Genomic DNA, 265,007 nt, shown 5'->3' with positions numbered 1-265,007 from the left:
ATAATTGGGCCTTTTTGCTTTTTCCCAAACTACATTACCCACATTAACAGCTAGCTTGAAATGCCATTATAAAACCATACGGGTCTTAGTGGAAGAGAAAGGAAGGAAATGAACCTCTCAGAGCTCCAGCTCTTCCAGTAAGGCGTTCCATGGATGGGGAAGTCGGCGGTGTTTGCTTTTCCACCTCTCACTGGCTGCAGTCCCCCAGAGTTTTCTAGTCGGCAGGCCAACTGCTTATTCAGCCCTGCCCTGCACGCCAGGAACATTAGAATGTGGTGGGGGTGAGGGTCCCCTGTGTTCTTACTCACTCTTTGCTAATGAGACCTCCATCCTGTGAGTCTGTGTGTACATTTGTGTACCATCCTGGGCCTTAGCTTATTGCACTGGAAAGTCAAGAGGGCTGCACAGCCCTGTAGAAATTCCCAGGTTAGCAAAGCAGACCTCGTTTTAGTGGCTAGCATTCTCGGGCTCGTTATGTAGCATTCTTGGGCTTACTTAGCCAAGGGCATGTTTGGTCATTCCAATGCTCCCAAGTTGTGGTTTTGACATTTTCATTAGTATCAAGGAGATTTTGAATGTAGGTAACGACTTTTATTTGAGGGTTTTCCCCCTCATCTTTTACTACTTACAGACAAGGGCAGCGAGGAGAAAGGAGAAAGTATCAAAGCCAAGAGAAGTTCTTCAGAAAACAGTTCCCTACGAATCTAGACTGGGTGACAGAACATTTGCTTTCCAGGTCCTGACACTACACGGGACACAGTTAGGGCCTGTATGTGTGCTTTGGTAGAACTCAATTCAGCCTATTTTTACTGAAGATCTGCCAAGGGTAAGCCATCATGACACACCCTGGGTGGGGCAGCAAAATGGAAATGCAATCATTAAAAAGTCATAATCTTTGCCCTCTAGGTGCTCAAAGAAGTTACTGATGGTTAAATTTATGTGTCAGTTTGGCTGGACCATGGTGCCCGGATGTGTGGCCAAACATTATTCCTGATGTTTCCGTGAAGGTGTTTTTTGGATGAGATTAACATTTAAATTGGTGGACTTTGAGTAAAGCAGATTGCCCTCCTTAATGTGGGTGGGCCTCACCCAATCAGTTGAATGCCTGACTAGAACCAAAGACTGATCTACTGGCCTACCCTGCAGATTTTGGACTTTCTAACACCCATAATCATGTGAGCCAATTCTTTAAAAAAGAAAGAAATGTATTTATCTCCTATTGGTTCTGTTTCTCTGGAGAACTCTCATACAGAGATTTGCACAAAAACACCAAGTAGATTGCATCATTGGGTGTATAGTGTAAGGAGAGTTATACGGTACTTGTTGAGAAGGGCCCTGAAGTGTAGGTATAAGGTCCACAATGATGTGAATGGGAAGAGGACCCGCAGCAGAGAGCTCAGCCTAAGCAAAGTGCAGACTCTCTTCAGGGAATGGCAGAGTCTAGTTGCCTGGAGGACCCAGCGTGAAGGGGGTGCAGTGGGAGATGAAGGTGCAAATGTAACTGAGGCAAATTGTGGAGAAGGTTAAGGAATTTAGATTTTATTCTGTATGTAGTAAGTGTGTAAAAAAGAAAGAGGGCACATATTTCTACTTGGGAAGAGCATTCTGGTAGTATTTGGTGAGATTTGTTTCAAAAGGAAGGAAGAGACAATTTAAGAGGAATTGGAAATTGTGTGTAACAGACATAGCCTATTTATCTAAGGAAGCAGGGGAGTAGAAGGCAAGAAGGCTAGAATGTGTAAGACCAGCTCCCTAAGAAAGAGGGGAGACCCAAAATACTCAGAAGTAGAGAGAAAGGAGCAGCAGAAAAGGAGGCAAACATGCTGGCGAGTGAAGGCTTTTAGGAGGCTTTAAGGAAGTTTTGTGTTTCAGGGTCAGGGACAGTTTCATCTTCTGGACTTGGTGCAGAGTCCCTGATAAGGTTGTGTAGTTTCTCTTTGAAGATGAGTTCATCCTGGGCTGTTTTCTCAGGGATAGAATGGATTTGGCCAGATCTAACTCCAGTAATGCTGACGCTGTGTTATCAAAACCATGCATTTATTTGTGCACACATGCGTGTGCGTGTGTATGTGTACGTGTGCCTTCTGTGTCTCCAGGAGAGCCAACAGGCACTGTGGGTTGGAAATTTTGACCTTCTGGTTCTTCCATAGCAGCTTCTCCCACCAAGCATAGGTAGAAGGTGCCAGAATGTACTGGCACACTTCCTGGCACCTGGTAGGTGTTTGGCAGTATCTGGTGAACAAATAAACATGTGCGAATGGGTCTCAGAGCCAATCAGAGGATTCAGAAGTTAATCTGAGTGTTGTGTTTTCAAATGTTGAAAAATAAGTACACACACTTTTGTATGCACAGATACACACACACACACACACACTCACACTCATTCACTGTCTGCCATTTTGTATGCCTAGGATGACACAACCACAAGCCATTGAGACAAGGGACATGGCTCTGGTTCTTGAGAGAGAGAGAGATTGGGGACATGTCTCAAGAGCGTAGAAAGGAATGAGGTTTACTGTTGTCCACACCAGAGGTTCTCCAACTTGGCTACACATTGGAATCATCCCAGGAGCCTTTAAAATGCTGATGCCTAGGTTCTGATTTCTTTGGAATGGGGTATGGGCTGAGACTCAGGATTTTAAAAGCTCCCTAGCAGACTCTAATGTGTAGCCCTAATTGAGAAACATTGCTTTAGAACTCTGCCGTCCAGTTTGGTAGCTGGACATGTGACTATTGAACACTTGACATGTGACTGGTTGGAACTGAGATGTGCTCTAAGTGCAAAATACACACCAAATTTTGAAGATTTTGAAGACAATATGAAAACAAGACTGTAAAATCATGTCTCGTTAATAATTTTTACGTTGGTGGAGGGAGGCAGAATAATGCTCCCTGGCAAAATGCCCATGTCCTAATCCCCAGAACCTGTGAATATGTCATGTTGCATGGCAAAGGGATTAAGGTTGCACATGAACTGACTGTTAAATAAGGAGATTATCCTGGATTATCTGGGTGGACCTGATGCAATCTCAGACGTCCTTAGTTGTGGAAGAGAAGGCAGAAGAGTCCGCCTCAGAGTGATTTGATGTGAGAAACTCAACCAGCCATCGCTGGCTTTGAAGATGGAGGAAGGGGGTCACAAGCCCAGGAATGCGGGCAACCTCTAGAAGGTTGGGAAAGGGAAGGAAATGTATTTCCCCCGGAGCCTCCTGAAGAAACGCAGTCTGGCTAACACCTTGCTTTTAGTCCACTGAGACCCATTTTGGACTTCTGATTTCCAGACAGCAAATCTGTCTTGTTTTAATCCACTAAGAAGTTTGTGGTAATTTTTTACAGCTGCATTAGGAAAGTTGTGACTTACATATTGAAATACTAGTAATGTTTTGGATTCGGTTGAATAAGAAATATCAATAAAATTATTTTTACCTGTTTCTTTTTCCTAGTATTTAACGTGGCTACTAGAAAATTTACAATCACACGTGTGGCTTGCGTTACATTTCTATTGGATGGTGCTGCTACCATCTCAACCTTTGGATGGTAAGGTAGTGTGACTTGTTCTACCTACCTTCAGTATGACACTAGTCACCATGGGAAGAACGGTGACTTCTAGGAGGATTTCTGGGCTGACTGAAGAGTTTATATCCTTGGCCCCTTCTGGCTTGTTGGTGAAAGGGGAGAAATTGTGTCTCATGCCTGGACTGTCCAATGAATAAATGGTCAGAGGCAATTCTGAGTGACAACTTTCCAAGTTTATAGAGACTATGAAACCGGCCCAATCAAATAAATTATTAGAGTTTTTGAGAGAAGTAAACATGGGTTAGTATACCTGTTCAGTGTCGGAATACAATTCTCAACAACTGTGCAACTACTGCAGGACGGTAGTGTGGACCTGATCTGTCAACCCACCAAGACCATCACAGGCCAAACCCTTGGGCGACAAGTTTGCTTTTTGTAACAACCGTGTTTTTGGTTACAAACAATAAATTTCATGTTTCGATGATTAAGATGGTTGCTTTTGCTTTTAGCAAACACATGAAAAGTCAACCTACAGTGTCTGGAAGGGGAGAGAATAGGAGTAAAATCAGAGTAAAATCAAGGCTTAATTCCTTAACACACTTTCTTGGCAAGAGAAAGGCAAGGGGGAGGGATAGAGACTTAAGAGGTCATGACAAGGTAGAACGGCAGCCCTTGCTGCATTAGGGCATACAGGTCACTCCTCACCCTCCAGCACTCCAGCGAATACTTTGAAAGAAAAAATGAGGAGAAGTTGACACATTGAGGCAAAGAGCCTCAACATTTTCTTTTGTCATGAAATAATGGTTTCTTCCAAACATGCAAACCTAGAGTGTTGCAGAGATTGTAATAAATGTTGAACTTGCAAAATTAATATTAATGATCCTGGATTTGAAGTACTGGGGATATTTGAAGAGACTGATCACAACACTTGGAGCCATTTTGTGAGTCAAAGGACTTTTGTTCTACCAGGGAAAAATGCCTAAAACAATCCCCAACAGTATGTAAGGTTCATAGCACAAATGACCACCCCTCTGGGTGTGAGGAGCTTGCATGGTGGACACCAACTCTGTAAGGTTCAGCCCTTGGTGGTTGCTCAAAATGACTACCAGCACCCTGCCATTGGATGGAATCCAGGAAACAAGCAACTTCCAATTTCAGCATCTTCCCCCTCAAACCCTGATTGTGCCACGTGAAACCGTGAAGCAGGACGAAAGTGTTTTCTGCATCTTCTCCACGGCACCGGTCCAGTATCTAACACACTTAATGCTACTTTATTTTTCTGGCCAATCCCTATAATCCAGTTACGATAGATTTTTGAGCTGCCCTTGGCGTGGGTGCCCTGCCTCAAGCACGTGCAGTGACAGACGTGTCCTCCACGGGTAATAAGAGCAAGGTTATTGGGACTATTTTTTTAGAACCTCTTCTAACGAGCAGTCACCACACTAGTTGCAGGAAACATTGTGATGATCTTACAGCCCTAAAGACATTTCTCCACTCTGGGTAAAGTAACCTATGATAAATGAACGGTTTCTCTCCTAGAGACTTCTGCCCATGTTTCTCCTTGTTCATTTTGTGTAAAATCACAGTGATGGACCTACAAGTGTATCTGCTGTGCTTTAATTTCCCAAACTTCAAGACGCCATCCAAACACAAAGGGCCTTTCACAGGCATAATGTTGAGCTTGACTACCCTCCAGCAGTTTTATATCTTCCTTTCCTTGTAGCTAATGGATCAATGCTGCTCACAAAGCCCAGTTTTTCTAGGGTCAGCTTCCTAATGGGATCAAGTCATAGGATTTCCTTTCATCCTTCTACACCCTTCTGGGAACATCTCCCCCATTTTATAACTCACCTTCCTGACTCCCTTTGGTCCTTTTTAGGAAACTTTTCTTTCCTTCTGAATTCTTGGATCCACAGGAGGCCAGCAGGAGTCCCACCAAGTCACCAAATCATTCTTTCACCTCAATGTCAGTCGTGTCGAAAAACAAAAGTGCTGCTGCTTAGGTGAATGTGTGATGTTTGGCTAAAAAGAGAGAAAAATAAAGGTAAGAGAATAATTCTTAATATTTTCTTTCTCTGCTTATCATTCTCATTTTTGTATGACATTGCCAAGAAACAAGATAGACTTGCTTTGATTTTCTTTAGTTGTTTTCCTCTTCTGACAATTTCTTAACTTACATGTATACACTTAAGGGCCAGAGGCTGAAACAATGAAATCTCCAGTCAAACCAGGCAGTCTTATTGCATTTGATGAGATGTCATTGGTCTTCCTGTGTCTCCCTGGACCACTTTCAATCATTGTCAACAGAGCAGCAGGAGAGAGTCTTAAAAATGAAGCCAGGTCATGTGACTTCTCTACTTAAAACTCTCCAACGGCTTTACTCTAGACTGAATGTTTGTGGTCCCCCAATTCATACGATGAAATCCTAACCCCCAACGTGATGGTATCTGGGAGGTGATTAGGTCACGAGGCTGAAGCCCTCAAGAATGGTATTAGTGCCTTATCAGTAAAGGCCCTGGAGAGCTCCCTTGCCCCTTGCACCATGTGAGGACCCAATGAGAAGTCTGAGACCTGGAATAGGCCCCTCACCCAACCATGCTGACACCCTGATCATGGACTTCCAGCCTCCAGAAATGTGAGGAATAAACTTCTGTTGTTCATAAGCTACCTGTCCTACGGTGTTCTGTTACAGCAGCCCAAATGCACTAAGACAGGTTTTCTACTTCAGAATAAAGCAAAGTCTCTGGAATGGCTCTAAGGCCCTATGTGATCAGGTCCTGAGTCACATTTTGACCTCAGCTTCCAGACTCTCTCACTAACTCTGCTCCAGCCCCCTGATTCCCTTGTTGTTCTTTGTGCAGATAATCTCCCCCATCAAAGCTTTGCTCTTGATGTTCCCTCTGGTTGGAAGGAATTTACCCAAGGGATGTTCTTGGTTTCATGTATTTGTTCAATGTCATCTCTTCACTGGGGCCTTTCTTAGTTATTCCACTGAAAATTGTAACGTCCACCTCACCATTGGGATCTGACCCTCCCTCTCCCCGTTCTCTGCTTTGTCATTCTCCTTAGCACTTACCTCCAACATAATGTCTATCTTATTTAATTAAATTGTTTATTATCTGTCTCACTCATCCAGAATGCACACTTTGTGAGGGCAAAGAATTTGTCTGTTTTGATTGCTGCTGTGTGCCCAGCACCTATAACAGCACCTGGCATGTATGAGGTGCTCATTCAATGTGTTGAATGAGGGGATGTATCACATCACCCAACGGGGGGATAGAAATAAATGAATTTCTAACCGTGAGATAGAAATAAATGAATTGCTTCCTCAGCTGTGCTCTGCTGTGACAAATGATTTGTGGCTATGACTACAGCATTTGTGGAAGTTGACCTTGGTAGTTAGTGGATAAAACTGATTTGTCATTAATAGATTGAAAGTCACCAATGAGAGTAAAAAGGACCACAGAGTAAGAAAGAAAATCAAAGCATCTTACTAACCATCACTAATCAGATGTAATATCAAAGCAGCTCATCAAACCACAGGAAATAAGAGAACAAGAATGTCAGCTAAAATACACTGCCATTTAGATGTCTTTTTGTGTGCATTTTTCCCAGCTTTATTGAGATATACTTGACATATAACACTGTGTAAGTTTAAGGTGTACAACAGTGATGATCTGATACATGTGTATATTGCAAATGTTTACCAAAATAAGGTTAGTTACCATCTTCTTCACCTCACGTAATTACCCTTTTGTTGTGTGGTGGTGGTGGTGAGAACATTTACGATCTACTCTCTTAGCCGACTTGAAGTGTACAATACAGTATTATTAACTACAGTTCCCATGCTGTACCTTAGATGTCCAGAACTTTACTGTTCTTGATGATATTAAAAACTGGGTTATTTTCTTCATTTCTTTTCAGATGGCTCATTGATAGTGTATAGAAACACAATTATATTTTGTATGTTGATTTTGTGTCCTTCAACTTTACTAAATTCATTTATTATTCTAATAGGTTTTCTTTTGGTGTGTGTGGGGGGGGGTTCTTTAAGACTTTCTATATGCAAAACATGTCATCTGCAAACGGAAAATATTTAGTTCTTACTTTCCAATTTGGATGCCTTTTGTTTCTTTTTCTTGCCTAATTGCTCTGACTAGGTCTTCCCTTATTACACTGAATAGGAGTGGTGATAGTAGGCACCCTTGTCTTGTTCCTGATCTCAGAGGGAAGCTTTCAGTCTTTCATCATTGAGTGTGATGTTAGCTGTGGGCTTGCTGTAAATCACCTTTATTTGTTGAGGTATGTTCCTTCTACATCCACTTTGTTGAGCGTTTTTAACATGAAAGGATGTTGAATTTTGTCAAATGCTTTTTCTGCATCTGTGATGATCATTTGATTTTTATCTTTCATTCTATCAATGTGATGTATTACATTTATTGATTTGCATACATTGAACTATCCTTGCATCCTAGGGATAAAACCTACTTAATTATGGTGTATAATCCTTTTAATGTGCTGTTGAATTCAGTTTGCTAGTAGTCTGTTGAGAATTTTTGCATCTATATTCACCGGCGATATTGGCCTGTAGGTTTTTTTCTTGTGGTATCCTTATTTGATGTTGGTAACAGATTAATGCTAGCCTTGTTAAATGAGTTTAGGAGTTCTTCCTCCTCTTCAATTTTTTGGAAGAGTTTGGGGAGGATTGGTGTTTATTTTCCTTAAATGTTTTGTAGAATTAACCATTGAAGCCATCTAGTCCTGGAATTTTCTTTGTTGGGAGGTTTTTGATTACTGGTTCAGTCTCCTTACTGGTTATTGGTCTGTTCAGATTTTCTATTACTTCTTGATTCACTCTTGTAGATTGTGTGTTTCTAGGAATTTATCCATTTCTTCTAGGTTATCCAATTCATTGGCATATAATTGTGTAGAGTGGTTTTTTATGATCCTTTGTATTTCTGTGATATCGGTTGTAATGTCTCCTCTTTCATTTATAATTTTATTTGAGTCCTCTCTCTCTCTCTTTTTTTTCTTGGTAAGCCTAGCTAAAGGTTTCTCAATTTTATTTACCTTTTTAAAAAATCAACTCTTAGTTTTGTTTATCTTTTCTGTTGTTTTTCTATCTTTTTTTAAAAAATTAATTAATTATTTATTTATTTTTGGCTGTGTTGGGTCTTCGTTTCTGTGCGAGGGCTTTCTCTAGTTGCGGAAAGTGGGGGCCACTCTTCATCGTGGTGCACGGGCCTCTCACTATGGCGGCCTCTCTTGTTGCAGAGCACAGGCTCCAGACGCGCAGGCTCAGTAGTTGTGGCTCACGGGCCTAGTTGCTCCACAGCATGTGGGATCTTCCCAGACCAGGGCTCGAACCCGTGTCCCCTGCATTGGCAGGCAGATTCTTAACCACTGTGCCACCAGGGAAGCCCTGTTTTTCTATCTTTATTTTATTTATTTCTGCTCTGATCTTTGTTATCTCCTTCTTCCTGCTAACTTTGGGCTTAGTTTGTTCTTTTTCTAGTTCCTTGGGGTGTAAAGTTAAGTTGTTTATTTGAAATCTTTCTTTTTCTTTTTCTTTTAAATTGAAGTATAGTTGGTTTACAATATTATATTAGTTCTTTTTTCTTAATGTAGGCATTTATTACTATTAGAACTGCTTCCAGTCCATCTCATAAGTTTTGGTATGTTGTATTTCCATTTTCATTTGTTTCAAGATATTTTTTCATTTCTGTCAAATTAAATTTCTTATTTGATCCACTGGTTGTTCAGGAGTGTGTTGTTTAATTGGCACATATTTATGAATTTTCCAGTTTTCCTCCTGTTATTGATTTCTAATTTCATACTATTGTGGTCAGAAAAAATACTTGGCATGATTTTAATCTTTCAAAATTTGCTAGGACTTGTTTTGTGAGCTAACCTATAATCTATCCTGGAGAATGACCTGTGTGCACTTGAGAAGAATATGTACTCTGCTGCTCTTGGATGAAATGTTCTATATAGATCTGTTAGGTCCATTTGGTCTAAAGTAGAGTTCAAATCCAATGCTTCTTTATTGATTTTCTGGATGATCTATCCATTGTTGAAAGTGGGGTCCCCCTACTGTTATCTGTTAGTATCTGCTTAATATATTTAGGTGCTCTGATGTTGGGCGCATGTATATTTATATCTGTTATATCCTCTTGATGAATTGATCATTTTATCATTATGTAGTAACCTTCTTTGTCTTTTGTTAGCATTTTTGACTTAAAGTCTATTTTGTCTGATATAAGTATAGCCATCACTGCTCTCTTTTGACTTCCATTTGCGTGAAATATTTTTTCCGTCCACTCATTTGAGCCTATGTTTGTCCTTAATGTTAAAGTGAGTGTCTTGTAGGCAGAATATAGTTGAGTCTTGATTGTTGTTGTTGTTTTAATGCATTCAGCTACTCTACGCTTTTTGATTGGATAATTTAATCCAACTTAAAGTAATTATTGATAGGTAAGGACTTTCTAATGCCTTCTTATCAGTAATTTTCCACATTTTTGCTGCTAGTATAGAGAAGACTATATCTCATCACCTTGTTAAGTTTACTTATTAGACCTAGTAGTTTTTATGCAGATTCCTTGGGATTTTGTAGATAGAAGTCATGTCATCTGTGAATAAAGACATTTTTACTTCTTCAATCTGATACCCTGTTCCACAAAGTTTTGACACCTCAGTAGCTTTGAATTTAATCTCTGTACCCTTAGCTCAGCAAGACTGTTCTGTTTTATTTGGTCTCAACATTCTTGCACTAAAATCTGAAAAGGACTTCCGAGGCATTTGGGAAGAATACAGAGAAAAATTAAGAACTAAAAAGTTTTTTAGCTTGGTGTAGAAAAAGAGTTTAAATGGTCTTTTTTGTGTGGATTGTAAACCTCTCCAATAAGTGAAGATGAAATTAAATTCAACTGACATTTAATTGAGAACTTACTACATGGAATGCATTATACAATGATGTGGTCAACACAGAAGTTAGACAAATCATATGAATTAACGAATCTTACCTAGATGGCCTTACAAAATGGTTAATTACACCCGGCTTAGGTGACTGAATAAAAAAGATAATTTATTTTGAAAATCAGGAGGTATAATTTTGCACTAGTAAACCTTAGCGTGTAGTGGCTATCTCCTTGAGATGAATACTTACCAAAGAGAAGATAACAAATTAGCTTTTTAAGACTAAAATGATTCTGCATTCCAATAACTAACTAGTAATGAAATCATCACTATTGGTTTATAGATTGGACTACCTAGACCACCAAGAGATAATAAAAAAAGTATATCTTCACAATTTAACTTTGAAATAGCTTTTCACTCATCTTTTTCATGTCTTTTCTTTCTCTTCATATATGAGACAGAATTAAATGTAATAGAATCAAAGGGAAATTATCATAAAAGTCAATGAAATTAGGTCCTGCCAAGAGTGACTGCATCTTTAGAGAGAAAAACTAATGTCTTTATCTTCATCTTTATCTTAATCGCAAATCTAGAATCATTTTGGTGAGCTCTGAAGTTGACGTTGGTTTTGTGCTCAGCACTGCCCACAGTTTAATTTGGATCCATTTAAGGATCAGCCACAGCGAGGCCATGCATCTACTTTCATCATGCTTTCCTAGAATTTCAAACTCTAATATTTTTCATGTGCACATGTAAATGAGCCAGAGGAGAGAGGGGATGCAGAGGGGAAGCAAAGATGCTGAGAACCCCCTCCCACCGAGGGCCAGGGGAAGGGGAGGGGAGAGAGCCACTGTGACCCTGCGATGGAATCTGTGCGAAGAGGGGCCCTGAGTTGTGGTGGATCAGTTCCTGGGCCGCGCAGCCCCTCCCCCGCTTTCTTAGGACTTATCGCCAATGCATTTACTATCAGCAGATCAGAACTGGTCTTTTGAGACATAAGACATTTCCTTTTTTCATAGCATCATTTCTTTTAATTCATATTTCTCTGAGGGCATAGTTCTCATACATTTAAAGCCCTCAGGATTTGGAAATAATCAACATCTATATTTCCTTCTAAATGGGACAGCTGTACACCTGGAATGACAGGCTTTTTCTTTCCCAGAAAATTACTTCAGGGGAGGCAAAGAGATGGACACAAGAATGGAGTTTGAACATGGCTCTTTTTGTTCCAGGGCTGGTGTGTTTCCTGTGCTCTGTTAAGCTGAAGGACCCAGAAAGTGGTAATTGCGTCATTAGCCCTAGTGCCTTGTTCTTTACAGAGCAGGCCATCCCAATTTTCTGTGACCTTTAGTCAGGTTATAGACCCTGGGGACCGAACCACTTCAGACGAAGAGCCCAGCTCAGCTCCGCACCACAGGAGACTCTTTACTGCCCCCTGGTGGATGAAGTAAGAGATACATGACTCCCAAGGATGAAGGCCAAAGACCCAACACATTGGTTAATTCTTCCCACGGTGGAGGTGGGGCCGGTGGGAGGTGGAACAATAGTGGGTGGATGTGGAGCTGGGAGGTTAGAGGTAACTGGGTCCCTCCCTTATTCAAACGCCCTGTCTCCCTATTTTGTGGTGTCCTCTGTTGGGTCCAGGTCCTTCATGGTTGTTCACTTTGGCCTTCCACTTTGGCCTAGCCTTTCTGTCCAGGGGCCCCTAGCCCTTCCCATGAGAAAGGAGTCCCTCTCCCAGCTAACTCTGATGGGGGATGAGCGTCCACCTCATCACACGTTTTCCAGCTCTCTCGCTCCTGACAGCGTTTCCTCCCGGACCCGTCTTCTCACTCCTAGGCATCTCACAGCTTATCCACCTTCTGGATGGTGGTTGGCTAGCAATGAGTCAATGGGTTTTCCAATGAATTTGTGTCTCCATATATACGCAGTGTTTCTTGAACATTTGACCTCTTCCGACCCGCTAATATAATTAACAGTCATTTTTGGAGGCTGGTTTATTATCAGTTGCCCAGTCCTTAACACATTTTTGCTTCCAGACCTTTACCAGCTTTTATAATACCCTATGGTTGTTCATTGAAAGGCAATTGTCATTAAAAATTGGGCCTCGGGTGCTGTGGAAAAAGCCTGGGAATCTAGCTAATAAATTGGAAGGCTCTCTCTTTTTGTTACTTTTACCATCTTTCATCACTAGCAGTCCAAGAGCATATTGTCTTTATCTGATAAAAAGAGTCAGCCAGAAGGGTGTATTGATGAGGCTCAAGTTATGGGTTAAGAGCGAGGTAATGATATTTTTATCTATGGACACACTACAAATGCAATCCATGATAACCATCTGGGTCACAGAAAGGACCGGACGACACAGTGAGTGATTCAGAGCGTAGATGGGGAAATGTTAGGTTTTCTGTCAAACACAGATCTTATAATAATAAATATTTAGACTTGGAAGTGACTTTAGAAATCATCTTATCCATTCTCTTGCCTAGTTTAGAACCTCACGAAACTATTCCCAGCAGATGGGCTGGCAACCCAGCCTCCACTTGGGGACCAGGTTGGGGATTCACTACCTTGAGTGGTTGTTTGGTCCATGATGGGAAATTGTATTTGTGGGAAGGTCAGCACGTGGTACCTAGTTTTGAGATAGAAAATGAAAGCTCAGCTTTTCTCCCTTCTGTAACCTTAATCTCCAAATTCCCTAAACCCAGCCTCATTCTGAACCGCAGCAACAGAAGGGGCTCTAGGGTGACTGATGTCTTCTGCAGAGTTGTTTAAAACCACTTTGGCAGTAAGATGAGGAGGGAAAAGGCTATTTCTGACTCTTTGATTATTGTCTTGAGGGTTCTTGTGCATGGGAAAATGGGAGGTAGATATCTGGGAAACTTGGTTAGGATAATTCAGGTTAGAGTGCTTCAGGATGTTCCATTCCCAGGGAGGAGCAGGCAGACAATGGGCTATGTTCAAACGAGCTGTGTTCAACGGCCGAGTTCTAACCCCTGTTCCCTTTGATATTATTTTGGCTTTAAAGCTTAGGTCAACTCTAGAAGGCGGAATGGTAAGAAGGAAATGAACTACCGGAGACAGATCACTTTAGGATTTTAGTAGCATGAAAAATACTTGAATGGGAGTAACCGAGATGACAGGGCAGCCTGAACTGTGAGTGCCAGGGAGAGTAACCCTCCCTCCCTACTCCACTGGGTGGCCGTTGCGATCATTCATTCATTCAGCAATGCCTATTGACAGATTATTCAGCACGAGGTACACAGTGATGTATGCACCAGAGCCACAGAGCTCTTTTTACAAGAGGAAAAGTGGAGAGCTGCCTAAATGGGATCTATTTTAATCATTTGAAACTGTTAGTCATTTTTGGCAAAGGAAATCTTCGTGATGGGTCAGCCAGATACTACAACTTCTTTCAACATTTGGTAGGAATTGTCAGGGAAGCCATGCCAAGGCACAACAGAGATGGAAAGAGATAATCTACTTTAAACTTAAAGGTTATTCATTTCCCACATGTTAACATATGGTCTGCCATACAATCTCTACTGTATTTGTTGGTTTTTGTGTACGATGACATGAACCCCAATTGAGGTGGTACAAATATTAACCGTGAAGGGTGTTGGTTTTCCAGGTTCTTTTCTAAGCTGTGTCTGTAATGTGATATTGAAGTGAAAGCAGCAATTCCCCTGTCTCTGGCATCCAGATTTTGCCTTCTTAGCTAGAGAAGGAGATGAGCAAGCAGGTCAAAGATGCTCATTTGGGGGAATTCCCTGGTGGTCCAGTGGTTAAGACTCTGTGCTTCTACTGCAGGGAGCGTGGGTTCAATCCCTGGTTGGGGAACTAAGATCCCCCATGCCACATGGTGTGGCCAAAAAAATTTAAAAATTAAATTTAAAGAAAAAGATGCTCATTTGGGTCTGATCAGATGGTTGTCTGTCAAGAAGTAAATCCTGAAGCTTGATGTCTTCTGTTAAGCAGGAAAAAGCCTGAAGAAATTGAATTAGAACTCAATAAGTATTCATGGACAGCTTCTTAGGCCAAAGAAGGACAACACAAAACTAAAAAATCTTAAAAACAAAAACAAAAACAAAAACAAAAAAACTAAAAAATCTTGTGTAGCCAGACCCTGTGACTTCACTTGGCAGTTGTAAGAATAGTATTTTTTAACTTAAATTTTATTGAGGCATAACTAAGGTAACCCCAATGATCCCTGCCTCCTAATATTCATCTCTGTGTGATTCCTTCCCCTTGACCTTGGGCTGGACCCAGTGACTCACTTTTCATGGATGTGACAAAAATGATGAGGTGTCACTCCTGAGGTTAGGTTACAAAAAGATTTTGGTTTCCATCTTGTTCTCTTGCTTTTTAGCTTAAATTTCCCAGATAACGGCTTCATTTTCTGCTGAACATTGCTGGTGAGGAGATCACTGAAGCCTATTGTTTTTCATCATAGACAGTGTTTTTCTTGTATTATACCTATTTTTCAATTTTATGTCATAATAACACTTTGTTGATCTATATGCGTTTTTAGCATTGTATACTCAATAATGCTAATTGGGATATTATTGAAGATACCTAGCTTTTCTTTTAATGACCTGCATGAAAAGCAGATTTCTTTATTAGAGTCATATTTTTTGAATTCATGGTTATAGCCAAGAAAAAGAACAATACTCATGAGCTCGGCCTTGTGTCCATAATAAAAGCAGCATACAGAAAATCAAGTTTGGCAGCAGCAGGCAAATACCGTGGGCACTTGAGCCTGGGCAGGCCTGGTTTGGGTATGGAAACACTTGGTGGGAGTGTGAGCCTGTCACTTAAAAATCCCTGGAAGATACAGACGTCCAAATCTGAAATATGGGTAATGTTAGCCATAAGAAACTAGCCCCAGAAACAGAAGGAGAAGCAAATGATAAAATATCATTAAGAGGAGGAGAATAAAGATGTCATTATGGTAGGAAAACATTCAAAATCCATATTAAATGCCATGGTTTATAATATAAGGACATGTTCTTATAAGTTGAGGAAACTTTTCTGGGGAAAGGTATAGACTGGCAAAGCGGATGCCCTCGGCTTTCTGAGGAAGTGGTGGTGTCTGGGCTGGTGAGAGTGGCAAGGACCTCCAGTGCATCCTGCCACAGACCCGGAGGACTTACCTGCATATGGCTCTTCTGTGGGTTTTGGATGGTGCTTTTTTTTTTTTTTTTCTGAGTATAGGGAGTACATCATTTATTGACCCTGTGTTCCCCCACTACTCTTGACTTGTAGGACAACAGGCACAGAACTGCAAGGGATGATCCCCAGCTCCGTGGATGGTGCTCGGATGCAAGGCTCTGTACAGGAACATGGGCCCAGCTTTGGCACAAAGGCTCTTGTAGAGGAGAGTCTGGGCAGGAGGATGGCAACTCATTATGACCACTGGTGAGTACTCAGGACACGTTTCTAGAGGGCAAGACTGGTCTAGGGCCACTGCCATCAACTGTGGCAGGAGAGTGACATTTCCTGTGTTCATGGCTAATATCCAACAAATCTTTATTAGGCTGTTAGGCTGCTTACCTGTAGCAGTGGCCATAAAATTTGGGTTTAGGTATAGCTAACATAAAAATAACTTAACTTTATTTCATTTTGTTTCACATAGTTAGAGGTAAATCAGAGTCGACCCGTGTGCAAATCAAGGCATTTTAAGATGTTCAGGGAGAAACAATGGCATGTAGGTTCGTGACCAGACTCGTTAACTGTCCCCTGGTACTTCATTGGAAAGCTGGGTTGGTGGGGTGTTAGGGGAACTGACATCTCTTCGAGGTTCTCGATGGAATGGTCTTATTTCCTAAGTTTTTGTGAAAGAGCAATGCCATCCTTCATTGTTGTGTCTTCTCTCTCATCTTCAAGTTATCCCTAGTGGTATCTAACCAAATATTGATGGAGACGCAGGTGAGGAAAGGCCTAGAAAATCATAGCTTCAAAGTCAAGGTCACCTGCAATGCAGTGAGATATAACCAGAGCACTTAGCCCAGCGGTCTCAGACAGGAGAGCAACTTACTGATTAATGTTCTTCCTGCCTGAAGGAAATGCTCAGTGTTTTGAACTTTATCTTTCCTATCCAAAAAATATACAGAGATATAGAGATATAAAGTTTGTTGTTAACTTTAATCTCCACACATTTGAAGAGATCTAACATGTGCCCTCCCAAGTCTAATAGTTTAAATATTGCCAGTTCCTTTCATTCTTCCTTTTAAGCTATGATGGCTTTGTTATCATGTCTGGCGCCTTGGTAGAGGTAGCTGGGAAGCTGAGCTCAGCTAGGATGGTTGACCAGAGCATCTACATGTGGCTTCTCCAGTATGGCAGACTCAAAGAAGCTGAGCTTTCACATGGAAGCTCAGGACTTCCATGGAGAGGATTTCAAGAGACAAGAAGTGAAAGCCACCCATCTCCCTGGGCCTGAGAACTGGTAGACTTGTTTCTACCACATTCCATCGGTCAAAGTGACAGGAGAGTCAACCTAGTTCAAGGGGAGGGCAGGAAAGGTGGATCACGTCTCCCAGTGGGAGGAGTGACAATGATTTTATGGTTATTTATATTCTACCATCATAAGATAACAAATTCTGATTTTAATTTTTTTCGTGCTATACTTCCCCACTGCCTAAACTTGCTCAAACCAGAAAGAAGAGAAAAGAGCAATCCTTTGTGTTACAGGCACTTGCTTTTACGAATAGGAAGTAGTCATTAGGACCCCTTATGTTTGAATTAGTTTCAGGGTGGTGAAACATTGCTTAGATAATTACTGAAGTCCTAGAACCATGATTAGTGTGAAAGTTAACAGGAGTTCATGAATTGTATTAGCAGCAAGCTTATCAAGCATCTTTTAAAAATGTCCATTGTCTTTGAAGCTAGAAGATGTTCCCAAACTCCTGGCAATTAATTGAGGTGAACAAAATTTCCTAGTAACTTTTCTTGCTGCAACTGAGGTGCTTTTTTCCCCCTTCTCATTTATTTATGTGTTTGTTTTTATAGAGTGATTTCTGACAGACACATTCCGAAGATGTTGATGTGGTTTTCGTGTTTTCATTCCTCTGTAGAGGCTTATGAGGGTAAAACTGAGTCGAAGTGAGCTGAGGTGCTGAGAGCAGAGGAAAGCTTGTCCCGAGGGGAAGGAGTGCCTCTAGAAGCAGTGAGCTCTCACGGGTACAGCTTTGCCTTTAAGACAGAGGTGAGCATGGCCCTAGGAGCAAGATCCTGGGCCTTTAGCAGTCCCTGTCCCTGGTAGTTACTTGGATGCTCAAATTGTAACTTCTAGGAACTTGCCTGTCCCACACTTGTATCCATTTGTGAGATGGACGGCTCCCCTGACACACTTCCTCTCCCACCGTATCCACTTGAGCCCTAGTACACCTCATTTCCCATCCCTGAACCCAAACATAGCCACACCCCGTCGTCTACCCTCCTCCCTGACCTGAACGGGTATTCTACCCCATACTCGCTTGTCCCTCCTGGGCCCACCATAGTTTTTAGCTCTGAATCCAGTTTTTGATCAGCAACTTCTTCTAGCCTTTCTCCACAACACAGCCTAGAAGGAACAAAGTCTAGTTCCTGGAAGTGCTCCAACTCTGACTCATACCTGCACTTCTGTGGCTAGAATCTCTGTAGCTACTTTCTAATGAATGATCCCATGAGTCATTATGATGTGAATACGAAGAGCGCTGCCTCTCCTTGCTGGATACTCACCATCCCCCCCAGACCAAGGTAACTGCAGTTTCCAAGAAGGGTCGTCCTCTTTCCCTCCTCTAGGCTGTTACCTGAGCTCTTCTCCGTCAAATGTTCTCCAACTTACCTCCTTTCCTTTTGTTTTTTCAAGATGCAACTTAAATCTTTTCTCCGTTATTCTTGGAGGTACTAGGGGATGTTTCTCAGGCATCTTTTTCTCTTTATTCCCATGGTCCTCTAGGTATATACCTCTATTAACATACCTATCCCCATCTAATTATAGATTGATAAATACATACTTTATACATATTTTATCTATTTATCTCTCTGACTTCCCATCTGGCTTTGTGAACTCTCTCTGGGTAGGGACCATGGGCGTTTTATCTTTGAATCTCTAGTATGATGCTTAATGTTCAATAAATACTTGTTGGATTCATGCTTGCATACAATAATTAATGAATGATGGATGGTTAAATGGATGGTTGGAATAAAGGATGGACAGGTGGTTGGAAGGTTGGCTGGATGGATGGTGGGAGGACGGCTGGGAGTAGGAAAGATGAATAAATGGATGATTGGGTGGACTATTTTAAAATAACATTGGAAGGATGTTCATCAATGATCAATTTACACCTGGAACTTTGTGACTTTTGATTGCCAATGAGTCTAGCACAAGCTCCATTTCACCCCATATTCGTATTACAAATTTGTACATTTTTTATTTGTTATTATACTGCAACTCTTCAAAGAGTATTGAGTTGGTTTTAATTCAGTATTCTTAAAACTCCGGGAGATAAAATGAGATTTAAAGAGCGTACAGTAAAGCAGAGGTTGATTTCACTGCCAACTCCCACCCCAGCTTGATTTGCCTCTATGCATGGCTTCCTAGGCCTTTTTAGCTTCTTCATCAACAGGTTGGAAATAATAATATTTACTTTTTTAAAGGGTTGACACAGTAAAATTATTTGAAACACAACCATATTCATACACTCTCTCTCTCATTTCTCTCTCTCATGCTCAACCATCTCTCTCTTTATCTATGTATCTAAGTATCTATGTATCTATGTATCTATCTATCTATAGTTTTGCATGTGTTGTTGTTAAGGCTTGCTTGATATACTCCCAGAAGAACCTTGTGAAAATAAAAGTATTGTTACCCCTCTTTAGTTATCGAAGTTATAAACACAAATAAGGATTCATTCGAAGCATAGAGGACTTTAACAGGCAAAAACTAGAATTTAGAGTCTCTGCTGCTATCTGAGATACACTGCTTGTTACCAGTGCTAAAATATGATTTTTAGAGCCACAGCATTATTACACAGTGTAGAGTCCCACTTGTCAAAGGGGATGGGCTGGCTCTAAGGTAGGTATGGCGAACAGGTTTTATTTTGAGTGCCAACTCCTTATCAGTTGGTAATAGCTGCTTGGAGTAGTGTGTGGAGAAGGATCCTGAGGCCCTATCTAAGATGCAATTGTTCAGTGATGTCTGCCATGAATATAGGACCTCCGATACATATCTGTCATATATTTCCCATCTCTGTTCTAAGACCACAAAAGGTGTCCGTTACGATAGGTATTCCTGCTGGCTTGTCCACTGAGTCACCATAATGATTCATGGGATTATTCATGAAAAAATATCTACAGAGATTTTGCAGTTTCTGGAAACTGATTTTTGAACCAAACTTGCTCCTTTGGTGAATGAGTTTAATGAAATGTAGAGAGAGCAGTGAGGGAAGCTAACTGTAACATCATTACCCATTTGAGTCCTTTTCTCTAAAGGAGAGATGCTTGTTTCACTCTCCAGGGTGGGTTATCTACTGCTAAGGAAGGGTGGTTTCTTGAGCAGCTGTGGTTAGTAACATGTTGTATTGAAAAGTAAAAGTGTTCACTTCTGTGCAGATGCAAATACAATCAGATTAACTTTATTTTAAGCTTTGATTACATTCTAGTTAATAAGAATATACTATATTAAGCCAGTTTAACAGTCCAGCAAACTGCATTTCATTTTAGAATTGAGTATTGGAAGGCTTGGCAAATGCTGGAAGATTACTTAGTACAGTTAGGCATGATGTACCTATAGAGCGGACCAGCTGACCCTCATGGATTCCTGGTGTGAAGGTTCAGGAACAGTCTCAAAGGCTTAGAAATGTGCTTGTAGAGACCAGAGAATTTCATTGGGACGTTTCCCCCAGCTTCCTTCTCACTGTTCATCTTTTCTTTCTTTCTTTTCTTTCTTTTTTTTCTTTTTTTGCTAAGAATCACAGTCTACTGACCCAAATCACATTCTAGGCATATCAATGGGTAATTTTGACAATAAATCAGCCTTGCAAATAAATACCAGATAGCCTTGTCTGTTGGAACCTTGGAGCCTAATACAGATGATGTCAGCGTCCTCTGCCTTTGGGTGTGTGACTGGCTGTTTGCAAGGTGGAGTCCGTATTACCTCGTAGCACCCGTGTGCCGAGCTGAGGTCTCAACACGGGTGATGTGAAGGACAAGAGAATTAGTGGCTGTCCATCCTTCCACGTGTCTGGTCACTAAATCTGCCAGCTTCTCCAACCTGTTGGGTTTATTCCGTCTCTAAAACTGTATCTGGACCTGTGTCACTGTGCAAAGGAGATGCTTCCAGAGAGACAGGTGAAGTATAATTACTAATTAAAGAGACTAATCCCTCATCCTTACCGTCCCAAGTCGGCCTTGTTACTTTCTAGTACTACAGCCCCCAAAGGGTTAAAGTTAGGGCTAATGGTCCCTGCTGATCAGCCCACAGCATGACAACTCCTATAAAATGCACTATAAAACTACATTATTTAATAGATCTGAGTATTGCACCTGCTTTCTCATCTCCTCTTAGGTGATTAAGTTTTCCACAGATGCAATTTGTTAATATGGGGCCACATCTTCTCACAAGGTAAATCTGTGGAATTTGGCAGGCAGTAGCTTTGCTGCAGGTGCAAGATGAAAGACCTTTCCCCGGCTTTGCCAAGAAGAAAAATGATGCGGTACTCAATTCCTGGGAAGAATATTCTGACACAGAGGATAAAACTGATTCCAAGAAAGGGGAATAGAATTCTAGGGCCCAAATCATGTGCTTGCCTCCTGTTTGGGGGGTACATTACCCTGAAAAGGCTGAGCGGGGGATGAGAAGCCCTGTTTTACCTGAGGCCAGGTATTGAGCAAATCCCCTTTCTAAGGGAAGTCCTCCGATACTTGGAGCTGCAGCCATTTGAGATGAGAAATGATAACTTTTACTCTTATGAGCTATGAGAGCTTCATTAGGGCTTAATTAAAGCTAATACTCAGAATCCTTTGGAAGGTGGAGCGATTAAAAACTCACTTCCACATTGAATAGCCACACTGAAAAGTGTGTCTTCAAAACACATGGCACCACCACTCTGGGGCTCTATCCAGTCCTGTCCGGGTCTTCACAGCTAAGTTAAAGCAAGAGCTGACTATTTTTGCATGAGAATTTCCTTAGCCAAGACTACAAGAGGCCAAGCGCTCGGGCCCATCTCAGGCCCCTGTGCATCTACATAGGCGGTCGTCTCTGAATCTGCAAGTCCAGCTCGCCGTACACGTGTCTCAAGCGGTCACTGGTCAGGCTGGCCATCAGCTTCCGAGGGCCAGAAACCCAAGGCCGACACACCTCCTCCCATTGCACGGTGGAGTTGGGCCGGATTTCCCTGAAAAGGTGGAAGAGACAGGAAAGGCTTTATGCTCCAGAGAGGCAGATCCAGTTTCCCACCTTGACCAGGAAGCAGTGAGGCCACTGCCTGAGTCACAGGCTCTCTTTGTTTTGGGTGACGGTGGCTGGAGGACGGAAGGGCCAGGGTGGCTGATTTCCAGTGACCCCCCCGAATGAGGCCCCTAGATGAGGCTCAGCCGGAGACAGCCCCATGGGTCCTGGTTCCTTCCACACGGATGCGTCAGCTGGCCTTCTGGTGGACGTGGTCCGTTCAATGTGTGGTGGAGCCGAGCTGAGCACGCTGCCAGCCATGAGTCAGCTGAACTTCAGCTTATCCCCAGGCTTCCGCGGTAGCCTTGAGGACGTGACTGATCTCCCTCGGTTCATTTGCGGGCTAAAGTACCCTCCTGGGATCAGACTTCTCTCTGAACCCCCAGCTGCCTTTACTGAGGTCCTGATGCTCTAATTGGTTCTGGCCAACCCCCTTGGGATAGACCTGTTCCCAGGCCCAGGATCTGGAACATCACCCAGCCTGCTCTGTAATTCATAATCCTGTTTCAACCAATTGATTTTGGTCCCTTGCCCACATACCTTGCTGCTACGCATTTGTTGCTGATGCCCTAACCCATCCTGATGGTGGGGCCTTCACTGGTCCTGCTTTTCCTGGTCCCCTGCGGCCATGCTCTGAGGTCTTCCCAAGCGTCATGGCCAAGCCCAGCCCAAAGGATGACGAAGTCAAGCAGGGTGGGGAATTTAGGCTTCTCTGGAGTATTTCACATATCCCCCTCCCCCCGCACTCCCGATGTGATATAAGCTCAGGAGGAGGAGATTACATGCAGGTTTTATATGTATGATAGTCCCTTGAGGTGGATACTATTCGACAAATTTTCTAGTTAAGAAAAATGAAGGGATTAAACACGGGAGGTGACGTTTCCATGGTCACAAAGGTGTTAACGGGCAAAGGCAAGATTTGGACCCAAGTTTATCTGTTTCTAAAGCACATGCTCTTTCTACTTCTCTATACTATATTTCATCCTGTATCCTCCAATGAAACGCCTTTTCCGACCACTGTGCTTGCTTTTTCATATGTCTGATTTCTCAAGAAAGACAGATGCCCTTTTGTTCAGTATTGAGAGCTTCCTGCAGGTCTCGTTATTGAAGGACTCCTGGTCTCCGCTCTCTGACTCAGGCCAGGCGTGCGCTGGGTAGCTTTGCATATAACCCTTGGCCTGCGCTTTTCTGGGAGAGCATCAGGGATTTGAATGGAGACCACCATGCATGTCTTAAAAAGAGAGAAAAGGGACCAGACTCTTTTTATGGGGTTATTGGGGCACAGCATGTCAGAGTTGGAGAGGACTTAGAAATCACTTCATCCGACTGTCCCATTTTACAGACGAGGACTCTGAGGTCCTAAGGAGCCTGTGGCATCTTCCACAGTCACTGATCCTGATGGCCCAGACCCTGGAAGAACAGAGACACACACTGGGGACACAAAGAGGGTGCTCAGAAATGAAGAACGTGCTGTGCAGAGGAGTTTGGTGGGTAGACCCTTAGACCCCTGAGCGAGGGCCCAGGGGCTGGGAGGGCATTTCCTACGAGCTCCACGGGGTGGCCTGGGGACCTAAGGAGCTGACGGCAACACTGGCTTTGAACTGGAGTGGTGGTGGAGGGTGGCACAGAAGGGGACTGTCGGTGGGTCTAGAGTGGTTCAAAGGCCTCAGCTACAAGGGCCCCCATTTGCCCTTGGAGGTCAGGGCCGTACAGCATCACTTTAGACAGAGCCAAAGCGAAGGAGAAATATGGGGTCATCCCCCTGTGCTTGACCTGGTCTACATAAAGTTAGAATCCCATGATATCCTCAAAGATCACTAAAACAATACATATTTTACCTGGCTGCAGGTGTACGTCCTCTGGGATGAAAAGGGGAAAGGCTCCAAATCTTAGAAATCTAGCCGCTAAGTAAGAAATCCCTTTACTCTTGTATCTGTGGCCAGTGAATTGGGAAATGCCTCTAAGGCTAGGGGGCTCCTCTCTCTAGGGCTGCTCCAGGCACTGGTTCTGAGAGTCTCAGTGTCTCAATTAATTTGTCATTAATTCTTAATTTTTGTTCTTTAGAAATGAGGCTATATAAATTATCTTATTGAGTTATAGAAAAGCCAAATTATGTGACAAGTGCACACCCGGAGCCTACATATGGGACTATTTTTCCAACTCGGTAAATTACTTTTATGATTCAAGGTTTGAAAGACACTGAGCTCACTGTGGGTTTCCTCACCTGTAAAAGGACACTATGAAATACTGAAAAGGGTGTGGAGAGGGTGGGTGAGTTAGTATTTGTCCTGCGCTTAGAACCATGGCAAGATGTGGTTAAATACCACGTATTAGACATATGTTGCTGCTGCTGCTTTGCTATTATTATTATTATTCTCACCATCACCTTTGTGGTCATCATTTTCTGCCTGAACTCCCTGCAACATAATTTAGGAAAGTTCTTCTGGCTTGTATGCAGAGAAACAATTCTCTACCCTTAATTTAAATCATCTTTTCAATATGAATATAGGTTTTTAGATATTTAGTTCTCAGTAGCTGTGCTGTTTTTACCCTGATCCATTCATTCTTTCTTCCCTGGTTTCCCCAAGTGATCCATCCAGAACATTTTGCAAAAGAGTTGTCCCGCTTAAGGATATGGCCTGGGGCCTAAGAGTGCAGGCAACTCCCTCAAACAGAAACTGCAAACCCTGAGCTCTACTTCATTATTTGGTCTAACTCATAAACTCGTCCCCGTAATGATATTCAGCCATGTATCTAGGCCCACTCACGAGCATCATTGAAGATACTCATACATGAAGAGGCACACGCATGCCTAAGTATGCATTTGCCTACAGAAAAATGCATGCACAAAGAACGAAAAAGATCCTTTCTCCATCTTGCTAAGTGGAGTATAAAAAATAAATAAATAAAATTCAAAAAAAAAAAAAAGGGGGAGTAATACTGGAATAATCCTATATTCCCAGGGATAGATGTTGTGATAAATGATTCTCAGTAATGGGCCGAGCAATCAAGATACACTGGCCATTTATCATCTTGAGCACGGGCAGGCGTAGGGGATTATTATCACAATAAACCGCAACTGTCTATGGTTTGTCCTCCATGTGTCGAGCCCTCTGTCCTACTTGAGAGACTCAAAATTTAAAACAAAATCACAAAGTCGGGGAGCTTTTCTCTTAAAATAACTTACAGAACCTCATCATTTTTCAAAGAGAAAACTGAATCTGGAAGATGAATTATTTGATGTTGCAGAAGTATCAAGTGCAGAAGCTGGATAGCTACAAGTCTGTGGGAGCAGTACCTCCGAGCATCTGAGGAAGGTGTGGGGAGGTCGAGGGGAGAGCAGGAAGGAAAATCATTTTGGAGTGGAGTTGACTGTGTCCTGACTGAGGAATGGACATGGCACCACCTATTCCTCGTTCAATTCCCTGCTCGCTAGCTCCCGCCTTCCAGACCCTCGGCTTGGAGCTCCAGACCCCCTGACGCCTAGGGCCCTTGGGTGGGCAGGTGGGGTGGAGACTCCCTTGACTATTCAAGGCGTGTATCTTGAGAAAGGAATACAGTCTTGTGAAGGGTTCTGGTTCTACAGAATTGCACTTCTTAAGGGTCCAAGTTGTTACATTGATCTGCCGCTCTTTGATCAGGTCTTGGCGGTATAGGGTACACTGCAGTGTTTCAACCATCCGACAAGATGGATGTGGGTGCTGGCTGGCTCAGGTCTGGGCTGTGAAGGTGTGAGGAGGAATCAGGAGGAAACAGAGAAACCAGTGGTCTCTCCGAAGTCCCAAGCCCACCCTAGGTCATAAGTATTTTCTATGTCAAGTTATTTACAATTTTTGACAGTCTCTGAGAAATAAAGCTTCCCTTGCTTTGCAGAGATCCACCCTCTGGATCTGGATCCCCATAAGAGATTGAGGAACTGGCTCTCTGTCTGTTACTGATCTGCCATAGACCTATGCGTTGAAGGTGATTACTGATAGAGCCAACGGCAGAGTGTGGGCGGGACATTTGCTTTGTGTCCACTGTGTAGGGACTGGCCTCTTCCATCCTTTCCCCAGTTCACCCCACTTTGTCCTACCCCAATGTCAGATATTAACAGTAAGAAATGCACCTGGACACTCAACCCCCTTTGAGCCCTGTGTCTCCTAAATGGTGGGTCATTGCACTGTGCTAGGATTCATCTTTCTTCTAATACACAGATTATCTCCTTCCTTGCATTGGTTTGGGATCAAGGTGGAATTCTTGCACAGCCAAGGTGTCAAGGTGGCAGGAGGTTCTGGTACCCTCAGATGAGGCTTGTTGGAGAAGGAAAAATTGGCTACAGCAGGGGGCTGTTTTAAAGAAGAAATGTGTTTCACTTTGCCTGAGCGATTCTTGCATCTGATTCGAGTGGGAAGGTGTGAGGATGGGTGAGTGAGACTGTCGTTTCTGATGAAAGCAGGGCTAGCTCTACCGACCTCTCGCTCTAGCTGGGGTTGATTTCTAATTTAATTTTTTTTTTTCTTGCAGCTTCCCTATTAGCACAGGAAGGTTGTTATGTTTTGTGCTTGCATTTTTAAAAAAAGCACTCAAATTATCTTCTCTGTTGTTTATTGCATCCTCCAGCATCAGGTACCTCTTAAATGATGGGATGCAGAAGCTGTGAGCACTGTAATTTCAAAGAAATGCAACGAGCCCCTAGTGCACACATTGTCTTTAAAGGTGCTTCAGAAAGGGTGAAAGAGGCCTTGCATTTGTCTCACAGACTCCGAGCGGGGTAGCTTCCATAAAGGGCGTTGGGGAAATTCCTAACATATCTGGGTCATAAGGCAGTTTCCAAATCCCTGCACCTCCTTTTTTATACCTTAGAAGGTCACCCCACAGGAAACATGCTAGATTGATTGATGTTGACAGGGACTTCTTTGTGGTAGAAATGAAAGTAATAAACCTCAAAGATTGGGATCCATTCTGGGTGTCACACTTTAAGAGGAGTGCTGACAAGTTGGAGGACGTGGCCGAGGGCGGGAGCCGAAACCACATGAGGGATGAGGGGAATGAAGTCAGTGTAGGAAGAGAGAAGACGCAAGGAAGGTTGGACAGCTGTTTGCAAACATTTGCAGGCCATTAGATGGCAGACAAATATGCCTTACGCTGTGTACAGGTCCAGATGACGGGGTTAGGATCATCGGTGGGATAGAAAGGTGGAATTGTTTTCTAACAATTCTGAACACGGAATGGGCTGTCTTGTTGGATGACACTCTTTGTCAGTAGAAGTCACAGAAGCTGAGAACCGTAGGGCACAATCTAATGGCGCAAGGTGTGGAAGAAGCAGAGTTTCATTCGTGTTACTACAGAGCGCAGGGTGGTCGTTGGTCCCTTGAATAGGGAACCAAGTCTAGAACTCTCTAGGCTCACCTTTGTTCTACTGAAAGCAACAGTTCTAGAGAGCGGGTTGGTAAGATTTGGAGGTGGGGTTGGAAAGAAAGGACTCATGAAAAGGGACATCTTTCTGCGTGATACCTCCGTAAATACGAGAAGAATGAATACACGAGGAAGGAGTAGGGCAAAACTCTTGAACTTCGGGATCTGGAATCAGCCAGCCACGTCTGGACGTTGGCTTACTTCTATAAAATGCACAACTTGGGACAAACCAGTCAACCTCTCAAAGCCTCAAATTCCTCCACCACCAAAGGGAGCTAATTATAGTGTCCACCCCATTAAGGTGGTTTTAAAGATTGAATGATGGAAGTGCTGGTCAAACCAACGCTGTGTTTTTGGAGGTAGCAGCTTCTCAGACATGTTCGCTGGGGATTGGATGTGAGTTTGGAAAACATGGAGAGAGACAGAACTTCCTACAACCCCACCTCACCTCCCCACTTTCCCAGCACTCACTGGAACATCTTCCTTATTGGTTTCGTCACTCCAGGACCATCCAGGTAAATCCAAATATTTTTCAGAGTTTCTTTTAAAGGATTGGTGAACTCAACCATCACAACCATGTCAGAACCTACTACCTGAGCGCCATGGACCTAAGAAGTGAATTGGGAGAGAGAGAAGCTCGTTAGCAGCACATAAAGCCTCTTTATGCGCCCCTGTATCTTTAACCCTCTTTACTTTTTCTTCTGTTTTACAGCATGGCCATCTTTTGGCAAGGGAGCCAGTGCAATGAGGCTATTGCTTTGACTGGGGGCTACCTATCGAGAAAAAGATGGACAATTACTAATTAGAATCGCACTCGTTTCCCCATTATAAAAACCACCCTAATTAGAATTCAGGTGAACAGCCGTGGCCCCCAGCTGTTGCTGTCAGCGGGAGGTGGAAGTGCATCTGGTGTAGCAACAGCTTTCCGTGGTGAGGGCAGCCAGGCGAACTCTGCTCCTGGAAGGGGTTCAAGTTTCCTGCCAGGACAGGAGGGATCCCTGAGTTCAAGAGGAAGAAAACACTCCACGGGGCCTGCGCCTTCTTACTTGGAGGCACTCTGGAAAGAAATATGTCTGAGGAGGGAGGCCTCACCGTTGAACTTGAAGGAGAGGAATCTGGACACTAAAATAGGCAAAAGGGACTTTTCCTCTGCAGCCACAGCCTCTGCATCCAGGAGGCTGTAAGGCTTTTTGTGGTGAGTTTATCCATCACAAGTCTCAGAAGTATTGGGTATTTGGCAAAGTGGCCAGAGTTCAAGGGCAGCTCCAACGCTTACTAGCAGTGGGGCCTTGGGTGACTTTTTCAACCTTTCTGAGACTCAGTTTCCTTGTCTCTGAAACAGGACTGACGTTCCTATGGGGTAATCTATGTAGAATGCTATTATTATTGTTGTTGTTATTATTAGTAGTTCTTATGCTGTGTTCACGATGTACCACACACTTGGGACTATCTGCTTTCCTAACACCAACACGACGTGCTGGAAAATGACCAGGGAGCTATAGTATTTGTTTGTTCGTTTAGGGGCTTTGTATGCCAAATGGATGGGTCTGTATAAGCTCTAAATAACTTGGGAACAAGATAATAACAATAGTTCTTCCGTCATAGGAAAGGAGTAGGATGAGATAATGCATATAAAGCAGCTAACACAATGCATGGCACATTGACAAAGGCTCAATACATTATAGCTCATACTTTTTTGGATTAGCAATACTTGGGGTAGTTTGCTTTATTCACCTTATTTTAGCCCACTCTCAACTCCAGTATCTAGCTGGTGTCCAGTAGATATTTGTTATATTAGGTTGACTGCTTAAAAATGAAATTTATTGGTTGTTTGAGTTTGCTATACATCAACCCAGGCACTATACTGCCTTATTTTTTAAGCGGTCTATAACACAGGAAAAATCATGTGGAAATGAGCCTTTCTCATGAATAGAGGGAAAGAGGAAGGACATTGCCCAGAGAAGAAGAGTCTCGCTCATTGGCTCTAGCGTTAAGAATTAGAACCTTATGGCTTTATTTATTTATTTTTTTAACATCTTTATTGGAGTATAATTGCTTTACAATGGTGTGTTAGTTTCTGCTGCATAACAAAGTGAATCAGCTATACATGTACATACAACCTCATCTCTCCTCCCTCTTGCATCTCCTTCCCACCCTCCCTATCCCACTCCTCTGGGTGGTCACAAAGCACCGAGCTGATCTCCCTGTGCTATGCGGCTGCTTCCCACTAGCTATCTATTTTACATTTGGTAGTGTATATATGTCCATGCCACTCTCTCACTTCGTCCCCAGCTTACCCTTCCCCCTCCTCGTGTCCTCAAGTCCATTCTCTACGTCTGTGTTTTATTCCTGTCCTGCCCCTAGGTTCTTCAGGACCTTTTTTTTTTTTTTCTTTTTTTTAGATTCTGTATATATGCATTAGCATACGGTATTTGTTTTTCTCTTCCTGACTTACTTCACTCTGTATAACAGTATCTAGGTCCATCCACCTCACTGCAAATAACTCAATTTCTTTTCTTTTTATGGCTGAGTAATATTCCATTGTATATATGTGCCACATCTTCTTTATCCATTCATCTGTTGATGGACACTTAGGTTGCTTCCATGTCCTGGCCATTGTAAATAGTGGCTTTACTCCTTAAGACATGTTGATGACTAAATTTATGTCTATGGGATTTAAAAAATCTATAAAAAAAATGAAAATTGCAGCCAATTCTCCATGGTCATTACATTCAAATCTCCACCCCCTAAGGTGGGATGGGTGGAGAGCTGGAAAGAGGAGTCGGGGTGGAGCAGACACTGATTATGGTGGTGACAACAGCAGGTGTCACCTACAAAGCATGGATTGTATGCCAAGCAATGTGTCTCAGTGGTGCTCAACCTGGCATGCGCAGCAGAATGTAAGGTTGGTTGAATTTGTGGATGCTGAACCTGTGGATATGGATTTTGGGATCCGCAGGGGTCCTGGAACCAATCCCCATGGATACCGAGGGATGACTGTATAAAAGTGCATTATTAGAATACTTTACATAGAATCTTTGGTTTAATTCTCAAGTGCATCCAACATAGTTTTCCTAAGTTGAAAAAAATTTTAGAACACTTTTTGGTTTCTAAAAATACAGGATAAAGATAACATTTACAAAAACTGTCTAAATTGGAGAAAGTGGGACTGCTTTAGACACACTATTGGTGAAAGTGTTTGCTATGATCACTTTGATTTTGGGGGAAAAATATTTTGGAGTCATCTGCTTTCTTCATGGCATGCTACTGAGATTACGGGGACAACCCCTTAAAAATCTGGTAATAACTACTGACCCTTCCTCCCATGGACAAACACAGTGACAAATACAAGATACACACACTTTGCAGGTAGTTTTAGGGGGTTCACTACAGACCCAAGATGTCTATCTATGGCCCTCAAGGGGCTGATGGGCTCCAAGTTAAGGATCCTTTACATACTGGCAGGCTACCTCTACAGGAAGATTCTTCTGCTGTGGAAAGCAAAGTGGACCCTTCCAGGTGACTGATGGCAGAGATAAGGGGAATTTAGTATTTGAAAGGCTGGCCCAGGGTTTGGGCCTTCAGAGATAGGCTTTAGATCTGAATATGATTAGAAGATGAAGGCTTCTCAGATAATTTCACGTGTCACGCCTAATCAGTTTGCTTCCAGATATGACCTCTGTTATTAGCTGCTGGCACCGGTAAATAAATACTTCTCAGCCTTCCCTGATACTGGAGCCTGAAGGAGGGGGCCCTTCTCAGGTCGTAGACTGTTTCTTTTGCAATTAACAAAGACCCGTGTCCCTTTTCTGACACCGGTCTCCTGCACCCGGATTTAAACGTCCTTTACCTGACTGCTGAGATAATAATGAAACTTAGAAACTCAAACCAAACCAAATATAAAGCCTGCCCAACACTCAGCATCACTGCCTTCTGCTTAGGCGATTTAAGTGGCGGTATTTCCTCCCGCTTTCAAGGAAAATGGAGCATTATACATAGTATTTTCATATTACGTGTTGATTTAAGTGGTGTGCAATTCACAGTGTGTGTTCACTATAGAGAAGACCAGCCATTACCTGGACCCGAGGAAAGGATGAAGTATATGTCATACTCAGTGACACCAAATACTTTTGCACCCTGATTTTTTCAATATTCCATTTAAAATATTTCTGTTTTTTTATACCGACATAAAATACGGTGCTTTTTCAAGTTAAACACCTTTCACCGATATTGACATACTGAGTTCTTGTCTTTTATGCTGTTTCATAATGACCAGTATTCTGTTTCTTTGATAAACAAGAAAGTTACTAACACACACACACACACACACACACACACACACTTTTGGGAGGAAATTACTTTTTAGGAAATCACAAGCTCTCTTCCATGGAGTATATGCTTTATAATATACATAATAACTGTATTCAAAATCAAAACTGAGATGAAGGAAAAAGTTTGGGAAAGAATGAACTTAGTTGTCAATGTAATTCACATGATTTATTAGTTCACCTCACAGCCCTTACTTCAAGTGCTGTCAATCATGGATTCCATGAATTAGTGGAAAATGATTTTTCCCTCCTCCCCACCCTACGGTCACTGCTGGTAATAAGCAGTTGCTTGTTTGTAAACCACCTCACCAGCACCACTGTTGCTTCTCACTAGCCCACTTAGGTTAGCCTTGACTAAATAATGCAAATTGTTTTTTATGACAGGTTTTCCGAGAGTCAGGCAATGTTCTAAGTCTGCACCATCCAATGTGGTAGCCGCCAGCCACAAGGGGCGATTTAAATTTAAATGAATTAAAATTAAATTAAATAAAAGTTCAGTTCCTTAGTTGTACTGGCCACAGTTCAAGTACTCAGCATCTACATGTGTCTAGTGGCCATCATATTGGAAGGTGCAGATCTAGGGTATTCCCGTCATTATAGAAAGTTCTACTGGGCGATGCTGTTAAGTGATTTACTTATATTAACTCATTTAATCCTCACGACCCTATGAGGTAGACGCTATGAGAATTCATTTTACAGATGAGGAAAGTGAGGCACAAAGAAGTTAAGTGACCTGTTCAAGTTCACACAGCAAGTAGGGGAAGTGAGACTTGGACGCAGACAGTCTGGTGCCAGAGTCAATGCTTAACCACGCGCTGGGCTGACTCTGATAAGTAATAACAATAAGAGCAACTCACATTACTTTTAGTGTTTACTTAGGCATCCTGCTCATCATTTTACTTACATTATGTTGTTTGATCCTCTATGGACTTAGCAGTGGACATTAACATTATCCCCATTCTGTCGATGTGAAGCTAAAACTTCGAAGACAAACAAAATCCCCAAGTTACAGAGCCTGTAAGTTGGCAGGACCCAGATATGAATCTAGGTCTTTCTGACTCCAAAGCCTTCATCTTTAAGCACTACATACACTGTCGTCTCTGACAGCAGAGAGGCAAAAATAGTAAGCTTTTCTGCTGAAAATAGTTTCTTTATTTCCTGAAATCCACTGAAGAATCATTTGCAGTATTACCTTTTGCCATCACTCAACTACCAGTTGAGCACAGTGATTACAGCTTGATTCTGAACTAAATTTGAAAACACATATATTACTACTCAACTCCTTCTTTTTGACTTTATGGGGAAAGAAGCAGATTTCTATGCCAGAGTAAAATGTGACAAGGTAGACTTGAGGCCTTGATATACTGTATTACTTGATGATTATAGGATGTTCTATTTGGGGTAAAGGTAGAGACATCATGTAAAAAAAAGAGCCAGTAGCTCAAGCACACTGTGATCATATGACAAGGTAGATGAGATTTGTTATTCTTGTTGTTTTACTTTGCATCTGTGTGAACAGGAATGCATAGAGAACGTGTTTTAGGTACCCCAGTTACCAGTGGTTCTAGATTTCATTCTCAAATGCAGGTCGTTCCATAGCTGTGCTGAGAGGGAGGGGGAATGCTCCCCTTCCAGTGGAGGCCTTGCTCACAGAGAGTCTGGGATGTGCTCTCCTGGCCAATGGAGTAACCCACTGCCTGATCCTCCGGGACCAACAGAGGATGGAGAGAGAGTCGGCTATCCGAGCATGTGAAGCCATGGCTGGTGGTACCCTGCCCGGGACCCTCCCCAGGTTCGTGGACTTCACCTGCTCAGAGCGCCTCATGGTGGGACCTCACAGACAGACTTTGATTTTCTCCACAGATGGCTTACGGCAGTGCTGAGGACCCCACTGTGGCGGCCAGGACGAAGACAGTGACCGTGGTTGGGGGACGCTGAGGGGAAAGCATGCTGGACTCAGGGTCTGAAGACCAGGGACCACTGCTGTGTGTCCTCGGGCCAATCACTTGAACTCTCTGGGCCTCAGTTTCTTATGAGGTTCTTGGGAATATTCAATGTGATATCGTATGTGAAGTGATCTGGCAGAGCATCTGCACCATCGCAATTACTGACTCTAAATGCCATGGAGGTTTGAAGGGAGACAGTGCTGCCAGGGTGACCAGGAGAACTTCCTCAGCCTCAAGTTCCCTCGTGGGGAGTGATGTGGATTCGGGTTCTCAGGTGCCGGAGCCAAGAGGCACAAAGGAGAGAAGCTGGCAGCCTCCACTGACACTTTCTAAAGAGACGTGGAGAAGCCCACCCCCCATGCCCTGCTCCAGCCTCCCACTGAAGGGCTGTGGACACAGCAGGGGTGCGTCCTGGTGACTGGAACACGTGTCAGAGTCACGGAGGACCCACGGGAGGCCAGGAGGGAGAAACATGCTCGGTGGGAAACATGGCAGGAGAAACGGTTTAGGGGTTGGGGTTCAGGATAATTAGAACACAGAGTTTTGTTTTCATTTTCTGCCTTGATGGAAAGCTTCAGATATTTAGGCTCTCACAGAATGAAGTGAAACTGCAGTTAAGTCTCACAACGTACCTGGTGACTGTCAAGCATTTGGGGACGCTCGCTATGCCTCAGGTGGTTCCCCAGTTTTAACCTGTCCTCCGGTTAAAAAGTAAAACAACACATGAACTGGGATGTTGGAGGAGCAGGGCCCAGCATCCGCCCCAGCAACCCTGCCGGCCTTGCTCTTCTCTGGTTAAAACTGGGCCTTCCACGGGCACAGGCAGAAGAGGGATGAAGATGATTTTACCCTTGACCTCAGGTGAGGGGTCGGCTCCAGTTAGAACACAGCGGTACAGTGGTGGGTAAGAAAAACCAAGGCAGTGTCTTGATTCAGAAGCGACCTGGGCGTGGAGCCAGCGCCAGTGCATCTGTGCTAGTTGGGAAAGGGAGCCCCTTTTCCAGTGGACGTAGCGTCCTGCCAGGCTGCGTGGCTTGGCGAGTGGCGAGTGGGCTCGGTTTGGTCCCTTCATTGTCCACTGTGTGGGCACAGCTCCCACAGGTGTCGGATTTGGTCTGGAGTGGAGCCACCCAGAGGAAGCCATCACCCGGGGGGTCAGCAGGGACCTTCCCCCTGTGACCTGCCTTCTCCTCACTGCTGCAGGCCCAGAGTGCCGGGAGGACATTCTGCTGGTTGATGTCTAGGAATTACCCCCTTTCCTAGGCCCTGGCTACACTGTCCGGTACAAGAGGAGTGCCCCAAGCTGTGAGGCCGTGGTGGTCGACATGTGAGAATAGAGCAGCTGTGTCCTTGGAGCTGACCGGGGGAGGTCCCTGCTGAAAGGCAAATTAGCAGCCTTTCCCCATTTCAAAGAAAAAGTCAATAAAAATATTTTCAATACTGAGTTATCCTCTGATAATTTTTAAAGCATTTGCTACAATTTACTTACAGAGTGGGCACCAAATAACTCTTTGTTGAATGATTAAATAAGTGAGTGAGTGACTAAACATCGGGATGAAGAAATACCGAAAAATTCTTTTAGCCAACAGCATAGATAAGTAACGAGCACACGCGTGTTGAAATCGTGTTAACGCCACTCCAGGATGATTCCTGGACTTGTGTGGACGGTGCACAACCTGGGGGTGGCGGAAGCAGGGAGGCGCGTTAAAATGCGCGTGAAAAAAATCTTGGAAACAGTCAACTGTTCTTATTTTAAACGTTTAAAAGGTTTTTGGTTTTTTTTTAAATCTAGGGGCACCTGTTGGTTTATGGTTTGTTCATGGCTGTAACTTTTTAAAATCACGTACATAGAAAGTGGTTTTATTTTTTTCCTAGCAAAATTGCTCCTCATTCATAGGAGAGAATGAGTTCTATTGGTGTCTCATGATGTTCTGAAAAGGCCACAGGACTGTCCTACATGATAATACTAAAGATGCGGTGGGACCCGAGCTGTCTTAAATGGCACTGGGAATGGTTTTCCCAGATACTGAAAGGAGGTCATGGGGGAACGTGTGACCACCTCTCCTCTCTCCCCCGAGTCTCCTCCAGGCTCTTCGGGACCGGCCCCCCTCTCAGGAGGCTCCCACAGGGAACAATGCACGTGCTCAACACCCAGGGGTCGGTTTCAACGCCACCAGGTAAGCATTGGCCGGAGGGCCGTTCCTGCCCTGAGCAAGTCCCAGGGGCTTGACTAGAGAATCCCCGGCACAGAGGGGACTCGGGGGGGGAGGGAGGTGACACTAACCAGTAACCCCCCGGTCCTGGCAGGGGCTAAGCATTCTCAGGAACGGCCCAGATCTAGTCCTGAACAACTTTGTGTTTTATATATGATTGCAGTTAATAATGGGACTAGTATTATGAGGGTGTTATTTTGCAAAAAGGGACAGGGAAGTTCAGAGAGAGAGGATGTGTGTGTGTGAGAGAGAGAGAGAGGAGAAAGAAGGAGGAGGAGGAGAGGAAGAAGGAAAGGGAGAAAGAGGACAGGAGACTTGGTGGCGGCTACCCCGGGTGATGGAAGCTGACAGACGCTGGTCTTCATCACGTACTTACCTACCGTGATCGAGGTACCATGTTAAGCTCTTTATGAGGATTATTTCTATTAGCCCTCCCAGCAACCCAACAAGGTCAGCAATATTACTGGACCCATTCTACATCTGAGATGTTGAAGAATTAGCCCACAGCAGCCCAGGTAGAATTAGGAACCCGGGATGTCCGGGTCCAGCCATCCAAGCCCCTGTGCTGGGGGCTTCTCTACAGAAGGGGCTGTAAGGGTTCCCCCCACCCCGGTGTTCCTGCTCCAGTTGACTTGGGTGAGGACGTGAAAACTGTGAAAGCTTCACTGCTCCCCGAGACCGGGAGGAACCCACCGGCACGCTGCCCCCATGTCACGCACCGCGACTCCTGCAAACCAGCCTCTAGCCGGCAGACCAGCTGAATTCCCTCTGTTGCCCCCATCCCCTCCCCAAAATAGCCGTTCCTTAAACATCAAAATGCCGAAGAATCTTTTCCTGACTTAAAGCCTCTTAACAACAATCAACACGTGGGAAGGCAGAGAAAAATTCTATGTATAACTTTAATAAAATATACTTTTCCCATCAAAATATTTTGATAGCCTGGGAAAAGAGATGTGTGCTCATTGAAGTTTAATGACTGTCTCTCCCTGCCGTTTTCCCCATGAGGATCACACTGTGTGACTCATGCATGGTGGGTGCCGGGAACAGTCAACTGGGAGCACAACTTAACCCACTTTCGATATCTGTGCTCACGGGGACGAATGCAGGGCAAGACTGGGTCCTTAGGATGTAAGGACGTGTCCACTGGCCTAACTGCTTTGGTTGACGGTGATGTGGACCCAGACAGGTGGGCCCCATCGTGGTCCAGGTTGGTGTCTATTTGCTCTAGAAAGGGAGCTGGGTAAGAAAAGCTGCGAACTAGCCCTCAGGCAGCTCCAGCCCCAAGGCTGAGCTGGGTCTCCCAGGAGACAGTGCTTTGGGCAAAGGCTTTGAAGAGAAGGGAGAAACGTAAGAGGTTCCGACTCCTGGGAGGTCGGAGTTGACCATGATGTTACATTCATGCTCTAGAATCTCCACTGAAGCCCCCCTGTTCACAAATGAGTTAGGAAGCTCTCATCCAAACCTTTTAGCCTCACCTCAAAGTGTCCCCAGGCTGCCTTGCTCGGTCTCTCTTCACTAGTCACCTGCTTCCAGCCTGCACTCCCGCCGCGGCGGCTTCCAGCTGCTCCCCACGCCCACCCTCGCTTATGTTTTTTTTTTCCTAGCGTCTGGAGTGGTCCCTCCATCCATCTCTACCGGCTGAATGTTATCCGCTCACCAAGGATCACCTATGGTTCTACAGCCTTAATCCTTGACACCCCACTCCACTCCAACTCCTGTGATCTCTCCTCCCTGGAAACACCAGGCCGTTCGGTAAACGCAGGCACCATCTTCTATTCTGGTGAAAGTTCCAGTGTGAGAGCAACATAGCCGAGCCGTTACCTGTACAAGCTTCCAAATCAGTAAGACCTGGGTTAGAAGCTTCCTTCCCTCCCTTATCAGGCAGGTGACCACAGGCAAGTGGCTCGTGAGCAGTAACAAGGGCAATGCCAACAAGCAACACATACCCGGCGTTGACCGTGAGCGAGGCATTAGGTACCCACTAGTTCGTTTTACACTCACGACAGCTCTATGAAGTAAGACTTGCCATCGTCTCTGTTAAACAGCTGAGAGACCAGGAGCTAAGAGACAGTAAGTGATGCGTCCAGGGTTACACAGCTAGTGTGTTGAGGAAACAGGCTTGGAGTTCAGATAGTTTGGTCCCAGAGCCTGTGTTTTGACCACCATGCTACAGGGCACTGCCCTCTCTGGGCCTCTCAGATTTCTCATCTGTAAAATGGGTACAATAATGCCCACCTCGTAGGGTGGAAATGAGGATTAAATAAGATAGTACAGGAGAAGCATAACAGCAGAGACCTCAGTACTCAGAGCTACTGTCATTGCCAGCACTGTGTGCCGGTCTCACCCCCACTCCTGCCTCGGGGTCGGGGGGGGGGGAATCCTGCCTTCCTGACCCTTGCCTCTCACACCCCCTCATCCTGTGCCTTCATCATGGTGACCCTGGGAGTTTCTGTAAGCTGTGGGCCTGTCCCAGGCTCAAAGAGATAGACCAAGGGTTCTAGCGTTTTCTTAGAACCTGGGGACATGTGTCCCACGTGGTCTGGACCTCTGAGCCACGGTGCGTTTGTACTTTCACTGCATTTAGCTTCTTCTCCAACTCCTGTTTATGCAGTTTATTTGACTCCCGCCCTGAGGTCTCCTGGGTAACATTTGTTTCAATGTATATTTATTTTCTCCTCCCCTCCCCTCCCCTCCTCCCTTCCCCGCTCCTCCTTTTGTCTGTCTCCTCTCTCCCCCAGGCAGTCACTTTCAGGATACCTGCCGTCTGGGTACCCGCGGTCCATACCCCACGCCTCGAGTAGACTGACTAGGATCCTGGTCGCCAGTGCATTAGCCAGTTTCTGGAATTGGGGCCTCTCACAGCTCAGGGACACCTGGGTGGCTTTCAGGGTATGAGGGGCTTTACCCAGGAACACCTCTTCCCCGCCTCGGATTTAGTCTGTCCTTGGGGCTGATGCAGTTCATGAGGTTAGTGGTTAAGCGACCGCTTCTGTGAGAATGCGCCTGCCTGCTTTCCTGAGCGCTCCTGGACCTGAACGGAGGCCAGAATTTCCATCTCTCTCCTGCTGGAGTCCCGGTCAAACGGCCCTACCCTCTAAATGCATTACGTCTAAGAACTGCCTTTTTGACACCCTTATGGAAATTGAAAAACAACACAAAACCAAACAAAAAACCCACACAACTCTTTGTAAAGTACACCCTCCCCGTTCAGGTCACTTGAGCCGCAGGAGAAGGGATTTGGGTTCTGCCCGTGGGGAGTTAAACTGCTCTCTGCGTAAACTCGGAAGATGACTAGTCAATAAACCTTCAGTTAATGAGGTCTAAAAGATGAAAGTTATCAGTTTCCTGTATTCATCCAGTTTATTGCCAGCGGTGCAATTAAATTCTATTTTACGCTGGGGTTGGAGCACTTCCCAGCTGGGGACAGCTCTCTGCTGAGCCCTTCACCGGGACAAGCTGTCAGTTCATAATTAGGTGAGCGTGTGGGCCTTGCCTCTGGCGGGAAGGGTTCCGAGGCGGAGCTCCTGAGGGGAGCGGGAAAGGAGGCCTCCCCCAGCCTCCGGGAGAGGCCTGCGCGGCACCGCGTGTGTCCCAGGAGAGCCCGCCACGAGGGCAGCTGCCACGTGGCGGGTGGGCAGGCCGCCCCGGTCAGGGCACCAGCACCTTATGCTCAGGGGAATGGCAGCTCCCCTGCAGGAACCCCAGTACCACTTCTCTGTTCTGCATTCTTCCCTGTTCTGCCTGCAGACCTGCACCCCTCACTTCTATGCTGTCTCTTAAGGCCTCTTGTGTAGGTGGTGCTGTGATGGGCCTGTAGCAGGTGACTGGGGTGAAAGCACCAAGGAGGCGTGAAGATTCAAGCCTTCCTAGAAAAGGAGGGCCTGGGGTTCTCTTCCTCCGGGGCCCTACATGTTGGCCTGGTGGGACTCATCGTACAGGAGCCCTCAAGGGCCGTGCACACGGCACTGGACCCAGTGAAGGCTGCCATTTTGAATGCTACACAACATTATTAGCTTTACAAGTGATTCTCAGCAAACGATTCAGAAGAGACACAAGGCCTACTGCTCCCTGCCCGCTCATTGCCAACACCCCACCTCTAGAGGCTTTAAAATATGAGTGCCTCTAAAACTTTGATTTATCCACCACTTTATAGAGGAATGCACCTTCAGGTCTGTGCTAACCACTCAATCACTTGGAAAGGTCTCCAAGCCCTGGATAAGGCTGACATGAGATGTCACACCCCAAGAACCCTGATGGAGGCCTGGGTTTCTGCTCCCAGGGCAGGAGGGGTCTTGGGGAGGTAGCTACGGACGCTGCCAGTGGTCCTGAGAAGTGGGAGTGGACAGGCTGCCATATTTGCCTTCCCCTTTCACCCATGCTCACCTCTCCACTGCCAAGTGCCTTTGAGCCATTTGGACAGAGAGTTCTTGCAGCAAATGGGGAGACAACGTTAAAACTACTAGCCAGACGGGCAAAAAAGGCCCTCCGGTGATAGAGGTCAGAGCAATGGTTGTCTCGGTGACGGAGGAGAGAATGATGGACTGCAAAAGGCGTGAGGGAGATGTCTGGGGTGTTGGATGTTACAAATCCTCTGTGTCTGCCTCTGGCTGGTGGTTGCCAGGCGTATACACACACGACAAGTCATGATCATCACGCTGACATTTTGGTTTGTGCATTCTACCGTATGGACAACAGTACAGCCCAAAACGCAGGTGGGAGGGGAATCCAGGCGGCTTCTGTTCGATGCCATGCCTGACCTACTTTATTCTGGGGACACTGAGTTCCAAGTATCTGTATCCTTTACACATCTCTGTCTTCCTCCACAAGCGTGTTTATACCCCCAGGTTATATTTATATCTGCAGCCACATCTATATATTTAAATCTGGAGAGGAGAGAAACGTGTTATATGTGCATGTCTGTATATAGGGTGGTTTACTTCTTTCAAAGAACAGGAGGATCCTAGTTCCTTTTGTTTTTTTTTTTTTTTTTTGGAGCAGGACACACTTTCACACACACACACACACACACACACACATATTCCTAAACACTAACAACCTTGCCTTTCTCCCTCATCTGAGATGCTAAAACTGACCTTGATGGTGACCTTGGGGATTGTCAGCACAATGGACTTCTGCTTAGCCAGAACATCGTTGGTCTCATTGACACGGGCTGTGACAAAGAAGTGCAGGAACGCCTGCTCCAGCAGCTGGTCCATGTATTCGCCCGCTTGAATCAGCACCTCCTCTTTCTTGACTAGCGGGAGGAAAAGCAAACATGGCGATGTCAGGACCCGGGATAGGAGCTGCTTCACCCTTCCCTGAGGGCCCCATCTTTTCCACGACAACACAGTCTCCACCGAGAACACACACAGGTGAGGGCGAGTGGAACACAGAGCCCATCAGGGACAAGAAGCTCTCCGGCTTCTGGGGTAAAGGATGTGCTGGAAATTCCACATCCAGTAAAGTCTTCCTAGAGAAAACGTGGCAAGTTTTCCCCAACAGTGTTTTTGCTCTTGTAAAATGCAACGTGACAAAGAGGTTTTAAATCAAGGACCAAGGGGTTTTAGCTGGGGCTGCTTGGATTGAGGCAGAAACAGTCCCAAGGCGACAGATGTGGGGCAGTGACGTCCACGGCCACCGTGCCGTGTGCCCTCCTGTGATGAGAAACATCTCACGCAGGCCAGGGGCCACGCTCGAGCAAAGCTGTCAACGACCTAAACCTTTTCCTTGATTCCTTTGCTCCACACTTTCTCTCCAGCTTGTACTGTACCAATCTGCCTTGATTTTTCTATTTAAGAGAAAGAAGCGGTTGAAACCAGTTTCCACTGTAGGCATGCAACTCTCTCCCACCCCTTCTGCTATCTGCAACTTAAAAGACCTCTGTGATCTCAAGGCACCGACAACGTGAGCATTTAGGTGCTGGGGACGAGCCAGTGAGGATGACAGGTGGAGGGTGGGGAGTGGTGCAGGCCCCGCTCTGCTCACCATCCGGGCTGAGGACGGGAATCCTGTCTTGCGTCTCTGACCGCAGCCGTGAGGTTCTGTTTGGCTGCACTGCCCAATTTCTCTCACTCTCATTTCCCAGAGCCCAGGATTCTTAAGGGCAAAGGGCAGTTCTCCTGCAGGCCGAGCCCGGGCCTGGGCAGGGCCAGGCGCCAGTGTTGTGTGGTCACGCCTCCATCCCCCCTGCATGGAATCGAATGTCTCCACCATGGCTTCCCTGCTCAGTGTCTGCCTTTGGCCAAAGATTCCTCCTTCTGGTGGAAGTTATTGAAGGAAACAATTCCCAAGGTTGATAGTTTCAAGTGCAGAGGGTGGTTCGTTTTAGCCCTCCCTCACGAGCGGCCATCCAGGACCCAGGGCGGAAGACCCTGTGGGGTGAACTCCAGGGCACAGGGAGGCCTCCTGCCTTTTGGGCTCCCAGACGACAGCTCATCAGGCCGTGCCTACCATCTGCCTCAAGGTCTCTGCATGGATGAGTAGGTGCTGTGACCGCCCAGTCTTGGCTTTACCTCACAATCACTTAGGGACATTTAAAAACCTGCCCTGTTGGATCCCACCCCAGGTCAATTCAATCAGAATCTTGGCGGCTGGGACCCAGGCTTTGTTTTAAACTTCTGCAGATGACTCTTACATGCAGCGGGGCTGAGAAGCACGGCTCAACCACTAGGGGGACCCACCCTTCCCGCCCCCAGATCAGCCCTGTAAGAGCCTGCCACCTGTTCTCTAACCCCACCCACACTTAGGGAATCAGGATCTGCATCTGAATGCAATGCTCAGATGGTACATATTCAAGTTTGAGGGGCTCCCAGAGATAGGAGATTGTAGCAGGAGATGGGGCGGTGTTAGGGTAGAATTGGGTGGGCTTAGGATGGTCTCCGTTTTGAACCTGAAAATCTTGCACCCCAGAATGCACTCAATTCCTGGCAAAATGGAAAGGATGGTCATCCTAGACCAGTGGTTGTCAACGGGGTGCAATTTTGCCCCCGAGGGATCTTTAGTAATGTCTGGAGATGCTTTTGGTTGTCACAACTGGAGGTTGTTACCGGCATCTATCGGGTAGAGGCCAAGGATGCAGCTAAACATCCCACAACACACGGGACAGACCCCGTAACAACTGTCCAGTCTGAAAGCTCGCGGTACCCAGGCTGAGAGACGGCCACGGGCCATGCAGAGTTATTAGAATGTACTGGTCCGCCCTAGACAAGCAGTCAGCAACTCGGCCTACTTCTAGGGCAGTCCCATTCCACTTAGAGCTGGCCTTTGGAATCGAAGACCTTGCCTTGACCTTGACCCTCGAATTCTGCCTTTTTGGGTGACCCACTCATGTTGCCTTCTTTGGGACTGAGCCTGGACCTTGCTTCCTCCATGGCTCCCCGAGCAGTGAATTGTCCAGAAGACTAAGGCTCTGTCCCTCAATTGGAGACAACCTCAGATGAGCACATGGGGGCTGTTTTCACTTCGCCAGATGGGGCCAGATGGAGCGGCAAAGTGACAGGCCTTGAAGAACACGCATTTTGCCGCTAGCTGCCTCCGGTAATAATAATAATAAAAAATGGACATCCTCTGGCTATTTCTAGAGGGCCGTGTTTGACCACTGGGCTGTTTAGGTTGGCGAGATGCGCCTGACATCTTTACAGAGGCTTTCGTTGCCTTGATCCCATCAGCCTCGGGACTCTTCACTCTCGGAGGTAGAACATTCTCTAAATCTTGGCACTAAAGAAACTGGGCTGTGTTTCTGAGCCCAAGAGAACAGGGCTCCTGAAATAGTACATTATGTAAGTGCTGTGTTTTGCCACTGCACAAGAAATTGTTCTAGATAAAGTTTATTAAACGTGGCAAGAAGAAGAAGAAGAAGAGATTTTCATTCTCTGAGTGGTGGAGCTGGGACCCTGCCAATACCATTTACGGTGTCTGGGGAAAGCCAGGGGGGACACAGACAGGAGCTGCTTCATCTCTTTTCCAAAGAGCAAAGAAAACTAAATATAGCCAAGTGGAAACGATAGCACCTTTGAAGGTATGGGAGGTTTAAGTTATTCAGATCTTCCCAGCTGATTCTAGCCTACACATTCCCTTTAATCATCAATCTGGAAAATACGCTTCTCGTTCTACTTGGAAAACTTTCTTTGCAACAGACTCTCCTAGGATTGTACCCTGACCTGCTTGATCGATGTCTAGAATCCTGTGGCTTTTTGCCATATATTGCAATTTATTTTAGGTTGCTATATGCAATTTATTGCACGCAGTTAGTGCCACGTACATGCAGGGTAAAGCAAGAAACAGTCCTCAACTCCCTTCAGGTTATTCAGGACAAGGCTTGGGGTGGGCTGAGTGCGTGGGAGCTGTGTTGATACTGAGTCAGGCTTCGATGTCCCTAGATCGATGACTGAGATGGCTAATATATCATGCCGTTCTAGCCCGCTAACTCACGTAAGCTCATGCTTCTATTGGATCATGGAGAGAAGGGGAAGGAGATTGAGAGATGGGACTCTGGTGCGGTGGGAAAAGGATGGCACATAGTTCCTTGTGCAGGGGAGTGAGGGGCAGCTGGACCCCAGGCAACGGGGCACAAGTAAGGGGCGGGCCTACTTAGGGCCCAAGAATGCACAGAGCTGGCTCACTGTACCTGCCTGAATGAGATGTGGCTTCTGGTACCTGCTTTGCCTCTAATTGCTATGTGTGGCCTTGAACACGTCAACTCACCTTTCTGGTCTCCGTTTCCCAAAGTGGAAACACGTTGGAAGTTAGCATTTATGGGGAGCCTACTTGCGGGAAGCCTTCCGCATATATTATCACATTTAGTTTCCTCCATATCCCCCTTCTCTCACGCCACCCATCCAACCTGTCAACCAATCCCGAGGGCCCTACCTTCAGAAAACACCCGGATCTGGTAGCTGTCACCACCTCCCTCACCTCCACCACCATCTCTCACGGGACTACTGCAACAGCGTCCTAACTAGTCTCTAAGCTTCAATTCCACTTCGCCTAGAGTCTGTTCTCGGCACAGCAGCGGAGTGATCTTTCAGAACCCAAGTTAGAGCAGGGCACACTTCTGCTCAACACCGTCTTACGGCTCTGCAGCTCACTAGGAATCATAGCCAAAATCTTTACAAGGGCCTCCAGGTCTTTACCTGGTCTATACCCACCAGCCTCCCCTGGATGCCTTTGCTCCTGACTCTGGTCTCCTTGCTGCTCACTGAACACATCACATGAGCTCTGGCCTCAGGGCCTTTGCACTTACATTTTTTTTTTCTGGCTGGAAAGCTCACTCCTTCCCTTCTGTCAGATTTCTGTTAAATGTCACCCTATCAGAGGGGCTTTCCCTAACCACACTCCCCCACCCCTGGCACTCCCTGTCTTCCTTACCCTGCTTCGTATTTTCCTATTCTACGCAGAACCATATGTATTCACTTGTTTGATTGTTTATTGTGGAGCCCCCATCTTCCCCCCAGGAGACCATCAAGAAGCAACTCATTGCTGTGTCACCAGCACAAAATAATACCTGGACTTGTAGGCATTAAATAAAGGTGTGTGTGTGTAGGGGGGGCGGTGAATCAACAACCCAGAGAGGTGGGTAGTATTGTTCCCACGTGCAGATGAGCTCAGATTACTTAAGTAATTTGCCTAGGGACACACAACTAGTAGGTGACACAGTCACAGCTAAAATCCAAATTTGTCTCATTCCAAGGTTCAGGCCCTCTAAATCCACCGAGTCTGTCTGTTCTAAACAGCTGTGATGACTGTTTTTTCTCTTGAGTCCTTTATACTGACTACGCATTTCTGTAAGAATTATCTTTCTTCAAAGTGCTAGATCTTCCAGTTTCCAAAACAAATACCATGGTGATTTCTTAATTGTTGCCTAGTCTACTGAATCGAGGGGGATTTGCTTCCTTCAAGATTGAGTAGGTTTCTTGAAATTAGGAGTTTTTTAGGAATAGTTTCTCATTTTTCTGGGAACATCTTTCTGAAGCCTCCCAAAGGTACTTCCTGTGGCTTGGGACAGACACAGAATCCAGGAAGCCTGAAAACAAATGAGACGTGTGGTTTGGCCACCCCAGGCGGGATCATAGTCTTGCCTGCCTCTGAGTTTTAAAAATTATTATTCATATACCTTTTATTCCATTTCTTTTTCTGAGTCACCTGTCAGGTCAACGGATCTGGTGCCCTGCCACGTTGACCCTTTCAGCATGCTCTGTTTTCTAACTCCGTGTGCTCTGCCTGGAGACCGGGTTCTTCTGGTTGGCTCATTTGGCCAGTTGAGTGACCAGCTGTTGTGCACGCCAAACGCTGGTACCCCAGGGAATGAGACGGGTCGAAATTGCAATCCCCAGTGCCAGCTGCGGCTTGTCAATCCCAGTCCTACTTAAACTAGTCTGGATTTTTCATAGTGAAGAAGACGCTTTGGAAGGCCATGTATGCAAGGGAGGTGAGGGATCGAGGCACGGGAGAGGCCCCCGGGGAGATGGCCGGGAGAGCAGAGCCTCCAGAGGTTCCTGGACAACACGTCCCGAGGCTCGAGTCTCCTCTCCCAAGGATGGGCTCTCCTGACCCTGTACATCAGACAGCTCACCCTGCGGAGCTTAGATCTCCCTGCCCCCTAAATGGTAAAGCCAAACACACCGTTCCTGCTGGGCGGCCCCCCAAAGCTGTTCCTAAGTTGGGAGAGGGGTACCGCCAGTGGGCCTGCTTTCTGAGACACAAGCTTCACCAACTTTCCTGTGCACACCGGTCCCCCTGGGATCTTGTTAAAATGCCTGGGGCTGGGGCGGGGCCTGAGAGTCTGCATTTCTGACCAGCGCCCAGTGGGTCCTGACGCTTCAGATCCTTGGGCCACCCTGTAAGTAGCAAGGGGTTCAGTGACGTTTAACGTTCACGACTCGTGGGGCTCTAAGCTTTGAAAATTTCAGTGCTCACGTCTGCGCACGAGTCACGAAGACGGAAGTGGGGGCCTTTCTAGAAAAAGTGGGTCCTGCCCTGTGGTTCCTGCTCCTGGGCTCTGAGCCAGGGCTTTAACTTTGACAGGAAGTTATTAGGGAGCGTCAGCACAGAGCCAGACAAGGAAGCAGGTGACACATCTTGGAGAGAACAGCCACCCCTCGTTAACTTACAGGACAAGGGCTCCAGTGTCACATCAAACGTCTCTTTCTTGAATTCTGCCTTGGCGACCCCGGTGTAGAAGGTGATGTTGCCCGAGAGATAGGCTGTGATGGTGTAGTGGGTGGGGCCATTGTTACGGAAGGTGACGGTGACCTTGAAGTCTCTTCCCAGCACGGCATTCTCCACTTCAAAATTCATGTGGACATCAGACCTCGATTTGACGACGCCCTCTGTGCTTAGGGGCTTTTTAGCCCCGTACATCAGGGCAGTTTCTAGGGCCAGCCTCTCTTCTTCTTGACCTAGGAAAGGTGCAGAGATAAGGACAATGCACGCTACCCGAGAGAAAGTCACCTTAATGAACAGTGTGCCGTGGGCACTGCTTGCTGGGCTGGCCGGGCTGCCTCTGTAAGCCTCAGGCTTCCCTCTGGGGCAGGCGCCACCATCATCCCATGTTATACATTCTGCAAAATCAAGTTCCCAGAGAGTTAGGACCTGCCCGGCTGCCGGGTTCGGCCTATCTGAGCAGGGGTTACTACAGCGCATGCTCCAAGGGTTGTTTTTCCAGGGTCACTGTTTCAAGGCTCAGCAGATAGAACCGGCAAAACCTAACTCTTCTCAAACTGTGGCATTAGTTGGCTTCCCTCCCAATGTCCTAGCCACGTAGCTGGAGAAGTTGCATCTTGCCTTTCACCTTCTACAATGTGAGTTTTCTCCCATTCGTGGGTCTGCCCGGCAAGACCCGTCTTCCACATGTCTCTTTCCACTCGGATCTGTCCCACTTGGCTTGTGATGCAAATGGCTAGCAAAAGAAGAATCACTTCGAAATAAAAATGCTGGCTTTTATAGTTACATTAATCTTTAAGATGTTGCCTCTCACTTAACTGATAACAAACTGCAATGAAAATGAAGAGGTCAATTAATAGTGCTAACAAGTATCGCTGAGAGCTAACTATGTAACGGGTGTCACAGGAAGTGCATATTGTACGCTGTCTCATCTAATCCTCAGGAGGGCTCTGCAAGGCAGGGGCTATTACTACCATCGGTTTCCTTGTGTGTAAATAAGGACGCACACGTGGTAGGGTTGGTAAGTGGTTTACAGGTAGGACATGCATAAGAATTGGCAGCTACTAGGACTTTGCAAAGACAGAGAAAATGCCAGCAGGTGTTGCGAACAAATGAATGTGTATTTCTGTGTGTGTATTAACAATTTCTCTGATTGTCAAGACTGCAAGAATGTGCCAGAAGTAACTGGTCCAGGACAAGCATTGGCTAGAGCACATGTTTCACAGTCGACAAGAGGGAGATAATACTAAAGGGAAGGAGTGGCTGTGATAGGGAAAGCATAGTGAAATATTTTAGCGGAAAGCATCTGGCAAATAGCTCCCCAAGGAAGAGAGCATTAATGATCATGGCTTTGGACGGGCACCAAACATGCATTTAGGCAAAATGTGGGAGGTGAACACCAGCAGCGGGAACATGGTCATGGTCAGAGAGGTGCCTCGTGGGGAGAGGCTGAGCTGGCCGAGTGGAGGAGGGGCGGTGGAAGCTTCTGGACGCTAGGAGGGACTTCACAGCGGGTCGTAGATGGAGGAACCTCTAGCTTCCTTCTGGGGACCAGCCTGTCCCTGTGAGCAGGAGCTGCCAGCGAGGCAGGAGGGGGTTTCCAGGAAGCGCAGGCCCAGGTAAGAGGCAGGAGCTGCAGGGTTTCCCCAGCTCGACAGAATCCCCGCTCTCTGCACTTGTGGTCTGAGCTCTGATGTCTCACGTAACGCAGGGCCATGAATTTGGTGCCGAGAGAATGATCTAAAGCCAGATCACATTTTCTGAGGCTCCTCTGTGGCTCCAGCACCAAGGTCAAAACCACCCTTCCATTAACTGGGTGTCATGAGAGTCTCCTTTATGTCTGATGAAGCCTCTTCTCATTGCTCAGGTCTTAGCTCAAATGTCACCTTCTCAGAGTGTCCCCCCCCCCCCCACTTCCGTTACTCTGGTCCTCTCGTCTCTCACTAACACATCACCTGGTTTTCTTTCCTTTTCCCAGTACTCGTCGCTGTGTGACATCACTTCCCCCAGGAGAAAGTAAGCTCTGTGTCCCCAGGACCTGGGACCCAGCCTGGCACAGAGGCTCTGGAGGACTGGGGTTTGGAGAAGCACTTTGCCTTCATCTAGGGACAAAACTTTCATCTTTATAATAGATACGAAATAGTCCGGTTTAGGACATCTGATGTTCAGTTAAGCTCACCTGTGCAAGTGCCACCTGAGCTACCATTCCTTTGATCATCTCATGCTAGTTGTGCCCCTCTGATGTCCAGGCACCGTGCCAGGCTCAGATGAGAAGCGCAGCCCTTCCTACCCGGGTCTAAGGGGACGAGTGCAGAGGGATCACCACACGCGTATCCGTCACGGACGCTGGGTCAAGCGTTTGTGTGTGGTGCGGGGAACACAGGGCAGAGATTTGACACCACCTGGGGGCAGCGGAGGCTTCTCAGAGGGTTTTTCCTTCCAGAGAGAGAGCAAAGGCATGGAGCAAGTGGGAGCCTGGCTGGGGGGAGGGGCTGTCACAGCTCACCCGGCTGCTGATTTTGATGCCTGTGGGTATGGCTAGGAGGAGCCGTGAGGGGGCAAAAAGGCAACTAGCAGAGGCTTGGCGAGCTCTGGCTGGAGTACCCTGCAGGCAACGGAAGCGAGTGAGGGCTTTTAAGCAGTGCGGCAACAGGTTGAGATTTATGTCATTAAATATGTCACTTTGGAGGCAATGACTTAAACAGAGGGAAAGAGGGTGAGGAGGGAAGGTGGAATTGGGAAGCTATAGCAGTTATCCAGGAGAAAAATAATCAGAGTCCATGCTAATAGTAGGAGCATGGTAGTAATAATAGAATTACTGGCAATAGTGGAAACTAACTTTTGTTGGCCATTTACTACGTATCAGGGACTATGTTAAGGGGCTTCCACGCCCAGCACCATTTGATTCTCGGGGAGGGGCCGTGGAGATGGAGTTCACCCTTTGAACTATTTGGGAGGGGACTTTTAGAGGATTTGCTGCTTGACTTATTCTCAACGTGCTAAGTTTGGGTGGATCATGGTCCTCTTCCCTGGGGCAGGGAGCACGGGAGAAATAGATCTGGGGTGGGGAGGGAGTGAAAGAAGGTGGCATTTGGGAAGGTTCAGTTTCAGGTTCCTATGGGACATTTTGGTGAATGTGGGGCTTAAAAGTGAAGTCTAGGCTGGAGACAGACTTGGGAGAATCAGTATGTGTGTGCATGTTAACACCAGCTACTGGGCAGGAACAAAGCCTAGAAGGAAGAAACATTCTGAGGGGGGCAAAGAAAGGGGAGCTCTGAGTTGCAGAAGAAGATGGAAAAACGAGTCAGGTAGGTTGGGATGGAACCAGGAGAAAGCTGCATCGTAGGAACAAAGAGAAGAGAGAACGTCAAAGCAACCTAAGTGTCCAATCAACAGACGAATGGATAAGGAAGATGTGGTATGTATACACAATGGAATATTACGCAGCCATAAAAAAGAATTGCAAATGTTGCCATTTGCAGCACCATGGGTGGATTTGGAGGACATTATGCTAAGGCAAATATGTCAGACAGAGAAAGACAAATGCTGTCTGATACCACTCATATGTGGAATCTAAAAAACTAGCAAATAGAACAAAAAAGAAGCAGACTCACAGATATAGAGAGCAAACTACCGCCTCCCATTGGGAAGGTGTGGGACGGGCAATAGGAGGGTAGAGGATTAAGTGGTACGAACTATTAGGTATAAAGTAAGCTACAAGGATATATTGCACAACATGGGGAATATAGCCAATATTTTATAGTAACTATCAATGGAGCACAACCTTGAAAAATTATGAATCACTATATTGTACACCTGTAACTTATATAATATTGTACAGCAAGTATGCTTGAATAAAAAATACATTTAAAAAAATTTTAAAAAATTTTTAATTAAAAAAAGAAGAGAGAATTTCAAGAATTGTGAGCGAGCAATAACATCAAAAAATGCAGGAGGTTTCAGGCAAGCTGAAACCTGCAAAATGTTTATTCTACATGGCGATCAGATGTCTTGGCAACCTGGAGGAGAAGGGCTTCAAGGATGAGCACGTGGCAGAACTCAGGGCACAGTGGGTGAGAAATAAAAGGAAAAGGATGTTGGGTGTGGGCAGCTGTGCAGGCAAAGGGAAGAAAGGAGGGACCATGTTTGCAGGGGACTTTATTGTTGAAAAAGAGTTTTGTAAATTTTCTTAACACAGGTGACATGGTCACGGGAAGGAGCTAATAGAGAAGGAGAGATGAAAATACAAGTGACAGAAGGTATAACTGATGGAGCGAAGAGGAAACGGGACCCAGACACCATCACAGAAGAAGACGTCGCCGCGGGAGAAGTTCTAAGAATTCTGGTTTTCCAAATTTTATAGTTTCTTCGTCTTATATTTTAGAGAAGGGTATAAAATTAACATTAAGCTTTAGTTCATCGAAGTGAAAAATGATCTTTCCACAGTCTAGTCAATTAAAATAGTAAATGCCTAAATCTGGTAATATTTTTTTCTCTGTTTTCACTCCCACCACAGGTCAGTGGCCACACTCAGCATTTGTAGAGAAATTATACAAAAGATTCAATCATGAGGATCAGGGTGGCAAATGCACGGGCCCAGATGCTGGCAGTCTCTCCTAGATGCCCTTGGGGGAGATAGATAACCACTCACTCTTTCCCACCACATACGGGAGCAGGCTCTGCTTCCTTCTTAAACGGCACTCACTCCATCATTCCCAATGTTAGAATATGAAACCCACATGCCATCCTTGATTGAGAAGCTAACGATCCACCTGGAATCAGACTCCAGCCCAGGAGCAGGATGGGATGTCTCTTAAACTATCTATGCGGATTTTAGGGGCTCTTCTGCTTGGACCAGCCCCCCACACTTTCCACTCCTCTGAGCCTTGCCTTCTTGCCAGACCTTGGAGGCCTGGACCTCAGCTGTCTTCCCCATTCAGAGCTGGCACATTTTATTTGTTTTAATCTGGGGTTCTCCCTTGGCCAAGCTCCTGACTCCTCTTTCATGGACTGACGTCTGACCCCGATTTGGTCTTCACCACCACCTCCGTGGCTGAGCGCTCAGGGCATCCTGCTGAGCAGTTTAGACAAGATAGCTGGTCACTTGGACGGCTTCCTAGAGGACGGCTCAGCTCTTGTTCTAGACACGGTCTGCTCAGGACTCTTCCACACTGGGAGAGTTTATCCACAGTCCCTGTCCTGCTGCCTTTTCCTGGAGAACTCGTTCCCTGGGGAAAGAGTCATCCCCGTGTTTCCCTGTTCGTCCTTCAGACTCAGGGAGCCCGCAGCTAAGGTCCTCCAGGATCCCTGAGCATCTGTCCAACCACCCCTGTCCCAGGCACCCACCACACAGCTTCCTGCCCGTCTCTCTAGCTACTATAGATGGGAAGGCAGGGCTGTGTGTGTCTCCATCCCGACAGTGTCTGGAATCTGGCGGGTGGGTAACAGCAAGTAGTTGAAAGGATGAATGATTAAATGCGTGGGTGTTACAGCCGGTTCCTTTCATTCCTATATGGACTCTTTTTTCCTTTCCAAATCTTTTTGCCTGTCACTCTATCACCAGAGGGCATGGCTCGTTTGTTTTGTTTTATTGTGCTCATGTTTTGTTTTGTTTTTTTTAATAAATTTAGTTATTTATTTATTTTATTTTTGTCTGCGTTGGGTCTTCTTTGCGGTGCGCAGGCTTCTCATTGCGGTGGCTTCTCCCGTTGCGAAGCACAAGATCTGCGCGTGCGGGCTTCGGTAGTTGTGGAACATGGGGTCAGTAGCTGTAGCACACGGGCCCAGTTGCTCCACGGCATGTGGGATCCTTCCGGACCAGGGCTCGAACCCGTGTCCCCTGCACTGGCAGGCGGATTCTTAACCACTGCACCACCAGGGAAGCCCACGCTTATGTTTTTAAAAACTCTCTTTTTAGAAAAAAGCCCCAAAGAAAAAAAAAATCTTTTGTATCTAGGTTGTGCAGTGATAACCTACAGAAGAGAAGAACTATCTGTTTCAGGAGTACAGCAAAAATTCACGGACTCAGATGGCACAAATCCTGAATTTCTCGATTCAGCACACTTTCTCTTTATACTGCAAATTGCTTTTGTAAATAAGAGCAGGAAGACAGAGGATCTAAAATATTTAAAACAAATTCTGCACTCAGCATTTCAGGAATACTGATGAATATTTAGGTATATGCAAATGACTCTTCATTTTTATCCATTTACTAAAATGGCATTTGCCATTCCTAAGAAGCTCTGTCGGTGAATCACTTGTAACATATATTCCACGTCCCCACGAAGACACCCAAGGCCCTGCACCTCCTGCCCACTACTGACCTTGGGGAGATTTGACTCCAGCCTCTGGGCACTTAATGAGCTTAATGCTTTAGTAATGTCTGCAGGACCCCAAACACACCGGCTGATTCACACCCCATGGCCTTGTCATATTCTCATCTCCTGGAAACCCTGGTCCAGCTTCCTTTAGCTGTGGTCTGTGACTTCTCTTATCGGGCTTTGTTTTTCTGAATCTCCTGGTTGGACTGACTGCCCCTCTTCTTTGTTTTCAAAGCCCTCAGCAGAATGAACCTATCACTTGCCCAGAAACTGGGTTCTTCTCACCGTGGAGATCCCAGCACCAAACGCAACTCCAGGCATAGAACAGGCACTCAGTACGATGGAGACGGGACTGAACTCAACCGCTCCATTTCAAACATTCCACACGCGAAGAGTTAACATAAACCACCTTAACATTATTTTATGATTGAAACGGGCCTTCATTCTAATTGGCCTGAATAAGTGAGACTGCAGTGTCCTATTAATGTTGTATTCCCTACCTCAGGGGATTTCCACGATATGTCAAGGGAACAATGCACGTGAAAACAGTTTTTAAGGTACTAAACAAATGTGAACAGGTATTTAAATTTCATTATTGAACTAAAAGTACATTAGTTATGTAATGTTTTCTAATAGGATTATTGGAAATTAAGATTCTTTCATACTTTTATGAACAAGAACACATTCTATATTCTGCTAAAATAGATGTGACTTTAAAGCAATTATTTCAAAAGCCATGTGAAGCAGAATTCCGCTCAAAGCAAACAAACAAATAAAACTACAATGACACGAGAAACCGTGGGTGTGATGTGTACTCACTCCAGTTCTCTCCTAACTTCCAAATGCTGCAAATGGCCATGCCTTCTCCGGAACACATGTCTTCGTGGTGACAGTGACCGTAACGACGAAAGTGCTGAGCAGACTTGGGCAGAGCAATCTGCGTTCGATTGCAGTAACTTACCTTCTTGGAATTTGTAGGTATCAGTAATATCTTTTATGCCATCTCCTCCAACTTGCTTGGTCACGATTAATTTCCCAATGTGGGTGGTATCAAGGGTTTCAACCACCTGAGTGCCATCTTTCTTAGCTGTAATGTAAACAAGATCACTGTTGACCTAAAAACAGGAGAGGAAACCATTAGCCAGCATCCAATGTTCCTGTCACCAAAATCTCTAACTCTCAATAGTGCAGCCATGTAGGATCCCTGGAGACAGCATTATTCATCGCGCTGAGTCATTTAAGTGCCAACCATTTCTTTCTTTCCTTTCTCTTGCTGGCAAATTCTACCTCCTAAGGCAAAGCAGAAAGTACCCTGTCTGTTACTCTCCTTCTCAGACTTCTTTAAGCTGACGGTGATGGCGTGACCTACTTCCAGGAAGAAGAGAAAGTCTGCTGGGTGGCTCCTGGGAGATTTTTCTCCAGGTAGATGCATAGGTCCAAATCCATCAAGATGTATACGTTAAATGTATGCATTTTAAATATCAATTTTACCCCATTAAAGCTTAAAATAATCAAAGCAAGTAAATGGAGAGAAGAAAGGCTGTGATAGGCAGAGGGACTGCAGCTTCAAAGGTTCTGGGGAAGGTATTTGAGAGACGCACGGGATTAGCTGCAGGGAACACGGGCTCTGATCTTGGGCGTGTACTTTTAGAAAGTTACCTTGTCCTCTCTGAACCTCCGTTCCTGCTTCTATAAAATGAAAATAATTACACTTGTTCTACCAGTTTCATAGGAACACCTTAGGACTGAGCAAGATAGAATCTATGTGAGCATGATTCTCACAGAGGTTTGTAAACATCAAAATTGAGTAAAAATGTAATGGTCATTACTAGGTAAGGGGAAAACTTGATGATAGATCCCTAGCTTTTAAAGATGAGGTTTAAGAGAGCAACTTTTCTCTACTTTCTCACAAAATGTTCTGAATTTCCGTGAAGTCTGATCTCCATTAAGGGGAAAGGAAGTAGTCAATATTTACTGACCCATAATGTTTCAGGGACATTTTTAAATGATTTAATTTAAACCCCACAACGGCAATCCTGTGAGGTAGGTACTATTATCCCTGCTTTATAGGCGAGGCACCAAGAGTCAGAGAGTCAGCAGAGTGTTTGTGGTCACATGGCTGGGAGGTGGTGGAGACGAAGTACAAACGTGGGCAGGGGCATGCCCATTGCACATGCCCTGACCTTCACCCTGGGTGGTCATGGCACACGCCCTGACCTCCACCCTGGGTGGTCATGGCACACGCCCTGACCTCCACCCTGGGTGGTCATGGCACACGCCCTGACCTCCACCCTGGGTGGTCATGGCACACGCCCTGGCCTTCACCCTGGGTGGTCATGGCACACGCCCTGGCCTTCACCCTGGGTGGTCATGGCACACGCCCTGACCTTCACCCTGGGTGGTCATGGCACACGCCCTGACCTTCACCCTGGGTGGTCATGGCACACGCCCTGGCCTTCACCCGGGGTGACCCGTACACGTTCCCTGGAGTTTCACAGCTCACTGCCTCTCCCGCATCAGCCCACAGGACCACGGCACCACGTGGTGAGGAGCTGCTTCCAGGCCCGGGGCCCGGGTGGTTCCATGCTGCCTCGGGTTTCTGAGGGGTGACGACGCTGGCCCTGCCCCTCAGCAGAGTATCCAGGGCTTGGTGGCGACGGGCACGTGGTGTGAAAGGCCGAAATGCGAAACCAGGAATCAGGACGAGAGAGGACGGAGCAGACACCTGAAGAATATTTCGCATTTTGGAAAAGAAGTTCAAGGAAACTTTAAATGAGCTTCCTGGGAATTGCAGCCTTCCCTCTGGAGGAGACCATGCAGGCACGGACAGCTCCCTCCTCACTTGCAAATTGTAGCCACAATGAAGACAAATATCCTCTTAACAAACAACTCTTAGAGCAGCTTTCAGTTTTCCAGGGAGACAAGGCTAAATATGAAAGTGGATAAATCCTTGTCTCCCCTTGAGCATAGCTTAGGAAATTTATGTAGGCTAAAATCTCAGGCCAGCCCACTACACTGTCCCTTGTGAGGAAAGGAAAGGAGAAACACACACATGAAATGGCTTTTGCATATGTATGTTGGGCGTGAGTGTTTAGGGAAAGGATCCTTTTCCAGTGACATCCGCAAGCTTTCTTTTCGGTTGCAGCCGCTAGCGTGGTGGTTCTCCATCCTGACTGCACATTAGAATCACCGAGGGGCTCAGAAGGTGTGTATGCAAGACCAGCTGGATCTCTATGGTAGAACAGTCATAAGTGGAAGAAATACCGGACCTAGGCTACGTGACTTTGGGCAAGTTACTGAATATCTCTCAGCCTGGGTTCAATTATACCTCCCTTGCAAGGCTGGCAAGTAGATCAGCAACACCTGTGAAAGTCCTATGTTTAATTTCTTTTGAGTGGAATGGAGTCTTCGGGACCATCTAGTCTTACCCATACATTTGAAAGGGCTCTGGTCACGCAGAACCTGGGCAACCCAACGTGAAATATGGCTATTCTCAGCCCCACCACCCCTTGCTTCTTGGTCAGACACAGGCACTTCCAAAGTGGGGTGGACAGTAGGGGGAGAGCTTTCCTACCAGGAGGAACAGTATGTGTAAGGACTCTGATACGAGAGCATGTTTGGCTGTTTCAGGGCCCCTGGGGCTCAGCAAAGGTGGGCTGGGTCCTCAGGCTAGAGGGGCCTCTCTGCAAACTTCTGCTTGTTGCCCAAGGAATGTAAACGCGTGTCCACTGCTGGCAGAAGCTACACTTCTCACCTCTCAGGATGGAAGCTCTGGTTTTCAGGACCCAGGGCAGCGTTTGCTCTCTTCATTTGTCCCCAAGTGGAAGTAACTGCCCTGCAGGCTGTGCTGAGAAGGTGGTGCTCCTTCCAGGGCTTCTGAAGGAAGGCAGTGGATGCCCACCTGGTTCTGGAGCCTTCCTGGCACAACTGCCAGACGTCCACCCCGTGCCTGCCGTTCCTTCAGCCCGCAGGGGCTGGCTACGCGGCCACACTCCTGTGTGTGTGCCCCCTGCGGCTGCATACGCGGGCCTCATCTCCCACCAGGACTGCCGGCACTTGAGGGTGCCATGTGCCCCCTGTCTCTCTGGGATACTGCCCTCAGCAGTGTACTATGCACACGCTTTTGCTTGCTCTATTCATTCATGCATTTACTGGCGGCTGCCATGTGCCAGACCCTGCTTTCAGCGACGAGAACCCAACAGAGCCTACCTGCGTGGAACTTACGTTCTAGCAAGGAGAGAAATAATAACACTAAGTCAGAGTAGAAGGACAGAAACCACAGGGCAGGTGGTGATGTTTCAGGTGGGAGGTGGTGTGAGTGAAGGTCTCTTTGAGGAGGTGAGCTGAACAGAGATCTGGATGCAGGGAGGGAACAGGACATGCGAAGTGGGTTGCAGGATAGGGGGGGAGCTGTCATAGCCAAAGGAACAGTGTGTGTAAAGACTCTGACAAAAGAGCAAGAAGCTCAGTATGGCTGGAAGGAAATGAGCAAGGGATGGGGCTTGGAGGGGAAGCCAGGGTCCAGATCACACAGAATCTCGTAATGATTTATGCTTCAGTGTATTGTAAAAGTGATGGGAATCCATTAGAAGGTTTGGGGCAGGGGAGTGACATGTTTCTATTTACATTATGAAGGATACCTCTGGCTGGTTTGTGGAGAATAAACAGGAAAGGGGCAAGCGAGGAGGAAGCAGATGATTTAGGGGCAGACGTCCCAGATCTCAGTGCTGTTCAGAGCTCAGAGGGTAATGATGGAGATCATTGGCGTGGTTGGATCTGTGATCTTATTGGAAGGTATTATATTTCCGGCAAGATGCCTGAGGAAGGTTAAGAAGAGAAGCCAAGATGATTCCAAAGTTTCATAGGTTATTTGAACGAATGGGTGAATTATTTTAGATCAGACTAGAGGATGCCAAAAAATGGGCTGCATCTAATAAGTGGTAGCAAAATAAACAACCTTGAATTGAGAACGAAGGATGTGCCGGGAAGCAGGTGCACAGTCAGTTTACAGGGAACTGCTGGCCCAGAGCAAGGGAAGGAGTGGCTTCTGGAGCAATGGGGTGGTGACTGCGGCCCCACGGAGCCTGTCACTGCTGCCGTGAAAATTAGCTCGGGGCCAGGGAGGGAAAACGTGCGCGTGTGTGTATGTGTGTGTGTGTGTGTGTTTGAGTGGGATGGCGTGCAGGGGTCAACAGACACAACTAGAAGAAGCTAAGACAGAAAAGAAGCAGCAGCTCCTGAATGCTTAGTGAACGTGGGAATTGCGTGGGAACTGGGAAAGTAGCCCCGACACTGAGAACCGCTCTGCTCTCTTTAGGAGCCCCAGGCCCCCAGGAGTCAGGGAGGACAGGCCGAACAGCCTCCAGAACCAAGAAACTCACCGCAGGGCTGAGGGCATGAGAAGGGAGAGGGGGTAGAGAAGTAAGCTTTCATGCCTGGAAGAAATCTAGAAATGGGAAGGGCAGATTTCCAAAACGGAGGAGAAGAGGGGAAGGCAGAGGCAGGATGCTTTTCATGCATACCTCTCTTATTTGGAGTTCTGCTTTCACTAAAAAAGCCCTGAGAAAACCAAAAGAAGCCAATGAACATGATGCTTGATCTGGCCCGGAAATGAGTAAGGAGTGATCAAGGAAGTCAGTCTGCCGAGAGGCAAGAAAAGGCACTTTCCGGCTGACGTGGCTGGGGTTAGGGAGAGGCAAGCTTAGGCAGCAAGGAGGCGGGAAAGGGAGGAAGCATGCTGTCTAGGACCTGAGTCACACAGACTCTCATTAAAGTTAAATCCGACGCGCCCCATGGAGTCCTACTTTAGGACCCTTGAGAAAAGGGTCCTCACGCACTTTTCGGCAGTTGGAGAATCTCTTATAAATGGCTCAGCCCTGAAGCTCAGCCGGTGCCAAAGCAGCAATCCTACACGCTGTCAGACAAGTCTGCAGTGGGTGAGAGAGGAGTAGTTAGAACCTGAGAGTCCCGATGACATTCACAACACCCCGATCTATATTTACTAACAGCAGAAAGCGTTCGCATTAAGAGCTCTCGGGCAATTCGCTCTTGGAGGGAGGTTGCTGCTCTGCCCTTTGCAGCAACAAAGCGTAATAAAAATACGGAAACAAGGCCTGGTGAGTTTTAGAGCGATTTCCCATTCAGAAGTGCTCGTAGCATCAGAAATGATCGGACGGCAGCTGGGGAGGATTGGAGAAATCTTTAAATCTCAAAACGAAGTCGAGAGGGTGAACTTCCAAATACAGTCTGCCTGTTCTCCCAAGGCTTCTAGAAACTGTAAATGGTAGGAACAGTGGAAGAGACACTGTTCCTTTTGTGTAATTCACATTTCCGCTTTTGCTGATTTCCGAAACATTTCCCAGGCCTGCCCCCTCCTTCCCCGCCTGTCGCCGCCTGTTTGTCTGGTTTGGGCGTGGAGTTGTGTCCCAGCCATCCCGTGTCCCCCGCCCGAGGCTGTCCCTTCAAGGCCGTGCTGCACAGGATCCCGTCCTGTCCCCGTGGGAAGCCTCTCGTTTACAGGACGAGGTGCCCGTTTCTCAGGACACAAGGTCCCATGTCTAGTTCCTTCAGCTGTCATCATTCGACGCCTCCCAACACATCACTTTTCACGAGCCTGTATAGTTTTTAATTGTCTGCACATACCATTCGGAGGCTCAAGTTTTCTCCTCTGTGTAAAATTCCTTCCTTCCTCTGGCTTCTTTCTTACCCCCGTTGCCGGAATAATTACTAATCATCCCTCCAGACTCGCTTCAGGCTCTACCCTCTCCAGGGGGCATCCCTGACCCTCCTTCCATGGGCTCCCGTAATACTCCGCTCATCGTACTGTGGCTACCATGTCGCTGTCCTTGTGTCTGTTCCCGGGTCACTCTCCCTAGACAGGGTCTTGTGGCCTTTGTTGTCCTGCCTCAGTTCCCAGCTCATATTTCTCAATGAACTTAAACGCAAGTCATTTATCACCTACATGGCAAGTCATTTATCACCTACATGGCTCGTCTGGCATTTAGTTACATAGCGTCCCTTGCGTTATTGTTATTTAAATGTTGCTGTGCTTACCTACCACCATCCTCATCAAGAACCAAGTTACTTATGGAGGTAGGCTTCTGAATTCTCACAGTGCCTGGCACATAGTGATAACAGACATTTACTCATTCTAGAATAGTAGCAGAAAGTGGTGTTTACTGGCATGAGCCCAGGTGCCTGCCTGGCTTTACATCTTAGCACTACTCTTTGTTGGGTAGATGATTGTGGAAAGCTTATTTAACCACTCTTTGCCTCATTTTTCTTTTCTGTAAAATGGGAAGAATTATAACATCCATTTTAAAGGGTTGCTAAGAGCATCAGATGGTAGGCAAAGTGATTACACAGCAGTAGGCATTATTTCATTGCGTTCATTCGTGAAATTATACTCTAGGTCAGTCCTGCCTCTCCGCCTCTCATAAATCTCTGCTACCTTCAGCAGCCTCCTGGCCTTCTCCTTCACCTGATGTCTCTTACATTTAATTTGACTTTCTGAGCTCTCTTTGGAGCACCCTTGAACCGCCCTCTCTGCTTCCAACCTCCATCCAGTTCTTGCAGAATCTCAGACCCTTTCCCAAACCGTCCCTATCCACCCTTTTGTGTGCGGTGTTCCAGACCCTCTTCTCCCCTCCGTATTCTAGCAGCTGTACTCTCTGTCTCCACTGATGGAGGATGGCCTGGAATGGCAGGAAATGGATTGGAGTTCCCAGACTAAGACCGTAGTTGGGGTGTAGTTTGGATGTTGTTTCACGTGAGCTGCTGGGCTAGTCTCAGGGTGAAGAAGTACACTCTGCCATTTCAATTCATGGACCGTCTCCACCAATTTTTTGTTGAGTGATTCATTTAGTCACTTAATTTCTTGGGAGCAGTTGATACCTACTTCATGGGTACAGAGAACTAAGCTAAGGTTAGTAAAGCAATTGCTTTCCGGCAGAAAAATCGCAAAACGTCAAGGAGAGAAAAATGTTTAAGTAAGAACTGCATTTAGCATGCAGCGCCTGGGGATTGGAATGGTGTCTAGTTAACTTTGTAAACATGAAGCATACACTATGTACCTGGGAAATTTAGAAGTAACAGCCCAGTACCTTATTTTTTGATGTGTTAAGAGGTTGGGAAGGAAAGCAGCTCTTTTCCCCAGCTTTCCACTTACCTCTGCAAACACGAAGGGTGCGTCAAACTGGAAGCAAACATTGCCGTGCTTAATGGCTTGAACAGAGGCTGGGCCACACCGATACATCCCTGTATCACACAGAGGAGGGAGAGCATGAGCTTGCCATCCTCAGGTCTGTCCAGATACACAGCTGATCTGTGTCATAGCCCTGAGGTGGCTCTGTAGAGACAAATGTTCCTCCACTTCGTCACTGAGGGCGCCCCAGTGCTTTCCATGGCCGGAGCGGGTGAATGACCCACGTGTGTGATCAAGAGGGAATTGTTGGAAATGACTCTGCAAACCAAAACTTGAAGCCACGAAAAGAATATAGGGCGACACTATTTCTGCGTCTACTCTTCCAACTACAAACAGACTCAAGTGTGTTGGTGCCCAGCCGCTGGCTTACATAGGGCTTATCCTTTCATAACTCGTATCTGGAATGCTGGAAACAGTGATCTGTCCTCAGTATTTGTGTTGTTGTTGGTTTGTTTTCACTTTTGTTTTTTTGTGTTTGGACATTATGGACACACGTCAAGTTTAACTGGAGAATCTGGATATTAGCCACACACGTGGACCACGTGCATTCAGGAAGTCAGTAGGCCCACGCTGACTTTTACAAAGTCCTTTGAATTTTAACCAGCTATCTCTTGTTAATAAGAGATTAGCTGCCATTAGTCACCCAGCTATCTCGTCATGATATATAATCCGGAACACCAGAAAGTGTTGAAATTTCTCTCTTAATATCCAGTATTGTACTGGCGTTCCCTTATGAGTATGTAATGAATGTTTTTGCGTATACATGTATGCACACATCAATATCTTATATCCACACCTGGGGAGATAAAAGTCATGTCCTAGACCACTGATGTTTATCATCATGCTAAAGAGAAATGGGGCCTTATGATGTGTGTGATTTTATAAAAATTCAGTGGGAGAGGGGGGGTCATAGCTGCCACTACTTAGCACACATGTTAGAAGATAAGTACCTACATACTCAAGTTTTGAAAGAAATCACTCAACCTAAAAAGAAATCAGCGTCTGGAAAAACGACAATTTAAAGGATGATCTGCAATTATTTTTTGAGTTCTTTATTTTCACCACTGCCTGCTATCTTATCACTGTTTATCAGGCAGAGCTGAAGTATATTTTATAGCCTAGCAAAAGTGCTTACCCAGATACTTTTTCTCTTGTCTTCAAAACTGCTTATCAAAGCAAGAGTCGATGAGTTATATACGTTAAGTTTTATGCTTTTTTCCCCCTAAAAGTTACAAAATAATCAGAGTAAAGACGACCAGTGAAATGAAGTTAAACCTCACTGGCAGGTAGTCAACCCTGTACATGTGCCCAGGAAGCACACTTCTGACGCTGCTTCCCACTGGGAGGGAGTGTTCCCCACACATCAAATGCAATCATAAAAGCAAAATAAAGATGGGCAGTACATCCATTTCCCTGAGGGAGGATGCTGTTTTTACCGTCACTGTTTTCCTGTGGGGTGCTGTCCACGACTTGCCAACCTCCAAACCCAATGGGAAGATCAGGCCTCGTCATCCAGGCTTCGTTCCAGCAGTGGTAGTTCCTTAAAAAACACCACCCCAGCGAGATTAAACTTCCCATCACATTCAATGCTCCAGGAAATCAAAAAGTGACCAAAAATCCTGTGACTATGCTATCTATAAATTATTGGAATGGCTTAAGCTAGCTGGAAGCCTCCCAGAGATATACTGGGGTTCTAGACTTAAGTTTTCTGTGCAGGTCCTTTTCCGCTGGCACCCCTGGGGCGGCACTCATGTGGCTGGGCATTGCTCTCTCCCCCACTAATATCAGCTTCAAGGCCACCCAGAGATATTCTAATCAATGCCTTAAACAATTTTGATCTTAACCCTTGTCTACTGCCTAATGAAACAGAATTTACTATGGGCTCAAGGGATACGGCAGGGAAGAAAAGTTAATTAAAACCGAAATGCATATTATCTTTGAATTCCTTTTATATTTATATGCATATTAGATTTATAAAAAGCGTATCCCTTTGTAACAATTAAGCAACAGAATGCTTTTGTTTATGGGCTTAGACTATTGCCATAGAAACTGTAATGTTAACTCCTGACTTCAGTTGTCTGTAATTGGTGGCAAATTTCCATCTGGTGTCCAACCAGAAGGAAAGGTTGTCAGGGTGAGTGTCTCTTTACACTTTATCAACGGCGGGTGACCCATGAGCTGGAGGCCAGGCAAAACTTTTCAGACTTAGCAAGTGACCCTTGAAGCAAGAGCATGGGATAAAAAGATCATCATGAGCTGTATTATTATGTCCTTGGAAAGACCTGAAATTATATGGCATTACAGAAACAAATGGGAGTACATTAACCTGTCGGCACTATAGAAAATATTCATATAGTAATAACAATTTAACGGTGGCATGAGGTAGTTACAGCAGTCTTTGTTTATAGCACTGGTGAATTTCAGATCCAGCTACCATCCACCCGTTCCTCAGTGTCCTTCAATGTCAGTAATTCGTGCATGTGCCCGTCTCTCTCTGAGTTCAGCTCATCTCTGATTGGCTCAGTTCAGAGGTATTCACTTATCTGTGGGCCCGTCATACACCAGGCACCATGCTGGACTCCCAGTCATGATCAAGTCATAGGTTCTTGCCCATAAAGAGCCCCACAATTGAGGAGGAACGATGAACACAGAAACCAATTGTTAAAACATTTCATAGGTTTGCTGTGAGGCTTAAACAAGTTAATACATGTACAGCACTTAGAACAGGGTCTGGCATATGATTAAGTGCTCAAACATGGTAACTCTCCGACTTTTAAAAATAATTGATTGACGTGATGCATGCTACAGGGGAAATTCATTTGGGGTACAATCGGGTCTCAGTGGGGAAGCCCTTGGGGCAGGAGGGAAGGCATCACAGCAGAAGTGATATTTGAGCTGAGTCCCCCAAAATAAATGGGAGTTTAGCAGATTAACCAAAGGACTAAGAACAAAGCTGTGGAGGCAAGAAATAGCCAACATGGTGTGTTTGGTGACCTGTATGCTGTTGTGGCTGGTGAGTAGCATGTTTGCATACTTGCGTGCATGGGAGAAGAGGATTGGCAGGTGAAAATGGGCAGTACATCACAAGACTGTCAGATCACATAGCACTTACTGTATGCCAGGCACTGTTCTAAAGTCTTTATGTACGTGAATACATATGATGTTCCCAGTACTCTATGAGAAAGGTATTGCTATTATTATCTCCCATTTACAAGGGAGGAAACAGAAGCACAGAGAGGTTAAGAATCTTGCCTGAGGTTGCACAGCGAGTTAGTGACAGAGCTCCAGGATCCATGCTTTTCAACACTGAGCTATGTTGTTGGTGAGGATGAGATTGTGAGATCCTTTTATCCCAAGTTAAATATTTGGGCTTTATCCTTGGGCCCGTTAAATTCGCAGATCTGTATTTGTGGAAGCTGGGTGAGGACCAGAGACTGAGCTGAGTTTCCCCTCATCACCGCGGAGAAGGAGAGGAGCTGCCAGAAGGGAACTGTGAGTGTTGAGGAAGCTTTTGAGTTTCCAGGGAGTGTGATGGTTCCATTCACCAAGGCTGAATGAAGGAAGAAGAGAAGGTTTGCGTTGGGAGCTGGTGTTGGGTGGGTGACATGTTCATTTGGGACATGATGAACTCGAGTGCCCGTGAGAAACTCAAAGGATGAAACCCAAGAGGCATTTTTATATACACACGTGACACTCAGAATTTGACGTAGGAAGCCACTGGCGTCTTTATTGCTGATGGAGGAGAGTGGTGAGTGCAAATGCCAGATGCAGAGGGAACAGGAGGGGAGAAATGCGGAGTGGATTTCTCCCCCAAGGGTGACCTAGGTTGTGAACGCAAGAAGAGACGATAGGGCAGTGGCTAGAAAATAATGCAATGCGGGAAGATTGTTTTGATTATCTTTACGTTAGGAGAGATTGTCCTGTCTATGGAGGAAGAACCAGTGGAGAGGGAGTGAGATACAGATAGAATAAAGGGAGAGATGGAATAAAAAGAGGCTCAAATACCAAGGATGCAGGAGGATGAGATGGAGAGCAGTGCCATGGACAAGAGTGAGGCATTGTCTGCAGGGGACGGGGGTGCAGATGTAGGTCAGGGTCAAGGTGTGAGGTGTCGGGGCAGGGGCATGAGGCTGGCTCCCACCTGAGAGCCTCTATCTTTGCTCTGAAGCCGGAAGGAAGGTCACGGTGATCAGGTAATAATCAATGCTAGCCCGCCTTAAGAACGGTACACGTTGCACCATCAGGCAGAGAGATCCAGAAAGAATAGCAGTGAGACATTTGCAATCCCAAATGGCCACAGTCACGCTTCCTACACAGCCTGCGATGTTTAGCAACCCTGGCTTTCACCAACACCGCCCTAGGGTAATAGGCCCCAGAACCTCCTTATTTAAATTCAAGTATCCTGGGCCAGGTTAGCCTTGAACAAGATAAATAAGCTTTGCATTTCAGATCTCAGGTAAAGACATTGCTTTGAGGATTTTTGTTTCTTTTCGAATGACCAGGAGTTGGGGAAAGGTTTCTTCTCTCTGACTACGCTATCTATTGAATAATTAGCTACTCAAAGTCTCTTCCACTTTCACCTAAGGCTGAGACCTTATTTGTGCGTTTGGGGTGGAAGAGTTTAATAAGAGGGTCAGGAACTTGTAACAGTGGGTGAAGTGAACAGAACTTATGCTCTGGAGGGGTTGGGCCTTAGTCGACGGGTGGAAAGCCAGTAGCTGGGTGGAAGGCAACCCAGATTGCCACGAGCGGAGGGAGAGGTTGCACCCTCTGAAGAAATGGGGCTTTTTCCATCATGCCATTCTCTCTGCTCAGGAATGGCCAGGGAAAATGTGTCCTGGGCCACCCATGCCACGAGGGTCCCCTTTGGGCTGGATGTTCAGTATTTCTGGGTATACACGCCTGCCTTTTACATCTCAAGTTCCCCTAGGAAAGGGGCTAACATTTACAGACGTTGCTGAATTCCGTTTACCTACTATCCAGGCTGGGAAAATATATATGCTTCTTGGCAAGTTTTTTTTTTTTTTTTTTACTTTAAAGCTTTTTAACCTAGATCTGTATCTAGGTAAATGTATCTTGCAGTTTCATCACGCACTTGTAGAGTGTGTGGGTTCATTTTGGGAGCTCTGCCTGCCTGTTCACCATCACGTTCCCAGAGCTAGAACTGGCCCATAGGAGGTGCTCACAAAGTATTGGTTGCTTGAAAGGCAAGGATATCTCCTAGCAAGGCAGGCATAGTTAAATCTTGGTGTGTTTGTTTTTAAGATTCACGGTTTTGTATTTTCTCAGAGCCTTCATTTGAAGCCCGACTTCCCACCATACCATCAAAATATGCAGTGTCCTTTCAAAGTTAAAAAGATTATCAACCTTCAACGTGATCTAGTATCCTTGTTGCCTCTTTCTAGAGAAGCAGGGTAGAAATTAAAATAAAGCCCCCATCTCGTCGAAAGTTATTTAATCAAATTGAAAATAACTTCTTTGGGGAGAGGCTGGAGGTGACAAGTGAACATCACATCTTTACTTTATGTTACTTCCTGCATGTTTCCTGCAGTGGCAGCTAGTGATTTCTAGAACTCCTTTCAAGGATGTAGTAATTTGACAGTATCGGAGCAAAAGACGCAGAGAATCTTCACCAGAAGCAGAACCTCACTAGCAAAGCAGCACCATGCAGTGCTGGAGGACCCTGGAAGGGACATCGCAGCATTGATTTAAGTTTACCCTTTGATTTGGTAAACTCCTTTCCTTAGAATTACGCACATGCAAAGACAAGAATGTGCGAATGTTCATCCTTGCATAATTTTTAAGAAGGAAAATCAGAAACTGTCCAATATGTGATTAACTATTTTAAATCACAAAATAGAATACTATTCAGCCACAAAAATCAGATCTGTATTTATTAGGTAGGAAGAATAACCATGGCATATCAATTTTTAAGAATCACGCTACAGAACCCCAGGTACAGTGGTCACTGTGTATGTATATATGTGTGGAAGGCAGAACGTTAAATGATCGTCACACTTGTATAAATCCCTCCCTTTGAATGTGGATGAAGTCTATGAATAGGATGGGATGTTACTCCTGTGATTACATTCTTACATGGCAAAGAGGAGTTTGCAGACGTAATTAAGGTAAGTATGCTGTTGATTTTGAGTTCATTAAAAAAGGAGATTATCATGGGGGCCTGACCTAATCACGTGAGCCTTTCAATCTGGGAGGTCTGGGACATAGCGAGCTAGAGATTTGAAGCAGCAAAGACATTCTCCTGCTGGCCTCGAAGCAGATGGAAGCTTCCGTGAGTTCTACAGCTGCAAGGAACTGAATTTTTCCAAGAAGCTGAATGAGCTCGGAAGAGAGCCCTGAGCATCAGAGGGGACCAGAGTCCAGGCTAACACTTTGATTGCCATCATTTGAGACCCTAAGCGGAGGACCCGGTTAACCTGGGCCCAAACCCTTCGCCTACAGAGACTGTTGGATAATAAGTTTACGTTGTTTTAAGCTGCCAAGGTTTTGGAAATTTGTTATGCAGCAATAAAAAATGAATACAACATGCAAAGGGACCCATTAAAGAATGCTTAGCAAAATGTTGTCAATGTTCTGAGTAGCTAGAAAGTGGATGACTCTTATTTTTATACTTTTTTCTGCAATGTTTGAAATTTTTATAATAAATATATATTAGTCCCTCTCACCCCCCCCCCCCCCCCAAAAAACAACCATGAAGAGGACTCTTTTTTATTAAAGAAGGAAGAGCACAGTTCTAACAACTGGCTAAGGTCACATCCAGAGTGACAAGTGCCCATGGGAGGGTGCAGAGCGGACAGAAAACACAGCTGAGCCCAGGATGGGCTTCGGGGCTCTGTGTGCTGTATGTTCAAAGAAAATAGAGTGGATAATTTAAGCAAGGAGTCCTTTGCTGCCTTTACCTCGGCTAACTGCTTAAACATTCCACAGGGTCATCTCATCTGCAATCTGTGCAGAAAGGTTTTCTTCCCTAAAAGGGAAGAAAGAGACGTGGGACTGTAATTTTGTTTCTACAGCTTTATTAGGGCTCAAGGGAGAGCACAAATAAGATTGAGAGAAAGCCGGGGCGGAGATGTCTTGGACCAACTTCAAGTGTAAACCAAGACTTTGAATTCTTTTATTTTATAAATGGCAGGGGGTAGAAGAAAGGCCCTGGTCTATCTTGCAAACTATTTGTGTTTGTCGCAGATGGGCACAGCCCTACCTCTCTGGCCCTGTTGTTATACTCTTGACACAGGCAATGATACTGGTGACAAAAATGACAGCACGCCCTGGACTTGTTAAACTCTGGTCACTCCAGTAATGAAGGGGGGTGGGGGGGGGGTGGGAAAGAAGTAGAGACAGGTTGGTGGGCTCTGAGGCTTGCCTAGTAAGACATTCCAAAGTGGAAATCAAAGTTTGGACCAAGAAAAACCTTGCCAGTTGGGAAAGGTAATGAAGCAAGACAACGGAAAGGAATTATTCAGAGGAAGGGAAGTATTCTGGAGGAATCTTTTATGGAGCTGGGAGCTGGGAGAACCACGCTAGTTCAGAATGCAGCTGTTCATTGTTGGAGTGCTGAAACCAGCAAGGGGCATTTGGAGTTCCTCTGGGGTCTTCTCCACCGAAGGCCAAAAGTCCAATCAGGCAAAGACCAAGCCAGTGCCCCCTGTAGGAACCAATCACCCATCAAGACAAAAGAGAAAGTAGTGAAGGTGTTTGTTTGTGCTTATTATATGCAGGGGAGGGATCCTATGATGCTCATTAAGAAGTCACAGTTTAGGGCTTCCCTAGTGGCGCAGTGGTTAAGAATCCGCCTGCCAATGCAGGGGACACGGGTTCGAGTCCAGGAAGATCCCACATGCCCCAGAGCAACTAAGCTCGTGCACCACAACTACTGAGCCTGCGCACTAGAGCCTGTGTGCCACAACTACTGAGCCCGTGAGCCACAACTACTGAAGCCCGTGTGCCTACAGCCCATGCTCCGCAACAAGAGAAGCCACCGCAATGAGAAGCCCGCGCACCGCAACGAACAGTGGTCCCCGCTCGCCGCAACTAGAGAAAGCCCGTGCTCAGCAACAAAGACCCAATGCAGCCAAAAATAAATAAATAAAATAAATAAATTTATTAAAAAAAAAAAAGTCACAGTTTAAGCACAGTCTGATGTAGCACGAAAGACCCAGTTAAGGGGCTGAAGATGGCATGTGTGAGAGACCGAAATGGAACCTTCAAAATGTTCAGGAAGTAGATGACACCCGTCCATAGGAGCCACATTTGACACCACTACTTGGCAGAAGGCCTTCTGTAATTCTGCTGAGTTCCCCTTGCTGGATTTACTTTGAAAATAGCACCCTGAACCCCTTTACCTCTCTCTCTTGCATAGCAAATTATCAATTGATATTCCTGCTGAAAATTAAGAAAAGATTGGATTTTGAGAATGACTCTAAGGTATAAAAAGCTTTCTATAATAAATTCTGGCCAAGCTTATCCATAATTATTGAAAGGAGTTTTAAAAAAATACAGCCAACAATCTTAGTAGGTACCAAAATTACTGCTTTGCATTATAAAGCTGTTTATGAGTATACTATTCTAAAAGCTCTTATTTATATGACATTTTTCTAGAGGTCTTATTCATCATCAAAAGAAATTAAATTGCATTCAGTATGGCTTAGGTGGTACATATTTTATTAGCTTTTAATTATTTGAAAACTGGTAACTTTTGATCAGTATATATGATGGCTCTCTTAAGCAGAATTTATGATTAACCAAAACATGACATTTTTCTTGTTATGAAAAATGCCTTAGTACTTTCTATGTGGTTTATTAGATGGCTCCCACTTTCTTTTTCATTCTAATTTCCTGAGAGGTATTTGTAATGACCTCTGATTTTATTTACCTCCCAAACTCCCTCTTTGTTCACTCTTAAGTGGAACTCGAGTAGAATAGGACCTGCAGGCACTCTTTGGAGATATTGTAGCCGCAGGACTAGGGTAGATATATGAAAGGAATGGGAGGAGAGTCTAGTACAGTGATTTTCAACCTTCAAAAATTAATGTCCCTTCCTAGTTTTAAAACAAATATTTTGTAACACCCCTATATTATCCTGAAATGAAGTCCACAGATTTCTATACACAATTTCTAAAAGATAATATAATGCCCTATAATGTATAGAAGAAATGAAGAAATAAAAATACATAAAATAATATGTATTTCAGATATATGTCAGGAAGATGATATTAGATCCCAAACTATTCCTACAAAATGTAAAACCCTCAAGGGGTGTGGTAGGCCCCCAATTTGGAACCACTTGTAGGGTGGTTAAAAGTGTGTTCTGGAGAAACACTCCCAGAATGGCAGGGTAAGGGCCTCCAAAAATCTGCTCCTTCATAAAAATGATAAGGATACTAACAAACATGATCAAAACCAACTTTTCCAGAACTCTGGAAATGAACCAAAGATTTGCAACAATATAAGGAGGATTTACTCAACAAGAACAAAAGAATCTCAGAACTGTGAGCTTTGTGACACTTTAATTTGCCTTATTTCCACCCCTCTCTCCCTAGCTCCGTGGTAGTCTTGAAAATGAACAGCCTTACAACTATGGTAGCCATAAAAACTTGCAGCCTAGCAAACAACAAAGAGGAGAAAATGGGCTTGGAACTCCCTAAAATTCAATAAAAGAATTGTCACTATTAACCTGTCTGGCAGCCCTCTGAAAAGTTCCGTTCCCAGGGCTTATTTTTATTTGATCTGATTCAGAGCTTACTATGTGCAAATAGCCCTATCTATAGGATGTTTTTCAAAACCAATTAGAAGCAACTGTTTAACATTATAGGTACCTGAAGAAGTGATACCAACTGGGGATAATAAAAGGCTGTCCCAAAAAATTTAACAGGAGGGACTGAAATTTCCTTAGGGGACTTTGAACACTTCTGACATACTCCTGAGAGTCTAGATGGCCACACAGATGTGCAGGTCTGTAAGCATGCCCAGGAAAGCCCCAACAAGGTCCTAAACTCTCACCTCTGGCTGAACTTCAGACTCTGTGCAAGCAGGAAGTGAAGGCTACAGCAGAATTGTGTACTTCCTGCTGGAACACTGAAGACAATTAGCTGTCCACTGAGTTTACCCAGCAGAGACTTCAGTGGCCATGCATGATGAATACAGACCTTACAGAATTAGTCCAGGAAAGTCACTAAACAAACAAACAAGAGCAACAACAACAACAAAACATCAACAACAAACTCTAGCGATAAGGATATCCTGTTTGCAGAGTTAACACATTATATTATTTAAAATGTCCAGGTTTTAACAAAAATTACAAGACACAAAGAAACAGAGAAGCATGGCCCATACACAGTGAAAAAAAGAACCAGTCAAGAGAAACTGTCACTAAGGAAGCCAAGACATTGGGCTTACTAGACAAAGATTTTAATTCAGCCATTATAAACATATTCAAAGAACTAAAGGGAACCATGGCAGCAATGTCTAACTAAATAGAGAATATCAATGAAGAGATAGAAATTATGGAAAGGAATCAAACAGAAATTCTGGAGCTGAAAAGTATAATAGCTGGAATAAAAATTTCAGAAAATTCACTAGAGCGTCTCAAAAGCAGATTTGATCAGGTAGAAAGAATAAAGAACCAGTGAACTTGAAGATAAGTCAACTGAAATGATCTAATCTGAATAACAGAAGAAAAATATGAAGAAAAATTAACAGAGCCCCAAGCCATGTGGGACATACTCATAATGAACCTCCCTGAAGGAAGGGAAAGAGAAAAAGAATCAGAGAGAATATTTGAAAAAATAATAGCTGAAAACTTTCCAAATTTGATGACAGATATTAATATACACATCTTAGAAGTTAAAAGACCCAAAGAGGATAAACTCAAAGGGATATACACCTAAAATCCTCATAGTCAAACTGTTCAAAGCTGAAGATAAAGGGACAATCTTGAAGACAACACACAAAAAAAGTGATTTGTTATGTACAAGGGATTATCAATAGAATTAAAAATGACTTCCTATCAGAAGCCATGGAAGCTAGAAGGCTGGTGACCATGGTTAAGTTACTGTGCCTCAGTTTCTTCACTTAGAAGTGAGGACAATAATAGTAGTACCTTAACAGGTTGTTAAAAGGGTTAAATGAATTAATACATGTCACCCACTTAGCTTAGGGCCTGGCACAAAGAAAGTGTTCCATAAGCATGAGCTATTTTGATTCTTGGAGGTGGCAAATAACTTTTTCAAGCCTTCCTTCAAGACTCTGGTGCGGATTCACGGCATATATTCTTAGTTCTCTAATGACAGCTCTCGTGATCTAGCTCCAGGTGATTTTCTCAAAAACTATTTGGCTGACAGTAATGTGGTTAACTAGATAATTTAGTTGAAAAGAAATATCTTTGGGAGCTGTTCAGAATTGGTAACTTGCATACATCACAGGATAATTTTACAAACTCGTAAGCATCTTAAACAGTTTGGCCTATATTCAGAATATTTCTTCTATATTTTTTTTACTTGGAATTCATTTTTGGATAATTCTTCTTTTCATATACCATGATTAAAAGTTAGGGTAATATAACAATACGAAAGTTCAACTAGTTGGAACATACTGAGCATCTGAAAACAATGTACAAAGTGGATCAGCCTGAATTTCAAAAATGCACCTATGATGTGCAAACCAGCATGCCAAGTGTGCAGACTGCAATTAGAATTAGGATTGGTGGGACTGTGTTAAACCCAGGGCTGGCTCCCAGGTGTGAAAGCTGCTTAACTTCTGCTATAAAAGTTGCTTTGAAAGAGCTTTGTTTATAGATTCAATGCTACCCCCCATTGCAGCAGAGTTTTCTGCATTTGGAGTGAAAAACACAACAAAACAATAACAAACGTACTCTTTCCAAAAAGTACTGAAGGAAGTTGGGATTTTTTTTTTTTTTTTTTTTTAAAGAATCAGGTGCATTGAGGCCAGCCAAAGAGTTACAGCAATTTTCTGTGGCGTGTTTGATTTCTGTGTCTTTTCTTCCTGGAGAGCTGATGTGAAGACAGTTTGTGAAGCAGCACCTACATGTGGGTGAGTAGATCACAGCCTGATCCTGTGAAGGCAAGCAGATCTTCACTCAGAGCACATGACAGAACCCGCTAACTGTGGACAGAAAGGCCTGGCTGGAAGAACAGTGACATTTATCTAAAAAATAATAATTTTGGAGCCGAAGGTGACCCTATACCTCATTAAATCCAAAGCCATATGAGAAAATTAAGGCTCAGAGAAATCAAGCAACTTGCCCAAAGTCACTCAGCTAATCAGTGGCAGAGCTAATCATATTGCCGTGAGCCATGGAGAGAGAGGGAGGGAAAGAAATTCTAAGACTAGTTTGACTTGATTTGGTGTTTTTCCATGAGATCCTAGGGGAAAACAAAATAAAACTGTAATTTCTTTCCACTTGGATCACTGACTATTTCTTAGATTGTCCCAACTTTGAGCTGAAACTGATAAATACAAATTTGCTAGTTCACAATTATTTTAAAACCTTACATTGAGAAACCCAGTTTAATCAAACCTACTTAATTTGAAATGAAAAGGCAATAAAGGAAAGAAAGACTCTTGTTAATTGTTTTAGCATTCATCATCTTTCCAATTATCTTTAATATCATATGAGATACTTAAAACTCTGAGTCAGGCAATTTTCTGCATCTGCCGATTGACCAATCAGCTGGCCTCTGAGAAGCAGAAGGGTCAGCTTATGGGCCTTGGTGTGCACACAGGTGCACAGCCCCTTCTCTTCACATCCTGAGGGCACGAGCAGCACATGCTTCTACCCACCCCACTTGGAACTCCATCGTCCAGAGATGCAGACCTTCCTCTGGGAATGTGAGCAGGATGGAAAGGGGCACGTGAAGGAGAGGCCCAGAAGAGGGGCGAGAAGGAGTCAGGGTCTAGGAAGCTGTTGGCGCCAAGAGGGACTCTGGAACACCGTTGACTGTCGGACCCTCGAAAACTAAGAGTGAGGGGTGGGTTTGTCTTAAAGGAGGCAGAACCTGGGATTGGACAGCGCCCAGAGGGTAGGGAAGCGGGAGAGGTGGCGATAGATGGTAATAGTGACCCATCCCCATCCCCAAACAGTATTGACTCCATCTGCCTCTTGTGAATGTACAGCCTTGGGGACATTAGCCCTTTCAGGAAGATGACAAAGAGGCAGGTGTTCTTGGGGTCATACAAGAAGGAGTGGCAAGGGGCTGGGTCTTGAGAGAGTGAGTTTCAATATTCAACAACTGTAGTCATAATAATATGGGATAACTCTGTATGAAATTCCGTTCCTTCCCGCCTGGTCCTTGAAACAGACTGACCTCTGGTTGTCTCATCTCAGCCCCTTAGACTTATACCCCTGAGCTTTATCTGTGGGCCAAGGTCATTTCCTGGGCATTCCATCTGTGAACAGCACAGCCAGAAGATTGCAGGGGGATAACGGCTTTGAGCCTACGGCCGCTGACCATGTGAACAGCCTTCCCCCTGCTCCCCCGGGTTTAGGACGGAAGCCCCTTCCCCTCGTCTCCGTGACTCCTGGCTCACCTTCTAGCCCACCTTATATTTGTATAGAGTGTACTGTATGTGGTTGTTTCACTCGTGAACACTGGATGGACCTCCTCAAGGGCAGAGACCTAGTTAATTTCCTTCTGAATCCTTAGCACCTGGTATTTGGAAGTATTAGTGTCTAATAGTGTTTGTTGAATGAATTAAATGAGATTTATCTGTAAAATGAGCATTTAAAATTTTTTCCAACCAATTCCATTTATCAAGTCCTTGCTCTTTGCCTTGCACCCTGTTGGCCAAACAAAAGTAAAATACATCAGACAATGCTTCTCCCATGGGGGTTGCATACTGGTGGAGGGAATTCAAGAGGTGGGCACAGATCTTTCACCCAGAATCATCAAATCTGGCTACATCCTCTCCAGCAGTAGGACACAGGATAACACTTTCATTTAGAAGGAGAGAAGCCTTTTACTGAAATACCTTTCATGACCCTAATAAGCGCCACCATCCCTTTCTTTTAAAATTGTTTCCGTTTCCACTGTGACCGGCGTATGATGAGGTGACCAAGCTGAGTTCTTTCAGGGGGTGGAGAAAGGGTCACTTTACTCCTGCCCATTGTGAGCCCCGTATCCCTATTCACCGTTTGGATTGCAGCCGGACATTGCACATGCATCTTCATTAAACCGTCCACGGTGATTCATGGATGCCACCCCCCAGAGGTTACGCATAATTCCAAACCCATCAGCACGCTGGGGACAGGAGGCTTAAACTGCTCCTTCCAGGATATGTTACCTTGCGTTGGCCCTCCTGGAATTTCAGTTGGGAACCCGAGGTGCAATTCGGCTGCCCAGCTGTGCCCTTCTAGGGTTCCTCGGTGCCCCCCTCTCCTGAATCGCTAAGAAGCCCACTCTTCCCTCTGTCGGCATCAACAGCATGCCCACTCTGGCCAAAATTGCTGCCCCTGGCAAGGTGAGGCCGTCTGGGAGAGGAAACACACATGCAGGGACCTAAGGTGGCAGGCCAGGAAGCAGGCCTGTTAGCAGTCGGTGCTGGATGGTCTGCGGTGGTAAAGGGAAAGGGTGAGAGCGCGGGGTGAAATCCAGACTTCACCCCTCTCGGCTCTGGATCCCACTGAGAACAACACACCTTCGCATGCACCCTGGAGCTCTCCCTCTGAACCCTCGTGCTGCCTTATTTCTGCTTTGGGGACACGGGACCCAGCTGAGCCGTGGAAAAGAGGATGCCGTGGGTCCCCCAGACCCAACTGGACAAATTAATTTACCACATCCTGTACCATCAGGACCTCAGTGTCGAAGAGATGGTGGAGACACAGGAGAGAGAACCAGGAAATCATTCTTGTGGCTTCCTTTAGAAAGAGGTGGGCAGGGGCCACGTACAACCAAGAGTTTGTCTGAGTGGAGCCTGCGGACGGAAGTGAGGCTGGGGGGCTTGGGTGAGGCCGGTGGCTCCTCAGGCCCCTGCTCGGAAATCTGCCAGGCCACGTGTTACCAGCCATGCTGCACCGGCCTCTTGGTGGTCAGCCGATGCCGACCGAACCCTCCCCGCCCCGCCTCAGCCTCTGTCAGCCTTCTGTCCCCAGCCCCACCCCTGCTCGCCAACCCTGCAGCTCAGGTAGCCCCCATTTCTTACCAGTGGTCATTACTAATCTCATCAGCAGGTGCCAACTGAGCACTCCCTCTGGACCTAGCACTGTGGGAAGTACCTTAAATTGCCTCATTAAATTGCCATTTAATTGGTAACTGCTAAGTTTACCCTCATTCTACTGATGAGGAAGCTCAGAGAGGTAAAGCCATTTTCTCAAGGTCACACAGCCAGTGACTGCCCAAGCCAGAGCCTGATGTGGGGGGGCGGCTGTGGTGACCATAAACTGGTGGACGTGTCCAGGGACAGGCTGGACGTGTCCAGCCTCCTCAATCAGGGAGGGGCTTAGAAATAACTTTTGGTTTTCTGGAACCTCTATAACTTCCAGGGTTCACTGGTGTTTGCACTGAGGAGGCAAAGTCTCTGCTTTTGTTTTTAAAATGCCCCAAAGTGACAGAAATAGCACAGTCATCTTAGGACACCGGGCACCCCTCTTCTTCTGACTGCTTCAAGGTGCTTAGGTTGATGGCAACATATTGCCTCCAAGAAATTCCAGCTGTGCGACTAGCAATGAACACAATAACAGCAGCTAACAGTCATTAGGCACCTGTTATGCTTGGAAATTCTGTCATCTCCAATTTAGAGGACGAAAGAGAGGCACAGAGAGGTTGTGCCTTGCCCAAGGTCACACAGCTGCTTGGTGCATGACCCAGACCCGACGGAGCCCTTTAATGCCTTTGCTCCACGGTCTGGCGTGTCCCAAGTTAGGGTAACATCCGTCATTCAGTTAGTCAGACCGTCAGCCAACCTCTGTGAGCCAAGCAAAGGGAAGACGAGAAGCCTGGGGCAGTGGTCTGGCTGTGGAGGAGGGGGAGGAGGGCCCCAGACCAGGGAACGTGGTCCCAGGGTGATGGGATATTTGGGGAAGACAATGAAGGAACAAGGGTGATAGAAACAGGGAAAGGAATTCGGAGCAGAGAGCTGAAAGAGGAAAGGGTTACCAAGAACAAGGTCTATCAGCTTCACACTTCTGTATCAATTTAGTGAGGGGCAGCCTCATGAGGTTATTTGCTGGGGTGCCCGTGGGGATTTACGGTGGGAGGCCTTCGGATCAAGGAATCGGGAGGAATAATTTTGAGCGGCAGTTGGCTTCAAGGGCATTGAGTGAGTGAGTGTGTGTGTGCGGGGCGGCGGGGTGTGTAAGGAAGAGGTGAGCAGTGCAGGATGCCAAATAACTCTTATTTTGCCATTTTTGACTGTCACAGCAGGCTTAGGGGGTGGCTATTTGGGTCTGTTTTTGTCATTCCATATACATACAGGGCTGCTGTGCTGTAATTCCAAGGGCTTAAGTGGTGCTTCAACGTGCCGTTCAGTTTACAGGGGTCTTGGCTATAGCCGCTGCTAGCTTGCCATTGCTCAGCTCATTCCCTGCAGATGAACTGCAGTGTTTTTTATTCACAGTAGTGCTTTGCGACTAGTTCAGCGATTTCCTGCTCTCCACATTCTCAAATGAACGTTTACCGGCGCTGGTGAGTTAATACTGCTCCTACAAGTGCGCTCCATTCCTGTAACACGGGGGAGTTAAGACACTTCTAACTTTTAATTTCTCTTAAAATGAGCTTATAACTTCCTACCATCCCCGTCTGGATGCTTTTACAACCGACAGTGTTTTAGCTTTACTGCTTCTAAAGAACCACTCTAGGAGACACATTTTTGGCTCCACTGAGCTAAATTCCACTGAGTTCAACGCCTGGCAATTTCCCTCCCATACAGACCTTTGTAAATATCCGTTACATTTGGACTCTTGGGATTTTCTTCCCCCTCTTTTTAGAATATTGTTTTGCACTGAGTGGGTCCCAATGGAAAAAAGAAATTTCTTTGGAATCCTAAACTCCCTGCAGCCAGCTTGTGATATAGCTGTTCAGGGCAGTGAAAAAACTGTGTGGTTGGTATCTGGTAATAATTTCAGTTTTATTTCCACTTCTATCTCTGAATGAAAGATGAGGTCACAGATCGGAAGAACCACGTCTTTACATTCAAAGAGCAATCCTATATGGCAAAGGCCAAAAAAAAACAAAGGTTGTGGTTTAGGGTCAAATGCTCTTGGGTTTTATTCTGAGCTTACCGGATGTATGACCTTGAGAAAATTATTTTAACCTCTCTGTGCCTCAGTCTCCTCATCTGTAAATGGAATATTAATAAGCACCCACCTGATAAAACTTACAAAGCTTAGATAAGATCATGCTCACACAGAGACTGGTACACAGTAAGTGCTTAGTAAACGTTGTCTATCTTACTCTTAGAGTAGAGAATGCTTGGTTTCTGTGTCTCTGCCGTTCACCATAATAGTCATATACTAAGGTAGAGAGGAACTAGTATAGGCTCTGGCCACTAAAACCATGGCCTTTTCCAGTGGTTGCTTTCGTAATGGGATGATCGATCTCTATTATCAGAAGCCCAAACTGCCTGTTCAGTAACATTTCTCATTCATTAGCTAAAAACAATCTCTGACAATCAGACATTTCTGCCTATGGTATCGAAGGCTCCTTAAAATAGAAAGAAACATTAGACCGACTCTGTCTCCTGGTAAATGTATGTCACTTCAATTTGATATCAGCAAATGCCCTTGTAAATCAAACTCACCACACTGAATCCTTGGTGAGTTTGGAGTTCACATTCCCATCTTCTTCCAGGAAGATGTCCAACTGCAAATTGGCATTGTTATCATGGGCTGAGAAATAGTTGGTAACGACTCTCGCTGGTATCCCCAGGCATCGCAAAACTGCAGGAAAGAAAGACGGACCACAACTAAACACATCACCAAGATCTAATAAATACAGAGTGAACAGTCCCTTCTCAGAAGGGACCTTCTTCTTTACCAACATGGACGTGTTGTTCTCAAACGTCCCACACTGAGGAAGGGGGCCTATTGTCAAGGATCAGGGCTGCAGAGAGAAGCCTTGCTGCTTGATCATGCAAACTGCAGTTGGCACCAAATGAAGCCAGTGGGAATGGGATCCCAGGAACAGGCTTCCGATTGTTTAGTTGCTAATCATAATATCATCAAAGTAGGATTATTTTAGTCCAACTAATGGACTAAATTTCTGAAAATAAAATTTTAAAACCCCAGCTAATAGGAAGTTAGGAATTTACCAAGCAGACCCTCAGTGCGGTTTGCTTTCCTGGCTGGAACATGCTCTTGTGACACTTGGCGGAGGGTGACAGCACAGGTTCATTTTAATCGTTAGATAATAAATTACCTGGATGCCTCCCTTGCCGTATATGCACCTATTGATTAAACTTAATCCAAATGCCCTCCCTGGCTGCCAGGACGCCAGACCTCAGGGCTCATTGAAAATAATTCAGCTGACACTTTTAAGATTAATGACTTGCCTTCCCTTTTTTTTTTTTCCTCTCAGAATTGTTTAGCATTTTTAACCAAAGACTATCCACCTCCTTCAATAGAACAACCTTGGAAGTCCAAACTTGAGTCTGGTAGAGACTCAAGGGTCCTCATTAAATGACTGAATCTTTTTTAAATTGATTTTTATTGGAACGTAGTTGGTTTACAATGTGGTGTTAGTTTCTGCTGTGCAGCAAAGTGAATCAGTTATGTATATACATGTATCCACTCTTATCTAGATTCTTTTCCCACACAGGTCATTACAGAGTATTGAGCAGAGTTCCCTGTGCTCTACAGCAGGTCCGTATTAGATATCTATTGTATATATAGCGGTGCGTATATGTCAATGACTTAATCTTAACACCCCAAACGTCACCGATGGCAGCTACCACCCGCCTCTCACTTCCATCTTCCTCTATGGATTTATAGCCCCTACACTTGCTACAGTTTTACCAAAGAAATGATTGGCACTCTAGTTCTATTTCTAGCTTAACACTAATTCACGTGATCACAGAATCTGCCGAACTCATAATTTTAAGACAGGTGAAGTTTGACATGGGGGCACCAGTGCCTCCTTCCCTCCAAATTTCCTTTTCAGGTTTATCCTCACAGTGACATCCCACGTTGGGCCTCTGCCTTTTCTTATCACCAAAGTCTGCGTTCAGGAAGAGATCCGAGGACACTTTTATACAGAAAGCATACATGAATGGAAGGTGTTTACTATTTTACCTGGTTCTAAACCTAAAGGAATTACACCGGGAGAGTGAAACTGCAGGCATCAGGAGGACGTGGGGAGTCCTTTCTCTTTTCCTGGGATCATTTCCTAAGAGAGGCTGCCTCCACCAAACACCCTGTACTTAGTCTTGGCTTGGGAGCCATGAGGGAGGGGGCCTACCTCCAACTGGTAGCCCTTCGTGAAGTTCAGGCTTCCATGTGGAACCTGAGAGACCAGCCCTTCTAGGACACTGACACATTGGCTACAATGCCGTTCATTGCTCCCAGGAAATACATATTCCTTTAGCCCTTGGGTATACGCAAATGGCTAAGGAAATAATCTTATCCAGTTTGACGCCATGGAGAAACAAAACACACAACCCAAACTCATGATTTCTTTCCACTTGGATCTCTGACTAATTCTCAGACGGTCACAACTTTGAGCTGAAACTGACAGGCTTCATAATCATTTATAAAAAAATAGTCTCATCCTGGCTTCCAGCCTCCAGATCCTCCTTGATTTTTCTGATTCAAAAACATGCTAACTGGGTAAAACAGTCTTATTAACGAGCCAGCAGAAAGGACACTTTGACTTGAGCTTAATTTTTTTTTTTTTTTTACGGAGCTGTAGAAATGGCATGTGAATGAAAATCATTACCAATGATGAAGACATACTGAAATAAATGTTTTTTTTAAAATACCCACTGAATTAACAGTAACATTGTCTGGGCCGGGACAGACAAATGCCATATTGAAAAATGATGCATGAGGCTGAAGAGAACAATTCTGTTCCCATATGTTTTCCTCTATGGATTGGAATGTTGGGTGGATTAAAAGCAAAAGGGGAAGTTGGGGAGTACCGAACATTCATTAAGTTCTGGTATCTAATTGCTCAGGGGCATTGAGACTCACACACGAGAAAGAAAATGAGCCCACCTGCCACAGTCTCTTCCATAGCTGGAGTAAAAACTAAGTGGGTATGTTTAGAAAATTCTCAGTGATTAACAGTAAGCAAATAAGCATATTTACAAGACTGCTCAATAACAAGCGGTACATATCTTATTATTTATTATTTTAAGTTTTGCTAATTGAGACTTTTAAAATGTGGGGATTACTAAGAAATAAAAGGGCATAGCCTATCCCTCACATCCTTACGTGGCCCCGGAGACACTCCATTTCTCTGGGTATTGAACGATGGATTGTGTAGGAAATAGTCCATCATTCTTTCTCTAAAGCTTCGGCAGTCAAAGAGAAACTATGAGCATATCTGACCAAGTACAATTCAATTATGCATTGGCTGCACCCCAGAACAGCCACCCACAAGTTCTATAGGTCCAACAGAGCTCGCTAGGTCGCTTTGCCAGGTTATAGATAAAATGTCTTGAGGTGAAATTTCCTTTGCATTAAAAATATATTACTCAACTGGATACTTACATGTGTTAAAGACACCAGCAAAAACCCAGCACTGACCGTAGCGGACCGGATTCTCAGAACTCCTGTATTCCAACAGGATGTCAACACTTCCAGTCCAAGCTGATGGGGGGATGCCATAAGCATAGACATTGTCCCAGCATCCAGCGATGACGCCTTCATCATCCTTGGCATTAATCTAAATGAGACCATGAGAGGTGAGAAGGGGTCAAGGTCATTTAGAAGAGTCCTCTCCAGACTCTGACGCTGGGCAAGCTAAGGCTTCCAGTGCCTTCTGTATTCCTGCGTGATGAAAACGGTTCCACTTCTGTTCAGTTCACTGTTATTTGTCAGGGAAAGAGATGTGATGATGAGAGTGCGAGGGGAAACCAAATAACCAAGACTCCCTCTTATATAGCGTATGATTGTCGTAAGGTGGTGTAGAAAAGCAGGCAGGAAGAGTTGTCATGTTTCCTACGTGCTTGGGAGAAGATACACACAGGGCCCTTGGTCTGGTTGGAATGGTGCTGGAGAATGTGTGAGGAAGACCTACAAAAGAAGACAGCTCAAGTAGGGATCTTGTCTTGATAGAAGGAGAGTTAAAAGCTGACAAATGACAGAAGATGTTTGAGTGGGGGCCCAGAGTCTCATGGTCTAACGAGTTTTGACTTTGAGGATGGGTGGCAGACTCTAATAAATTGAAAAAGTAAGCAGATGCTGTCATAGGAACCATTAAGAATTAATAAGAAATTAGATTCCCATGGGTGCCTTGAAGAGTTTGTTTTTTAAGAAGTTGCATTACAGAAGTATTTTCTTTATGATTGCTCAAGGTGATTAAAGTTGCATAATTTTGTTCAAAGATATCTCCAGTTATAATACATAAAGGGCCTGGGGTATTATAGTTTAAATATAGGGGAGACTTAAGCAAAGAATGGCAATCTTGAATATTTGGGAAAACCTGGCTACACGTTCAGACCACAGTCATTTGGTAGCAGCAGACCTCAAGTGCAGGAATCTTTCGTGTTTAGACAATAAAACAGGGGGCAGGAATGAACAGTTTCAAGGCATCCTGTCAGTTTCTTGGGGGTCACTGCTGCATCTTACTTCCTTTGCTGTAGCTTTCATGATGTTTAATTACAGTCAGAAGAATTTCTAGGTGGGGAGCATTGGGAGTTTTTCCAAAAACTGATGGCACTTTAACAATGTCTATATGTTGACATGACAATGGTTTATAGCCTTTGCTCTTCAACATGTGGTCTGTGGACCAACAGCAGTGGAATGCCCGGGAACTGGTTGGAAATGCAGACTCTCAGGCTCCTCCCCAGACCTACTAAATCAGAACCTGGCTTTTAACAAAATCCCCAGGTGACTTCTGTGCACATTAGTTTGAGAAGCATAGGTTCAGACTACACTGAAAAGACATTAGTAAGCAATGTAGAACATATGATTGAAGCAGGTGTGTTTGGATTATGACAACCATAGAAGAGATATTAAAATATGGTGATTTGTTTATGTGTTCATGGCCTTGCTAATTAACAGCCCACCCCCAGCACTTGCCCAGACCCCTCTCTTAGGCCTGCTGAGTTTAGTGTTTATAAAAGTCTATCCTCCCCAGGGGGTCGTGAGTACATTGAGAACAGAGATAAAAATCGATGCCTTTCTGACTTCTAGCAGGTATTGGCCAAGAGCAGGCGCTCAATAGCTGCTGAATAATCCGTTGTATATTCAACAAGCATATAGGCATTGCACATCTGAGTACGAGTAAGATCTTCTCTGTGAAAAGAGATGGTCGAAAACCCATCAAGCAGAAGTAAATGTTATCAATATTAATACAGAAAGATGTACAGGGTGAGTCGGGCCCCAACAGAAGGAGCAATCAGTTTTATTAGATTGGAGGGTGTGGTGACGGTTGTGGGCTGGATAGAGAAAATGACATGAAAGCTAGGTCTGGAGGGGCTGAGGTCCAGAAAAGGTTATCTACATGGTAGAGAGAGTTTGAATAATTGCTTGGTGTCATGAAGAAATATGGCAAGTTCAAGGATCTACTGCAAGTATCATGTAAGTAGGCAATATTGGACAAAGTAGAAACTACTGGAAGAAAACACTTAAGATGTGCAAGCAACTTCTATTTTTCCCCTTTGACTCTGTCCAGTTAGGTTAAAGGGAAGGTAACTAAACAGTTAATTTGTTTAATGTAGAAAAAAATTAATCCGTTAGAGATTACTGAAGGACCCCATTCAACTCACTGCAAACTCCTTCCTTTGAGGTTAACTTTGACTTTATCCTGTAACTCCATGAAATGACTGGAGTGCAGCAGGGTTTAGCCAACAATTCTGGTTCTATTCATGATCAATAATTCTCCTTGCAGTTGAACTGATTATTTACATCTGCATCTATTATAGTGAAGCCTGAAGAGTACCTTGGTAGGCTATGATGTGGTTTGGTATTTGTGAGTAGGTAGATTCAGCTTTAACTCACATTACCAGTTTCTTATCCTTATCATTGAGAAATGGGATAGAGCAATGAATCTCAGAGGTAAAAGTTCCTAAATTATGGTTCTGATGACTGATTTTCAAACAGACAGCCATTAATTAAAAGTGTTATTTATAGCATACAGCCGAACCCAATCAGCCAAAGGGAAGAGTAAGGGAAAGAAGAGCTCTCTCCTCTACAGACCTTTTAATTCTTAATGCTGAGCTGTCTCCCTGTTGCTGGATAAATCACAGCTCTCATTTATTAGCATTTAGCCAGATTAGCTACTGTTTTCTAATTAGAATATTGATTTCTGGGGAGCCTAGATAAGGAAAGAGATAAGTCTTTAGTGACAGATGTAAATGGTTAAATAATAGCCCCCACCCTAGACAATAAGATATGCTTGGGGGACACTTCAAGGGCATTCCGGTCCCTTGTCAGGACACAGTTGACTGTGAGCACCCTATCATGAACTCTGAGTTGAACCAGTGACAGAATGAAATGTCTTGGTCTTGCATCACTGGTGGTCAACAAGAAAATATGAGCCCAGGACTTCGGACAGGGAGCATTATTCAACTTCATTAAGGTTTCACTAAACTGTCCTCTCATAATACCTACAATATTGGAAAAAATGAAAAAACCAGCCCCTTTGAAAGTCACTATCGGCAACCTCAGTGGCATAACATAATTCAGTAAACTTCAAAACCTGATCCAAGAAAAGGGGAGGATTTTGGAGTGTGGCAGAGGGGCAGCTTGGCTCAGCTTCTAACCCTGACCACCAGGGCTTCAGAAGCCCTACTGTCAAGTCACCAAAATCCTGAGGTTGCTCATTTGTATTTCAAAATGTGGAAAGAAACAAACTGAATTAAAATGCTGATCTTTTCCTTGTTCTGACGAGAATCATGGAAATGACTGCTGTGGAGAAGTGGGTGAAAAAGGGTCTGCGTCCCTTAAAAGGTAGAGATTCTGGGACTACAGTGGAGAAATGATACAAAGCCTGAGAGGTATCTCCATGTGGGAAGGAGATCTACCTCCAATTAGGTAGAGTAGACTCTAGAATGAGAAATTTAACAGAATCCTAAAAGAAAGAGCAGAGCCCAAGGATTTTAACAGAGTTTGCCATCTCGTCAGCTAAACTCCCTCCTCTGCTCCAGTCTGTCTCGGGGTACAAAAGAGTAGAATGAAATACATTGGCCTCAAACTGTAGTTCAGAGGTTAAATCAAACTAATCTTGGATTGGAGAGTCAAGATTTTATCTACAGTATGTTACAGCAAATAGAACACTTGGAGAAGAGTTATGCAAGTATGAGCATGAATAAAAAGAAAAGCAAAGAGGAAAGAGAGAGAATGGAAAAACTATACATGGAAGAAAACAAAATTAAGGAACATACAGGAGTTTCTCACAACCTCCTAGGAGATCACAGACCTAAAGGAACACATTGGGCACCAACTCACATCATCATGCAACTAAAGATAAATTATAAACTGTAAGAAACAGAATAGATAATGTTCAAAATAAAATTAATGACATAGAAGAAAAGCTTGAGGTGAAGAAAATGCTAATGAAAAAGATAAAGAGATGAAGTTATTAGAGAGAAGCTAATAGTTATGGAAGACAAGGATGATACAACATAAGGATAATTAGTATCCTTAAAATAGAGAACCCAACAAATAAAACAGAAGATATATTCATGACATAATATAAGAAAATTTTACCTAATTGAGGAAACACTGAATCTATACATTGGAAGAGCAATCTGAGCTCCAGGGTAATTTGATGCAGAACGCTCACTACCTAGGAACTTTAATTAATTAATCTAGTTGAACTTATGGTTAAAGAAATAATTGTTCAGTCCTACAGACAGAAAATGCAAATTAACAATAAGGGGAAAACAGGGCTGTCTTTAGACTTCTCCAGAACAACCAGTTGATGTCATCCACATTTGCATGGTCCTGAGAGGAGGGTGGACCCAAGAATATTATGCACAGCTAAGCTGTTCTGTGAGTATAAGGACAACCAGCACACATTTTCAAACATGAAGGATCTCAGAGAACACAGGACCCATCACAACCAAACCACTTGAAAAGTGATATCAAGATAATTAAGGGATGAATCTAGCACAGATCCCAGTAACAGAGACTCTGTGGTAAAGATCCAGGGGTGAGAAAAATCCACATACGTTCAAAAATCTTTGGGAATCACAGTAACAGAATGAATATGAATTTTAAAACTTGATAATGTAAAAACAATGATAATCCTAAGAAAAAAATTAGACCTGAGGGAGGAAAGAGGAAAGGAAGAATGGAAGTACTGATGTTTTAATGTGTTCATCTCTCTTAGTTAACCAACACTACCTAAAACATAATTTAAAACATATAATTACTTTATTCTTTTAATGGTTTTCATAATTTTCTAATAACCTTAGAGGGATCTGTTAGGCAATAATATTTCTTGTAGTAAAGAAATATTTATTTGAAGTTTAACAGTTTCTTCTGTCGTAATTCAGTTTTTTCTTGTGTGAAAGTAAAATTTAATAAAATTAAATAAAACAAATTAAATGTAACACTTTATTAAGTAGAATGATACCATTCAGCATAAATACAAACAAACAGACGAATGGATCACAGTAGAGAACACAGAAGTAGACCCTAGAATTATAGTTAACTGATTTTTGACAAAGTTGCAAAGGCAATTCCATGGGCGAAGGATAATCTTTTTAACAAACGGTATTGGAACAATTGGATATTCATATGCAAAAATGAACTTTGATTTATACCTTGAACCATATTAAAAATTATCTCAAAATGGATCATAGACCTAAGTATAAAAACTAAAAAAGTATAAAAATTTCCAGAAGAAAACATAGGGGGAAAATTTTGTGCCTTTCGATTAGGCAAAAGATTCCTTAGATGTGATACCAAAGAAGGATCCATAAAGAAAATATTTACCAATTGAACTTCATCAAATTAGGAACTTTTGCTCTTTGAAAGACATAGTTAAGAGAATGAAAAGATTAGTCCAGAGTGGGAGAAAACATTTGTAAATAATATATGTGATAAAGAACTTGTATCCAAAATATGTAAAGAATGCTTGAAACTCAATAATAAGAAAATGAACAAAATTTAAGGGCATGGGCAAAATAATTGAAGAGATACTACATCCAAGAAGATATATGGATGGCAAATAAGCACGACGAAAGATGCTCAACATCACTAGTTATAGGGAAATGCAAATTAAAACCACAATGAGATAGCACTGCACACCTATTAGAAAGTCTAAAATTAAAGACTGATCATATCAAGTGTCGGGGAAGACGCAAGCACCTGGGACTCTTATACACTTCTGGTGGGAACGTAAAATGGTAAACCCATCGTGGTAGTTTCTTAAAAATTAAACATATACCTACCATGTGACCCAGCCGTCCTACTCGTAGGTATTTATCTAAGAGAAATAAAAGCTTATGTCTATACAAAGACTTTCACATGAATATTCCTAGCTTTTTGTAAGAGGAAAAAATTGGAGGCAGCCCAAATGTCCATCAGCAAGTGAATGGATAAACAAATTGTGGGTCATCTATACAATGGAACACTACTCAGAAATTAAAGGAGGGAACTGCTCATACAAACAGTAACATGGATGAATCTCAAAATGAGATAAAGAAGCGTGAAAGAAGCCAGACAAAAAATGCACATACTGCATGATTCCACTTATATAAAATTATAGAAAGCATAAATCAATATGTAATGACAGAAAGCAGAACAGTAATTGCCTGGGAATGGTAGACAAAGCAGGAAGTTGCAAAAGGGAGAAATTACAAAGGAAACTTCTGAGCAGTGATGGATGTATTTATTATTTCCATTTTGGTGATGGTTTCACGGGTGCATCAAAATGATCAAACTGTGCATTTTAAACATGTGCATTTTATTGTATGTCAACAATAGCTCAATAAGGCTATAAAAAGTAAGTATAATACCTTGTAATTATACTAGCATATATAGTAAAATACCATTTATGATCTTAAAACTATATTTGTTTATTTAAATATCTATCTAGTTGGAATGATGTACATCAAATATTAATAATGGTTATTTCTTGATGGTGAAATTAGGGGTGATTTTTTTGAGGGAAGGTTTTTTTTTAACTTTTATCTTAAAATTTTTCTGAATTGTCTGAATTCTTTTTTAGAAAGCATTATCATTTTTTTAACCAAAAAATTAAAAAGACCTTTCATTTAAAAAGCTGGAAGCAAAAAAATAAAAATAAAAAAAAAAAAATTAAAAAAAAAAAAAAAATAAAAAATAAAAAGCTGGAAGCAGATATGCCAAGATGCTGTGCTCAATTCTTGCAGAGAGAATAAATATAATTATTATTTTCTTCTTTATACTTCTAAAAATGTTTAGAATTTTCTCAAATATTTACCCTAAGGGAGAGAATAGTTAAAATTCTTTTTATGCCCAGTTGGGTGGGCTGCCTCTCTGAATTCAAGGCTTAGGTCCATTACAGTCTGTATAATTACTATTTTTTGGTGCTTCTTTTTAAATATGTAAAGGTATTTTTCTTATCCTGTGTGCACATTTTATACGGCTATGATAAGGTGACTTTTCTCTGTTATAAACCTATTATATGCCGTTAAATTTCAATGTTAAAAGTTGTGTTCTCATAAAGGCTAGGATTTCTAATTCTTATAGAATACAGTTTTATACCTAATCTTGCCCATAGTAGTTTTTCAAAGACCATTGGAAGTGAATTTGGGGCAACATAAACTAGTTTCAAAGGTGGAGAGCTAAATTTGAGAAGGAGAAGGACTATTCCTTGAAGAAGAGTCTTTCCAGGTTTTGTGAACAAGCCCCCAGGTACAGTCTGGTGGAGATGAATCTTAATTGTAGGTGGAAGTTGTACAGCAGGTGTCAAATTGTGTCCGTGACACTCTAGGGTTCCAATCACTTTGGAAAACTGGCAGATTCTTATCAAGTTAAACATATACATGCCCTGTGATTTAGACATGCCATCTTTAACTACCTACCTCAGAAATACGAAAGTGTATGTACAAAGTGACTTGTACCAGAGTGTTCCTAACAGCTTTATTCATAAGAGGCCCAAACTGGAAACATCTCAGATGTCCATCAGCAGGTGAACAGATAGACAAACTGGGATATAGAATACGATAAAATACTGCTTGCCAGTGCAAAGGAACACATTGAAGACACGTGCAAGAATTGACTGAGTAGAAGAAGCCAGCCCCAAATAGTACATACTGTATGAATCCAGTTATGTGAGATTTAAGAAAAGGCAAATCGGACTTCCCTGGTGGCGCAGTGGTTAAGAATCCACCTGCCAACACAGGGGACACGGGTTTGAGCCCTGGTCCGGGAAGATCCCACACGCCGCGGAGCAACTAAGCCCGTGTGCCACAACTACTGAAGCCTGCGTGCCTAGAGCCCGTGCTCCGCAACAAGAGAAGCCACCGCAATGAGACGCCCGCGCACCGCGATGAAGAGTAGCCCCTGCTCGCCGCAACTAGAGAAAGTCCACGCGCAGCAACGAAGACCCAATGCAGCCAAAAAAAAAAAAAAAAACACAGTCAAATCTATTGTAAGGAATCAGAATAGTGGTTGTTTGCTTCTGGGGATGTGGAATGATTACAAGAGAGCACGAGGGAAATTTCTGGGCTGATGGTAATGTTTATATTTTGGTTACACTGGGGTAGTGATTACCCCAATCAAAACTCATTGAATGTTACATTTAATACCCATACATTTCACTGTATGTAAATTTTACTTCACAAAAAACACATAAAAAACCACATGAGCTAACCCTAACCTATATTGCGAAGCGTATAACCACTGTCTGCAAATGTGCTCTGCTTTATAGACTTGACACAAGCTCTGACAGGAGTTGGTAATTAGCTTCATTTTTTATGAAAATCTTTACAACTAGAGATTATTAACCTTGTCTCCCTTGGTAACTGAGGATTCTTATTTGGTCCAAACATATTTTACTAATTGACAATCGTGAAAGAAATAACAAAAGGTGGACCGAGAGAGAGAGAGAGAGAGAGAGAGAGAGAGAGAGAGAGATACTGAGATTTTAAGCTTTCCGAGCATTGCCTGCTGTTTTTCATTGCTATTCCGCTGCTGTGTGGTGCAGGGCTGGTGTATAGAATGGACCTCCAAAAATATCTGAATGAAGGAATGGATGGATGAATAGATGAATGGGAAAGGGAAAGAGCAGAACAAGGAGAGGAAAGGAAAAGGATGTCAAGGGAGAGGAGAGGGGAAGGAGAGAGGGCAAGAAGGGATGCAAAGTGCATAGCCCTGAGAGGGCATATCCTAAAGGGCGGTGCTGGCTTTGCTGCATTTCTATTTATCCATCCTGGGGATGTCTGCCCCAGGAGACCAGAGCAGCCCTGACTGCACAGCCTGGAAGGAGTGCTGAGAAGCAGCCCCGTGTTTCAGAAATAGCCAATGTGATTACAAAATAGATGTAGCCCTGAAACCTCATTCCGGGAAGCAATTCGGGGAAAGCAGACATTTAGATTGACTGTGATTATCACATTCGAGAGACGGCTTGTAATAAATGTCTGTTTTTCTCCCAAAATATGGGGAGCACAGGCATAAGAAATGTAACCTTAATAATTGAGAAACCAAGCTGTTTGCCCACAAATGGAAACTTCATTACATTGCTAGTTTTTAACCACAAGAGACGAAAATGATGTCTGAACGGTTCATTTGTCTCCTCAACCCCTCCACCCCAACTTAAAAGAGAAGGATTGAATGAGACAGAGCTTGTAAAAGGCATTACTTTTGTACCCAAGGAGGTCATGTGATACGGAGAGAGGACAGGGAGAGGACAAATACAGGGGCCATGTAACATCGTGTGTGGAATAGTGGGGTCAGGCAACCTGAGATCCATTTCCAGTTTGACCGGTGGGTGACCTTGGATAAGTCATTTAACTTCCTGATACTTCTGTCTCTTCATCTGCACATTGGTTATTTATGAAATGGATACAGTTTCTCAAAATTGCCTATGAAAACAATTTCCGTTAGGTACATTCTATTTTCCTACTGGCTTCCAATCTATTTGTCGATTGTTAAAAATTCTTCGATAAACAGAAATGAAAATCCCTGGTGAATGAGGTGACCTTACGGCATTATGTTTAGTTTGAAAGGAACTAGAGATCGTCCTGACTCTGTACCTCCCATTCATCACTGGATTCCCTTAGCCATTCCTAAACCTTAGGAAGGCCTCCCGTGCTTGTGGGTACCTTGACTCCAACTTTAAGATTTAAAAAAACTTACTAGAATTAGTAGTTTACCCTGTTGAACTACAATCACGTTTTTCGTTAATCCTAACTGGTAGATTCTCCAAAGTTGCCACCCGTGGGAGCTCTTGATTGAGATTGGAAAGGTTATCAAGAGCAACAGAGACCTCTAGCTTTTTCTCCTCTATCAGAGTGAGGAATGTCATTCTTGACATTCCTGGGCAAGAATCATGGAGACAGAAAATAACAATTTAAGATAAGAAAGCAGGTAGGATCAGAGCTCCAGAAACTCTGGATGGGGGCTGAAATCCATGAAGGAACCTACATCAGGCAATGGTCGCCAGCCTGGAAATTTTAACTCTTAGGCATCTGCAAAATTATGCAGGCGTGCGAGTCATTGCCACTTTTCCAAAACACCAATGGAAGTCATATCTTTACCTTCACACAGGTGGCATCGAGTCACACTGAGTGCTTGCACTGAATGTACCACTCCCATGAGAAATTCTGTTTGGCCGTTAGATAAATCTCTGACGCAAGAATGGGGAAGCAAGTTATTATTACATAAATATGCTTTTTTGATAGAGGAAATTTTTCCAAAAATAAGATCCGTAAGGGGAAACGTGAAGAAGCTCCTCGGTGGGGAAATGGTTGGGGACAATGGCTCTTAAGCACCTGAGTCCTCAGATTTCTCCAGGACAATTCACTCCAAGAAAGGGGGTTCTTAGCTGCTTATAAAACAGAGGAGCAGTTACGTAGTGCTTTAACATTTGTATTTTTTTTTTTAAATAAAAGTTTTAGGGAGCTATGCTTTGGCTGGTCTGTATGATCACGGACTAGACTTCACGTATTTATTTCTGATTCTAAAGTTCATTTGGGGTAACTGGGTGGAATTTCTAACCCAAGTGAATTTGTAAATGTAGTCTGAATAGTTGAAATAGTTTGTTGCATGAAGAGGTTTGCTGAATGTGAAGCTTTCTACGAGATGACCAAGTAAACAACTGGGGAAAAATAAAAACACCGTTCTGTAGTAGCTTCCTGTGAAGCTGTTTAGCAAAATATCAAAGGAGTGATGTCATGACTGTCTTTTTCATGCTTGGAAGAAAAAAAAATAACAGTCTAAATACTGGGACAAGAAGAAGGGGAAGAAAGAGGGACAAAGCGACAAGTAGCTTTATTTTCAGTTTATCTGTGAGATCACGTATGCTTGGGGGTCAGAAGCTCTGAAGTCCACTTTGCCTGCAAGGTCTACAGTCATTCGTCTTGTGTTGGGCCCTAGGGAACTCCAGGACCTATACTTCCGCTAGTGGTCAGTTTGATTTACTAGCTGGAGTGCAAGATTTTTTTTTTTTGTAACACTAAAGAGTACACCGAACATGATTGGTTAAAAAAAAAGTTCAACCTTGAGTTAGTTCCCAAAAGGCACAGTTAGAATAGGGTATTAATGGGGATTAATGATGGCATCCTGTTTCGATGTTAGCAAAAGACCAGGGTTAAAAATAAATGTGTACACCTCAAGGGAAGCAGGAAGGCCCAGACTGGCAACAATGTAAAGACTGGTATTTAAAAATATGTAACTAGCATATTGACATTTTTTCTTCTCTCCTTCCTTCCAAAATTTCCCCAAAATGTCACTTTTTAAAAAAATTGTAGTTGAAACAAATAAGTCCCCAGAGGGGCAAGTTTCCCCTGACTACATGTTCCTGCAGTGCTTTTGGTGATGGCTATTTGGATGTAATTTCCACCAAGGAAAAAGGGTTTCCATGAATAATAGCGTGGCTTATTATTGCTCTGGACCCTTGTCAGTTATTCTTCTACCTTTTCATCCAATATCCCAACATTTGTTAGGTCACTGCTTTGTCCTGGAAAACCTCTGAGGAAAGCTTGAGAGGTTTGCTTTCTCCTACAACCCTATGCTTATTTCATCAGAGACTTTGCCATACTGTGTTGAAATGTTCTACTTACAAGTCTGTCTTCTCTGTTAGACTATAAGCTCTGTGAAGGCAGAAACTATGTTTGTTTGTTTTTTTTACAACTGTACCTAGACTGGAGATTCTCAATAAATACTTGTTGAATGAATGAGCTAATACTGAGTGTTTTACTACCATGAGCATCATTACAGCAATTACTACCATCACTGTCACCAATACCACCATCAAAGCACATCACCACCATCATCAGCCCTATTATCACCACCATCAAACCACATCACCACCACCACAGCCACCAATACCACCATCAAACCATATTTGGCACCTAGTCTTCTTTGGGAACTCTTTCCCCAGGGACCCAATGCCTCTGGCTATTTAGAATTCTCTGATTTATGCCTTTCTTCACTTATTCCCCTATTTCAAAATTCACCTGTTCTGGAACCCATTCCCTTGGGTCCTTCTTTTCTAGGAGATAGCTACCAGTGACCAGTGACCTTGGATAAGTCATTTAACTTCCTGATACTTCTGTCTCTTCATCTGTACACTGGTTATTTATGAAATGGATATAGTTTCTCAAAATTGGCTATGAAAACAACTTCCGTTAGGTAAATTCTGTTTTCCTACTGGCTTCCAATCTATTTGTCAATTGTTAAAAATTCTTCAATAAACAGAAATGAAAATCCCTGGTGAATGACGGATTAACTTGATGTAGGAATTGTGTCATTGGTGCTAGTGTGTTGGTGGTGGCCGTCTAAGGTCTAATATGACCTGAGAGCAAGGACAGTATCTAGTTCCAGCTCAGCCACTTATTTGTGTGTGACCTTGAGTGACATCATTTCCAAGGGCCTCCACCCCTTTACCTAGAAGACCCCTGGAGAGTCTTCCACATCTCATGTACTGGTTCTGTGTGCATTTTGACACAGATCTCCTATTAATAAGTCTCAACTCAAAGGAGCGAACCTGCACTGAGGTGGGATGCTAGGGCTTCCACAGTGAATAAGCGAGCAGTATCCACAGGCCCAGCGGCCACGGCAGGGCCAGTATGGGAGAACTTCTCTGCCCAGAGTTGCTGCCAGATCCCATCAGTCATGAGGCAGAAGCAGGCAGGGACCAGTTACCACCCAGCAGTAAAGGCAGGCTATTGTCACCATCTCTCTTTTCCCCAGGACCCTGCTGTTCTTGTCACATGGCATAGCACACCTGTCTTGAGCTTGGATAAGTCATTTAACTTCCTGTCTTGCGAGTGTGACTGGGGCTAGAGTCCATGTCTGGTTACTTCACTGTAATTCAGGGTCCGTGATGGAATGCTTTATTAGTGCCCTGTGAGCAAAATAAGTTTTCAGATGGCACGAAGCATCCTTCTAAAGTTTTCCTGGCACATTTCCTGGCAATTGTCCTGGTGGGGACTGTCACATCAGATACGAGGTGGAAAGCAAACAGTAATCAAGTAGTTTAAAGGAGGAAGTATAACTATTGATACTATGTATAAAATAGGTAACTCATGAGAACCTACTGTACAGCACGGGGAACTCCCCTCAGTGCTCTGTGGTGACCTAAATGGGAAGGAAATCCAAAAAAGAGGGGACATATGTATACGTATAACTGATTCACTTTGCTGTACAGCAGAAACTAACACAACATTGTTGTTTTTATTGAAGTATCAGGAAGTTAAATGACTTATTCAAGGTCACAAGGTCACTGGTGACAAAGCAATTATATGCCAATAAAAATCAAATAAATAAATAAATAAATAAATAAAATTTTTAAAATGAAAAAGAAAGGAGGAAGTATAACTCTGGACAAGGTTTTTCTTTTTTCTAATCTCTTAAAAAAATTTTTTCTCTCTTAAATCAATCTGCAGTGTAGCTTCGGTAAAATGTGCCACTCACTATTTAGAAAAACCTAAATAAAAGTTCGCTTATGTAAGGTTATAGCATCTCAGGACCAATCCCCAGACAATGAGTTTTAGAGGAGTTTTAGACTTTCCTGTAAAACCCTTTACAGGAGTTTTGGACTTTCTTTCCCCTGGGAAAACCCAATAGCCCAAGGCTGTCCAGATTGTCATAAACTTTCCTGATTTTCACATCACAGTGAAGTAACAGCAGCTCAAAAGAACTAAATATTGAATTTATAAAGGGAAAAAATAGAAGAAAGAAGAACATTGTTTTGAAGGAGAAAACGGAATTCTTGCTGCCACGGGGAATATAACAAGTGTGATCTGAGTACAGAGACAAAATTTCATTTTAAAGATAAAGGAGGCCCGGAGAGGCTGAGTGATTGGTCCTGGGTCACATAGGAAATTCGCGCAAGAGTCAGAACCGAGAGGTCTGATGTGACCTGGACCAGGGCCTTCCCGCAGGATGCTGCCTCCACTTTCTCTTCAGCAGAAGAAGGAAAGCCAGCAGGTTTTGAATAAGGTAAGAAAACAGATCCTCCACGCAGGCCGGAAGAGAGGGTTATGTTCATGGCACTGGCAGGGAAGCTGAACCTCGAAGGGGTTTAGTGCTGTGGCCCTCCCTGGGGGTGATTTTGACCCAGAGGGACATTTGGAAATATCTAAAGACATTCTTGGTTGTCACAACTCCTGGCATTTCTTGGGTAGAAGCCGTGGTTGCTGCTAAATATCCTCTAGTGTGTAGGATACCCCCAGGGCAAAGAACGGCCCAAGGTCATAAACACTAGACGACAAAGATTTTTATCTGGGGACTGGAAAGCCAGATTTAGATCACCATCATCATCACCCTCATCAGAAAGTGAGATAAGCCAGATAATAACCTGAGTTATTATCTGTGCTCATATAGCACCGAGCACCCATCTGCTTTCTGCAAATTCCTGGCCTGTCTTCAGTGCCAGACTTTGCCGTGACCACAGGAAGCAAATTAGTCTTTGGGGCCCCAGTCACCTGCTCTTGCCTCCTATTCCCTCTCTACCCTCTGCAGGTGCCCAGCCAGGACCAGGCTGCTCGTCCCACTCCTTCCTGGCAGTAACTGAGCCCAGGAAAGTTCTGCCTTCCATCACTGTCACCTTGGCATGAACTGCAGTCAATGTGCTACCCCTCCCAGAGAATTTGCATGTCACGGTGTATCCTGTTCCAGTATTTGTATCCTATAAAAGGAATTTCCTGCCTCAGTGACCAGGCTGGGGAGATGATTGAGAACTTTTAAAACGACCACACAGCTCTCTCTGTTCTTCCAGTGGAGTGGACCAGCCCCCTAGAAAACATCCACAGGCCTATCTGCTCGGACCCAGGGTTCTGGCTAGACTCAAGCAACTTCAGAACATTTTCTTTCTGGGCTCCCTAAATACATCTTCTCATATTTTAAAGCAAATCTTTATTGAGAAATTTGAGGGGTTTCTGTTTTTTTTTTTTTTTTTCTTTCAGTCTTTGCTTAACTTCCCTCAGCAATTTCATGATAGATTTCCAGGATTTGTGAACAGGAGAGGAACTCCCTGAGTGACCAGAAAACAATTGATTTTTGGGGAAAGTTGCATATTTTTTATTGATTTTTGGAGGCTCAGTATTTTACTTTCTAAAATCATTATAACTGAATAGATTTTGGAAAGATTCACAGAGCTCTTCTAAGGATTAAAAGAGATAATAGATATAAAAAGATTTTGAAAACTCTCAAACGTATATTTTGTGTATGTAAACGATGGTGGTGGTGGAAATAGAGATATTGCCCAGGGTGGACCTCTCCCCTAACACCCAAGGCCTCTCCCTCCAAAAATAAAACCAAACCAACTCCCCCAAATTGATTCTGTCCGGTTCTAAATCTTGTGAGTCATAGATTTTCAAAATCAGAACTTCATAGGCTTTTTATGATTAATAAAATTTCAAGGCAATTTGCATTAGGATTCTCTGCTTAATTCAAGACTTAACAGCTTCCATTTGGCCAGATGTCACCATAGTGTTGGGTTAGCTGCTTCCTATTTGCGTCCCTCTTGCTTTGGCTTGTGTTAGGTAGTGATTTCTAGACTTGTAAATATACCCACACCATGTGAGTAAGCTCGGGCTGACGAGCATGTCATTTCAGAGTGCCTAACAAGGAATTAATTTATATCTAAACACTGCGAGCAACTGCTTCCCTCCTCACTGCAAACCTATCATGATGACTTCAAAGGAGAAAAGGGAGAATTTTGTCCATGAAACAGGAAAAAGAGTGACTGACTGCAGGTCTAATGCATGTTGTAATAAATAGCTATTATAAAGAAATTCCCAAATTCTTTAGAATCCATTGTCTTTTCACTTGCATAGTTTATGTTGCATACATAAAATAACAACAGAAAACAAAACTGCCTTTAGATGTTCGTTCTTACCTTCTCTTTTTAAGCTCCACTTTTCTTAAATTTACACACAGCCTAGTTACTAATAAAACAATCTTTGTTCTTAAGAGCTAACCATAAATTACATTTCATATCATTCTCAGTCTACTATCTTTATATAAACAATATTTGATTTTGATTTTATTTAACTTAAACCAAACCCAAAGACAGCATTCTTTCAGAGAGATTGTTTTTTTAAATAAAACTTAAGGAAATTGGTAACAAAAAGGAGTATTTGTTGCTCAGTCTTTGATTGTATGAAATAGCACCTAGCTTAATGTTCTTTTCAGGAATATTCTGCTCGTAAATCAGATTTGATTCTCTTTCATACACCAAGGGCAGGATCTGTGGGTGCGGCACGTTGATACGGTCCAAGGCTGCACAGGACCCGGTCCGCACGTCAGTACGGTCCAGGACTTGGGCAACACAATTAATTCACCGCCCACACCTGACCCCCAACCTTCCCACTCATGACAATTGTATCTCCTCTCTCAGGAAGCTGTCCCATTGCGGGGTCTGTGCATTCCCAGAGATGTTTCAGGATCTCCTGCAGAGGCCAGCAAGGAAGGTAGAAAATGTCTAGTTTTGGAATCAGCAGACCTGGGTTCTAGCTGAGGCTTTGTCACTGACAAACTGTCATCACACTGTTTCCTAACTTGTAAAATGGCATGGGTAATGCCACCCCCTCCCCACTTATCTCATGTGAGTACTGTGAAGAATCAATGTCCATTTCATAAACTATAAAGCCCTGTGGTGAGGTATCATTGAACTGAAAGCTGGGATTAGTCGTTTATTTCTTTACTCTTACTATGGGTGTGAGTAAATGTAGAAAATTTCCATCTTGCAGGGGTTTTTTTTGATGCCCTTTGATGTTTGTTTGTTGATTGATTGATTATAGTTGCTGACATTTTGTCATGGTCACTCTCAGCCCCTAGGCAAAGATTCTAAAGAATAAGTGATCTATACTGTCCACGTCATCTATCGGCATTTGTCTGAAGCCAAAGCAACATACAGTACTGATATAAGAATTTTGTTTTACGGCACATGACAAGTTCAGGGAATTACAGACTCTTCCAAATAAAAGTCCATTATGTGTAAGTCACCATTTCAACAGCACTTAATGAGCTGACATCTATACTGAGGCAAATGACGTGTGTAATCGATTTTAGTAATCAGTGGTTGTTCTTACCATGGCAGATCCAACACGGCTGACTTTGATGGGATTCCCTCTGCCAGAAAGGTCCATCTTTGCTCTGTCCATCACATACAGGCAAGCATCGAGGATGCCATCCTCAAACTATTTGGAGAAAAAAAATTTGATACTATTTAATGTCCACTCTGAAAACAAGACATTCTCTGTTGAAAAATAAAATGAAACCACAACCTCATGTTTAGAAATGTGTATTTCCTAGATGGTAATCACTCATAATCTTTAGCATGAAATATCAAGGTGGAAGGAAGGAGACACCCTCTTTTATTTTTTAGTAAAATGATTAAGAACTTAAATGCTAGCTAGAAATATAAACAGAACTACTAGCGAGCTGATGTACTCAAGGATCAAGAACTGACTTGAAGTTCTTCAGAAAATTGTAGGGTTAATTTAGAGGATCTCTCCAGCATATTGGCTCCAGCGCCAAGGCAAGGGAATGAGCCATTTACCAAAGTCAGGCCAAAGTCTGGAGCCCTCAAAAGCAACATGAGTCCTTGTACATATCGACAGTAAATGGCTCTCAGGTACATTTCAGGAAGGCACTTCAGGTCTGCACTGGAAATTGTAGGAGACCTCACCGTAGTGAATGTCTGTCTAAGGTTTCCTCTCTTCTGAGATAAGGTGGACTCCAGGGTCAAAGAGAGGGCAGGAAGGCTTAGAGAAAGGAGATTGTATTATCAAGGGACCCGTCGGGTAGTCAGTTCAATTTCCTTAGAAAGAACTCCTAGCCACATACAATGCCAAAATTTTCCAAACAAGGAACAAAGACAAAAGAGTTAAAAAAAAAAAAAAAAGGGCAAAATTGGAAGATTATACTTATACTGTACCTCATTGTACAGAATATTTCCCTGAATACAGAAACCTTGTATATTATCCTCCCAAGGGCTTAGGACAGAAACCACAATCTTAATGGCTAATTTCCATGCAATTCTTTATTAAACTCCAGTTGGAACACCAACTCTGCGTGTATCCTAAACTGATGTGATAGATGCAGAAATGGGTAATTGCACTAGCTCTCCAGGTGAATAAGAACTCATTACTCTGGTTCTTATGAGGCAGCACCTTCCAGCTCTGTCTGTGGGGCATGACAGCCACGAGCTGGAAAGGTAAAGACATAGAGAACTACACTACAAACTCCTGGCTTGGCTGGTTGTTTGGACTGAAGTACACAAATTAATGGGCTCCGAATGACAGTAGAGACAGGCAGTGGCTGTGCTCAAGGGCATCTATCCAAAGGCAGGTGGGCTGGGGAGTACACGACCATGCTTGGGACCCTTTCCCAGCCCTCCTTGCTACCCACCTAGATGACTTTTTTCCTTGTTAGCTCTCTCTCTATTGTCACATTGGGGGCATAAATAGAATCACACCTAAAGGTTAGGAATTAGGGACCCAAGGCAAGAGCACCAGACAATAAGCAATGGTCACGGGTTGTATGTCACTCAGGAAGGGGAGGACTGGGAACCAGGGAGCCAGGCAGGGACCCCAAAACTGGGAAAGGGCACATAGATCATTAGCCTGGCAGGACGTCAGAAAGGCAGGCAGGCAAACCCGAACCCTGGGCGTGTGATTCTCAGGAGTTAGTGAGAAGGAGCGAGACGTAAAGCTGGGTGGACAAGACAAGAGCCAGTGATGACAGCCCAGTGGTCGGGCTCGAGCAGGGCTGAGCACTGTGGGGAGAGCCCATGTGGAAGTTTAAACAAGGATCTCAGGCCAAGAAAGTATCATGTGACCTGGTGAGGTCAGGTTCTGTGACATCTGCCCCTGGATACCCAGAACGATGGTGCACAATTCCAACCATTTCAGCCAAAACGCTGAGAAATGACACATTCACCTGCCCTCACGTTGCTAATGGGAAGTCGTTTCTGAATCACAGGACCTGAGTCTGTTTATGGAAATATGGTAAAAATATTCATTTGCTCCATTGTTAAAGATACCGAGCTGAAATAGTTTGAACCATTGAATGTCTCAAATGAAACACCATTTGCTACCTTATATCCAGACAGTAATTTGAGGCTGCAGCTGATTAAATGTCTTGAGGTGAAAGCCCAGTGGGCCCTCCTTCGACTAAATGGTAGCATTCTTTTCTAATTAGCATATCTAATCCTAACACTTAAAAAAAGTGATTTCTTTGAGTTGGGCACTTGCCTTTCTGTATCCTTTGCATTATTATCAAAACACTTTTCCTTATAAGAAAAGAAAAACATGGATGGGTTCATTCCAGCTTGGAGAGCAGAGTCTAAGCTCATGAGATTTCACTGTACTGAGTTTGCAAAGCATTTCTCACTGGAATGCCATATCATCCATACAATCTCCCGTCTCTGTAACATTGTAATAACTGAAAATATGTGATTTCAGTTGATAAATTATGCAGGTGCCTTTCTAAGTCTCTACTCCCAGGCTATCTTGGAGTCTCAGATTCTGAAAAGCAGGAAATTGTGCTTCTCTCATATCGACACATAGCACCCTGCAGTGATACATGGGGCTAAAAATATTAAGTAAAAATGTCCTTGACGATGACAAATTTTAAGTGGCTCACCTGACCATAGCTCCAGCTTCTACTCTTGATGTCATTGAAGTCTCCATAAAAAATAACCCCGATGTCATTCAGGACATATTCTTCTCTTTCTTTTTCATTATCCAGGTATACTGCATCCTCTGCATTGAAATTTAAACATAATGACTATTACCAAACCAGAAGGTTTTCATATACTTGCAAGTTTGTTTCGGTCCTAAATTGCTAAACAGGAAAAAACTAAATGGGAAAAAAAGTCTTTTGTTTCACTAAAGGTAGCTCATTTCACAACATGTAATTTTAGCAATGGTGAACATAATTAGTGGCCAAGATCAGTCTGTAAATGATGACATTTGTCAGCAAAATGCTGACAAACTCTGGCTCTTTAAGTTCCAAGTAGCACAATTAAATTGACAAGTCTCAGTAAACATTTTAGGATTCTGTTGCATCAGTGGTTTCAGAATCAGAATTCTATAATGCAGATAAAAGTCTGTAACACAGATCAAAAAATAATTTCCAAATTATTAATGTTAATAGAATTCCAAATGATTTTAAAACAAGTCTGGGGCATATTAGGAGGCTGGAGTACCATCTGTCATGCCTGGTTAGTGACCCATCAGGGACAGGAGGAGAGAGGCTGGGCTTTGTCTCCTTTCAAGGAAAAATCCTTGTGCATGTGTTGGTAAGTGTGTGTCCAATCAGCCTCCCTGGTCATCTTCCTCCATTGCAAGGACTTTTCTTCCCTGTGGCTATAATCTCAGGAAAACCTCGCTCCCCATCTGCCTACTCAGTAATCAGCTGGTACTTATTCCCAGGCCAGGTGTGAAAGCAGCAAAAGCATCTTTAACGCAGGCAGGACCATACAGGCTATAAGTTATACTCAGGTCAATTTGCAGGCTTGGAAATGGTCGATTTTGGTTCTGATCGGGGACATCGTTCATCACATTTCTCTGGCCCTACTTGCCATCCTATTACCTTCTCAGGGTTCTTTCCTCCTCATTCCCTGATAAGGTTTTTACCATCTCTCTGGAGTAGTGGTTGTCAACCCTGGCTGCACATTAGAATCATCCGGGTAGATTTACAAACTCTTGATTCCAGCTGAACTCTAGATCGATTGCATCAGAATCTCTGGGAGTAAGGGTGAGATCCAGGCATCAGGGTTTTAAAATTAATTAACTAATTAATTAATTTTAAGCTCCCCAGTGATTCTGATATGCAGCCGGAGTTGAGAACAAATGCTCTAGCCCCTTGCTGCTCAAAGAATGATGGAAAGACAAGCCACATCAGCACCACCTGGGACCTTGTGAGAAATGCAGAATCTCAGGGCCCAGTTCTGACCTACCAAAGCAGAATTTGCATGTTAACAAGGTTCCCCGGGATTTGTGTGTACATTAAAGTTTGCCAAGTGCTGCTCCGTCCAACCAGCTTGGATCCCCATTCTGGGCTGTATTATAGCTTTGATAGAACCCTTTGGAGATTCTGTGGTCTTGTCTGCTCTCCAGTACTTTCTTGTAACTTCCTTTCCATTCTTTGCCTCTTGCCTACCATTTGCGTGGTTTCATGCAACAGTAAATACACACACGCATACACACATTTACATATTTACTAGTGTCCAATAAACTACACACATTTAAATTGTATAATTTCACAACCAAAATAATAAACATGTCCATCACCCCAAAAACTTCCTTGTACCGCTTTGTAATTCCTCCCTCCCAATCCTCTCCCTGATGTCCCAGCCCGGCCAGGGAACCATTAATCTGCTTTCTATCACTGTAAGTTCATTTGCATTTTCTACAATTTTATATAAAAAGAACTGTACAGTATGCACACTTTTGGGGGTCTCGCTTCTTTCACTCAGGCTAATTCTTTTGGGACTTACTCATGTTGCTGTGTGCATCAATAGCTTATTCACCCCAAAGCCACTTTACCTTTCTAGAAGGATCAGAGTTACAGGACAAATGTGCCACAGCCTTCCCCCCGCCCTCGCCAGCGTGAACTTTGATGCTTCAGACTTCTGGCCTTTCTGGGTTCCATGGTTTTACCAGCAATCTCTATACAGTCATGTGACTCCTCAACTGAAATGACAGCTTCATTTCCAAGTGGAACAAAGCAGAGGTAACACATAAAGAAGTGACAACAGAAATATCGAGGTCAATAGTTCTGAGTAAAATCGGAAAAGAATACATTTATTTTAAAATAAAATAATCTCAGAATATGTGTAAAAGGACATTGACCGTTTACATGCACACCTTTTACAGCCTGCCACCAGATGATGCTATCAAAATGGCCTGAAAAGGAAAGGCTACGTTTAAAAAATTCCTCTATAGTAGTGGTTTAACTGTTGTAACTATTGTAATAATAAACATCTTAGCCAAGTGGGTTTCAAATGCCTGCTATTGAGGTAAAACTCCTCTTAAGGCCACTGAGGTCTAGAAGTCCCATTTAGGAATGTTTAAAGATGTTTTCCTTATAATATAAGATGTTTATGGACTTGTCCTGTAAGATATTAGATTGTATTATAAGCTACCATAATTTAAACAACTGGTGTAAAATTAGATTAATGGGTCAAAATAGGTAGCCTAGAAATAGATGTTACAGTATGCATCTGTCTGTCTATGAAATAAATTTATGATAAAAGAAATGTTATAAATCAAAGAGGCTGACTGGAGTGTCCATTAATTCAGCTGAGAAAATTGGCTGCTTGGGAAAAGTAAATTTTTTGTACCCCAGAGTAAACTGAACATTAATTTAGAACCTGAATTTAAAAATACAAAGCATAAAAAATCCAGAGTAAAATAACTATGAATATTTATTTGGTCTCCAAGTGAGAAAGTTTTATCAAGACAAAGATAAAAGAAAAAAATCAAAAAGGAAATGATCACTGCATTTTATTTGATATAAATGTAAAACTTGAATTTCGGATATAATAAAATATAAAGTCTACAACAAACTAGAGAGATATTTGCAACAATAGAAAATGTTAGTAGATTTTCCTTACATGTAGAGAATTCCAATAAATTGATAAGAAAATCATGAGGTGTATAAAAGAAAGCCAGTAAAGGGAAAACCAGTTCACAGATGAGGAAACGTGAACAGAAAACAATTTAAAAAACCTTTAATTAAGTAGTAATCCAAGAACTGCAAAGGTTTAAAAAGAAATTATGTGTATATATCCATTTGTCTATGTATTTTATTTTATAATACTCAGTACCAGCTACTGTGTGATGAATTGCCAATCTACTGATGGGATTGTAATTGCTACAATATTTTAAAAAGCAACTTGGCAATTGTATCATTAGCCTTGAAGACATTCATGATCTTTGATCCAGAGCAATGAATCTATCTATCTTCCATTTGGTATTGTAACTCCTGCTACTACAGACCAACAGCTGAACTAACTGTAAGAATGAAAGCGTTTAAGGGCTAGACTACAAAATGAAGTTTTCCTTCAAAATCTTCATTAAATGGCTCTGAGAAGATTGACTCATCTTTGAAGAGCATCACATTGGGTGAGATTCACATGATTGCTGACCCTCCCCAGTTCCCACCTGTTTCTATAAGTTATCAGTGTGCTTAACTTCCTGTCTTAATCTATTATATGTAAGATCTTTTCTTTTTCTGAGTCAAGAGAAAGAAAAACTTATCGAATAAATAAATTTAATAAATAAAACATATTAAATAATTCTTTAAACAGTGTAATTTGCTCATTTATAGCGTGCCAGGATAAATTAAAAGAACTTTCATCTTAAAATGCTGCGTGGAGCCTATTGTGTAAATGGAGGTATTTTGTAAAATAACCTTGAAACTGTAAATTGACATGTTTGGTCAAGTTTAATTTGTTTTGTTTTCTTTTTCTTTTTTCATTTGAAAACTACTTTAGCAATAATTCCATGGTTACCACATTCTGCCATTAAGAGATGTTTGTTAGTACCCTAACACTGCAGAAATCTTAATGAGTATGAACTCATTCTATCCACCCTTGTCAGTTAAAGTATTTGTTTCTTGACAAATAAATCCTTTGATACTTTCAGCCTCAGAAATCAGTCTCAAAGCTATTTCTGAGTATAGTTTGTGTGAAATAAAAATGTTTAGCTTTGGTAATAATTTTTCCAAGCTGACCTCCCTTGGGCAAGATACCTTTTTTAGTGCTTTTATTTTGTTAGCCTACACTTTTTCTGAAATATTTTTGTAACATGTAACTTTTTTCGTACTTTTGCCATTTGAAAATGTTGTGGTGTAGCTGGTCTGTAATTAACTTGCAAATTTAAAACTACCGTTGACTTTGTAAGTCAAAAAATAGGTGATTTTGTCCTGGTATATTGTCATTCCATCTGCAGAAATCCTATTGATCTTATAGCTACCATTGGTTTCTTCACAGTTCACAAATGAAGAATAAGAACTTCAGTGAATGCGACTATTAATCCTGTTGGGAGGTGAATCTCATTTCACCTGAATTAATTTCTGTTTTTGCACTAAAACGATGATGTAGGGTGAGGACACATCACTCTGAAATTGGAAGACGTCCCCACTTAAGGCTCCAAAGTGGCCTACTCAGCTGAGCTCCAGGTTACTACTCATTATTTTGTTCACCCATTGGGGAATTCGATTATTTTATGTGTTGGGAGATGGCCATTCTAACTACTGTTGACTACCTCTGTTTGGGGAAGATATAACAAGAAAATAAGAAAGAATGTATGTGAAGGGAGAGGATGGTTATTTCTTCCCATATATACTTCCCAAAAGTTGTGCTTTTGCTCATATGACCGACAAATAGATTTTTGCATTCACTATGATTTTTCACCAACAAATATTATTATTAACAGACTTTCCTATTTCCACTAGTCCTTGCAATACTTTGAAGTGTTTCAATCAGAACATACTGTAATAATCAAAAACTTAATTCCATTATAAAAAAATATCAGATAAAAGGATTTTAGAAAAAAAAATAAGTTGAAAGCATCAGTAACAACTCATGATGCATTTTCTCTTTAGAAATCACATTTTTGGGCTTCCCTGGTGGTGCAGTGGTTAAGAATCCACCTGCCAGTGCAGGGGACACGGGTTCGAGCCCTGGTGTGGGAAGATCCCACATGCCACGGAGCAGCTAAGCCCGTGGGCCACAACTACTGAGCCTGTGCTCTAGAGCCCGTGAGCTACAACTACTGAGCCCGCATGCCACAACTACTGAAGCCCGCATGCCTACAGCCAGTGCTCCACAACAAGAGAAGCCGCCACAATGAGAAGCCCGCGCACCGCAATGAAGAGTAGTAGCCCCCGCTCGCCGCAACTAAAGAAAGCCTGCACGCAGCAACAAAGACCCAACGCAGCCAAAAGTAGAAAAAAAAAAAAAATCACATTTTTTGGTTCTGTCCACTGAAAAGAACTAGAAAAAAACAACCAGTGTAATAGCAACAACAAGTACCCTTGAGCCCAGATTATGATCTCTAAGTACCATTCCTCTCTGCCCACCCCCCATTAAAAGGTACCTGGGCTGCTTAAGAAAAATGATTGCAGATCTGGGTCAGGAAATGTACAAGACTAGCCTGAAGTACTTCTTCCCACCAGAAAACAAGAAGGCTTTTAAAGATTCTAGGACTCATGACAAAGGAATCAGAAATCAACTTGAAGAAATGCCCACTGGCCAAGAATAGGACAATTCAAATAGCAAAAATAATAGTCACTGCAAAGTATTAGAACATGTGAAATATTTCAATATTTGTAGTTTCATAGTGATTTAAAAAATTCATTGGTAACCTTTATAGGGTGCTAAGAATCAACTCATTATTTTAAAAACTTAGAAATAGGAAAGAACCATGTATCTAGACTTTCTTACATGACTATTACCTCAAGGCACCAAAATAATAGATGCTAATAAATGCAGAAACAATGGTAGATGAGACCATCACCATTTTGCAGTCCCTAATGAAATAATGGATCTAGGCTAAAATCATTTGTTAAAAGGCTAATGGGGAACTTCATAATGGATGGATGAGACTGATAAAACCTGATCCTACTGATAAATCTGAACATCACAAAAAGAGGGACAAGCAGACATTATGAGTCTCCTGATGGGATGAATGCCCCAGGAAGCACACAGCATATGACTTAAGAAGTATATAGTTCTTAAGTGCTCTCTCTGCCCCTCTCCAAAGAAAAAAGAAAATAATTCACTTATAGATGAATCTGATTGAGTCTCTAGATAGAACTAACCGCTTAACAGAAAATACAGGGGTTAGAGAAACACTACATCCATGCCAGCATTTGTTCTCTCTTGTCTTTTTTTTTTTTAAACATCTTTATTGGAGTATAATTGCTTTACAATAGTGTGTTAGTTTCTGCTTTATAACAAAGTGAATCAGCTATACATATACATATATCCCCATCTCTCCTCCCTCTTGCGTCTCCCTCCCACCCTCCCTATCCCACCCCTCTAGGTGGTCACAAAGCACCGAGCTGATCTCCCTGTGCTATGCGGCTGCTTCCCACTAGCTATCTATTTTACATTTGGTAGTGTATATATGTCCATGCCACTCTCTCACTTCGTCCCCAGCTTACCCTTCCCCCTTGTCTTTTTGATGATGGCCATTCTAACAATAGTGAGGTAATATCTCATTGTGGTTTTAATTTGCATTTCCCTAATGACTAAGGAGGTTGAGCATCTTTTAATGTATGTGTTGGCTTCTCATATATCTTCTTTGGAGAAATGTCTATTCAGGTTCTTTGCCCATTTAAAAAAAAATTTTTTTTTTTTTTTTTGCTATTGAGTTGGAAATACCATATTTTGCCTAGCATATTGGCATATAGTAAAACACATGGTAACACCTAGTGCCAATGAAGGTTTAAAGAAATGGATACGCTCGTGTGCTGTGGCTGTATTATAAACTACTGCATCCTTTAAAAAAATTTGGCAGTATCTATGCAAATCTAAGATGTGGATTCACTTTGACCAAGCAAAGATATTTCTCGGTATCTATTCTACAGAAATGCATTTGTACGGAAGGTATGTGAAACATTCAATGTAGCACGGTATACTACAGTGAAAATGAGAAGAAATCTAAATATTTGTAAATAAAAGACCAAATCAATTATGGTACAACCATACCAAGCAGTCACTAAAAAGAATATGCCTGTACTGATATAGAAAACTCTCCAAGGTATACTGTGCAAGAAAGTATAGAGTAACGTGCATAACACAATCCCATCTGTGGTTAAAAAAATCCAAACTCTATAGATGTACATATGGACATTAATATGTAAAATTATAACAAAATATCTGGAATGAAATGCACAGTTGAAGTTTGTTTTCTCTGGAGATTCTCTAGGATTGGAGGGTAGGTGAAAGGGAAAGTCCACTCTTTACCATTTATATACATACATGTGTGTATATTTGAAAGGGCAATGTATTCAACTAATTGTCAATTAAAAATTAAAACCATTCAAAAATACATTAAGTGAATGGAAGTACACCAAAATGGTAATTGTGATTTGTAGATCTCTGAGTTCTTTTTATGCTTTCATTATTTTTTTATTTCTATAATAAGCCTTTCATCATGAGAAAAAAGTTATTTTTTAAAGTGTGGTTGCATTTACATGAAACCACCTATTTAAGAAGAGGTTAACAAGTTTACCTTTGTTGCATTAATTTTTCTTCAAGAACAACATGGTGTGCTCTTTTTTTTTATTATCAATGTCTTTATTAAATATCTTTATACAATGATAACTTCCCCCCTTCTTTAAGTCTCTCTGTACTCTTCTTCCCAGCACAGGTTGGATTAAGCCTTGTTTTGTAGTGTCCTGTGGATACTGCAGTGACATTCACTCCACTATATGGAAATTGTTCTGTGATTTAATTATTTCTTGAACAAGTATGTGTTTAGTATTTACTCCATGCCAGAAACTTTCTAAGTGTGGTACAAAAGCAAACTCTTTAAAACTCATAACATCTCTAAGAGGAAGGCATAATATTTTCCCCATTTTGGAGATGAGGAAACTGAGGAAGAGAGACGTATCCATCCCAAGGTCATAGTGCAGGTAAGAGATGAAGCCAGGATTTGAATACTAAGCTGTCCCCCAGGTAGGCTATGACTCTGAGTCCAAGGGATCAGGGCACTGTCTCCCCAGCGCCCAGCACATTGTGCCTGGGAACGTGGCACAGTAAACGCCAACCGCAAGAATGAGAGATGGGGATGGATGTCTGAGCTTTCAGAGTGAGAGAGAAGTCCAAGAAAATGAAGGATTTATTTTTGGGCTTTGGGTTATTATTGATGGGAAGTCATAAATTTAGGTGGCAAACCATGAATAGGAAGGAGTTCTGCAGCTCGAGACCAGACCATCCTTTTCCTTCCAGCGGCTGAATTAAATCTTACCTCAAAATCGGCGGGCATAAACATGAATCCACAACAGGGTAAGGAAATCAAATGGGGAGGCTTGATTTTAATTTTAAATTTATTTATGATTTTAAAAGAAGATTGAAGGTGGAAAGAAGAGCTTTCTTTCCTCTGTTTTTATTCAGATCTGTCACTTTAAAATATAGTTGTCCAAAGCTAGGGTAAAAAAAAAAAAAAAATTACATCCCCATGGAAACTCCAAAAAACTCTCTTTGTTTGATAGGCTGACAAAAACAGGAAAACTTAATCATTTGCCTCTTGAGATTTTTGTTGTTGGTTTTTTTTGGTGTTGTTTTTGTTTGTTTTTAAAATTCTTTTGCTAGTTTGAGAGGTGTGGTGAGGTTTTTCTAGATCTGGCGGGGCACGGAGGGTACTATTATACTATGAAAAGGAAAAACGAGCTGACAAACAAGTCACTGTTCTAGTGGCCCAACAATCTGAACTGTTATTGATAGAAAGCAGAGGTGTGTGTGTGTGTGTATGTGTGTGTGCTCGTATGTAAGGGTGGGGACTACACTTCTCAATTGCGTGAGAGCTGATAGGAGAAACTAGGTCTAGAGAGCTCATAGAGTTGGAATGGCAACACCATGGGCCTGTTGACAGCCTCTTGATCCTAGGAGACCTCTGGCAAACAACCATCACCACAATAAAACTCACAAGGAAACATGGCGCCATTGGTGATTATGGAATAATACCTCCATCTGCTTTACCCAGCACCTCTGCCACCAGAACAGACCTTCAGCGTGCCTTGTAAATAACCACTCTTTCCGGGTGACTTACAGGAGGCAAGTAGGAAAGAAGAACGGCCTCATTTATTTTACGATTCCTCTGGTGGGGGGAGTGGGGCAGTTCAAAAAAGAAAATTGTGGGCTGAGAAATGCTGGGACTCACTTACACGGCCGATTTCTGGCACCCCTGGAAATTACAATTTGCCTCCCCCCTCAGAGAAAGTAAGAATTTATAACAAACCTGTAAAAATGAATGCTGAGCATATTGATTTTAGTATCTCTTAGGGAGAAGGAGGGCTATTCATCACCACGTGGGTAGAAAATTTCCTTTTGCTTATTTACATGCTATTTTAAAGTTAAAGCAAGTCCCATTTCTAAGGTCATCAAGTTCAAGCCCTGCAAAAGGATCAAAGACAATTGTAGAGCTAGGAATGCTATCATATATTCGATCTCTGAAGAGACTGCCGAACAGCTTAAGTCAGAGTTTGGTTCTGTTTCGGATCCTTTGGAAGAAATAACGGCTTGACCTCTTCAAGAAGGCAAAATGTCTCACCTTTCTAGTGAAGGGAGAAATTTTGAATGAGGAATTAGAAATAACTTTTACTTGCCTCCCCTTTATGTAAAAGCTGAGCGTCACTAAAGAAAGAGGCAAGACGTGCTGGGTGAGTGTAATCAGTCTTCGAGGGGGTGCCTTCATCTGTGGAGCAAGTGTGACTCCAGATCAGTGTCATCGTGATATGTTTTTTCATCTCAAAGTAACTCAGAAGGGGTGGCGACCCCAGCAGGCTGTGTGAGCTATAGGCATATGATTCCCACCCGTGGGAATTGGGAAACACTGGAGTATATTAGGGAATGGCATTTCCAGAGTCTGTGCTTTTTTTCCTGGAAGGGTCCAGAGCCACTGTCTTCCTAAAATGGTTTAATTCAGCCTCTCTAGAGGCCTGCCTTTGTACCTGTGAACTCTGGAATGGAACGAGCCCATGAAACCCAGGCAAGCGATTCCTCAACAGTTGTGTCTATGTATGTTCCCTGCAAACACGCTGCATTACATTACAGCTCAGGCCAGCTTGGGAAGTTTATTTGATTTGTGCTATTTTTCCAGTTTTGCTGGTTAAGGAATTTTTAGTGTACTTGAATATCTTCAGAAGACAGACTATTATTCATGAAGCAATTCTACAAAGAAAAGCATCTGATATTCTTTACTTAGCACATTTCCTCAAAGGGAGCCTGTGCCCTTGCTGGGATGCTTAATTTCTCTCTCTCTCTCTCTCTTTTTTTTTTTTTTTTTGCAAAGGAAACTTGTTTGATCTTTTAGCTATCAACCTGGTTTTATTTTTTTTTTTATTTATTTATTTTTAACGGCAGGCTTTCCCAGTGTTGATTAGAACATCATAGAAGCATCTACCCCTTGTTTCTCTCATTACACAATACAGGATACCCATGGTTCTGGCTCTGAAAATAAAAGAGCTTACCCTGACCAAATCAGGGTAACCAGGTTTTAGCCCCAGCTTGTTTCCTGATTTTTCTGTGTGACCTTGAAAATTTTATGTAATACCACAGGGTCTGTTTTTTACTCTTGAAATATGAGGCTAATAATCCTCTCCGTGCCTCTTGGAGTGGTGGGTATCAATTCAATCCAGCAAACATTCATGAGTGTTAGCTCTGGGCCTGGCACCGTGTTAGGCTGAATGAGAAAAGGATCCTGCTTTCTGAAACACAGAATGCAGGAAGATACCTGCTTCGAGCATCATTTGAAGATATAAAAAAAAAACCTACCCACCTAAGGAACTATAAAAGACATGAATCGGCAGATGAATTCTGGAAAAGACCTTCCAACCCTGCTCCTTCCAGAAACAGCTTTGGACCTTGAATCTGGGGTCATCTATATGCCACTGAAAATAACGTTCACTGTGAGCTCTCTGGGCTTCCTTCTGATTGCAATGTCACACTGAATAATGTTCACTTGGTACAGGAAGGATGAATGAGACTCTAATGATTTAGACACTTGCAAGAAGGATATATGCTATTTCATTAAATAGAAGGTTAGAATAAATAAGGGCTTAAAAATTTCACATAAGCTGTATTAAAACTTCTTAAAAATTCAGTTAACCAACTATCTGACTGCTGTTGTATGCAAGCACTATTCTAGGGGCTGGAGAGGGTACAAAGATAATCCGCTGACCCGTCTCTCCCTACTCCCCAACGAGGCCACTGCTCTGCTCCTATGACATGTTCTTGTTGTGTCATGACTTCTTTTGCAATTCTTTTGCAACTGTTGTAATTCATGTTTATTAGTAGATCATTTGTGAAACCTTTGCCGGATGCTCTTTGAGGACAAAGATTGTCTTTTTCAGTACCATATTCGAGTGCCTACTTCAGCATTGATCCTTAATATGTGTGAATGAATAAATAACATCGCTGTACTACCCATGGGTAATTATGCTGTCATGAGCGTTGGGGGAGATATACTATTAATATTTGTGGATTGATGGATGAATAGCTCTAGCCTGAGGGTGTAAATTCTGGTCTGGGCTCAAGGGTCTCCAAGAGAAAGGGGTGTTGGTCATTGTTACCCCAGGAATACCAGGCCTGGTGCATTACTCCATTCTGTACTGAAGGGTCTAAAAGACCATGTATAATTACAAAGCAAATAGTATAAGGACAAATGTTATAATAAAATACAAGTTGGTCATATGTTTTTACTATTAAAAGCATCCAGATATTGGAAATTTATTGATTTCTTTACACTAAATTTAATAGATTTCTTTGTTTAAAGGAAAATGCAAAAATCACATTGAATGAAAAGTTAGAAATACCAGATGCGAATTTAGTGTCAGGTGCTAAAAGAGAGAGAAATCTACACACATGTACCCATAACACATGTCCCCCATGCATCATATATGACTTTGACTTTTTCCAAGACGGTAAGTTGTGAGATTACATTCACAACTTATCTGTGATGATAAGTGCAGTGAACCTAAAAAGCATTTACTTGGAATTATTATATCAATGCAGCAAACATTTATTAAACATGAAGTATGTACCAGGCACTGTGCTAGGTGCTGGGATGAAGGCTGGATTTAAGGGAAAATCAGTGATGGAGAATGAGGTGGGAAACAAGTGATTAAGAAAAGCCGAACCCCTTGAAAATGACTGGTACCCTACCAAACAGAACAATCAAATACTGACCTGAGTACTGAGCACAGGACGGGACACTGAAATCTTTCAGAACACACTCTCTGGCACTAATGCTAGACTACCAATCTGGAACAGTTTGAACTTAAATAGGGAAATACATTCAACCATTCAGAGTTCCCAAGTGGTCAGAAAAATAAGATGACTTCACAATAAACGCCCAGCTCACTCTTGCTGCCTTTGTGGGTACAGTTTTCTCTCCAACACCCAGACAAGGGCTCCTTCCTGGAACGGATCTGAAGCCTGGTTAGCACAATTAAATTAAAAAGCTAACCAATAATTCTCCGGACATCCATCCCTGCCCTCAGCAACGTGGTACAGCTATTGATCCCCACAAATGATTTAGTGATTAAGGAGGATAAATTGCCTATGAATGCAAAGCAAGCTGAAGGGCCCCCAGCAAAAGAGCTGATCATTCTTTATCAATCAGTGCTGTACTTGCCTGTGTAATTTCAGCCCAGTGTCCTAAGTCACCTTAGACATCACTTCCATGTCAAGAGTGTGGTGTTTTCAGCATCTTGCTCACCTGGCTTTATTTTGACAACTTCTGATTTCCTCTTTTGTTATCTTTTCTCCTTGGGCAATGGCCTCTCTTTTTATCTACTTTCTAATTGCCAGATCATATCTTTATGAGTCTATTGTTATGAATTCACACATGCAAGCATGAAACTGGGTGATTGTCAGGCTACAGTGTATTTGGTTGTGTGTGGGGTTCATCATACAGATCCCCTGGTTGGATTATGCTTTGGTTTCTAGGCCGGGAAAACCACAGCATGAGAGAAATGAAGAGATGACCTCTTTCTCCCATTCCATTCACATCCCCTGGGAGATCTCAGTGAGCATTAACATAAAAATGTAAAAAGGTATTAACTTAAAAGCTGGTGCCAGAATTTTTCTGGAGGGAATAGCTTTGGAAAAGTGTGTAGAAGCACAAATGTGTAGTCTGACTGTTGGAGAAGCCCAAAGAATAAAAAGGCTTGCTGAAGTGTTCTGCATGAGAGAATAAGAGAATTTGCTCCTGAGAGAGGATGAGAGAGCAGAGTTTGGGGGACAAGGAAAAACAAAAGGGGAGAGAGAAGAGGCAGTAAAAGCTGGAGAGAGACTGGGATGAGGGTTAGGGAGGAGCCAGTGGAATTTTAAGAAGAGTGAACACAGTCTCCTGTGTTTTGTAATTATTACCTTGTGATTATTATGTAAACCAGGGGTCCTGTGAGTGTGGTCCCTGACCAGCAGCATGGCCAGCCCCTGGAAACAGGTTAGAAATGCAAGTTCTCAGGCCCCACCCAGACCTCATCAATATGAGAATGTTGCACAGAAACCTGTGTTTTAACGAGCCCTCCAGGTGATCCTGATGTGGTCTGAGTTGGAGAACCACAGCACGGTTGGGGTCTGTGTACCCGCGAGTTCCTCATCAGCGGATTCAACCAACCGCAGATTGTGTATGTTTACCGTCGCCGTTGGTTGAATCCGCGGCACACAAGGAATATGAAGGACAAATACAGGACTTGAGCGTCCGTGGATTTTGGGTATCTGTGGCTGTCCCGGAACCAATCCCCAGGGATTCCGAGAGACGACTGTAAATCTTTCCTCCTCTCACCGCCCCACACCAAGTAGCAATTGATGTCTAGACATTCATCAATGTTTTGTGTAACTGTTTATGATGTTTCTGAGGCAGCACAGGTGTCAGCACTGGGAGATATAGGATTCTTACACGTAGAGATGACCACGACAATCTCCCCAAGAAAGTTGCAGAAATGTTTGGACTTTCACAGGCCAAGGAATTAAGGGGTGGTGGCAGTTTTCCCTGGGTTCTGGGGACCAGGGCAGACCCATCTGCCATGTTCGTGTAGTAAGCCTGCTTCCCACCTCCCAACTCTCATGTCTCTTCCAACAGGCCTCCAATACTCCCTCCTTGCTTCTTGTTCTCAACAGATGATTTTGCTTTGCACTTTACTGAGAAAAACAGAATCACAGGAGGGATCAACCTCACCCTCCTTCCACTGAGTCTAGAAAACCTGCACCTTCACCCGTATCCTACTTTGCTCCTGTCACAGTGGGGGACGGATAGCCCCACCTATCAAGGGCTCTTCACCTGTTCCCTAGATCCCACCCACTCAAGGATTTCTCTAAGTCAGTGACTCTCAACCGTGTCTTCAAGAACCATCTACAGAGCTTTTTCTAAGCCCTGAATCCCAAGCTGCAGTCCAGACCAATCAGAATGCTTGGGTGGGGAGACTGCGGCGTCAGTGGCCAAGCCCCCAGGTGATTCCAGGGTGCAGCCAAGGCTGTGAACCACCACCCTCCCTCTGGGCTGTAAACTCTTTCTCCTGCTTGGTCTCCATCACCAGAAAATTATGTCCACTCTGTCCTGTCTTTAAAAATTCTCCTTTGACCTTCGTATCACCATCTCTGTTTCACAGAAAGTCTTCTTGAAGGAGATGGTAATACCCGTGCCTTCACTTTCTCACCTCCCATTACATTGTAGCCCGTGCCCTTCTCTCTGGTTTCTGTACCCTTCACACTAGTAAAACGATCTTTCTAATTTTCCCAGTGACTTCTGTATTTTCACAGTGTATGGCCACTTTCTTTTCTTATCCTACTCAACTAATAAGCAGCATTCCAAAGAGCTAAAGCCTGTCTCCATGAATCAATTGATTATCTGACTCTGTGACACCATGTTCTTCTGATTCCCTTTTACCCCACTGGCTACTCTTTGTCAATCTCCCTGTCCTTTGTTTAGACTCTAATTGTTGATTATACTAAATCCATCCTTGTTCTTCCTTTAAACTTGCCGCTCACTCCTGCTGGCGATCATATTTATATCTCTAGCTCAGCCGTCTCCTTTGAGCTCTAGACTCACCTATTCAAGTGCCTACTAGAACTCTCGGTTTTATTCCCACCTTCCGCTGATCAGCAATGCCTAGGAGCAATGCCCCTCTGCTCCTTTTCTGTAACGCGGCGTCTAGTGCCAGCACCATGTCATCTCTAGATCTATGTCACTCTTTCGGAGCAGAGGCATCTGGAAGCTGCTCGCCATGGCTACAATGGAAGACCAAGGCAACGAGCAGGTAGTTGAAGGTTATTAGACCATCCACCTCCTGAATGGTCCTCCTGTAAAGTCTATATGCCAGGCAACATGACTAACCCTTTTCACCTCTAGAAGAGAGGCCACATAAGTGCGAATGCATGTAGACGTGTGTCCCATTATACACAGATGATGTAATCCAGAAAAGCTGTTAATAAACCAAAGTTTGGGCAGATCATATCATTCTTTAAATACCTTAGGGTGTTGGATAGTTATATGAAGTTGTATGATTTTCTTTTTGTAATGCAAATAAAATCAATAACAAATTCTTGGTTTACCTATTTTATAAGTATGCCTTTTTAAAATACAGTTTTCTTGGATGGAGTTAGAGTCTGTCATACAGAGTGAAGTAAGTCAGAAAGAGAAAAACAAATACAGTATGCTAACACATATATATGGAATCTAAGGGAAAAAAAAAAAAAGGTCATGAAAAACCTAGTGGCAAGACGGGAATAAAGACACAGACCTACTAGAGAATGGACTTGAGGATATGGGGAGGGGGAAGTGTAAGATGTGGCAAAGTGAGAGAGTGGCATGGACATATATACACTACCAAACGTAAAATAGATAGCTAGTAGGAAGCAGCCGCATAGCACAGGGAGATCAGCTCTGTGCTTTGTGACCGCCTAGAGGGGTGGGATAGGGAGGGTGGGAGGGAGGGAGATGCAAGAGGGAAGAGATATGAGAACATATGTATATGTATAACTGATTCACTTTGTTTTAAAGCAGAAACTAACACACCATTGTAAAGCAATTATACTCCAATAAAGATGTTAAAAAAAACCCCACAATTTTCTTACATTAGGCCACCAACTATGTATTCCACCATCTCAGCCTCCTTTGCTGATTCCTACTCTGTTAGACCCCTAAATGCTGGGGTTCTTTAGGGCTTGATGGGACATCTTCTTTCCTCCTTTATCTATATTTTCTCCAAAGGTGCAGATAAGTCCCAAATTCACATCTCTGATTCTCATCTTACATATCAGGATATCTCCAGTCATTTCTGGTTGCGTATCTACAGTTATCTCCAAGTAAACATTTTCAAAATCTTAGTTTGTCTCTACCCCCTCACTCCCCTCAGTCTTCTCCATCATCCACTCATTTGCAGTTGTATCTGGTTGGCAAGGTTACTATAAACAGATCCCTGTACCTTTGAACTGCACGTGGCCCAGGTAGCATCTCCTGTCACCATCAACCTTGAACGTTTGTCTCATAGATAAGGATTATTGGGTATAGGATGATGGAGGTGGTGAGTGGAGAGTATAGGATTAGCTCAGTGCCATCTATTGGAATAGACAGTTCAAAGAAAAGGTCAGTAGGATCCAGGTTTATGTTATAAGGAGTAGAAAACATTGTTGTTCACTTATTATCTATATGTAAGTTCGGATCAAGCCTGATTCAAGTGCAACTCTCACGTTCAAAATCAGCACTAATACAGACCCATTTTGGAAGATATTGGAGAGCAATGCATATGGAATAAGATGATGTGAGAAGTCTTTGGTCCCATCAGCTTTTATATGTTTCATTACCTTATTTCTTAAGATCTAAAAGTGGACTCTCTTCCCTCAATTTTGCTACAACATTTGCATCTGCCTCTGGAACTTAAAATCAGCCTCATGCCAAGTATGGAAGCAGGGGGCAGATAAGGAAGAGCAGAGATGGGGACAGGGAAAAATACTGTGTGTGACTGAGTTTTTAAATTGGATTGGTAGAGAAATCCTTGGACTTGACTGAGTTTATTTGAATATAACTAGATTAAGCTTCTGCAGCAGCCAGAAGGGAAGGCTCAAAATAGCAGTAGAGATTAAGTTGTATTATATTAAAATCAAGTTACATGTTTGCATATCCAGAGTTACGGTTTATGAAGTTTGCACACACTATGCATATAAACAAATTTGGGGAATCCGTTAGACATTCAGGCCTTCTCTTCTTGAATTAAGGAGACAGAGAAATTAGTTCCACTATAGACAGGGTCAACTTTATTCTATTTTTCTGAAGCCAGATTATGGATCCTAATAGTTTTTTTTTAAAAAATTGAAGTATAGTTGCTGTACAATATAAGTTACAGCTGTACATATATAATACAGTGATTCACAATTTTTAAAGGTTATACTCCATTTATAGTTATTATAAGATATTGGCTATGTTCCTCACGTTGTACACTACATCCTTGCAGCTTATTTTATACCTAATTGCTTGTACCTCTTAATTCCCTACTGCTGTACTACCCCTCCCTTTTCCTTCTCCCCACCGGTAACCATTAGTTTGTTCTCTGGGAGTCTGCTTCTTTTTGTTTATTCACTAGTTTGCATTTTTTAGATTCCACATATAAGTGGTATCATACGGTGTTTGTCTTTCTCTGTCTGATTTCGCTTAGCATAACGCCTTCCAAGTCCATCCACGTTGCTGCAAGTGGCAAAATCTTGTTCTTTGTTATGGCTGAGACTCTCTCTCTCTCTCTCTCTCTCTCTCTCTCTATATATATATATATATATACACACCACATCTTCTGGATCCTAATAGTTTTGAAAGTCAAGTTAAGGAAACCCTTTTTGTTTACAGAGCAATAACATACACAGAGGTGATACCGTCAACATATAGCTCCACAGTTAACTAATTGTGCAGCTTTAGGCAATCTTCAATTGTTTTCTGGAATAAATCTATAGCAGCATTAACTTCAGGTTACATCCTCATATACAATGAGGACAAATTTTGTATCTTTTTCTATCTTTAAAACGTGGAAAGTGTATGTAGGAAAGGGACATGTCTTCTAGAATAATTTTGCTATCATCCAAAAAGAGACGCATTAGAAATATAGGAACTATTTTTGTAATGAGAAAATAAATCCCTGGCCCTTACCTTCACACCAAGGATTGAAGAGAATGTACGTGTCTGTTTCTGGGTTTCGGCTGGTGCGGATTACACCATAGGGGGTCCAGACAGCAACATACATGCGGAACTTCCCCACAATGCAGTCTGAAGAAGACTGGACGGACAGACGGACAGACCTGTCCTCTCTCATGATAACTTTGGCTCCCCACTTGCCACTCTGCAGCTCGGAGACCACAGGGACTGGGATGTAGGTTCCCTTGTTCTCCTGAGGGTAGCGACCTGTGAGAAGAAAGAAGAAGTATAGTGTTAAGGAGATTTCACAAACCATTTTTGTTCTCGCTCTGTCACGTTTATAGCTAAAGGTGGGAAATAATTCATTAGACTTGAAATCCTAAAACTTGGGTTGGAATTTCACTTTTGCTACCAACTTGCTGCCTGATGGTGGTCAATTTTCGTAACTTCTTTGAAGGTCAGATTTGTCCTGTCTAGATTTTTAAAAAAGAATAACAGTGCTTACAGAGGTTTTTGTCGGTTGATCAATGAATTCAAATAAGATGTGGAAATACTAACCTTGGATGCAGAAACAAAAACAGAGCTTATAGGGCAATGCGAAGTCATCAGTACCTGAAATTCTGCCCTCTAAAAACGTAGAATTGCTTTTTTAGGGGTGTAAGGCAAATGTTTTTGTTTATTCTGACTACAATTTTATTATTTGTTATACTACCTATAATAGAGCTACATTTATAAGTTGTCCATATGTCATTATTTTCGTATTTAACTGAAACGTATTTATTGCCAACGTCATCAGTAATTTAGGCTTATGTCATGGGCAAGAATTCAGGCTCCAGAGGCAAATTATCTAGGTTTGAATCTTGGCTATGCTACTTCCTTACCTTTGTAACCTCTGGCAAATTACTTGACCTTTACAGATCTCTATTTTCCTCTCTTTTTCTCTATCAGTACATGAGAATAATAATACTACACAGTTGCTATAAAGCAGAAACTAACACACCATTGTAACGCAATTATACTCCAATAAAGATGATAAAAAAATACTACACAGTGATGAAATAAAATAACACACGTGAGATGCTTTGCACATAATTTCTCATGCATAACAAATTTTTAGCTATTATTTCAACAGGAAATTAAACAGCAGGGTATTTTACCATATGTCCAGGCTCATCATACTTTATGTATAAGCTATCTCAGCGTAAATCTTATTTCTCTTTATTGCTGTCATTTTGGGCCAAATTCTTATTTCATGATGTTGACCTCAAAACTAAATTTTACTACCGGGTTCCTGGAAAATCAAAGTCTTCACTGAGAAAGTCAAACCTCACAGCATTCTTTAACTCTTTGGCTTACGGTTCAATTTATAGTTTGGTTTACAGAATAGTCAAATAGATAGATATTTTAAACTGGAGCAAATCTTTCATTTACGAACGTTTCCCAAATGTATTAGACATTCAGTTCTTCTTGGCTTGAAGAAAATTACAAATCAGACTAATACGTCTAAATTATTTTGATTGTAAGCAGAAGAAACTTTAAAACTTATTCACTTCAATTGTTTAACATAAACCACGTAGAGGATTCTACATTAAAACAAATAAAAACAATGATTCTTTTTGGCCTCTCCAGCTACTGAGGTCTTTAAAGGATTCTTTGGTAGGCATATTGTTGAAGATAGAGCATTCTAAGGAGGTAGTTACATAAGCTGCCACTGTGGAATTCTGTGAGATACTTAATCTTAATGAAAATAAATGTATACAGCGCAAGCCAGGGAGAAAGATTAGAACCCCAGTGCTTTGCTATTGTTAGGGGTGTCAGTTTCTCAACACTCAGAATGAATATGATCATAAATCCAATAAAGCCTTGAAAATGTTTTTCTGCCAAGGTATGACAGTGTGTCTAGGTGGTGTTCTTGGGAATACATGGGGCTCAGCTTCCCGGAAGCCTGGACATAAATCCACCTGCAAGAACTGTTTGTTCCAAAGGCACCGCCATCCCCATACTTCCTGTATATGCTCCTCTTTGTACACGTTCAAACTAGGGGATGAGTTTACCCTTTTCTCTGGAGGCATTGTTGCTCTCTGGAGCCTCCATCAGTGCTGAAGTGTAGACATCCAAAGCAATCTTGCCAGCTAAAGGGGACCATAATTCATTTATTACAGTGACTCCTGGCAGCTGTTGCCACTAAATACTGACTTGGATTTGGAATCCACAGTATTAAATACGACACAAGTTTGGTAAAAATAAACTCTTGGAGATAAAATCTGTGTGATAATGACAGGCTTATTAGATTTAAAGAAAAAGGATGAAAGGAATTTTAAAATGAACTACATAAGCAGGCTCCTTTAAGAATACCAAAGAATTAGGGGAGTGTATCCAAAGCTATGTGCTACAAGCCTCAGCTTCACGTTTGTACCAACATCCACTATTGTCAGGAGTATCGAAATAACCAAGACAGTTGCTAGTTTCCATTATTACACTTCATGCTATGATTTCAAAGACATATTAAATTTTAGGTATCAAATTCAAGTTATACAAAAAAAAGTAAAGAAAAAGGAGAACCATGTTTTTTTCACGCTGGCTTTGAACCCAGTCACAACTTAATCTAAAGGCTCGTTTGTTTGAAACTTTTTCCTTCCTGCAACAATATTGCCTACTGTGTGCTGGGCATTATTCTAAGTGTTAAAGACACACAGCAAACAAAACAGACTCCTGTGCTCATAGAGCTTATAGTCTATGGAGAAAGCCAAGCCCGTGCTATTTATGATACGCATGTTATTGTTTTACTCCTTATAACAAACTGTGAGAGGGAAATCATTATCAGCATCCTAATTTGACAAATCAGGAAACTAAGGCACAAGATCATTAAGCAATTTGTCCAGGGTGACACAACTAGTAACCAGTGGGTTGAGATTTGAACCAGTCAGTCTGGCTTAAAAGCCTGGGAGTTTAACTTCTAAGCTCTACGGCAGTTGTATGTGCAGACAATGCTTCGGCGTTGGTGAGAATTGTGATGAGATTCTGACTCTGCAATTAACTCTTGGTGCTACCTAGGGCACATTTCTTAATTGTCTGAAGTTCCATTCCCTTGTCTCTTTGCAGTCCTGGAAATGGGAAGAAAATAGCTTTTGTAATAGAATGAAAGCTTTATGCCCGGCACGCAGTAGAGGTTGACTCACGAGACATTTATTGTTTGTGTTTTAAACGCAACAGCTACTGGAAAGGAAGGCTAGAAGGAAGAAGGGGTGATTCCCCCCACCCCACTGCCTCCTCTGGTTCTAAACCTGAAGAAAGTGGTTGTCCCAGGGAAAGCAGGTTACTTTTCTTGAGGGAAGTATTGTGGCCAAGGAGAAAGCAATACAGCTGGCTCTGACACCTACTGTGTGATCCTGGCAAAGTATTCATCCTCTCTCAGCTAAAACTTCACATATTCTGTAAAATGGGGATAATATGGTCATAGTTTGTGATGGGGAGGACAGCTTAATAAATGGTAGTCATTGTTATTGCTATTTCGCCCTTTTCTCAGGCTTTCTGATTCCCCTAATTCGTCCTTTCTCTGTTCCAGGAGCGGGAAGACAGGATGGGTTCACTAATAGCCAACCTAGAGAACCCAAATCTACTTACAAAGGCCAGTTTATTCAAGAGTCAAATACACTGAGCTGACTAATTTTTCCATCTAGAAAACTTGCACAGTCTCTGCTCCCCCCATCTACTCCCCCCGCCCCACAAAGTGATGGCATTCAGTATTAACCAAAAAACCTTAATAACTCCAGAATTATCATAGAAGAATTATCTAAAACCCACCCTTCACTTAAAAAATCTGGTTTTCTGAATCACTATGTTCACTGTCATCTCCATTCATGACTTACGTAGGAGGTGGCAAACTTGATGGTCCATGGGCCAAATGTAGCTTGTTGCATGTTTGTGTAAATAAAGTTTTATTGGAACACACTCATTCATTTGTGTATTACTGTGCTACAATAGCAGAGTTGAGTAGCTGTGACAGAGGCGATATGGTGTGCAATGCCTAAAAGATTCACTATCTGGCCCTTACAGTAAAATTTGCCAACCTCTGTCTTAAAGAGTTTTATATTTTATTTCTTTAAGGGGTGATTTATTATAGACGCTCAGTGTCTAAGACTTGGGCCTAAGAAGAAAATACTATCACCTAGTTTTTTCTTCAAAGAGAAATATGTTACTAAACTAAAAACAAACATCTTCACTGCTATGGGGTCAACATTTAGTTTCCTTAAAATCTCCTAGTTAAATTCCTCACAGTCTCAGAGGGTATTGAAGACATAGGAAATGGGTTGTGACTTTTTACTGATTTCACTAGACACAGCTAAAATGTTCAAGTTTATTACTGTAAAAGTTGCTTAGCGTTGCCAAGGCAGTTCACAGAGAGATGGAAATAAAGCACAACAGGAATGGAGGTTTATTTCCCCGGGTCCCTGTGAGGGAATGTTTACAGATGGGACACTGGGGTTCTGTGAGATTATCACATGCAAGACATCCGTGTAAGTGGGCAGAGGCAGACACAGGGCATGGGCTGAAATCTCTGCGCTGGAAAGCCCGTTCTCCTTTCCCTGCATCATGCTGCCTCTGTGGGGATGGTGGGAGGATGCTGGAGGGATTACGAAGAGGAGGAAGCCAAGAGAAGACTAAAGCTGCAAGATTTGACGGGATAGGAGGCAGAAGGGCAGTTAGGACCGCAGTGGTGGATACGACATGTGTGAGGCGGAAGTATGAATCCAAGGGCTTAATCACTGGTGGTGAGCAAGAAGACCTGACAGACAGGGGCTTCCAGAGAGGGTATCTGGGCTGCAAGGGACATGAGTTGGGAAGGTTTTTAAGGTGATGTCAGTGACAAAAGGGAGAAGGGAGAAGGATAAGGACACCACTCATTCGGTCAGGCTGTGTGGCACAAGACCAGCCTGTGGAGGCAAATCAGGAACATTCCAAAGGGACAAAAAAGAACCCAGATTCGCAGGCATTTTCATATGCACCGTATGGAAAAGCTGATTATTAATGTGAGACCTGATGTGTCAATAGTACTTCAGGGTCTTGTCAGCTGCTCCGTTACACCATGTTTAATTCTGAATGTAATGATTTCAATGACAGCTCTGGGGAAGAATTTTCCAGGATCGAACCGTGAGTGAGGAAGTTGTGACAGAGTACTATTTCATCTCGCTAAATAGCCCTCTCCCCTCGGGAGGTAGCACGTTTAAGAGACCACAATCAGCCTACACTCCGGAGCACCCATCCATCAACATCCAGGATGGCCCAACAGCTACCCTTGGCCAAATCTGGATGTGAACTTCGGCCCTCCAAAGGTGACCACCATGCACACGTTTGCTGAAAGTGAATAATGCTTGCATAGACGTTTGTTTTGCTTTTTTCCAAAATTGTGTAACTTTCGTATTAAAAAAATCTGAGCAAGAAAAACAGAAGCAGGAAATATAATATCCCAGAAAGGATTCCCATTTTGTTTTTAATAATGCAGTCTTTGAAATTGGACTACTTACTAACCATGAAAAAATATAATTACCAATTGCATTCTTTCACACTTAACTAAAATGGGTGTCATTTTCCCAAGTGATCCAGAAATTAACGTATGCTCTTAGTTTAAATGTTTGTTTTCATCTGTAAATCATTTTTGAGGCCACACTAATACTACTTGTAAGGGAAAATTCGCTTGGACCATGCGCCTATATTCAAATGCACCCATGCCTTCTTTAATCTGACTCTCTCTTTATATATAATATATATGTGTGAATACAGAGAGATGCACCTACCTTAACATCCCACTGCTTGAAACTGGGAGGAAGAGGATGAAAATATTTAATTCCTTTACAATTTTATTCTTTACCGACCTTGGCTCAATGGGCCTGAGCTTTTGGCATGGCTTCTTCATATTCGTGTCATTTACATGGTGGGCAAGAGAAATCAACCTCCAGCTCAGACTCAGCCCTATGTGACCTTGGGGGAAATTTGCTCTCAATCATTCATTTTACAGACCTGAGAACCCACTGCATACAAAGCCCTGCATAGGTAGCACCCCGCAGAGGAATGTGCTGCATTAAAAAAATTAATGTTTTAGTAAGTGGATGGCTTGGAATATTTTTACATTAAAAACATAATGTCCTATGTGGTGATTAGGGTCCCAGGTAGTCCAGGAAGGCCACTAATTAGCCTACAGTGTGGTCAGCATAGTTGAATAGGGTTGCTAATAGAATCACTCTGACTTCACCTTGATTATACCTAGAACCTGGGAGGACATAGGATGGAGGAAGAGGATGTACCTGTAATTGAAGAAGGCACGCCTGTCAGTCACTTTTCCCTGGTGCTCTGAAATGGGGAAGCGAGAACCTCAGGACACCCCTACTTCTCATCTCTTGGGCACGTCATCTGTAAGTCAAGTGGCCATAGTCTGTGTTCCACCTACACTATACTTAATGATAATACTTTTGGTCATGAGAGTCTTAATTAATCACCAGGAAACCCCAGACAAAACTTTTCCTCCTTATTAACTTAGATATCTATTTTTCTTATTAACAGAACTGAAGATATTGTTTTATTGCTTTGTAGCCCCGTAGAATACCACAATGCCTTGTAGGTGCCAATAAATGTCAATGGACCGAACTGAGACTTTTGCAGATGCCAAGTCCCATTAAGAACATCACACAGACTTTAGAAACCCTGGAATGAGAGCCTGTGGTGGCCAGTTGTCAATTCCAAGCACCCTTCACAGGAAACAAAAATTTCTGGTTCTAAACGTTTTCCTTCAAGGGGCACTTTTCATTCATATATAAATACATTTCAAGCTGAGCTCTGACTCCACCTAACTGCAGACTTTCTTTAACAGTGAATTCTTATAAGAGGATTGTCTCTAAGGAACTCATGAATATATCATGTTTCCAGCTGGGAAGGTAAATTTCATGATGTTAATTCATTTTTCCATTTGATTCATTTGTTTTTCCCAAGACACACCTTTCCTGTTCAAAATAATCAATCTGTTTCCAAATGGGCCCTGGAAGTATTTCCGTGACAGCATGATGCATGTGGCAGGACTGAAAGTGTGAATACAGCAGCCTTGTAAAGGGAAGCAAACCTTGTTTTAACCGTCTTAGAATAGAATGGGAGTGCACAGGGACCGGGATGGAATAAGTCTCTGAATAACTTTTCGGAACACCAGGTTACCGACTACAAAAACGAAACAACACCACCAAAACAGAAACTATCAAAAAAGGCACAGAAATCTTGGATGGTAACAACTAAGAGGAAAGCAACATGAAAGTTCAAAAGCGAATCATTTCATTACAGAACTCAGGAGCCTACGCTTTCTATCTAATACCTTGCCAGTGGGATGTATATATAAAGTTTACTTATCTATATTTATTTATTTGGATGTTTCCTAAAGGAAGAAAACTTCCTGGCAATGTTTATTCCAGCAAACCGGAGAAGGAAGGGAAAGCTTCTTGAGGACAGGGACTGACTTCTGTTTAACTTCGTACATCCGGTGACTTGCAACATCTTGGAACATAGTAGGCTCAATAAATATTTGGTAATTTGATGATAGCTATATTCTTTAAGGTGTCTTGTCTGCCTTATTTCACTTTCAATCCTTCCTAAGTCTCTTAAAATATTTTTTGGAGTAAGGTGTAATTCTGTGAAATATATATGAAACCAGCACTGTGCAAGGCTCTTTGAATGATTCAGGAAAGCTAATAAGGCCGTGCCTTATGAGGACCATCTGCATTATGAAGTGCATGCCTCAGATGACCGACCAAGGTAATAATGTGGACATGAGGAGACAAGGGCCTGGCCCAGGGTGTTGCCAACAGCACAGAGAGGAGGAAAAGGACATGGGATAAAATTCAGAGGGCACATCAACAACACGGAGATAAGATAATTTCTTCCTTGGCAAAATAAGACCTTAGGGCTCCTTCAACAAAACTGACCACATTTTGAACATGCCTCCAGCATGCCGAAACACAAATCATCACAGCTGGTTGGTGCAGTGGAAACCCAGAGAAGGAAGCAGCTAAAGGTGCTACAAAGTGAGAGAGGATCCCTCTGAGAAGGTGGTTTTGGGATATAATCTTAAAAGTGGACAAGGCAGCAAGGAGCCTTCCTAGCGGAGGGAAGAAGGAAAGCGTGGATCGTGAGGGAACCACGAGATGCCTGTGGCGGGAGAAGCAGCTGATCTGGGCAGGGTGGGGACCAAAGGGGCCTCTGACACTGTGCAAAGGCATCTAGGCTGTGTCTCAGGAAGGACTGGAGAGGGGGCAGGAGAAGCTCTACTTGGCCTGATGCGATTTGTGCTTCAGGAAGATCACTCCGGCTGCAGGAAGGAGAGTGGTTTGGTAGGGGACAGGGGTGGAAGGAAACAGAGGGTTGCTGAAGTACTCGGATGCGGCATGACGTCGTCCCTCGAGTGATACCGGCTGGCTCTGGAGGCAAGATAAATGCAGGGATGCAGAAGAAATACAGATTTGGTCAGGGATGAGATGCTCGCTCTCAGTGAGGTGGGTGGAGCCAAAGGTGACCCCAGGTTTTTTTCATCCTTCACCAAAGAGTTTTTGAGTGCCTACTAGGTGCTAGACACTGTAGATATTGGGCCACAGCCACAAGAAAAACAGTCATCCCCCTCGAACCCCGAGACTCATGACCAAGCTGCAAGCCTAGTCGAGCCTGCTGCTTTGTAAGGCATCTGCTCCAAAAGCAGGGCCTGGTGTGATTAACTGACACACAGATTTACTCAAGGAAGCTAGTTTTCTGGGAATTCCCTTAACCCCATGTGTGTGTTGACTCTGGAGAGAAGACAGAATATTTTTAGTCTTTAAGGAAAAATAATCAACATAAAATCTCTACGATTTAGATGAAGTTGGTTATAGAACGTAACATTGCACTGAAGATTTGTTCATATGGCCGATCCAATTCCTAAGGAACAGGAGAAATGGAAGTTGGAGAAGGTGGATTTGAGGTCCAGGCTGTCCACTGGGGAATAACAACTACTGTTTGTGCTTATTTGCTGAGCCTGTCGAAAGCCTGACTGCTCTCAGACCCAAGACCCACACCTCCCAAGACCCTCTTCTTGGTTCCCAGGAAGCCCCCTTCCCAGGCTCCACTGCCCTCTGGGTTGCCCTCTGAGTAGGTTTGGCCAGTGAGGGGCTCCGGAGGCAGATGGGGAGATGCTGCATTGTGTGGCCCCGTCCCTCTCTGCTTCTTGGGGGTCTGAGTCTCCTCCATGGCTCCCAGCTCTCAGGAGTGGCTGCTTGGTTCTGGTAAGACCTCCCCCTCCTCCACGTGCCCCAGGCCCACAGTTTTCTGCTGATACTAACTCCTGAGTTACCTCACTGTGCCACCCGTTTGGCTTCTTAGCTGTTCTCTCAGCAGTATAACCAATTCCTTTGATTAAACTTCTGTTGCTTATAAAACCTAGAGAAGTGTCTACTTTATGCTCTGGGCCCTGACCCTGCAATGTGTCAGATCTTGTCCTAATACTTTATATTGGCTTTAGGAGTTACGTCCATTTAATATCTGGGGAAACTGGGGCTCGGAGAGCTTAAGTAACTAGCTCTGGGTTACACAGCTATCAAGTTGCAGAACAATGATTTGAACTTCCAGGTCTGTTTGTTCCGTCCAGCACTCATGTCTGGGGAAGGTAATCAACCTCTCTTAGCCTATTTTCCATCTGTAAACCAGAAATTATAAAAGGTGAGCATTGAAATAATAATGCGTGAAGGGCATGTCATGAACTGAACAAATGATTATTATTTTTATGGCGTCTAACGGTTACAACAGCAAATAAACTCATTAGACCTATTTTATTTTTATTTCTGAGCATGAAATAAAATGGGCTGCTGATGTGGCACGATGCAGGGATTTACTCAACAGGCATCTACTGAGCACCATTTAAGTGCCAGGCACTGTTCTAGGTACTGAAAATATAGCAATGTCCACACAGGTTCATGGAGCATACCGTCTAGTGGGGGTAAACAGACAACAGACAAATACATACATACAACATCAAATGAAGATAAATGCTATGAAAACATAAACAAAGCAGCTAAAGGGGACAGAGAGTGATAGGGTGGGGTGCTGATGGGGAGAGAGTGGCCAGAGCAGGACACTCTGGTAAGGTGACATTGAGCAGAGTTGGAAGAGCAAGGAGGAAATGAGCTGTGCAGACACTGAGAGGGGAGCATTGAAGTGCGTGCAAAGGTCCTGAGGAAGGTGTTCTTGGCAGGCTCCAGGAGTCTGATGTGCCTGCAGCAGAGAGAACACTGGAGAGAGCTGTGGGAGATGGGGTGAGAGAGCCAGAGGATCAAGCAGGGCCTTGTAGGCTGTTGTCAGGATTTTGGAATTTATTCTTCTTGAGAAAAGAAATCAGTAGAAAACAGGTATGGTCTACCTTAAGTCATTCTAAAAAATCACTCTGGTTGCCACGTAGACTGTGGGAGAGTAATCGAGATTGCTATGAAGATCTCCTGACTTCCCATGATATGCCAACATTGATCATGAAAATCCTTCCAATAGAGGACAAACTAGAGATATGGCTAGAATATTTCTATCCCTGGGAAAGAAATACATATGCTTAAATTTGTTACTCTGTGATGTGAAACTTGATTACCATACCTTTCCTAAAAGCTGGTTTTCACAGATGGGAGAGAACTGGACATTGAGGTAGGGAGGCGGTGTGAAACATGTGGCCACTTGAAGTACAAAGTTTACCTACACCACAGTTTTTTCTAGGGAAATCTGTAGCCCTTCCCTGACATGAGTTTGAATGAGGTTCTGTTGTTCTAACAATCCATCAAGGTTTATATCCTCTAGGATCTAGCGATATTGGGGAGAGAGGATGCTGGTTTCACAATATCTAGTTTATTGTACTTTGATGGATTTCATGATTATGAACCAAATTGCACACTGGCCTTTTGTCCCTCCTCACTCCAACTGTTATGAAACAATTTCAAATGACGAAGGATGTTTACACATTTCTCGGGATTCTGCCATCCACAAGCTGGGCCCTGGAAGCCCAAGGAAAGTTTGGAGTGGGTGGGAAACACACTTTGGACTGAAAGTAGGGATCACTGACCAGATGCACGGCAGCTAGCAGCTTTGGTGACTATCTGTTTCTCAATCAGCTTCAGGAAGCACGCCATAAGGAATTCTCTCTTACAGGAACTGAATCTCCTCAACAAATGGCAATTCTGTGGAGTTAAATTCCATTTGTTTGTCTTGTATCCATCATGTAAGCAGCCTGAGGCTAGCGGGTCTTATGAGATTTAAGAAGTGTCATTAGCTAACAAAGATAAGATCAAAAGTTTAGCTGAAGGTCTTCCAAGCAAAACAGACCTCTGATGAAATTTTCACTAAGACAGTCAATTCTTGTTAATAATTTAATGGCAACAATAATGGGGAAAAGAACAAATCATTGGTAATTATAATAAAATATTTGTCTGTCTTTGGAATGCAAATATGTGAATGCAATACATAGCAGCACCTGTTAAATGAGTTCACATCACCAGAGATTAAACCAGTTCCTGGTAAAGCAAAAATCAACGTGGAGATAATCTAGGAATAAGAGGCAGTCCATTTGGTATCAGTCTGCAGGTGGATATTGACAATCCATGCTCAGTAAGCATTTATTTAAACAGATATTTACTGGTTCTTACTATGAGCAAAGTAATATCACTTAACCTGGTGGTGAGTGTGTAAGAGGCATGTAATATACTTCCTGTATTCAGTGAGTTTATAATGAAGCATCCAAGTTTAGACTGTAATTCAAGTCAGAAGACTAATTCCACACCCGAGTAACAGACCAAGAGCAGTGAGTTGCTAGGGGAGCCAAGAACAAGTTTATTAAAGACATAACAACAAAGATAGAACTTGAAGGATGAGAAGAAAGAATGACAAGCACATTGCATTTTGTTAGTTCATGTGTATGTTTATGTGTGGATGTTCATTTGCCTACAATAGATATTCATGGTTGCTTTATGAGCTGATCACTGCTTACATTTAAAAGCATCAGAAAACGTAGTGTGCTCAAGCCAAGTTTTCACAATTGACATAAATCAACTACATAAGTGACCATGTAGAAGACCTGGTTTAAACACAAAGATGTAAAGGAATCACACCCTAGGTTGTACCAGCAGAGCCCTACCCAGGGACTCCTTGTGGGAAAAGGAGATTGTTCTTCACATTTCCCCAAGGCCTTGAGATATATTCCAGTTTTCCTTCATTTCCTCCAGTAAACTTTTTAAATCAGTAAAAGCCACTGATTTGCCTAACATCTTTTTAAATAGAGGTAATTGTCAAGTACCTCTTTATTTGTGGACTGAAGTTGTATAATTTGGCCTTCCATGAATGACCCCCATGTCCAGTCTTTTGGAAAACGGCATGGTGAAGGAATTTTGTCTAAAAAATCTCTCACTGCTCTAAAACCCCGTAGTTTAACTCCAAACTCAGAGCATGTACTCTGAAGTTTCACACTGTCTGCTGTGTGACCAAAGGATCCTCCCTTTGCGACCTCTGCTGGGCCTGTCTTCCCTGGCAGCTCCTGGAGGCCAAACATCTCTACACAGCACCACATAAAAAAGCCATTTGGCCACTCGTTCTAAAGGACCTGGTCTAAGCTAACAGTTAATGGCAAGAACCTAATAAATCCATTCTTCCTAAAATTTTAATATCTGATAAGACATTATACTTCCTCTCACCTCCATATTTACTCTTTATGGAAATAATTCCCTAACATCTTAAATGAATAAATTGCCATAGTTGAATTCCATTCATTACATCAGCTTGGAGAGGGGGATGGGTTCCTGTCTTTACTTTCCATTCAGTAGACCTGTATCCTTCCAAGACCTTACCAGATGCCAGGTCCAGTATCAGACCAGGAATACTAGGATTGGCCAGTAATCACGATCTGAATTCCACAGATTCCTCCTTGAGGAAACAAACTAGGTATGAGGAGCTGGGTTAAAGCATCATTACAGCTTTATGAGTCATTATCTTTATGCCTAGTGTCAAAATTACAAATTTTTGTTGTTTTAAGCCACAAAGATTGTAATTATTTTTTACAGCAGCAATAAAAAACTAACACAAACACAAAGAATTGTCGGCATGTTGTGAAGATTCATTAAATGTCATTTTATGAGTGATATTATTATCTGCCCTACACCCATACTCACTCAAGTCTCCTTGGGTATGAACTCTCAAGGATGAGCAATGTTATGGAGGTCAGGGGTCAGGGGTCACCACAGGCATAACATGGATACAGAACAGTGATAAGTGAGATAAACCCAGATGAGACTGGGAAATACTGAAAGGAGGTAAAAATAGTAGTGAGTACACACAGGGCTCAGATCCTGATTTCTAAATACTACTTTCTCCTAAAAGGAAGCAGAGTTCCTTGGGGAAATGGTTGATTTCAAGTCTGATGCAAGGAAAATAGAATATGAGCTTGAAACATCTTTTTGTGCCAGAAAATAAGAAAGTAAGGATACTGAGGCCAGTTGGAAAAGTTTCCAACTGGCAAAATTTAGGACAATTTGAACATCAAATTAATTAAAGATAGTGACAGATTTAAGTAACCTATTTAATTAAAAGAAGAAATCATGAATTCATATTGATAGCAATCATTCAATCAGTAAAAATTTTGATGATAAATAGAATAATTGCATAGTCTGAAGGTACTTGTGTGTAAAGCACTTAGTAATTACAATGGGAACAAAGAGTAACTTGCAGTGGAGAATCCCGACAGACACCACTGTGTTGGATTCTGTGATGTGCTGCCCAGAGACTCCTTCAGGAAGGACAGATTTATCCATAGGTGCTGGGATTGATGGCAGAAAATGGTCCTTGGTGGGTCAGCCCTCTTTGGGAGTTACCAAAGCTGAAGAGAACTGCCTCATCCAAGGTCACATCTCATTTAGGAGCAGTTCACATCCAATGGATGATCAACATGGGTGTACAAAGTTCAAGTTCAGGTGCCCCCATAACAAGAGAGCTCTGAAGAGCCGTCCCATCTCCATAGTTCCTCGTGGGGTCAGCTGTGGCCTTTGCTGGTACTACTTGAAGCTCAACTTCTCTTTCTGCCCAATTCTGCTTCCACAGAGGTTAATCCCAAGAGCATTCCATAATCGACTTCTTGTATGCTAACTTCAAAGTCTACTTCCTAGAGAACCCCAACTTCTATAGACTGAATATGTGTATTACCCCCAAAATTCATATGTCATAGATGCAAAGGCTTCACTTAAACATACTACTAGAACATTATGCTAAATAAGACTTCAGAGTAGCTTATAGAAACACTAGTATTACAGCACTTTAAACAGTTCGCTGAAAGCTCCACATAATTGACAGTGAGGTCGTTGAGAGGTGACTAGGCCATGGGGTGGAGCCCTCATGAATGAGAATAGTGTCTCTACAGAGGAGACCCCAGAGAGATCCGTTACCCTTTCTGCCATGTGAGTACACAGTGAGAAGACAGCCATCTGTGAACCAGTAAGTAGGTCCTCACCACACACTAAATCTGTCAGCACCTTGATTTTGGACTTCCCAGCCTCCAGAACTGTGAGAAATAAATGTTCATTTATAAGCACCCAGTATATGGTATTTGTTAGCAGCCAGAACAGACTAAGACACTGACCTATAACTCTGCCTTAATCAAGTAATCAAAATTAATTAAGGGGATCTAAAAAAAATTATGTGCAACCGGGTAGGATTCACCGAGAAGAACTCAGCACCACTTCTGTGATATTACTGCCAAAGATACATAACCTGATTGTAATCACGAGGAAGCATCAGACAAAAAAACCCAAATTGGGAGGTATTGTACAAAATCACTGCCTTATAATCTGCAAACGTGTCAAGCAACGAAAGTCAAAGAAAGATGACAAAAATGTTCCAAATTGAAGAAAACTGAAGACGAGACATGACAACAAAATGCAACGTGTGATTTTGGACTGGATCCCCTTGCTATAAAAGGTATTATTGGGACAACTGGTGACACTCAAATGGGGTCTGAAGGTTAGATGATCATAACGTATCAATTATAATTTCCTGATTTTGGTGGTTATACAGGAGAAAGTCTTTGCTCACAGGAAATACACACTGAAGTATTTAAAGTATTCAGTGACGATGGGACATCAGGTTGACAGCTCTCTAGTGGTTCTGGAAGAAAAACCGAAGTTCTTTGTACCACTCGTAAATTTTCTGTAAAGTGGAGTTTGTTTCAAATTTTTTTAAAAAAGTTTTAAACAACAAACAACAGAACAACATGGGTAGCCATTGTTTGTACAATTATCTTGTATATCCATGTTCTCCTTTTCAAAAATTTTTTATTTTTTGGCTTTTAAAAAAATTTTTATTTTACATTGGAGCATAGTTTTCTCCTTTTCCTTTTCTTTTCTTTTTTTTAAACCATCAGTGATGTAGGTCTTTAAGTTTCTTAAGATGAGCAGTACTTTTTGAGCTTCTTCTCTTTGGAACACCTATATCGACTCTTCAAAAATACATGGTGAAGGGAGCCTCCGGGTTGCCCTACACTAGGCAACATCCTATCTCTCTAGGTTCATCCTTCAGGAAGCATCAGCTCTAAGAGAATATAGGACTGATGAGGAGCAAAATGTCAAGGAGGAGCTCAACTCCTTGCACAGTAATGGAAACGGGACCCAAGGCTGAAGAAATCAATATGGGGGCCGCTACTTAGTAAATCATTGAAGCAGGGATGGCTGAGCTCCCACAAGGTCAGGTTCACTGTGCCATACAGATCTAGGGGAAATGAGACAGAGGGCAAAAGGAGAGTTCTTTCTAACTTCTGAAGATGATTACCTTGTACTTGTGCCCTAAATTATCTGTGATTTTTTTCTTGAAATTTTATCATGATGGTTATAAACACAAGTACTGTCTTTGTGAATCATCTTTATTTTTAAAATTTGGCTAACAATCCACTCAAGTGTCTTTGACATGTTTAAAGCAATTTGTTTCACAAATATGAAAGTTAGAAAAGATTGAGACGATGGAAAGGAAGTAATGGAGACAGTGTGTCATTTTCTATCACTTGGAAATATGTTGCACAAATAAAAAAAGTTGTTTGATGGAAAATGTCACCCTAGCTGTCTCCACTGCTTCACTTCTATCATTTTAGCCAGAGAAACACTGTTTTTGTCTAGTTAATTGCTTCAGAATACCAAGGGCTCTTGTCTGCCCCGTGCACTAATTTTCCAGTGAAAATAGCATATACGTCAACCTAACTTTGAGATGTTGGACCTCTAACGTGGCTTGTCCCTTTGGGAGCCAGTTATGGGGCTGAGAGGGAAAGCTATTTTGTCTTTCTATTTTCCCAGTCAAGGAAACAGGACTTGAAATAGCATTAGTTCTTGCAAGACCAAATGGAAAGCATGACACCTTCACTGGAAGAGTTGATAACATTGTGCTGACGACTGCTTTCCAAAAAAATCCAGCACGTGTGTTTCTCCCCAGGTCACACCATAGTGAGAACTGCTGCACACACTTCATTTAGCTGCTGGACTGCCGGACATCTCAGGCCCCAAAGATCCTCATCCTACGATGTCTGTTTTAGTCTGCGGGGGCTGCTTTAGTAAAATACCACTGACCGGGTGGCTTAAATAACAGACGTTCATTTCTCACAGTTGTGGAGGCTGGGAAGTCCAAGATCAAGTTTTCTTGCTGTGTTCTCATGTGGTGGGGGGAGAGAGAGAGCTCTGGTCTCTCTTCCTCCTCTTAAAAGTATACAAATCCCATCATGGGGCCATACCCGCATGATCTCGTCTAAACCTAATTATTCCCCAAAGGTGCCACGTCCAAATACCGACACTTGTGAATTTGGGGACCAAAACATTCAATCCATAGCAATGCCTCATCCCTCTTCTCCATCCCCTCTCCCTTACTAAAGGCCTTTCAGTTGTCCTGCCCAGGCTATACCTTAACCCAGCCCCTCATACCTGGTCTCTTCCCTCAAGGAGGAATCAGTGGAATTCAGATCCTGATTACTGGCTGGTCCTAATATTCCTGACCTGATGCTGGACCTGGGATCTTAAAAAGTCTTGGAAGGATAGAGGGTCCACTGAATGGGAACTGAAGACAGGAACCCATCCCCCTCTCCAAGCTGATGCAATGAATGGAAGTCAACTGTGGCAATTTATTCATTTGAGATGTTCGGGAATTATTTTCATAGTGAGTAAATATAGAGGTGAGAGGAAGCACAATGTCTTATCAGATATTAAAATTTAAGCAAGAGTGGATTTATTAGACTCTTGCCATTAGCTGTTAGCTAAGACCAGTTCCCTGGATGAGTTGTCAAAGGCTTTTTTTATGGGGTGCAGTGTGGAGATGTTTGGTGCCATAAGCCCAGAGGAAGTCCCGGCATAAGGGTTTCTGAGCCACTCAGTGGGTAATGCAAAATTCTTGATACGTTTGGCAGACCACTGCCTCAGTTCCCCCATGTGCATAAGGTAGATTATAATTGTAACTACCTTCTATGTCTAAACTGCTCACACTGAGAATGATCACACACCTGGTTTCCATGCTGGTCAAGCCACCCTGATGGGACTCTGGCCTATTTATTCCCCTATTTGTTCCAAGTTTCTTTCAGTGCCCACCCTGTCACGTCCTAGTCCTCTCCCAGGTGATCTGATTGAACATCCATCTAATTCAAGGCTGCCACCCCTATCCAGAACCCTGAAGGGTTACAGAGTACTGTAGCAATACCCCGCACAGCCCCCAAACCAGAGATCAGGAGAGAGGCTTAGCTCTTGTCAGCTGGAGGGCAAAGGTGGTCACCTTCTTGCTCGGTCCCCTCGGGTAGCTTGCATCTCTTCGCTCCTGCAGCGAGGAGGTGCAAAGGTGCCTATCCGGTGCCCCTGATGGCTCGCTGGGGCCGCTTCCAGCTCTGTGCCGGCTCCATTTCCTGTGGCGGGTTCTTCTTCCCTTGCCTTGCCTCATCTTGAATGGCTGTTTCTGCTTGACCTCACCTATGCTGGATGAGCTCACTGCCCCCAGTCTGCACTTCCAAAGCTAGATCAACACTACACCCCACTCTGTCCAATGATCTTGGCTACTTCTCTTCCCTTGAAATGGATTTTCTGTGCCCTGTTTGGACACTTATCCCAACTGTTAGCATGATGAGATTGCTCCCTTTTCCCCTGTATATTCCTCTAGCTTTCTAGTAGCTTCCTCCCGCCTCTGCTCTGATTTGACAATCATATCCAAGGTTTCCCAGCTTATGCTTGTTTTCCTAGCATCCCATCTATTTAGTCACCTTCCCTCCCAAAAGTGTCCTGGTTTGGAGGACAAATTATAGGGTTACCCATGGAGCTCCATCAGACGCTGGTCTGGCCTTGGGCACAAGTATATTTGATCCCTCTGTTGGGCATGGGTAGTTCCCAGATCTGTAAAACGAGCGGGCAAAGTGATGGCTAAGATTCCTTCCAGCACCCTAACATTTATGTTCTGTGATTCTATGAAATATACCAAGCTTTGGATTGCTTCACCTTTAACAATGAGCAGATGCACACAGTAAAACGGTTAGAGAGGCGTGCTTTTCAGAGCAGCCAGTCTTAACTGGATGCTGGGCAGTTACTCCCGGGCTCTGCTCCTCTTTGGCTCTCAGTTTTTGCCCTGAATATAAGCGCAACCCTCAGCGTCTTCATTCGACTCACTTTCAACTCATGGTACCCTCCTCTCCTGCATCTCTCTATGTCTGACTCCCCAGGGTTTTCGTCTTTTCTCTCAAAACTTGTTCTTGGGCTATGCATCTCACCTCTTTAGGATACTGCTCTCTGCAGAGTGTCGGCGAGTTATTTTTCAAAGCCAAGCTGAGCAAATTTACAAACAGGGGTCAGTTGGGTAGTGTTATCTACCCTCATGGAGGATTTTCATTTTGTTAGGGGAGCTTCAGTTGTTATGTGCTAATTCAGAGAAGTGACTACAATGGAGGAATTCAACACGCTGTTGAAAGGAATACCTTTCACGTCTCATCACAGAGACACTTGCCTCTCTACCTGGCTATAGACTTGGCAGGTGGCAATCCGATATTCATCAACATATGGCTGGTGAACATGACGTGTGAATGAATGAATGAGTGAATGAGATTGAAAATGTGTTTTTATTATAACCCATCTTATCATCAGTCTACACATTACTCCCCTGAAGCCTTTGCTTTTTAAGTATATTTGGTTTCACAAAGTGTGAGAATCTGCTCATCTCCAGGTTAGCAGGAAAGCAGGGATAATAGATCTCTTCTCTCCACTTTCCCCACAGGCATTTCTGGTGAATAGATAAAGGGGGTGGATATCATTCAAGTCTCTCTTGATCTGTCAGGAGCACAGAGACCTACACCATTTATCGAGCCCCCTTTAAACTGTTCTTGAAAACTAATGGTGACTTAATTGTATTTGATCATGTTAATGAGATTCTGATCTTTGACAAAAGATAGTTTTTCAGGGCTCGTGTTTTAATCTGACATGATGAAATGGATTGTTTAGGAAGCGTGATGATTTTGCTGCGTGGAGAATCCAGATGCCACCCCGACACATGCAGAGAACCTGAGCTCTGAATTCTAGTTAGTGAAGACTCGTTCTATAAAAGGTGGGCGCATCCTTTATGGGATGGCCAGAGTAGGTCTCCCACACCACTGCAATGTCCATAAAACTCCAGGAGCCTCAAGAATGAGTGGTGCCCAAACCCCAAACGTAGCTGTGAGATTTGATTCAGTTAAGGATCCCTTTGTCATTAGAAATATGTATACATCAGCAGAACAATAAGCTCTTGGACTTCCACGCAGGCCTTCCTCCCAGCCTGGAGGGTGCACATTTCCTATCCCTCTTGTGAAATTCCCAGTTCCTCAGGATCCATCTCAAGGACTACTTGCCTTGTCCCGAGACCTTAGCTTTCAACTCTAACCTAGGTCCCTCCTGACTGCCCAGCATCGTGACTACCTGCCTCTAGTACACATTTCTGGTAGATAATTGTATCAGTTCAGCACTTGATTATATACTGTATAGTTATATTCATTTACTGTTTGTGGACTTCTTCTCACTCCAACTATAGTAAGCTCTTTAAAGACAGGAATAGTGTCATAAATCCCCCCCATCTCACACAGTGCCAGACACAGCAGAGGTTTCTGCAACAGAAATTCACTGGACCAGAGATGAGATGTCATAAAGGCACAGTAACGGAAGTGGAAGGGAAGTAGACAGGAACCTGAAGAAGCCACAGCAAGACTCCCCGAAGCACATCCAACAGCACAGCAAAGGAACCTCTAAATGGCTAAGCTAGGCTTCAGCCAGAGATGTGACAAGGCATTTACAGCAACCAGCCCAGCTCCCTGAAGCCTGAAGAAACACCTACAGGCAGATACAAAAATTGCTGTACCTACCTCCTGAGGGTAATTTGCATTACTCTCCTAACTAAATGAGAAATACCAAAATGTTCATCCATGGGACAGTGTGTATGTATGTATGAGAGAGAGAACAAGAGCAGGAGAGAAACAGACAGAAATGGAAGTAAGAGAAATTATAAGAAAGGGTAGAAAAGATCAGAAGGGCTGAGATAATGAGAAGAAAGAAAAGGTGAAAAGGATAGTAAAAGAGAGGTACAGCGATTTATAGCCTGTCTTATGGTCGTCTAATACCTGTCTGGTTCTGGCTGCTGTTATAGTAATGCTTTATGAAAGTTATACTTCCTTAAGGAACACTATAAACAGTTAGCTTTCCTACACAGTTGCAATATTCCAAATAAGTCTGGTAACTGGGTGATCTTATTAGCAAGCAACTATCACTAAGGGGTTCCAAGAGTTTTCCAGTTGTTCCCTCATCAGTTCTTACGACATGCTCATGGAGTAACGAGAGGGCACAGATTATGAATGATTAGTCCACTTTCATCCTTTCTTCAGTGGGTTTTAATTTCAATCAGTTGCTCTCTCTTTTCACAGACTGGAGACTTAAGACCAAGGGATAACAGTGGGCACATTCATTTTCATTAAATGTTTTTTTCACCCACCTTTGTCACCCCCAACTTCACAAACTGCAAGAATTTCTTAGAATTTATGTGGAAAAGCCAGAGGATGCCCACACTGTATAATCCCTGAGTTCAGATCATGAGTTCTGGTAGAGTACAGTTTCAATTATGCGACGCTAATTAGCCAAGGTTATGAATTCTAGTAAGTGAAAGAGGTTAATGTGAGACACAAGTATGGAGATAGAACAGAGAGAGGAGCTAGGGTGAAGGCAAATTAGGGGAATAAAAAAGAGAGGGAGAAAGGAGGGAGGAAGTCAGGAATCTGTGAGATTTCTCATTCCAACATCCATTGTCCTTTATATGTGCTCCCCGGAGCACAGTACATGTGATGAGACACACTGACAACTCTGGCACCCTCAGGATGCTGAGCTTTGCTGAGAAACTCAAGCTCTGTAGGATGGGATTGGGTCACAAGGCAGGGAAAGGGGGCTCCCTGTAGGTCTCTGGCACTAGAATGTGCCTGGCAATCCCTCCTACTTTGAGACTAAACAGCCTCTGTCACTTCAGCTAGAACTGCGGGCAAATAATTCTGGGCAGAACTTGGTCTGTGGTTTGTCAGGGTTCCTATTTGACTAAATTAAGCTGTCAGCATGGATGTTGCAGACACTGGAGAGTTTTGTTTAGAGGTTCAGTGATTGTTATCTTTTCTTTGCTGCCAGGAGAGAAAAGTCAGAGAGCAGTGGTCTCCTCTTGGCCTTTTTGACAGACTTTTCTTATTTAGTAATAGTCCCTCATTGGAGAACCTCCCGCAAGGCCGCTAGTGCTAAGGTCCTTAAGGGCTAACCCTAAAGGGGAGAGATGGCAGTCTTCTTCCATTGCCCTCCCTTCAGACCCAGGATGGGGTGGGGAGTTACAGAGGGCATATTTAGTAATGCAGAACTTGATCCCACAGAAAGCTGCTCGAAGAGTCTGGCTAGGCTGGTACCTCAGTGAATGTCTTCATTTACGGGGGGAAGAGTCAGGAAGATCAGAGCAGAACAAATGAATTAATGCACCAAACAATGTAACTAGGATTAATTCTATGCTTTTACTTGACAATGTATTTGTTCTCTTTTAAAGGGCCAAGGTGGACAGGCCACTGGGCTAAGATTCTGATGGTCTGTTGGGAGGCAAGGACAGGAGACCTCCCTTCCACTGCACCATCCTGGGTGAGTCATTCACTCCCTGTGAATTTTGGTTTCCAGATTTTCAATGAGGTTTATTCCTAACCCCCTGCTTCCCAGTTTTGTTGTGAGAATGAAAATGTGCTTTCATGTATGTTATCTCCTATAATCCATGAATAGCTGTCTGAAGTATTATAATCCCTTTTTTTTCAGGTGAGAAAACAGTCACTGAGGGGGTTAAGTGAGACCACCACTGTTCTTAGTGGTGGAACTAAGGTGCTGACTGGGGTCTTCCTGACTCCAAGTCCTCCCCCCTCCACTGCACTACCTCCCAGCCCTTTTATCAAATGAGCTGTCATCCCTGAAGTGACTCCAAAGAGCCAGCCACTACAGCATACTGTGCTTCCTCAGACCAAAGTGCATTACTTTACTATAGGTGAGCCTTATTTGACTATACAAAGAAAAAACCACCAATTTTACTAGAGGAAAAATCATTCATAATGATGCTTACACTTTTACCTTGTCATCTATTAGTAAGATTTCCCCCTCAAGTCTCTTACTTATGTCCCCAACAATAATCTCAGACCTCCAGTTTATCTTCCTTACCCTGCCATAGTAATCTAAAAATTAAAAACTTAGATCTTTTAAAACTCTTCCATGGAGGCTCCTGGCTACTTATAGAATAACATCTAAACTTCTTGTCTAGGTGTACAAGATTGTCAGTATGCTTCCAAGTTTTCCTTCTCCACTGACATTTCCCATTTTTTCCCATTCCACTGGGTCAACCTCTACTCATCCTTTGATACCCAGCTCAAATAGCACTTGCCAGGGGTCTCTACCAACTAGCCGCATGGTCAATCTCTCTCTCCAAGGTGCTTTCCAGGCATTTTGTCCAAGAGGCTGGCATTGAACTCAACCTCTAGTGTTCAGACTATCCTCTCCAGACTCTTCGAGGGCAAAGGATAAACATATCTTACTACTTTAATACCAATGCAGTGCTTTGCACATGCAAGGTTATCAATAAAAGCTCAATAAACACATTCAAAAGGAAAGTAGACTGGCTTCATGGTAAAAGAAGCCAAATAAAAATCTGGAAAATAAATATATAAATATAAAAAAGGAAAGTAATCATTTTTGAAAAGTTACTGAATACGAATGCCAAATTGATAGAGTTATTTTAATGTTATGTTGGCACAAAAAGTGTCAAAAAGAAAAAAACAGAAATTATGCTAAGTTACCATAGCACATTGACTACAAATGCATGCAAGTTCCATCATCCACTCTTCTCAATGTTCTACAGAATAAAGGTAATTTGCAACTGTAGTTTGGCATTTCCTAGACTGAGTTCTGCCTTTTACTAAAGGGTATTATAAAAATAAAATATGGTGGAGTAGTGTTTGCAGTCAAACAATTTTGGGACTGTTAGGCTAAAGAAGATTCCTTTTTTGACTTTGTACCCCCTCAGAGCCTTTAATATACTAATGTGTGTTGGAGCTCTCCTAGAAGATGCAGGAAACACAGCACGACCCAAATACATCTGACCACAGAACTTTTTTTTCAAGGAACATCACACATGACAGGTGTTCATAGAGAGCACACTCTGGGTAACACTGTCCTAGATTCTTAGATGCCATTATCAGTCACTTCATAGAAGCACTTAAGAATGAACACGCTGACCATCGATGCACAAACACACAGCAGCAAAAATCTGAAATGACATCTTATATCAGTGTTGCTTCAGAATAATGAAACAGGTAGCCCATTTTCATCAAAATGCTGCATAAAATAGTGGAAAGAGCATAGGCTAGGAAATATTTCTCTACATCTTTCGAGCTGTATGATTTGGGGCAAGACATTTGTCAGCAGAGAAACTGTGCTGTGTCTGTGACAGCCACGGATGGTGATTTTACCTGGACTTTCTGAAACATAAATCCACAAGGGCACTTAGTCTTTAAGTATTTGGGTGATGATCTCAGATATGAGAGATGGTCCTTTTCCTCCCTAAGCTCCTGTAGCACCTGCTCACCTCCTAGGTCTTTGATAAAGTTGAGGTATTCAGGCATGATAATCAGTTTCCTATCTCTCCACCTACTATACTAACACTCCCCCTACGTCTTTTCCAACATCCTCAGAAGATAAAGAAGTCTTCTGCTGTGTCTTCCTCTCATCCAAGCCACTTGACGCTATGCTTCTATTTTTTCCAGCATTCTCCTGAATCTTCAGGATTCTTCCTCCACTGGCTTCTTCCCTTCTACCTACATACAAGTTCAAGTACCTCCAATCCTAAAACAGACACCCAAGACAAAAATACCCCTCTTCTTACTCACATTCTTCTCCAGATATCATCTAAATTTTCTTCTCTTCCAAAAAGATTAAACAATTTCCTCTTTGAACATCCAATTCTCTTGGATTTAGTGGCACTGCACTTCCCTGATGGCCCTTCTACTTATCTGATCACGTGGTCTTTGTCTCCCCCAGGGGTATCAGCTCCTGGACTGGCTCCCTAAAAGTTGTTTTTCCCCAAGATTTAAAGCCTCCACCCACTTCTCACTTGATTTATGTTTTCTGAATGATCTTGCCCATCTATGTATGTATGATATCCAAATTTCCATATATCCAACCCAAACCTCTTCCCTAAGCTTCAGATTGATATATGGGACCATCTATTGGACATATTTACCTGGAAGTCCCTCAATTACTTCAAACTCAGCAGGATCAAATGGAATCTCATTTATATCACTACTGTTTCATTGGCAGAGGTCCTATGCATTGTGATTAGGAGAGAATGCCTGGGTTCGAATTACAGCCCTAGCACTTTCCAGGCGTGACCTTGGGTAAGTTCCTTAATCACTGAAAAGATGGAGATGACTACAGTCCAACGCCCAGAGGGGTGCGTGAAGAGTTAAATGGACAGCATGTGGCACCTCTGCTCAGTACCCTGTGCCAGTAAGTGAGTTGTCAGTGGGAGCCGCTAGCATCATTATCACTTCCCACACTCAGTTTTTCTCTCCTGAATTCCTGCCATTCCTCTTCTCATCTGGGAGTGCTAGCACATGTCATGAGCAGCACACAAGCCAGCAACCTGGGAGCTGTAGCTACTATCCTACCAGTCACTCCATGAAGACTACCAATCACAAGTCCAGTAGACTTTTCTCTCCTAAACATTTCTCAGATCCCACCTCTCCTCTCCATCTCTACAACCACTGCCTGAATCCAGGCTCTCACCCTCTCTCCTTTGAGCACCTTCTCTCCAGTCTCAAACCGTCTAAATAAGAATCGTTCATGTCACTCCCATCCTGAATACACAGCAGTCTGACACCCCAGCTGGCTTTAGATAAACACTACTCAAGAAATAGGTGAAATAGAAATATTGAAGTCTTGAGGCCATTTCAGTGTTTTAATGGGGTTAATAATGCAGAATATATGCAGTTGATGTGGTCCTATGAATGCTTGGGCATGTGATGACTGTACCCATGAATGACCTCCATCATTGTGCTCAGAAAAGGCTGCACTTTTGGACTCCCAGGTTTGCACAGCTGGAAGGGACTTCTAGCACACACCACTGGGTGTCTACCAGCATCCATGCTTAGCTCCCCTTGTCCCTCTCTGAAGAGACTGGAAAAATGAACTACTTTCACAGCTCCTCTTACAGGTAAGGGTAACAAATGAGACATAAATAGCTTGCTGGGGCTTCTGGGAAAACTTTGCTCTTCTGATGAGAGGGGCAGGCTTTGCTGATACCATCCTTCCCCTCTTCTTTCTGAGTACCCAAAAATATGAACCTGGCACTGTGGGAGCCATTGAGGGACTGAGGAAAAAGGTCAAGAAAATGTCTGAGGTGCTGGCCTCAACGTCCCTGTGCTCCCGTAATGGGACTCCAGGGAGAAAGGAACTTGCCCAAGAACCCTGCAGCCACGCTGGAGGGCTCACTGGGTAGGGGAAGTCTGTTGTTTTGAGGGGGGAGAGCTGGTAAGGAAGATAGCTGCAAATTCTTTCCTTGGAATGACTCTGCCTCAAAGAAGTATCACACAAGTAGGGAGCCCATGCTAAAGTAACAGCAAATTAACACCACAAGCTGTTCCTAGGTTTTCACAGCCTCAGCTACGGGTTAAGGAAACCTGTAATTAACGCTCTGCCCCATGCCTTCCATGATTTGTCATGGCTGCAGGCTCAGGGGTGGAAAGAGAGAAAAGGCCCCACAGATGACCAGGCACATTTTCCAGTCACACCCATCTCCTCAAATTCATTAACACCTCCCACATAACTCACAGAGATAGCGGTGCACGGCCAGCAACTAATGAACGCAGTTATCAAAGCGCTGAGACCGTCTGCAGCACAAGCTAGTGAGGCCCTGGCAGAGGAAAGCCAGTAGCTCCTTGTTCACCTTCTCTGCTCAGAGAACCCAGTGTAGGATGGTTAAATCTGGGACCACCCAAGAGGCTATTTACTTAAATATTTAAAAAGAAAGAAGCCTGATTTGAAGGCAGAATCACTTATAAATAAGTCCCACGACCCTAGGTTCTGAGAATAGCCACAAAAGAAAACTCCAGGGTATTAAGACATCCCAGCTCATCTTATATAAAGTCACGGGGAAAGACAAAAGAACAATAACAAAGAAATGCAGACTGGAAGCAAATAAGTGTGGTTATTTTCTCCATATTTTTAATATGACGATAGGTCTCTCTATTCAATAGTTACATTCTTTAAAAGTAGTGCGTAAAGTGGTCTTTGTTGATAAATCTAATCGTGTTATAAACACCCTAAAATAAATATTTGAAGAGACTTTTATGTGTCCTTTATTTTTTTTACAAAGTATTCTCTTTTCTGTTTTTTAAATCACTTTTTCACATTCTAGGTTTCTTGAAACTGAGGTACACCCACATATCCAAACATTTGCACTGAATTTCATTTCCAGTTCACATTCGACAGTTACCTCTTCTCATTAGAGCAATTACGTTTTTTAAAGATTGAAGTAGAGTCGATCTACAATATTGTGTTAGTTTCAGGTGTACAGCATAGTGATTCAGTATTTTTGCAGATTATACCCCATTAAATGTTATTACATGATCATGGGTATAATTCCCTCTGCTATACAGTAGGACCTTGTTTGCTTATCTATTTTATATATACTAATTTGTATTTGTTAATCCCATACCCCTGGTTTGTCTCTTCCCCCTTCTTTCTCCCCTTTGGTAACCACAAGTCTTTTCCTACGTCCGTGAGTCTGTTTCTGTTTTGTATATACATTCATTTGTATTATTTTTTAGATTCTACATATAAATGATATCATATAGTATTTGTCTTTCTCTGTCTGATTTATTTCACTAGCATAATATTCTCTAGGTCCACCCATGTAGCTGCAAATGGTAGTATTTCATTCTTTTATGGCTAATATTCCATTGTATGTATATACCACATCTTCTTAATCCCGTCATCTGCTGATGGGCGTTTGGGTTGCTTCCATGTCTTAGCTATTGTAAACAGTCCTGCTATGAGCACTGGGGTGTGTTTATCTTTTCAAATTAGTGCTTTGGGGTTTTTTAAAGATATATACTCAGGAGTGGAATTGCTGGATCACATGGTAGTTCTATTTTTAGTTGTTGTTTTTTTTTTTTTTTTAAGGAAACTCCGTACTATTTTCCATAGTGGCTATACCAATTTACACTCTCACCAACAGTGTAGGAGGGTTCCCTTTTCTCCACATCCTCTTCAACATTTGTTATTTGTAGATTTTTGATGTTAGCCATTCTGACAGGTGTGAGATAACACCTCATTGTGGTTTTGATTTGCATATCTCTAATAACTAGGGATGCTGAGCATCTTTTCATGTACCTGTTGGCCATCTGTATATCTTCTTTGGAAAAATGGCTATTCAAGTCTTCTGCCATTTTTGATTGGATTGTGGGGTTTTTTTTGACATTGAGTTGTGTGAGATATGCTGTTTTTTAAAATACATAGGTTTTTATCTCAAAGGCAAATTTGCTATGCTTCCCCTCCCCCACCTTTTTGCTGAAGAAACAAAAGTAGTACTATGTCTTTTTATAAAAAGAGAAGGCATTAAATGCTTACTGTAGTGGATTCTGTGGTCTGCCACCCAGACCTTTTGTGTTTAGGACAGAGGCATCCTTGCCCCGATGCTGGGAATGCTGGTGGCTCACAGCTCTCATTGAGCTGCTCTCATGGGTTTACCCTCAGCCATGGAGACCCAACTACACTAATTTTTCCCTCCCTGGGGGTAGCTTGTAGCCAATGACCATCAATGCTAGAGTATAAATGACCCATGCCCTTGCCTCAAGACTGGACAACTCTAAAGATACACTCCAGCTCCAGAGCTCACCATGGGATCCACTGAAGCCTTTGTTCATTGGAGTTCAACCCCGCTCTCTGCCCAACACTGATCCCTTCACTCCCACACTGATGTTGACCCCGAGAGTGCTCCCCAGTAAACTCGTTCCACACAAATCTCCTTCTCAGAGTTTGTTTCCTGGAATCCCAATCTAAGACATGCATCTTATTCTTCCTAAGACTTTCATTATTATAGTTATTTTATGAATGGGTGTGGGAGAAGATCTGAGACCTCAGACAAGTCCAGTTCAGGGACAAAGCTTCCCTGTCCTCTTCTCACTGCCCGAAATATTTGGCTATAAAGGTGAAGGTAAAAATTCCCCTTAAGTTGGAAAAAAACTCTGGGTATTTACTCACATGCATGGAGTGATCCTTTTACTAAAAATGTGTCAAGGACATTTTAATCATATCTAGTCCAAACAAGCATATACATGCACACACATATATACAAAAGAAAGATAAATGAACTTAGGGAAAGAAATAACAATAAATTTTCATCATATTTTAAAATAGTGTTTAAAAAATTATCTGTGGATTCTTCTCTCACCTGAAGTACCCATTATTAAAAAATATTAACAATAAGAGTCTGCTCCCTAAATTAAATTAGAGTTATTTCACTTTGCCTAACACACAGGAACAGTAGGTTAGTTTTCCCTTTTCTTTTCGCACAACTGGGATAACAAACAATTCTGTGTAGAACCCAAGCACTGCACTGATGTTGTTTATTCTGACTCAGGGATCTCTTTTCTCCTCTCCCCCTTCTATTCTGTCTTCAACCAATTTTCCCACATTTATATACAAATTTGCATTGTAAATTCAAGTAAGCACAAACCATGTTCCTCAAGAGATCAGTGGCCATAGATTTTTTTCCCAAGGAAGTATTTTTAGTTTTAATTTTATTACATTTAATTTCTTTATATTTATTCCCACAGGTCAATGATTTTACATAGATGCCTCCATATAATCATATCATGGTCACTTTTTTTTCTCCCTTTCTTGCTTGGTTCCCTTTCCTTTTGCTTCTCTTGCCTTTCTTTTGGCAGTATTTCCAATATGGAACCCATATCAACACCAGTGTGTGTGCTTCATATTCTTTTCTGAACTCACAGTATTGATCTATGCACATGTACATTTACACACACATGTATAGAAGATCTTATGTACACCCTTCTACATTTTGCTTTCTCACTCACTACCTCTCTTAAAGTCATCTGGCATGGGTCAAATTGACAATCCATTATGTGAATATATCACAGTATTTTCAACCATTCCACTATTGAGAGTTGTTTACTTTTAGGGTTCTATTTGTCACCATACACAATGCTGCAGTAAATAATACCCACTTTTTAAAAGTGGATTTTAAGATTTTAGATATCATTGGTATAGATTTTTAAGACTGGAAGTGCTAGGTCAGAGCTCATATGTATTTCTAATATTAACAGATATACCAAATTGCTTTCTAAAAACGTTATTAAATTACACATACATACATACATACATACATCATACATACATACATACATACATACATACATGTATACATACATACATCAGCCATGTATGCTTTTCCCTATGTACACATTAACATTTTATGCCAATTGTATTCACTTTTATTTATACCAGATTTTTGCCTGATTAGGCAAATAATATGTTGATGTTTGGCATTGTATCAGACCCATCTTAGAGTATAGAGTGGTCCAGGGGTTGGATGTAATCCCAGCTCCAGCCAACTGTTAAAGTATGATTCCAGGAAATAACACAACTATACCTTACCCTTCCTCCATTATGACCCATGGTATCATGACTGTCATGAATAGGGCTTGCACATGGCACTCACCAATGACATATTCCACCCTGAAGAGGTCCCTTCTAGGGTTATAGGGACGATTGAAGTCGATCTGGATGTAGAAAGACTGTCCTCTACGTACAATCAGCTTGTTGTTGTTGTATTTGCCGGTGTGGTGATCCACTTTGTTGCTGTCCCATCTCTCCTTGAACAGGTGAACAGCCGTAACATTAAGGTAGTCTATACACAAAGAAAACAATCAAGAGAAGCCACTGAGTAACTTTGGTTTAAACACAAACTTGAAAAACAAGGCTATTTTTCCTGAAGACGCAAGGTAGTAAGGTTTATTAGATAAAACGCTATACAGGGGGCTGGTAGATTTGGGAGTCAGTCTTTGTGACATCCTTGTTTTCAAAGAAGATTTTTTTAAAAGCATTTTCCCCTTCTGATCTCATCTCAGACCACACGGCACTCACTTTGGGATAATAAAGCTGTGTTGATAATGCCTATCAATAGGTCTAGATACAGAGGAACTAGCACCTGAGATCAAGGCTTCACATCCGAGTCTCATGTTGGTTTTCGTTGTGTCAGGTGCTTCCCACAAAGACTACAGCCTCCATACGTTGGGATAAGCAGGGAATACCACTTCAATTTTCTTATCTTTAAAAAGGGAGGAATCAAATCTGACAAAGCCTGCAAGGGATGTTCTAAGGACAAAGTTGATCATCAATCCAAAATTCTCCTCTTACTTCAGGAAGGGTCAACCCACAGCCCCCTTCTGTAATTCTAAAAGTAGATCTTGTCCTTCAAAGGCAGGAAACAGAGGGAACAGGCATGGAGGAAGGATACCAGCATTCCTATGAGGTTGGTAGGATTGTTTCCACTTTGCACATGCTGAAACAAGACTCAATTTCCCTGGCTACTAAACAACCAACCTGGAAGCAAACCCTGGTGTGAAGCCGAAATCTACAGGCTTTTCCTCTGATTTTTGGAATCGGGAGTGTAAATGTCAGTTATATATTTATCTGAGACATGATAGCACTGGATAAAAGTTAGATCTCCTCTTGCTTTTTTCCCATTCCCTCTGCAAATGATCACTGAATGTGACGGTAGCTCTAACTACCCGTCTACACTGCAGTTTAGAAGATCTAGTCTAAACACAGATTTCTGTGTACGCATTTGGAGTTCTAAAGGGGCACTGGAGAGAGAATGCTGGGCGAGGTGGGGAGTGTGCGCTGGCCTCTTGCCTTCCCTCCCTTTTCCTGGCCTTGACTGTTGCATGGTTTGTCCTCATGGCTGTGAACTCAGTGTACACAGAGAGCTGGGGCTTCACCCTGAAAGACTCAGTGATTTCCTCTGCTTTTACACAGGAATCCTGTGCAGGACCCCTGGTGCTCTCTGGCCTCATTTTTTCTCATAGGCAAAATGGAGAAATTGGGTTCATTAAGGTACTCTACAGGTCTAAAGTCTAGGAGTCCCTGCAACACCCTTGATGAATTCAAAGTCCAGGTAACCCTGAGCTTGAATCTCAGGTCTCATAATTACTTAGGTAAGGGATGTTGCCTCTCAGAAGCTGAGTTTTCTCACCTTTAAAATGAAGATACTGATATCTTGAGAATTTCTACAAAGATTCAATGACCTAACAGCGCAATGGGTCTGACTCTATGCCCGGTGCATAGTGGGACCAGAGGCTTCCTTTGAGCTTGCTGACTATGAACTGTGATGGCGCCACCTTATATTTTGCATGGTGCTCAATGGGCTATTCTGGCTGCAACATTATAGCAAACAGAAAGTGCAAGATGCAATTTTATTTTTGCTTCATCTCAGAACCCTGTAGTACATGGTCCCCTGAAGGGCAGTTTCCTTCCATTATGCTGTGGTCTGAAGATGTTTATTTCTATAGCTCTCTCTTCCAAGCTGCCTTCCTCCTAAGTTCTCTGGTCTTATTAAGGTCACAATCCCCAGTGCTAAACCAGCTTCTGAAAGAGCTGGAGAATCATAAACGTCCCAAGAGAAGAGCCTTAGTAATCAACTCATCTGGCCCTCTTTCTTAGCACTGTGACTTTTAATAATGTTTTGTTTTATTTTTAAAAAATGTCTAAAAACCTAATTCCTCAGAAAAGGGTTTAATCAGCTCTCCACTCATCAGCACCAGTGGAAGGAATATACTGATACTGCACTCTCACAGAATCTCAGAGGGCAAAGGTACTTTCTGGACCATCTGGTAGACCTGCTATGTACTGCACGAAACATCTCCTAATACTTAGGCTTTTAGCCTCCATCTGAACAAGGAACCCACTATCTTGTAAAGCAAACAGGCCATTTTTAAACCACCCAATTATTTGAAAAATCCTTATAAGATGAACTGACATCTTCTTCCCTGTAATTTTTCTAACCGTAGATCCTGGTTCCAACTTCTGCGTAAATATAGAAGATGTTCTATTCATTTCATCTGTCACTTTTTTGGTATACAAAGACTATTGTTAGGGTTCCTCTGAGTAAAACATTCTCCATATCTTCTACTGTTCTTTAAGAAATTATTTCCAGACCTTCTACCCATTACTGTGTTCTGAAATATACGTATTCCATTTTATGAATTTCTCTCTTATAGCATTTTTCTTAGAATTAAGTACATTACTCTGGTTATGGTTTTTCCGATGAAAACCAATGAGACCACTGCATCTTTCAAAATAAATAGTATATTTCTATGATTTAAGTCCAAGATACCATTAGTGTTTTGAATACACTTATTGTTGATTTACATTAAGCATCTGATGAAGCAAAACGCTTAAAAATACATTCTGATGTCACTTCTACCAGTAGTGGATTAAAACTCAGTCCAGACCCCTATAAGTCATTTTCTCATGTTGTTATTCAGCCATTTCTATCAATGCAACTGTTTTTTTCTTTTTAGCTCAGTTTTAAGGCCTTACATGTATTCACATTAAATTTCATCCCATTGTATTTGGTTAATTGCTCTGAATTCTTAAGATAACTTTAGACCCTAAGTATATATTCACTATATTAACATCCTCCCTAACTTCCTGTTCTCCAGGAATTTCATAAGTGTGCTATTTTATGTTGCCATTCAAGACCTGGATATAGATGTTGATTAGGACACCACCAAATAAATGCAACTTACATAAATGCACAGTGGTAGATACTAAAGAGTGAACAGGTAATTACGATACAGTGTCATGAACACCCTGACAAAGGAAGTACAGGAGTCTGAGTAGGGGAGGGTTTCTGGGTAGGAGCCCCTAAGCCAGATTAGGGGGGCGGATTAAGGAAGCTTTCTGGAGGAAGTGAGGTATAAGCAGGGGTCAGAAAGCTGAGCAAGTTTTCCAGGTAAAAAGAGAGGTGGGGAAGAGAGGTGGATGAGTGAAGTCTGAGGGGAGAGACAGTATGGTTTACTTTAAAAGCTGAAAGGTGATTGGCTGGCTAGAGCGTAGCAGTGGGACCACAGTGGAAGGGAAGGCAGGAGCTGCTCCTGCAAGCCTTGCAGACCGTGTTAAGGAGCGTGGCGTCTAATTGCACTGGGGATGCAGTGAAGAATCTGAAAGAGCAAACGGACATGGTTAGATCTGTGCCTATGCAAAGGTAAACTGCTTCTTCCGGTGACAGAGGGGAAAACGGACTGGGCAGTGGCAGTGCTGGAATTCCAGGTGAGGGATGGGGAGGGTCCAGTCTGCCTGTAGGGAGTGAATGCCCTGGTCCTGACGCACTGCCAGGGTCTGCCTCAGCTCTTCCCACCCCACCCCTGTGACGACGTGCCCCTAAAAACCAGTATATTCGCTTTAAGGTCTTGGCTGCCCCAGCAGGTCTGCCCACACGGAAAGATAAAGCTGGAGAGAGTCAAGTCTTTCTTTGGTATCTGGTTCTCATTGGTTCCAGTTCTCACTGCAAATGAAAACCCTGGCTTTCCGGTTCCACGCTCCAGTCTAGCAAATCTGGTTAATGTCTAGTGAGTCTGGGTAAGTCAGTCCATCCTGGGAATTCCCTGGTGGCCCAGTGGTTAGGACTCTGCGCTCTCCCTGCGAGGGCCCGGGTTCAATCCTTGGTCTTGGTCGGGGAACTAAGATCTCACAAGCCTCACGGTGCATCCAAAAAAAAAAAAGAAAAAAGAAAAAAATCAGTCTGTCCCTGTGCTAGTGCCATGCAAAGTGTATAGATGGGTATTGGAAGAATAAGAGTTCCATAGTTAAACAAGTTTGGGAAGTGCTGGTTTAACCAAAGTTAATCAGGATTCTTGCAGAATTTATGGCAGACTGTCACATGCTGATGTGCACCGCAAACCTCCTACAGGTGCAATGCTTTCCAAAGTTAAACGGCCATGGGAACTATTTCTTTGTGGAGGATTTTTCAGAATACGTTTTGTGAGATGCTTCACTGTTTACTAATTGTGCAACCTCAGAAAAGTCGTTTAATCTCTCTGAGTCTAGTTTTCTTAATTTTAGAAAGGCAATGAAATACCTCATAGGGTTGGTGTAAGCATTAAATGGAAAAAAAAATATACGTAAAGTGCTTTAGCATAGTATCTGGCACCTAGTAAATTCTCAAAATTATTATTATTATATTGCTATTGCTAGGAGAAGTAGAATAGCATAGTGGGTAAGAGTATGGATTCTGGAGCCAGACTACCTGGACCCAGATTCCAATTGTGACACTTACTATCTTTGTGACTTTAGACAAGTTACATAAACTTGTGCCTCAGTCTCCTCATCTGCAAAATGGTGGGATTAAATAAGAAAACGCTACTTTGCCTGTCTTCTCAGCAGACAGGCTTGCTTTTCTCTTCCTGAATATCTACAGGTGGATGGAGTCATTTTCTCCTCTCAATTGCCAGAATATATTTTTCTTTTAAAAAACAGTCTATTATCATTAGTCACTTAGCATTATCTTAATATAAGTGATTTTATCTAGTAGACTGTAAGCCCCTTGAGGACCAGACCATGTCTTAATCACCTTGTTACTGAGCCTGGGGCAATGTGCAAAACTGCCGTAGCAAATATGCCACTTTTCACTTTAAACACATTTAATAATATCTGAAAATTTGGAGCTAGGAGTTGGTTAGTCATTTTAAAATAGGTTATTCCAGTTATCACAGTATTAACCATACAAGTCCTTTAAATAACTTATCAGACAATTTCATTCTCAAAATATGCCAGTTTCAGGACTGTGTTTATATACTGTTGAAGATAATGTACGGGGTCTTATAACACAAAGCCTCCAGACCAGCAGTTTTGTTTCAGATTGGAATAAAATGAAAATTTCACAGTTCACTTAGACCGCTTATAACAAAGGGTAAGCAAAAGTGCTAATGAATTCCTTTGAGTATATAAAACCTAAGCACCCCCCACCCCCAGCCCCACCCCGATCATAGTTTTTATGTTGGGTTTATATTGGGTAACATCTTAGGGAAAAACCCGAACGAACTTTTTGGCCAACCCAACTAGATTTTTTTTCATAGTGAAAACAAATATATATATACTAAATATATATTAATATATATTAAGAGTTTGTTTTAAAATAATGTAGTCTACATTACTGTGCATTTGACAACGTTTAATTCAAAACATGGAATTTTTTTAAATGTTATCTTTTCCAAGTGCTCTTTACCTTTTCTATTGCAATGTCACGCTAAGTCAATGCCTTCAGAAAGAAAGAAAAAAATCACAGGAAATCACAGTGGTACCCTACGTAGGGAGAAACTAAGTCAATGATAAGTAAAAATTTCCTAAATAAGTTCTTAAAAATTCATATTAAAATAATTTAATCTAAGAGAAACATTTCATTTAAAAAATAAAACTTGAGGGTGGGAGGAATTGGGAGATTGGGGTTGACACATATACACTATCGATACTATGTATAAAACAGATAACTAATGAGAACCTAGTAAATAGCACAGGAAACTCTACTTAATGCACTGTGGTGACCTAATGGGAAGGAAACCCAAAAAAGAGGGGGTTATATATATGTATAGCTGATTAATTTTGCTGTACAGCAGAAACTAACACAACATTGTAAAGCAACTATATTCCAATAAAAATTAATTTAAAAAAGGAATAAAACTTGATTAAGCTATGGAAGATTAAAAGCTACACTGAGAGATGGCAAGTTTAAAAAAATAACGTCCTAGACTGTAGTCAAATGTGTAAGACATACAGAAAGGTAATAGGATAGGCAGGGGCGTTATTGTCTGGAAGGAGAAGAAAATGGCAGCCACGTTGCCCTCTCTCCAATGTAATCTCCCAATAGGTCTATGGAGTTACTGAGGGTTACCCCAAGTCTTGGGGAATGAGGTGAGGTCCCCAACACCACTGAATAAATACCTTTTCTTCCATTGTTCATGGAGAGTCACCCACAGATCAAGTCAAGTATTTGGTTCTTATAATACCTGATCATCGCAAGGACTCTATACAGACGGTGTCATGAGATATGATCATAGGCATAAAAATATCATAGTTCTTTTCCTTGTCCATTGCTCCTTCCCATGTAGCAGGCACTCAGTAAACATTTACTAAGCTAAAATATTGATTTTTGCTTCGTTTCTTGGCTTAACAACACGTAGTTTAGGTTGAAAGAGCTTTCTCATCACCCAGGCTCCATTCGCCACAAACAGGAAAGGAATTTGCTCCTCCCTGTCCAAGCCCAGTTCCTGGCAGAACAGAACAGAACAACTCATTGCTAAGCTACTTTTTTTTTTTTTTTTTTTTTGGTTTTGAGAGAGATATTGTAGCTGGAAACTTGGCAGCTTGCTCTTTCAAAGTGACAGCTTTCAAAAGTCTACCTAACGCGATTTAGCCTAATTCCAAAACATCAGAAGATGGACTGCTAGAGAAAAATAATCTCTCCTCATGAGCCAGCTGCCTCCCTGTCTTCCTACCCTTCCCCTAATATGAAAAAAGTGGATTATTTTCACCTTAGGTGGTAAAGATATTCTTCAGAGAATGATTATACCTGTCACAGATGGAACCTTTAAATCAGTTAAATGTTTAGGTTCATATCCTAGGAATTCCCTAGTGAACTGAGATCTCCATGCAATCTTTGGTAATATTATTACCAAACTATAGGTGTAAATACTGTCCATGAGGTGGTAGGTCGGTTTATTGTGAAAACAACAGGGTAAAGTTTCCTTTCTCATATTCCTTTTGGACACCCAGAATTTTAAACTATCATTAATTTGAATCATTAAGAACATTTTCTTAAACAGCTTATTGTTTTTAACTGTTGCTATTAAAATGTCCTGTACTCTGTATAAGAAATGCTCAGCAGAAGCTAGAATGAGAGAAATGAGTCTAACACCTTTTCCAGGGACTAAAATCCCTCTATTTCTCTATTTCTATTTCTCTATTGGTCTATTTCTCCTCTAGCCTGAAGTATCTCAACAGCCTCCAGATGTGTCTCCTTCTCTCCATTTTCTCCTCACTATTATCATTATTTTTATAAACATAATTCTAATTATGTCATTTGCTATTTAGAATCCTTTGCAAGTCCCCTGTCCCTGCAGGAGGAAAGGTAAGGTCTTCAAGGCCTGTTATGATGTGATCCCTGCTGACTTTTCTCAGGCTCATCTCCCCTCTCTTTTCCTCACTACTTGACATACACTGTGCCCTCTGCTAGAAATGCCCTTCCAGGCACTTGTCTGCCTGCAGCACTCCTACCCATCGTCTAAGACCTAACTCAGGTGTCCTGTATTTACGAAACCTTCCTCGCCTTCTTTCCCACTCCTCTGACACCACTGGTCATTCCTTTTATTTGTTTGTTTCTTCTACTAGGTGGACAGTTGCTTGAGGCCAGGTATTGACTTGTTCATTTTTGTGTCCCCAGAGAGAGATTGGTATCGTTCCCGACGCAATCATTAAACATTTCCCCACAAATCAAGTGGAAAGTGTGAACTGTTTCTATACAACATCGTCTCTTAATCATACATTGAAGGCCTTTTTTATTCTTTCAATAACTTCGAATCCAGAGAGGTTTACTCTGCACAAAGGCGACATGGATGACTAACTAGTCAGTTAGTTGATTTAGTTCTGACGTGGAGTCATGGGAGGGAGGAGACGATCAGAAAGGCACAGACCCCATTACCCTGAAAAATACTAGATCCCGCTTGCATTTGATTTTTTTATAGATCTAGCTTGCTTTCCAGTTTGAATTCAAATTGCATTAGACCTGCCAAATGAGTATTATAATTACTTCCGCAAATGGATCACCTACTGTTAATAAAACAGAGTCAAACCAGCCCAAGAATATAAGGTTATCTTCCGGAACATCTCCTGCTAAAATAACCATTGAGACCAGGAAGGCTCTAGAGAGATTTTCAGAAACACCAAATGAGCATGCAAAACATTAGAAATGGATGCAAATCCAAACAATCTGAGGGGATTTTCAGATACATTTCTCGGCTACAGTTGAGTTCAAAGGGGGCATTAAGGATCCCTAAAAACACAGGAGGACATCAAACACCTCCATGGACTGACTGGTCCCATCTCCGGGGTTCCACCGTCACCTCAAATATCTCAGTGTTTCTTAAATATCATGCTGCCACATGGGAGGAACCTTATGTACGTTCGTACATTTTGAAATACAGGCAAAAGGAATTCTTAACCAAATGTTCACTGAAGTTGTGAATTAAAGGCATTACACACACTCAATATATATTATATACATCGATTGCCACAAGACTATTCAGAGGGAAAAATCTGGCATTTTCCCCCTCTTGCCTCGCTGCCCTTCTCAGTCAATTTCACAAGAGTAGCATGCTAAAGGGACACTTTGGAAAGCTTCCATGAAACACATGTGGAGAGTTTGTCTCAGGGCTTTGTTATCCTGGAAGCAGTCATCCTCAGATGAGATCAGGGAGGTACAAGCCCTCCACTAGTGGCCACTGAGGAAACTGCAAGAAGATGGCACTTAAACCCACGTGATTAGGTCTTAGCAGGGACTTGGGGACAACTTGACAGACTTCGTCCCAGGACACCCACTTTTAGTACAATTAAACAGAGATTTGAAATGTGAAGGATAACTGGGAAATGGACCTCCTTGATCAAGACAGTGTTCTTTTTCTTCTGTTCTACTCATCTGGGACTTCCTGCTATACTTCCTGGGTTCAGAGGTCCTATCTTCAGAGCATGTAGCACTTAGCTCATCTGTATGAGAACTACTAAATGAATGCATGTTTATGAAACCTGGAACCTGTTCATAATAATAAGGCTACAATGACTCTAGGGCTGATGAGTCATTAATTGCTCAAGGGATTGATTTTTCACTGGACACACACTCCTATGCCAGGGCCTGTATTAAGTACCCCAGAATGTCACTTGGATTGTGGACACATATGACTGCCAAGCAAATAATGACTGATCTTTCAAACTAATTCAGTTCAAACTAACTCCCCACCTCTGCCTCCAAAAATAAGTAACCAAAAAACCAGTATTCCCAGATTTTTAAAAATTGACCTACCTGCTCAAGTTCTTTGGCAGTTTTCTTACTGGCAACATTTTGGTCCATTTTAATTCTATGGGGGCTGCAGGCTGCACATATTCCCCTTAGAATCAGGGTTCCCTTGGGTGGGCTCCTGACCTTGCAGAGGTATGATAATCTGCACATTCTGAATCAATGAGCATGTATTGATTGGTATTCTCACAGCCACTGGTTATTTGATCCTCACGGCAACTGTGAAGTAGGTATTGCTCCCATTTTGCTGATGGGGAAACTGAGGCTCAGAACACTTACATGACTTGCCGGGGGTCCCAGGGTGAGCAAGTGGCAGGTGTGGGACAGGACCCCGGGTCTTTTGAGTCCTGGACCAGGGGACCCTTTGCTACACCTCACTGCCTCAGTGGTGCCTCCCATTTCTCCTGTGCCCCTTTCTCTTTCTGCTCCCCCCGCCCACTTCTTCCAGCACTTGCCCCCCTCTCCTGGGTCCCAGAGTCTTCTCTGCCAGAGGGGAATTTGGCTAGAAAACGGAATACACCAAGATAACTTGCTTGGTAATTTGACATCTGTACACTTTCCAATTTTATTTGCATTTAAAAAGAAAGAAGGAAGGAAGGAAGGAAGGGAGGGAGGGAGGAAGGAAGGAAGGGAGGGAGGGAGGAAGGAAGGAAGGACGGACGGAAGGAAGGGAGGGAGGAAGGAAGGAAGGAAGGGAAGGAGGAAGGAAGGGAGGGAGGAAAGAAGGAAGGGAGGGAGGGAGGAAGGGAGGAAGGGAGGGAGGGAGGAAGGAAGGGAGGGAGGGAGGAAGGAAGGGAGGAAGGGAGGAAGGGAGGGAGGGAGGGAGGAACGGAGGGAGGGAGGGAGGAAGGGAGGGAGGAAGGAAGGGAGGGAGGAAGGGAGGGAGGAAGGGAGGGAGGAAGGGAGGGAGGAAGGGAGGAAGGAAGGCTCCTAGCCTGAGCAGTGAAGGAGTGAATACCCAGTGCTTATACTTCGGTTTCCGTTTCCCAACCTATAACGTGGGGATTTAGGTGAGTTGATTAGCAAGTCCTTTAAAACTCATTTCTGTGGTTCTAATGGTGGCGTTTTAGAGAGTGCAGCAGCTGGTAGGGAGAGAGCTCAGAACTCCAAGTCCACACCTTGTCTTGGCCCCTCGACCCAACCGAAGATGCCCTTCAGTTCTGTAAGCCTCCTGCTCCCAGTTTGGACGGTACCCCACGGGTGGTACTGGTTACCTCTCTGTCTTCACAACTGGATATCACACCGTCCAGACATGATACTAACACAATCAAACTTGCCCACCAGACCCACGCTGTTCTCTGACTTTCTGGGTTTGTTCGTAATCAACATTGTCCTTTCCCTTTGCTTTCAACCTCTGGTCTCTTTCGGAAAAGGCAGATTAACCGCACACCACAGGGTGGTCGTGGGCACCTACCCCTACAAGTGGGTGTTCACCCCCCAGTGAAACCATACACAGAGCCCCCTCAGGAGCAAAAGTGGGTTTGGGTACATGTGTGCAACTGACAAAATGTGCTCCCCGCTGGATGCCATTCAGGCACGTGAGTCTGAATGTCCCTGCCGTGGCCCAAGGGAACGGTGTCTGTGTCACCAAGCCACTGCTGGTACCTGGGCGCTGTCACAGCTGACAGGGCTGAGTGGAGGTCAGCGGCTGGCGGCTGCTCCCAGAGCAGGTCCCTCCGGATGGGCGGAGGCAAGAGCGGAGGAAGCAGCTCGTCTCACCTGCCCCCCAGCCTGCTCTGGAGAGAAGCAGAGGGCTTCCATCTCCATTACCGTCAGGGTCCAGCATCTCTCACCAGCTCTGAGATTCACAGCGATGGATGCGGGGAGGGGGCAGGAAGGAGGTGTGAGCTAGACAATCACAAAAGCCACAGTGTTTTGGGAGTGGAAACTTCCAGCTAGAGAACATTCTTAAAAACAAAACAGTAGGGCTGGAAGAGGACTCAGCTAATGCCCTTGTTTTGCAGAGGTGACTTCCTTGAGATTACAAAGCCGTTAAGTGACAGAACTGGGACAAGAATCCTGGTTTTTGGTGCTTTTACCGCCCAAAAGAGGGTTTGGGAGGCCTTTCTTTAAAACCAGAGACTGGCAGGGGACCAGTTTTTGTGGGAGACAGAGACAGTTTTGTGGAGACAGAGGGTGCTGAGCCAGCACCCGCGGGGACGGCCAGCCGGGGCGGCCCAGGAGGTGACTGTACCTTGCAGGTTGAAGCTCCGGGGCACCAGGCCCTGCAGCTCCACGGTGGGGGGATCATTCTCTGATGCGTTGGAGGTGTTGGGGGGAATGGCTCTCCTGCCTCCAAAGGTGGCCCCTGAGGACTCCGACATTCTCAGCCTCACAGGCTCCTTGTGGGGAGAAAAGGAGGCACGGAAAGGAAAGTGAAACCAGTTGCATTTGTGATAAGGACTCAAAAACAGGGAGACATATCTGTCTGTGATGGCTCTTGAGCAACACATTTTGAGTTTCGCATAAATGAACCCTGAGATGTGGCAGGAAGGATGAGTCTAATGATGGAGTACAGTTCCCCAAGGACCTCGGGGAGATTTCATGTTTGTCAAAACATATGGAAAGCAGAAGAAAGAGGGCTTATTTGAAGAAATGAAAAATGTAAAAGATTTTGGAAAGCAGGGTCTTTTTCTCATTCCCCCTAAAGGCAATCTCTTGAAAGAAATGTTTGCTATCCTATGCATGTACCTCTGCCCATTTTATATAGACTTATGAGGCCTACGTCACTGTAAGAATAAACTCATACACCCATGTCCAGATGAGTGGCATCCTTTCAAGCATTCACGTCTGCAAGTTAATTCAGCCAATATTTATCGAGGGGCCCCCCCTATGCGGTCTGGGCACTTGGGGTACATCGGAGAACAAAACAGAAGGATGCCTGCCTTGAAAGCTTCCAGTCTAGGGGGGGCTACTGTTGAGCCCAACAAGATTCTTAAGTGAACTCACTCGGTAGGGTGTGAGAAGGTGGCCACTGCTTTGGAGTCAGGGCCACAGGGAGCAGGACAAGGGAGGGGAGACTTTGGGTGGATGAGGCAGAGGCCGCTGCAATATTAAATAGGGCTATAAATAGCCCGCTCGCTAAACTTACTCGGTCAGCTAACACCGCCCTTGCTCCAAGCCTGCTCCCCTTTCCTTTGGGGTTTGTGTGGACAAACAACCAGTTTAATCACCACACCTCCTGTCGGGGTACAGTTGGTACTTGTTGACCAACAGACCAAATGAAGGGAGACCTTGTTTCTGGCCCCAGTGAAGCTTTCCTCTTGATCACCTGGATTACCCCGTCACGACTCTGCTTACTCGGCTGTTTTCTGCACCCTCAGAAGATGAGGAGCAGCCCTTACAGAGGCGAGGGGAGTAGACTGTCCCAGAAACGTGTGGAGCAAAAAGGCAGCACAGCTGGAGCCGCTCCCTAAGGCACTGGGGCTTGGAAGCAGACAGTAGCGTTTGGGAGTGTAAAGTCTGAGTGGGTATCCATAAATACCTGCGGTCAGATTTACAGGCTCTAGTGGGTTAAGGGGTGGGGGGAGGAGAGAGAGGAGGGTTAAGGATAGAGAGAAGGCAGGAAAAAGCCTTCCTCTGGTGGGGAATGGCCGGGGTGGGCTGCAGGGTGGCTAGCGGAGGGGAATCTTTGGGACAGAGTAGTGCAGGGCGGTGCAGTAGCCCATTGGGAGAGAGGACCATTAAAGCAGAGACTGGGGCGCCCCAGGTGCTCCGCGGGTGCAGGCCAGGCTGGGCGAGCGCAGGTGGGCAGAAGCGTCGCCTCCTTGTCAGGTCTGGGCTGGGGGAGGTGCTCACGTTCGGCTCCCTGCGGCTGGGGGGATGGGGTGCCAGCGATGGAGAGCCGAGCTGGACCACTCCCAGTGCCAGCCAAGCAGGTGTTCTTACCTGGCCCTGCCTGCCCCTCTCTGCAACCTTCTGCATCCTCTCTCCATAGTCCGCTCCCCTGAAGAAAGGGGTGGGGCTGTCCTTTGGGGGAGCACCCCAGTTGCCCCTTTGGTGGCCCTTTTCAGCCAGCAGCGCCTTTAGGGAAGCTTCGCGGAATGCCTGAGAGAAGGCCCGCTCGGAGGTGCGGCTGGGTAGATGCGGAGTGAGGGGCGAAGAACGGAACTGGACCGGTGGGGCTGCTTTCGATCCCCGCGCCCCTGCACTCCGGGCACCAGCTGACAGATCGGCCCGGAAACCCAGGGGCAGGAGGTGGACGCAGGGCTGCGGGATGCCCGGGCAGAAGGGGCTGCTGCTTACCTGCGGTCCCCTCCCAAGGTGTCCCAGCGCAGGCTGGCTCTGGGCGGCTCTGGAGTACTCCCTCCAAAGGACACAGGCTAAACGACAAGAAAGTTCGCCCTTAAATAACTTCCTAAGAGTCCCCCCTTCCTCCCCCCATCCCGCAGCGTTTTCTCCTCCCCCTTCTTGACAGCTGGAGAAGCAGCCGTCTCCAGGACTTGCTATTTACCCCAGCCATCCTGCTGTTATTCTGGCATGTCCCCCCACCCCGGCCCCCCTTTCTCCCAGTTTCCCAACCCTGCTTCTCGCCATCCCTACCTCCAGCTCAGCCGCCCCCTCCCAACCTGGTGGCTGGGAAGCCCCCGGCAGACTCCACCCCCTTCCCCTCACCCACTTTGGTCAGAAGGCTGGGAAGGAGGGGTCTTCCTTCACAAGGGGACGTTTCTGCCCTCCAGGATTCCGAGGATGGCTGGTGCGGCTTGGCAGGAGGGAGGGTCTGCCCTCCTACAGACAAGTCACAGGCAGCTGTGACCGTGCACAGCAAGGAACGTGTCCTTGTTGGGTAAATAAAGCTGAGGGGCATGGGCTACATTCCAGAACCATCCACAGAGCCTCCGCCACCACCTAACCACAAGATTTCCTGCAGGGCGGGTGGTGGGGGGGGGGGATGCCCAGCTGGAGGGAAGATGAGTAAATACCTTTAAGAGTGTTACAAAAATTAGAAAATAACATTTCTTTTTTTCTGAAAACCATTTTGGTTTCTTTTCAAATAATGGAAGAAAAAGAAAAGAAAAATTTCCTTCTAAAAATTTCCATATTTTCTTTTCCTCTGATTCTTTATATCTCTATAGACTCCTCTTTCCAGTCATGGCTATTTCTAACCTTCTTTACTGTCTTCGTATTTCTGACCCCATCACTTGATCTAATTTACTAGGGAAGAAAAAGATGCCATTGTTTAAGAATTCTCTCAGTTTTTTGCTAGCAAATCTATGAACTCGCCTGCAAACTTACCCATCTTTTCCCTGTTTCTTCTCATTACTACAGTAGAAAGGTTCCCACCTTGTCCACGGCCAAGTGTGCTGTGAACCCCTTTTGCCTGCGTTCCCTGTCACCTTCTTCAGGACCTTGCTGTACGGCTTCTCCACTCTCCCTCCTGTACCTCAGGCTCCCTGCCTCTAGCAGTTCCCTCCCATCAGCATGTATTCAAGTCTCTTTAGTATTTTAAGAAACCATTCCTCAACCCACATCCCCCAGCTATCGTTCCTTCTCTCCCCTCTTCACTGCAAGCTTCTGCCCCCATCATTCTACTGAAACTGTAGTTCAGGGTCATCCATGGCCTGCGCTAGATCCAAAGGACAGGATCCAGTTCCCATTTACTTAACCTTTGGAGGCGCTGAACTCTGTTGCCCACTCTTGCCTTGAAGGTCTTTTCCCCCGGCCTCTGAAAGATACACTCTCTGGAGTTTCTCCATATGCTACACAGGCTCCCTTGATAATTTCAGCAACCACCATGATTCCAGTTTCCGTTCTGACTTCTCCCACATCTAGGTCTTTAGTCATAATCTTTCCAGAGCTCCAGACTCCCCTCTCTAACTGCCCACCAGCCATCTTCTCTTGGCATGTCCCAGTGATAACTTGCAACTCATCATGTCTAAGATGAGATATAGAATTTTCCCTAAAACCCTGGACCAGGAGTGTCCTGGATTCCTAGATACCCTTGCCCACGTGGGGTCCGCGGAAGAGTGGTCAGCCCTACACCCTCCAGATTAGGTTACACAGTTGCCAGGTGCCCCTGGGATTCCTGGCTGTGTTGTGCCTTTGGGACAGGCTTGCTACCCTCAAAACCACTACCACAGTGACGCTTTTGGCCTGAGACTCACTGATTATTGTGTGAACATGCATACATGCTGGTTAACTTTCTAGCTCTACCAAACCACAAGCCCAGGAGCATTAAGCACACAATGGCTTTCCCTTGCCCAACAAATAGTGTCAGTAAGAGAGTGTCCGAGGGCACCAAGCCCTAGCACGGGTGGTTGAAGCCCACCCACGTTACAGACCCTTAGCCCACAGTCCTGTGTCTTAGAAATCAGCACAAAGTTTTCTGACCATACGGTGAGCCTTTGCTGGGCGAGAAAATGTGACCTCTGCAGGAGCAGCTGGGGGCATAGACTCAGGTCTTGTCTCTGAACATCATTTGCTTGGCATGGAGGTGGCACAGTGTATGTATTTAAGGAATGTAGCAGCTGGTGTTCAGCTAGGAAAACAAAAATGACTTGAGGTCTTTTTAAAAGAGGGAATTTATCGCAGGAGATTGGTTACACAGGTGATGGAAAAGACAAGGTGCCAAGTAGGGGCAGATGAGGCAGCAAGAGCAGGGAGGACGTGGTGCCATCACGGCACGCTGGCTGGGGTTACGTGGCGGAGACTGGAGCCACCAGAGCTCCACTCTTTACCAGAAACACTCTGGGTTCCCGCAGGAGGAAGGACCACTCTAGCTCATTTCTTTCTTCCCTGTCCTCACTCCCAAAATTGACTGTTTGCTGCAGTCAATTACAATCAGATAACAAAGGGGTCAGGGAAACACAACCTGCAAAGATGGCGCCACCACGCCTGTGTTGGGGGGAAGGGCCCCAAGACCACCCGAGGTTCAATGAATCACAAGGTGGACCCACCAGCCTGTCATCCCCACCGCTATGATTTAAGACAGTAAGAAGGTACAAAGCGAAATCAGCAAAGGGAAAAAGCACGTGGGGCAAAGGCCAAAGGAAGCCAGGTACAAAGTTACAACAGTCCTCACCCGCTGGAGTCGCACAGCCCACGCTTGACTCCCCAGCTACAGGCTGTGACAAGGGAGACACCAGGGAGACCATTAGAGACCCGGAGCCCAGGAGTTTTACTGGAGCTGCTCACAGAGGCCCCCTCTGCCTGGCACAGACCAGTCTCCAGGCTCCCAGGAGGAAGCAGGCGCTCAACATAAACCACCCTGACCGTACAACGTAGGCACCTCGAGCCATGCCTCTAGGTCAAGGAGTGGTGGGCCGACTCCTGAAATTGGAGGCCCCCGATGCAGCCAGGCCAGCCTCGTGAGCAGGCCTCTCTAAGGAGAGTGGGCAGGGCTCCGGTGGGGACTCCTTTCTTCAGAGCCTCCCCACGCCCACCCAGGCAGATTAGAGCAGAGACAAGGTGACCTCAGAGCAAACAGTTCCAGGACTGACCCATCAAGGCAGTGGACCTTTCATCACAGTATGGCCAGTCCCTCTCGCTCCCTTCCCAGCATTGCTGTAGGGCCACAACCATGGCCTGGAGAGAGGAAACTCCAGTGGGAAAGTCACTGGGAAAATGGAGCTCTGCCCCCCACGTTCCCTGGCCTCACAGGCTCAGGATGGGACCTCTGGGGAGATGTGCATCCTCTCGGGTGCACAAGCCCGGGCACCTCTTCCCATTTCTCTGCAACCAAAGGGGTCACGATCCCAACGTCCTGTCGATTGAACCTTGAAGAAAGCTGCAATTTATACCTCGTTGTCTCCTCCAGGGGCAGGGCAAGAAGGCCTGAACACATCACCTAGGGATCCTGGCTCCTGTCAGAAACATGCAGCAGCCTTTGGGAGTTGTAGGTAAACAGGAGGTGCAGGGGTGGAGAGATTCCAAGTTCCCTTAATTTGACTCTTTGATTCTGAGTTTTCACTTATACGATACGGTCACTCTTCTCTCCAGATAAACTACCATCTTTCTCCTACTTGGCAATTCCCGGGAAGCAGACTATTTGCTCAGGAGATGACTTTTCCAGCAGACTCTATTTGATTTACATGCAAAACTTCACATCCCAGACAAACAAACAAAAATCTCAGTCACATCTGGACCCTACTGGCTTTTTCCAGCTGAAACAGGATCTGGATTTTGTTGGTTATAGATGTAGTGGCAGAGGGAGGTGAGTGGATATAAGTAACAATGAGTCTTCAAAGATGCCAAACCTCCCAACCTCTCCCTCTCTCGGGGGAGACTTTTTCCTCCAGTGCCCTTGAGCCTTAGGAGTTGGGGGAAAACTTTCCACTCCAGAAGGAGGTGGGGCTGGGGGTAGGATGAGATGCAGGCTGAGGGAAAAGTTTACAGTCACGATGCAGCTGCAGCTGTGAACAGTTGGTGAGGGAGTGGCCCTCTGTCTCCATTCACACCTTACTCGGAGCCTCAGGGGACCCTTCACAACGTCTGACCACGACATTTGAAGCCCCGAGAAGGAATTTATAAAGCACCATCCCAGCCGCTGCCACAATAGAGCTTGGCTTCTGAGAACGGACCCTTCCTCTGACAGAGCTCCCTTCCGTCTTCTTTTAGGAGAGATGGAATCTACGCCAGTGCGCCAGTGACGGCTCCAGAGGGCAGAAGCTTCTCCTGCTTCAGCTTTCCTGGGCGTGGTTCCCTCTGGCCAGCGCTTTGCCGTCACCCTTCATCTACCATCCCGGGGAACGGTGGATTGCAGGGCTGTCTCCTCATGGCCGGACCCTCCAGGAGGACACACGGAGGAAAGCTGTTTTCTCCTTAGGCGTGAGAGTGAACTAATGCACTTGTGTGCTTACCACTCGCGTGAATATCTCTGTCTTTATTATTATCGTTATTTGTAATTGTGGCAAAATACACATAACGTAAAATTTACCATCTTAATTATTTTTCAGTGTACAATTCAGTGGTGGCAAGTATATCACACTGTTGTGCAACCAATCTACAGAATTTCTTCATCTTGCAAAACTGAAACTCTATACCCAGCAAGCAAATGATCTGAGTGTGTGTGTGTTTGTGTGTGTAAGGGTACTTGTGAAAGTGTACCTGTATGTGAGTGTGTGCCTGTCTGTGTGAGTGTGTGATGTGATTGTGTGTCCAGGGGCAATGGGAGGACTGCAGAACCACCCAGAAAATGCTTCAGTCCTGCATTGGCTTCCTGGCGCCTCCAGAGTTCTGACTGGACTTGTTTAAAGACACTCCAAGACTTTTTAAATTTAAAAGACTATATAAAATATGAGAAAAGTCAACTACAACTGGAGCTCTTACAGATGAAGTCTTCCAAGTTTGAAGGGAGGAGACCTTCTTGTAAAATGTTGATGACTTAAAGATATCAAGAGTGGAGAGGGCTTAGGAAGCTATAAACAGCTTCGCCAGCACAGACACAGGGCAAAGCCTGCTTGGTTTGTTCAATTCCATTCCTTACTCTGGTGGTGCGCAGACTCCATGACCACAGAAGCAAATAAGAGACCCCACAACCACCTCTCCCACTTATCTTGCTTTTTGGGATAAAAAGCATTCAGTGATAATAAAGCATTGTGAAAAAGCAGCAAATAAAATGGTAACGTAGCAATGCATATGAACATAATGATCAACAGAAGTGAAACTTAACAGTAATTTCACAAATTTATAACAAAGGTGTTAATTGAAAGGACAGCAGCAGTTGAAAACCACATCTAGCACCAGATAACGGGGATGCACTGCAAACGAGGCTTGCTTCGTTAAAATTGCCAGAGTGCCAGCTACCTGTGTGTGTGCATGTGTGCACGTTCGTGTGCACACATGTGTGTGCAGGTGTGGGCTCCAGTCCAATAGGAGCTCTGCAGGTCCCAAGGGTAATATGACAACTGAGGTTAGAATCTAGGCTTCCTCACCTGCTACCTGTGTGACCTTGGGCAAATTACTTGATGTCTCTGCACCTCAGTTCCCTCACCTGTAGAGCGGCGATCATGAGCGTGTCTACCTCACAGGTTCTGAAGATCAAAGAAGAGGGTACATCCAAAACACCGTGTGCGACCCCTAGCACAGCGCTAACATTGAATATTGCCAGTAACGGCAGGTGTGAACTGAACAACCTCTACGCATGAATATCTTAACTTTTTCTAAAAGTTGATATTATCTTTACTTCCTCATTATCAGGGAAGTGAATATTTAACTTGTCAGTAATTTAGGATGTTTTGGTGTATGGGGGAATCATCATCAGCACTTTTAGTTTTCAGTCCAGTAGATCTTCAGGAGTTACATCTGCAATTCACTCTTGTCAATGGGGGATTCGGTTTATACTTGGCCGGTTGCAGTTGTGTATGTGAAAATATGTATGGGTGTCTTTCTAACCGAAGCAAATGAAAACCCTAGCAACACAAGGAAGCTGTCAGGGGAGTGGGTCAGAGAAGGATTTTAGATGAAGTATGACAAGCGAATGGACCAGCTTTTTTGTCTTTGGAAGCCCGCATCCAGGCAGGTCAAAGGGCAGACCTGCCTGGGCATCTCACCAAACTCCTCTGATGAGGCCCGAGGATGCCAGCTTCAACGCGGTGCCCCAGTTTATGGCACTCACTTGTCCAAGGGCCCTGCTGCTCCCTGTTGTAGGTGTCGACGATGTCACACAACATCTTCTTGCTGACGAGGCGAAGCGCTAGAACCAGGCCTGCAGGGCTATTCTAAAGGGGAGCAGAGCAGAGACAAACTAAACTTGGAAACAGGAGGAAGAGCTTCCAGCGAGGTCGGGCCGGAAGCGGAGAGGACTCGATGTTCTGCAGGGTCATCGCAGCAGCAGAGCTTCTGGATAAGCTCCACGAATTTCTAAAGCGAGCCAAAGACCGTTGCATAATCGCATGTGTGGGCACGAAGATACAACTGAGGAAAGGAGCAAGTTCTTGTTTCTTTGATGCTCACTCGGCAATTCCTGCAGTGAGGTTTGCAGACAACTGTGCCAGAGCCCTCCTGTGACTGTGTTTCTTTTTGGTGCATTTTTCCTATCACAGAGGTAACTAGGAGTCGTTCAAGTAGCATCTGAAATACTAGCGGTACCACATGGGTGTGATCCACCAGAAATACTTGGTGTCCATGAGTGTTGGTGACTCCACTCAGTACCTGAGTCACTCCTACCAACCTCTTCTCTCCGCACTTTCATTGATTTCAACCATATACACTTGGAAACTTCAGGCAAGGTCTCATTTTGAGAGGGAGATAGCGCTACAGGAAAAGAAAAATTAAGTATGTCATAGATGAACACAATCAAGTTAATTAAATCATCTTGAGGCTAACATGGCACGACTTCTTTTAGTCTCTAGTCCCATGAGAGTACTAATTTCCCATAGTACTGCGTTCTCTCTCTCTCTTTCTCTCTCTCTCTCTATACATAATAAATTATATAAATAATTTATTAGCACTACATTGATTTTAATTTTCATATGGATACAATTATTTTATTATGCAGGAATTCTGTGATATATATGTATGTATATTTACAAATATATAAAATGTATACATTTATGTACACATAAAGCGTATATATGTATTTATGTATGTGTATAATGGGTGTCATAGAGCTGAACAACCTAGAAAGATACAGAAATCAGAAGCATTTTATTTTGATTTTTAATACTTGGCTTCAAAATACTGTCATTGAAAAAGGCAACTGTATCTTCTATTACTCCTTAAATTGGGATTGATTATAGAAAACCCAGTTGTGATCTATCGTGCCCTATTAATACCTCGTGGTTGCCTAGTAACTTATACCATCTGAAGCTCTTTCATGATGGCTATTTAATTCTCTAAACAGCCTTCTGCAACATCTCTGTTCACAAGTAAGGAAACTGAGGCTTGAAGACACAAAGGGACTTGTTCATACAGCCGGTCAGTTACACATCTGGGACTTGAACTCAAGTTCACACAGTGGCCGCATCAATATACATTCCCACCAAGAGTGCAAGAGGGTTCCTTCTTCTCCACACCCTCTCCAGCATTTATTGTTTGTAGACTTGAACTGAAGTTTTTTTCAGAAATCAAATTCAATGTCTCTGCTAAAATACACTCTCACCAAGCCATCGTCTCTCCCTTACTCAAAATTTCCCTTCAGGGCTTCCCTGGTGGCGCAGTGGTTGAGAGTCTGCCTGCCAGTGCAGGGGGCACGGGTTCGAGCCCTGGTCTGGGAAGATCCCACATGCCGCGGAGCAACTGGGCCCGTGAGCCACAACTACTGAGCCTGCGCGTCTGGAGTTTGTGCTCCTCAACAAGAGAGGCCGCGACAGTGAGAGGCCCGCGCACCGCGATGAAGAGCGGCCCCCGCTTGCCGCAACTAGAGAAAGCCCTCGCACAGAAACGAAGACCCAACACAGCCATAAATAAATAAATAAATAAATTTAAAGAAAAAAAAATCTTTTCCCTTCAACCCTACATGTTCTAAGGTCCCTCTAGAGTGGGGCTCCTGGAAGATGCCAGTTGCCTCCATCCATCCTCTGAGTGGCAACAGGCAAATAGGCACCTGCTCAGGGCTTTTTAAGGGTACTACTGAGTAGGAGACGGTGAGTGAGGTGGCAAAACTGTACCTGGTGGAGACCATCCCTGTGGGCGGGGTGCCTCTACCCACCCTTGCCGGTGTTTTTTTTATTGGACCTCCATATGGGGGAGGGATTCTGCCGGGTGCTGCAGGGGATTCCTTGGGGAGCAAGAGAGAGATTGGCTTTTCCCGCAAGGGCTCACAGTCAGCCCCTAAGCTCGCCAGTGAAGGGAAACAGCAACATTTATCCCGAGTCCTGGACCCTTCAGCCCTGACACTCCCACCTCCGAGAGCTCTTTCCCATGGCTCGGCCTCATGGAATTTGGCTATTTCTGCTCATCTTCTGCACCCCCTGCTTACCCAGAGCAAGTTAGAGCAACCTGTTATTCTGAGCGCGCCGGCCAACCTACCATCCTCACTCCAACCTCACTTCCCATCTCTTCATCTCCAACCTGAAAATGCCTTTCAGCACAGGCAGGAAGTATGACAGAAGAATGTTCCAGTCTAACAAATGAGAGTGGAAAATGCTCTTTGCTGCTGGGCCTTGGCGATCAAAGCGCACCGCACGTGTTCGCCAGCTGTAGCTTAGATGGTTTCTATTTTACCGGGCATTAATTTTTTATGAAATCTCTCCGGGGCCCCGGGGACCCATAATTGGCTTTTAGTTCTTTATTCTGCACTGGCGTGGCTAATTGCTGAGACGGTTCCATGATAAGACTCACATTTTAGGCAGCTCTAATGTATTTACCAGCCTTCTCGTCTGCAGGCCGCCTCACATCTTTGTGCAGAATTTTAATGTTTTTCCTTCGGAGGGGGGTTGACGGAATTATTGGGCTATTAATATATTTGCTTTTTTTAGATCAGTTCTTCACATCGGTGGCATAACATACAGAGCACTGCCAATAACAAACCTCAGACTCTGTTCTCTGATTTCAGTGTGATTCTTAAGAAGAGCCTGAAAGCTGTGCAGCAGAGGCATGACCTGTTTCAAATGAAGTCTGCTCTTGGAATGAAGCAAGCTTATGTGGGCAGGTGTGACCTGAAGTCTGTTGGACGCAAGGGACCTCTTCCATCCCCTCAGCACAGCTCTGATTTTGCATCAGGTTGTGTCTGGATCCTTTCATGCAACTAGTGGCTCTCACAGCCTGTCCCTGGACCCTCTTTGCTGCCCCCGTTACCAAAGCACCTATGGACCATTGAGAAAACACCGTGATGTAAAAAAGAAAGGGTTTGAAGAGTCGCTGATTGCCAAAGGTCTACACACAAGGCCAGTGCTACAATCTCTTTCTCTAATTTCTGATGTCCTTTTCCTTACCAACTTCATAGGCTTTCTGAAAAATAAGAAAAAAATAAAACCCCAAAAAACCAAAAAAAAACCCTTGGTCATCTGGCCTTCCTTCCTTAAAGTGAAGCTAATAGAGGCATAACAAGGATCTGCCTGTGCAGCTAATTTTCTTCTAACGGTGACGGTAGCTGCATACTCTGTGAAGCCCTCATTCAAGGTTGCCCTGAAAGAGAATTTCACAGCCTTGACTTCTCCAATTGGTTTCAACTGCTTACAGAGTCCAGATTTTGCGTCAGCGGCTGTGTTTGGGAAGAAAGACTTCATTTTTGGCAGTTTTGCCTTGATGGCACTAATGCCAGTTTCGTGACTGCATCCCGGGGAGAGTGGACCTTGGATTTGTCTGGGAGATATCCCCCCTCTCTGGTGGTGACAGCTCGAAGGTTATGAGACTTCATTCCCTTGAGTGTCTGGCTTTTGATCCAGCCTCTGGTGAGGACCCGCCCTCTCCACGGTCATTAGCCTCCTTTCTTCTGCAAGAACCTCCCATCTGGTGGGCAGCCTGGGCACTACTGTTAGGTCCGAATTTGCTAGTATTTAACTCACTCATCACAGACCATAAAAGCCTCTGCTTCTTGAAGTCTCTCAAGTGTGTGAAGGCAGGATGTGTGGGGAGGGGCTGCCTCTGAATGTGTGTTTTACCGCATGTTCTCGGGGCAAGGGGGTATTGTTCAGCTGCATTTGTTCCGTCCTTGAAGACAAAAAGCAGTGCTTCTATTTGAAGTTTTGGCTCATTCAGAAGGAAGCAATCAATTCGGTTCTGCAAGTATTCATTGAACACTTCCGATGACCGAAGAACAGCGCCAGAAGGTGTAGCGCAGTGCCTCTCAAACTGCAGTGTGCATGAGTTGCCCAGAGAGCCTCTGATTAGACAGGTGTGGGACAGGCTCCAATCAGTTTGCATTTCTCAAAAGTTCCAAGTGGCTGCTGCCGCTGTCTGTGGACCCTACTTTGAGCAACGCTGCTGTAAAAGACCCTTTAATGAATGTGTAGGAAGGACATTCAAACACATCCGAATCAGAGAGTAAGACAACCAATAATACAGAACCAAATAATCCAAGTCCCCAAATGCACTCCAGAGATGGGGAATGCCAAGGGCTTTCAGAAGGTGATAAGCATAAAGTGAACCAAGGTCGCCTGTCATCCGGGGTAGCGTCTTGGAAGTGGCAGGGTTTTGAGAAAGGGCATGTTATGGATGGGTGGAGAAGAGCAGGGAAGGCTTTCCAGGAGAGGAGACTAAAGGTGACAATTAATGATAATAAAGGTGATGATGTATGGGGAGTTTGCTTTGAGAGCGGATGAGGTTAGTTTTGCAGGGTTCATAGTTTCCGTGGAAATAAATGAAGACCAACCAAAGAAGAACAGGAAAAGGCCATTTATTCTGAGCTTGTCATAGCAAAGGAGTCAGCCACCGTCACTTGTGTTTTGGCAGAGACTCAAAGGCAGACAGCGGGGTGAGACAGCTGTAGAGTGGAATAAAGGGAGGCTTCAGGTGCGCCCTGATGGGGGCTGCTGGCATGAGGGGCCGTAGACAGTCAACCAGAAGTGCAGCATCCTAGGTGATTTGTTAGGAATGCATGTTTGTTTTTCTCTGTTTAGTCCTAAGCTGGAAGAGGGGACAAAAGTTAGAGAAGCTGCCTTAAAGTCTTGACCATTTGGGGCTGATCGTCACAGAAGTCCTTGCCTGGCTTTCTGGATTGCTACTCAAGATAGCAATCAGGCTCCCTGCAAGTCTGACTTACAGCCACTGGCTTCCTGGGCTGGTTACTGTAGATAAGGGGTTGGTTTCCTGGTTGCTTGCTGCTGGCTGTGGGTCAGGGCTCTATTTTTATATATGGTCCGGCCATTGTCTGTATATTCCGTCTCTCATTTCTGTTTTAGAGACTATGGGGTTTTGCGGATCGTCCTGATGTCATCCAACCCTTCATTTTGTTTTCTGTTCCTATTTGGCGAATGTGGACCTATGTCCTCAATCCGCTTAGCTGGTGAGTTTCAAGTGCCCCTTTCCTTTTGTTCTGAGCGCTCAGGAGCCCCTTCTATGTTCTGTTTACTCCGTAATCCCTCAGTTTGATTGCCCCTGAGTAAAGCCCAATTCTTGGGCTGCATTGCTACTCATAGGGCGAAAGCTATGGCTTGTCTCACTGCAGAGATGCCAGGGCTGCTTGGATGGCACCAAGGACTAAGGGTCACGGTTCTCCCCTTGACCTCATGGGAGAGGACAGTTGAGTTCTCTCTGCAGAAGCTCCCAAGTCTCCAGATAGAGAGGAGTTGTGCGGATTCCTGTTGGATGGATGCAACCACAGGCCCCGATACCTCTGCTGGGGGCAAAGGGGAAGCCTGCAGGTGGGGTCCTCTGTTGCCCAAGCCAACATCCTACAGTCCTGCAGGTCTCAAACAAGAGCGAGGTCACCTGTTTTCCCAGCAACCACAGCGGTGCTCCCCAGGCAGCACACTGCGGGAATGCCCCTCTGCTCTCACCATCTGTCAGCAGATGCTTTGGCCTCACAGTTGGGCTGCCAATTTATATCTTGCAGCAGAAATGTCCTTCCTTCAGGTTTCCTGACTAGCTCTTTGATGATGGTACACAACATTGAAGCCACCTCCCTCCTTCTGCAGGCAGCTCCACTGTTTTTATTTGTCCCATTTCCTTTTGCTCTCTGAAGCACCTCTTGACGTGGCTCTGGGCTGTCCAGTGGGCTGCGAGCTCCTAATTAAATTCTCTAAGTGAAGCTTATGTGTTGGTGCATCCTTCTTTTTTTTTTCCCTCTCAATTGCTTATTTGCAGCACTTAACCTCATTTTCATGGAAAAATTCAACAGGTAAACCCGTCGGATATTAGATTAATCCAGTAAAGAAAAATGGCCCTAGGCACTCAATATAAAATACCTTAGCATTTAGAAAATCCATAGCAAAGATTTATTATTTACTATAAACATAGATATTATCAAAATAAATAATACATCTGGAAACTAGGACTTTTCAGCTTTGACTGCAGATGTTTTGGGCATGTTTGGACATATGTATTTTTTCCTGGGAAAAAATATTTTTGTGTTTGTTGCACAAGAGATGAAAAGTGAAGGTATAGAAATAATGATTCTGTTATATATATTGAAATAGAGATTCCTATCTATCTCTCAATGTCCATTTTCCCTTTCTTCTGCAGTGATTGAACCTCCAATTTTTATCTGAAGAATCCTATTTCCCAACTTATCTAGTAGCTGGTTATGGCCAGGTGACTGAACCCTGGACCATGAGAAATAAATGGAGATGTGTGTGAAATTTTTTGTGTGAGTCCTTAAAGGTGGAATGTGCCCTTTCTTGCCTCTGGTTTCCTTCCTGCTGGATGGAATGTGAACATGATGGCTGGAGTTAAAGCAGCCCCATGAATCACAATGTGGAAGCCTTAAAGATGGTGAAAGAAGCAGCAAATTAGAAAGAGCCTGAGCTCCTGTGGCGCCTATTCCAGACCTGGACCACCTAATTAGACACTTAAAGTGAGAGCAAAATAAACAGGTGTCCAGTTTAAAGCACGGTTATTTTTGTCTTTTTAATTCCTTGCAACCAAACTTAATCCTAGCTAATACATACACCAAAATAATCAAAGAGCCAGGAACGAATCTGCATCACTCTTCGAAGGATGGGAGGAGCATTTATGCTATGTAGGACTGCTCTCACCTGTGTCACTCTAAACCAACACAGAAACATATTCACCGGAGTTGCAAATAGCAAGCCATCATCCTCACAGGCTTTAGTGTGTTAGAGCTGCTCACACCCACAGGACAATACAGATATCTGCCTTTGTGTTATCACCAAGAATAAAGTAATGTCATATTAAACATGTAAGCAGTGATGCTCTCACAGCACCAGGAAAGCCTCACGTTAGAAATGATGGAAGGATGGGTTCTCTTTAAAACAGACAAGCAAGCAAGCAACGACAACAGCAACAAAACCAGAAGAGGGTTAACAAAATACTCGGGTGGTAAAAGCCAGGCTTCACAATCTCAGTCTCAAATCCCTTCAGGGACAAGCAGGCAAGGTAAACGTGGTGTGATTTAAGACTACTGGAGGGGCAGGAACTCATACTCAAGCCTGGGAATCGTGCTCTGCCTGACGACACTCAAGTTTCTCTAAAATATGCTTCTGGCCGCATAAAACACATCTGTGAGCTGGTCCTACGCCTGAGCCACCAGCGTGTGCCCTGGTAAATTTCGATCAGCATTTGTATCGGGTTATGGTAGATTCCATTCTTGGGGCAAGAATGAATCTCAGGCTTTGAGGAGTTTGTAATCGAGGGGAAGAAAGCAAGGCGGATCAGCACAATTTCCGTCTGTATGAAGATTTTTAGAGCCTGAAGTGCCTCACTAGGATCAGGAGTTATAATTTGGGAAGCTTATCTTTGAGCTTGGCCTTAGATATGGAGGCTGAGGGAGTGGCCAGAGCAAAAACCAAACCCCAAGTACTAGACAAACAAAAGAAACACATGCACAGTCAGGTTGGAACCAAGAGATAACTAATTTATATAACTAAGGTTCCAAATCCAAACAATAAGCCATCAGGGTTTTTTTTTTCCCTTTCCAGATTTACTGAGATATAACTGACATATAACATGGCATAAGTTTAAAGTGTACAAGATGAGAAGCCATCAGTCTTTGCAGCATAGGACAATAAGTAAACTGAATAAGAAACAGAATTTTTTTTTTTCTAATGATACAAGATAAAATTGATGTCTTGTGTGTTATATACCAAAATCAGGGTTAAGTTCAGGAAGGATAACAGATAGACAATATGAACCGATAGGCTGATCATCATTCCCCCCGTCTACCTACTCAAATATACAAGGCTCAGAATAATTACATAAAATCAGGATTTATAACAAAGCCTCATGTTGATGACCTACTTGGTTCAAGTCCCCTTCAATTTAAATTGGTGATGTGGTCTTGGAAATTATTAGGAATACATCTGTTCCCTTCAACCTCTAATTTAACTATTGACCAGTATACAACATTATTGCATAGACTGTTGTTAAGACAGGCTATAGGGATCCAGCTCCCTTTGTGACAAAATTGACAACAATTCAGAAAATTAAAACACATTTTCCTATAACATTATTCTTTTTTCCAGTCACAGCATTGTACCTGAATTAACATTACCTAGCTAGAAAAAAAAAAAAAAGTTTCATTTGGGATAGTCACGGGATAAGAGTATTAGAAGACACTATGAGAAACCATATACTAAAAAGAGGAATGAATCACAAATTCTAGGCTCTATCCTTACACGTACTCTTCACTTGTGATCTATCTTCACTCAGGTGAAGGGATAGAGCCTGTATGAAAAATTGCCAAAGAAGCTCAATATATAGGAATCAGCATATTGACACCTAAAAGGAGGAAAGCATGGCTCCACGGAATCAGTCTGATTTTTCACATCTACATTGTGAGACAGATGGAGAAACAAGCTGACTTCCAAAAGGTCACTGATCTTGATATTCCTAGGACAGAAATGCTTCCAGCCGGGAGTAAATCCACAAGTCACTGAAGTGTGGAGGACTAACCCACTTTATTGCCTTCATCAAATATTTAGAGATGGTACAGTACTCACTGGAAAAAACTGAGAGGCTAAGAAAGGAATATTTAGGGTCTATGGTTTAAATATGCACAAGCCAGACCCTTTATTAAAACATCAGAATTATTTTTCTATGAAAACAAGAACCTCTTAGTGGGATTTGAGAAACAGTTGATGAGACTATGTATCCCAAAGGTATTACCAGTTTCACATACATCTTTATGTAGTAACACTAAAATCCCAGTTAAACGTATTACAGAATGGAAGAGGCTGAGGGGTCACAGGCCAGATAAAAATGCTTGGTCTGCTGGACCAGTGACTGATTTTTTTTTTTTTACATTAAGGATTTGACATTTAAGATTTACGTCAAGGTTTGGTTGCTGGGCTGAAACAGAATACCAGTGAGAATCTCCTCACGAATCTCTTCCTCCCAAAAAACTGTTTCAGAGACATGCGAAAAAATTCACTAAACAGTATGTGGCTATTTTTAGAGAAATTAATTATAAGGCTTCAATATGTGAAGTTGATCACTAGAATAACGTTATCCTGGGATCCACTCCAAATACAATGAAATAATACATTAAGCATAAGATCCAACTAAGAAACTTCTTTCTAATAATTTAAGAATTCTGCACAACTAAACAATGAAACCCAAAGAATGCAGCCACAATAAAACTCGGTTTAATAAGATACAGAAGGTTATGATACAAAACAATAGTCATTGAAAATTAATACAGTTTTTCTCCCCAAGCACTATAGTTCTTTTTCAGAACATTGGATGCCATTTTAAAATTTTATTGATAAGGGACAAAATAACTACACAAGACTAGAGTATTGAAAGGTAATCTATATTTTCAAAAGAAACTAAAGGATATTGTAGACAATTATATCACATAAACTGCACTTACTTTTCTCCTCAGTTTGAGCTAAGTTACCCGCCAGCTGTTGGAATCCCCAAGCAAAGGAAAAACAATCAGAATCATGTGCTTTGTTTTTGTTTTTATTAGTTAAGATGAAAAAAATAGGCTAATGTTGAAAGCACAATAGGTCTGAAATAATAATGCTTAAGTTAAAGTCACAGCTGTGCCACCTTTGGTGGTGCAACCTTGGGCAATTCACTTAATTTATTTTTTGTCTTGAGTTTCTTTTCTATAGACTGGGGAATTTGAATAGATTATCTCTAAAAGCTTTTCAAGACCCGAGGTTTAGAAAGTTCTATGCAGCTATTCTCTCCTTTAGGAGTTCCTGGGAGGTTTTGCTGTCATTATCCCATAACACCCATTGGGAACACTATGTACTGTTTTCTCCTTCAGTGTCCCTCCTATACGATCCCCAGGCTTGAGAGCAACGTCTTCTTTGCTGATGATTAGTTCAGATATGGGCATGTGACTCAAGTCAGGGGCACTGAAATCAAGGGTTCTGGGAAAGTTCATTCTTGTTTTTCTGAGAAAACTTCTGCTCTCTTTCTCTGGACCTGGTTGGATGCAGAATACGAAATCTGAAAAGTTATCACTATCTCTCCACCACTCTAGAGGTGAAGCCAATGATTTGAGAAAGTCTGAGTCAAAGGACTGCCAGGAAAAATGGGTCCAGACCCACAGGATTAAGTCAGCATTGAAACTGACCGCACTCCGGACTTCTAGTTACGTGAGCCAACACATTTCCTGTTGCTTCAGCCAGTGGAGTTGGTGCTTCCTGGTTCCTGCAGACGAAGACATTGAAATCTCCATTTTGTTGTGTGTGAAGTATTCATTCATGCGAATCTTCCCTCTTCACTCACTCAGCGCAGAGGAAGTAGTAAGACTGATCTATCCACAATGTGTCTGCTTGGTCTAGAATCTCAGAAGTGTGAAGACCCTAAGCTATGAGGTTGTTACGTAGAGAAGCTACATTTCATTCATCATTGTTTCCCTAGTACTTGGCACAGGGTCTGCTAGAGGGTAGCTGCTTTATAAATGTGTAGTAAATAAATAAGAAAAAATAATATGGCGGCTCACATTTATTGAGTGATTACTACTTGCCAAGGCATACTATAGGTGTTATTCTTTTCAAAAGTTCACAACCCACTGAGATCAGATACCAACATGATTATTCCCACTGATCAGATAAAGTGAGAAATTAGGTAACTTTTCCAGGAGCACTCACAAGTTTTCAATCGAGCCTTGCCCAATTTCAGAGCCCAAGTTCTCTATATTAAAGTTCCAAATAAATAAATAAGTAAATAAATAAATATTTAAGGTGAAACTACTTTAGAGGTTTTCTAGTTCAGTGATACTCAAACTGTAGTCCAGGGACTGGCTACAAGTCTGCAAACTGTTTGCACTGTTCATTTCAGCTGATATTTTTTTTTCATAGCAAGACTTTCCCAATGAAGGAAGCATACGTTCTACCACATTAAAGGCGAGACTTCCTCAAGAAACAAGTTGCCAGCTTTTCACCAGCAATGCAATGTTTGGAACGATGTGCTGGTTCAGTTCACTACCTGAAAGAAACATCTCTCACTATACGATAATGCCATACATAGAGAGTTCATATAAGGGTGCAAAACGTTTTTCTTGCTATTCCTTTCAAGTTACTATTCAGCCCATAAAGACTTCCTCTTCTCTCTGATGTCACTTCCTCTTCACTCCTCTCCCCATCTCCCCACATGCCCCTCAGTGTTTCCCCTCCTCGGTTCACTCACTCCCAGGGTCCCAGCTCCATCCTAGGTGAGCCCACCAGGGCCCCAAGCTCTGAGCGTTGGTCCTGGCTCTGGCTAGGACACGTGAAGGCAGGTCCTTGCTGTGCTTTGAGGGAAAAGGCCTGAGGTCCTTCAGATTCCTCAGAGTGCAGCATCTGTAGAACAAGGAAACAGACAAAACACATCGAAACCATCCCTATTTTCTAATATTGGCCACTTCTAATGGAATAACCTCGGTGTCATCTTGTTAATAAAGCACTGTTCTTCCCCCTAAGGAAAAAGAAGGAAAGAAAGGAATGTGAGGGAATAAAACCCCTACCCCCAGCACACATACACCTGATGGTGCTCATTTTTCCTCAACATGTTGAAGAATATGAAAATGACATTCCCCCTGGCGTGGCATTTGGGGCCCAGCGGTCTTGGACGAGCACATATCTGTCAGACGCTAATGCAAAATCGAAGAGAACATAAAATGGCCCTTTAAAAAAATTAAGTGAAGACATCACCTTCTTCATTCTTTTTTTAAAAAAATTTTCATTGGAGTATAGTTGATTGACAATGTTGTGCTGCTTTCTGCTGTACAGCAAAGTGAATCAGTTATACAAATACCAACTCTTTTTTAGATTCTTTTCCCATATAGGTCATTACAGAGTACTGAGTAGAGTTCCCTGTGCTACGCAGCAGGTCCTTATTAGTTACCTATTTTATATATAGTAGCGTGGGAGATAAATTGGGAGGTGGGGATGGACATATACACACCTTCCTCATTCTTTAGGGTTTCTTACTCCGAGGTCAACTGCCATCTGGTAGATCCATAAATGGAATAAAAAATGTTATGTATTTGTGCAATTTTCTGGAGAGTCTGTGACTCTAAATGGGCTGGTGACACATCCTGACCTGCATGCCCAGTGCAGAGAGAGCAACCAACTATGTGGTTTGCATATTGTTCTCCTTCCACTCATGGGTTTATGAAGGCATATATATTTAATGGCATTTTATGAAAATAAGACAAGTTAATAAACAAACTGGTATAGCATAACCACGAAATTCTATGCCATGGCTTCAGACTTTTCCAGCCATCTCACAAATACAGGGAGGACTGAGCATGAGATTCAGGAACTGTATAGCGAACCTTTCACCCCGAATGGGAGAAAAAAGTAAACGTATGTCTTAATTTATGTGGGTCGATAAAGGAAGATGGCAGATTTGAGTTTCATTTGGAGATGACTAAATGAAGAGAGCACATGACTTAAAACAAAATAAAGCTTGGGAGATACTAAATGTCAATTTGGAATTTAGTGAACTTAGCTCCTTCTGTTATGAGCCACTTTGGGGTTCTGCACAAGAAAAGTGTTTTTGTTTTTTTTACAAACTGAAAGAAATCTCTTTTAATTTTTCAGTGATGATGGAAGAAACCATGTCATCTCTGTTCTTCCTTCAACCTTCACTTTGCTTCTCCTTTGGAAACTAGGTCACTTGTGAAAGTATAGTAGTACAGACCCTCATCTGTACTTTGTGAACAAATCAGGAAATTAGCTTGTTCTATATTCAACCATACTTTCCAAGAGAGAAAGAGGACAACATATAACAAATCTTAACTGAATTAAAAAACACATGTTATTTTTGTAGAGGTAAGTTTAGATATTTATCAGTTAAGGATTCTTATATTCATTTGGAAAGTCTTGTATCTTAACAGGGACTTTTGCAAATAAGCACACGGGGTTAAACATCAATTGACTTATAAGTTAAGCACTAAACAGTTAAAACCATCTTCCTTCTTCACTGTGAGTCTTAGTTACCAAGAGCTTTACTAGGTCACTGAATGTCTCTCCATGGTCACCCCTGACATTTTCTGACATGCTTCCCAGAACTCAGGACCAAGGAACATCTGGTGCCACATTTATGATTTATCATTATATAAACCCAAGACGCTGAGAGTGCCCACATGAAAGAAGCACATTGCAAACACATTTAGTTTCAATAATGATCACTATTTCATTTCTGCTGTTAACTTTTCAAAGAACTTACACAAATGAATAACACGAAATCACATTTAACTAGCACTTTTTCATTCACAGAACCCCTTTTACATGCATTATTTCATTTTTCTTTGACAAGAATTCTGTAAGACAGATAGGACAGGTATTCATACCCACATTTTTTCAGATGAGAAAATCTAGACTTAGAAAGGTAAAGGGTTCTGACTGCGTAACACAGAGAGTAAGGGGTGACACTAGAAGTTTTTTAGTTCTCTTTTCACCATACCTCAATGTAACTTCTATTTAATGTCTCCTGTTGATCTTAGAACCATCTTTTCAGATAATTACGTGAGACATTATGATGAATAACATAATTAGATCAATATTGTAATTAGAATGTAGTCTCAGGTTGGGTAGTAATTTCTTCAAGAAGCCACTTCTGCATTCTAAAAAAATAGAAATGGTGTCTGATTTGAGTTCTCTGGATACAGTATTTTTCCAGACCCCCAGGTCAAAGAAATAAAGGAAGTTTTTAAGAGTGGGGAATGTGGAGAGGAAGAACACTGAATGGTAGAGTCCAAGACCAGGTGGGAGTGGACCCACACCTAAATGGCTATGTGGCCTTTGTCAAATCACTAGGAATAGGTGCTAACTTTGTGGACTATTGGGCCAAATACTGTGGTAGTTGCCATAATTTCTCCTATAGTGCTCTTGAAAACCTGTTTTCCAAATAAGAGATTAACTAACTTGCCCAAGGCTATGTAACTTGGAAGTAGAATTGGGGTATTTGGCTCCAAAACCCTCACTGGCCTCAACATCCTCAATGACTTTTTGACTGCAATGACCTTTGGAAGTCCCTTTCTTCTCTCGAGTTCTGAATCTATTTTGGTATTATAGAACCAGACTGTCTCCAGTGACTTCATTCCCTCATAGTGTGGTTTTTTGAGGATCATTTGAAATTTAAGCTAGTAAATTGTGATGTAGCCTAAAGAGCATTATGATTCAATAGTACTAGTTTCTCGTGGTTGTTGTCACTGCTTTGGGTTTTAGGTTTTTCTAATTGTTTACTAACGTCTGGTTTAAATTTTATTTGTTGCTCCAAATCACATATTTTGGAAGCCTACTCATACCTTGCTTTTTTTTTTTCTGCTACACAAATAGAACATCATCTGGCAGTAAGAATAACTATCTCTTTCAAAGAGCCTAGCTTGACACACACAGTTCTCCTTGTTCTTTTCTTTTAAAATTGTCATAACTATTCTTGCCCATTTACTCTCCCAGATGATTTTTAAATCAGCTCACCACTTTCCATGAAATATCCTAGTATTATGTTAATTGAAATTGCATTGTTTATACATTGATTTTAAAACAGTAGCTGTGTTTAAACACTGAGTCTTCCCTTAAATAAATAGGATCAATTTTTTTGGTTTACTCAGATTTTCTTTTTATGTACTTCATTAAAATTTATACTTTTTTTATCTGAAGATTTATTATTAGGTTTATTTAGGGTTTTATAATTTTTATTCTCACCATAAATTATTCTTTCTCTTTATATGGTCAGTTGATTATTGTTTATAAACAAAATACTGGTTTTTGGATATTGCTCTTATATGTGATCACTTAGCTAATTCTTTCAGTAGTTCAAATCATTTTTCAGTTGATTTTCTTATATTTTGAAAACATACTGCCTTACCATCTGCAAAAAACCCTCAAAGTTCTCTTTTTTCCAAAATTTAAAACCCATATTACTTCTTGTTTTATTGCATTTTCCAGAACCTCCAGAATAATGTTGAATAGTAGCCATAAATGTTGACAATTTATGTTGAAATTGAATAGTAGCCATAAATGTCGAAAATTTATTAATTTTATTCTAGTCTTTTCTTATTAGGCTAGAGTTCAAGAAGCAGAAACATAGCATCAATAGATATGAAAATTTTAGAGACTATTGTTTCATATTACTAAACTGTCATTTAAAGACGTTTGTAGCAAATCTTACTTTGACCAGCAGTGTATGAGAGTATCTGTCTAGTTAATCTTTAGGCTGCATTTTGTGTCCAGTAATTATAAGAAATGAATATAATAAGTTTTAAATGGTTCTGATGTTGAAAAGACTGTAAAGAGATGAACTACACAATGAGCAACTTAGCATATCTTTTCAAATTTACTGATCAAAATCTATATTGATTTTGCAAGATTATTCCAGGGAAATACATTTTGGATGGTGGTAGGTAAATACATTCTCAAAATGGTTCAAAATTTACCTCATTCTAACACAGAGTGTATTTAAACAATCACAGTTCTTGTCTGGTTATTGCTGTACTTGGAATACACAATTCTATGTTTCTGACAATGTATTCTTTGCATTTGCATCAGTAAGGTTTGTGAAATTTATGAATTTCGTATTTACTGAACTTTTAAATTCTCATCTTCAAATGACTGGCTTGGCTAAAAATTGCTGCAGACTACTAAACATTCTGTGCAGTGCAATGCTGGGGAGGTCTGCTAAACAGACTTTCCAGATACATTTCATCATTTCACCTCCTGCTCTACCACAGGATTATAAATGGAGTAATAATATTTCTCACTTGCTTCTATGTCTACCCTGACTTAGATGAAGACTGTAAAAACAAAAATATCTTCTGGGCACTGCTTTCTGCATGGGCTCTGCCAATCGTAATCACAACCGTTACCCATTTTTTAGGAATCGAGAGCTGGATTAATATGGGTTCTTTCATCCTCACAAGGTTTGCATCTTAAAAGGATCAGAGGTGACAGGGGCAGAATTTAAAAAGCATAATTTATTACTGGACATAGCATTAATCCTTAAGTGTCTCTACACCCACTTGTACTCCAGGCAAACTCCCATCTAGTACCTCCTTGATGGTTGAAAGATGGTTTAAAAAGCTAAGGAAGTGAGTACATTCCATACTAGCAATTTTGATCTTCTGAATTATTGGAGCATCCGCTCATAGTTGTTTCTCTTCTATTTCTGCATATGTATGTGATACCGAACAGGACCATGTGAGGCTCCTAGGCACAAAAGCCTTTCTGTGTCCCCCACTCCTTGATTACAGGAAATGGGCTTCATTCAGCCTCCAGGACCTTCCCTGAGTTCCAAGGAGCAGGTTCAAACAGATACTAATTAGGGTAGGGAGGAGATGCAGAGACAAGGGAGGAGCAGTCAAAAGAAACAGTAGTGCAGCCTTGGGGCAGGGTCCTGGTTCCCCCTCAAGGGACACACATAACAATATCTTTGAGCTGTTTTGCAGATACTGAAACCCCCACCAGGTGGGAGAGGTTAACTGCGTGCTGCCCACAAGCACGTAGAACCCAGACCGGTTGGAACCAGAAGATTGATGATGCTGACTCCCACTTATCTCCCCACCAACCAATCAAAAGAATGTCTACAAGCTGATCACGCCCCCTTTGCACCATTACTATAAAACTCCTCACTACCTGCTCCAGGTTGGGACACACAGTTCTGAGGGCATTAGCCTGCTGTGGCCCCCTTTGCCTGGCAAAGCAATAAAGCTATTCTTTTCTACTTCACCCAAAACTCTGTCTCTGAGAATTAATTTGGTGTCAGGGTACAGAGACCAGATTCAGCTTCAAATGCTGCATTCTCTAAATATACAGTTAGCCGAGAGTAGTTTTTTGTTTTAATTTTTTTTTTATTTTGAGAGTAGTTTTTGTAAAAGTAAAGAGCTGCTTAGTGGGGGGTCTCTTGGCCCTTTGCTTGTTTCATTACTGCCAGCACAACATTAAAAGGGACTATTTTATAAAGCAGTCAAGGACTTAAATGATTTAAGGATTTAAATAATTGCTCAACCAGCTCATTGAAATGATCTAACAGAGTCTCACAGAGCAAACTATCCTTGCATGATCCTTTCTTTATTACCTGTTGGTCCTCTAACAAGGAACAGCTGCACAGACAAGCCCCCAGTAGCAGCAGCTCTAAAATGATAAAAGTGGAAAAATAGTAACTTTACAGTGGAGAATCTGGTGGGCACCCCCTTCATCAAAGGATCAAAGTAAGTGCAGTAATGGAACAAATCAACATCCTATGCCCCCTAATATGATGCACTGAGAACACATCACTTTTGAGGTCTTACTGCCCAAAATGCACAACTTGCATCTCATTGTGAGGCAATATCAAACAAACTCAAATTGAAGGACATTCTACAAAATATCTGGCCCTTTCTTCAAAACTGTCAAGGTCATGTTTCCCATACCTACCGGCCCCACATATGATTCCAAATGGCATTCCCAAATCCCCAAGACCATATTCTATGGCAGATCCAGCTTTTACCTTCCACTGCCTGTTCTTCTCACATCTCAGTTCACGCCTGACTGGTCCCACTGTAACAGGGAAGAAAATAATCTGACTCTATGTTGGATCTGTTTCTTTAACTTTGACCTTTGCTTTCCATTGCTTTTGTTCTGTCTATAGCTATAGGCATACATAATGGTCTGCCTCTGGGAACCCTGCCCCTCTGCCTGAATGTTAAACTAAAGTGCCTTTGTTCAGCTCACAGGGAAACACCCTGACCCTGCCCACATGTGAATGGCTGCAGAAAAGAAGAAATTAACACATCCCCTCCCCAAGGCTGGCCAAAACCAGGAGATATTTTGCAAGACTTATGACCTTTTACTTTACTTCCTCACCTCCTCCCCAGCTCTGTTCTATAAAAGAAACTAGCATCCAGACCCGATAAGATGGTACTCTAGGACACTAGTCCACCATCTTCTCAGATGCCCAGCTCTCCGAATAATGTCACTATTCCTTGCCTCAACACTTGTCTCCCAATTTATTGGCCGGTTGTGTGGCAAGCAGAGTGAGCTTGGACTTGGTAACACCACTCACACTTTTGTGAAAGGACTTAAGTTGACCACGATATGCACAGCAGTGCTTGAGGACAGTTGTCCTAATCATATGTGGCTTGAGAGGGAAGAGGCGATCACCTGGTCTCCCGGACCCTCAAATAGGGTTACATTCTGAGATTCTCCTGGAATAATAAATACGGTTAGCAAGGACCATGGTCTCTAATATAGTACTCCAGACAGGCTGCAAACTGGACGATACTTCAGAATACTTTTCACTTGGAAGAAAATGCTAAAATGGAGAAGTGGCCCGTTCATTTCCAGAAGTTAAAAAACTGCTAGGATTCATCTTGGAAACAGCAAACCAAGTAGCCAAAGTGGAAGTGTGCAGTAAAGATGATGAAATAAAATTACTCCCTATAAAAAACCATTACTGTCCTTTTTGCAAAGCCCTTTCCTCAAGAGCATATATATAGAAGTGGGTGGGGCATGGGAGGGGCAACAGGCCGTTAGTCCAGGCAATTTCCAGTGAAATTAAAAGAGAACTGAAACCTGTGAGGGTCCCCCTCCCTAGTAAGCTTTCTGCCTTTCCTTGAATCTTTTTTCTAGACTCAGAAGGTCTTGGTAAATCTGGCAGCTGTCACAAAATACCATCTGTCCTAAGAAAATGGGGGCAGAGGTGGCTGTAACCCAGGGGATTTTTCCAAGTGCTGTCAGCATGCATTTCCATTGGTAAAGGAGCACGCTCACGTCCCTGACAGGAAAGTGAAAACCTTATACAGCAAATCTCTGCAGTTGCACTTACATGGGGACAGGTGAAGTTTTGGGTGTACGACTGGGGTGGTGGTTACCTGCCTGTGAGAGAAGGGAGGGTCTACAAAGTCCACACATGCAAAAGAGAGAAGGAGGGAGAGGGTTATATAAAGTGGGCAAAGAGTTGGCCACGTGAGAATCCGCCTGTATCTGGTTACCTGTGAGGACTGGTCAGTATTGGTTAACTGGTCTACCAGCTGAGAGCAGCTCCCGACCTGGACCATGTTGACATTTAAATGCTGTAAGCACTTAGTCAAGTTCAGTGACAGATTCAAAACTGTCCTCATAAGCCCCCTTTAAAGAAGTCAGTCAAGAATTTGAGAGGAAATCCTTTTAGCCTCATTCTGCCATCATCAATAAGAAGTTTTTCTCCAAGTTGCAAAGGAAGCCATCTACCTAACACTTAGGATAAACTCGGGCTGCTGATTCTTCCGGGTGTGTAGGCAGGACTTGGTTTTGGAGCATCGATTTTGCAAGAGTCAGAGCACTGTGATTGCTTATATTCCTCCTGCAAAACTGTGTCTATGAGGCATGTTTGCTTGAGGTCACCCCGAGTGCTTCTTTAACCAAGGCCCTGGCCGTTGTTCAGAGCCAGTGTTAGGACCACAGCAGACTTGCTGATGAATAATTCAAAGCCTGCTACCCATGCAGTTGAGGTGCCCCAAAGTGCAGCAAGAGCCCCCCTGCCCCCGATTCCACCAGATGTTTCAGAGGAACTGGGGAGATGCCTCTGAAGACTAAAACCTCAGCTAGGCAAGGCCAATTGCCCACAGATGAGAAAAGCACAGAAGTAAGTGTAAAGGAAACACAAACACACACACACACCATGCATCCACCACACACACACACCACACATCCCAGACCACACGCACATACATCCCACACAACACTTCACGTATATCCACACACACCACACACATACACACACCACACACATACACACACACTCCAGACACCCACACCGCACACACACTTTTCAGTTCCGCAGGTTACCCCAGGCGGCAGCAGCAGCTCATGAGTACTTCTTTCTCACACGTAAGAGACGGCATGAATTACATTTCTGGAAAGGTGTCTGAGCCACGGCTGATGAAAGCTCTTGCAGGCCCATAGGTGTCAGAGTCACAGGGCTTTTCAGCACCGAAGGGGCTGCTGTGACCTCTGGGTTTGGGAGCAGATCCCTTTTCAGAAGCTGAAGAACCTGTTCATCTGTCTGGAAAGAGCTTCAGCCCGACGTTCACTTTGAGCTGTACGCTGAGACTTACCAGGCATGTGCCGGGCTGTGGAGGGGATGGCAGTGCCCTGCTTGTGGGAAATGCATATGTTCTACCAGAGTCTGAAACATTTAGGCTACATGTCTAGGCACGTGCTTTGCCCTTCTGGTTATCTTCTCTTAGCTCTGGCTATGTCTACCAGGTGGTTGGTGGTGCTTCTTTGTAAGATGATCAACGAGCCAAAATGCCATGGGAATGCAGGAATCTCCCTTGTTACACTGGGCTTCATCTAGAAATAAAGTTTATATATATATATAAAAGTGTATATATATATATATATAAATGTATATATAAAAGTGTATATATATAAATATATATAAAAGTGTATATATATAAATATATATTAAAAAGTGTATATATATAAATATATATATAAGTGTATATATAAATATATATATAGACACACACATATGTACTGTATATATGTATATATATAAACTTATATACATATAAGTTTATATGTATATAAACACACTATACATACATATACACATACTATATATTATATATACATAAACCTATGTATACACACTATATACACATACTATATATTATATATACATACATCTATGTATACATACTATATATACACACTATATACACATACTATATATTATATATACATACATCTATGTATACATACTGTATATACACACTATATATTATATATACATACATCTATGTATACATACTATATATACACACTATATATTATATATACATACATCTATGTATACATACTATATATACACACTATATATTATATATACATACATCTATGTATACATACTATATATACACACTATATACACATACTATATATTATATATACACACATCTATGTATACATACTATATATACACACTATATACACATACTATATATTATATACACATAATCTATATATACATACTATATATACACACTGTATATTATATACACATACATCTATGTATACATACTATATATACACACTACATATTATATATACATACATCTATGTATATATTTTTTATTAAATTAACAAACACTTAAATACCAGTTCCTATGTACACATACATACCAGCTACTATTTGTAAGACACTCTTTTAAGTCCTTCACAAAAGATAATTTATTTAATCTTCAAAATAACCCCAATGCTACAATTGCTTCTCTTCTCTGACTTTACAGATGGGCAAACTGAAGCTTGGGCAGGTGAAGCAACACACTCAAGGTCGCAGAAGCAGCGTGTGATGAAACCTGGATCCAAACAGAGCCTCAGACTCCATAATCTTGGCATTTGTGATATATTCCCACAACCTGCTTGCTCTTCTGCTGAGTAGGGACCTGGGAGGGAGAATTCAACCACATTTAGTTTGGTAGTATTAGGATAGTTACATGGGTATTCTTCCTACAAACTCTCTAAGATGGTTTGGGGGTATATGCAGCTATACATTCTGACCATTCAAATTCAGCGTGGCAAAACCTTAGGCTTTGTATAAAGAGAGTTATAGAAGATGAATTTGTTAACACTGCAAACAAATGTTAATTGTGATGCAATTCATAGTAAAGAGTGTGAAAAGTCAGAGGGAATCTACTTTCACCAGATTTCATTTAAGCTATACATTTATTACCTCAGGTAAAAATAGAAATGTTCTAAATCAATTTTTTTTAATGCTATCAGATGGTGCAAAAGACAAAAAAATATAAGTGTAAATGTCTTCTCATTACCTATGGTAAAATTCTAGACCTTCATCTTGTTAACTGGCTATTACCGATTGTCACTGACATTTTCTGCTATTTTTATCTGCTTTTATTTTATTCTCATTCTTAGGGAATTTTACTCAGGTGTTAAGTTATACATTGAAACTAACATTGTTTGAATGTAGTCACTGTGTGAATGTAGGATGTAAGCAAAGATATTCAAGGGTTAAGGTCTTTTTTTCACAGCAATAGCTGTTGCTGTGGACTGTGGAGTGTCTGAAGGACATTCTGAGATAAGAATAAGATTTGAAACTGGAGATGGGAGTTCAGACCCAGTGCCCCCATCACCTTCCTTCCCCGAGGAGGGAGCCTCAGGAAGCAAAAATGCCAATGTGGGAAGCAGGTGGCCCACAGAGCTGAGGAGGCTTTTAAAGATTGTAATTCCCCTCGTCCACATAGGGCCTGTGACAGACCCCAGGAGACACAGTGTCCTCTGATGCTCCCCATTTCCCTGAGAGCTGTAACAAGAATAGACACATCCAAAGTAGCCTAGGGGCAGGCAGGCCCCAGACCCCCGCAGAAGAGAGTTGCCCAGTTTAGGAAAGAAAAACATAGAAAGGCCAGTTAAATTCAAATTTCAGATAAACAGCAAACAATTGTTTAGTGTAAGTATATCATGGAACATGATATGCTTAGCATGGAGCACATTTATACTTTATCTATATTCTGTTTGGTAACCCTGCTGGGAGGCAGTGAAGGAACAGATGCATGGAAGCCACTCGGCCCTGCTGACAGACAAGTACAATAGTCTCTGCATCTGCTTTGCCCAGATGAGAACTGAAACCGAGTCCCCCTACAACTGAGTTCCCCCGCTGAGTTTATGATTAATCTCTCTATCCAAAACTTTATTCCCTTTCGTATCCTGCCCCTGTCCCCCTCAGGATCGAGGAGCATCAAAGAAAAGGGAGGAATTGAAACCAAGCAGGACCCTGCGGGACCTTTCTGGGTACAAAAGCCCCACAATGTCCCCCATGTCTTGTTTGTAGGAAAATGTACTTTCCAAGGCCTTCCCTGAGTTCCAAAGAGCAGGCTCAAGCAACTAATGATTAGAAAAAGAGAGTCACAGGACTCCTAGTTCCTCCTGAAGGAATATACATAACAATGACACATATCTTTGAGTTGTTCCTTATAAACTAAGAGTTTCTAAATCTTTATTAATCATGTATGGTTCACAGATGTTCTTTTAAAAAAAAAAAACAGCTTTCTAGAGAAGTACAGTCCTCCTGAGTGGCTTCATCTTTGCATCATGAGTCTTGTTTTAAAAGAAAATCAAAGTGGTACAGTTTGTTTACACTATGATACTTTCTAAATAAACTCTTTAAAAAAAAAACAAAACAGTCTGGTCTTTCCTTAAATGTTACAGCAAAACAGGTATAAAATAGACAATAAATTATAGTTTATATTTACAAAAGAGCTGTAAGTGCAGTTATAGATCATAAATGTATTATTTAATCAGGTTAGTATAAAATTGGTTTCCTAGTACATGATCGTGTAAAAGACATTTAAAAAATATTCTCAGATTTAACCTGAGTCTTACTTTCTACGGGAGAAAATCGTGATGCTGACCACAAGCACCTAGACTCCAGATTGGTTGGAACCAGTAGGCTGATGATGTTGACTCCTGATTACCTCACCACCAGCCAATCAGAAGAAGGTCCACAAGCTGATCAGGCATCCTATGACTCTCTCCCCTAACACTGTCTTTAAAAGACTTTGCCTAAAAGCCATTGGGGAGTTTGTGTCTTCTGAGCATGAGTTGCCCATTCTCCTTGCTTTGTGCCCTGCGATAAATGCTGCACTTTCCTTCATCACAACCCAGTGTCAGTAGATTGGCTTTGCTGCATGTTGGGAGAGCTGACCCAAGTTCTGTTTGGTAATAGTATTATAAATTAATGTTTTTATGCTATCGGGGTATGAGTATATTTTGGGGAGTCTCTGCTCAGCTGTGAATGAGAAGAGAGTGTGAGTAGAAAACGGTGAGACTGGAACTCAGAATCCAAGCCACTCCTGACACTGTGTGTGCCCTTGGACGGGTCAGGTAACATGTAAGGAAGGAAGAAGGGACTAAGATTTTTGTCATGTGCAAACCGTGGTTCAGCTTCATCCTTAAATTGGGATAATATCCACCTACTGATTATGGGATTTGTGAGGCTTAAATATCACCAACCATAAAAGCCCTTTTTGCACACAAAAACTACACAAAAATATCACACAAATACAAGATATCATGATCACATTCACCAACTAACTATACAATTTGGGGAGGGGAAAGGGAGGAGGGGGAGCAGGGGGATCTTTCTCCTCCTCTTCCTCTGCTCTCTATCTCCTTGATATCCAGCATCTGAAGTGTCCTTCATATATTAAGGAAAGTAGTATCACTATGACCATCTCAACTATTATTAATTAATTCAATTCAAGCTATGGGTAAGTGAATGACTCAGCAAAGTTTGATGGTTTGCTAACAAACTTTTTAACTTAGAGCAGCTGGGCTACTTCACAACTAACCAAATATATGTCAAAGAAAGTTAAGCCTTTACATATAGGACAGGTTTCTTTACAAAATAAAGTTGTAGGGTCAACATTCACTGAAGCAAAAGGCTGAAATACATAAATGGCCATCCAGTATGAAGCATGGTTACCATTGTGAATGTTCTTGTCTTCAGAAGACCTGGATTTGAGGACAAGTTCTGCTACATACTGTGTGGTCTGGAGTCTATATTTTAACCTCTCTGAGCCTCAGTTTTGTTATTTATACAATAAACGAATAAGCTTCTACCTGTTGTGAGGATTAAATGAGGTTTACAGACATATATAGCACTTTGGGGACTGTAATATACAATGTAAATAAAGTTGCATTTGTGATATCTTAACTGAAATAAAAACACCCAAAGTGCCAAAATCATGGCTTTTTTTTTTTTTGTCATCTAGTTCCTACAGAGATTTTTTTGACTGTATACCTCTCTGAAATAAAATTACCCCTGCTTTCTTTCAGCTAAAATTCAAAGTATTGGGGAGAATTTTATGCAATTTAGTTTAGCAGTTTGGAAGGATGTTGAATATTTAAAATGTGTCTTTTTTTTCTGAGGCTGTGAGAGCCTCAAGATGATTTTGGTGTGTGCAGATTCACCCTCTGACAATTCAAAATCAGCTTCGTGAAGCTCTCCATCTTTCACATGCAGACAAACTTGTTAACAGTGCCGACAAATGAGAATTACAGTGCAATTCAGACCAAGAGGTGTCATAAGTCAGAGAAAATCTGCTTTGGCAAGAATCACCTAGTGGATGCAATCAAGACAGCTCTGAGCTGCAAATGTCACTCCCTACCCTGTGTAGGTCTCCGCTGAGCAGGTAGGGGTCCTCCTTACCTTGAACCACTGAGCAATTGGGAGCCTGACTAATATTTATTATTCATGAGAAATGGAGCCAGTGCATCTCAGACATTTGCAGAGCATTGCAGTCATTAACGAAGTGGGGGAAGTGATCTGTTCCCTGGTGCCCCCCACCGTGTTTATTTGAATGTGTGATCATTAGACAACGCCAGACTCTCTGGGGCTCCGTGCCCAGAGTGCATTATACCCTGGAGAACGTGAAAACACTTTAATTAACAACAGGAGTGGGCAGGCCTGCTGGGCGCCTTCTGTTACCATCTTCAGGGCCTGCAAAGTCAGCACTCAGTCATGACCCCCACCATTTTTATTACCAACATCCAAGAAAATACTAGGAAACAATTTCATTTAAAACTGATTTGGAAAGACCACTAAATATAAGGTATTTCTCCCCATTTCTTCCTCTGGCACAACTCTATTAGTAATCAACATCACACCAACACATACACAGATCCACTAGTATGCTTACACGCACACACACACACATGCACGAGACATGAACTTGATATTCCTCTATATTCCACATGCTGTGCAAACAGTACAGTACGCTGGGGTGTATAGACGGATAACACGCCAAACTGGCTTGGAATATGCATTCATTTGAATGTGCAAATTTATATTAGTCAATTACTCAGTCAGATAAATGATTTGGTTCATTAATTTAAATAAAATGCTGGCAAATTCCTAACATACCATCCAGCTGAGAGATGATGTGCTTTCGTTACTTGTTTGCTGGTTTTTAAATGAATCAGTGATTTCTGCCTGAACTGGGTATATTTAAGACGATGTCATACTCAACCAAACTTTGCTGCCATTTCCTCTGTTAAAAGACAAGCTTGTTGAATTGTTGAATCTTCCACTTCTGTATCCAGAACTGATTTGCTGCCTTGTGTGAACGTGAATGTGACCAGAGCTGGCTGCATGCATGTGTGCAGGCTGACCCTGGGTGTTGCCCCCATGACCTGGTCTCTAGGCCAGCTTCTTGGAAAATAGTTATTCTATAACAGGAACTCTGGTATGACCAGAATTCACTTAATGAAGACTAAATGATCATATCACTCCATCAATTAGTAAGGAATTATTGAGCATCTGCTGGTGTCCCACGAGCATCCACATGGGCTCCAAAAACAGTGAGCAACCCAGACGGAGAGAGAAGACCAGTATCTGAGACACATTTGGAGAAAATCAAATGTTGATGTGTGGGACTGGGATTTTAACCTTCTTAAAAGCATACTGTTCTTCCGGGCATATTGGGGAAGTTTTATTTTTGCTTTTAAGGGTAGCTAGTAGAAGTGGAATGGATGGCAATCTAAGGAGCCTTTTTAAAAAAAAGAAACAATATTTTAGAACTACTTTAGATTTATAGAAAAAGTGTGAAAGTACAGAGAATTCCCATATACCTCATATCTAGTTTCGTCTATTATTAACCTCTTACATTAGTATAGTACACGTGTTACAATTAATGAATCCATATTGATACATTAATGTTAATTAAAATCTATACTTTATGTGAATTTCCTTAGCTTTTGCCTCTGGCCCTTTGTCTGTTCCAGGATTCACATTACATTTAGTCCTTATGTCTCCTTAGGCTTCTCTGGGCTGTGACAATTTCTCAGACTTTGCTTCTTTTTGATGACCTTGACAGTTTGAGGAATACCGATCAGGTACTTGGTACAATTAAATTGGGATTTGTGTGATGATTTTCTCGTGATGAGACAGGGGTTATGGGTTTTGGGGAGGAAGACTACAGAGGTCAAGTGTCACTTTCACTATATGATGTCAACAGTGCATACCATCGACACGACTTCTCACATAGACACTGTTTTCCTCCCCAGTAGACTATTGCCTAAAAATACCTGAGACCCTGCTGGCAAAAGTAAATCTACAAGGGATCTATCACTTCCACAGTCTCCCCTATCCACCTCCTGGACCATGGCTGGTCTCTTATTTCACTTCAGTGGTTTATGGATACTAATATTCATCTTGAAGCATGCTCTTTCCCTAGTAAACTTCATTTTCATTATAAACGTTAAATATTTAAGATGCACAGAGGTTGTTAACTCTCTTATAGAGAATATAGTTTCAACCTCTTTCTAGAGAATCAAGTAAATCTTCGTATACTTGATACCTAGCAGGATCCTGTGGGGCTCCTGGGCACAAAAGCCTTTCTGTGTTCCCCATTTCTTGATTACAGGAAATGGGCTTCATTCAGCCTCCAGGACCTTCCCTGAGTTCCAAGGAGCACTTTCAAACTGATGCTTGCTAATTAGGGAAGGGAGGGGATGTGGAAACAAGGGAGGAGCAGTCAAAAGAAACAATAGTGCAGCCTTGGGGCAGGGTCCTGGTTCCCCCCACCAAGGGATACACATAACAATATCTTTGAGCTGTTTTGCAGATACTGAAATCCCCACCAGGTGGGAGAAGTTAACTGTGTGCTGCCCACAAGCATGTAGACCCCAGACTGGTTGGAACCAGAAGGTTGACGATACTGACTCCCACTTACCTCCTCACCAACCAATCAGAAGAATGTCCACGAGCTGATCACGCCCCCTTTGAACCATTACTATAAAACTCCTCACTACCTGCTCCAGGTTGGGACACACAGTTTTGAGGGCATTAGCCCGCTGTGACCCCCTTTGCCTTACAAAGCAATCAAGCTATTCTTTTCTACTTCACCCAAAGCTCTGTCTCTGAGAATTAATTTGGTGTCGTGGTCCAGAGGCCGGATTCGGCTTCATACTTGTGTGTGAGGAGTCTTGGCATTTGAGTGTTTTAAGAAAAAGCTGAACATTTACATTTGACTTGTTCATGATCTTACACTTCAAATGTTTCTCTCACAGCTTAGTAGTTACAGGTACATTTTTTTTTTAAACAAAACTCCTGGGACTAGGTGGGAACACAAATATTTACTGAGCATCTCCTCTGCATATTGTATTTAATTTAATAATCACAGTAGCCCTATAAGTCAGGTATAATTATGTGCATTTTACAGATGAGGGAGTGGTTCTGGGACACCAGGTGACAAGACTGATTAATGATGAGCCAGAATGTGTGAATGACCCACGTTATTTCTGTGATATGACCCACTCCTGCTGGAGTTGAGAAGGGAGTGTAATTGGCGGAACTGCTCCCCTTAGAGGTGCAAGACTTTTGGTCTAAGAGAATTTCCAGGCTTCAAGAATCTTCTAGAAGAATGCAAGTGTTTATTCTCGCAGACATTGTCACAGCCTTTGCATGCTTGATTAAAAAAAAAATTATTTACACTTCTTCACTTAATCTATATTTAGACAATGGTTCTTGCTCCTTTTTTGATAATAATGTTAAAATAAATGTCTTTATTATAATTTCTCACAAAAATTTACAGGACTTTCCCAGAAAGCCAAGTGAGGGTGACTTTGATAATAAAGTGGAATAGAAAAATACTTCACGGTAACCAATAATTGATCAATATGAAAATAGTTACAACGATGTGACAAAGTAGAGTTTATAATACATAAAGAGCTCAATAACTTAATGAGAAAAAGAGCAATCCAATGGAATCATGAGCAAAGCTCACGAGTAGGCAGTTTTCAAATGAAGAAGTAAAAATGGCTAGTAAATATATGAAAAGATATTCAGCCTCTTTACTAATCAAATAAATGCAAATTTAAACAACTATGGTTTTGACACATCCAACTGGCAAAGATTTAATATGCAAATACCCAGAGTTGGCAAGAATGTGGAAAGGAATGACTTTTTAGCAATACCTATTATAGCTTTAAAGTATGTTTCCTTTGAGCCAAAAATTCCACTTACAGGGATTTATCCTATAGAAATATTTGTCCAAGTATGCAAAGATATATTTCCCAGGATATTAAATGTCATTGTTTACAAATTACAAAAAAGAGGAAACAACTGAAATGTCAATTAATAGGGGCTTGTTGAAATAAATTACAGCACACGCATACAATGGAGAGCTATGCAATCATTAAAAACTATAAAGTGGAGTTCTGTATGTCCACATTATGTTTTGCGTGAAAAAAAAATCAGGTTGCTGAAGAGTTTGTATTTTTTTTATCCGATTTACGTCAACATACATGGCTTTACCTAGATATTTTCACACCTCTTTTGACTGTAGCAGTGATGGGGCTTCGTAAGAAAGAGAATCCTAAACTCAGGATGCTGTCAACTGAAAAAAAAAACAAAAAAACCCACAAACTAAAAGTTGAGAGTTATATTTTATTTGGCAGAAATGTTTAAGACTTCAAGCCCAGGAGGCAGCATCTCAAGTAACCCTGAGAATACTACTCTGAGGAGGTGAAGGGGGAGCCAGGATATATAGGAGTTTTGTAACAAAGGGCAGGTAGTCTGAACGTCAAAAGATTATTGTTAATTAAAGACAACTAGGAGCCTCAAGTTAAGGCATTTAGTGCTTTTCCATGTATGGGAAGATGCAAGAATGTGGGCTCACTGAAATCATTCCTTTGATATGCACCTCAGCTATCTCAGGCCAGGATCCTGTTTTCACATTCTGAGTTTCCTCAGGGCTCACCTTAGGGAGTGGCTGCAGTCTGATGGCTGCTAGATGGCAGGCATTCTTTGTTTCCTTCCTGAGTTCCCTCAGGGCTCACCAGCTCACCTTTGGAGATGGCTGCAATCACTGATGGCTGTGACATCCTTCGTTTACTGATAGGGCAGGCAACATTCCATTTCTCAACGCTCTTAGTTCTTTGGATAGGATTGTGTATTCATCTGCAAACAGACCAGAGATTTAAGAAAATATTTGCAAGCTGAGTGAGGATGTTACAAGCAGAAAGTTCAGAAATTCATTGAAAACACATTGGATTGAAGTCATTTTGTATTAACTGTCTGTGGTGACTCCAGGAAATATCAAAAGCAGAGAAGTTATATAAAATGATTCTCTAAACACATAGATTGCATTCATTGAATGGTTACTAATTTGTTTAATATTTTCTCTGATTTCTTTATCACATACTGAATATTATAGAATAGAAAAATACACAAATATTATATAAAATGTTCCTATACTATTCAACTTTAAATAATTGCTCTTCAACTCTAATTAACCCATTTGAAAAAAATGTTAGTCTGAAATGTCTCCTGAGGCTTTGTCCCTGCTTAGTCAAGGCTCATTTAAAGAGAGGCTTCTCACAGCCATCCTCAAATAATTTGATCCTCTAGAAATATTTTAGTTACAACACACCAATGAAGGTAATGAGCTGAATGCAATAACTACACTCAGCCTAAGGGGTAAAACGTTATCTGGCAAAGCACTAGTTGACAAAAAGGTGGGTGTTCACCTGCCATGCGTGGAGCAGACCTGTTGTGGGTCGCAGGCTTTCAGCAGAAAAGGAAGCCTCTGGTGGCCAGGGTGGAGGCTATCCTCTCCATGTCTACGAAGCTTGGACATCCTTGCCTCTGACTCGTAGAGCAATAATACCCCCTGTATTTTCTTGCATAAATCTAGGGCTTTACATATATCGCATATCTTATTGATGCTCAGCCTGATTTTGGTTCAGAAAATAGTGACTGTGTAACAGGGAAGAGCCAAATCGGACTACATGTTGGATCTGTTTCTTTTACTTTAATCTTTGCTTTCCGCTGCATTTGTTCACTAAAAGGATACTGTGTATACATAATGGCCTGCCTCGGGGGAACAGTGCTCCTCTTCCCGAAGGTTAAACCAAAGTGCCTTTGTTCAGGGAAACATCCGGACCCCGTCCCACCTGGGGATGGCTACAAGAAAGAAGAAATTAACACGTCCCCTCCCCGATGCTGGCCATTCCAGGGGATATTTGCAAAACGTATGGCCTTTTTACTTTATTTCCACACCTCCGCCCCCTCTCTGTGCTATGAAAGAAACTGGCATCCAAACCCCGATAAGACGGTTATTTTGAGACTTTCGTCTGCCATCTTCTCGGTTTGCTTTCGTCTCCGATTTATTGGCCTGTGGTGAGGCGAGCAGAGCAAGCTTGGACCGGTAACAACTCCAGTCACTTCTAACATGAAATGGTAAAAACTGGCTCACAGTTACACAGATCTGGAAAGCTGGCACCAGGATACTTGATCATCGTCACGAGTATTGTAATTTTGAGTAGAAAATATGGGCACAAAAAATACTTTAATGGGGAGGCACAGAAATGCCAGCTCAAACAACAGCCAGTAGGGAGAAAAGCACAAAAAATGAAGCACCTGTAGGAAATAAATCAGGAAAGTAAGGCAGCCAGGTTGCCCCCAAGGAGTGCCTTGAAAGCAACCAGCTCTGGAAATAGCAGCAGAATTTAGCTCAGTCATAGGTACAGGCTGGCCTGTGGGCTGCTGTTCATTCAGTGTGGTCTTTCTGGTAACTTCTACTCACAGAGATGGAGCTCGGCCACTTTTAGTACATCTTTCAATCTGGTGTTCACTTTCAAATTGTTGCATAAGTACATGGAATAAGCCATACCAAGTTTTTGTTTGTTTGTTTGTTTGTTTTTTGGCATACCAGGTTTTAAATGGTAATGTGCAAACCTCCAAGTCACCAAGACTTGGATAGGCCTTCAAAAGTCCAGTTGAATGAATCATAATCTCTTTGATCTAACATCCGAATGGCAACCTCTTCAATGGTCTTATTCCCTATACGTGCATTTCTCTTTCTCACATCACAAGATCTAGCCTTAGACACACAGGCCAAAACCAGGGGAACATTTCTGAGCCTAAACTGACAATTTGTATTTTTTTTGTTCCAAGCACTGTGCATGATTCAGCATTTTGTTTTTATTTAGCAAAAGAAAATTTTTTAAACAAATTAGATATCTTTTATCACTATCGTCCCAATGTATCATGTACTGCTTGGGACATTGTTGACAATAAATAGTTAAGAAATAAGGGAAAGAGGGAAAGGAGTTTATTTGAGAGATTTGGGACTTAGTTATTTGCTCATATCTTCCATTCTCAGATTTCCTGCAGCATGAGTCAACTACTTGCCCAGGGAACACCAGATATTTCACAGTGTTTAAAGAAAGGTAGTGGGGCAGTCCTATTTCAACTGCCAGCAAAACCCAGGGATGGCCACAGCAGAAAAAGGAATAGAACACAATTTCAAGGCTAAGCGTAACCAGTGTAATGAGCTAGAACCCCTAGCCTCTGAGTTGTGAAGACAAACCCAGGTCTGGAATTTTACAACTCATGGATCCACAAGGAGAGAGATTTTTTTTTTTACGAATTTATTTATTTATTTATTTATTTTTGGCTGTGTTGGGTCTTTGTTGCTGCGCGTGGGCTTCTCATTGCGGTGGCTTCTCTTGTTGCGGAGCACGGGTTCTAGGTGCTCAGGCTTCAGTAGTTATGGCACGCGGGCTTCAGTAGTTGTGGCTCGTGGGCTCTAGAGCGCACGCTCAGTAGTTGTGGCGCACGGGCTTAGTTGCTCCGCAGCATGTGGGATCTTCCCGGACTAGGGTTCGAACCCGTGTCTCCTGCATTGGCAGGCAGATTCTTAATCACTGCTCCACCAGGGAAGCCCAACAAGGTGAGAGATTTTAAATAGAAAGGACTTTTTATAATTATCTTCCTAGGGTCCCTGTATGGCCCTGAACAAAAGTATCTGGGAATAAAAATAGGATGTAAACAACCATTTGTAATATTGTAAACAATATTCCTGGGTCTCCACCCCTCCATTGTCAAACAGACTTCTGGCTACACTCAAACTCTTCATGAAAAGCTATTGATTAATTCAACAAGTGTCACTGAGACAATAATATGTAACAGTTGTGGTGTGGAGATACAGCTGTGAGAAGGATAGTCATGAACCCTGCCCTAAGGAGCTGACAACCTAGTGCAAGATTCTGGCTTCTCCTAGGGCTTGTCTCACCTGCCTGAGTGCTAGTTCTGTTGGCTCCCAGGGGCATCCACTGTTCTCCTCTCCTTGTCCCATTTGCTTGGAGATGAGTGCTACTATTAGCCATACCCAACCAGCTCTGCTGTCAGTGCCCAGAAGATGCACTGCTGCTCTGCTGGTGCCCATCGAACTGCTCCAAGGCTGGTAGTACACCTGTCAATGTTGTGAAGGGCCATGCCCAGGGGTCCATCGGCTGAGGATGCTGACGCTACCAGTGCTATTTCCCAGTGTGGCAGAAGTTCCCTCCACCAAAGTTGCCAACATCTTACAGCTCCGTCAGGTGACTGTGACCATTGTTAAGAGGAAAAACAAAGTAAGGTAAACAGACAGAGAGTAATGGTAGGGATAGTCCTTTATATAGAGTCGCCAGCAAGGACCACGATGACAAGGTGGTCTTTGAGACAGAATAAAGTGAAGGAGGTGGCCATATGAACATCTGGGGGAAAAACATCCCAAACAGAGGGACCAACAAGTGCAAAGAAGCTAGGGTTGGACTGCACCTGACATCTTCAGGCAACCCCAAGGAAGCCGGTGTAGTTGGAGAAGAGTGAATGAGGAGGAAATGAGGTCAAGGATTAGGCAGTTCTCCTAGGCAGATCACATAGAGTCTTGCAGGCCTTGGGAGAGACTTTATATTTTCTTCTGAGTTAGATTAGGAGCCATTGTGGGAGGTTGAGCAGATGAGTGACATGATTTGACTTAAGTCTTAGAATTATCACACTCTGGCTGGAGTGCAGCGAATAGACTGAGAAGAACCAAGAGGGGAAGTATGGAGACCACTTGGGGACTATTGAAATAATACAGGTGAAAGATGATGGCAACTTGGATCAGGGTAGTAGCAGTGGGGTTGGAGGACATGGTTGGACTCAGAATTTGCTGCCGTATTGGATGTTAGGTGGAAGGGCAAAGAATTAAGGATGACTCCAAGTTTTTAGCCTGAGTAACTTGAAAAATAGAATTAGATGTCTTTGGGATTGGAAAGTCTGACAGAGAAGCAGGCTGGTGGGATAAGATCAAAACTCTGATTATGGACGTGTTGATTTCAAGATGCCTATGAAGCATCCAGTAGAGATTTTGATTAGGCAGCTGAATCTACAAGATTAGAATATAGGAAGAGAATTGAACTGATGATTTAAAATTGGGCATCTTCATCATACAAATCAATGGGACTGAGTGAGATCAAATAGGTACTAAGCATTCATAAATAAGAGAAAGTCTGAGAACCTTTTCTGAAGGATTCTGGAGGCCCCAAAACATCCAGAACTGTGGAAAGAATGAGGGTGCAGCAGAAGAACCTGAGCAGGAGCAGCCAGTGAGAGTGGTACCCCGAAGCCTCACTGAAGAAAGCATATCAAAGGGTAGGGAGTGACCGACTGTTTCAAACACTATTGACACATTGAGTAAAATGAGTCTGAGAACTGACTGAGAATTGAAGACTAAGATTGTCAACATGGAGGTCATTGGTAGGATGAACATTTATTTCCCAAACTGGGACACCTTTGAGGATGAAAGAAGGTGTGTATTAGTAATCTATAGCTGTGTAACAAATTATCCCCAAAACTTAATGGCTTAAGATAATAACAAACATTTATTATCTTGTACAGTTTATGTGGGTCTAGAATTCGGAAGTGGCTTTGCTGGACAGTTCTATCTCAGGACCTCTCATGAGATGGGATTCAGATATTGGCCAGGGCTACAGCCTTCTGAAGGCTTGGCTAGGGCTGTAAGATCTGCTTCCAAGGTGGCTCACTCACATGGCAAGTTAGTGCTCGTTGTTGGCCAAGGCCTCTGTACTTCATCACGTGGGCCTCCCCACAGGCAGCTCGAGTGTCCTGACAACAGGGAATCTGCCTTCCTCCAGAGCAGGTGATCCAAGAGAGCAAGGCTGAAATGGTCACACAGGTCAGCCCTACTCAGTCTGGGAGGGGACCACAGAAGAGTGTGAACAACTGGGATAATTGGGAGCCATCCTAGGGAATGGCTACAAGAGGACATTATTAATATTTATGCCCAGACAACAAATATAAACAAGGACCATCTCAGGCAAATAGAGGTGTACATTCATCCTAGTCTGGTGACTGAGCAGAACAGTTTCAAGAGAGTAGACTGATAGAGATGAGAACTATACCAGTGAAATGCCGAAACTTTTGCTCAAATACTGGATGAAAAATGAGCTCTTTTCCCCTCTCTTTCCACTAGACTTGAAGCTGATAGAATTGCGAATATGAGTGGTAAATACTTTGCCATTAACTTGGGGTCAAGCAATAAAACCAACAGAGAACCCTCCATCAAGAGGTGGAAATTCCTGATGGTAACATTGTTTGAGCACTTGGATCCAGTCAAGCCTAAAGCCTACATTAACTGGAACCATGATCACATTCTCATTTCACCCCCTTTAAAATACTTAAGTTAGATTTCTCAAATTTACAATCCCCAAATAATCCAGATCAATGCCTCTGTTATTTAAGTAGATCCTTGTGGACCATAATCCACTAATCTCCTAAGACAGATCCAGACATGTCTTTGTGCAGGGTAAAGGTAAAGACATGTCTTTGTGCGGGGTAAAGGTAGATTAAGCTCAATCTGGTCTCCCTGCCACGCAGGAAGGCTGTTCAGGTCAACTCCTTTAAGAACATTTACTTATACTAGCATTTTAACTGGTGACTAGGCTCATGTAGTGGATTTTATATGTAAGAGTATATATTGACAATGAGTTGGTATTGGTATTTGAGCAACCCATAAAGGTCGACCTTCAGGACAGGCAATGCCACAGGTACTTTTTTAGAAACAGCTTTACTCTATGAAACATGGTGGGGGTGGGGGTAATTCTTGAAATCAATCCAACGACAATAGCCTTGCCTGGAAAAGTGCTGTCAGCAGAATAGCTGGACCATCCATCCAGAACCAAACTGAAGTCCATCTATACAAAGGAAAAGAAAATGTTTTCAAATTCCACACTGGTTGCTTTCTCTTCTCTTTTTTTCTAACCTCCCTTCAAGATCTTGTTTCCTTCAGTCATCAGGCAAGAATAGAACTGGATTTTCACATAGCCTCTCAGGAGACCTCCTATTACTCAAAATAAATAAACTTATTTTGCATTTGAAAAAACAAAACTCTGTAGGTAGAAGGATTCAGAAGAGAGGCTGGAGGTGAATAGAAAAAGATGGCAGTGGCTGAAACCAGCCTTTGGGCTCTTTCTTGCAGAAGGGGCACCCCAAACTGAGATTCCCTATACTGCTACCTCTTTGGAATGCACATCCGGAGGCAGAAACAGAACTGAGCTGTGCATGCAGAAAATTGAATGTGTCCATTGATCCAGCAAGTCTGAATAAGTTCTCATTCTTGTTAACATAGCAATTAGTCCTCACGGTCACTGGAACTTTGAAACAAGGCTGTTTTGGTGCCACTTATCTTACTCCCCCATGTTACCCAAACTTGAAACACTTCCAGACTGAGACTGAACAAACTCCCTTAATTTTCAATGACCACCTGCTTCAATTCAGGAAACAGGCTGAGGAGTGGGAGCAGCGTGGAGGTGACATTTAATTGCAAGATCTCCCCACTGCTGCCCCTCAGCATCAGTGTGCTCCTTCCAGAGAGCACAAACATTTCCTGAGCATCTACTATACATGAGGTGATTTCTGATACACGATCTCATTGAAACCTCGCAAGTAGGATTTGCAGAAGCTTATCTTGAAGAGGCACAGCTTATACGGAACACGTACGTATGGTAGAAACCCTGGCGATGGACAACATGTGCTAATGGGTTGCACCTGGAGCCAAGAAGCAGCAGAGCCAATTCATGATCCCAAGTTCGCCACTGCCCTTGAGATGTGGCCTCAGCAATACCATCTATACTTCAGTTTCCCTTAAAGTGCAATGTACGACGCTAAGCTAAGCAGGGGAGTGGCGTTACCGCGCTAGATGTAGCACTCTGAGCTTCTTTAAAGAGAGGTGTTTTGAAATGCTCAGCCTGATAACTGTTGAGTAAATAGGCATTTCACACTCAGACTTACCCAGTGGGCGTGCAGAGGAGGACGTAAATTGATACCACTGCCCTCTCCTTGGAGTTCCATGTTTCCAGATGGTACGTTCAATTAGAGTGTATCTCAGCATCTCAAATGAAATCTATTGAGAAATAATAGTTCATTTTAATAGTGTATACTCTACATGGGGCGGTGGGGGGGGGGGGTAAGCATCTTGGCATGCTATTCCTAACATGCTATGTTACTTTTCCGTAGAGCACGGCATGGGACCTGCCATAACTTCCCCCAGCCAGACTTGTACAGAGAAAAAGCTAGTGTCGTTTCCTTTATTGAGTTTCTCCCCCTTGAGCAGGGTTTCTCCACCTCGGCCCTGTTGACACTTGGAGTGGGGGCTGTCGTGCTCACGGAAGGCTTTTATTAGCATCTCTGGCCTCTACCCACTAGATTCCGTAGCAACCCTTTAACCGCCAAAAACATCTCCAGACCTTGCCAACTGTTCCCTGGGAGTAAAGTCACCCCTAGTTGAGAATCATTGCCCTAGAAGATAGATAGTAACTGAACTACAGAATGTTTGCGTTATAAGGTCTAGAGGGCTGAGTGATCATTTATGCAATCATCCATTTCATAGATGAAGAGACTGATGCTAGAGAAATTTGGTGACTTGCTTCAGGTAACACAGAGGTAAGCGGCACAGCTAGCATTAAGAATCAGGTATTGTGACTACTCCCTGGTTACCTTATCTAGTTCTTGGGAGTGGTAAAAGAATTATATTCTTATCTACGTGGTCATATTAGGAAAGAGAAAATGAATTTCCTTTAAAAGGAGCCCATTAAACCTAGAAGGACACTTTCCAGATCTACAGGCATTAGTTTAGGCCATTAAATTATTATAACTCTAATCCAAGTTCCTCTGAGGTCATGCTGATTTAGGCAAAACAACCTTTGGTCAATTTCACTCCCCTCTCCCATCCTTCTGTTCCCTTCTGTGCCTGGACAGATAGCATTATTCCCAGGACGTATAGTCATAGAGCATCCTACAAATGTGGATACACTCCAACTTTCTAACACCGCCCCATTAGGCAACCCAAACACACGGTTGTAGGGTGATGAATGAAGTCAGTCAGTCTCCACCACTACGGTTTCCTTCCTCAGCTCACTGGAACTTTCTTTCTCCGGCCTTAGAATAGCCCATACCCTCCCAGTCACCAAACTCTCACCCACCTTTAGCCAAAAAACCCTAAAGTGGCCCTAATGTGAGAAGATCTATGACTTCCAAATCTGAAGTGATCTTAAACACTTTAATTGAAAATCAATTTCTTGTTTAACTACATCCACCAAGTTTTTGGCCTTGCCCAAGCATCAACAGGTAATGTTCTGAAAGAGAGAGAGAGTGAGAAAGATGTTTGCGGGACTTCCCTGATGGTCCAGTGGTTAAGACTCCACGCTTCCACTGCAGGGGGTACGGGTTAGATCCCTGGTCGGGGAAGTTCTTCATGCCGCATGGTACAGCCAAAAAAAAAAAAAAAAAAAAAGATGTTTGAAGTAATATGCAAATGTAATGCAATGGATTTTCACTTATGACACATAGAACCAGCTCTCATTACTCTGCGATAACTAAAGATTTCAAATACTGTCCCTTGGGCTTGAAATTCCCTTCCCACTTTTATTCATCAAGCTCTACCCCCTTCTCCTCTAAAATGCAGTGTAGGTGTCTCCAGAAATCTTCTCCAACCCTCTACCCCCCAGCTGGAGTTAGATGGCCTCAATCTAGGGCCCTGTGGCATCAAGGGGACACATCTATTGCCCTTACCATAGTTTTTCTGAGTTGCACATAGACAAATATGCTCCAGGAGCAAATAAGAATAATGAACATGTACAGGGTATCCTGCTTTTACAGCAACATAAAAAAAATCTGCTGATATATATGATTATTGCAATACTGCATAGAATTTCAGAATGGTCAGTTCTCATAAATATATGCCTTTAATTGTATTGTCAAATAAATAGCTAATGTTTTTCTTCTGATTTAGCTAACTCTGTAGTCAGCGTTAGTGTTGATGACTTTCAGATACGGTCTGCAAATGCTCACCAAATCTGGCGTGGCACACAGATGCTCACACACAATTTGAATAATATATATCCAGTTTCCCTTGCCCCCTTCCACACCGCCCGCTGAGGTTTTCCGGGCCTCCCCCTATGCACACATCCCACTGCTTCGTGCACGGCCACCCACCCACACTTCTATGCTGAGAGGTCTGGGCAGCTGCAGCAGAAGGGCTGGACTCCTGGGAAACAGGATTCCCAGTATAGTGAGGACCAAAGGCAGGTGAACAAGTGAATAAGACACGGTAATGAGTGTGCAGAACCCACAGGGCGTGCTGGTTAATCCTATCTTGGGAAACGGGCTCCAAGAAACCTCCCTAAAGAAAATGGCATCTAATTAAAATTTAAACATGTGTGATCCAGGCAGAGAGGTGATGGGAAAGGGCTGCAAGTAGACGTCTGAGTAACGGAGGATGTTAGAAAGCTCAGGAAGGGAGACTATCCCTTTCTGACTTAACACTTTCTGAATATCAGCAACAGGTTAAAATGAGTTTGCCCTCAGACAAAGCTTCATGACGACATAGTTTCAGGGCAAGGAGAGAGTCCCCTGAAGTCCCCAAATATCTCCCCCCATCTGTTCTGTAGTACCTACAATTAACTGGGAGAATGAATGTTTCATTCCATAATTAGAAATAAAACACCTCGGGAGAAGTAATGTCTTAATGTTTATAAATTTGGGGCCAAAGAATACAAACAGTGATGTCAGATCTTTTCTAATTTCCTAAGGATGATGATTCTTAAAAATCAAAGAGCATAAGAATTACCTGGGCAGCCCATTTAAAAAGCAGGTTCAGATATTTATATACTCACATATATGGCAGCATTATTCACCGTAGCCAAAAGGTGGAAGCAACCCAGGTGTCCACTGACAGATGAACTGCTAAACCAAATGTGTTATATACACACAATGGAGACTTACTCAGCCTTAAAAAGGAAATTCTGACACATGTTACAACATGAATGAACCTTGAGGATGTTATGCTACAGAAATAAGCCAGTCACACACACACACACACACACACACAAATATCATATGATTCCATTTATATGAGGTCCCTAGAGCAGTCAAATTCATAGAGACAGAGTGTAGAAGGGTGGTTGCCAGGGGCTACAGGAGGGAGGATGGGGAGTTAGTGTTTAATGGGGACAGAGTTTCATTTGGGGAAGATGAAAAAGTTCCAGAAATGGATGGTCGTGATGGCTGCACAATATGAAGGTACTTAATGCTACCAAACCGTACACTTAAAAATGATTAAAGTGTTCGATTTTATGTTAGGTATATCTTGCCCCAATTAAAAATAATAATAAAAAGGAAACAAAAAAGCAGATTCCTGCTGTCAGAAAGTCTGATTTCATAGGCATATCTGCTACAGTTTCATCAGGAGACAGAATTCAACCCGGATGGCTCAGATGAAGGAACTAAGACCAGGGACTGCTTACTTAGCTGTGGACAGAGGTGTTGAGGCACCCGGAGGCAAGTGACAGCAGAAGGATATGACTGCTCCAAGGGCTGAAAAGGCAGAAGATGGAGACTGTGTTACCCAAGCCTGGTATGAGCTGGAGCCAGGATGAGGCCCCCCTTGAAGAGGAGGACTGTCCACTAGGAACAGCCCAGGAGGATGCTGGTACCGCAGAGATGCCAGGACGGAGCGGGAAGGGAGCTGAAGGAACAGGCCCATCCCCTCCCCTCCTGTCTCTCATCTCCCGCTGGGACCTCCCATTCACTGAACCCAACTAGGAGCCAGATAGCAGACTAGGAGCCAGGGACACAGTTAGCAAGGGTCAGCCTGGCAGGGCACAGAGCAAGCAGAGAAGGGGGGGGGGATAGGTCTGGGAGAGGCAAACAGAGCAACCAGCACTATAATTCTGGGTGGGGCTCTGGAATCTACTTTTTTAAAAAACACCTTCAAAACTCTTTTTGCAGCCCTTCCAACTCTCCCCCTGCACCACACCGTCCCAAACACATCTTAAGGACATTGTCTTAGGGGAAGGGGCCAGAATGCAAAAAAACACTGAGCAGCTAGAATTGTTGAGAAAGGTGGAAGTGGGGTAGATTGAGTTGACAGAAGGGGTGCGAGACACACATCACAACTGTGATCCACAGACTGGTACGACTGTCCCCCTTCAGTTCCCAAACCGAATCTGTATATGGGGACACCTTCACGTACTACACCCCCTCAGCAGGCTCTGTATCTGCCATGCATACAGCTGTGGTTTCTATGAATAAGTAGGCACCTGAACTAGATTTATCTGTCTGAGAAAGCAAACCAGTTCTCCTTTGCAGCCCCAAATATATAAAGCATATCAAAACTATAAGCATCATTTTTCTGAAGACTGCATCCACTTTCAAATAAACTCTCAGATGAAGTAACAAACCAATATATTTCTAAGAAAGCCAGATGTAACAAAAAGAAACCTTGTAACACGTGTATAAATACAAATAATTTGCTAAATGTGGGCAAGTAAGAAGTAGCTGTTTCAAGAAATCCTAAATTCTGTAGAAGTTAAGTTTGAGGCTCCTAATATGCAATACACATCAATCGCAGGCTTCTTTCTCATTTATTTACTTATTTAGTTAACATTTACTGAATCCCTATGATGTGCCAGGAGCTGATCTAGATTTCAGGGCTATGTGCTAGATAAAACAGGTAAGACCCGGACCCCTGTGCAATTTAAGTAACTGAAGATGTGGCAAACTGGTTTTTACTCTCTGGATTTCAGAGACTTAAGTGAAGGTGCTGATGTTCTCCTAAGACCAGTGAAATTCTAGGCTGAGTCCCATAAATTCTGTCCCCCAAAGCTTGGCAGACCAGTTTTTTTCTTTTTCTCCTTGCTCTTTTTTTGGGGGGGAGAGGGGTTTCCCAACCATACCTAAACTGTTATATTAGTTGTGTTTTAAAAATGAGTACTTCAACGTGCAGTCCCATCCAAATGGTTCTGGAATACAACTTTAAAGAAAACCCCAGAACTCAAGGGTCTTTGAAATGGAAGTCAAAAACCACCTGGGATTGTTCAGTTAATAGCCTCTTTTGTGTTCCTACAGACAAATAGAATCAGTATTCCCCTGAGACACTACTGTCACATGGCTACTTGATCATACTTTATTTGTCACTGACATACCAGCTCTAACCAGGTCGATCAACTCATCCCTGTTTTAGCACTGAGAGGTCTCAGGTCCCTGGAAATTCCTCAGTCCTTGGGAAACAGAAACAGTTGGTCACCTTTCCTCTAACACAATAATACCTACCAGTTTTTTTTTCTTTTTAAGTATTGCTGATTTACAATATTGTGTTAGTTTCAGGTGTATAGCATAGTGATTTTTTTTTGCAGATTATATTCCACTGTAGGTTATTATAAGATATTGGGTATAATTCCCTGTGCTCTACAGTAAATCCTTGTTGCTCATCTACTTTATGTATAGTAGTTTGTATCTGTTAATCCCATACTCCAATTTGTCCCCCACTTCCCTTTGGTAACCATAAGTTTGTTTTCTATGTCTGTGAGTCTGTTTCTATTTTGTATATATATTCATTTGTATTATGTTTTAGATTCCACATATAAGTGATATCCTGTAGCAGTTGTCTCTCTCTGTCTAACTTATTTCACTAAGCATAATATTCTCTAGGTCTGTCCATGTTGCTGCAAATGACAATATTTCATTCCTTTTTATGGCTGCGTAATATTCCAGTGTGTGTGTGCGCGTGTGTGTGTGTGTGTGAGCACGCGTGCATCACATCTTATTAAGCCAATCCTCTGTTGATGGGCACTTGGGTTGTTTCCATGTCTTGACTATTGTAAATCGTGCTGTTCTTAACACACTTTTCTGTGTGAATGAATGAAGAAATGACTTAATTAAGAAATATGCAATACCACCCTCACACTCTCCCAATTTAGTTCTCTCTAAGACATTTTCTCACGTAAAATCAGAAAAATGAGACTTTCACACACAAGGCTATTTCCATTTATAATCATTAAAAATCAGATATTTTGGGTTTGAATCTTAAAATATTGAAAATCCGCATGTAAACTCAGTCAGTATGCAATATGTGTTTTAGGATTCTTAGAGAAAAATGTCACAGTATTTATTTTTGTTATACTCGGTTACTTTCATTCAGTCAAATATAAGTGGTGTGAACAAATGGATTTTGGAAAACGGATTTTGAAAAGTCTGACTTTTAAGAAACAATCTGATGGCTTTGGGGCAGTCATAAGTCTGAGATTATGGCTTTCTTCAAGGCAGAAGCAGGGAGGCATGTGTAAATGTTGTTGGTCTCACGTCCCCCTTCCCCAAATGGCCAAAAAGAGCCACATTATATATGTAACGTCCTCTTCACATGAGCCATAGGACCCAGACAAGTTCACTTGTGTTTCATCATTGAAGTCAACCCCTGCCTCGTGACCTCATGCTTAGTAAGCCATCACAGGAACCGTGACATTCCATGGCACTCAGATATTTATTTCCCAGCCCAGTGCATCAGGAGAGGGCTGGCTGCTGACTTAGTCTCTCCCACTCCAAAGCTTTATTAGCCATTATCCTTCGTGTCTTCAAGGTGAGATCTCGGCATGCGGTAAAAACTGCTCATTTCCCACTGTTTCTCACATAACAGGCAAATTTATTTCCCATATTAAACAGGAATTGCAGGTGTAAATGCCATCCACACAGCTATTTCACTGCAGGGACCACCCCTTGAAAAGGAGTATCTTATCTGTGGGATATGTTTTCTGTGCATTAAACCAAGTGCAAAAAGGAACAGCCACAAATTTATTTTCCTCTTTCTTCCTTCATTCATTTTTTATTCCATTTGTTAACTTTTTTTTATATTTAAGTTGGCTGTTATGATGTGCAATGTCGATTTCTTTTTTTTCAGGTTTATTGAGTTATGATGCACAAATAAAATTGTAATATATTTAAAGTGTACAATTTGATGATTTGATATATGTATACATTATGTAAGGATTCTCACCATTGAGTTAATTAACACATAAATCACCTCACATATTTAACTTTCTGTGTGTGTCTGAAAACACTTAAGTTCCACTCTCTTAGCACATTTCAATTATACAATACAGTATTAACAGCTATAGTCTCCATGTTATACATTGGATCCTCAGAACTTATTCATCCTGTAATGGAAAGTTGGTATCCTTTCAGCAACCTCTCCTTATTGCCCCACCCTGTACCTCCTGGCACCACCATCCTGCTCTGTTACTTTATATTAATATTAGACTTTGTATTAGATTCCCCATATAAGTGATATCATACAGTATTTGTCTTTCTCTGTCTGGCTTATTTCATTTAGCACAATACTTTCCGGGTTCACCCATATTGCTGCCAATAACAGAATTCCCTTCCTTTTTTTTTTTTTTTTATTTTATTTAAAGGCTTTTATTTTTTTTAAATTTATTTTTGGCTGTGTTGGGTCTCTGTTGCTGCACACGGGCTTTCTCTAGTTGCGGCAAGCGGCGGCTACTCTTCGTTGCGGTGCGCGAGCTTGTCATTGCAGTGGCTTCTCTTGTGGAACATGGACTCTAGGCGCGCAGGCTCAGTAGTTGTGGCGCACGGGCTTAGTTGCTCCACGGCATGTGGGATCTTCCTGGACCAGGGCTCGAACCCGTGTCCCGTGCATTGGCAGGTGGATTCTCAACCACTGCGCCACCAGGGAAGCCCCAGAATTCCCTTCTTTTTAAAGGCTGAATATTATTCCATTGTATGTGTATACCACATTTTCTTTATCCATTCATTTGTTGAGACACTTAGGTTGTTTCCAAACCTTTTGTGAATAATGCTGCTATGAATATGGGAGTACAGATATCTCTTTGAAATAGTGATTTTGTTTTCTCTAGATACACACCAAGAAGTGGGATTGATGGATCGTATATTAGTTCTATTTTTAATTTCTTGAGGAATTTCCATCCAGTTTTCTGAAATGGTTTTACCAGTTTACATTCTTACTGATGGTGTACAAGGGTTCCCTTTTATTCACATCCTCTCCAGAATTTGTTATTTCTTGTCTTTTTGATAATAGACATTCTAACAGGTGTGAAGTGATATTTCATTGTGGTTTTGATTTGCATTTCTCTGATGATTAGTGATGTTTAGCACCTTTTCATATACTTGTTGGATGTTTGTATGACTTCTTTAGAAATATGTCTATTCAGGTTCTTTGCCCATTTTAAAATTGGATTATTGGTGTTTGTGGATTTTTTGTTTTGTTTTGTTTTTGCTATTGAGTTGTGTGAGTTCCTTATATATTTTGGATACTGGCCTCTTATCAGTTATGTGGTTTGCAAACATTATTTTCCATTCTGTAGGTTGCCTCTTTATTTTGTGGATGGTTCTCTTTGCTGTGCAGAGCTTTTTGGTTTGATGTATTCTCACCTGTTTATTTTTGGTTTTGTTGCCTTTGCTTTTGGCATCAATTCCAAAAATCATCGCACAGAGAAAAGACCATGTGAGGACACAGCAAGAGGGAACCATCTGCAAGTCAAGGAGAGAGGCCTCAGGAGACACCAACCCTGCCCACACCTTGATCTCAGACTTATAACCTCCAGAACAGTATGTTTCTGTTGTTTTGTTATTACAGCCCATTTTAGGGCTTTCTTCTTGAACGCCACCCAACAAGTTCCACTAACATCTCACTGGCCAGTACCGCATGACCGTCTGTTGAGAGAGAGGCTGAGAAAGGAATTTTTTTACCGAGGTGGCTGGCTGCTCATCCTACAACACCGTTGAGAAGGAGAGGTGAAAAGGAGAATGGATTTGGGGTAAGCAGTGCAAGTACAGGGCGGAGAGAAATGCATTCCTCTGGGATGCTCTATGAAATTTTTTTAGAGGAGGTGGAATACAAGCTGCATCGAGAGACAGGCATGGGGAGAAGGGAAATTTATGTAGAGGGGTCATCAGTGCAAAGACAGAAAGTCAGAGACCACAAATCACGCGAGAACAAGTGAGGCCAAGGCTTAGGGTATGTGGCAGGTGAGGAAAGGTACTAGAAGCTCAGTAAGAACATGCAGGTTAGGGGCTAATTAAGGAGTGTATTGGTTTGCTAGGGCAGCCATAATAAATATTCAGTTGCTTAAACAACAGAAATATATTTTCTCACAGTTCTGGAGGCTAGAAGTTTGAGATCAAGGTGTCAGCAGGGCTGGTTTCTTCTGAGGCCTCTCTCCTTGACTTGTAGACGGCCGTCTTCTCCCTGTGTCCTCACATAGTCTTTCCTCTGTGTGTGTTGGTGTCCTAATCTCCCCTTCTTATAATAACATCAGTCCTATTGGATGAGGTCACCCTAAGGACCTCACTTTAACTTAATCTGATCACCCCTTTAAAGGCTCTGTTTCTAAAGGCAATTCCATTTGAGGCACTGGGGGTTGGGACTTCAACATATAAATTTGGTTGGGGGGGGACACACAATTCAGCACATAGAAGGCAGTCTCCGCAAATCTAGGCTTAGGGAGCTTGTGCTTCATTCTGTATGTGATGGGGAGACAGCAAAGGTTTTTGAGCAGGAAAAACACATTATCAGAGTTATTATTTTTCAGCGAGCTAGCCCTCTGTTGGCATTGTGTAGGATGAATCGGCAGCGGGGAAACCCAAAGGTGAATGTTGCTTTAGTGAAGGCAAGAAGTGATGATGATCTGAATTCAGACAGTAGCAATAGCTATGCAAACAGGAGAAAATGGAGGAGGGGATAAATTCAGGAGACACTCTGGGGGTAGAGTAACCAGGATTTGGTGACTAATGTGATGTAGGGGTGAGGATGAGGGCGGAGTTGAGGGCAATCCTGAGGTTTTTGAGGCCGGATGATGGAGGGGGAAGGGGGAGCATTTGCTGAGATGGGAATAGAGAAGGGAGAGCAGATGGGGTGATGGGGAGGCGAGTCAGTTCAACTACAGGACATTCAGTGATGCTGAAATGCGTGTGTGACATCAGAATGAAGTTGATAAAAGAGCAGCTGAAACATCAGTCCAGACCTTGGGCATCAGCAAAGGTCCTATTTAAACAGCAGGGCTGACCAAGGGCAAACTTTTGGACAGGAAAGTTTGTCCCCGAGGGCTTCCACCTCCTGCCAGGTAATCTCCCCTAACCCCCAGGTCCTGGACCCACGTACTCCCAAACTGCCTCTCCTCTTCCTCCCAAACTCAGACGCCCATACACTCAGTTGGCTCTGTGGGTTCTGAGTCACGTTGAAGGAAGAGAATGCTAGTCATCTCCCAAGGGAATGCTAGTCTGTCCTAAGATTTCATGCCTGGTAGCGTTTCAGGCAGCATCAAGGTGAAGAGAGGAATTGCAGTCCCTGCCTGGGAAGGATTTTGACTAAAGATGCAGGCTCAGTGCTCCCAAAAATCACACAATCCCTCTCATGTGTCTCAAAGGGCTCTGAGCACAGAAATCATGCTTTGACCACCTACTTTTGGCTGCTTCTGACAAAATGCCTTAAGCCCTAAAATTTGTATTTGAAAATCAAGAGTCGCACATCTTGGATCTGCATCTGTGAAATGGGTTTGTAAAATGCTTGGAAACTTCACTTTCCTGAAGTTGTAGACGCCAAACGGGCCTTAGTCTTGAAGAAGATCATTGATGCTACCATCCCTCCAGCATCGTTTAACGTCTGAATTATCTTTCTGTTTGCCACCGAAGAATTCTCTAGAATTCTCGTTAGGATCAGCTGTGGGCCAATGTCTGTCAAATTTTCGGTTGCCCTAAACCACCATGAAGAAACATGTCTTTCCATTTCAAGCCTGCCAAGTCCTGTACTCTGGTGAAGAAATGGATACCTACCACCCCAATGCTAATCCTCTCTCTCCCAGGCCCTTCTCTGGGCCTCTATGTCCTGTGAGTAGCAAGTGTCACACAGACCAGCCCCAGGGCTGCCCACCCAACTCCTGGATCTGCCATTGCAGCAGTGACAGCACCCTTCAGCCTCCTCAATTCTCTCTTTATTGGTGCCCTGCCTTGTGCAGTGGTTTTGACACACGGAGGACACAGTCAACTATACTGTCCTGTTGGGTCCCCCAAGAAATGAGCTTGCTTGGGATCAGCCTTGTCTGGGACGTGGCTCGGAGCTTGGCCAGAGAGAAGCACTTCTATTCCTTAGACTGAGACGGGGCTGAGCAAAGAGGAGACACGTGAGACCAGAGCTAGAGGAGAGGGCCTAACAGGTAACTGTAAGTGGCCTCCCAGCCCCAGCTGCTTTCAGCCCCAGGAGGACAAGACAGTGTGTACGTACTTCGCAGGTGCACAGGGTAACCCAGACTCAACTGCCAAGGATTATTAAGGAGGAGACTTCGTAGCATGAAGGTTCCCTCTGTTTTCCTCTTGCAAACTACATTTCTGACAGTCTTCACCCCAAAGCCAGTGGGAGTGACAGCTTCTTTTCTCATTCTACAGTCTGACCTGCTGGGGAAGATCTGAATTTGCAAGTTCACTTCTTTTCAAGCTGCGGATCCTTTGCGGTGAAATGATGCCAACACCCGCTGAATTCCAGGCGGTTGTCTCCACTTGGCTCCCAGGACCCGCTCCCTAACAAGCCAGCTCAGGGTCTTAATTCCCCCCTTTTCAGATTTCAGATGATGTTTGAATAGCTTGCAATTGTTGCTTTCCCCCTTTCCACTCAGGTCTGAGTTGAGCATTCATGTGCAGACAGCCCTACCTCTTCCAGCCTGAATGAGAAAATCCTAAGGTTATCAAGGCTCAGATCTGGTGCTGAATTAATTCACCACGTTTGTATTTGTTGTTGTTGTTGTTAAATGGACAACATAATTCTGGAAAAGGATAATTGCATTCTCAGCCTCTGCACAGCCCAATACAATAGCAATTAGCCTCATGTGATAATTTAAATTCAAATTAATTAAAATTGGTAAAATTAAAATTCAGTTCCTCAGTCACACAAGCCACATTTCAGCCACATGTGGTTAGTGGTTACCACGTTGAACAAGCACACACAGAACATTTCCAACTTCATAGAAAATTCTACCAAATTAGTTATTAAGTAATCGCTGTTTCAACTATTCCATTTCTGCCCTTTGATTGTGAAACGTAACTACTTCCTTTTCCAGTGGCCCTCCTGCCACACACATAGGATTGGTCTAATAATGAAAGATCACTGGTTACAGGGTATGTTTCATTTGTATTAGTGTCTTAGTTGCGGTTATCATGTTGATTCGCAGAATAATGTACCTGTTGGGATTTTGACTGATTTCTTTATTATTTCACCAATATAATTTGCTTGTGTGGTTAATAGAACTTATTTCTAAGCTTTATTCTATTTCCATCTGCTTCCCTCTTCTTGACATCCATCCATTTATTCTTCATTCATTCACCAGATACTTACAGAGGGTGTATTCTCCATGCTTAGAAAGTGTGATGTGTGAATTTCAGACAAAAGAACATTATGATGAAGATCTGGGGCTCCAGCGTCCTCTGTCTGGCTCTGTCACTTTCTATCTCTATCCCTCATTTCCTCATTAGTAAAATAATAACAATAATATGGACCTCATGGGGTTATGAAAATTAAATGAAATAAACCATGTGCAGATCTTAGCACAGAGGTTACCATACCCTAAGTAGTCATCAATGTTATTTTAATAATCAAGCTATTTACTTTCATTATCGTTATTAAGGGGTGGTATTTAGAGCCCCCAAATAGGAAAGAATCCTGTATGCCTTTATTCTCAGTGTTGTCTTTTCTCTTCTGGCCAATCGTTCTGCAAAGGAAATGGAGAGGCAGGACTACGGTTGTGCTTAGTGTGAATATGCAGTTTCTTGCTTGGACAACCATTTTGACAGTTCTGCCAAGTGGTGAAATTTCCCGTTCTTTGTTTCACTGCTTCTCTTCCATGAGTAAGCTGAAGAGTGGCAAAAGCCAGCAAATAAGAAATTAGATTCTGAAAATGCTTGCTATTCTTTTACAAAAGAACAGAGCCTGTTTTAGAACACCCATCCGGGATAAAAGTAATTGAGTTTACCTAGCTCCCTCTGTCTCATGCCCTTCTTTTGAAAATGGCTTTCCTTTAACAAGAATAAAATTGGTGATGAAAAATAACACCACCTTTATTATCTAGAAGCGCTTTGGATTTCGTAGAAACTCTTTCAAAGAATTCCAAGCACTTGAAACACTAGCTTCTTTCTAAAGCCTATCGTCATGTGTGGACAGATTTAAGGAACTCTAGTGCGTTCAGGTGAGCTGCACCACTTCTCCACCTGTTCTGGGCTTTACCCCCTGCAGTGTGGCTTCTGTTCCAGCCATCTTGATGAACTTACTCTTTGGACCTTCCCAGGAATATTACAGTTTGACTTCTCTGCTTCCTTTGCCATTGCTAACCAACTTTAAAAATTTATCTTCGATATTCACAGCATTGTTTCTACTCCTGGCCTTTAGAACTCTCTAGATTAGGTTACACAGGGATGCTCTTGTATTAAAATTTAATAGTATCTCAGATATAGTATGTTGATAGTATGCTATTCACGTTTTTGGATGCTGTAGGGCTAAGAAATTTACCTAAAGTGATGGATTACACAATAAAGACGATGAGAAATCAACTGTTGGGAACAACGAACCAGTTGCAAAATCTTCATCTTCCATGCCTCCAAAACAACGTGCAGATTGAGGATGGGGAAGAAGAGAAGCGGGTAAGAGCAATGTAAGACGGTTGTAAGTTTAATAAGGAAAATTATGTAAGTGAATTTGGGGGTATGCTAAGAGAAGTTTGGGATACAGAACAAAAGAGTCTAACTCTTCTCATTGATTGAGATAATGGTTGATTTAGCAGCTGTAAAGCACCCAGTGGAGTGCGTGCCTGGCACATACACTCAATGCCAGGCGATCGTTTCCCTTTCCTCCCTGGCCAGACCAGAGCCAGAGCTTTGTGAACCCTTCCTGGGTGTGCACTTTACGATGGACATTGACATGAGGAGCTCTCAGAGGGAAGTAGCCAGATAGTGAGGATATGGGAATCCACGGCCTGTAACGCATGGGGCGAGCTGTCTGTCCTCATGTCTCCAAGGCTTTCAAAGGACTTTCTGATTTAGTGCCTCCCCAGAATGAGAAGGACTGCTGGAGGGGCCAGTCTGGAGCTGTGCTGCCGCTGAGCTGGCAGATTAAGGTCGAAATGAGTTGCCTTTGGACTGTCTTCTACCCCTGCCATGTCCTGACCTTTGATGTTTTCAACGAGTATAGACCATAAGTTCCATGAGAGCAGAGGCTGTAACTGTCTTTTATACCCCTGAACCCCACATCTAACAGCACCTGGCATATAGTAAGCACTCAAATAATGGTGTGTTGAGTTGAATCGAAGGTTATGTCTCCCCATAAATGTGTGTGTTCCTGTGGTTAAGCCCTGGTCCATTTAAGCTTCTCTCTCACTGTTCTCTCCTCCTGATACCTCATTCGCTCACGTGGTTTCAGCCTTCAGTTCTCTACGGGGAAGGTTCCTCCAGGTCTGACGCTTCATGCCAGGTCCATATTCCCAATTCCACGCTGACTATTTCTAACTGGAAATTTCAGTGTCTCTTCAATTGCAAAATTGCTAAGCCCAAGCCCCTTATCTTACCCTCCAGATCAGCCTTCCATCCAATGTCCCTGTTTCAGTGCTGCCACAACCATTTCTTCAGTTGCCCATCTTCTCGATGACAATGCATAAGCTGGCACTTGGCGTTCTGTACGTGAGATGTACAGTGTAGATTGTGATCAGCCAAAATGGAGGCAATCCCAGCTGGTCAGGGAGGCTTATAAAGACTCAAAGCATGGCCTAGTGTATGTGCCACACAGGTGAGGGAGAAGCTAATTTGGGTCAAATGCAGATTTCTATGTTCATGTAATGAATAAATTCATGACTATCGCCTTCTCATCAATAACAAAGAAATGAGGTGAAGGAATGCCAGCTAGCTCCATTCAATGTGGGTTTTTACTCCCTGCCCCCAACCATTAAGACTTTCTTAAATCCCAGCTTAGCCATTGTTGTTGAAGAGCTTAGTCTGGCGCCTAAATGGAGTAGATGCTTAATAAATACACGTTGAATAAATGGAAATAAACGTATTTTCAGGGAGAGTGAAATAACATTAGTTGTCATCTAGTCCCACTTTTCTTCTGGTATAGGGCCGTGGCTATTAAGTGCTTGAAATACGGCTAGTCTGAACTGAGATGTGCTCTAAGTATAAAAGACTCATTGGATTTTACAGTCATAGAATGCAAAACATTTCATTCATGGTTTTTATATTGAATACAGGTTACATGTTGAAATGATACTATTTTGGGTGTATTGAATTAATCATATACATTATTAAAAATATCACCTGTTTCTTTTATTTTTAATGTGGCTTCCAGAAATTTTAAAATTATGTACATAGCTCACACTATATTTCTCTTGGATAGTGCTGCTATGGACCTTCAGTATTAGTCAGGGTTCTCCAGAGAAACAGAACCAGTTGGGGTACATATAGATATAGACATAGATATAGACATAGACATAGACATAGACATAGATATAGGTATAGGTATAGATATAGGTATAGGTACAGACATAGAGGAATATTTAATATAAGGAATTAGCTTATGTAATTATGGAGGCTGGGAAGTCCCAGTATCTGTAACCAGTGAACTGGAAACCTAGAAAAGCCAATGGTTAGTTGCAATCTGAGTCCAAATGCCTGAGGACCAAGAGCGCAGATGGCGTGAGCTCCAGTTCCAGGGCAGGAGGAGACCGATGTCTCAGCTTGAAGGCAGTCAGGCAGGAGGAACTCTCTCTTACTCAGGGGAGGTTGATCTTTTTGTTATATTCGGGCCTTCAACAGATTGGATGAGGCCCACCCATATTGGGGAGGGCAATCTGCTCTACTCAGTCTACTGAATCAAATGTTAATCTCATCCAGAGACACCCTCACAGACACACCCAGGATAATGTTTGACCAAATACCTGGGCACCATGGCCCAGTCAAGTTGACACATAAAATGAACCATCACGCCTTCTGTGGGTGACATTTAGCCCCTGTCCACATTTCGGTGATGAAGAGGCATTCTTTGTCCCATGGGGTACACATTTCATTGTAAGGTAGCAGCCTATTGAAAAAGGATATTAAGCCTAAATGAGTTTGTCTATCATTTTCAACCATCACTCTTGCGCAAGGCCTCCACCCCAGTAACTTCATCGGTCCAGTGAGGCATTTGGACGAGATGTTCCTGAGCCCCTCTCCTTACCTAAAAGTCTAGGAATCCTCAATCCCTTCCCTGTTCCCCCTTCTACACGACAGACCTCCAAATCCCTGCAGGCAGCCCTTGGATCTCCCCCTTAGTTTCTTTACCAGCTTTTTTCAGCTCCTTGGCACTTCTGAGAGTTTTGTAAAACATTCCCTTCCCAGCAAAGCCATAGAATATCTAGTTGGAGCCAGTCTGAGGGGGAGGCAGCTCACGAGTCTCCAGGGGAGGCAGATGCTGTACCCTGCTTTGGGACACGTCTATACCACCTCCTGCACAAGGGAGTCCCCGGGAGGGGCTCCTGGGAGGGCAGCTCCCACTTCACTGCAGAGAGAATGCGCTGTCAAAGAAAAGAGATGCACCCGTGGCTTCAAAGAGGGGAAATAAGCATCTTGTGACAACATTTTCCTTGGAGGGGGTCCCTGGCAGCCTTACCTGAGCGGCCCCTTTGGCAGAATGACTTCAAAGGATAATGATTTCAAAGAATATTCCCCACCTAAAATGTCAAATACACAGCCTAGAATTACACTGCGAGGGCTTCATTCTTTGGCTCCTAAAGCTTTTTTTTTTCTTCAATTTTTTGAAGGATCTTTAAAAAAAATATCCCTTAAAGAGATCAGACTGTACGCCAATATCAGTCAGTGAACTCCTTCATTATTAGTGTGTCTCTTTCTTAGGAGTTAGCTGGTGCTCAGCTTGGCAGTACGGCATTTGTGTTGGGCTGCACATCGAGGACAGTTATCTACTCCTGGTGTGTTCTGTTTCCATCAAAGATCGCATTTCCTTATTTTCCGATCACTTGAGGAAAATTGCAACTCCCAACGACCAGTTGTTTGTAAACCTGTTCAATTGGTATAGATGATCTAATCCAGACGATCTAATCAGATGCTCTGTGAAGTCAGGGATGATGTGTCTACTTCTCTGCGTCTTCAACGCCAAGAATCTGCTGATACACGTTTGCTAAATTAAGCAGAATCAATATATGAACCCAGGCTTCCTTGTTCCTATGTTAGCCAGGGGTAAAAATCAGCATGGCCTGTGTGCCTTTTAGTAATTAATTTAATATTTACTTGCCCACAACATGCCAACCGTTGGCATTGGAGAGCTTGAGGAGTGAAGACAAGGAACAGGCAATCATAAACCCGTTTGATGCGTGTCATGTTGGGGTGGTGTGTGCAAAAGGCAGCCAGCGCCTAGGCACCATCAAAGCTACTCTGGTCCTTTATAGCTGAGGTTCCTTCTGATTGGCCAGAAGAGACTCCAGCCTAGCTGGTGGGGAGCGGGCAGTTGACCTGTGAGCCAACAGGAACAATGAACCCACACTTTTAGCATTGGATTTAAAGCTACACAACCCTGCCCTACCGCTTTTTGGTTGACCCTCCGACCTCTTAGATGCTGGCTCCATCCCTGCCTTCCTTCTCCGGCCACTGCTGGCCTCCTCACCAGGCCCTCCTGGCTTGTCCTCCACCATCTGTCCCAGCTCCTCCCGCCCAGGAGGCACGCATACCCAGTTTAGCATCTTTTTCCCTCTGGGTGTGTTTCAGAAGCCTGGAGCTTCTTGGCGAGCTCACACTCCAGTTGGAGGGAGGCCGCGTGGTACAGGGAAAGGGCCCTAGAGTCGGGGGATGAGAGTTGAATCATGGGCCCACCTATCAGAGCTGGGGGAACTTGGGCAACTCATACATCATCTTCACCTAGAAAATGAGGACAGTAATGTCTGTCTCAAAAGGGACAAAATGAGATGATTGTGTGAAAACATTTTGTAAGCAGGAATAATCTTACCCAGAGGTAAGGGTCCCACCGTGGCCCTTAGGAGGACCTGAGGGGACAGAAGCTCCACACATGTGCAGTGGTCCTGTTTCAATTCTGTTCATCAAATGACTGAGAGATTTCAAAACTGGGAAACCCCTCTTGCCTATTGAACACCTCAAACGGGACGTCCCACAGATACCCCTTGAATCTTTCTGGCTTACTCCTGTTTGTTCCTTAAGACTCCACTGAAGCACTAACCTATTGGAAGCACAGTCTGGTATTTCCCTCCCCCTTTTCCAAGATTTGAGGCTGAATTCCGTGCTCCTCAGGGCATGCCGATGGCACCCAAAGCACAGCCCCTGTTAAAGCCCCCACGTGACACTGACTTTCGAGTCTGTTCCCCTCTACGAATCCCTTGATGGTGGAGGCCACATCTTTCAGTTCTAGATCTTCAGTACACAGTAGGTCCTCAGTAAATATTTCTTGAACAAATGAATAAAGGGAATTGTGGATTCACCTCTAACATGCACATTTTCTGCTTTCTCTGAACAACCTGTCAACACAATGTGACCGTAATAATTCTGTTCCCCCAATGGAATTGCACATTTTGATGCTAGATGTTGGCCTGATGATGGTATGATACAATAAGATGCAGAGAAGGAATCCCAGGCATCACTGGTTTCCCTCACATACTCCTTAATTGCAATATTCCTTCATTACAGTACTGCTTTATTACAATATTCCTTTATTACACGCTTGGAGTCTGTGTTCAGAGATGCAGTCAAATGGACTGCATGAACAAAAGTCACAAATAAATAGGTGCCATGTTACCTTAAAGAACCCATTTTGGAATGGTTGGAGTGTCACGACCTCACCGGATGTAACATAATGTAATGATTAAATGCCTCGACTTTGGCGTCCAATAGACCTGGGCTAAAATCTCAGCCCTGTTTCTCATTAACTATGTGATTGTAAGTGATTTTCTTAAGCTTCCTGGGCCTCATTTTCCTCATCTTTATAAGCTTTGTGCTCCTCACATATTTGTTCTGAGGGTTAAAAGAGGTAATGCACATACAGCGATTAGCACAGTCCTGGGCACCTAGGCAATGTCCCATGCCTGCCAGTTCTTGCGTTGTTGTTGTTATTATATTTATCACTAGGAAGTCACCCCTTCTTCCTCTTGTCGGCATTCCCGCCCATCTCTCCCAGTTCTAAAGATCTTTTTTTTTTTTTTCCACATCCTTATTGGAGTATAAATGCTTTACAATGTTGTGTTAATTTCTGCTGTACAACAAAGTGAATCAGCTATATGCATATGTATATCCCCATATCGCTTCCCTCTTGCGTCTCCCTCCCACCCTCCCTATCCCACTCTCCCTATCCCACCCCTCTAGGTGGACACAAAGCACCGAGCTGATCTCCCTGTGCTATGCGGCTGCTTCCCACTAGCTATCTAGTTTACATTCGGTAGTGTATATATGTCAGTGCTACTCTCTCACTTCATCCCAGCTTCGCCTTCCCCACCCCCCATGCCCTCAAGTCTGTTCTCTATGTCTGCATCTTTACTCCTGCCCTGCTACTAGGTTCATCAGTACCATTTTAAAAAATTCTCTATATATGCGTTAGCATACGGTATTTGTTTTTCTCTTTCTGACTTACTTCACTCTGTCTAAAGATCTTAAAGACAGCGTGCTCCACAGGAATTTCAGTTCCTCTGACAGAGTTGTGGATTTGTGTCTGTTTGTGGATGGAGATAGTTGCAAAAAATATCAAAATTCTTTACCCCTCATCAAACCAAGCGTTTCTACAAATATTCAATCACATCTCAATGTCTTATAAACAAAACGATTCCAAATGTTTATTCTTTTCTTCTCCCTGGTGTCCAGCCACCTGACTGGTGCCCCTTGACCTCCATAGCAACATGTACCCTGCAGGAGAACCATATTCCACCATCTAGGTAGTTGCTATGCATATCTCTTGCTTTTCTGATCAGGTTGGTTTCCATGGAAAAAGGAGAATTTACTCCCTTTTCCTGACTTCCTACTACTGCAGGATGTGTGGGTCAGGGAAAGGAATGCCTATTTCACTTTGTCTTGAGATTCGGCAGCTGCATTACCAAAGCTGAGTTGTTCACCTGTCTGTGTCCAAAATAAACCTATTCATAGATGTGGCCACATCTTGGTCTCTCCACTCAGCCGTAGAGCCAACTCTATACCCTGGAGGTGCTCAGGAACGTACGGTGAGTTAATGAAAGAGTGAATGAATAAACAACTAAGAAAGCCAGCTGAGTGAGTTGTATTAACCATGAGTTGCACCAGCGCTAGACATCAGGGAAGAAACCCTCAGGCTTTTCTGGAAAAACACTCTCTTGTTCTCTATTATAACATGAAGAAGGAGGATGAGGAAGAGGAAAAAGAAGGACTTAGACACTTGAAAATTTTACGCAATTCCATTTATGTGTATATTGTTTTACAAATTGCAAGGTATCTTCTTGTTCATTTAATACTCAATATATTTTTATTAAACAACTACATGATGTGGCTACAAGTTGAATAGAAACAGTTCCTGCCCTCACTTCATAATAATCCTGAAAAGTATAAAGGGTGTATAACTGGATTATCCACCATGTAATGACGAGCAAACTGAAACTTGCTCAGAGTGGACAATTACTTGTCCAAGAGCACACAGCTGGTCAGTACGGGGTCTGGGACTTGAATCCAAGGTTGTGCTCTCTGCCTATACCAAACTACCACCTTTATGCTTTGATGAGGTCAAGCAGTGTTGAAGCTAGTTTTGAGCCATAATAAATGTCCCAAAATATGTATATTGGGCAAAAAGACTTTATGCATATTCAGGAACTCAAAGTATGTGAACTTTGTTTTCCTAATACAGTTTATGCCCAGAATCTGAAAAGGGAAGATTAGATCACATTTATAATGCACATCTAGACAGTCAAGAATTAACAGCACTAATCTCCAGGATGCAATTATCGCTATACCAAGTTTTTTAGCTATCACATAATTAAGCAAACCAATTTCAATACCAATGTTTAGATTTGAACTATGAACCCTGAATCAGATTAAAAAGCAACACTTTGCTGAGTCTTGAACTGATAGCAAATACTGGTTACTACACCAGAATCAGAAGCTAAATTCCAAGGAACCACCAGTGAACCATTTCAAACATGAATTAAATTAGAAAATCCTGGACCTGAAAATCATAACAACGTCTAGAACTAAATGTCAATCATTCCAACATTCTTTTCATTTTAGCCCCTATAATTAACTGACCAGGCATTCAATAGAAGAAGGAAGGGGCTCTTGCTCTCACGCTGATAAGGACTGGCCAACATGGCAGCCAAGTTCACCCAAACCAACACAATTGACCTTGTCATTTGGAAACCAATACGGATTGAAAAAAACAAAAGTGTAGAATGCAAAAACTCTCATTACCCAATGGGAGCCATTTTTGCAAAGAACAGCTGCAAAAGCAAACTTCACGTTTCACTCCGCTGCAGTCCCAAGTAACTGAGAGCGCTGCTTTTCCCCTTTTATTTTTGTAACATCACACGCCCACGGAGAGTTCACAGGCAAGCTAGCTGGAGGAAAGGCTGCTTCTCCCTTTTGTACCACTACCCTCAAGAGACAGGCACTCCAACTGCTGCTAAGGAAATCTAATAAACATGGTAACCAGGAAAAAGAACCAGAGGCAATCAATTGATTGATCGACCAGATTACTGAATTCATTTTCGATTATGTCAGAGTTTGAACTGTTTGTTGAGCTCACGGTGGGGAGAGTCAGGAATTGGAACAAGAAACAGGTGCAATTAGAGATGGGAGGCAATACCGGATGGGGTTAATGGAGTGACCTGCTGTAGTAGTTGGCAAAATCCCTCTGGTCATTTCCTTTCTCCCACTTCAGACAGGCTTCTGGCGCCACCACCCCACTGAAATTGCCTTTGTCAAGATCCCAACTTGAAAAGTTAAATTTCCTGCTTACAAGAAGCCGTTGACCCTGCAGGGTGCATATAAATTTGATTCACCATCACTCAGGCGTACAGGGTGGCCCTCCTAACTTAGGCAGGGACCAAGGCTCATAGAATTGAACTTGCTACAGAAGACCTTTCCTATCCCATGGGAAAGACATTTTGAAGCTCTTTTCATTCATTCACTCATTCAACAAATATTTATTCTCTTCTCTGTGTCTGGCCTAGTTCTAAGCTCTGGGAATGTGCTTAAGCCTTTGAGTAAGACAGACCTGATTCTCGCTCTTGTGGGGCTTATAGTGAGCCAATAAATAAAAAGCAAATAAATGAACACAACCTAGGACAGGGTAATGTGAAGGAGAGCTATCTGACACTGCATATTGGGGAAGGCCTCTTTAAGGAGGTGGTGCTTGAATGACATGAAGAACTTCTGTGTGCCCTACCCAAAGCTGCCCCCGTCCCCAGTGACAACACTCTCACAGTTGTTCATTCTTGCTCACGTAGCATCACATTTTCCATCTGTACTGAACCATTCCCATCTGCGTACCATTGGCCTGCAATATATCTCCCAATAAAAAAAACCCTTTCTCAGCCTTATCACTCCCTCCAGCTTCTACCCCATTTCATTGCTCTGCTGTCTTTCCCTGTGGGAGTTACCTCCCCATCTCCTCCCCTTCTCTACTGGACCTGCTTCAAATCACTGAAACTGCTCTTGTCAAGATCCCCGCTGACCGTCAGACGGCCCAGTCCTATGGTCACTTCCCCAGTCTCACTTCCCCATCAGTGCCCGGCACTGTCCTTTCCCTTACACACAGAGCTCTCTCCTGTAGCCACCTGGCCACCTGGAAGAAGCTAGAAGTCCTGGGGTGTCAATGCTTCCAGGAGCAGCCGTCAGCCAGTGACAGATGGGGCAAGTGTACAAATGCCTCCAATGGGGTGACTCTGACCAGGTCTGTACAGCTTCCCAGAAGCCCCCAGTGGGATCGAGCTCAGTTTCCCAAAGTGAGAAGCTTCTTGTGAGTATACCCTGCAGAGACTTTTCTGCCTTCCCTGTCTCACTCCCCTAATCCTTTCCTGGTGCCCCTTAGAATCACCTCTCAAATTAACTGTTTACAGTTCATTCCTTGTCCCAAGATCTGCTTCTGGGAATGGGGTGGGGGGATCCAACTCTGGTAGATTGGTGGCAAAAATAGCTTCAATTTATCCCTCATCGTATCTCCTTTACAATGTGACTCTGCAGCTTCTCCCATCAAAACATGAAGACTATTTCCTCGCTCCTTGAAAGTGGGCTGACCTGGTGAGTTGTTTTACCCAATGGCATGCAACAGAAGTGACAGGGTACCGGTTCCAAGCATAGGCCTAACTGATCATTACGTGCTTCTGCTTGCTCTCTTGGGATCCCACCTCTGCTATGTTAAAAAGCCCAGGCTAGCCTGCAGAATAATGAGTTCACATGTGAGCCAGAGTAAGTCATTTAAGTTCCCATATGTGAGACAGCTTAGCCAAGATCAGCAAAGCAATCTGCAGTTAACCACAGACGCATAAAATAGTCCAGCCCTCAAGCATAAGAACCACCCAGCTATGCCCAGCCTAAACTGCCATCCTACATAATCATATGCTAAAGAAATGTTAGTTTTTTAAGCCACTGAGTTTTGGGGTGATTTATTTATTTTTTTTATTTTTTAATTTTTTTAAACATCTTTATTGAAGTATAATTGCCTTACAATGGTGTGTTAGCTTCTGCTTTATAACAAAGTGAATCAGTTATACATATACAATATGTTCCCATTTCTCTTCCCTCTTGCATCTCCCTCCCTCCCACCCTCCCCATCCCACCCCTCTAGGTGGTCACAAAGCACTGAGCTGATCTCCCTGTGCTATGCGGCTGCTTCCCACTAGCTATCTATTTCACATTTGGTAGTGTATATATGTCCATGACACTCTCTTACCCTGTCACCTCTCACCTCACCCCACCCCCTCCCCATATCCTCAAGTCCATTCTCTGGTAGGTCTGTGTCTTTATTCCCGTCTTGCCACTAGGTTCTTCGTGGCCTTTTTTTTTTTTTTTTTCCTTAGATTCCGTATATATGTGTTAGCATACTGTATTTGTTTTTCTCTTTCTGACTTACTTCACTCTGTATGACAGACTCTAACTCCATCCACCTCATTACAAATACCTCCATTTCATTTCTTTTTATGGCTGAGTAATATTCCATTGTATATATGTGCCACATCTTCTTTATCCATTCATCTGTCGATGGACATTTAGGTTGCTTCCATGTCCTGGCTATTGTAAATAGAGCTGCAATGAACATTTTGGCACATGACTCTTTTTGACCTATGGTTTTCTCAGGGTATATGCCCAGTAGTGGGATTGCTGGGTCGTATGGTAGTTCTATTTGTAGTTTTTTAAGGAACCTCCATACTGTTCTCCATAGTGGCTGTATCAATTTACATTCCCACCAACAGTGCAAGAGTGTTCCCTTTCCTCCACACCCTCTCCAGCATTTATTGTTTCTAGATTTTTTGATGATGGCCATTCTGACCGGTGTGAGATGATATCTCATTGTAGTTTTGATTTGCATTTCTCTAATGATTAATGATGTTGAGCATTCTTTCATGTGTCTGTAGGCCATCTGTATATCTTCTTTGGAGAAATGTCTATTTAGGTCTTCTGCCCATTTTTGGATTGGGTTGTTCGTTTTTTTGTTATTGAGCTGCATGAGCTGCTTGTAAATCTTGGAGATTAATCCTTTGTCAGTTGCTTCATTTGCAAATATTTTCTCCCATTCTGAGGGTTGTCTTTTGGTCTTGTTTATGGTTTCCTTTGCTGTGCAAAAGCTTTTAAGTTTCATTAGGTCCCATTTGTTTACTTGTGTTCTTATTTCCATTTCTCTGGGAGCTGGGTCAAAAAGAATCTTGCTGTGATGTATGTCATAGAGTGTTCTGCCTATGTTTTCCTCTAAGAGTTTGATAGTGTCTGCCCTTACACTTAGGTCTTTAATCCATTTTGAGTTTATTTTTGTGCATGGTGTCAGGGAGTGTTCTAATTTCATACTTTTACATGTAGCTGTCCAATTTTCCCAGCACCACTTATTGAAGAGGCTGTCTTCTCTCCACTGTATATGCTTGCCTGCTTTATCAAAGATAAGGTGACCATATGTGTGTGGGTTTATCTCTGGGCTTTCTATCCTGTTCCATTGATCTATATTTCTGTTTTTGTGCCAGTACCAAACTGTCTTGATTACTGAAGCTTTGTAATATAGTCTGAAGTCAGGGAGCCTGATTCCCCCAGCTCCATTTTTCGTTCTCAAGATTGCTTTGGCTATTCGGGGTCTTTTGTGTTTCCATACAAATTGTGAAATTTTTTGTTCTAGTTCTGTGAAAAATGCCAGTGGTAGTTTGATAGGGATTGCATTGAATCTGTAGATTGCTTTGGGTAGTAGAGTCATTTTCACAATGTTGATTCTTCCAATCCAGGAACATGGTATATCTCTCCATCTATTTGTATCATCTTTAATTTCTTTCATTAGTGTCTTATAATTTTCTGCATACAGGTCTTTTGTCTCCTTAGGTAGGTTTATTCCTAGATATTTTATTCTTTTTGTTGCAATGGTAAACGGGAGCGTTTTCTTAATTTCACTTTCAGATTTTTCGTCATTAGTGTATAGAAATGCAAGAGATTTCTGTGCATTAATTTTGTATCCTGCTACTTTACCAAATTCATTGATTAGCTCTAGGAGTTTTCTGGTAGCATCTTTAAGATTCTCTATGTATAGTATCATGTCATCTGCAAATAGTGACAGCTTTACTTCTTCTTTTCCGATTTGGATTCCTTTTATTTCTTTGTCTTCTCTGATTGCTGTGGCTAACACTTCCAAAACTATGTTGAATAATAGTGGTGAGAGTGGGCAACCTTGTCTTGTTCCTGATCTTAGTGGAAATGGTTTCAGTTTTTCACCATTGAGGACAATGTTGGCTGTGGGTTTGTCATATATGGCCTTTATTATGTTGAGGAAAGTTCCCTCTATGCCTACTTTCTGCAGGGCTTTTATCATAAATGGGTGTTGAATTTTGTCGAAAGCTTTCTCTGCATCTATTGAGATGATCATATGGTTTTTCTCCTTCAATTTGTTAATATGGTGTATCACATTGATTGATTTGCGTATGTTGAAGAATCCTTGCATTCCTGGGATAAACCCCACTTGATCATGGTGTATGATCCTTTGAATGTGCTGTTGGATTCTGTTTGCTAGTATTTTGTTGAGGATTTTTGCATCTATGTCCATCAGTGATATTGGCCTGTAGTTTTCTTTCTTTGTGACATCTTTGTCTGGTTTTGGTATCAGGGTGATGGTGGCCTCGTAGAATGAGTTTGGGAGTGTTCCTCCCTCTGCAATATTTTGGAAGAGTTTGAGAAGGATAGGTGTTAGCTCTTCTCTAAATGTTTGATAGAATTCGCCTGTGAAGCCATCTGGTCCTGGGCTTTTGTTTGTTGGAAGGTTTTTAATCACAGTTTCAATTTCAGTGCCTGTGATTGGTCTGTTCATATTTTCTATTTCTTCCTGGTTCAGTCTCGGCAGTTTGTGCATTTCTAAGAATCTGTCCATTTCTTCCAGGTTGTCCATTTTATTGGCATAGAGTTGCTTGTAGTAATCTCTCATGATCGTTTGTATTTCTGCAGTGTCAGTGGTTACTTCTCCTTTTTCATTTCTAATTCTATTGATTTGAGTCTTCTCCCTTTTTCTCTTGATGAGTCTGGCTAATGGTTTATCAATTTTGTTTATCTTCTCAAAGAACCAGCTTTTAGTTTCATTGATTTTTGCTATTGTTTCCTTCATTTCTTTTTCATTTATTTCTGACCTAATCTTTATGATTTCTTTCCTTCTGCTGGCTTTGGGGGTTTTTTGTTCTTCTTTCTCTAATTGCTTTAGGTGCAAGGTTAGGTTGTTTATTCGAGATGTTTCCTGTTTCTTGAGGTAGGCTTGTATTGCTATAAACTTCCCTCTTAGCACTGCTTTTGCTGCGTCCCATAGGTTTTGGGTCGTCGTATCTCCATTGTCATTTGTTTCTAGGTATTTTTTGATTTCCCCTTTGATTTCTTCAGTGATCACTTCGTTATTAAGTAGTGTATTGTGTAGCCTCCATGTGTTTGTATTTTTTACAGATCTTTTCCTGTGATTGATATCTAGTCTCATAGCGTTGTGGTCGGAAAAGATACTTGATACGATTTCAATTTTCTTAAATTTATTTACCAAGGCTTGATTTGTGACCCAAGATATGATCTATCCTGGAGAATGTTCCATGAGCACTTGAGAAAAATGTGTATTCTGTTGTTTTTGGGTGGAATGTCCTATAAATATCAATTAAGTCCATCTTGTTTAATGTATCATTTAAAGCTTGTGTTTCCTTATTTATTTTCATTTTGGATGATCTGTCCATTGGTGAAAGTGGGGTGTTAAAGTCCCCTACTTTGATTGTGTTGCTGTCGATTTCCCCTTTTATGGCTGTTAGTATTTGCCTTATGTATTGAGGTGCTCCTACGTTGGGTGCATAAATATTTACAATTGTTATACCTTCCTCTTGGATCGATCCCTTGATCATTATATAGTGTCCTTCTTTGTCTCTTGTAATAGTCTTTATTTTAAAGTCTATTTTTGTCTGATAATGAGAATTGCTACTCCAGCTTTCTTTTGATTTCCATTTGCATGGAATATCTTTTTCCAACCCCTCACTTTCAGTCTGTGTGTGTCTCTAGGTCTGAAGTGGGTCTCTTGTAGACAGCATATATATGGGTATTGTTTTTGTATCCATTCAGCCAGCCTGTGTCTTTTGGTGGGAGCATTTAATCCATTTGCATTCAAGGTAATTATCGATATGTATGTTCCTATTCCCATTTTCTTAAATGTTTTGGGTTTGTTATTGCAGGTGTTTTCCTTCTCTTGTGTTTCTTGTCTAGAGAAGTTCCTTTAGCATTTGTTGTAAAGCTGGTTTGGTGGTGCTGAACTCTCTCAGCTTTTGCTTGTCTGTAAAGGTTTTAATTTCTCCATCAAATCTGAATGAGATCCTTGCTGGGTAGCGTAATCTTGGTTGTAGGTTTTTCTCCTTCATCACTTTAAGTATATCCTGCCACTCCCTTCTGGCTTGCAGAGTTTCTGCTGAAAGATCAGATGTTAACCTTATGGGGATTCCCTTGTGTGTTATTTGTTTTTTTTCCCTTGCTGCTTTTAATATGTTTTCCTTATATTTAATTTTCGACAGTTTGATTAATATGTGTCTTGGTGTGTTTCTACTTGGGTTTATCCTGTATGGGACTCTCTGTGCTTCCAGGACTTGATTAACTATTTCCTTTCCCATATTAGGGAAGTTTTCAACTATAATCTCTTCAAATATTTTCTCAGTCCCTTTCTTTTTCTCTTCTTCTTCTGGGACCTCTATAATTCGAATGTTGGTGCGTTTAATGTTGTCCCAGAGGTCTCTGAGACTGTCCTCAGTTCTTTTCATTCTTTTTTCTTTATCCTGCTCTGCAGTAGTTATTTCCACCATTTTATCTTCCAGGTCACTTATCCTTTCTTCTGCCTCAGTTATTCTGCTATTGATCCCATCTAGAGTATTTTTAATTTCATTTATTGTGTTTTTCATCGTTGCTTGGTTCCTCTTTAGTTCTTCTACGTCCTTGTTAAATGTTTCTTGCATTTTGTCTATTCTATTTCCCAGCTTTTGGATCATCCTTACTATCATTATTCTGAATTCTTTTTCAGGTAGACTACCTATTTCCTCTTCATTTGTTAAGTCTGGTGTGTTTTGACCCTGTTCCTTCATCTGCTGTGTGTTTTTCTGTCGTCTCATTTTGCTTATCTTACTGTGTTTGGGGTCTCCTTTTCACAGGCTGCAGGTTTGTAGTTCCCGTTGTTTTTGGTATCTGTCCCCAGTGGCTAAGGTTGGTTCAGTGGGTTGTGTAGGCTTCCTGGTGGAGGGAACTAGTGCCTGAGTTCTGGTGGATGAGGCTGGATCTTGTCTTGCTGGTGGGCGCGTCCACGTCTGCTGGTGTATTTTGGGGTGTCTGTGGCCTTATTATGATTTTAGGCAGCCTCTCTGCTAATGGATGGGGCTGTGTTCCTGTCTTGCTAGTTGTTTGGCATAGGGTGTTCAGCACTGTAGCTTGCTGGTCATTGAGTGATGCTGGGTCTTGATGGTGAGATGGAGATCTCTGAGAGATTTTTGCCGTTTGGTATTATGTGGAGCTGGGAGGTCTCTTGTGGACCAGTGTCCTGAAGTTGGCTCTCCCACCTCAGAGGTACGGCCCTGATGCCTGGCTGGAGCACCAAGAGCCTTTCGTCCACACGGCTCAGAGTAAAAGGGCGAAAAAATAGAAAGAAAGAAAGAAAGAAAGAGGCTATAATATAGTGAAGTAAAATAAAGCTATTGTAAAGCAAAGCTATACAGACAAAATCTCACCCAGAAGCATATACATATACACTCACAAAAAAAAGGAAAAGGGGAAAAATTAATATATCCTGCTCCCAAAGTCCACCTCCTGAATTTGGGATGATTCGTTGTCTATTCAGGTATTCAACAGATGCAGGCACATCAAGTTGTTTGTGGAGTTTTAATCCACTGCTTCTGATGCTACTGGGAGAGATTTCCCCTTCTCTTCTCTGTTCGCACAGCTCCCGGGGTTCAGCTTTGGATTTGGACCCGCCTCTGCATGTAGGTTGCCTGAGGGTGTCTGTTCCCCGCCCAGACAGGACGGGGTTAAAGGAGCAGCTGCTTCGGGGGCTCTGGCTCACCCAGGCCGCGGGGAGGGAGGGGTACGGAGGAGGCGGGGCGAGCCTGCGGCGTCAGAGGCCGGCGTGACGTTGCAGCAGCCCGAGGCGCGCAGTGCGTTCTCCCGGGGAAGTTGTCCCTGGATCACGGGACCCTGGCAGTGGCGGGCGGCACAGGCTCCCGGGAGGGGCGGTGTGGAGAGTGACCTGTGCTCATACACAGGATTTTTGGAGGCGGCAGCAGCGGCCCCAGCGTCTCACGCCCGCCTCTGGGGTCTGCGCTGATAGCCGCGGCTCGCGCCAGTCTCTGGAGTTCGTTTAGGCGACGCTCTGAATCCCCTCTCCTTGCGCGCCGCGAAACAAAGAGGCAAGAGAAAGACTCTTGCCTCTTCGGCAGCTGCAGACTTTTTCCCGGTCTCCCTCCCAGCCAGCTGTGGTGCACTAACCCCTTCAGGCTGTGTTCACGCCTCCAACCCCAGGCCTCTCCCTGCGATCCGATCCGACCGAAGCCCGAGCCTCAGCTCCCAGCCCCGCCCGCCCCGGCGGCTGAGCAGACAAGCCTCTCGGGCTGGTGAGTGCTGCTCGGCGCCGATCCTCTGTGCGGGAGTCTCTCCGCTTTTCCCTCTGCGCCCCTGTTGCTGTGGGGTCCGCACTGATATCCGTGGCTCGAGCCCATCTCTGGAGCTCGTTTAGGCGGCGCTCTGAATCCCCTCTCCTTGCGCGCCGCGAAACAAAGAGGCAAGAAAACGTCTCTTGCCTCTTCGGCAGCTGCAGACTTTTTCCCGGACTCCCTCCCGGCTAGCTGTGGTGCGCTAACCCCTTCGGGCTGTGTTCACGCCGCCAACCCCAGCCCTCTCCCTGGGATCCGACCGAAGCCCGAGCCTCAGCTCCCAGCCCCGCCCGCCCCGGCGGGTGAGCAGACGAGCCTCTCGGGCTGGTGAGTGCTGGTCGGCACCGATCCTCCGTGCGGGAATCTCTCCGCTTTGCCCTCCGCACCCCCGTGGCTGCGCTCTCCTCCGTGGCTCCGAAGCTTCCCCCCTCTGCCACCCGCAGTCTCTGCCCGCGAAGGTCCTTCCTAGTGCGTGGAAATCTTTCCTCCTTCACAGCTCCCTCCCACTGGTGCAGGTGCCGTCCCTATTCTTTTGTCTCTGTTATTTCTTTTTTCTTTTGCCCTACCCAAGTATGGGGGGAGTTTCTTGCCTTTTGGGAGGTCTGACGTTTTCTGCCAGCGTTCAGTGGGTATTCTGTAGGAGCAGTTCCACGTGTAGATGTATTTCTACTGTATCTGTGGGAAGGAAGGTGATCTCCGCGTCTTACTCTTCCGCCATCTTCTCCCACCTCTCTGGGGTGATTTATAATGCAGCAAAAGCTAGCTGTTACACCTGCCTAAAACAGCTGGTATCAGAAGTGGTCTTAGGAAGAAGATCCTCAGGGTGAGATTCTGGAATTGGCTCACTTACTAACCAGAGGACTGCAAGTACCCCACTTCTGGTGGTAAATGTGGAGGTGATAACCCCTGGCATGCAGCTTCCCAAGTACTAAAGCCCTCACCTTTGTTGCATTGGGATGGGGTAGAGGTGAAGAGAAATACACTGGCTTCTGCAGCAACTCTAGCACTTGATATTTATGTAGGCAATGGTCATGAGGATTGCGGAATCGCTTGCCTGTTGTTAATGATCACAGAAGCCCTGAAAGAAGAAAATGACAGCTATCAACTCCAAGGTCTGGTATGAAAGCCAGACGTCTATATGGCAATGTTTGAAGGGATGCTCATCTCCTATAGCCTGAAGACAGACTGTGTTGAATAATCAGGCACAATATTTGATTGTAACTGTGGTGGAGATAGAAGCCACCTGCACAAAAGTCAGGGTTCTGTTCCAGAAGGAGTGGGACATTGGGATGGGGAACTTTGGGTAGATACACTTGAGAACCTTAAATCTCTCAGATTAACTTGAATAAGCACATGGGTCTACTTCCCCCTTGTTAGAAGAGAGCAGTCTCATTATCTAGAGACCATACAAATGCCTCACTTGAGGTGAAAGTCTTGCAAGATGACATTTATCCTTCTCAAGATCTGGTCCCACCTCCCCTCATTGCTTCTAGACCAATAACCAGGGTCGTTTCTGTAAGGCACAAGTGGGAAGTATTGACCATTTTCTTGGAAGAAAGATATTATTCACCACAAGAACTGTAGGTGCTGGCAAATATGTAACAGCAGAAACCAGAAGACTATGAGCCTGGGAGTACATATGGAGGGTGCTAGACCAGGGCCCACTGACTGAAGGGAGGTCTGCCTGAGGAAAGACCTTGCAACATAACAGCAAGAATCAGTAACAGTTGTTCTAATCCTTCCCCAAAGGCTGCTTAGCAGAACAAATATAAGTTGGGGAGAGAGGAATGCCCAGATCTTCTGACAGCTGCTGGACAGGGTCTGAGCTGACATGGGTGCCATGAAACCACAGACACCACCAGGGCACCTTGTTAAAGTTGGGATTCATGGGTGTCAAGAGATAAATGGGGTCCTGGCCAAAGTTCATCTTACAGTGAGTCCAGTTGACCTATGGACCCACCTGAGGTCATTTCCTTGGCCCCTGATTGCATAATAAAGATGGATATACATAGCATCTGGCAGAACCTTCATATTGGTTTCCTAACCTGCAGAGTAAGAGCCATGAGTAGGCAAGGCAAAGTGGGAATCCCTGAAAATGCTCCCCTTTCATCAACAAAGATAATAAATCAGAAGTGACACTGCATCCCAAGGAGAATGTCTGACATTAGTGCCACCCTCAAAGATTTAAAGCATGCCAAAGTGGTGGGTCCCATTATATCCCTATTTAATTCAACTACATGACCCTTGCAAAAACCAGATGGATCATGGTAGCGGATGGGTGACATCACAAACTCAATCAGGTGATAGTCCCAATTAAGTTGCGCTGGATGTGATAGTTCTACTAGATGTAGAGCTAGATCAACACAGCCTCTTGCATTTTATATGTGGATACTGATTTGGCAAATGCATTCTTTTCTCTGTCTATCAAAAAAAGGATCAAAGCCAGTTCACAATAACCTGGGACAGATAACTCTACACACTTACTCTCTTTACCTGTTCTGATCTTTGTTACATTTAGTCTAAAAAGACTTTGATCATCTGGACACTGCATGAAAAATCATGCTGGTCCACTACATTGATAAGATCATATTAATCAACTTGGGAAGCTGGAAATGGCAAGTATTCCTTATCCTCTGGTAAGACATGTGCACACCAGAAGGCAGGAGAAAAACCCTGCAGAGATTTAGTAACGTTTCTAGGAGCTGTGATGTCTGGAGCATGCCAGGACTCCCCCTCAAGATAAAGGATGACCTATTACACTTTGCCCTTCCTACCACCAAGAAAGAGACACAATGTTCGGTAGGCATCTTTGAAATTTGGAAATATCATATATTACACTGGGAAATCCGGCTCTAACCCATTATTGGATGAGACAGCTGCAAGTGGGTCCAGAGCAAGAAATAGCTCTGTAGCAGTTTCAAGCTGCAGTATGAGCAACTCTACTACTTGGGTCATAAGATCCAGCAGATCTAATGGTGCTAGAAATACCTATGGTAGAAAAGGACATTGTGTGGAATCTCAGGTAAACCTCTGTATTGGAGACACAGTGAAGAACACAAGGGTTCTGGAACAGGGGAATGCAATCTGCATCAGAGAACTATTCACTATTCAAAAAGCAGCTCCTGGCCTGCTGTTGGGCCATCATGGAGACGGAGTGTCTGACTGTGGAACGTCAAGGGGTTATGTGACTAGAGCTGCCCATCAGGAATAGGGATTCATCACAGCCAGTAAATTATAGGACTGGTCAGGCTCGGCAGCAATCCATCATTCAGTGAAAACCGTACATGTGGGATTGGGCCCAGGCAGGTCTGGAAAGCACAGGTAGGTCACACGAACAGGAAATCCAGACACCACTGCTACATATTTCCACTGCACGAATGCCTTTCCCTCAGTTCACAGCTATGTGAGCTGAAGAGTAGATTACTTAGTAGGGCTGTACTAAGGGAGAGGAGAACCCTATGATGGAACCATGGTTCTCCTCTCCCTGATACAGAGTGAAGAGGAGAAATTCTCCCTGTGGACACAGCCGCATGCAGTACACCTGGCATCACATTTGTATGGAAAGAGAAGCGGTACCTAGGTAAGGCTACACCTGGCTCCTTGGACATTGGTTAATGGCTTGGCTAGGTCAGCGGTCTAGGTGCACAAGTTAGAAAGATCAGAGACAAGGAGGTCTGGAGGAGAACATATTCGAAGGACCTGTGGGATTGAGCACAATATGTATGAGTCTTTGGGTCAATGCCAGCAGGCCAGTCACTCAGGCACACAAAGGCAGCAAAGCAGGTGTGATGATGGGCACATCACTGTAGGATCCATCGTTTCTACCCTATGTCACATCACCCAGAAACCACCAGGCTGATAGAATGTTGGATGGCCTCTTAAAGGCACAGCAGAGGCAGGAGCTTGGATCAGCAGAGACACTCCACAGAATTAGCATGGAGCATGTCATTTGGGATATAGCATATTCTTTGAACCATTATATGGCCATTATAGGATACATTATCTGTGAGAACTAGACTAATGAGTCCAGGAGCCAAGGGTTAGGAAGGAGGGGCTTCTTCCATAATCACTTTCAGTGACTGACTTGGGGAAATCTGTGTTTCCTAACCCTATAATTTTAGATTCTTCTTGATTATAAGTTCTGATTTCCAGGGAAGGGAACCCAGACTTAACCTTAGGTGCTCCATTAAACCCTTTAAATACAAAGTTATGGTTGTCACCTGGTCATTTGGGGCTCCTAGTGTCAGTGCACACGCAGGCAAAGAAAGGAATCGTTACACTGGTGGACGAAACCAACCTTGATTATCATCAGAATCTCTGACTGCCGCTAGATAAAGGGGGCCGGGAGGAGTGTATCGAGAACTCAGGCATGGCTTTTTGTGCTTCTGTGTCCAGTGCTAACCACGGATGGGGAGTCACAGCAACCACAGTGCAGTGACCAGTGACTCAGACCTCTCAGGGGTGAATGTCTAGGTTACGGATTGCGCAAGCAAACTAAGCTAGCAGACGTGTTGAACAAGGTTAAGGAGAATCCAGAGTGGGTAGTAGAGGACATATCTATTATGCCTTTAGGATAAACTGCAGCAGCAGAGACTGTGACTTGTCCCGTTAATCTTCCCTTAAGATGGGATAGAAGTTGCTCACAGCAGTGCAAGTGTTGATGCTTCACCCAAGGAATCCTCTTGACAATCACCGTTCCCTTATACAGAGGTGGTCTTGTGCTGTAAGCTCCTGCGACCCTCTTCCTGGGGGCAGTCCCTAATCACAGAAGCATGTTTGATTTATGTGCAGGACTGGCCTGGGGTGCCAGGAAGTTAATTTCCTCAAAAGGAGACCTCGACTAATGTCAGTTGAGAGTTAGTGGATAAATAACAAACCCCCCTCACCCTCAGGTAGGCCAACTCTGAAGCAGATTACACAGAATTTCCCAGAGACCCTCCAGCGGGGCCGAGTTGTTCAGGCTCACTCAGGTACCCCATACTGGCTCCCTTCCCTTCTTTGTCTCACTACTTCAGCCCCAGTGGTTCCTTCTGTTACTGCAGAAATCCTAGTATCTCCTCACCGAGCAAATCAAGGCAAAGCCATTTCCTTAGTAATAAAAGAAAAAAGAAAGCATGCTAATACATTTTTAAATAGCATTCCCCCAAAATGTTTATAAGTAAGGATATTGCATTAAGCTTTATGTTTTTAGAGCAGAATAATGACTTCTTTGTGGAAAATTCGTCAATGGGAGGCTGATTGTAAATTATTGCAGTAATCCAGGAAGCAATGATGGTGGCCTGGGTCAGGGATTTAGCAGGGGTGATGCATTTAGTTTGAGTTTATTATTGTTCTTCTTCTAGTTTCCTAGACTGATGCCCAACTCATTCCTTTATGTCTTTCTTTTATCTTATGTATTCATCTTGAGGATATACGTTTTCCTCTAATCATGTCTTAACTGCATCCCATGAATATAAACATGTATTTTCATAATAATTTAGTTTACAATATTTTCAAATCTCCATTATGAATTCTTCTTTAATTTGGTTAAAGAAAAGTTGGTTATGTAGAAAAGTATTTATTTCCAAACATTTAGAGATTTTCCAATCTTCCCCTCTTTAAAACTGGTTTCTAGCATGAGTGCTAGAATATACTCCCTGTAGTTGTAAAGTATGTCGAGACCTTGCTTTATGGTCCAATATATATGAACAAATTTTGTAAATGTTCCATGCGTGGTTGAAAAGAGTATGTATCCTTCAGTTCTCGGGTGCAGTGTTTTATAGTCTAAATTTATTATCCCAAAGTCTATAACTTCTAATTTTTCTATTGTTTATATCAGCTATGCCATTTTTAAAAGTTTCCTTTGGATGCTTATATATTTTAAGTTCCTCTTTTACTTCTTCAAACATATTAAGCATAGTCATTCTACGATCTGTCTGATAATTCTAATATCTAAAGTCATTGTGGACTCTTTCCGTTTCCTGTTGTTTCTGCTTACAATTAATCATGATCCCTTGATACCTGCAGATTAGACACCACGGATGCTCAAGTCCTATATACATACATATATATATATATATATATATATATATATATATATATATATATATATATATATATATATGTGTGTAGAACAATGAATAGAGTTGGCCCTCTGTATTGGCGGGTTTCCCATCGCAGATTCAACCAAACGCAGATAGAAATTTCGTTGAATCCGTGGATGGGAAACCCTCAGAGAGAATGTTTATCCTTTCCTACAGCTGTTTGTGTGTGTGTGTGTGTGTGTGTGTGTGTGCGCGGCAGAGGGTGGGGAGCAGGGGTGCAAGCCCACCTCAATTCAAGTTCAAGTCTTGAGGTTCTCCAGGCTAGACAGAGGAAGAGAACGTGGGCTATGAGTCAATGTGAATGCTGGTTTACATCTGGTTCATTCTCACCCTAAGCCTGAAGGTCTTTGGGGTCCTACCTTTAAATACAGGTGGGGATGCATCAGACTCTTCACGTTGGATGGGCTCCGGATTTTGACTTTTGTTCACCTTGCCCTGGGATTCTGCTAAAACATCAGTTTAGTTTTTTCATCTGCTTCCTCTGTATCAGGGATGCTCTCACTGCAAAAGTTTTAAAGATTTTTCTTCCTCTATTTCATCTGTTTTACTTGTTTTCAGCAGGAGTGTTTGTTCAAGTTGTCTTACCATTACTGGAAGCAGGAGATCCCAACTGAAAAATGTTTCAGGTCCCAAATTTCTGTATTTGTTTCATCAGTAAAATGGTAACAACAACAACAATAATATCAACCTACTCTTTTCTTGTAAATATTAAGCAGAATAAAGATTAACTACACATTGCTCTGTAAAAGATACGTTATTGTAATTTCTTTCACCATAGTAGCATTTCAGCTGTTTTTCAGAAACAGACCCTAAATTGAAAGCACTATGAAGTCTCCAACAAAAACCACAAGTAATATGGTCAAGCTCTCCTTTTCTGTTTACTTAAGGATTTGTTCTGTTTCAGACTTCTCAAATCATGAAAAATGTTTTCTTAACAAAAGAACTCAATTTTACTACCATAATAAATGAACTAAATAGAAAGGACCTCCAAGTGATAATTGAAACATACACTTCCTACATGAAAGGAGTAATTTTTCATTCTGCTTATGAGGTGGCTCAAACTTCATTTAATTTTAATTTTAACTTTCTTAAAAATAAAAACAAGTCCAGTGGAATTCCAGAGCAGCAGAAATATCCTAAAATCTTTAAATTACTCCAAAAGCTAGCAGGTCCATGAAAATAAGCTCAGCTCTAAAAACTCTGAAAATCATTCAGTTTATCCCTAAAGTCTGTCTAGGAAGGATGTGTTCAATTTCAGCTAAAAAAAATGCCCAATTTTTCTGAGTTTATTACACCACTAAGGCTGCAGATTGGGGGAGCCAAAATAAACCAAAAGACAAATCATGCTTTGGGCCTACCCCAAAGTAGATGGCATTTCTCCAGATTTATCAGCTACCCCACAGAGGATGTTAACCTGAGACCAATGGAGACTTTCCCCAAGCTAAAATATTATGGTGATTTTTTATCTAAGCAACAGTGATTTCCAAGAAATATATAGCATGGTCCCAAACCTAGCATCTTTCACCTGTATCAAAACACCTGTTTTTGTACATGTAGGTTGGTGGTTTTGGATTCATTCTGATTTCTCAGGATACTGTTTTCACTCTGTTGCTCAAATGTTGTGTCATCATTTGTTGTGAACAGTTAGAGACCAAGAGACCTCCAAGCAAGACTCTTTCCAAACCCAGAGGAGCTTCTAAGAGATCTTGACTCGTCTGCAATGTCAAAAAAAAAGAGAGAATGATGACAAAACCAAAGTTCTCCATCATTTTAAAGTGAATAATTATTTTAGAGTTCTTTTCATTGGCAAAGTATTTCCTTGTAGTCTCATTTCTGTTTAACATCTTCCAAATCTGTTCCCTGACTCTCATTTGGGTATTTTCCATCACTCTCCTGCAGCAAATCCCAAGCTTTTGGCAGCAATATAGGACTGTGTCGGGCACACTTGCATTGCACAATGGGAAGGTTTTACATGTAAAGTCACGTGAAAATATGTGCATACAGCTAACAGTGGGCACTCAGGCAAGCTTGCTTAATGATACTAATCCTCTTATAATACTTTTTCTTTTGCAAAATAAGAGAAAACACTCATCATGTAGAGAGGATAGAAGGAGAGAAACACATAAGCAATCAGGTAGTCTCCATGTAACCTTCGATGGTTACTTGACCGGCCTACGAGTAGTTAGCTTTGGTCATCCTCTGGTATTCCCTTGAGAGTCTTCTTCCTTCAGTCGCTACCCGTACCCACTTGCTACCTTCTCTAACCAGGTTCCTGGTACTGTTTCCAATGTTGCATTTCATTATTGGGAAGCTCAAATTCCAAATTTTTCCCTCCTTCCCACCTAAATTGTCCTGTGTTTCATTTCCTCAGAGGCTTGCTCTGTTCTGCTCCACTCCCTCCACAATGAAAGACTCTTTCTGACTCATGTGTAAATACAAGAGGTCCTCACTTTGCACAGTTCCACTGCATATGAATTTCAGTTACCGTGGTGTGTTCAGTGTAACTCATTGCATCAAGTACAAACTCTGCTACTTACTCTTCAGTCCAAAGATCACTACATAAATAACAGATGTGCATCCTGATAGAAACCAATCATGTCACTTCTTCTGGAAGTTGTGTATGACTGGTCATGATGCATCTGTTATCAATTCATGCACAGACAGCAAAGTGTGTGGTCATGGGGCCTCCTTGTTTCCCAGTGATAAATCATTTACATGACATTTTACAAAAGTGGAGAATCAAAAGAGACAACAAGCCACTAAACATGAAAGTGTAGCAAAGAAACAAAAAGTGATAACACTGACAGTGAAATTCACAATGAAAGTAAATGGAGTTACTGAAGAAATAGCTGACTGTGGAAACGTGGACACTGACTCCAGTGGGGACACTCTAGCCATGCAGCCAGGGGAACTTGAGGAAGGTGAACTCACACACAAAAATTCGGAAAACGGTTATGATGCAAATGGTGAAGACGTCCCAGAGGAAATGACAGCGGCAAAAAAAAAAAAAAATCGTATTAAAGGAACTCTCAGATTTTTCAAGACATTGAAGGCTCAAAGGATAAAATATTGGAAGCTGACTCAAACTTACTAGAGGGTAAGACAATCTCACAAGGCCTAAGGAAGGTACTGCCTCCACCAAATAAGTCATATGACAACAAGAAGAAGGCAACCGCTGTTCACACCACTCATGATAAGGTTTTTATAAAATATAAAATTCTTTAGTTCTAGATGTTTCTAATGTTTTAAATTACAGTGTACTTAATAAACATTAGTTTCACTATTTAAAAAAATTTTTTCCTATATATTTATAACCAGTAGGGAGAGAGTTCTTGATATTTGGGTGGGCTAAGGCCTAACCCCATCCACGGTGGAAGCGTTGTATGTTAACAGCCCTTTGTTGGTACCATTACCTAAGAATTAGTTTCGGTTGCCCTAAAGTAGTGACTACAAAACTTAGAACTTCACGATCGTGCCTTCCAAATTATACTGTGACAGTTGCCATCATACTGTTTTAATTAAGCTGAAAGACACATACTCTGGTATCTTTTCTAACCCTCAGCTTCCTCTCTCTGCCACCCTCTCTCCTTTTCTCTTTTCTCACAGGTTCGCTGGTCTTTCTTTTTAAAAAACTAACATTAAATATTTTAGATGTACAATACATACATAGTGTTATAATGAACTCATGTACTCACTGCCCACCTTTAAACAAAAAGCAGTGTTATATTATAGTTGAAGCCCCCAGTGGTCTCCTGATCCATTGCATCTTCCTCTCTCATTCCTGGCGCACCAACCATAACCTCAATCCCAGATTTTATGATTATCATTCCCGTTATTTTGTTACTCCTATTCTTTCACAGCTAGCCTTTTCCTGGATCCTTGAACATTTTATGCTCTCCCTCCACCACCAAGGGCTTGGGATGTGCCGTTTCCTTTAGCACAGACTCTCTTCTTCTCCCCCAGGTACCCCTGATTCCTTTCAGGTCCGAACGACATCATCACTTTCTTTAGGAAGCATCCTTTGTCCGTTCTCACTTGGTCAGGTTCTACGTTATAAGTTCTCAGGGCTCCTAGCACTTTTCCTTTGCTCTGGGTACCTCAGGTGTGATTCTCCATTTATTTGTGTGATCCTCCTATTAATAGGTGTCTCCACTACAATCCTGAAGGCGGGAACCATGTTTGTTTTCACTCAGTACTCTATCCCTGGCAACAAGCTTTGTGCCTCACGTATAGAGGACCCTAAATCTCGATTAAATAAACAGGGACCAGTCTTCCGGAATGTCAGGCACTTTGGGAATGTCTTATAAGTATTTAAGAGATCAGAGTCCTCTGGCCACAAATTGCAGAACCAAAAAAAATTAAAATCTCTGTAAAATCAAGTACCAGTAATGACCCATGAAAAACACGAATCCCCAGAGGTGGTGGGATTTGTCCCACAGTGCTAAAGAAAGCTGGGAAAATTGAAGCAGCTTCTAAAACTAATTCTCTTGCTTCTGAGGCCTAAGTTATAGATTGGGAAGTTTGTTTCTATTAAAAGGATGGCGCGGGTAGCCCCGCATGGCCCAGGGTTGAGGATGATTTCAGCAGAACTGAAAAGACGTGGAAGGGGCACTCGGTAGAGAAAAGTGACCTAATAGGCTCATCAGAGGCCCCTGGATTAGGAATCTTTAGGGAGGGAGCACAAAATGAGGCCATGGAACTGTTTCTTGCTCAAGAACATGCATTTTTAATGAGACTACTTTATACTTTCTAGCCCTTCTCACCCAGGTACCTCATCTCCCAGCCCCACACAAATTTCTCTCCCTGTCTTTTCCCACTCCTGTCACTTCTATGTACATCAGCTCATTCATCAGCAGAAACCCTTGTGGAAGAAGCAGCTCCAAAATACTGCTACCCCAGTTCATGTTAATTACTTGGACATTTCCACAGAATCCCAAGGGAGGTCGGAGTTCTCTGTGCATGAAAGTGCCTCTGCAGAGTCTAATGTTCGGGTTTCTTAGAAAAAAGAAAAACTTTTTGAGATCTGACACGCTTGGTCTGAATAAATCTTGTAAAGAATGTTTTCCCGTCCAGGGCAACTGCATTTCCTATACAACATTCTCTTGGGTTTCACTGGTTTAGATGTGGGACCTTTTAGGTATAGAGAAAAGAGCTACTGGAGAGTCCCTTTAAAGTAGATCTTCTTAATTTAGGGTTTATGAATGAACTAGAATGGGAGAGGAGAGGATGCATGATCTCCAGGAAGCTGTGGGCATCCTTTTCAGTGCTGGTACCTTTCTGTAGCAAGGACGATAGCATCCATTCGATCCTTAAAGCTGGTCATGGCTCTAAAAAGAACCTTATTATTGGGCTAATGACTTAACCACGGAGCTAATCTCTAAGCAGCATTGGCCAAAATGCTTTAGACGTTGCCACCTGCCGACAGGGAGACGGATTGCTCGTGGCAGAGGAGCAAGGTTGGAATTTTGAGGAGGAGACAAGCATTACTCCTGCCTTTATAGTCTCCGTCGGTACTGTAATAATTTTCTTCCGACGATCATAGATGTTTTATATTACAAGTAGAGCATATTATTTACAGAAATTCCAAAGAAACTTGGGCTTTACCCTTTTTCCCAGAGATCCAGTTATGAAACATTTACCAACACACCGCTCAGATGGGCACCTGATCGTGAGCGTGGGCGGGGACTGGGCCAGCCGGGGGCCACGCCCGTGAACTAGATGGAGACCTTTAGGGATCCTGCGTGTGGAAAATATTACAAAGTTTCTTTTCATAAATAATTACAAAATTAAAACTGTGCTAAATTATAAAACAAAAATAAATACACATACACCAAATTTAAAGACTTTTAAAAGTAACTTTGAGCGCAAAATTCTGAAGAGGTTTATGGAAATGCAACTCTTCGCAATTATTTGCTGCCCCTGCGCTGACGGTTCCCTGAGCTTGTGCTTCGTCTGTGTACCGAGTGTCCAGCACAGCTGTGGACACAGACGGAATTTTATTTTGCTTTCTCAAACAAGCAACATATTCTTTCCTGGGCCAATAACCACAGTCTTACATTTTTCAAGGTTTCCCAAACAAGGTGGGTTTTTCTGTTGTTGTTTTTCATTTTTTTGCTACTGTCAGAAGCTCCTGACCACTTAGGTTACCAAACAGTAACCAACTGCCTTGGCTAATAAAACCTGGACAGGCACCTTGGCTGAACTCTTGAAGGGCTGAACTCCCAGTCTAGAGGCAGCTATGTGCTAATGTCTCCTTCTGTGATTTCAGCTGCCCTAGAAAATAGAGGGGGGAAAAACCCAGTGAGAAGAAACCAGGTCTCACTCTGCTCGACTTCACCAGCTCACCCCGTGCTCTGAGCTTCCAGGGCAGCCCAGAGGCTAGCCGATGTGCAGGGGAATGAAACACACGAACCTCCAAATGCACACAGGTTACACCAGCAAATACAGCTCGGATCTGTAACCAAACATCTCCTTGGCTACTGGTTATGTTAATTTGTGTCCACTGAGAAGCAAATGCCAGGATAGGATTTGATGTCCAAGAGATTTATTGAGCGAGGCCTCCAGAGGAGTCAGGCAGCATCTTCAGACCATGCTGCAGGTCTGGCAAACGTGGGAGGAGAGAGGAGAGGAAGGGGACTTGGGCAGGAGGAGTTCTGGACTGTGGTGCAGCCCCAGGTCAGGGTCAGCCAGGCTGATGGTCAGGCCTCGAGTCCCTTCACCCTGGGAAGCTGTGTCTCACACCAGAGAGGACCTGCACGGCGGCATCACAGGGCTCAGTCTGGCAGGGAGCAGCCCACAGGGAGCATGGCCTCAGGTGAGCGTGACAGATCCAGAGGGCCGTGGCTGGGCTGTGGGTCACTGATGCCCCCGCAGCTGTTCTGACTGGTGCATTCTTCTGGCCACCACACTGGTCATCGTCATTCTTGCACGGATGGGCTGTCACTGAATTTGCTTCTTCTTTTTAATAGAAGGGGCTGTGAGGGAGATGCGGTGGCTGCGTGTAGAAGTGTGAGAAATATGAGATGATTCACCTGTTGTGAATATCATCATGGACCTGCCAGTCACCTGGGGAAGGGTCCACACCTCGGACCAGAAATAAACTAGGTATGGGGTCTTCGAAGGCTGTCTCTTCATTGACTTTGGCTTGGACTCAAAATGTACAAAGTGTCTGAGACATGACCTTCCAGGACGGGAAACTGAGGGAATGTGAGAAGCTGGGAAGCCGGGAGCTTCGGCAGAATGTTGATCCATCCTTGAGAGGAAGACTATATTCCTCTCTGCTCCCACTGCAGGAGAATGGGTAGGAGCTGGTGATGGCTTTGCCCATCGGAAGCCCGTGCTCTCTATTTTACATTTTCCTTGTCCACTCCTTCTTTATTCTCTAAGACATTAAGTAAAGTCCTTTCAAAAATTCCAGTCCTGAAACTAACACAACATTGTAAAGCAATTATACTCCAATTAAAAAATATATATATATATATTATTATTATTATTATTATTTTTTAAAAGAGCTAAGGGTCTGGCTTTTAAAAAAATTTTATTTTATTTATTTATTTATGGCTGTGCTGGGTCTTCGTTTCTGTGCGAGGGCTTTCTCTAGTTGCGGCAAGCGGGGACCACTCTTCATCGCGGTGGGCAGGCCTCTCACTATGGCGGCCTCTCTTGTTGCGGAGCGCAGGCTCCAGACGCACAGGCTCAGTAATTGTGGCTCACAGGCCTAGTTTCTCTGCGGCATGTGGGATCCCTCCCAGACCAGGGCTCGAACCCGTGTCCCCTGCATTGGCAGGCAGATTCTCAACCACTGCACCACCAGGGAAGCCCATATATGTATTATTAAAAGAATGCATGAACTTAAAAAAAAGTGATTTTTGTTTACTCCTGGGACAGAGTTTTAGAAAAGAAGCCAATGCAATGGTGGCCACAGTAATTAAAGAGAGTAATTCTCTCCACCCTATGGAGTAGATAAAATTTAAGAAAAATAGAGGTAGATGCACTTGGCCCAAATACCTTGTCTTACTTGGGCAGTCCCCTATGAGGACTAGTACTCTGGACAGTTTGCATTTTGTTTTAATAAGGGAGTTCAATTCCCTTAGCTAGATTATAAAAGCATGTGCCTATGAGTGAACCAAAAGTTCATTACGCAACACTTTCTATACAGCACTCCATAACCACTCTCATAGATTCAGGAGCTCAACCAACCATTAGCCCTTCCAAGCATCCTTGAGAGGTTACCTGTGATGTCTCCAGCAGCCCAGCCCCACAGTCCCTCGAAGGCAGCAACTAGGGTCTGAGATCAGAGCTTATGTAACCCAGACATCTCCTAGGTACATGGTTTCTCCCACGTTGCTCTGCAGTAGGAACTGAAGAGGAGGTTCTCTTGGTTTGAGTCTCAGAAGAATCAGAAGTTCAGGAGAATAGTCCCTCTCTCTCTGTCTCTCTCATCTACCAGGAAATTAAGGTTGAATGAATGAACAAGCAGAGATGAGAATATGGACCAATCTCAACCTTGCCTTCTAATATTCCATATACCCCATCAAACAAAAAACTAAATTTTTACCTCTGGCAGTGGACTGTCCAGCAGAGATGCCCCAAGGCCTCTCCCAAGCCTGTTCCAGGTAATAGGAGACATAACAGGAGCACGTGATTTCTTCCACTCATTTGGGACTAATCTAACAGATGACTGAGACTTCTTTATGTTTGTTTAGTGTTTCATAGTTTTCAAAGCAACTCTACAAATGTTATCTTATATAAGACTCATAACAGACTTGTAAAATAGGAGCTACACATATTATCTTCATTCTCCCCGAAGAGGAAACTGAAGCACAGGGAAATTTATTAACTTGTTCAAAGTCAAGCAGGCAGAGAGTGGTCCAGCTAGAATAATGATAAAGCAACACAATAGCAACCACCTGTGGAGTGTTTGTTTTGTACTAAATTCTAAGCCCTTTACATAGATTACCTCTAATTATTAAAAGAATCCTCTAAGACATTAAGTAAAGTCCTTCCAAAAATTCCAGTCCTGAAACTAACAGCACACAGATAAGGAAGGTATTCGTGTGTTCATTTTGTATCCTCCAAAGGAAGTGACGAGGTGCTTTTTGTGTATAGACCATCAAGGAACATTACCGGATTGATTTGTTGGAAAGAGATAATAGGTAATCTGCTGGTTGAGTCCAAATCCATTAAAGTTTTAGGAAATGAGTCTGAATTTTAAAGAATTGTGGTCGAGCAGCAGACAGAAAACGGAGGGAATATTAATCTAATTCAGGAACATCAGTGTTCCAGTTTCCTGAGCTATTATATTCAAGTATAAATGTTTACCTTAATTTTCACTTTTTTTTCACTTTTGATTAAATCTGTCTCCATCAAAGTTGGCCTAACCTTTAGGTGGATTCAGATATGCCATAGTTTGTATTCTGCAGGATCCCCAAAGGCTTAAAAATCCTTCCCAAGCAATCATCCTGTAATTGATATTCCACGATTTAGCTACCATGTTCCTGAGTATTATCTAATTAAAAGAGAAAAGAATTTAAAAGTGATTCTCATTTGACCTGCCACCTATTATTTACACCTTAGTGTGAATAAATATTTTGAGCACAGGCTTTGACTGGGGAGGCAAGCAGAAAAATCATCTGAGATGGGATGGGAGAAAGAGGGGGAAACAGAGGCAGAAAGGAAGCAAGGCTCCTAGCAAATTTAATCCACACCTTCAACTGAGCCTGTCTTATTTACTAGGAGCAAATTAGTGCACAGTCACCCCTTTGGCCATTTCATTCATTATTCCCCAACTACCTCCCCAATTTCTCATCCCTTCCACCAATATCACCAACCCCTGCAGACTCACACTCAGGCACACACATAAAGAAGGAACACTTTCCCCACTTACTCCCAGGATGAGGTTCAGACACTAGGGGAAATACGTCTCCACCATGACTCCTTCTACAATTTAATAAAAGAAAAAAACAGCTGGCGTGATGATAGCAATGAAGCAAAAATCACTAACAATGCAGGGAAAAAATATACTGACTGAAAAGATGTTTTATCACTAAAAAGGTTTCCTAAAGTCCCTGATGATGTTCCTCTTCTTGGAAGGCTTAACCAGTACAGTCAACTAAATACTTGAGTGGTTTAGGGAGAGATATAACCATTGGGAGAAGGGTCAAGGTCAAAGGCCACTTGAGATGCTCTTCTGTCCCCAAAGCCAAAATGGCTATAAGTAGGTGCGAAAGTCAGCCAGGTGTGTAAGTGCACCTGTACCGTGGACTGAAGGTGTGGCTCTGTCCTTTAGAACGTGACCCCAGGAGCCCTTTCCCATTCTTCTTCAAATCTCACCCTTCAAACCAGAGTTCAGTGTCTTTCTCGCCAGAAGCCTTCCTGGGTCTCGCAAACCTAGATCCCTGCCTTCTCAGAAACCCTAGTGCTCATTTGACTCGTAGACTCAACAGAACAGTGGCAGCAAGACACAGCTACCGTCCAGTGAGCCCTTGGTGACGTTGTTCTGTTTCCTAGAGCCCAGGCAGCAAGACCAGGTAGGCTTCACTACATTTTGTTTTGCTTTGGTTGGGTTCTGAATTTTTATTTTATTGTATTTATTTTTTATTGAGGTAGAGTTGATTTCCAGTATTACATTACTTTCAGGTGTACAACATAGTGATTCAAAATGATTATAGATTATACTCAATTTAAGCTGTACACCTGAGATTAACACAACATTGTAAATTAACTATAGTCTAATATAAAGTACAAAATTTAAACATAAATAAATAAAGTTATCGTAAAACACTGCTACATTTTGGGAAACTCTTGGCCCCGTCACTGGGAGCTGATCCAGGTGTTTGGAGCAGCCTTGTCTGAAGCCTTACGCCCAGCAGAGCTGGGCGCAGCCCATTGTCTCAGCACATGAAGACCCGTAAGGAAATGCAGCCTCAATGATAAAGGGTCCGGGGACCTGGGAGCTGCGGGTATTGTCAGGGTCCCTGTTAATTTATCTGTCTCCTCCCACAACCAAGAGGGATTCAGCCATAAAACCAAATAGATGCTTTGGAAACTCCTGGACGCTGGGGAACATAGTTGATCAGACTCTTGGCACATCTTATTTAGGAAGTTGAGCCAGCTACCGAGGCTGGGGTGGGTGAGCTTTGGGCCACCCCCCTGAGTGGAGGTCAGTAAGCTACAGACAGAGTCACCAACCGTCTTGGTTTACCTGGGATTGAAGGGGTTCCTGGGATACGGGGTTTTCAGTCTTAAAACCGAGATAGTCTCTGTCAAACCAGGTAAGTCGCAAGCCAAAGAAGACCAGGGCAGAGTAAGTCCCCATAGGAATGAGGACTGACCCTTGGTGGGTGGACAGAAGGCACACAAGAAGCCAAACGGTACAGCGTGGTGTCAGGGCAAGGGTGAGAGGGAGGAGACACACCTGAGTGGTGAAAGTGTCCTCCAAAAGAACGAGGCCCCTGGACTTGACGCTTCCTCCGGCTGGTTCGGAAGGGTTCTGCAGCACCAGCTCATGAGCGTGGGACACTTTCTGCAGACAATTCCAAATCAGGAAATGCACGAGAAAGTAACAGGAAGAGGGCCCAAGTCCCTGGATCAGAGGTGCCTAAAAACCACCAATGGCGACTCAGCAGAGAACCGTGTTCCCGTGTTACACCCCGGGCTCCCAACCAGCTGACAATGCCACTGCTTCGGAAGGGAAATGCCTACACGGTAGGGCTCAGGAGGGTATGAACAGTCCCTGCTATGGACTGAATGTGTGTCCTCCCAAGATCCATACGCCGAAATCATAATCTCCAGGGTGACGGGGGCCTTTGGGGATGATTAGGTCGTAAGGGTGGGGCCCTTCTGAATGAGACCCCAGACACCTTCCTCGCCACTTCTGCCATGTGAGGACACGGTGAGAAGACGGCCATCAGTGAACCGGGAAGCAGCGTCTCACTAGAACTCAGCCATGCTGGTACCTTGACGTTGGACAAGCCTCCAGAACTGTGAGAAATGTATCGTTGTTTACAAGCCACCTCGTCTAAGTTATTTTTGTTATAGCAGCCTGAATGGGCTAAGACTGTCCCTAATGAGCATCTTTCACCCTGGGGGACCCTGCTGATCACATGATCGCATGCTATGGCTGGATTTCTTTCTTAATAAGACTTCATGTTAGGCCATAGGATTATCATTTCTGCCAATGGGGACAGTGAGATATCCTAGGGAGAGATGTTCTAGGGCTTCATCCCCTTTCAAGTGTGACAGCTCCAATTGGCAACTAAAGGCCCTTGGGCTATGAGCAGCTATAGCACACGCCTTTCACTCCCAAGTTAGAACCCCCAAAGGCCCAGGGCTATGAAATCAGCTCACAAAGACTCCCAGACCTAATATTTAGCAACGTGTCACCTGCTCTTCCCCCAAAATGAAGAAAAGCCTGGTCACAGGATAATCAGACTGTAAACTTCCTACATTTAGGAATCTTTCAGAAGGTGAGGAGGGGACCAGTCTTACAACCTCCTTGCAGCGATGGCTCAGCTGAGACCCTAAACTGAATGTGAGAGGCACAGCTCTAAAATGTTCTTTCCCAATTTCTTCTACATCTTCCGTGTGCTGGGAAGCTTGGCCACTTGCCAGAGGCAGGGGCCAACTGCCTCAAGCTTCAGTCGCCAACAGGACAAGATAATTATCAGAAGCTCTGCGTGCTGGTGTCCAGCTGATGGATGGTGCAAGCAACGTGCTTCTTAAAAACTCTGGACTTTCTCACACACACTCTGAAGCAAAGAATCTTTTTGGATTTTCGCTTCAAGTCGGTGACATCTTTGATGGTGCTGGGTAATTGGAAAAGGGATTTAAATAGGTCTGGAGTCTTCCCAACACTGTGGAATTTGCAAACACTGTACAGAGTCCACAAGCAAACAGAATTCACAAAGAAACTCTCCCCTCTGGAATTATTCAGGAATCCAATTTGAAGAGATTTTAGTTTATCTTAAGGTAATGCCAGGAGGCCGTGAAAATAAGAACAAAGCAGAGTGGAGGGGGCGTGGAGGGAAAGTCGCTTTCTGGTAGAGAAAAAAACAAAACTAGTGTGATCACGCATCTGTGATGGTGAACGTGCGTGGGGTGCAGAGCCCTCTGGTGAGGCAGTTGACAAGAAAAGCTCTAGAGACACAGGGATGTGTCTTGGTCCTTCTGGGCACCTCATCCCAGGATTTCTGGACTCATCTTCAAGAAACTCTGACTCCAGGGCAGCAGGACATCTGTCCCAAGTCATTTCTGATAGTGTGTGTTTGTGTGCCCGTGTGTGCACTGCACAGATTCTCCTTTACTTTGTGAGGCAGGAAAATACCCCAGCTTTAATTCAACTGCCATTCCGCTGCATAGCAGCTGTTACTAGCCACACAGAGCCCAGCGCACCTGTGTACACACAGGGAGAAGCACATGCCTCCCTCTGGAGGTTTACATCCTTAAAAGTGTTGAGCAAAGGCAACCCTTTAAAAAAAAAAAAAGATTTATTTTTGGCTGCGTCGGGTCTTAGTTGCGGCACGCGGACTCTTCGTTGAGGCACGCGGGCTCTTCGTTGAGGCATGCGGGCTCTTCGTTGTGGGGCACGGGCTTCTCTCTAGTTGTGGTGTGCAGGTTTTCTCTCTCTAGTTGTGAATCGCAGGCTCCAGAGCACATGGGCTCTGTAGTTTGCGGCATGCAGGTTCTCTAGTTGAGGCGCGTGAGCTCAGTATTTGTGGCACACGGGCTTAGTTGCCCCGTGGCCTGTGGGATCTTATTTCCCCCACCAGGGATCGAACCGGTGTCCTCTGCATCGCAAGGTGGATTCTTTACCACTGGACCACCAGGGAAGTCCCAAGCAAAGGCAACCTTCATTCTCAGCCCCTTTCGTTTTTTTTTTAGTTTTTTTTTTTTTAATTTTTATTTTATGTTGGAGTGTAGTTGATTAACAATGTTGTCTTAGTTTCTGGTGTACAGCAAAGTGATTCAGTTATACGTATACATGTATCTATTCTTTTTCAAGTTCTTTTCCCATTTATGTTATTACAGAATATTGAGCTGAGTTCCCTGTGCTGTACAGTAGCTCCTTGTTGGTTATCTATTTTAAATATAGCAGTGTGTATGTCAGTCCCAAACTCCCAATCTATCCCTTTCTTTTACAACCACTTAACTGCCTGGAGATGCCCCAGGGAGCTCCCGACACCATCTCTACCCACCCAGGATGCTACACTTCACTCAGAACTCTCAGTGAAGGCTCCAGGGGGATTATTAAATAAAGCATTTTATTTTAGAATAGTTTTAGATTTACAAAAAATTGCAAAAATAGTACAGAGTGTTCCCCTACCCACCCCCTACATGCCCAGTTTCCCTCTATTACCAACATCTTCCATTGATACGATACTTGTCACGATTAACAAACCAATGTTGATAGATTATTATTAACTAAAATCCATACTCTACTGTGGTTCCCTCAGTTTTCACCTAATGTCTTTTTTCTGTCCCAGGATTCCATCTAGGAGATCACATGACATTTAGTCATCATGTCTTTTTAGGCTTCTCTTGGTTGTGACTACTTCTCCAACATTCCTTGTTTTTGATGATCTTGACAGTTTCGAGGAGACCTAGTCAGCTATTTTGTATAATGTCCTTCAGCTGAGACTCACTGGTTGTTCATCTCATGATTAGACTGGGATTGCAGGGTTGGGGAGGAAGACCACAGAGACAAAGTGCCATTGTCATCACATCTTATCCAGGGCAAATTCTGTCAATATGACATCACCATTGATGCTGACCCTGATCACCTAGCTGAAGTCATGTCTGTCAGGTTTCTCCACTGAAAAGTGACTCTCTTTCCCCGTCCACACTGTGCTCCTTGGGAGGAAATTTCTATCTGCAGCCCACACTTCAAGAGTGGGAAGTTCTGCTCCACCTCCCAGAGGGCAGAATATCTGCTTAAATTACAATACTTGGAATTACTCTGCATGGGAGATGGATCTATTCTCCTCCATTTATTGATTTATTCAATCATTTATTTATACCAGTATGGATCCATTGATATTTGTTTTACATTTTGGGTGTCAAAGGTTAGAGAAAAAATGATTTGGGTAATTTTCTATATAAATACAAAAAGAGTTGCAGCTTTGACTGGCACAGGGACCAGGGAGATACGTAGTGCAAAAACCAATTACGCTCTTCCCTGTTTATGGCTGAGACAATAACTGCCAGGGATTTTTAAAGCCTGAAGACAAGAGATCCGAGCTAGGCAGCTGGTTGAATGTTCTGAGGTCATTTCGAGGGGTAAGATGTACAAAGAGAATTCCAAATGTTAAAGGTTTCAAGCATGGAGAAACTAAAATTTCCCTTTAAGACTGAGAACAAAGAAGCATTCCCTATTACCACCAGTGTTTCCATATAGTATTGCTTAATTTTATTGGCAAAGGAAAGGAAATAGTTTTAAAGATTGGAAAGAAAGATAAAACTGCCCTTGTTTACAGATAATATTGCTATCTATCTAGAAAAATAAGTCAAATCAACAAACTTCTAATAGAAAATGATGAAAAGTAAAACGAGAGTTTGGCAAGTTATATGGATAGAAGATCAATCAAGAAAAATCAATAGTGTTTCTCCATTCCAGTAGAGATGGACTCAGAATAAAATTAAAAATGACAGTTTTCAAAATAACAAATATTATAAAAGATCTAGGAATTAGCTAAATCAGGAATGCATGAGAATTCTGTGGGGGAAAATTTTAAAACTTTAATAAAGAGCATAAAAATTTTATCTGAATAAATGAAGACATGCCATGCTGTTAAATGAGCTGGCTTGATATTATAAAAGTATTGATTGTCCCTATATTGATCTAAAATGCAATGAAACAGTCAAAATAGTAGTCAGATATTTATAAGAAATTCATTAAATTTAATCTGGAATTTATAAAGCAGAACAAACGTGTGTAAAGAGGCAAATCAAATTTATATATATAAAAAAAAAGAACAAAGAGAGAGAACTTGGAGAACTTGCCCCATCAGATATTAAGACATACTGTTAAGTGCAACCATATGAAATTACCTTTTTTGTAAATCAGAATGATAAATATTAGCAATTTTATATCATTTAAAGTATAAAAATCATTATGATTAAAAAATACTGTGTCCTTGGTGAAGAAACAAACAGGTAAATAGAGCATTGAAGTGGGATGGAAAGTGCAGAAACAGACCTGTGTATATCCAGGAACAAAATATTTGATGAGGAGGGCATTGCAAATTGATGGAGAAAAGGCAACTTGATTCGAGATAGTGCAGGGAAAATTATGTGAAGAAAATATATGGAAAAAAAATATCTCATTATATGGAGAAGAATCAAACAATCTCTTCCTAATAACACTACATAGAAAAGTAGATGAAAACTTAAATAGGAAAGGTAAAACAATGAAGTTCATAGAATAAAACGTAGAAGTATCTTTGTGAACTAAGGGCAGGGAAAGACTAATTAGAATAAAATAATGTAATGCATAGGTTAAAAAATTGTTGAATTCGAGTATATAAAAATTAAGAATTTCTATTTAATGAAACACACCTTGGACAAGTTAATAAATACATGACAGAGTAGCAGAATAAACAATGTCTAAAAAAACAGTGACTAATTTCCAGAATATCGAAGCTAATCTGCCAGTCAAAAAACAAAAAACAAAACAATAACAAACAATAACAAATACAAAATCGTACGGCAACTCAAAATTTAAAATGAGTCAAAGGTATAAACAAGGGAGTTTTAATATAGAAAGCTCAAAAAATTAATAATCATAGGAAGAAATGCTCAAAATAATTAGAAGTTAGACAAATACGAATTAAGTTCAGGCATATAAGACTGCATACGATAGGAAGTTTGTATAATGCTAAGTTTTGGTAAAAGATTATTGAGCTATAGAATCCTCATACATTGTTGGTAGGAATATAAACCAGTGTAGCCATTTCAGAGAGCAGTCTGGTTTTACTTAGACTCCTTAGTCAAATTAAGAATACACAAATCCTAATACACTGAGATCCAGCAATTCCATTCCTGGGCATATATGCCCAAACTGGTTTTACACAGATTCACAAGTGGACAAGAGCAAATATGTTACTACAGCTTTATTTAGACAGTGAGGAGCTGCACACAACCTGCGTGTCTACACTGGGAGAGAATATAAAATGATGTGCAGACACATTAGTGGAGTATAATGTGGCCGTTGGAAGAAATATGTACGGCTCTGAAAAACATCACGCCTATTACAGTGGCTACTATTAAAAAAGAAAAAAAAAAGAAAAAGAAAAAGAAAAAGACCTGAAAATAGCAAGCATTAGTGAGGATGTGGAGAAACTGGAATTCCTTACAGTTGGCAGCAATGTAAAATGATACAGCTGCTGTGGAAAACAGTATGGTGATTGCTCAAAAATTAAACAGAATTACCATATGATCTGCCAATTCTACTTCCCGGTATATACTCAGAAGAATTGAAAGCAGGGACTTTAAACAGATATTTTTACATCCCTGTTCATAGCAGCATTATTCACAATAGCCAAAAGCAACCCAAATGTCCATCAATGGATGAACGGATAAACAATATGTGATATATTCATACAATGAAATATTATTCAGCCTTCAAAGAGGGAAATTCTGACTCATGGATGTACCTGGAGGCTATTATGCTAAGTGAAATGAGTCAGTCACAAAAGGATAAACAATAGGTCCACTTAATGAGGTCCCTAGAGCAGTCAAATTCACAGAGACAAAAAAGTAGAATGGTTGTTGCCAGGGTCTGTGGGGGAGGGTGGATGGGGAGTTGTTACTTAGTGGGTGCAGAGTTTCAGTTTTTTCAAGATGAAGAGAGTTCTGGGAATGGATGGTGGTGATATTAGTTCGACAGGGTGAGTATACTTAATGCCATTGAATTGTACACTTAAAAATGACTAAGATGGTAAATTTCATGTTATGTGTATTTCACTACAATTTTTAAAAATGACTGATGGAAAGTAAGAAATGAAAATTTAGACAGATAAATAGATAGGTAGATACCATTTACATGAATTTCAAAATACGTTCATACAAGTGACATGATGCAAAATGGTAGGAAGATCTAGGAGTTTCTCCCTCTAACAAAGCAGCCATTGAACTGGAAAAACCATTTGGAATCAACTATTTCAGAACTCTGGAACCTGACTGGAACTTATAACAACTAGGGTAGTTCTGGATAAAGGCTGCTATTCTTAGGTAAGAGAGTGCAATGCATGAACTGGCTAACAGTCCCCATTTGTCAGCCCCACCGTGGCTGTGGGGATAGCTGCCCTGTTCTTGAGGAAGTACTTACTATTATGTATTTAATATTTGGAGATCTATACAAATATCTCCAAGCAGAGAGCTTTTTCTTAAATTCTCCATTAAAAGTCATTAACTCCTTGTCAAAGAAGCTGAGAACAGAGACATCTGAAGCTAATATGTCAGTATCACTGCCAACTAAATATCAATCAGGGAGGAGAAGAACAAATCTCAAAAATATTATGTCAGTGAAAGAATATGTTTTAATTTACTGAAAGGATATTCAGCTATACAAGCACATATTTTTGCAGAAAAGGTACACCATCCTTCACCACAATATCTCTCACTTTCAGGGGCTGGAGAAAGGAGGTGATGATGTAGTCAATGCTTAAGTCACAAAGTGGTGAAGCAAGGAGATGAGCCGAGTGCCTGCCAATATTCACCAGTGAGCAGCCCCACAGCCTCAAGTCTGGCTGTGTGCGTCCATCTAACTCTGCTGTCACCACGTCTCTGGAGCTTCTGCACTTACCCCTTCCCTCCCTTGGAGAACCCTATACCTCCTGGCACCATTCTCAGGAATACAATCTCAGTTCTTCCCTCTGCCAGCATGATTTGGCCCGTCTACAGCATATTGATTGGAACTCAAGTGGAAACTTTTGAGTCATTTTTTTTAAAGAAAGAAAAACACCAGACACAACTGAAAAAAAACTCTTAAATGATGTTCAGTTATCTGGGCTTGTGCCACACTGGAGGGAACAACTTGCAAATTCTTCTTCAAAAGCTGTCAGAATATTTGCCTTAAGTTTGCTCTGACTCAGCTCTCTGCAAGAAAGACATGTTGCTACAGCCGACTCATCAATAACTGCCTCTTGCTCAAGAGCAGTCATGAGTCACCTTTGAGTCCACTTGACCCAGTTCAAGAAGGGGGTGCTTGTGGTCAGAACGGAATAGCACTTAACTCCCACCACTTAACTGACCAGAGCATGGCAACTGGACTTATCTTCTTCACTCCTGGGTTCTTCCCAAAGGCTTTGTACAGAAACAAGTGTTTGGAAGAAAAGGCACAATTTAGAAAATGTCAAATCACCAGGTGCTTCTTTTGCCGTAATGGATCAACGAAAGTTTTTTTAAAAAGATGTCATCGGTACCAACCCAAAACATCTACTGTGAGAAGTGAAAACATAAAAGTACCCTCAATTTTTAAAAAGAGCTTATAGTTTTTTATAAATTGTTTTCCTATACCCTGTAGCATTGTCTAAAACATTAACAGTCACCTTTTATCCCTAGTGCTGGAAAAATTGGTAGTAACCTATATGAATTTAACCATGTCTATATCAATACACTCAACTGTGTGTATCACATACACTGGATGGAGATAATGTTCAGTAGCAACCTACTCTCTGTCAAAAATTCCAGGCTTCTTCTTGCACTTGAATTTGAATCTCTCAGTTCATATTTTATTTAATGCAGTATGGGAGGAAAAAATTTGATCGCAAGGTCTGTGGTTTTCCTTATTCCCAGAAGAGCTTATATAAATTTTGTAGTGATTAACACAATACTTGTACATTCACTTACAAACTTAATGAACAAATTCCATATCTTACAACCAATATAATATATTGACAAAATAAAGACTAGAATGTTTTACATGCTTCTCAGTTGGAGGTTATACATCAGGAAAATTAAATAAGAATTTTGTACTTAATACTGAGCTAAGAAGTAGATAAATTTTCTAGTCCTATTGAAGAGCTTGGGTAATTATCAGCACTGGTATAAATAAAACTAATATTTTCCCCCTTTTGTCTATATGTTCTTTCTTCTTTGAACTACTATCTGAGCTCTGTATTATAAACATTCTTATTTTACAGAAAGAGTACTTCAAAATTCAAAATACTTGATAACCAATCTGATTCTTTCTTAAAGCTTATTATATACCACTGTGACTTATAGTCTATTTTAATTTTACCCAAAATTGAATCGTTTGTTTCTCTGATTTTAGTTTCATAATTTCTATTTCTAATCAGTGAAGATATGCAAATATTAATAAATCAGTGAGATTTTTGGGGAAGGGGTAGCATTTATATCAGCATGAGACTGATGTAAATCTGTGTCTCCATAAAAACAACAAAACACGGGTGAAAATCATCAAAATCAATTTTTCAAGAACTCAAAATTACTGAAAGTCTTGCAATGATTGAGGGGCATTTATTTAAGAAAAACTGTTGAACCTCAATAAGAACCAGGGTTTTATGACCTCTTAACTTGTCCTACTGCCACTGTCCTCTCCCAAGTTCCATAAGAGCCTTGAAAACCAGCAGCTTTGCAGCCACTAGAGGGGACAGACTTGATTTTGAACTTCTCAAAAACTCCCATCTCCAGATCAATGTCACTATCTGACCTGACTCGCAGCTTCCTGGAAAAGCCATGTTTACAGTCATTATTTGACCTGACTCGGAGATTGCTCTGCCAGAAAAGCCCTATTCCGAGAGCATTTGTTGAAAACAATCAATGGCAATT

General features: G+C 42.9%; 1 protein-coding gene across 1 annotated transcript; it reads right to left on the bottom strand.

The window, feature by feature from the left end:
- Window positions 1-21,655: 21,655 nt before the first annotated feature.
- Window positions 21,656-162,102, bottom strand: F13A1 (coagulation factor XIII A chain). Its single transcript, XM_068558050.1, has 14 exons — window positions 161,967-162,102; window positions 150,368-150,556; window positions 120,050-120,301; window positions 101,817-101,935; window positions 99,260-99,367; window positions 82,110-82,284; window positions 79,202-79,340; window positions 62,866-62,969; window positions 61,394-61,482; window positions 54,188-54,341; window positions 46,855-47,142; window positions 40,840-41,000; window positions 27,731-27,867; window positions 21,656-21,809 (listed from the first exon to the last, which is right to left on the bottom strand). The coding sequence occupies exons 1-14, from the start codon at window positions 162,094-162,096 to the stop codon at window positions 21,656-21,658; spliced, it is 2,199 nt and encodes a 732-aa protein (XP_068414151.1). The 5' UTR covers window positions 162,097-162,102.
- Between the last annotated feature and the right edge of the window lie 102,905 nt (window positions 162,103-265,007).

Source organism: Eschrichtius robustus, chromosome 12, assembly GCF_028021215.1.
Source record: "Eschrichtius robustus isolate mEscRob2 chromosome 12, mEscRob2.pri, whole genome shotgun sequence".
NCBI lineage: Eukaryota > Metazoa > Chordata > Mammalia > Artiodactyla > Eschrichtiidae > Eschrichtius > Eschrichtius robustus.
Note: the sequence above shows the minus strand (reverse complement) of the source record. Positions and strands in the feature narration are given on the sequence as shown.

What these genes read in the sequence shown, in the direction of transcription:
- F13A1 (XM_068558050.1), bottom strand. Translation starts at nt 162,096, where the DNA reads ATGTCGGAGTCCTCAGGGGCCACCTTTGGAGGCAGGAGAGCCATTCCC. An exon ending in CAGGGTGGAATATGTCATTG is followed by an intron (nt 120,302 to 150,367) that starts GTGAGTGCCATG and finishes TTCTTCTCACAG; the next exon opens with GTCGCTACCCTCAGGAGAAC. An exon ending in CTCACCAAGGATTCAGTGTG is followed by an intron (nt 62,970 to 79,201) that starts GTGAGTTTGATT and finishes GTGTTTTTTAAG; the next exon opens with GAACTACCACTGCTGGAACG.